The following is a 233,095-nucleotide window of genomic DNA, read 5'->3' as shown; positions in this document are numbered from 1 at the left end:
GAAGAATTTGATTAAACAGAAAGGTTGGCTCTTATGACATTTCCCTGAAGCTCAGGGCAGAGTTGGATTGAAGTATGATCAGGATAAGAAAACCCAGCTACAAATGCGCATACCAAAAAATCCTGGATTACAGACAGCTGCAGGGCAGAGGCCACGCAGGAGAGCAGCAGGGAGTCCCAGGTTACCAGCACAGCACACCAGCTGATGGGCAGGCTGTAGGCAGTGAAGAAGCCTGCAAACTCATTGCCTGAGTACCTCACTGTAAGGATAAGGCAAGACAACCTGAGATATGAATTAAACCCAGGCTGTTAACAAATCTGCTATTTCTTGATTTTAAGAAGGTCAGCCACTTTACGATAATTTAACTGAACTTTTTATGCACTGGTTCCTCTATTTACCTGGTAGAATCGAGAACCAACTAGCATGGGCAAAGGTCTGGGTTTTTTTGTTTCCAATCCTTCTACCTAAGTATAAAATGAATAACCAGGACAAAAGTGTTCAGGTAAGTTTCTCAATATATCTATGTTATTTCAATGAGAAGTCATAGACAACCACATAAAGGAATTCATCTATTGCCAGTGAACATCATCATCTGAACTCACCAAAAATAAATTCAAAAGAAATTAAAAAATTAGAATGATGTCGGATTACTCCCAGCTTCAGAGCTCTTGTTCATGAAAACCTCTGGAGAAAAGAAAATGGATGGCCGCCTGCCAGCTAAGCCTATTAGTCATAAATATGCCCCATAGCACCTTCTGGAAAACTGTGCTATTTCTGAATATATTCTTGGCCAACAAACTGCTTCAATTCAACATGCCTCAAATAATTTCAGCTTTATTTGAAAGATGTGACTTTAGTAACTTCTACAAACTGAACATAATACAGTCACATTCACACTTCAGTGTATGGAAGAATAAACTACAGAACTGAGTGGGGACCCACAATTATACTGACTAGCCCTTGTTCCTCATGCACTGCCTCTCTGCTCTGCCCACCACCACCTATATATCCTGCTTAATCCTGTTTAATACATACTACCAGCCTCTCACAAATAAGAAGCTGCTTTTGTACCCATGGAGTGCCACGGACCCTGCTCCCCACACACGCACACCAGCAGCTATCTAAGGAGAAACAACACAGCATAATTTTCCCATTTCCTTGTTACATTTTTTATCCTCCCTGAAGGAGAGGTCCTGGGGCTGGGCGGTGGAGGTGGCTCTGCGTTTTTCCAGTAGGAATTATCTTCTTCCTTGTGTGTTTCTCTCAAGGGTCAGGGATCAGTAATTTACAGCTAATCAGAGGCATGTCTCGAGCCTATTTATAAAAACATGCAAAGATGAAAGTTTCAGGAGCCATGACCAAAGTCTGCCTTGTTTTTTAACCTTGTGTTAAAGTGAGCAGAGTTGCCAAGGTGTAAACAAGAGCAGAATTTGGCTTTGTATAATATATTTTTTAAAGGATTTCCTGTTCGTTTCTGTTCTTAAAAGCAACCAACACCTAACCTTGCCCTACAACCTACCGATAAAGAACAAAACACCCACAAATCTCTCCAAACTCAGGAATCTCATCACTTTAGGAAAGATCAGTTTCTAAGTAGCAGATACAGAAAGGAAGACATGGAAGCTCATTGCATTAACAGACAGCAATACCATAAGTTGTAAAAGAAGAGGTCTAAGATCAGATGCAATAATTTGTTCCCTCAGATCATTTACCCCAGTGAAAGCTGAATGTTTTCTTCTTGCAATGCTCTATACAAGGAGACAAATTTCAAACCAAGATGACTGACATCAAGACAGAAAGCCAATTGAAGAGACTGTGGCACTAAATCTGTGATTCAGCACAACAAAACGCAGATGCGTTTTCCTAGTGAAATGAGCTGTAATGAATAAAGTTTCCTGATTTCCAGTCAGCAGGGGCTCCATGCTTTGTTAAACTCCTGACTAACCCCATTTGATTCTTTCTCTTCCCGTATGATTTATTATTCCAAATACAGAGAGTTTTGAGAGGCAAAAGCTAGATGTGTTTTTAAGAGTAAAGGAAAAGATACAGACGCCTTTAAGTTCAAGCAGGGACAGGATTGTGACATGAAGGATTGGTTCTCACTCCGACAGGCATCAGGATATTCCCTGTTGAACTTTTACTTCCCTTCTGGCCCCATGCCTCAATACATTACAATCACAAAGCCTGAAAGCCATCCTTAGCATGGGTCTTGGATGCAAAAGGAGGGTGGAAAGGGGGATTGATCTCACTTTAGTTGGGAAGTTGGGTCTGGCACAGTGATGGTATGTCATGCCCCACTGCACTGCAACTCTTCCAAAGTATTCCAGGTGGGGGCAAAATGGCAGAACTGTGTTCACACTTCCAGCCAGCCACCTTCCCCTCCCTCCCTTGGGTTTCCTCTGCGGTCAGAGCCCCCCTGTCCGGAGTTTTGACAGCAGCCAGGAAAAGGGCTCCCACTTGCAGGCTGTCTGCAGCATTAAACCCGATCCATGGGGACCACTCGTGATCCCCCCAGTGTGGTGAAGCCTGGTCCCTGTGATACAAGAAATAGTTACTACTACAAAAAGTGGAATATTTTGATTTAAGCCAAAGTAGAGTTCATCCAGTAGAGTATTCATCTAAATAACTGTATTTTTGAAAGTTAGACAGGATGACCCTCTGACAGCATGCTTTTTACAAATAGTGTTTTTCCAGACACTGTTCATTCTCTTAAGATGATATATCCTCAACATAAGAAGGATATGGAACAGGTCCAGAGGAGGGCTACAAAGATGATCAGAGGAATGAGGCACCCCTGCTATGGCAGCAGCTGAGAGAGTTGGGGTTGTTCAGCCTGGAAAAGAGAAGGCTACAGGGAGACCTTAGAGCAGCCTTCCAGTGCCTGAAGGGACTACAGGAAAGCTAGGGAGGGACTTTTTAGAAGGGCATGTAGCGATACGACATGGAGGAATGGGTATAAACTGGAGAGGGGCAGATTTAGACTAGACATAAGGAAGGATTTCTTCACCACAGAAGAAAGGCACTGGCACAGGTTGCCCAGGGAAGCTGTGGCTGCCCCATCCCTGGAGGTGTTCAAGGCCAGGTTGGATGGGGCCTTGGGCAGCCTGGTGTGGTGGGAGGTGTCCCCCCCATCGCAGGCAGGGTGGAACTGGATGATCTCAAAGATCCCTTCCAACACAAACTATTCTATGATTCTGTGATAACGCCCTGTGTTCAGTGCAGTCTGCGCTTGGACAGGTGTCTCCGCCCCTGCCATCCCCTCTCTTTGCAGCCTTTCCCCATCTCCAGTGCAAGGACAGGCACAGCTGCTCCAAAGCTCCAGGTCAGCAAGAGACTGGACTGTTGTGAAGTTCACGATAACCTTAAAATGAATCCTTGGAAAATAACATAAGATGCACAAGATTTCTTGGAGAATTTATCCACCCATGGGCAGTGCCCCCTGTCCCAGCTCCTGCCTCCGCACAGGATGGATGGAGATCGCTCCCTCGCCTTGCCCAGCCCTGATAAAGGCTGCTCGCTTCCTACAGCTCCAAAACGAGACTCAGAGGGCTTATTTTGGGGCACTTTCTGTCCCGGGACAGTGAGCGCAGAGACTCGCCCCCCTTCCCCCTGCACGACACCAGAGAGGGGTGGGGCTTAATTGGCCCCGCCCACCGTCCCAACCCCGGCCCCTTCCCTGTGGCCCCGTCCACAGCCCACAGCCCCGCCCCTCCCGTGGCCCCGCCCCCCTCGGCGGGCAGGGCGGTGCGCGGGGCCGCGGGAGGCGCACGCGCCGGCGGGCAGGGTCAGCGGCAGCCATGAGCTTCTTCATAGACTCCGGCATCATGGTCACCTCCCAGGTATACCCCACCCCTTCCACCTCCCGGCGCTGCTGCGCGGTCCCACCCCGCCGTGCAGGGGGTGAGGCGGGGGGTGGGTCCTGCCGGCGGCTTCTGGCTCCGGGGAGCACGGGGGGCGGGGCCTGTGGGGCGCTAGCCCCCCCCCCCCACCGGGGTTGGGGGGGCGCAGCGAGTGGCGGGAACAGCGGCGCCGCCGTTCTGGCATCGCTCCTTTCCCTCTCCCCCACCCCCGCCCGCCCTCCGCGCGTCAGCACGTGTAGGAGAAAACCTCGTGGCTGCCAGTTTGTGGCTGATGGTTTGTCTCGGTGGTGCTGCCTGCTCTTCCCCATCGCCCGAGATTCTGCTGCAGGAGAATCATGGAATGATCTGGGTTGGAAGGGACCTTAAAGATCATCTTGTTAGAACCTACCTGCAATAGGCAGCGACACCTCCCACCAGACCAGGCTGCCCAAGGCCCCATCCGACCTGGCCTTGAACACCTCCAGGGATGGGGCAGCCACAGCCTCCCTGGGCAGCCTGTGCCAGTGCCTCACCACCCTCACTGTGAAGAATTTCTTCCTAATGTCTAGTCTAAATCTGCCCCTCTCCAGTTTATACTCCTCGTCCTATCATTATATGCCCTTCTAAAAAGTCCCTCCCTAGCTTTCCTGTAGTCCCTTCAGGCACTGGAAGGCTGCTCTAAGGTCTCCCTGTAGCCTTCTCTTTTCCAGACTGAACAACCCCAACTCTCTCAATCTGCTCTCATAGCAAGGGTGCCTCATTCCTCTGATCATCTTTGTAGCCCTCCTCTGGACCCGTTCCAACAGTTCCACATCCTTCTTGTTTGAGTATTCCAGAACTGGATGCAGTGCCCCACGTGGGGTCTCACAAGAGCAGAGGGGCAGAATCACCTCCCTCGACCTGATGGCCACGCTTCTTTTGATGCAGCCCAGGATACAGTTGGCCTTCTGGGTTGTGAGCGCGCATTGCTGGCTCATGTTGAACTTCCCATCAATAAGTACTCTCGATTACTTCTCTGCGGCGATGATCACAATCATGTAATCCCCCATCCTGTATACATCTTTTGACTGCTTCCTTACGTGCTCAGTGACCATTGCTCTCTTAAAATTGTCAAGTCAGAGTGTGATGCATAAGAGGCTTTGTGAACAAAGTTGTTGGGAGCGGAGCTTTTCATGCAGTACTGCATCACTTCCATAAATTTAAACTTGTTTAGTTAGAGCAGACGAGGAAGCTCATCTTGCTGTTCTCTATCTGATGCTTATTTTGCTTCTGATATTCTAAAAGAAGGCTAGTCATAGGCAGTTGGACCACATGATCCATGAACAGGTGGCCTCAGGTCATACCAGGGGAGGTTTAGATTAGATATTAAGAAAAATTTCTTTACTGAAAGAACGGTGAAGCTTTGGAACAGGCTGCCTAAGGAAGTGATAGAGTCACCATCCTTGGAGGTGCTTAGAAGACATGTAGATGGGGTGCTTTGGGACATGGTTTAGTAGGCAAGTTGGTGGTGTGTTGATGGTTGGACTGGATGATGTTAAAGGTCTTTTCCAGCCTTACCAGTTCTATGATTCTATGATCATTGTAGGACCCTTGCAACAAAAATAGTCTATTCTATTCCACTCTGTTTGTATCTTCTACCCTTGGTTTTCCCCAGAGGAGTTTGCCTGTTTACAACTTTGGTAGGTTTTTTACTATCTGCCTTAAGGAACTGTAAAATGTCACCGCTACTTTATCCTAAATGCCTCCTTCTCCATTGATCGATTTGTGATTCAGCACTTCCTTTGGCTTTTTCTTTCTGCTGCCGTCAAGGTAATCTTTCAGCTAGTCTTTATTTTACACTAGCTGGATTCACCTTAAACCTTTTTGTGTCATCCTGTCTCTGTGAAGTGGGTTGTGGTCTTAACATTCTTGAAACTGGTTGTTTTGTGGAAGGAAACATCCCTCCTTCTTCATTAACTTCCTTTGCTGGTAATTTATCTTGTCATTGTGTTCTCTTTGATCTTACTCTCCTTCTTGCTACCCTGTGCCCTAAATACCCTTTCTTTGTCTGCCTCTCTGGCAACTGAGATGGTCCAACTGTTTGCTTCTGCCAAACAGAGAAGGTTCTGCTCCCTCTTCACTTCCGCTTCAGCTGCACAGTTGTACTCTGTTAGTTATGCTCTCTCCAGTGTTTGGTTTTACTAAGTTTAACTGGATCACAGAGTGATCTGATAAGCTTCTGAGGTAGTGGGAAGTTTTTGTTCTGTAGTGAGAAATGAGCTGAGGAAAGAGGACCTTTCACCTCTCAACAGCAGTTGGTTATCTTATGTAGACTTTCATGCACAACTCCATAATTTTCCTGCCAGTTTTTGGGACAGCTTTTGGCCGTTAGAGGCGCGGTGTCTTCCTGCTTTATAATTCCTTGAGTTTTACTCTTATCATTTTTTTGCCTTCCAAGATCTAACTTAGATCTAATTGCTTTACTTTCATTTGTGATGGCAACTTTGCATCTTCCCATCATCTTCAAAAGTATCAATTTAGATATTTAAATTTCTGCATGTAGTTGCCAAATGCGCAAGAATTTTTAGCTTTATGCATCACATTCGTGTGTTATGCTTTAGAGTGTGAACTTATAATGCCTTTCTATGCTTTTGTACAGGGAAATATGATCTTCGTATATAACTTTTTCTGTTATTATTGTATGTGATTATCTCCTCATCTCTTCGTTACTTTAGTTACTTATTTCTTTTTGAGTAGTTTGTCTCTACCTTTTTCCTTCTTTACATTGTTAAATGTGGAATTGCTTTATGTAAGTATCCCTTGTTATCATGCTTCTTTGACTTATGACCTGTGGATAGGAGGCTTGTGGAATATCTTACCTTTTTCATTTTGCTGTCAATTACTTAAAGGTCTGAGGTCCTCCTCAACAAGTTTTGCCAGCTGTTACCAGTCATACACTTGGGCTGTGTGTTGAAACATCACTAAATTTTATATAAAGTGCTCTGAGAAGTGTTGAAATGCCAAGCATTGTTGGATTGTCCTGCTTCACTTACCTTTCCTATGTGGCTTTCTTGCAACTCCAGATTGTGGTTTGAGGCATTGAACACTGCTTTTTCTTTACCTTACAGATGCTTTTAACACCTTTATTTAACATTGTGTCAGAATATAACCATATTTAGTGTTAAGACCTTTCCAGAAAAATCAAATGCTTCCAGTCGAAAAGAAACAGCAGATATTTTTATAAAATTTGATCAACCCTAGCAGGTTTGTATATTGTGACCGAGTGTTCATTTTGCCTCTGTTACTGTGTTTCCTGTAAAAACTATGAACTGTAATTCTGTAGATTAGAAGAGTGAAATAAGGAACATCTGAGTAATTTATGAATACAGAAATGGGTTGTCTTGACTGGATCTTCCCTAAGGTTGTAGCCTTCAGTGCTTGCTACACTTGAATATTTAAAAGTCTTCTCTCTGTGGTACTGTGGCAACTTTTAATATCTTGTGGATCTTAGGTACTTGGGCTGAGCTCTTTTCCTTCCATTTCTTTCATCTGCAGTCAGTACTGAAGCAGCTCTGTATTTTGCAAATTGCTGGATACAAATGTTAAGTGCATTATCTCTTCTGCAGGTGCTGTTCTTTGGATTTGGGTGGCTATTCTTCATGCGTAAGCTCTTCAAGGATTATGAGGTGAGAAGGGGCCTTCCATTACAATTTCACATCTTAAAAATTACTCCTAGTTACAGAAATATTTTAAAAACTGCATCTGGCCTTCTTCCTGTCTTTAAGCTCTCTCATCTTATTTTTAATTATTTATACAGTGATTTCTTTTTCATTTGCTCTTGCTTCTGTTTGAAAGACTGAAAGACTTCTGTTTGCTGTCTGAGGAAATGGGTTCTGGGGCCAGCAAAAGTTTCCATATTGGTTGCTGTTAAGTAAATGAAAAAGTGGAGAACTTGCAGGGATAATAGGAAACTGTTTTGCCTCTTGCTTGAGTAAGCTTGCCTTATGTAATTATGAAATATTTAAGACAAAATAAAATTCAGTGGTTAACTTCAAATTGGGTGAGGTGTGTTCATTGTGTCTGAGTTGTATGTGAGTGTATGACTGAATGGCATAAAACTGTCACATTCTCTTATAACCTTCTGGGGATAAGAGAATATAGTCTAGGTCATAGATGGCTTAGGTGCAAGCCAAATTCAGACTTAAAAAGTTTTTTTCTGATATGGATCTTATTTTTAAATCTGAGGTTATCAGATTTAAAGGGTCCATCATTAGTCAAGTTGACATGGACATTGCATGCTTGACATCCCTTATGTGCAGGCATCTCTGTTAAAAGTGCCGATAGCTGCAATCAGTGTAATCCCGAGCAATTTAGGAGTTTGTCCAGTATTCCTATCAGAGTGGTGGTTTCTTCTTGTTCAGATAAAGGGCAAAGTGCCTGGAAGCAAGAGGTCCAGTTGTGTGCCATTGTACCTTGTGATTTGTTTTTTTTGTTACCTGAGGGGTATTAGGATGCCATTCAGGGAATGGAAATGCCTGATGTCTCTGGCTTGTTTTCTCCATTGCAGGTGCGACAGTACGTGGTCCAGGTGATCTTCTCTGTGACTTTTGCCTTCTCTTGTACCATGTTTGAACTCATCATCTTTGAGATTTTGGGGGTGCTGAACAGCAGGTGAGTCTGGTAGCTCACTCAAGGACTAGCCTGCCTTGTGTTCAGCAGCTTCCAGTTCAACTTTTATAAGAATGGAATAATCTTTGGTTGGGGAAATTGTGTGAGGACATTGTCTACAAAGAATTTTCAGTAGCAGGATTTGCTTATTTGATAGAACATGAGACTAGAAGCCATAAGCTCCTGATTCTCCATGCAATTGCTGTTAGTGTGGTCTAAGTACTTAGGACAAGACTTTAGTCTTTGACTTTCTCCATTTCTGAAGTTAAAAGAAACTGTTCCTTTTATAGGAGCATTGTGAAGCTTCAGATCGTGCCGAAGAGCACTTTTCAGATGTTAAGGACTATAGAAACTACAAGCACTAGTTTTTCTGTGGTGGTCAGAGCACTGAATAAGATGTGAAGCTAATTATGGAGTGAAAACTACTTCTGTGATAATACAATATTTGTGAATCAAAGGCACATCCTCCCTTGACATAGGGTGAGGACTTCTGCATAAAGAAGAGGTTAAAAACTGTCTGCTTCATAAGTCAGTAGGAAAGAGAAGATAGAACAGTAACACATAGAGGCTAGCTGGGTTTCCTATTTGTTCTCTCTTATGGTACTAGTATAAGAGCGCAGTTGAAGGAGTTGAAAGGCACAAAGTTCAAAACTGATATAAGGTAATGTTAGTTCTGACTCTATGTTATTAATCTATAGAGCTTGCAGCTGGGGAGATCACTGAGGAGATTGCTTTTATAAGCTTCAATAAAGGGCTGGACATCAATATAGATGAAAATGTTTGCCTCTGAATTAGCTAGGAAAAAGTTAATTTCTCCTTCCCTGAGACATAAAGAGGATATGACTTAACATTGAGAACAGGTCATGTATTTTTCTATTTAAGCTAAGTGAAAAGTCAATTCAGCAAAGACTAATCTCATCTGCATTGACTAGTTATCTTGTTTGGTCAGAGGAGTGTTGATCATTTTGATATATATGTGCATTTTAAAATGTTTGCTTTGCAGTGTCTTGCACATGAGACAACTCTCTTCAAAGTAAAACATGTTGAATTATGAACATTAAATATTTTTAATACCTTCAATTTATATTAGACCTTTTTTGACTTGACCACTCATTACAAAATTAATTTCTGCTTATACTTATTTTCAAATCACTGTTCAGCTAGATGAGAATTAAATCAAATGCTACGACCGGCACTAGTCACCATAGAAAATACAGTGTTTGGTAAAATAGTTTGGTTTTTTTTTTCTGTATGGTTACTAGTTTTTAAATACATATTCTTGAGCTCTATATTAAAACCCAAACCAAACCAACCCCCCAAAACACCACTCCCTACCCCCCTGCAACAAAAAAAAATCCAAAATATATGCTAGGCCAATATAATCCAATGTTTGAAGTAGTTGAAAGCACTGCATTGACTTGCAATTGTCTTGCAGAAATTTGTTGTGTTATGATAATGTGCTAATTAGTATTTTGGTTTTATTTTAGCTCTCGATATTTTCACTGGAAGCTGAACCTGTTTGTCATTTTGCTTATCCTGGTCTTCATGGTACCCTTCTACATTGGTTACTTTGTTGTGAGCAATATCAGATTATGTGAGTACTTGGGTTATGACAGCGGGGCTGCAGACTTGAGACCATGCATACCAATGAGAAATAACTTTTCTGAGTGAGAGATATGTTGGTTGTTATCCCCTTAGCTCCCTCTTTCTTCTGGTTTCCTTCTAGCTATGTAACTTCTCTTTGGATCTTAATGCTTTAGCATGAACTGGTTATTGAGCAGTTAGGAGATACTTTTCTTTGTAGCTTTCCTTTATGAATTTTGACAAAGCTCAGCACTTTAGGGCAATATTACTGGAATCTATTCCTTTACGATTTTAAGCTTGCAGCCAAACCCTGAAACCCATTGCAACGCTGTTTTGTTCTGCTAGAGGGTAAAAGAAATGAGGCAGAGAAGCTCTATGAGTTACTCTCAAGGCAAAAAAGCTCAATAAATTACTTTTGCTCTTTTGCTTACTGCTATCTGGATGGGGCCTCTTCCATGTGCTAACGGGCATCTGCCCTTGATCTGTTGATATTTGTCACTCTTTTGTATTAAGCTTAGGCATATAGGTTGAAAGTATTAAATGTCTAGTGTTGGCACGATGATTTATTTTCCAAGTTTTATGTTGAGGATCACGCAAGAAAGATGCGTTGAGTGATCCCCTGTTCATAGTGCAGCCTTCTTCATATGTCTCTGGGAAAAATTCAAAGTGGTGTGTTGCTGCATTACCTCTTGCAGATGGTGCTCTCTCAAATAACTGGTTCTGAGGGAAGTGAAGGGGTGCATACTGCCAGCAGTATCTTTAGCCGCTTGTGCTCAGAGCAACCTTTGGACCAGTGTAGCAATTTTGCAAGCTAGAAAAAGTCCTGCAGGAAGAATGTCTTTAAAATACTGTTTTTTCCCCCTCTTCATTAGTACACAGGCGGAAGCTGCTTTTTGCATGTGTTTTGTGGTTGACATTCATGTATTTTTTCTGGAAGTTGGGGGATCCATTTCCTATCCTCAGCCCAAAACATGGTGAGTTTCATGTTATTGCTTATTTCTTCTCTTCTGAAAATAGGAATTATCATATCACTTTTATCTCAGAGCTATTTTTATTCTACTGTAGAAAGTAGTTCTTGCAACTGAGGGTCTGCTCTGCTTTGAAAGCTCCAATCTGAAGGTTGTCAGACTGACAGAAATGGGTGGATACATCTGAATTATTTGCATTAGTTTTAATTCCGTACCGCAGGAAGACTTTAAGAAAGTGAATGAGTCCTAACTGAACCTAGACTATGTAAAAACACAGTGTATTTTTTGAGGACATAGACACTTCATCTCTACAAAAAGTTAATTTTTATCCTCTGTTTTCTCTTGTGGAGACTAAAGCTAATTTATTTAAGAAGACAAGAGACAACTGATCCTTATCTGACTTTTTTTCAGTTAGATTGTTGTTTCTTGTGACAGAAATGAGATCAGTTTAGTGGTGGCTGTCCAGTTGACAAAACATGGCAGGATGCCTAAACAGCAGAGCTGTATAGACTGTAGCCAGCAACATGTCTGGCAGCGCGTGCTGGCTTCAGTACAGCTTCGTGCCTCCCCTGGGCCCAGACACAGTACAGTTGCATGGCACTAGGGTGTGTGCTGGTAAGTTCTGCTGGATGCCAGTGCTATTTATGTGCAGAATTAGCTTGAGTGTCTTTGCGTTGCTTTCATGGAACCAAGAGTATTTATAGTATGAAGATACTGTGTGCACTTGGGCTAGTTTGTGTCCAGGAGAACTTGTTAGCATGTTAACTGTACTGAATTCCTTTAGGCACTTAAATGTGCTGAAGGATTATAACACTATAGAACTAGAGTATTTGTTGCCTCTATCCCCTGTGTTGAAAATTTGTTTGTATATTGTTCTCAGCAGGTGGAATTCAGTCAGTTTCACTCAAATTAGTGAATATATCTGTCTGCATAGATAATGTTTGGCTTAATCTTTGTGTTCACTAGGAAGCTGCTTTACTAATCTGTAAGAGAAACATTGAAGGGTACTAACTATTGTAGCCTGGTCACCCTTTCATCTGTGATCCTAGAACTTTCCTAAGAGAATGGGTGTATCTGTGTTTTGTAATTGTTGTTTACCACTGGTATACAACAACCAGTATATAGTGCAGGTCCTTCTGCCCAATGCTTCACTGCCAAGAAAGACATGTATCCACTTTGAGTTGCAGAATGCATTTAAGTTGACAGAACATAATAACCCAGTGGGAACTTAGCCGTGGGGTTTAGGTAATCCTCTTCAAATGACTGAAGAGGTTCTGTGAAGCTGTGTAACAACTGCAGATTTCCAGAACTGGTAGTGGAGTGTTTTCTGTTTTTAACTTCTGCTTTACAGGATGATACCTCCACTTAACAGTTGTTCAGCGTCTTATCCTACCACGTGTAGGCATAAGGTTAGAGCAAAGAATTCTAGGGTTTTTTTCCTTGCTGTACTGTTGCGGTGCTGCTGTCTTGCATGTATGGGCAAGACTGCTGCAGGGCTTTGTCATGTGTTGGTGACCAATTCAGGCAGGTGGAATCCTGTTGTGGAGGGAGACGTGGTGGGAGGCCATTCTTAAGGAACCTCTCACATGGCAGTACGTTACCTGTAGTGTCTTTCTTGGTGTGCCTCACCTTGCTCACCTGTATGTATGATGGTGTGCTGCAGTTGGGGATTTATGGTGATTACTGAGGCTCTTTCAAGTACCTGCACTGGCATCCTGTGTCGGGGAATGCCTTGCCTTGGGGTGGTGATGGCAGGGTGCTGCAGCTGGGGACTGCACCAGCAGTCAAGGGCTCAGAGTCGGGAGCTCTAGTTGGTCTGCACCTTGTTTAATAGACCTGAGTTTGGGAGCTTGCAGTAGAAGGAAGGTTATATTTTACTCAGTTACACACTAGTATTGTAATAAAACTCTTACCTTTATCTGAGTTGATAAAATATTCATTTTATCTGAACTGATCGCACGAGTAGGGTTGCTGTGAGTGTTACAGGAAAGCATTGCTTTAACCAGTGGAATGTGATGTCATTTTGAAGGCACTTCTGTTTTAACTGCTGCTTTCTGACAGTGTGTGGGGCGAAAGACCAATGTATTGTAGCACATTCTGTAGCTCGTGTAAATCGCTATGCAGCTGCACATGACTGGATGTCTCACTCTCCCTTTGTGAAGTCTTTTTGCCTTGTTTTCATCATTTATTCCCCTTCTCTGAAGCATGAAATGTGGCTTGGTGCTTGGCCACCTCAGCTTTGCAAACATAGAAGCTCAAATGTGCTGTGTGGCAGCTGCCCTTTAACTAACACCCTAAAAAGTGAATGATGTTTAGTAGCACATGGCACTGTGTCCTGAGAAGACAGGTTGAGGTCTGTAGGTCTGTATGTAAAGCCTGAGAAGAATAATAAATGCAACTTCGGTACATGGTGTTGGTTACAGCATTGGCTTGATGTTCATGCTGTATTATGTGAATATTTGTTTTAGAGTCCAGATGGAATACTTTGTTGTATGTGTGTATATCCACAAGATGAATACTGAACAGCCAGGCACTGCATAGGCTTCCCATGCTTTCATAACCCCACTATCCTACAAGCACAAGTTGTGTCTGATCTGGAAGGGTCACTTCTGATGACCATTGACAAGATAGGGCTTCCTCTCCATGGTTCAGTTATTTTTGGGCCAGTTTTGCCAGGATTGACTGGTTTGGTAACTGTAATCCTGGTTATTGCACAAATAGCTTTATGGAATATACTTCCTTTGTAGTGTTTGGTGGATGATCTGTATTCCCACCTCGGCAAAGTGCAATCAATGTTTTATTAATTTAGAACCAAAATATTGACTATTAGTCCTTTCCAGATCTGTCTTCAGCTTCTTCATAGCTGGAGTTTCCCATCCCTGTTTCTAAGCATGGTAATGCGCTTTCTGAAGGAGACTTTATACCTCTTTCTTTCAGTGATCTCTATCTGTATTTCATATTACCTCTGATCATTGCAGTGGGAAAGCAGTGGGATTTGTTAAGCAGTTCTGTATGTATGTTATGTCGTGAAGGCACCGCGTCTGGAGCAGAGTGAAGAGAGCAAGGTTACTAATGCCTTGTTTTTCCCCTCTCAGGAATCCTGTCTATCGAACAACTCATCAGCCGTGTGGGTGTGATTGGGGTGACACTCATGGCTTTACTGTCAGGATTTGGGGCTGTCAACTGTCCATACACTTACATGTCCTACTTTCTCAGGTAACTGCAACCTTGTGAATTGTTTAATCCACTTTTTTTTTTTTGAGATTATTCTTCTGCTTTTCCTGTGATATTGATTGAAGCTTTTTCATAACTTTTTTTCTTTATCTAGCTATTGCCATGTCTACATGCTAGAACCATTTCCATTAGTGAAGCATGTTCTCCTCATACAAGCTTCTGTCTTTGCTTCATGGGCATGTGCATATTTGCTCTGAAATGGGATAGCAGGCCTAATGGGGTGTCTTTGTTTTGCAGGAATGTAACAGATGCAGATATTCTGGCTTTGGAGCGACGACTCCTTCAGACTATGGACATGATTGTTAGCAAGAAAAAAAGGTGAGAAGACAACAGTAGCATGAAATTATTTATTTCAAGGGCTTTCAGTCAGTGTGATATAAGATGATTCTTGAAATTACCAAAATCATTAGTCCTGTCAGGGCTACAAGTTCCAGTGAAACAGGTGGCTGAAGTGGCTTGAGCTGTGTGGTATTTTGTTTTGGCCAGATACACAACTTTGTTTTTTTCTCCCCAGACGAGACCACTAAATAGTACCCTTTCTTTACTGTGGTGGCACAAGGTAGGCTTACAAGAAAAACTGTTACTCTCTGGTGGCAGCTTGACTAGTCTGTAAGATGGGCACCTTTCTCTTTTGATGAATAGGTGACCCTTAAGCCACTGCAACTAGCTCTGTTTCTGGTGGTTTTAAGTACAGAAATCGGTTCATACATGTTGAGTGCTCTCCTGCTCTGTGGGTCTGGTGTTTGCAGAATTACAAAACATTGCTGACGTCCATGTGATGTGGTGCACAAGTGTGCCATCAGAACTCTGCTTTTGTTGATTTAGCATCTACCCCAAGTGAAAAAGCTGCTTTGCGAAACAATGTAATTTCATTTACATGGAAAAGTTTCGTCTGTGGTTACAAATTACGTATTGCATGCTTTACTGATTGTGTAGAAAAAGTACAATTACCAGTTTCAAAGGCTTTACTGTCTGACGCTAAATTCTCTCAGCAGTCCCCATGACTTTACTTTTGGCACACTAATGTTTTAATGGACCCTTTTAATACATTACAAGGGAGCTTTTAGGTAGTCTAACCTTGCTGAATTAGTCACCAGCATGTGTATCTGCTGATCAGTATTAGCATATGAAAGCGTAGTTAAAGCATAACTTTTTTTCTCCCACTTTGGAAACATTAAGTGGTGAACAGATGTTAACTCAGTGTTTGTGGTCATGTGTGAGATGGTAAGAGTGAGAGAATTTAATTACTCAGTTTTAATTGGTTTAATTGACTAGGAGCATACTAAAATAACTGACTTTGGTGTCAGATATCGTGTATACAGATATTGTGTAGCGCTGCTTCTGTCTCTGTGCTCTTTTGTAGAGCGTTTTTGAACCTCTGGTCCGTGGAGAGTGCTGTTAGGGTAAAAGTAAGGATGGCTGGGACTTATAACTGATCTTGCCTTCCTGTGGTCAGGAAATCTCCTGAATATGGTGACTTTCTAATCATTATGAAGAGTCACATAAAGGATGTTAATCGCGTGGGACTTATATTTGTTCATATATTTGTGTTTAAAATAAAAAAACAAATCAAACCCCCAAAAGTATGTGGTCTCAGAAAGGTACAAAGACACAGTAGAAGCTTGAGTTCTGCAGATTTTGTTCTCTTTTTGCTTTGACAGGGAGCAGTGGCTTGCATAATTGGACTATTTACTCCTATAAAGCAAAGCTTAAAATTTTAGATTTGTGTCAGTCCAAATGCAATGCACATTATTTGGCAGAACAAGCAGGAATAGCAGTATTTTACAGAGTAAGGTAAACAATATAGTTCCATAAATTGTCAGTTACTTGTTGGCCAGCTTTTCAGTACTACTGATAACTAAAACCTTATCGATGCACACATATGTTATAAAGCAATAGAACATAAAGTTTTTTTGTTTTCTTTGCTAGACTTAGCATTTCTTCTCACACCAGCCCTTATTCATACTGGCTTCCTTGTCAGTAGGAAATAGTTGTTGAAGGTTGCTTTCCTTGATGCTTTTTGCACAGGAATTATTGTTCTTTCCTTCTTGAGTGTAATCAAGTAAAGCATTATGGAAACTCACCTTTAAGGTTGGCAGGTCATTTATACTCATCATTTGAAGTGCCTAGATTCTGTGACACCATTGCTTCATTTTGCTTCACGTTAGAATCAAATCAGCCTAACATTGCACAGACCAAGTGAGTGGGTTTTGCCTGTGGATCCTTTCTATGAGGTCTCCAGAACACCTGACTACTGTGTGAATACAGAGATCCTTGTGACCTCTCAAAAGAAAGGATTTGCCTTTGTATACTAATATATAGCCTTACACTTCACCTTGATGTAGCTGTATTTTTACTGCAGTGCTGTGGGTCATTTGAGATGGAAGATGTGGATCGGGTACTGGGGAGAAGGCAAGGATTAAAAAATGCAATCCTTATATTCAGCAGCTATCAGAATGAATTGAATTAAGATAGAATCATAGAATAGTTTTAGTTGGAAGGGACCTTAAAGATCATCTAGTTCCAACCTCCCTGTGATGGGCAGGAACACCTCCCACTAGACCAGGCTGCCCAGATCTCTGTTATTTGTAGTCTGTGGCTATATATGCTTTTGTGTGTATTATGTGGGGTGCCCCAAAGGCGTGTCTCTTGCTGGATGTGAAGGAGGAATACTTTTTTTTTTTTATTACACTGCTTATCAACAACCTTGAAAAAGGCTCAGTGCCAAACAGTGTAGCAATACGGACTGCAGCTACAAGAAAGGGCTGAAACGCTGTCACATCATGGATGGACAATCCTATGAATAGGTTTCAGCTTGGGAGTGGATAACTGGCTCACAAATGTCAACGGGGAGAAATGTGAGGGAATGGGGCCAGAAGCCAGCACTGCTTGTGTGGATTATGCTGCAGTGCAAATGGGAGTGTGAGGGACAATATGCAGCTGCTGCTGTAGTGTTGGAATTAGCTTTAGGAGTCACGTTCAGATTGCCTGAAGCATCCAGTGGTTGAGTCCAATAATGGATTTATGTGTTTCTGCTTCGTGGCAGCTTGTCATGCAGCCTAGTAGTGAGTGACAGCATATCAGAGTATGCTGCTGCATACCATCCACCGCTCACAGTTCTGTGAAGGTTATGGATGTACAGTGATAAAGAGGTGTTCAAGGAGAGAGGGAAACATGAGAAGTCTTCTCGTTCCTGAGCTTCAGATAACACAGTCATGTGTTGGAGGAAAGGAAAGCAACTAATCATATGACTGAGAAATCCATTTGAATTTTTATTTTTAATTGGGTTTAAATCCCTTTAAGGATTGATGCAGGATCCGGAATGGAAGTTTTGGGAAGTGTCTCACTGATTCTCACTTGATTAGATCTGGGCTGTACTCCAGATCTAATCAAGATAATGTTATGAAGCCAGATATTTGTGCCTGGGGGAGGGGAAGGGGGCATCTGTTTGCAGTGAATTTAGTTTAACAGTGTCTTCTAAATGTTTTTTCCTGGGTTTTTGTATTGTTTTGATTTTTTATAAAAATACTTTACTCCTAAGGACTTGCGTTTTCTGTTCTTTCAGGATAGCTGTGGCTCATAGGACAATGTTCCAGAGAGGAGAAGTGCATAACAAACCCACTGGCTTCTGGGGGATGATAAAAAGTGTTACAACATCTGTTGCAGGCAGTGAAAGTATCCTTCATCTACATGCTGGCACCTGCCTCAGGAGGTGGCTCCAGCTTTCTTCTGGTTTGAAGGGGAGAGTGTTAGTTGGGCCATTTACAAAGCATTCAACAGTCTGAGCAACAGGCTTAAAGTCTCCTGGGGAGTTTGCTCTCTAGTGCTGTACTGTCTGACCTTTTGCCCAGGGGTTGGACACAGTTTTACGGTGGCACAGTCGAGAGTTGTGTGCTGCTGCCCTGTGCTATAAATGTGCTATTGCATTGCTGTTGTTGAGGTGTACACTTACAGTATCTCATTGCTAATGTCTACTCCATTGCATCACTGAAGGGAGAGGCAGCTTTCTAGCCTGATGTATCCTGTGCTCGTATGACTGACCTGTGTGTGTATTTTTCTCTTGAAATGTGCTCTCCCGGGATGGAGAATCTGTGGTGTACTTGAGCAAAAGAGTGGCATTGGCTGAGGTGCTGAGGAGTTTACCTAGTCTATAGTTGGCTTTCTGGCCATTTTGGACAGCTGTGAGAAAAAGAAGGGCAGGAAGCAGCTTGTTGACCATATAAACTGTTCTCGTGATATAGGCTGGCCATTAATGCTATAGCAGGGTGACAAGAAGGTGGATAGGAACAGGTGAACAGAAGTTGTTCTGTCTACTTGAAAGGGGTAGAAGGAATCTGTTGGAATTACAACTTTTTAACTTACAATTGCCTGCCAGCAATTTCTGCCAGACCACCTAAAGTGTGCAGTTTGCATATTCAAGGCTCTTCTTCCTTTCCTTTCACACTAGCTGTTAAAATTTGATTTTATCTATTTGACAAGAGTCTTCATGATAATCTCTAATTTCTTGGAGCAGTTGCTCAGCGGTTTTGTTTATGAATTTGATGCGAGTGGCATATTGTGAGATGCACTTCAGTGAGAAGAGACACTGATCTAAGTGGAACAGCAGTCTTCGAGAGCTCTGGTTCTCTTCTGTGATGTGTTCCACAGGCAGAGGAATAAAGAGCTTATTGAATGAGCCTAAATACTGCGTAGTGCCTATCTTCTTAAAATAGAGTAGTATACAATGTGTGTATCCTAGAAGTTTCTTTGGGTGAAAACGAAGAGCATTAAGACTGAATTAATGAAGAGCACTAAGACTGAATTAAAAAACTGATCTGGATCAAAGAAGTGGTCAAATCATTAGATGTGGTACTTGAGCTGAAGGTGGGTGATGTTTTGTTTTTAATTGACAATTTGTGACATGTTCTAGCCTTGACTATGCTGGTTTGCCAGATCTGTCCCTTATCCAGCAAGAAGTGGATGCCCTAGAAGAGCTGAGTCGGCAGCTTTTCCTGGAAACTGCTGACTTGCATGCAACAAAGGTACGTAGCAATGAAACTGCCCAGATGAGTGTTGGATGCCAGAGTAGTTTGAAAGAGAATGTAAGTTAGGAGAAATTGAAAGCTGTTCAGCAAGTGAATATTGAAATGTTGTGACACAGTGGAGTGATGATCTCTTTCTTTAATTTGGGATCTAGATGGCAGTTTTCTTCCAGTTCAGATGCATACTGGAGTACAGCCCATGTCTCTAAAGCTGTTCAGAAACTTTTGAATTAAAACTTTTGAGTTCAGAAACATTTGAATTAAGAGTTCTGGAATTATAAAGCTGTTCTTCCTAGTATTAGTGCCACATTAAAATTTGGAAGTTTTAGACATTATGGACGATTATGAAAATGATTTTTTTTTTTTGTTCTTTTCCCTCTCCCTCCTTTTGTATTTCCAGGAGAGAATAGAGTATTCCAAAACTTTCCAGGGAAAATACTTTAATTTTTTGGGTTATTTTTTCTCCATCTATTGTGTCTGGAAAATCTTCATGGTATGTAAATGTTTTAATATATTTTATATGGACATATGCAAATGTCATACTCTGCATAGGTTGGACTGTACATGCAGTTCATCAAGTAACGCTCCTGTTTCCTTAAGATCCTGCTTCTGGAAATTCTGAAAAAAAATGGCCGTTGGTTGAAGTAAATCTTTTTGTATAGAGCATTAGACAAGCAATTCTTATGTGTGTGCATTTTGCACCTTCTTAGACAATCTGACCTCCCCCTGCCCCTTCCCTTGGCAATACAAAGTAACAGTCACACATGTGTCTCACATGTAACAGTGAGGTATGTTTTCTGTTTTCTTGTTTGAATGTAAATTCACCTCTCTTGCAGGCAACCATCAATATTGTATTTGACCGTGTGGGGAAGACTGATCCAGTCACAAGAGGAATTGAGATCACTGTAAATTATCTGGGAATCCAGTTTGATGTGAGATTTTATTAATTCTTACAGCCTTTTAAGCAATTCATATCTTGTCTAAATAAAATCATACTATTGATAGGGAGAGAGTGAGAGAGCTCTGAGAATGTGTCTTTGACTTCTGACTTACTGATGAGAGAGGGAAAATGTGCTGTGAACTTTGCCTTTACACTGATTTTATTCTGAGGTGGTAATGTGATCTTGCCAGAGAGGGAGTGATTTGTTTTGAGCAAATGGAAACAAGTTAGTCAACTTACTTAGTTTAATAAACTTAACTACAGAGTAGTTATGTTTGCTCATCATGTAAGTGTTCTGTCATTTAAATATATCTCTGTGAATGCCAGATTCATTGTGATTGGTGTAAGCTAAATCTATTTTTCTTGTCTGTTTGGTGTAAACTACTGCTAAAATATTTGTCAAAATATGTTATATGAAGCTGTCTGCAGTGGATTTCTGTACAGTTAGGAACTGCAAAGACCCTGAAGAATTGGCAGCTAAATGATGTGTAAATGGCATTAGTGTTAAAGGTTTAACTGTATTCTTCTTGATACAGGTGAAATTCTGGTCTCAGCACATTTCCTTTATTCTTGTTGGAATAATCATTGTTACCTCTATCAGAGGATTGTTAATCACACTTACAAAGGTAAGAGCCAGGGCTCTTATGTGGTCTTGGACCAGGAAAGCTGTTATCAGATCTTTAACTTTAGCTGTATACAAATCCTGTATAAACTGTCAATGCACATTTATATTTTAAATATCTGAATATAAATACTTGCAGAGGGAGGAAGGGAGGAAAAATAACCTGCAGTATATTCCCCTGCTCAGTCTGTTATTACGGTGGGGGAAGAGTTGTAGATGTTAAATGAGATGTTAAGTATAAGGAAGGGTTCAAAACGAATGAGCCAGGGCTCATTAGAAAAGTTGATGAGAAGGTGATTAAAAGAATTTAGATTGCTTAATTTGAGCTGCTAGTAGAACTGGAAAGGCATTCACTCAAGAGACATGTGACTCATTGTCTTGACCTGGCTTTTGGTGCCTAAGCTGAAGTTTCAATTTGACTCTACCACATGGCACCACTGGCTGAGGGAGATTCAAGTTTAAGCCTAAGACTGCAGGTTTCTGAAAGTGAGGCACAGGCAGCCCTCCAAATTTAATTGTTTTCTTAAATTAAAAAGTATTGAATGGTATGTACCTTTCATGCTCTCCTAGGGCACATCAGATTTATCAGACTGCTTATTTCCTGTTCTTATTTTTCTTTTCCCCTAGTTTTTCTATGCCATTTCTAGCAGCAAGTCCTCCAATGTTATTGTTCTGCTTTTGGCACAGATAATGGTGAGTATGTAGAACCACGGGCACACATGTAAACATTTATGCATGCATACGTACCTGTGTGTGTGTACATATACACGTAATAAAACCTTTGTGTGCTGACCCATCTTAGCCACATAGCCAATTACGGAAAAATTGCTACTTTCTCCTTTTTAATTTACAGGGTATGTACTTCGTGTCATCAGTGCTCCTGATCCGGATGAGTATGCCTCTAGAGTATCGCACTATTATTACAGAAGTTCTGGGGGAGCTCCAGTTCAACTTTTATCATCGTTGGTTTGATGTTATATTCCTAGTTAGTGCACTGTCCAGTATCCTCTTTCTCTATTTAGCACACAAACAAGCCCCAGAAAAGCACATGGCCCTCTAAGTAAGGACTGCAGTCACGTGCTGCGCTTTGTCCTTTCTACTGGACTGCTGCAACTCCTGTGGACTGCAAAACTGGAAGAGAGCTGGGACCGTTCTGTGTGTTCCAACAGTGTAACTGGCTTTTTGAACTTCCACATGTCTTCATCATGCTCTGTGGCTCATTTTGTTAAAGTGCCACAGCCTTGAGTAAAAGGGATGCACATATTGAATGTGAAATAGTTTGCTGCAAAGGAATAAAGGGCACTCCTTGGTACACCAGTATCTAGGGCAATCAGAACTTGCATAGTAGTTTGTCCTGGGTAAGACCTCTTTTAGAAGAACATCATCTTCATAGAAGGCACAAAGAAAATGTGACTTTTCTTTTGAAAATCAACTCATAATTGGTATTGAGAGGACAGCAATTCTGGAGGTGAATGTTTGAGTCTGTGGAATTAAATAAGCTTTTGCAATATCTCATGCAGGCATCACAGTTGTTTTTTGTCAGCTGTAAAGATCTGACTGGAAGTGAGCTAGAAAATGTCTAGGATGATTTGCTGCCTGGCAGAAGTGAAATGGAGAGAATTTCACTCCATTTATGTATGGAGGGTGCACTAATGCATATCACTTATTAGCCCCTATCTCATGTCTCAACTTTCTTTCCTATCTCTGCATAAATGGAACTGAGGTTTTGAACTTTTCTTTGCTAGAGTTCAGAGTGATATTGAAGACTGCAGCTATGCCTTGTTTACTTCTTAAGTTAAACAAATTTGTTTACCATAAATGCTGTAAATTTGTTGTTCCCACAACCTGTGTATTCTTCTACAGTAGCCTGTTTCCCCTTCCTGATTTAATTTAAGGCATAAAAGTGAATTTTATTCATTTGACTCAAACTTTTATCTTCCCCATATCCACTCTCCCAGCTTTGTTTGATTTAAAATTGTTCTGGAACTTACATCATAGGTAGTAAGAGTAAGACCTGGGGAAAAAAATAGCCACTCAAAACAATTTGTTTCTGTGTTATCTTTGATGTACAGCAAGGATGCATAGTATACAGCAGCAGTATTACAGAACCATTTGTATTGTATTCAAGACAATATGATGTTGGCTTGGGGTTAGGCAAACCTGCATGACTGAATTATGTATGCTGTTCTAACTAGCATGGTCCACAACTAGGTGCAGAGGAGAGAAAACAGTACTTAAACATCCTGAATTATGAATTATGAAGTTAGCTTAAAGTTTGAAAGAAATTTCTGCTATGTTGGAGGGGGAGCGGAGCATAATGCAAAGAAGACATTGACTTATGCCATTTCACAGCATTTGTACTGCTGTAAGTACGGCATAGGAAAGTCACCACAGATTGAGTTGATGATTTTGGTTTAGGGTGATTCCCTGAGTTCGGCTGGGATAGAGTTAATTTTCTTCAGCTTCTCATACTGGCCTGACAATGAGAAGGTAGCGAGTGCACAAGAATCAGGGAGAGGAAAACCAACCAGGACAGCAGACCTAAACTGGCCAAAAGGGTATTCGATGCCATATGATGTTATGCTCAGCACATAAACTGAAGGAGTCGGCCAGGGGGCAGAGAATCCCTGCTCAGGCACAGGCTGCACATTGCTTTCCAGGTGGTGAGCAATTGCACTGTGCGTTACTCACTTTGTATATTTTTATTATTGTTATTATTTTTCTGTTCCTTTGCTGTTCTATTAAACTGTCTTTATCCCAGCTCATGAGAGTCTTCGTGATTCTCCTTATCCCACTGGGCAGAAGGACTAAGCAGGTGAGCGCCTGCATGGTACTTAGTTGCTGGCTGGGGCTTATCCATGACAGTCATTTTGGGGCTTGAGTGGTTGAGATAATGATGGATCTGACCAGAGCGCATTAACACAAATTTGTCTTATACATTTATCAAATTAATTTAATAGTCACTGGTTGCAAAGTTGTTTTGTTTTTTTTCTCATGGCTGTGTTATGTAAATCCTTATATGCACTATGTATTCCCTGTGGTGCTCTTTATCACTTCTGGGCGGGGAATCAGAATTATCATGTTGCTATCTTGTGTAACATCGACTTATGATAACATCACTAACCATGAGGTTAAGATAGTATTTGCACGCAGAATTGCTATCATGTCCATACCTCGAGCACCATCTCTCGGAAGTTATTACTAATCACACCCAGTCTATGGGGAAGACAGAGGTGGATACTTTCCCCCACTCTTTCACCTTCCTTTTTTCCTTCAGCTAGTTATGATAGCTGTTGAGAATTTTGAATATCCTTGGGATGTTCGAGCTGGGTTGCTCTTATTGCTGTGTCTTCTGGATGTGTTTCAGATCTTGTTTAGGGTTACAGAAAAAAAAAAGACTATAACCCAGAGATCTGCTCTGAGACTGCATAGTCGTGGGTAGCATGGCATGTGGGAGAATGTGGACAGACATCTAGAGAAATCCTCACCTCCATTGGTTTAGAATTTCACTGCTCAACAACTACAGGACCCCAATGAAGTGATAGAATATTTGAAAGGAAAATGCTGTGACTGTTCAAAAGAGGCAGAATTTGCCACACTGTGCTGGACCCTGAGCAGTATCTACCAAACACTGCTTAGTATTAGGCAGCCCTCTTGGGGGGATGAGAGGAAAAACAGGCCCACAGGCACTGTGGCTACTCCAACCCTAGTGACGGGCACTATGGCTACTCAAACTGTGGTGGCAGGTGCTGCAGCTGAACCAGAGAACCAAGTCATGCTGGCTTCAGTCACCTCTGTACAGACAAATACACAAAAAAATCATTTTGCTTAGTGAAGGATTGAAGTGAACCAAGGTTGCTGGCAGAAAAGGAAGAAAAGGCAAAATGAGAGAGATAATCACCTGATTCCCTATCCCTCAGTGAGCTGCGAGATCCGTGAAAAGATTTCAACTGCCAACCAGGAAAGTGCGTTGTTATCTGGCTTCTCTGATGCAGAGATAATGGGGCCAGTGGACTATGGTTAGAGGGTTTCTCTGGCAGAAAGTACTAGGGGAGACTTGAGGTTGACCTCTAGGGTTTTTAGACTCAGGTGTCTGAGGCCTCCTATACCAAACTGGAAAAGTTATTTGGCAGCATATGAAGGAGTTAGAGCTGCTTTGGAAGTGATTGGAACTGAAGCAGTTTCTCCTAGTGTCCTGATTACCATTATTGGGATGGATATTCAAGGGTAAGGTTTTTTCTACATCATGCCACCTGTGCTACGTGGAATAAGTGGGTTCATAAATCACACAGTGAGCCCCTGTAGGAAGCCCCAGTTGTCGAACATCGGGATGCACATTTAGCAGAAGCCACCTGGTTAGTCAACACTAGGGAATCCACCAACTGAGCTGGCCCTACCCAGTCTAAACTTCCATGTACTGCAGAACGGTATGAAGTCCACCATAGTGTGCATGAAGAATATGCTAGGGAAGACAGTCTGGGTTAGTCCTGCCTCAGGGAAAGGCAAACCCATCTGCCAGATTGCTTTTGCTCCAGGACCTGAGTGCACTTTGTGGGTGATGTGGAAGGATGGGGAAAACTGATCCCTCAAGGGGATTTGATTTTGAGTGAGAATAGCCAGTGAATTAAACTGTATGACGTTAACTGTTAGATAACCCTACCACTGTATGTCATTACTACTACAGTTGCTATATGCCCTATCAATGGTATTACAGTAAGAATCACCCAAATTAATGAAAAATGAACTTTGATGAAACTGTACAAAGTGCTGTGGTAACGGGACCGGAATTGGCTTCAACAACTGGTGACCAGCAACATCCTCAAGATCGACATCTTTAACCTACAGGCCGTGGGTGTGGGCCGTACTAGATACACCAGCCATGAGGTCCAGATGGAGCACGCAACAATCCAGTACCACACACCATCTCTTCGGCCTTGAAACACTGTTATGTAAGTGAAGCTCAAAGTTGTGGATTAAATGAACCCGATGGACATTGTAAAGGGATGAGCCATAGACTAAGGGAATGGTACCTGTGTATATGTGCATATATATCTCAAAGTCAGGAAAAGCGGTGGTGATTAATTGGAAAGTATAGGATCTGGGTATGATGCAGATGGTAAAGAATAAGGGGTGAATACTGTCCTGGCTTTGGCTGGGACAATTTTCTTCAGCTTCTCATACTGGCCTGCCAGTGAGAAGGTGGGGAGTACATAAGAAGCTGGGAGGGGAAAACCAGCCAGGACAGCTGACCCGAACTGGCCAAGAGGGTATTTGATATCATATGATGTCATGCTCAGCATATAAAGCTGGGGGAGTTGGCTAGGGGGTTGGAGAATTGCTGCTCAGGAGCTGGGTGGGCATCACTTTCTCAGTGGTGAGCAATTGCACTGCGCATTTCTCACTTTGTACTTTATTTTCTTCTTGTTATTGTTTTTCTCTCTGTTTTCTATTAAACTGTCTTTATCTCAACCCACAAGTCCTACCTTTTTCCTCTCTTCTCTCCATCCCACAGCACAGGGAAGAGTGAGTGGCTTCATTGTACATAGTTGCTGGCTGGGGCTAAACCACGATAGGGGGGAACTGCCTCTCCTGGGAACTGGGCGGTTGCTCTTTATTAAGTTTGTCCCTAAAAGGCTAAGATTCTTATGAATTTGTAAAACATTTCCAGCTTCTGCTGCAGTATTTTTAGTTATATACTTCTTGTTATTTAAGCTGTTACAGAAGTAAGTGACTAACTGCCTGCTTTACTAGGCAGGAAGCCAATGAAGTGCAATTACAGTGTGTTAAATGAATGCAAGTTACATTGAATTATTTCAGGCAGCTGCTTTCCAGCAAAAGGTTGCAGTCCTTTACAAGTATGGCACTCCTAAGGATAGTTAAGTTCTGGGAGGTGTAGTAGCGAAGAATGATTGAAGAAAGAGGATTTGCAAGGTTTCTTTTTTGTTCTTGCAGTAGTTTGTTTCCTCACAACTTTGTGTCATCGTCACTGTCTGCTCTTGTAGACGCAGCTGATTGTGAAGAGCAGGATGAGCTTGCCTGCAGAAGAGCAACAAATACATTCTGAGTATTTTTAGATTGTAAACATGCTTGATAGTCTGCAGTGTCATGAAAGACTCCTATTTTGATCTGCACTAATCACGTACTTGTTTAGATGGCAGAATAAGCCAACAAATGTGATTATTTTTGTTGTTGAAGAGCTTTTTGGTTAAGTGAGTTTGGAGGTAAATTGGTTCAAGAAACGTTTCCTATTGTCTAATCCCCATACTTGCTGAATTTGCACACAAAACTGGTGCTAACTTCAGATCTGCAAAATGCATTTTGGTGAATAAAAGAAACTTTTGAAAAAAAAAACTTGCAGCTGGACACTTGCAGACAAGGCTAATAAAAAATGATTAGGAGACAGTATTGGTCTTATTCTTCCTTGTCTGTCTTTTTTTTGCATTACCAGAAAAGAAGCATTTAAATAGCTGACCACACAGAGGGTTCAAAATGACTGTTTCTATCGGAAATAACCTTCCTGCTTTCCTGACTTCTGTCATGCTTCACATTCTACTGGCATGAAGTAAGTAAAATAATTTCAAATCAGCACATTTCCTAGAAAATGTCATCATAATCCATCAGTTGCTTTTCCTTCTACAAAATTATCTTTTTCTAATAGTTTGCCTGAGTGAAACCCCAAAAACGATTTATGCTTTTTGGTGTATAAGCAGTTTTTTCCTGTACTTTCAGAATTGTATTGCCGGTTTCCCATCTTCATTAAGGATTACTGTATTTGGATCATCTTATTCCATACAGTTTCTTGTATGTGCATCCTTTCTCTGATATAATCTTATAATAAAGATACTCACTTTTATTATGTGTGGAGAAAGGAAGAGTTGTTTATGATAATCAGACCACAGCTTCCCTTTTAATAACATAGATTGACTTGTAAAAATCCAGGCTTAAGTTAAAAATCCTAGCTCAGGAATACATAGGAGCTGAAAAAAGTTTTTATCCCCTAGATGATCCCTCAGCATCTACTTAATGCAGTACTACTCACCCTTTCCCTTGGTTCAAGTGAGTTTTTCTCTGGCTCTGACTGATGGTTTTCTGTATAAGCAGGAGGTTCAGGAGTGTCATGGACTGGATCTGCCATAGAGGCTGTGATGGGAATGTTTTGGCTGTGGAAGTATTGGTAGGCATCTTTGCTGCACACCAGTAGTGTTAGTCTGTCACCACTATCTTGGATTCTTGCCACCACTTTGTCATAGGATTCATTCATCACATTCACCCCATTCACTTCCACCAAAAAGTCATTGTTTTTCACACCTGCTGTGTCAGCTGGCCCGTGGTTTTGTACCTGCAAAGGCAAGATCAAACAGTGATATTAGCACAAAACTTGGAAAGGTGAATTAACAGCTGATGTTTAGCTAGACTATTGTGTCACTGCTTTCCTTACAAGACAGGAAAATAAGCATGGCGAAGGGGAGCTTTGTGGGGCGGAAATGAATTGGAAGAGGCAATAGACACAATAAACACGGAACACATCGGTTTGAGTTTCAGATGCATCTTGGTTTTGATAGGCTTTCCTTATAGAAATGTGGTGTGGCAGAATCATGAAGGGAGGTGGAAAACCAGTTTTCTATTATTTGCAGATCTCTGTCCAGTGAAAGTTAACTTTACTACATTTCATGGATTCCTTAGTAATGAGTGAAAGCCCTCCTGACAAGAAAGCTAAAGGCATAGACATAATTTGAGAGAGTAGAGGTATGACTTTTGCCGGCTATGGAATACAGAGAAGGGGGGTATAGCTGGGGGAAGGTGTCTCTTAAATTTTTAGGATGTTCTACAGTCTATAAAATCCATGTAATATATTAATTTTAGCACTCCAGCCTCATTAATAAAAGCAGAAATTATGCAAAACCTGAATTCGTCCTCCCTCTAGATGTCTAACAGAATGAGGAATGTTTTCTGGTGCTTATTTTTAATCTTGGCCCTGCAGTGTCTGACTTCAACAAATACAGCTCTTGTCTGATAGTGCTGGTGAAAAAACTTGTCTTTTGTGGCTTTTCTTGAATGTATTTGCAGGACAGACGGGAGAGGGCTGTCTGACGGACTACTTGAGCTTTTCCTCGTTCCTCATTCTACATGAGTACCTCACTGATGAACAGTTCAGGCTTGTTCTTGATCATGTTTAAACTGAAGCCATATCCACTAGGCCCTTTCACCATCTTGCATATTCTTGGCTTGTGGTTCATTTTGTGCTCAGTGTGCAACTCCACTCTTTCCTCGATTTTAGCTGGAACTGGATCTTGTGCTTTGTAGTATGAGTAAGGGGAAATTTGGCCCTGAAAAAAAACGACAAATAAAAGTTTGGTAACATAAAAACTTTTGTGGTGAAATCTATAGTAGGCTTTCATGCTCAGCATGTTTTATTTGAAACTTTTATGATGACTCAGGCTTGAGCTGTAATGAAGAACTCTTTGCTATGAATTTCTGGCTGACATTTCCTGCAAGCTGAAGATGTCAGAGCAGACTATTTAATTGCTGCATATGTCTCTTCATTATGATAAATCACCAGTTCTGTTCAGTAGTTTGCATTTTCTTACCAGTTTATACATGGTGTCAGTCTCCTTATCCACGACCAACAGTGTGATTTTTGCCTCAGATTGCTTAATTTTTCCCACTAGACTTTCATGATCCAGACCATCCACTTGCTCGCCATTGACAGCTACTAAGATATCATTGTCTTTGAGTCCTGCTTTGGCTGCTGGGCTCTGAGAATCAACATCCTTGATTACATGATCTAAGATCAAAAGGGAAAAAAGGTTGTTTTGAAGGTGCATGCTTGTTTAAAGACATTAAAATGCATGGCAAGGGCTAATTGTCCGAATTGCACTTTAGGATGAGACCGTTTCACTGTTGTAGCTTGCATTGTGGCTGTCCATGACTTCTAGATGAGCAGTATGAAGCAAAAGAGAATGAGGCTTGCAAATTCTACACTAAGAAACTGTATAGCGAAGGTCACAGTCTCTGTGCTAGTTTGGTTCTTACCACCACTATTTTGTTCCATCCGTAGATAAAAGCCATAACCATTTTCCCCTTTCTGGATCTCAAGGAGTCGTGGTTTAAGGGGAAGCAAGCTTAGGTTGGCACTCTCTTTTCTCAGTACCATCTTCTGGCTCGTGTAATAGCGGTCTGTATCTTCATTTGAAAGTAGAAACATAACATGATTTCCAGACTTCTTTACCTGTGATAGTACATGTACAGTCTTAGGTGTCATCCCATCAACAACATGTAGGAATCGTAGATACTTTGGTAACTGGTGTACTGATACATAATAGTATGTAGGTGCTGTTAATGAATGTGCCATAAGGTATAGGTTATGCTACCATAAATAGATTTTTTTTATTCTAGTCAGAAATTTGGATCATGACAAGATCTTGTTGTCTAAGGTCCATATATAGGTATATATGAGGAATTTTTCTATAGATCGTACTGTTTTCCTGACCTCTAGGGAATTTACTGTAGAGTGCTGTGAGGTGGCATACAGTAATACATCAGTAATACATCTCCCTGTATTACTGATTCTGAGGTTTTAGGTGGCTTTTTTTTATCTGTTCAGCGTTTTCAAGTCCATCCTTCTCTTATTTCTTTTTAGTCTAATGGGGACTCTCTTTACTTATCTTAACCAACGTCACTCGGTTGTTAATGTTATAGCAGCTCAACAAAACACAGATATTGCACAGTTCCTTGGTTAGTAGCATGCACTGAATTGTACTGCTGGGATGCCATAGCATGTACCACCTATCTCATGGCTCTCTGAAATCTCTTCAGCTCCAGCTGCGTTTTAGCAGTGCCAACAGTGGAAAGCTGGAAGCCTCATTAGCAAATGTTCTTTGCAGCTGAGGTCAGGTAGTGAAATTACTTGCACAGTAATATTCATTAGTTTTGGATTTCTTAACCAGAAAAAGGAACTACTGTCTAAAATCATGAATTTTCCCTGTTCCCTGCTAACTGTTTCATCAGAGAGTTCCCCCTCTTCCTGCCCTAAACCCATATTTGATAACTTGCCCTCTTACCATTAGGATTATTTCCAGGACTTCTAGAAACAGGGCATGATTTATTTCATAGGGTTCCTGGCAGCACTTCTATTATATGAAATTCTTTGGCCTGTGTTGATGGCTGTATTCATTCAGAATCAGCTGAAGAGGGTTCTTGACAACAGAGCCAAAGCAGAGGGGTACTCTGCATGGTGATGGTACACAAGCAGTAGCTTCCAAGAGTTACTGTGAAGCATTCAAATCCGCCAGATCTGCCTCCTCAATAACCCTGATAGGTTGCTATGAAAGAACGGAAAATGAACCAGTATACAAACCAATACCTTTTCTACCACCTCTTGATGTGTGTCATTTTCTACATTTTTTCCATTGATTTCTATCAGGCGATCGTTATTTTGGACACCAGCCTTTGCAGCTGCTCCTTGTGATGAAAGCTCCACTATGAACAACCCCTTCTGTCCTAAAATAAATAAAAAATCATTACACAGGGTAAGTCACTGAAATATGCCTGAATTTAATGGCTAAGGAAACTCAGCACTGATGTGCTTAGAGAGTCTTCGTCTCTGCTTGCGTTTAGATTATAGTGACACTACAAGCCTTCCACACAGACACACCTCAATATCTTATTCTGTCCTGGAAAAATCCCTTCTGTGGAGGAGCGAGACATTCGTTCAGTACATGCAGGTCAAACAATCTTTTATTTCTCTACCAAGAATACCAAAGGTGCTGATTAAATAGCTGAAAGGGATTTGACAGCCCTCCCCTCCCCCAGCTTGAAGTAAGGACCTGCTTCTGTTGTTCTTTTTTATATATTCCATAAATTTTGATGTTTGGTAGGCTTCTGTGTTTGGTTTTTCAGTTACACTGTATTCCAAAATACCTTCTTTAGAGGTGATGCTTTCTAGAAGACTTCCCTATTCTGTTGTCTGGCCTGGGAAGAAATACATATGTGGAAGAGGTTCAAAATCCTTTGCTTTCTAAATGAAATAACTTACAAATCAAGAGAAGGGTTTATTGCAGCTGTCTCTAACCTTGCGTGCTGATTCTTGAAGTGATTTGGAAGAACGGAACAGGACTTCAACTAACATCTTGAGTGTATATGTGGTATTTAAGCAGGAACTGCAAATTTGGTAAGTGAGCTTAAATAGCAAGCAGGAAATAGCTTAATCTTTTTGTCTTTTTGTCATTTTTTTTTTTTCATCTTTTCTCCACTCCTTTAGAGATGTGTTCCTCAGAAAACCATGCACTGCATATGCTGCACGGAAATGAACCGGAGATGGATCTGAGCTCATCTTGCTACTTCTCACGTTCTTTCTGTTAGCAAGAGCAGTTTGTGTGCCCTCATTGACTCCCATGTGTTTGCCTCTGTCTCTGCTGCCATGTATATACCCCCTCCCCCTTCTCCTCAGCCTCTCACCTTCTGTGGTTTTCAGAGAGAAGCCATAGCCTTTCTCCTCCTTCACTAGGTAGCAGAGCCGGGGTTGTGGAACTGCGGTGATTGCTCCATTGACCATGGGTGGTGGGGACTGCTGCTCCTCTGGCTGTCCTGTTGACACCTTTTGACCCAGCTCTTCCAAGCTGACTCCCTCCTTTTCTGCCTTTTGATAGGATGCATCATCCAGAACAAGAAATACGACAGAATTCCCGCTGTTTTTGACAAGCTCCACCACCTGTAGTGGATAAGGTGAAATGGCAAGCAAGTGCTATGAATAATTGACCTAAAAGCTGTCCCCAGGAAGGGTTGTGCTGGCTAATGTTTTTGTTGCATCATCCCTTCGCGAATGCACTGTGAGGGATTTCAAAGGCATTTCATGCCCATGGTGGGTAATGAATGATGCAGGGAGATACTCAGAGCAGTTGACTTAGCTCTTGGATTTCCTAGCCGAAGATGCCATAAAAACCAGAAGAGAAAGTTTCACATAGTGGCAGTGAGTCTGGGGAATGGGAGAGTGGTTTGGATTCTGGACTAAACAGAGACGTACCTGTGCATGTTCCTCCTTGTCTACAAACACACCATTAACCCTGAGGACTCTGTCTCCATCCTTCAAGCCAGCATTTTCAGCAGGACTGTTCTTTTCCACGTTCCGGATCACATGCCCTGCTGTGTCTTTTTCAACACGCAGATAGAATCCGTAGCTCTTTTGGGGTGTTTTGGTCACCTTACATTCTCGGGGCTGGAGAAGAGAAGACATCTCTACCACAAAGGATGGAAAAAGACACTTGTGAGTAAAAACAGTAAGCAGACCTAGGTGTGTTCCCCTAAATACATACTAAGACAGTTTGCTTCAGAATTCTTGGGGTTTTGTTTTGCAGGAAATCCAAATCTGCAAAGTTGACACTAGTTAACAAGAACTAGGGAGAAGAAATCAATCCCTTTTCCCTCTCCCTCACTTTTCTCCCTGTCTCAAAGAAAGTTAAGCAAGAAGCAGAACCGGAAGGAAGAAGTTGTCTGCCTGTGAGAATTGAGGTGAAGATTTAATACTAGAATTAAATCTTACAGAGGGAAAATAATGGCAGCACAAACATAATGCAACACTGTAGGAATGTGGCAAAATGGGATTTCGTAGAATCACCGAACAGTCAAAGTTGGAAGGGACCTCTGGAGGTCACATGGTCCAACCTCCCAGCTCAAGCAGGGATACCTAGAGCCAGTTCTCCAGGACCAAATCCACACAGCTTTTTAATATCTCCAAGGAGGAAGGCTCCATTACTTCTGTGGGCAATGTGTGCCAGTGCTCAGTCACTTTCATAGTAAAAAATTGTCCTGTGTCCTTATATTCAAATGGAGCCTCCTGTGTTTCAGTTTGTGCCCATTGCCTTTGTTCTGCCACTGTAAACCACCCCAGCTCCATCTTCAGGTATTTTTATATGTTGATAAAGTTCCTTTGCTTCTCCAGGCTTAATAGTCCCGGCTCTCTCAGCCTTTTGAATATCTCTAAGGATGGAAACTCTACAACTTGTCTGGGCAACCTGTGCAGGTAAGATGAGTGGGTGGAATCAAGGAAGGACCTCATTGGCCTAACCAGGTTTTTGTGTTCTTACATATTTTAGCTAAACAAAATTAAGTTTCAGGAAAAGACATTGTAATTGGAGTGTTATTGTTCATGAGTGCAGGGTTTGCATTGGTGAGTGGAAAGCAAGGACTGCAAAGGAACTAGGAAGACCCTTGTCTCCATTTACAAAGCTTTTTTTTTTTTTCAAGCTAACTGTGTTTGATATCTCTACACCTCAGTTTTTATGCAAAATTGTGCACCTGCTTTACTTCCATGTTCTTTAGAATTTACTGATAGAGCCAAAGTTCTTGGAGCTGTTCACATTTTCTTCTGCCTCTGAATAGTCATTGATTCTGTTATGAAGACGAGCTAATACCTCTACTTCACTTTTGGTATATCACTGTAGTGATACTTGGATATGATACGAATGTAGGCATTCTGAGGTCTAACAAAAGTGTGGAATATTCAAGCATACACCTACTGACAATGTGAATGTGCCATCAGGTAATCACTTGAAGGAGAGGTAATTTAATACTACCTGGTCAGTGTGGAACAAAACACAGGATTTGGGACAGTATGCTTGTCTTGCAGTTCTCATCTGAATCCTGAAATGACCATAAAGATTCAGTTTACTGCCTGACTAAAACTTTGGCTCCAACTCTCATGACTCTAACAATGCTATGAGCTGTAATCGATATGAAAGTGTGACGTCATGTGAGAAAAGAAAGAAATTAAACTTGGTTTAGAAATTATATGCTGCTGAAGTAACTGTAGAAGTTTGATTCAAATGTTTTCTCAATGAATTTGTGGCCACTGGAGCAGAATTTCCAGTCAGTGTCTCCAGGGTGTTGTGTTACTTCCCCAGAGAATTTGAGTCCAGATGGTTCAAGAGTATATGCTCAATACTGGTGATTGCTACCAGATTGTTATTAGGCAGTGACCTTTGTCCTCTGGATATTTGAAGCTGTGTCAGAATGGGCTGACAGAAACATCATAAAGTTCTACAAAGAAAAGTGAAAAAAAATCTGTATCTGGACCACGCACAACAATACAGGCTGACTGCTGGCTGGCTAGAAGGCAGCGTTGGACACATAAGTGCCCAAGTTGAACAAGAGTTAGTGGCGTACTCTTGTGGTGAAGGTGGTCAGCTGTATGCTGGGTGGTGTCAGAATGTAGCCAGCTGGTCAATGGGAGGGATTGTTCCCCTCTCTTTGGCACTTCTGAGACTGCATGTGAGTACCATTGCCAGTTTTGAGCTCCCCGTGTAACTGACTAATTGGAGCTAGCCCGCTGAGGTGATTTAAGTTTTAGAGCACATGACGTTTAAGGAAGCTGAGAGAGCTAGGTTTATTCAGTCTTCAGAAAACAGAGTAAAGAGAAGATCCTGCTGATGTCTTCAACTGCCTCACTGGATTATGTAAGGACACAGAGGCAGATTGTTTTTGAAAGTCAAGTAGGATGAGAGGCAGCAGGCACAGACTGCATCCAATAGACAGCCATGAGGACAGCTTTTCATCTTGGGGGCTGTCAGATGCTAGAACAGGTGCCCAGAAAGACTTGGAATTGCTGTCCTTGGAGAAATGTACCTGGATGAGGCTAGGAGCAACCCAGTCTAAGTTGGACCTGTTTTGTATGGAACATTGGACCAGATGACCTCCAGAAGCCTCTTCTAACCTAAACTCTTCTATACTTTGCTTTTATGATGTAATGAAACTCTGGTTTGGGTGATACATATTCATTATTCAGTATTCGTTAGCTGGAATACTACATACTGAAAATATGCAATAGTTGTGACCAGGGAACAACTCCGAAGATGGTTGTCTTAGGAACTCCTGCCAAAGATCCATGATGACAGAGGAACAAGATGAATGAAGATAACCTCCTCTAGTTTGGAAAGTCCAGTTAACTAGTAAACAATTTATATCTTACAAGAAAGATTTTTTTCTGTCCCTCCCTACTGACAGAAGTCTGTCGAAAGGCCAAAATTGTGTTGCAGAGATTAGCCATTAATCACAGCCTAATAGTACTAAGAAAATTCATCTGTTTGCATGTAAAGATTTCTTTGCACATCTGTTTTTTTTCTTCTCTGTATATGACCGATGTAGCTAACGTGTGTGGGAACCGGCCCTATTTTCTTTTTCTTTTTTTAGAGGTATCTGGCAGTGAAATCCTTCCATGATAGCAGCCTACTGCTGAACCACCTCCGTGGCTGCCTCTGCTATGGGCTGTTTGCAGCTGAAGCAGAAATTGCATTGTTCTGGTTAGTTGGACAGCACATAGAAGAGTATGGATGGATGGTGGTGGTTTAGCACCAATGTCACTAAAGTTTGAAAATATAGGGAATTTCAGCACGCGGGGATAAGATGCCTAAGATTATGATTGACTTGTTCCCTTGGTCAGGAGCCTTGTGCTTTTTTGAGCCTTGTGCTCTATGTTGTTGCACTGGGACTAACTCCATATAGGGATGGGCTGCACTATTATTTGGGCGTTGTTTGGAACACACCGGACTGCACTGATTGCAACTACACCTCAGAGCAGTTTTTCTTTACAAGCACAAACATCTGTGCTAATTCCTTTTAATCCATGAAGGCTTGACATGCAAAAGTGATTTGAATCATAAAAAGAAATTTTCTAGGGGAAGAAGGATTAGCAGAAAAGTAATTTCTTACCTGTATGTCTGTGTGGGGCAGCCTTCAAAGGAATTCTCTTTTGCTGCCCCTCCTGTGGCTGTACCTATAAGTAAAGCTGGACTTTGATTGGGCAAAGGTTGATTTAAAAGATGATTTATTTAACCAAGTTTCACTCAATGCATTCAACATCTTGATAAGCTGCCTTGTTCATGTCTGTAGAAGCACTAATCACATGCATTTCTCAGGAGCTTAGAATTTCCTTCTACTGATAATGATACTCAAAAACTCAGTTAAGAAGGTCATCCAAGGCAGGCCTGGTCTTTGCTCTGGGCAAAAGTCTTCTCCAGCTATGAGAAATGTCTTAAAGGGAGCAGGTATGGATTGTGGTGCATTGACCTGGGCCAGCAGCATTTTTCTGCACATCAGTAGATTACCAGTTCAGATCTGTGTGGCCCATGTTTGGTGCCAAATAAGGAAGGACTGTAAAGAATGAAAATGCTCGAACAATTCAATATAAGGACAGTAACTGGTAGAGATAAAATGAAAGGATGGACTCGTGATTGAGGGATGGCCCTGACTGATGAGGCCGTCACACATGTGAAACACACACTGCAATCAAGCAGCCTGTGTGATTAAAGTCTCCATAGAATACAGGGAGGGAGGTGGCTGGGATATCAATATAGTGAGGCCTGGCAAATTTCTTATGTTGGATCACTGGTATGAACCCACCAAGGCAAACATTATGTGTATGACTCAAGGGAAAGAGTTACTACTGAGGATGTATAATCCTGACTGTTGGATGTAAAGATGGTTTAAGTATGTAGTATAATTTGTAAGTGTTGGTAAGAAAGAATTTCAGGAATGAGAAACAGAATAACAAGGTTTGAGTAAGGTGTAGAAATTAAAAAAAAGAAATACAAGTGGGACAGAGAATACTTAGATGTATCAGATAATGTGGGATCTGGGCATGGCACGAATGGTATGGAATAACTGGTTGAGATTGTGCTGAGTCCAGATGGAGTTAACTTTCTTCTTGACGGCCTGCATGGTGCTGTGCTTTGCATTTGTGGCTAGACACTATTGGTAAGGCAGTATTGTTTCGTCTGTTGTTGAACTGTGTTTGTAAAGCATCGATATTTTCTCTCCCCTATGTTCTCCTCCTAAGTGAGTCATCCGGGGCTGAGCAAGGGCTTATCTTGTCCACTGGCCATAACCATTTGCAGGATATGCTTATAAACACAGATTGGGGTTTCTCATGTGCGGGAAACTTCCAAATTTGAGATCTTGGTATACTACGATTCTTAATGAACTGGCTGTGTGAAGTTCTTGTTAGAAAGCCTCTTTCAATTTTAGAAAGCTTTAAAATGACTGATTTCCCTCACTGAGTTGCTGTGGAATTGGATTATTAGAAATAATACCTGTGTTTTATTTGGCAGTCTGCTCCAACTGTTTAATTCAAAGGAAAGTTAATAAAAATAAGCGTAATCTAAATGTGGTTTAACACAACAGTCATCGATGTTATTAAATCCTTACTGTAATCCACTTACTGTAAGTGGATTTGCAAGCCTGTTGTGACTAGGAGTTGTTCCTCTTTTATAATATGCAATCTAAAAACTTAGTAAGTGAGCCCCAATATTGTTAGCACCAGAGAAGTCAGATCTTGCCTAAGATAGCTTGCAATCTTTCGGACAAGTAAGACAAAGACTGGCTGAGGATTTACATAGAAAACGGGAATCATATTGGCTCATAGTTTTGCAGCTAAACACAGTGCAGATGGGAACATGTATGAAGATCTGAGATTAGCCCACAAGGAAACAACACAGCATTTGAAGGAAGTGGTATTTTATAAATTGTAGTGCACCTGTGATAGTCACTTGAGGTCATTTTGGGTCCAGACTAGGCTTTTCAAGAATAAGGTGCTACGTAAATGTAAAATGTGAGTGAAACATAGAAACATTCTGTATTTCTAGAAGGGAAAGTATGATCAAGTTCCAGATGGGAAGTAAGTAGTGTCTGTGCAGCAGTTTTAAAAAAAGGTTTGAAAAGAATGTTGAGGGAGAAAATTCTGGCAGTCAACAAAATGTCTAAGCTTCTTGTGAGCTGAATTATGAAATATTAGTAAATATGAATGATGAGGGGAAGTTTCTTTGAGTTGAAGCTGGTGGTTAACACTAGGGCCATGACAGGAGTTTGAGTGGGATGCAGGTGACAAGGTGCAAGGAGGTTGTATGTCCATGTGTGCTCAAGAACCCTGCGTGTTTTAGAGCTGATTATTGCTTTTGTGGGGCTGAGGTGTAAATTGTATAGAAGGTGTATTTATGCATCCAATGCTGGCAAGCCCTTGAGGCAAAGAATTAAAAAATTCTCCCATCCTTCCACAAGCAGAATGAAAATTATTTAAGCATGGATCAGAGTAAAGGCAGCTTGCAATATCTCCTCTTCTGGTTCTTAAACCTTTTTGGAAGAGTGTTATCGAGCATATTCGTACAGCTGCTAAAATATAAGAAAAAATAAATTAGCTTTTAATGTTTTGTGAAAACTGATAAAACATGAGAAAACTTCTGAATTTGCAGTATTCTTATATTGCAGGAGTTGGGCACATTGACTTAGGTGGTATGGTTCTGTTAGCACAGGGACTAGACTTTCGGCAGTCTTCTTTCTCCAGGTAAGACCTCTTCATCTATAGCCTGGTTATAGTAATATAAAGATCTTTGTTACTATCCTCATTGAATTCGTCTGTAGTTAACATTTACAAAATATTTTAAATCATGCTTTTTGCCAAAACTTTTCTGAAGTTTGGTTAGAAAAAGTTCAAGATACTTGCCTGCATTACCTAAACCCATCAGAAATAAGCATTTTCTAGTAGTTGTAAAGGATCACATTGTTTTTTTCCTCAGCGTGTTAGCAAATAGCGAGACAGCACCTTAACTTTGGTGCTCTCTAGGATCTCTGGTTTTACTAAATTCATGGGGTTTAGTAAGTCCTGGCCTCCTTCCTGCAAAGCAAGAGCTTCTCACTTTCTAGTGCTTCCAGCAGAATACCTGAAATAATAGCACTGACTGTAGAAATGTTTTGGTGTTGTCTGTCTGAGGCACCTTATTTTCATCCTCTGGAAGGCTTTCAAAGAAGCTAACTTGAGCATGTAGCAGTAACAGAAAGTGCCTCAGTATCCTTGTCCAAACATTCTTCATTATAACCCAAATAGCTGCCAACTTTAAGGAAGGCTGAATGTGTCCTCTCCTGACAAATGAGTAATGGTGACGGTAAAGGTAATGGTACTTTTCCTACTTAGCTTTTGAAATAAGATGGGAGCTGTGCTGCACATGTTCTATTAGACTGAAACTAGGGGTGCATGTGGCTTGTTCCAGAGTCTCACAGTGCTGGCAGAGTGCTGCAGAGTGGAGAGAGCCAAACCTCGTGCAGCTGATATTGTGCCAGGGCATAGTTTCACTAAGTGCTATTTACCAAAGTCTTTCTCTTTGCTAGGAAGTATGTGTCCCGGGTCACTTCATGGCCCTGTTTTGGACACAGATATGAGGAGATTGTGTGCCCATTGGTGCTAGGGTGCTGACCCTTATTTAACTTACTTATTCACATCTGGAGAGTTTATACAGATTTATGTCTGGTTTTTTTGTTTATTTGTTTTGTTGGGTTTGTTTTTTTTTTTTAAAGAGAGAAAGGTTGTGTTAAGAGATGGTGACGGAACAGCTTTCATGGTCATTCCACTGCATGACAGGAGTAGAAAACAGAGCTGTTAATAAAAGATAGGTGATGAAGCGGATCTTTGATGTTTATAATACAAGTGTAAAGTTAAAAAGGTCGGTTGGATAAAAGGTGCCTTTTGTTATTAACATGGTTGTAGAAGGAGTCCAATCCTAAATTTGAATGAATATATTCTATGTGTTTAGTTCTGAAAATAAAGTTGTGCTCAAATGATATGTATTACTGCCAGAGTTGTTCTGTTCACAAAAGGTTTATGTGGATATTATAGTGTAAAAATATTCCCTCTCTTAAATATCTGTGAGGGTGACTATACTGATCACAGTTGAACTTTCTTGCCTGGGATCGTGTACATCCCTCAAAATTCCATGTTATGAGGATTTCTCAATAGTGCTTGTTTTCCTCTTTCACTTACTGTACACTTGCTGACCACAAACTCATTAGTTTCCATGCAGAGCCATCCTTTTCTTGGATTCATAACAAGCTAGTTCATGAAAATTAATTTTTAAATGCATCGTGCTGGAGAATCCAGGTTTATTCATGTCCTCTGCTGACTACAGCTGGGACAATTGTAAAACTGTTCCCTAGTCCTAGCAGAAAATCATGCCTCTGCAGCTGAGATCCAGAAAGGTGGCATGCCTAGTCTAAGCCACCGCAACCCAATGTATTAACAAGAGGCAACATAATTTTCATTTTATGTTAATATGCGAGGCTGTGAGCTGCAGGGGCTGAAGGCTGTGATTCACAACCTCTGTCAGGCAGAGATATGCTCCCTCAAGAAGTTGCTGTGTTCATCTGAGGAGGCAGCGGCCTCTTCAGCTAAGACTTTCCTTCCACAGCTAAATTTGACAGGGATTGTGAATCAGAGCTTTGGACTGCTTTAAGGTCTCCTTCAATAGAGTAATACGAAGGCATATTTAAATTGCTCTTGTATTTAAGCTGTTCAAATTCAGTACAGCCCTGTCCCTTTGCCCCTTCTTTTGCCAGTGACAGTTTTTCTGCTCTGCTTTGGCAAGTATTATATAAAGCACCATGTGATTTGGTAATAGGAATATTTGGTTCACTGAAGTCCTCCTTAATCACGCGGCAAAGTCCATTTGAACTATCAAATGAATATTCATCAGTCATCCTGTACATAGCCAAGTCCTAATTAATTCTTTCTCTTCTGGTGACCACAGGCTTCTGATAAAGTCAGAGGAAAAAAAGGAGAAGCAATGAAGAATGACATTGCAATCCTGGTGGTTTGCAGGCTTGCAGAAGAAGGAGAGAATACTCTTCCTTCTGCATTTTGGGCTCATGTCTTCCTAAAAAATGGAAGAGAAAAAAAATCATTTGCAATCCCTGTGCTTGTAGCAAAGAAAGATATTCTGTTATCCCATGGACCTGTCAGTAAGGAATTATAGTGGCGGTCCCCTTCCTCCAGGCGTTGGTCTTTGTGCCTGAAATATTGAATTCTCTTCCCTGGTGACCATTTAACTGAAGAATATAAACAATGCTTTCTTCTTTAGCTATTCAACAAATATTCTGTATTGATCATGAATTCGTGCTTTTATTTTTTACTAAGTTAACTGTGAGGTATGTCTGTGCAGCTTCTTTTGCTGTCATGTCAGATTGTGATCAGTGTTAAAACCTGAAAAATTCTGTTGAAGCAAGAATTAAAAAATCTTAAAAATGAAAAATTATGTGAGCTAAGTAGATTTTTTGGTTAAGCTATGTATTTGTTCATAGTAAATGTTTGTACACATGTATATATATTCACATGCATGCATAGCAACCAGGCTGTCTGCAAAACTGAATAATAGCAACTGAAGTCAATTTGATCAACACCAATGGAATGGCAATGCCTTTGGAATTCTCACCTTCCCTCTGGCACTCGTAACATGTGGGAAGACCTGTCTTTTCAGCCCCTTTTGTTGGGCATTTCCAGGACATGTATTTCTTTGGTTCTGACTTTTAATTAGAATCATAGAATAGTTTGTGTTGGAAAGGAACTCAAAGATCCTCTGGTTCCACCGCCCTGCCATGGGCAGGGACACCTCCCACTAGATCAGGCTGCCCAAAACCCCATCCAGCCTGGCCTTGAACACTTCCAGGGATGGAGCAGCCACAACTTCCCTGGGCAACCTGTGCCAGTGCCTCACCACTCCCATCATTGCTGTATCATTCAGTGGTCTTTGGATATGCAAGATGCTGAGACAGAAAAAATAATGTTATAAATTTACTAGTCTGGTGCTTTCTCTTCAGCACATGGAGATTTATTTTCCCTAGGTTATGTACCCTTTTAAAACTGTTTTTTTTCTGATCTATGGAAAACCAGAACAAGTTACTTTAGACCTCAGTTGCATGTGCATTTCTTGCCCTCTGGGCATGGATTTCTGAACTTGACATTAAACTGCATTCCTTTCCTTTTAAGCTTTTGAAATGTGTAAATAATAATAATTACTACTACTAAATAGGAAGTACTATGTCTACTTCACTGTTTTCTTCAATGATCATGAGGAAGAGATGCTTATACAGTCACTATAGAAGGCATATACACTTCCTCCAAAAATACAGCTCTGCGGGACGGGAAGTGTCCGAGCCTAAGGCTTTGACAGCAACAAGGTGCATCTCTTTCTCTTCCCATCTTCCATTCCTCTTCCTGCTGCCTGTGTCCCATCTCATCCTATCTGCCCCTAAGTCTTTAATCCATCCAGGAAATATACTTAATTTCTGTATTAACCTCTAGAATGTTTTTTAATTTCAGTTAGTCAGGAAAGATACTTTTCTGACATTTCATTACCCTAAGCTAAGGCTGAACTGATGTCTGGAGGGGTAACGTGCATTAGCCTCAGCAAGTATAAATGATGTTGCTTCACAGAATAGAGGAGAATTATTTTTACTCTTTTCTGTATGTCAGGGACCTAGATTTTGCTTTCAGTTTCTTACTGGGTGCATCTACTCTTATTACAAGAAAGATTTAAATTGGAATAGCATTCATTTACCTCTCTTTCTGAGATCAGTGATAATAATGGAAAGTCTGAATGTAGCCTTGAAGGCAAAGAGAATTACGAACTTCCTGTAGACGTTTCTATCTTCTCAGTCACTATATATTTGCTTTTGTGCCAGGGAGAACTATTGTGTTCTGCTCTGATGAGGCTTATATGAAGCTTATAGAACTGTTAATAGAAACGTTGGGGTGGATAATGCCTGTTCTTTATTAGTTCTTGACACTTTGTGGCTTTGAAAGGCTTGTTATCTGTTATCACAAGAAGGAAATGGTTACTGCTATGCTAGACACTGCAGAAATGCAGAATGCAGCCCTTTTCCTGCGTAACTATTGAAAACCATTATTATAGGCTTCAGAAGGAATATAAATCTATACATTACTTGAACCCGAGATTACTTTAATATGAGAAAAAAAAGAGTATAAAATATGAGGGGGAAAAAGTAGAAAAAGAATTTATTTAATATAGTGTAAAAGCCAGTAGAGTGGGTTGTAAGCTTATATTTATTAATTTAAATCCCCTCCAAAAAAGCAACATATCCTACCAGAAATCCATGCCTAAGTTCTAAGGACAGAATAAATCTCCATAAAAATGCATACATGGAAATAACGTTGACTTGGCTGTGAGACTAAAAATGGTTTTGGTAGCAGTGGAGCATATGTGTGCCTGATTTCAACTGGAAGGTAAAGAAATACCCACCTGCATCTTAACTTACTACCTGTCTTGAAGATCATCCTGTGTGATGTGACTATACCTGGGCCTGAAAAACTAAGTGATCCTGAAATGCTGAATTGGCTTCAGAGCTGGAGCAAGTGGGACATGCCTTCTCGAGAACTGAAAATGAGAGAAAGAAAAATTCTGTTACCACAAACACAGCTGAAGTTACATTAAGCTATTTCCTTGGCAGGTTGTCCAAAGGAGGAAGAACGTAAAGTTTTATGTCACTGCGAAAGCCAACATAAGCTTGAGTGGAACTTGTGTGTGTGGCAGTAAGCTCGACAGTATTTGAATCCATATAGCCGGTAACAAGATGCCAAGAGGTTAACTAGAAGTAGTTTATTCTGCTCTCTGGTGCTTTTTGTTTCGCCTTTGTGGGGGAGTAGTTGTACTGTTATGTCTCAGTTTTCATTTGGCTGTGCACGTGGGAGATTTCCATCAGAGTTCTTCAGTGATTTCCTGAACTTAAGCCACAACTTGAGTTGAAATTCTCTTGTTAACTGAGCCAAATTCTCTTGTGTTTATGGCTGTATTTTAAGCTGCTGCTATGTGATTTAACTGTCATACCTTCTTTAAAGCCCACTTTGTCTTTTGAGGAAGAGGATGATGGAATTAGAACTCTTCATAATTGAGTCTAGTAACAGGTGTAAGGAAAAAGTATCTAATGGACATTTAAATCAGGTAGGTATTACCTTAAGTATGGGAATTGGAACTGAAGGATGTTTTCATTGTCTTAAATTCTCCTAGGGTTAACTTTGTGAGTGGTGATAATCTGTTACATTAATTTGAGGCTTTGATCAGTTGACTGTGTTAGTCTGTTGATTTACCATAATACTGTGAAGTTACGGATTTAATCAGCTCAGATAACAGTGCAGTGTTGATTTCTCAAGGTTTGCTTGCTTTTGTGTTTTTTTTTTGATTGATTTTAGTAGTTTGATTATTTTACTTAAAAACAAACAAAAAAAAAAGAAGGTGCATCTTTTCAGTGATTGGTACCTGGTCCTATTCTCTTTACAGTTACAGAATTGTGTATATCTTGAGGTACAAAATTTGCAAGCTTTCTGTGTTCTCCTCAAATTTAGCTCTAAATTGCTTCACAGCATGTTTAGTAAGAGTAATGATCATCATGGAAAAAAGTCTTATGTTTTAATTCAATATAGAACTCTTGGGTTTTGATTTTTTTTTTAATTGTAGATATAAGTAAGTAAAAATGACAGCCCGTTTGTCATTTATAGAAGCCAGCATATAAGATGCATAATGAGGAAGCGGTATTCTACAGAAACAAACCCAGCAAACTACGTCTTAAATTGAAGTGAAATGGAAGGGTAAAAGGGTGTCTTTTGGTCATCATTGAGTTGTGGACCAGTGCATCCAAAATGCAGTCCTGACATATGGTCAGGGCAAAGACAAGCGTCTGGTACAGATTACAACTATTAGAAATAGGACTATTAGAAATCCAGACCATTTGGTGCACAGCTTTGTCATGCCCATTCCTGGTGCTCTTGTGTTCACAGTGGTGAAAGAGCAGTTCCAGATTACCTGGAGGATACATGCTTCTTCACAGATATGATGAGGACCAGGCTTTTCCATCATCTTTTTTTACAGAGCTGAAAACTGGAGCTGTCAGGATTTGGTTCTAGGAAAATTTGCTAGGTCCTCTGAAATGCATTCTTAAAGCCTCTTTTGCAAATACAGAATATGATGTTACCTAATTATAGACCAGATGCTGTGAACTGCTTGATCTCACTTCATTATCTTCTATATATGTTTCTCCTCTTGACTACACCTTTTTTAAATTTGTAACAGAAAATGTAACTGAAACTAACTTAACTTTCTCTCTTGCTATCTGAATATGATTTGCATACCACTAAGACAAATCCTGGAACTTGCTTTATTCGAAATATTTCTTCCGTTATTATGGGTATATACATGTGAAGGTGATAGTCCAAAGCAGCCTTAGGACACATTTTTTAGGGTATGTATTTCTCCGATATTCCATTTTTTTTCAATTAAACAAAGCAGGATGAAAATGTCATAATCTGCCTCTGGTTTTAGCTTTTGATTTAATATCAACACACACCAGAGATGAAAGTGTTGCCTTTTATTTTCTTTCATGAAAAGATATGTTTCTAAAGCAGGAAATATTATACATAGGACACATGAGGACACCAGAGAATATATTATCTGATTTTGTGGTCTATGTTTTTCTTGACCCCAATATATCCTTGCCTTGCAATCTTGAGATGAAAATTTGATAACTGTTGTACTGAATCTGATAGATTTACTAATGCTGAGACATCTGAGGAGATCTCACTTGCCTTAGAACAAATGTACATCTACTCAGAATTACTTAGCAAGTAAAACTTTGACGCTTGCTTTATTTTTTTTTTTTGTAGTTGAAACAGGGGATTTTTTCTTCTCTTAAGCCCTGTTAGAAGCAACACAGTGGATGTGCTAGGGGGTGTTGCATTGCACTCTCAGTACTTTCCTATATTACTCAGCTCAGATGTCTGTTGAGAACGTAGGCTGGCTTGAGAGTTATAGTGCTGGCTTAAAGCCTCCCTAGGCCTTTCTCAAATAAAAACGCTCTTCGTTGTCTTATTTCTGAGGAGAAGCCACAGAGAGATTTGTTCAGTCTTGTTGACTTGTGAATACATATCCACAGGCTCCATCGTGAAGGCTCAGTAACTGGGATTATGCTCCACTAACAGACCTAACGCTGAATGGACTTCAAATAAATTGTTCCTTGTTCTGCAGAAGTGATTGCATTGAGGTTGACCTGACATATGAGAGAAAGTGAAAGGAGAAGAGAGAAAAAGTATCTTGCTTTGCTCTTTGAATTGTGCATGCTTTGTGAATGGTTGATATTTGTGTCTGAGATCTCAAGTCAGCATCCTTCATGAATGCGGTGTCTTCTTAAGCTTGGAAGCAACTCTGGACACAGAAATTGGACATTTTTAGTAAATGTGTCTGGGATACTAAACTACTTTCTGCTAATATCAAGTATTTTGATTGTTTAAATGAGTTGCCTAGGCTGTGAACTGGCAGCTCCAATTATTCTCCTTACATTAATCACTATGCTCTACACATCTCAAGAGCTGTTGAAAGAGCAACTGAACTCATGCTTCTTGTCTGCACTCTGAAAATGAAACCTCTTCTGAGTCTTTTTAAGTGTTGAAAATTACTGGGTCATCTAGGAGAGGAAATGTTAGCTAAGCTAGCCTTCGCTGGTAAAAGCCAATAAAATTTTCTGGTTTAGGATAGCTGATCCATTACTGAAAGCTTGACACCAAAAAGAGTATGGGGACTCTTTTACAAAGCTAATAAAGGCTGAAAGATAAGAATAAGTGAAGAACAGATATTGTAGTTAAAATAACATTGAAACCAATCAGACATTCAACTTTTCGCAAGTACAGCTTACACAGGAATTTCTTTGCAGTATAGAAAAGTGCAGATAAATGCTTCATCATCATGTTCACTCCCACAATTTTGCTGTCCTCCCCTATCAAGAGGAAGATCACAGATTACCCCAAAGAACTGATTTAGCTCATACAAGTACACAAATTACAGGCACTGAAGAATGTGAGACAACCAGAAATCCTGCCATGGCTTTCTTCCATGTCTTCTTGGTCTAAGTTTATAGGCAAGAGGGGAAAAGAGCAAACTCCACGCAAACAAACCCAATGCTTTTGATTTTTAGTTACTTATTTAACTTCAGAATCTTTCAAGGCACCTACCCGTGTAGAAAATGGAAGCCAAGCAAGATACTCTTGCTTTTCTCCTTCCCAGCAGTGTGCCAAGTTCCACTTGCTGGTCTGGCACTTAAAGGCATTTCTAAAACACAGCTTTGTTTTTCTATGGAAAATAAAATCTGTATTCTGAAGTAAAGAAAGAAGCTCTATTGCCTCTCAACAGTAGTCTGAAACAGGCGGATGTTGTGATAAGCAGTATTATTTTTTCTTCAGAATTTCTCTGTTGTATCCTGATACCCACATAAAAATTCTCCTACTCAGAGTACAAATACAGTAATATTAGTAACAAGAATTGATTTTTTTTTCATAATTGAAAAAGAGATGCCAATAGCCTGTTGTTCTGTACATTCATTTTAATATCCTGAGACAGTTTGCTGGGAGCCAGGCCCTTGCCTACGCTAGGCAAATAGTTTAGTGCAGGTACTCTCTTGAGGAGGAGAAACAATTACAAAGAGATTTTGCTAGCTTTTAAGAATTTGTTGACAGTTATTCAATTCACTGCAGATTGCAGCGATTATTGTATGCTTGTGCTCTAAGTCTGAATTTTCAACCATTTTGACTAGTGTGTCTTGAGCCTCAATAAGCTTCTGATGTGCATCTTGAGTTTACAGATAGTACCTGTCTGTGTGTGTTCTGGTTTGTGGCCTCTGTTGCCTTGTTGGTTTATAGCTTTTTATTTTTTTTTAGACAAAAAAGGAGCTATGTGCTTTTGCGTCTCTGTCCTGTTTAAATGCAGAGGGTTACTCTGTCATTTACAAGCTCATTGCTTCAGGGGAAGGTCTGTGTGCTTTTGACTGCTCTGCAAGTGCCAGGACAGGCTTGCAGCACCAACCTAAGCAATACTAGGTCTCCTCAGTACCATGAGAACTCACAGATAGCTGTTCATGACATTTTCTTCTTTTTCCTTTTTAGTGCAGAAGATGACTTTGATCGTGGGGTTCCTTGCTAAGGCTGGAAGCAGCAGCCCCGCTATGGGGGTTCCAAATGGCAGCCCCAGTAATGCTGGTATCAGGTAAGGAGAACCCCTGGCAAGGAAAAGCGTGCTGTTGGCATTTTAAAAATCCTGTTTAGGAGTTTTCCCCTGTGTTAGGGAAAAGAAAGAATATCTATTGCAATAAGCTTCCAGCAGGGCATGCTCTGCATGATGTTTTTCAGCTTTTTGTTATCTCCATGCTGAATTTTTCTCCTGGAGCTAGGTGGTAAAATTTGATCCCAAAAGAGCAGTATTTTGAGCCAATCAATATTTTTGTATTATCTTTCCATAGAATACTTCAATATTTGATGAAAGCAAAACTCTTCAAGTTGAAGATAAAAAACCCAAACGGCTCGCCCAAACATCCCTCTCCCCTAATGCTTTAACTTTCTTTTTTTATGAAAGGATGCTCTTCTCATCTTCTATTTTTATGAAAACAGAAAAGCTTATGGAGAATATTCTGTTTGCATAATGCCTTTGCTGCAAGATCTATGACAGAAAACAGAGATTTTTCTTCCTCTCACGTGAAGGAAAAAGTACTGGCTTTATTGTGGTACCTGGTATCCTGAGCACTCTGTGCACCTCTGGAGCATAAGATAGCCTCTGCTTTTACAGTGCATAAACAAATAGAAATGTATGGTGAGGGAGGGGGACTTGACCTTGTATAAAGTTCAATTCAGTTAGTGTCTACTGTCTTCCACCACAGAACATGGTATGCTGGAAATCATTTATGCACTTATCATGAAATACCTGAAAGAAGGGCAGACCCTGGATTTGAATTGCCTCATCAAGCATCAACAGGATCAGTCATCGCAAATGAAGGCTTACTGGTATAAAAGTGCAGAGAAGCAAAGTGAGACTGGGTTTGGAAAGGACATGGAAAGCTCACATCTCTCGCAAAACTCAGACCTCAAGGCAGAAAGTCATATCCTCTCTGCTTCTGAAAAGTCAGGCAGACAGTGGCGACTATCAATGCAGGGCCAAAATAAAGAATACTGTTCTAACTGATGTGGACCACTTTATTAGAGTAAATGTTAACAGGTAAGCTCTCTGTGTCCAGGAGCTTTCTTGCAGAGGGAGTTGGGAGATCACATGGCTGTCTCTGAAGAAAAATTTCTGCATAACAAAAACTGTGTTCATGAAGATGTATCCTCTCCTCCTAGGGTGTGAAAGTAAAAATGATTGCTGCCACACTGTGACATGAGGAATAAGTTTCATACTTCTCTGTCTCTTTGTCTCTGCATGCTAAATGCAAGGCCGACATATGAAAAATGGTGGGGATTTGGTTTAGATTGGCTGTGGATCTCTCTGAGGTATGTAAGAAAAGTTTCCCATGGGATTTCTACTCTTAACACTGTTAACCAGAGTTGAAAGGAATTCAGTGAAAAAAGCAGTGTGGGAAAATGTGTGTTAGTCTCAGGTTAGACACAGGTCTACCCCAGTTCACCTAGCATTTATTCTGGGTTTACAGCAATAGCTATATTCACAGGCAGTAAAGTTATTTTCTCTAAAATGAAGATCTATGTATTTTCTTAAATTGGGACCTTTTTTTATGCAAACAGTCTAGCCTTATAACCCCTTGAATTCATTGTAGTGTATGTAGACCTCAGGGAGGAGGTATTTGGAGGGAGTAGAACTTGAGATACGGCAGCCACCACTGTGAATTATTTTGTTCTTATTGAGGTGATTTTTTTTCTCTTGCTTCAATACTTAGAAGAGAAAAATATTGTGCAGAAAGACTGTGAGGGCTGAAATACACAGTGGCAGTGCCCCTGTGCAGTCATTTATATACAAGCCTTAACTGATTGTAAGGTATGGAGTCCTCTGCTTGTGCCAAATGACTTCATCTCCAGGCTTCCAGCAGAAGGAACTATCTATTTGACTGAACTACTCAAGGTTCTCCTCTGATGGTTGTGGTAGTAGCAAGCTGCTACAGCTGTTTAGGTTGGTTCTGATCAGGGGCAGGCTGAGAAATCAGCTCATGTTCCTTCCAAACTATTCTCCCAGCTTTGTTAAGACAAACTCATCTTTTGCCTTCTTAAAGTTTTCTCCAATGTATGTTGACGAAAATTAAAATATAAATTAGTCCTTGAGTCACGTCTTTGCCATTAAGTTTTAGATAAGAAAAGATGCCCTTCTGCAGACTTTTATTTGCACATTGCTTATCGTCGTATCAGGTGTGAGCATTGTCAATACCACAGAGGGTGACCTGGGACAGAACAAAGTTCTGAGGGAGGATTCTGAGTTGGAGAAGATGTTGCCTGCGGTCCTGATAACCTGGATGATTGTGTATGCCAAAGGTAAGAATATCTATGTCTATAGCTCTGTATCTTTTCTGAAGATAGAGCTTATGACTGATTTTATAAAAACATCAGTCTTACAGGTGGATTTCTGGCATGGCCCTTATATTTAATGACTCCCCCTTTCCCATTCTATAATTCCATAGAAATCAGGAGGCTAAAACACCCCAAGCAGGAAGGTGAAATAATTCCAACTAACTTGTATTGATTTTGTTTTTTTTAAGCGATTTTGCAAAGTGCAGCTGAGCTGAATTACGGCCAACATCCACAGAAGTCACCTGGCTCAGTGTCTAGTTTCTGGTTGTTCCAAATCCAAGTCCACTAAATGAGCACAGGACCATTGTTTTATGGACTTCAGATGCCTCCTGTATGGCCTTTTGGGAATATGTAGCTGTGTGCTAATGTGACATAAAGTATCTTGCAAATTAAATACTGAGCCTGAGCTCAGTCAATTGATCTTGATGTGTAAAAGTCTCTCTTCTTCTTCAGATGACCCCTCAGTATAACCTCTGATATATGGTCTTGGATTAGTCACTTTTTTTAACAAAGTTGTGTTTTATTAATTTGGATTGGCACATTTTGCTCCTGAACACTGGTAGGTTTTTTTTTTGTGTGTTCATCTTTTTTTTTAACCCAAGGACTCATACCATGAAGACACTGTGAAGGCAGAGCTGCTTTGCTTTTGTGAGAAAATAGTACTGAAGTGCTGCAAGAACTTCATTTAATTGTGCATGATGAATGTCTGGGAATCACATTGGTTTTCATGACATACTTCAAGGTTTCGGGGGACTTACTTCTGGATTTCTGGTACTGTTTTTTTGGGATTATTCACTTTATCTTTTAATCCCATCTACATCCTCAGCAGAGAAGAAGAATTTCTTCATGTCTTTTCTAGCCCTCTCACATCTGATGTCAGTTCTTCCAGGTTCTGCCTTCACTGAGGTAACATATTTCTTGGTGTTCTCTTTGAAAACAAGAGAATGATTTCTTTCCAGCTGTACTTTCTGGGACCTGACTCCCATGCAGAGAGGCTTCCCCTTTCTGCTACGGCTCTCTATGCAAAAGAAAATTTCCTGGGTTCTCTCCTCTGAAACATCTGACATATTTCTTTTCTATCCTCTGTGCTCTTCAATTCACTCTGAGAAAGCCTGAAGCCTTTGTTCAATTCTCAGCAGTATGAGCTTGAGTAGGAGGATGCATGGGAAGCGGAAAGGAAGTCAGTGTCATACTCACTGTTCTCCAAACAGAAACAAAACCCAGTCACAATATTTCACCCTAACTGCAGGATGCATTGAAAGGCTATTTTGTCTATAATCTTTCAGCAGTGTTGAATTGCTTTCTCCTTTTTCTAAGTATTCATGTAAATTTGCCTTTTGTGTAAAGGGTTCTCTCTTAGGTGTTAAAATTTGGTACCAAATGACAAAGGGAAGAGGGTTGTATCTATATCTGTTAGCATGTTTGGGAACTCTTTCTGTGGTTGCTAAAGCTTCTCTGATGTGAGCTTCTGACCTCTGACATGTTTTTCTTACTTGGGCATGTGTATAATCCTTTTGAATGTCAAAGCAGACATGTATGTCCTTAATAAATAAATGATTGTTTATTTCGTTATCATTTGGCCAGTTATCTAATTGTTTTTCAGCTCTGAAGGGCTGCAATTGCTGCTGCTTTGTGACCCTTTCCATCAAAGGTAGCCTGATTTGAATTCTTGCTGAAATGAATGTGTATGTCACATCTGACAGAACCAGCTGCTTAAAGGGTATCCTTGATGCTGAGAAGCAGTAACAAGCAGTATAGATGTCTTGCTAGCTGGGGGAAAGGGGAGGCAAGGGGGAACATTGCATGATGCTATGTTTTGGGCTCCACTGAAACAATTCAGACTGCAGATATTTTTAGCACTATTCTTCAGCAGGCAGCATGCTGTACAACCGCACAGCAACATGATGCTTCTGTAGGTTGGTGTAGCTATGTTTCCACCTCCTGGCGACTCCAAGGAACAGCTGAAAAGACACTAAAGAGAATTATGTTTTTATTTTTGCAAGTCACTAGAAGATGAAGTAGGAATTTTAAAAAGGCACATCTCTTGGGCTCAAAGGGATTTTTAACTCTTCAAAGTTCAGTATTCTATGCTGTGTTTAAGCATAGAAGCTATTTCCATATAGTTTGCTTTGTAACTAGAATGAAAATGAGTGCTTGAGCTGGAAGGTCATAAATACAAGGTTGCAGCAGGACTGTAAGTAATAAGACACCAGACAGACCTTTTATATTGAGAGAGTGAGCATGACTGTATATCCATGGTAACTGGGAAGGGACATGAAAATATCTAGTGAATCTCAAGTCTAAAATATCTGTGCATTCTACCCATTAAGGACAGCCGTTGTTACAGAGGTACGTACTGTTACAGACGACACATGATCAAGACTGTAGGCATTCTGTGAGGTAAGTGCCCTTCAATAATAAGGAAATGTTAATTTTCACAAGTAGAAATCTCTTTCAGAAGACAGGATTACCTCTCTCTGTCTTTTACAGCAGTGTAGCCAGGGCTGGATTTTCTTTCAGGAGCTGATATGAAACCTTATAGTGCCTGTTTCTTGTTCTTTGCCAGGTCAATGCCATCTGCCATTTTCATAGAAAAGAACAAAAGTCCTTTTGGTAGCCATCTCAGAACTGCCCTCTATGAAAAAGAAAAAGACAAGTTTGAGTAAAGTACATATTTCTAGGACCTAGAAATATAGATTGCTAGTCCAAAACTTTCAGGTGAAAATGTCCTTTTCAGTGAAAAAAAAGATTTTCAAGCTAACCGTCCAAGTGTGTCTTCACCCAGGATCCGTCATGGGGAGAATGTGACCATTGTTCCTTATGCCCTCACAAACTGCATTGAAGCTAGTTCGGAGAAGTTTTTTAGCACATGTATGTAAACTTGGTTGAGTAGAGGTGCTGGACTCCAAAATATTAAATCTGGACTTTGAATGAGTTTATTTTCTTTGTTGTTCAGTTGCAGGGACTCCCATGTAAGCTGCAGTCACCATCCACAATTTATCTGCTTTTATATGATGTGTTGCCTTACTTGGGGAAAATCATCCTATTCAAAGGGGCTTCTTGGAAGCCTATATACTTCAAAGGTGCCTCCAGTATACCCATTTGAATTTATTTTTCCTTTAGCCAGAGGCTATTTGTCACTGCAGAATTCATTAACTCTCTCTGACAATAAACCATGTAGAAGCAATGTGCAGCATAGATTTCTGGTGATGGAGACTTTGCAAACAGGTCAAAGAACTTTTCCTATTGTGTAGGAGGGCTGTGAGATATGCACCTCTTGGCTCTTTGAGCAGGATGCTAAGGAGGAAAAGAGGTGGGGAAAAGCGATAAGGCAACACTGCCAGCACCATTTTGCAGTTCTATCTCCAATTTGAAGACAACTGCTTAAGTTTGGGCCCCAAAGTTGGAAGCATCTCCTCTTTGGGAGGGGAGGGAGGCAGTGGGAGGGCTCTGCCTGGGCCACGCTATGGGGGTGGATGCCCGCTGTAGGGTGAGGTTTAATGGCTGTGTAGGGAGGGGGGTACCAGTGGTGAGGGAGTCCTGTATCTGCCTGTGCAAGATGGGCTTTTGAGGAGTTGCACACCCTGGCAGCTGCACTACTGAAAAGGGTCCACTATAATAAGAGTCACATGGAAAAGGGTGCATAATCAGTGATGCAACCTTATTAGCCAAACATTCCCAGGTACCTTGTTACTTAAGTGTAACAGCTCTAAAAATGTGTGTGTAATGTTGTGTCCTATATACTGATTTTTATAAATATACATATATGTAGCAACGTTCACACATAGACACAGCCACAGCACAGATACTTTAGCAAATCAAAATGTTTTACATGTGGTTTAAGTGAGTTCTTAACTGTGCACCATGGCATGGGCTGTGCGGGGCTGAGGGCAAAGGGTAGGAAGAAGGTTGTGGTCTGCAGCATGAATGCATTCTGCAAAGGCCTTGTGCTGGGGAGCAGAAGGCTTCCTGAGTCCACTTCTGACACTTCCTGCACACTCTGTACTAGCTGACTTTTTTCTGCATCTCATCTTCCTCTCTCCTGCTTATTTTATAGTACCTTGTCTCAGCTTTTCACAGAGCACCTTAGGACATTGAATAAGGACCCCAAAGTCCTGATGTGCGTGTTCTCTCAGCCTGGAGCAGGCATTGCTTTGCCACTCTGTTATCAGGAGCTACTCCTCTCGGCTGTATTTTAAGCCACCCTGGGAAGACGAGAAGGTGAAGATGAACTTTTACCAGCAATGCCCACAATCCCATGACGACATCAGCATTTGTAGGAGGTGACCTCAGCATTTGTAGGAGGTGACCTGACTTAGCGTCACATTTTCCACCTGCTGACAACTGGTCTACAAAAAGAGTAGGCAGTTCAGGCAGCACAAAGTTGAATGAGGACATGCTATAGGATTGGGCTTCCCCCAGCAAGTTTACCCTTCGGCATTATTCTCCCTTGCATCGAGCATGAAAACAACCAGAAGTGCTGCTAACCAGTTGCAACACAGAAAACAAATGGGGTGAGAAATTTGGCTGGAAATTACTGTGGAGAATTTTTCTAAACCACTAAGTGATGCAGAATTATACATGTTAACTTGGCTCGTAAGAAAATGAGTTTATGACAGCAAGCAAGCCTGTACGGTGAGGAAGGAAACAGGTAAAGCAGAAGCATCTGCTTTGGTTTAGGACACTGCACTGAAAGATTGTAGGCAGTGATAAATGCCATTCTGACACTGGCATCACGACTTGAGTTTGCTTTTGAGAGGTGGGATGTTTCCTCCAATGTATATATGGGTTTCTATTTCAGTTATGCTTTGTCATACAATTGGTTTGTTCCACTTAATGTAAAAACCACAGAAATCGAAGCCAACAAAAGAAAACTAAAAAGCTTTCTCCTTTGCCATATATTCATAACAGTATGATTTTCATCTTTAGTAGTGTTGATCTAGCTGCTCTCAAACACAGAATAGAAGATAAGGTTTTTGCTCCCTGGAGACAATAAAAAAATATAATTCTGTATGATGAGTCTGAGGAGGGATGAGTATACAGCTCCTTGAGGCTGGAGTCGCTGACTCCCAGCTGAGTCTGTTTGGGGCTCCTGGGACATCTTTCAGGGTATTCACAGCTTTCCACGGGAGGAGGAAGCTGTAGCTTTCAGAGAACACTAGCTTCTCTGGGGTGAATGAGGAGGAACAGTGAACAGCTGAAGGAGAGAGGTCTGATAGTCCTGTGTCTCTATCCTACTGCCTAAACTATGGTCTGTGATGCTGCATGTAAAACTGACTGATGGGTGAGGAAAGATGCTATGAGGTTTTATTCTTCTACTCATCAGTTGTGCTGTTATTTCTCTTTTTCTAGCTAAGTGTCCAACTATAAACCACCTTTTTTTTTTTCCTGTTCGTCTTTGCATACTTGCATGGGAGACTTTTTCTTGGGTTATCCACAGCTCTGAAGGTAGTAACTGTACTTATTGTTTCCTGGTTCCCAGGTTCTTCCTGGGAAACCAGGAACAAGATGCAATAATCCACAAGAAGCAAGAATTAAAGTAGCTAAGGTCACAGACATCCCTGAGGTTAATGATGTACAAGTGATAAGGGGTCAGGAGCAGAAGCTGCTGAGCACAGCCATGCTGGTCCAGTGACTGTGCAATTAGGGGGAAATTAGCTACAGTTAAAAAAGTAATCCTTTTTCTTGGTCTCTGGAAATCACAGCGTAATTGCCTCTGGACATTTTAACCTGGAAGCGTCAGGTTTTAAAGGCTTCATTATCAGCAGTGCTTCTCGCCATATGTTTGCTGACATTGATGAGAGCTGCAGATGGTTTATACCTGGGAAAGTCAGGTGTTAGGTATGTGGACCTGTTTTTTTACCCGTGCAATGAAAACTGCAAAGCAAACATCCTCTCCCTTTCTGAAGGGAAGAGGACAGGCTACCAGAGGGTGTTTATATTTTTATTCATTCTTTGCTCTTATTCTCCATTCCCATCAATGGGTTACAGTGCTTTCTGAAGAGGCTGGCTGCAAGGCAGCTACAGATGTGAGGTGTACGGCTTGGCTCATGTAATAACTTCGTGGAACTAAGATATTTTCTGGATGGTCTGGTGTTAAAAAGGTAAATATTTCTGAGAAGAGATGTCCACCTGATTTCTTAAATTATAGCTACCAAAGGTAAAAAAAAAGCCAGACAAAATACTCATCTGCTGTATGGCATTTTTATTAGTGTGTGTCTCCCCCCCCCCCCCCAGGAAAAAAGCCACTTAGTTGCAATGCTAATATTAGTATTATTTTAAATAATCTGGATGAATTCAACACGCAGACACCACAAAGCCTCTGCACCGCTGCAGAGAAAGCTTCAAACCTATTTACCTTCAGGTGTACATTACCAGCATACTGTAATTTTAAATTTGTTTAGTATAACATGTTCATGATTGTCTTGAGAGCTTTTATTAGGCTAGTTCTCTCCCTTTCAGAAAGCCATCTATCCTCTATTTCCCAGTTTATCTAGAGAGTTTTAAAGTTTTATGTATTTTGAACTGAAAGAAACAGGCTCACAAACTGGATGGGTTGACTTTTCACATCTACAAACCACCTGTGGCTTCTACTTTTGCCAGCAAGTGTAAGACAAAATAGGGAGCCTGAAAAGAAGATGCAGTATGGAGGTACAGCTCTTCCAGTTGCTGACAGTGCTAACAACCTTCTGCTATGCTAGTACAGGGCTACATGGATGCATTTTCAGGCCTAGGGTACCTTCCAGACAATATAAATACCAGGGGGCTATAAAGTCAAACAAGAGGTCTATTAACCCATTAGCATTTGCAGTGGCCAGATCCAGGTGGTTAAGGAAGATGGCTAAGAGCAAAGCAAACATATAGTCTCTTCTTTCCCCAAAAAACTTCATTTTCTGAACGGACAACTTTGGGAATATCTGCCTGCTGCTCCTTTTGATGCGCTTTATCTTCTTCTCAGGGCATTCAAAGTCTTCCTGTATTTTGTAACTTCATTTCCAGTGGAGCAATATCAGGAATTCCCAGGAGAGGACCTTTGCTCCAGAGCAACTATTGGGGCACTATTCAAGCTGAATCCATCCCCTGAGTGGTGACGGCAGGCTGCTCCCTGACCTGCTGCGAAACTCTTAGCAAGCAGTGAACAGGCTGTAGGAAAATAGCCTGGGGCCTGGCCCCTGAGGTGCATGGGGAATGCAGACACAGGCACACCTACTGTTACTTTATTCAGGTAACTCTCATGACTCAGGTGTCTAGTGGATTATGCTAAACCTTTGAGGAGAAATGCGAGAGTCTCTGAAACTGCCATTTGAATTTCTCCAGTTATTTATTGCAAATGCCTTACCAGAAGTAACTCCAGATTCCAGAGTTTCCCATACTCAAAAGGACAGCTAAAAGTGCAGACTAACCTTGGGATGTTGGAAATATGGCATAACAAGCATCTCTCACTACAGAAAAGGTGTTGGCTGCCTGCAGGCTTCTGAGTAGGTTGCTTTGTGGTTGGCAAGTATTCAGCTTAAAGGTTCCTGGCCTCCTGAGATGACAGCCAGCCCTGTGTAGGATGCAAGAACTCACACTAGCAGAAACCATGCCTCCTCCTGAGAGCTGAGTGACAGAGAAGTCAGTGGCTTTGATGAGAGGCCTTGGTGGTGAGGTGGAAACATTGAATGCCTTGTAGTGGATGGAGCTGCTGCTTGAAGGCTCCCCTCCTTACAAGTGTGGATTTGGATTTTAAATAATGCAGCCTTGCCTTGAATAGTCAGCCTTTACTCTTCATCCTTGTACAAGAAGCTGGAGAGTTGACACAGCTGCGTGCAACTGTTTCCTCTTCTTGACATTTGTTTGAGCCCTCCCCTGCCCAAAGACACAACATGTTATAAAGAACAGACTTTTGAGGCAGGGTCTTCTCTACCCTTTGAAATGTGCTCCTGCTGTGAAGCAGAACCATATTTTGCTAGGTTAAGCACAGGAATGGTTGTGTGACATATTGGTAATTTTTATAAATGCTACTGAGACCACTGATGCCTTGATTGATATCTGGTTCTTTATGATCTGCATCTTTTCCTCCTTCAGATTTTGTTAAAATATATTTTCAGTATGTTGCACTTTTTTTTACCTGATTTTAAGTTAGTATTTTGGTTAGCTCAATGTTTGAACTTTGTGTTTGATGTGTAATAGCAGACAACTTAAGGTTGTGGTTTGTTATTCATGTCAGAAAGCAGTTCGTTTCCCTTGTTCTAACTCTGCCACATCCTCTTCAGGGCAGCGTACAACCAGATGGTTTGCTTTCACTGAGGTTTTTTAGAGAGGGGGGAGGCTATGTCTGTCTGTGAGACAAAACAGCTGCGTGTTTGTAGCTCAGGAGCACCAATGAAAAGAAATTAATGAACTGTACAGCTGAAAATAGGGACTATATAGGACAAGTGGTCCTAAACCAAGAAAGTTCTCACTTTTTTGCAACTATGTTTAGGCTGGAGAAGAATATGCTGAGGGGAGACCTTATCGCTGTCTACAACTACTTGAAAGGAGGCTGGAGAGAGGCGGGTGCTGGTCTCTTCTCACAAGTAACAAGTGACAGGGTGAGAGGAAATTGCCTCAAGTGGTGTCAGGGGAAGTTCAGACTGGATATTAGGAAAAAGTTCTTTAGTGAAAGAGTGGTGAAGCATTGGAAGAGGCTGCCCAAGGAAGTGGTGGAATCACCGTCCTCGGAGGTGTTCATAAACCATGTAGACATGGCGCTTCAGGACATGGTTTAATTGTCATGGTGGTGTTGGGCTGACGGTTGGACTGGATGATCTTAGAGGTCTTCTCCAAACTCAATTATTTATGATTCTATATCTGAGCCTCTCATGAAAACAGAGTTGGAGGAGAGCTCTAGGTATATCTCTGCAGTTCCGTGGTGCACAGGAGCCACCCTTTAAGCAGTTACTGGGACTGGCATCCACATTGCATCGTTAGTGTGCACTAACATCTCTCTTCTCATCTCCAGGGTGGCAAGTATAAGAAGACCGAAGAGTGCTGGCACTGCTGCTGATCCATCTCACGTGCTCCCGTGGCCAGAGGGCTCTTCTCCAGGCTGACAACCAGGTAACTTTCCTCTAGCCCCAGCATTCATTGGGATGAATCTGAGTGTGAGCGTTGCCATTCTCCAGCTGGAAGGCTGAAGCTAAAGGAGGAGTGACACACAAATTGCATGGTCTTGTGCCAGCCACTGCTGTCAAGACTGACTAAAAATTTGAATTTATTTTGCTGTAGTTATTGAGGCATTTTAATTCCATCAAAGGAAACAACACAAGACAATCTACAAATATTCATTTTTAAATTATTTTGATTTAGCTGTGCTTGCTTTCTCCTCTTCGGGTTTAGTTTGAGACTTATTTCTTGCTTGCAGGCACAAGTATTCAAGGACTGTGAAGCTTGAAAATTACAGTCTAAATTCTCTGTTTCATACATGCATATTTAAAAACACTAATATATCCTGTTCCTTCTCTAAGGCCCTATTTTTATTCATTAATGTCTGTTCTTTTGAGGAAATAAACCCCATATATATGAGACTTGTATGTATTTTAAAAAAAGTGTTCTCTGGGACAAGTTCCAATATGACAATATTCTCTTTATGAATATTTATGGATCCATCAAAATTGGTGAATACTGAATCTGCCGATAAACATTGTGGATTTTTTTTACTTTTCTTTTGAAAGAAACTGAAAAATTCTTTGCAAATTGGGTCAAATTCAGTGCACAATTCTCATAAAAAAGCATCTTTATCATTTTTTTGTTAAAAAAATTTTCCAAACGTTCAAACTTTCTGACTGAAAACAACTTTTGCATGCACAATTTACTCAAACTGAAAAAACAATAAAACAAACCTTTTGACAGTATTGAATAACATGAAAAAAATCAAAATATTTCATTTGTGGCAAAGCTTGTAACTGAACAAAAATTAAATTTGGAGTTTTTTTAATGTAAGTATTATGTTGCTTGTTGCATGTTAGTAGCGGAATACTGATAAATGGGGTTGCACCGGCATTTTTTCCAGGTTGCAGTAAAAGCTTTTCATCCAGATACATCAGTATTTTGTTAGAACTGTACAGAAACCCATCAGGCTGTTGTCCGAATGTTCATATGTATTGCATTGTGTTTAACATAATACTGTTGCCTCTTGCACTTGGCTCACAAGTGTAGCAGCATTTGTTCTTTCTGTGCCTCAAGCGTGGCAGTGTTCTGTTTTTTCTTCTGTGCACCAGGTGTCCTCACTTGACGTATTTTATATTTACAATGAAATTTTTGATGCTGCACAATTGAAGACTGTTACTTTTACAGCAGTTGATACCAGATGAGGATTTAAGTTTCTCTGTGCACAATGAACCCTGGCTGCCTTTCCTCCTCCTTTCCGCACACACAGAGAAGTGTGTGTGCATTTGAATACACGTGTGAACAGTGCATGATCCGAACAGACCAGAAGCAAAGTCCTGTTGCAACACATATGACATTTCTGAATCAATCGTTGCACAAAGATATTTGATTGTCTGGTTCATGTTTGGTTTTGACTTGGGAACGAAAACAATGTATCAGTATTTTCCATGGGACACAAACTCAATTTTCCAGGCATCTCTAGCTGCCGGCAATTGATTCAGAAAGTAAAATATTGAAGAGATACAAATGATGGCATAAAGGAGAGAATGACAATAGGTCTACTGACAAGACCTCTCTCAAGGAGACAACGCAGAGTTGAGGGATGGAAAATGAGATAGCTCTATGGGCAGGCTACGGGGAGCCTCAAGACAAAAGTGTGGCCACTGATTTGTGACAGCAATGTCAGGAAAAGATGCAGTCAGGATATGGCTACTGTAGTGTCATGGAAACAGGCACACATTCTGAGACCTCACCTTTGTCCCTCAGCCAGGTGGGAGCACAGCAGTGCATTGGTTGTGAACTTTTCTGCTGTGACAGAACCAGCATGAGTACCTACTGCAGAAGGGTGCTTGTTCTTGAGACCTGAGCAGAAGAGACTGGAAGTTTGAATATGGGAATATGTATGTATATTGTTCAGTAGAGTGTAATGCAAGTTTGCCATGCTAAATTGGTGTCATGTATGTATGATATCCGACTATAGGAAAATATCAGTTATGTTCTTAACCAAAACCATGTTCAAGCAACAGAAAATTTGCCACTGACAACCATATATATTTTGTTTGGAAAGCTTTTGAATAACATGGAGTTGTGCTTTTTGGTGTTGACCAGATGAAAATGTGTTGGGACGACAGCACTGTCTCACTTTTACCAATGAACTGCTATCCTTTTGCTTAAAAGGAGCTAGCATGATGTTACATTGATTTTTCAGAAAGAGTTGGAATGTATGCATGTTTGCTCTTGCAAAACCTTTTTTTTCCTTCTTCTGAAGGTGATTCTGTGAAATGGCAGTAAGAGATCTGTAGCTATGTCTGTGCTAGCTAGTTGGCTAGAGATGTCTGTAAAATAGTATCAGAGATCTTGGTTTTTTAAAACTTGTTTGAAAAAAGTAGTGGGCTTTTTTAATTTTTCAAAACCCTTTTTGCTTTACTTTCTTCAATACAAGTTCTTGTTTAGAACTTCTGTTTTGAAAGGAAACAGAGGTTATACCACGTCTTCTCTTTGAAGGGATTTGCACAGCATTTTGTGACTACGTGCCATTTTCTTTGCCTTCACTTACTGTTGCCGTGTGGATTCCTTCTGCTAAAGGTGGCTCAGACATGGGGCAGTTCTGGTTGCACTCCTTGCTAATCAATCTCATTGAAGGACCAGGTAAGTGAGAAAGATTCAAAACTACATGCAGCGCTCTTTGTTACTCTGTATTTCCAACTCACCAGTACACCAAATCTTTGCAATTCATCAGGGGAAATTTTGCCTGTTGTTAATGTGAATGCAAAGAGTGATGTCACCTTAGCTGCCAAAATAATCATGTGCCTTGCAGAGTAGCACAAGATAATATATCTAACTGATAGCAATCCAACAGAGATCATCTGAAGATCCATCTTCTGTTTGACTGCGACAGTATCAGAAGAGCTATGATTTCTAGTACAAAAGGGAAATACATATGCCTCTTACTAAATATGCCTTACTAAATATTGCACCAAGTGTCTTGTGTTTTAACCTTGATACAGTTGCATGTTCCGCTGCTATCCCTGGTTTTATTTGCAGTTTAACAAAGGTGCCTAGTTCAACAACAGAATAATTTTTTTAAAAGGTGAATCTTGCCCTCCCCATCAGTTTTTCGAAGCCCATATTAAAGAAGAAATCTTGTAGCTCACCAGCATACACCACATACCAGCACAGTGTCCGTAGCAGAAAGGCCAACTCATTTTCAGAATTCAAAGAGTGACAGTAGTAAACATTGTCCTTTCAGAAAAGTCCTAATAAAATAAGGGGTGGAAATTTAAAGCAAGTCTGGAGGTTTGTAAAAGCCTCAATTATTATGATTTTAGTGAATTATGTATATGGCAGAGAGTGTTCCAGGATGAAAAAGATTCTTTCTGAGAGTAGAGTAAGTTCTGACTTTTTAGAATTATTTTGATCATTCTATATTTGCCAACATAAAATTCTACACGCAGAGTAACAGCTGATAAACTAGTGTAGTAATTAGACACAAACAAGTCCCCTGTTACCATCAGCAATCATAAATTTTTCCTTGAGCAAGTGTAAGAATGGGTCAAATGTACATAGTTCCTGCCGGTACACTCACAGTTTCTGAGGCTGTGTAGAATTCATTGGCACTGAGGCTTATACTGAGTGATTTAATACTGAGAACTCAGACAATGGTTTGCTACTTTCAACTTTCTGGTTACATAAATCTGCTTATGGGTCAGCAGTATCTACCCGATGAGGTCAGGCCTATTTTTAGTGCTTGCTTTGTAAGGTTTTTTGTGAGTAACATATCTGCTCTGACAAAATTTGCATTTATCTCTGTGTGTGCTTGGAGAGTGGTATGAGGAACAATGTATCTGGAAGGGTGTCTATTGCTTGGATAACTTCATGTATATGCAAAGTATCTGAGTAATTGTTTAAGCACTAGATCAAGTGTGGAACATAGTGTACTTCCTGCCTAGGAATACTGTAAACTACATTTACAGTGCCAATGGTCAAACTGAATTTTAAATCTCCTAGATGTTAATGGTTTAACATTTCTTCTTCACAGAATAATCTTAACTCAGACCTTTTGCTTAAGAATGTGTATTGGCCTTGATGGCAGAAATTATCCGGTTTAAAGATCGGATGAAAACAAGCAAGCATCTTACAATGAGGGAAAAGGGTGCACTTCCTTGTGCTGTACTAAAGGCAAACACAGCTATGAAATTTCTATTTTTTAACTTGCAATTCAAACACTCAGAAGGAATTGCAGTTCAAACACTCAGAAGCGAGGGAACAGCACTGATAAATTTCTCACCACAACTTTTACTTCCTCTCTAATTCCAGTCTGTCATGATACATATTTAACAGCATGATAATATGCTGCTCTTTCCTCAGGGCTTCTGTCTCATTTAATGCACACTGGAAGAGCAATTATTTTGTTTTCTGCTCATGGTTAAATTAATATCTGTGTACCTTGTTTGCTTCAAACTAGTCAAACAGTGCTCTGAAGGTAGAATGATTAATTTCCTGATATGCTCTTCTATGACATTCAGGCCAATTTGACTGACGGGTGTGGGAGTTGCAGAGATCAAAGTCAAAATCTCCCAGTAATTTTAGATGACTAAATTGGATTGCCTGTGGCCTGCCTGTTTATTTTTTTCAAAGTTAGCATTGTTCATTATCATCTGTTTTGCTAAAAATACCAACATTTAAAAATTTGTTTTCAATCACATTGAGAAAAAAATACTTCAAAAGGCTGTCCTGGTTAGGGTTTGTGAAGGTGGTTGTTGCATCTGTCTGTCAGTTCAGGTTTCACTCTCTGTGCCCTACCCTTTCTCACAACACTTAGAGAAAAAAAACCCGCAGTTTCTTTGCAAAAGCATTGTTGCAGATGAGATTTCTTCTGATCTTGTTTTTTTGTCTGGACTCTATAGATATGATGTTCCCACAAAATTATATTCTAATCTAATGGTACCTGTTTTTCTTTATATCGCTGATTAAGAATTTCAGGTCCACACTACAATGTAAAAAAACAGCTGAGGTTAAGCCTCCTGTTTTATCCTATCAGAATTACAATCCAAGAATTATATATATGAACAGTGTAGGCACAAGTAGTCTAATACCAGCTCAGCTGCTAATGATACTCAGTTACTTGAACTTCCACTTCAACGAACAAATCTCAGACCCTGCCATGTAGCAGGCTAGCAGAACACTCAGACCTGCCCCACAAAACCCTTTGTCTTTCCTGACCTGAAAACAATGCAGGACAGCAACTTGTTTTAGTAAATTATTTCTCTCTTTCTCTGAATACCAGTGAGGCTCTTGACACATTTGAAACTTTTAAAGACTGAGCTGGAGTAATACGTATCAGAGTTTCGCTTGGAAATGGATTCTGAGATATGTGCTTTCTTTCCTCAAATCAATAATTGACATATTTCTTTGCTAGAATAACAGACTGCTGGTGAAAATATAGCACTTTTTTCCATTTTAGCTACTAAATTCTCTTTACAATTTTATGATGGAAACCTGGAAGTGACAAGGAAGACCCCTAAACACAGAAGGTCAAAGAAACACATCCAACAGCTATGCAGAAATAGGTCTTTTTCTGGTTAGATTGTTACATGGCAGATGACAATCTGGTATTTGTAATCTTTTTTTTTTTTTAATGTACTTTTTCAATTAAACTTTCTGTTTGCATTGATAATTGAAGAAAAAAAGCCAATTTGAAATGTACTTTATATGGGAAAGAGAAATAGCAATGGGCAATTTTCTGAGATTAGTTTTAAAGTAAATGTGCAAATATGCAAATATTTACCAAAATGATTTCTGGAGCTATTTGTGTAAATGTTTATTGACCAGTTTCTTAGAAGCTGAGATCACAGTGTGGTTTTATTCAAAACAGAACTGTTAAGGCGTGAAAAATACAAGCGGGGTATTTGTTTAAAATAAATACCCTCTCTCCCCCAAATAATTTATTTCTTCTCATCCTTGTGCCTCCAAGCTGCATGCCCTCCCACAGACTGGTTGTTAATTTCAGTTTTAATTTGCCAGATTTGTCAAACCTTCCAAACACAAGTGCAGCAGACTCGAATGTGTGTTTTGAACGGCCTTTGCCTACTTGATGCTAGAGAAAGTAATGACTGCTACTTCCATGTTCCTAGCCATGAAGATCTGAAATTGTCTTTTAATTGCCTTTATCTCTTCAAAATGAACATTATTTGGGGCCTACTGACATAACTCCAGATTTCATTTTAGTCAGAAAGGCATGAAGAGCAACTTCATGAAAAGTGCCTTCAGGAGGTAGCCCATTCATGCCTGGTAAGCAAATGAAGCCTTTCTTGTGGTGTTAATTGTCACTATCTCAGAGGTCTAGGACAACATTCTGTGGCCAACTCTCTGCTGGACAACTTGATGCAAGACACCTCTAACCCTAAGGCTAAACCTAAACCTAATTCTAATGGCTCCCTGTGGACTGTTATGTCCGCAGAGAGTTGTCCCATAGATAGTCGGCTGCAGAGAGTTGTCCCTTCCTGTTATCTCAGAGCTGTGTACAGCTTGTTGATGCCATCTGTGGGGGAGGAGATGCACCTTTTCATAAATACAGCCTCTGGGCGAAATAAGTGACAGATATCTCGGAATTAGTGAAAACAGATTTTCAGTGATGCTAGACAGGAAAAGCACTTTGTAGCTCTAGTGATATCCACAGCAGTGCTTAGCCTAAGGAAGTGGTTTCTTAGTTCTACTGACCCAGAGCTGCCAATGTATTGTGCGCATGATCTAGTACCCTTTCTTTTCTCCCTGTCAGCCTGGACCTTTTGCAGTCATGGTGTTATGAAGAAGTGGGTTGTGATGGGTATCCTCTGAAATGGGAGAAAGATCTCTTGTTGCTTAGCCCAGATGAGTCTATACTTGGCTTCCTAGTCTGGTGTTGCCAAGTGTGACAAATGAGCATGTATCACCTCTGTAGACATCTACAGCAATTAGGATCTGTCTTCTTAATCAGAAGCTGGACTGTTGCAGCCAAGCCTAAGGATGATATGGCTGTCAAAATGAAGAGAGTCAGGCTGTAGAGCAGTCTGCTTTTGGCAATTGTGGTGCATGTATGTTGTGATTTTCAGGGTGCAAAGCAAGGACTTTTTGTAATTCCTTTACACTAAATGAAATGTTGAAGAGCAAGACCTAATGCAGATAGACAGGGAGATCATAGTATGGGGGTAAAGCCCTTTGGAGAAACTTCGCTGTGATAATCGGTCTTGGTATAAAAGCATGGTTTCTGTGCTCATGATTTTATTTTTCCCCTTTAATTTTTATTTTGTGGATTTGGTCTAGTCATCTGCAACACGTCAGCATTTCCTAGAAATTCTTCTCAGACTTTGTTTGTTGTGCTGAAACAATGTGCTCTGGCAATAATATAAGTCCCTTCATGCTGCAGGTATTCGGTGAAATGAGTGCTCCTTGCAATCCCATAGCTCTTAACAGGCAGATGGACTATGGTTTGACTGATTTCTTATGCCTGGGATGGCCCAAGAGCCAGTCCTGCTGCAATCTCCCAGAAAATTATCTTACAGCATTTTAGCCTAGTCAGGCTTTGATCATCACCTGTTTAATGACAATGAAAATCTTGAATTACCTACCCACAGCTCAGGCAAACCCACATGTTGCAGGCAATAAAGGCCTTAGCCGCCTAACTGTTGTGTCTTCCTTCTGCAATAAAATTGGCCCTCACGCTTTTCAAGCTTGTTGTGTATGATTAATGAAACTTATTAGGCCAAAGAGAATAATGTGGCTAGTGAGGGTGATTCTAAGAAAGGTTGGGGCATGAATAATGCTTCTAAGCAGGGCATAATAATTGAACAATCTCACTTAATTTTCTGCTCATCTTTTGTATGAGTTATAATGCTGACACAAGTGGTAGGTAGTTTCAGATACAGAGATTGCTTCTTTTTCAGCTGTTTGCAATTCACTGGAGCTTTTGACCATAGGAGTATGTATTACACCCAAGGTGATAACTATTCTAGTGCGCCTGCTGGCTCTGATAATAGCATTGTCTTTGAAAATACAAAGACGGGATTAGCCATGCAAGAGGCCTATGTGAATTCTCAGAAAATAAATGCTCAGAATTAAAGCCCTTAGTGCTTGGGATAAGACAGAGATCTGCAAGTTGAATGATTTTGTATGGAAGCAGAGAGAAGAAAATGGGACTCCTCTGGGAACTCAATGGCCCTTTGCTTGAACACTGACTTCTGAAGTAAGGACTTCACTGTTTGCAAAGTGTTTTGTCTTTGTCTGGTCACTGTTGCACATGCACATGGTCCTGTAGTGCATTCCTTTGTGGGATGGGAAGCAGTTCAGGATAGGATTTGCAATCAGTGTCTGCAGGTTGTGCAATACCCTCCCAGTTACAGTCAATTTTTTTTTGTATCTGAGGAAGTTTTCCATGTGCACGTCACCATACAGATGCTCCCTGCTTTAGCTAAGCGTGTCTCAGTAATGCCTCAGCTGAGCAGGACTTCCATGTTGCTTTTGAGGTCAGAATAGGAGAATTCTTAGATTTCAAACGAGTGTACTAGTTTACTTATTACTGAAACTTTTAAAAAGAAACAAAGACTAAGGGAATGACAAGGCTTAAAAGAGTGGTTGCTCCATGCTGGATAGAGCCTGTTCCAGCTGGCTATAAGACAGACTACTGCTGGCCAAAGCCGAGCCCATCAGTGATGCTGTTAGAGCCTCTCTGACAACATATTTAAGAAATGTTAAAAAACACTACACAGCAGTGATGAGGAAGAGAATTGAGAAAAATATGAGGTAAACAACCCTATAGGCACCAAGTGCAGTGGAAAAGGAAGGAGAGGAGGAGCAGAGATTCTCCTGCAGCTCGTGAAGAAGACCATGATGAACTGGGTTGTTCTCCCCAGCCCATAGAGGACTATGCCAGAGTAGATATCCACACTGCAGTCTGTGGAGGACCCCACAGAGGAACAGTGTGAGGAAGGAGTAGCAGAGATGAAGTGTTATTATGAACTTGCCTTGACCTCCATTCCTGATCCTCCTGCACTACTGGGGGATGGAGAGGTAAATCTGGAAAGAAGAGGAGGTGAGGCAAGGTGTTTTAAATTTTGTCTTTATTTCTCACTATCCTACTCTGTTATTAATTAACAATAACTTAAATTAATTACCTCAAGTCGAGTCTATTTTGCTCATGACAGTAACTGGTGAGTAATCTCCCTGTCCTCATCTTGACCCACAAGCTATTTCATCATATTTTCTCCCCTCATTTTGTTGAGGAGGGGGAGTGAGAGTGTCTAGGAGAACAGCTGGTGGCTAGCCAAGGTTAATGCACCACACAAGGCCCCTAAGAGACCTGTAATAGGAAATAGGATACTGTAAACATAGACTCTACCCTATTAAGGTATTTTATGCTGATGATACCTCTCTAGATCTTCTGATTTTAATCTTATCACTCTGTACTGAGCTCTGAAAATTTCATTTCCACTTCATTCTATTCTCTTAGCGGACAATAAGTACTGCTGAGCAAATAAAAGTGAGTGCTTTTTTTTTATTGATTTTTGTCTGACTGCTTCCACAGTCCAACAGAATTTATATGCCATAGTGTAGTGTTTGTATCCAGCTGTACTTATATTTTTGATTTCCATTAGTGAGTATGAAAAAGAAACCACTAAGAAAACCTCTGAAACCCCATCTATGTTGTATTTACCATCTCTGAAGAATACAGTCCCTTCTTCTGTGCAAAACAAGTGGCCACATGCAGAGCAATGTGCTTACTACATTAGAGTGTTGCTTCTACTTACTTCATCTATTGTGTGAGAGAGGCGTGTTGTGTGGAAAAAAGCATGAGTGAGCCAGCTACTGAAGAGCCACTGTGGCCTGGCTCCTTGCCTTTATCTTCAACTTGCTTGAAATATTCAAATCAGGAAGATTAGAATCTAACAAAAGCAGTCAGTGTATTGTTAAAGTTGTCTCCTTAACCAGGCAAGTTAGTGCCTGAAGAGCTGTCAGATCTTGGTGAGCATTGCTGGCCTCCAGCTCTGAATCTCTACCAGCTGCACTTGCTACCACAGTCTTTATCATTGCCATTGTGTAATCAAAACTGCTTGCCTATTTCATGCTGATATATGTATAGCAAAAATTAAAATATACATGTATATGCAAATATCTTCATGCATATATACATTTCTCTGTGTGTGAAGCTGTGAATATATACAGAAAAAATATATTTTTTGCTTAAGAAATTATTTCTTAATAATTTCACCTTAACAGAACATCACATTATACATAGAAATGTTGTGAAAGACCTTATTAGACAGATAGACACATGAGGGATAAAAATAAAAGTTGCTGTGGAAACCATAACTTGAAATAAGTCTTTCTTTTGTGCATTCAAAATCTCAGTCTTTGTCTTCTATTAGGATGCTCTTTGCATATAATTCCTATCTTTAGGAAAAAGAATCTGAATTGCCATTACAGAAGTGGAAATACCATCTGACTGTGACTGTAATGCGCATCTCAGACTAATGGACTTTTTTTTCCTTAATTGTGAGTATTTTAAGCAGCTCCTTTTTTCCTGGTATTAGTCTGGTGTAAGACAGAAAAAAATGTAATCCCTGGTGGTCGTTACTTGCTGCCTATCTATGACCAGCTGCAGCAGTTTGTTGGAACTGTTGATATTATTGCCTTCACTGGAGTTAGTTTTGATGTAGGAATCAGCTTGGGCTAGGCTACAGAGGAGGAATGAAGAAAGACTAAAGGAGACGCTAAGGCACAAGAGGAAATGTTTTGCTAAACACAAAACATTCTTCAGCTCTCAGCTGCAGCTGTCATCATCCCTCTATAGCACATTCTTAGAAAATCAGGTTTCAAATATGGCTTGATAAATAAGCTAAAAGCAACTTGAGCTCTGTATATACCAATGACTTTGGTATCAAGAGCCTTGACCACACTCAAGCTGGTGTCCATATTCTCTCCTTGAGATTCTTCTGTAGCTGTTATTTTCTGTAGTCGTCTGTTGGCAGCTACATTCACATAGTATTAACCTGGATCAGGAATGTGCTTATGAAAAGAAACTCCCCATGGTCTGTGGTTACAGGGCTGGGCTCATATCGTCAAGCAGCCTTGGAACACGCAGCAAACACTGCATCTTTTGTAATGGACCTAAAGTGGAATATGCACCATGGGGGTATACCCAGCAGCTCTCCAGCTGCTAATGGGCATTTGGTTCACAGGATCAGACTGTGATTAGCCCAAAATAAAATCTCTTCAATCCACGCTGTGCTCTGTCAAACTACTCCTGCTGAGCTACTCAGCTGATGAGATAAACATAGCTTTTGTTAAACAAGCTCTTCCTGCAGTGTGATGTTTTTTTATAATGTGTTTTATATGCAAGAAATAACTTGAGCATCAGCTCCAAGAAGGCACTGAAAAATGCTGATTTGCAGTGCTTGTATATTGAATCTCTCTCTTGATGTTTACACAAAAGATATGCATGGAAAACATGGGACCAACTATGGACTATGCTCCTGTTATATGCCTTTCTGTCTAGGAAAATCCATTACAGACTGATTCTTCTAGTGACTGGCTAACCCTGGATTGCTCGGCAAGAAAACATAGGAGCCATGGCTGTAAGCAGGCATTGCCAGCTAATTCTCATGTTTTCTTCACAAATGTTGAAATATGACAAAGAATGATGTAGTATCAATCTGTACCATTATCTGGAAATCCAAGAGTCCCATTTGACCTATTCAGCAGTTATATATAAAAAAATACACTAGCACAGAATTTCTACTGTAATCACACAACAGCTTGCACTTAAAAAGCCATTGTGCTTGAGTGCAAATCTGAGAATTAGCATATCTGAAAAAAAAATCAAAACCCCAAATGCTTACAATACATCTACTAGATACAATGTCAAGACCAGTCTCAGCCCTGGAGATCACACTCAGGGAATATTTTATATATGGGCACTATCTGATAGGCAGGCAATTTTTTACCCGTCCAGTTTTAGTGCCATCAATCAGCCTTGGTGGAATTTGATCGAATTTGCTCTCAACCTATTCTTAAATGTCTCTATGCTGCCTTGTAATTTAAATAAGGAGTCAGCTGTGAAACAAGCTAGCCCAGAAATAGTGAAATACATCTTTTCAGGAGAAGTGACATCCTTGAGATGGCTCTGGACTGTTCTACATTTATATGATATTTTACAGGGTGATTCAGAACTGCAATACTAGAAAAGGACATTTTTATTTCAATGATAAATACTAGGTGATTCTTTAGCAGTTTCACTTCAGTTTAAGAAGGATTATGGACAGCTTTTCTCTGCCAGCATGGTTGCCCTGCATTAAACGAGCTATACATTCCTAGTGAATTGGTGTCCATGTCATTGAAAACAATTGCTACATTCGCATCTCTGTGATGGGGCTTTGCAGAGGCAGATGGTGGATGGTTATTGAGGAATCTACTGCATTTCCCTGTTCTGTAGCTAGTGCTAGACTGAGGAAACTCACCTATCCTTGTGATGTTGGCAATACATAGGACAGTTTCTGTCCACAGGGCTTTTGATAATGCTCCTTTTTATGAGCCCCACATTTCTGTTTTAATAAAAAGTGTTATTTGTTTGTTGCAGTACAACAGCCAAAAAAATAAAGAAGCAGAAAGTATTCTGTTTTAGCTTAATTTTTGTATATGTATGTTACGTGCCTTCTGAAACATATGAGCAAACAACCCTTGTCACAGCGTCTTGATAAGAGTTGCAGAAAGTTACTGTCCTGAGGTAGTATTTCAGCTTTGCTCACTTTGCTTTCATCTCTGACAGGAGTAATCCATCTGTAGCTTAGAAAGGTTTTTTGGCTGCACTTCATACCGTCTGCTTCAGTTGCCATTTGTGGCTTACAGAGGGTGCTAGGGTTTGTGTATAATAAGTAATGTAGATCCTCATAGCTGAGCATTTACAAGTAGCTACTTGCCTTTGGTCCAAATAATCTATTGCTGAGTTCCTTGGAAGCATATTTCTCCATGGCAAGAAAAAAAATGCAACATCCACAGGACTGGAGAAATTATAAATAATATCTCAGAATAACTTAGGTGAGAAACAACTTCTGGAAGCCACCTGGGCCAAAACCCTGCTAAAAAATAGGCTAACTTCAATGCTGTATCCTGTTTTGAACAATGGCCAGAAGCAGAGAGAGAAGAGAAGAGGACATAGAAAAATACAGCTGTCTTGCACTTTGAAAACTTTGTGTAGTTTTTTACAGTCAAGGATATAGGACTTTGTGCTCCATGATGATTCCAATCTTTTAACCCATCTTTTTTGTTTTATTCTCCAAAATAAAATGCAGCAATGAGTTCCACTACTTTAATTATGTTATGTGGAAAAATAGTCATGCTAGTGGTTGAAACCTGCTTCTTGATAATTTACGTATCTGCTTCCTGAAGAAGCTAAGTAGTCTGAAATGAAAACAAAGCAATAATATGCATATAGGATTGGGTGGGGTGTTCTCTGTTGCGGCTGTTTTTTTAAAGAAAGATCCCAGAATAGAGGACAGTAAGTTCAGCTGTATGAGCAATGGAGGAGATGCAAAGGCTTCCAGTGGTATTAATAATCGGAGGCAGAAGGTATACGACTCACATACTGGAAGGTTTTTACGTATGAAGTGCCTCCACTGTAAGTAGTGGGACAGAACCCTGTGGGTCAAGTGTGCAAGTAGGGGCAATGTCATAAAATGCTAATGAAGAAGTGATGATATGGTGGAGAAGAGGCTACGGACCTTCATCACAGCACCTGGAAGTTATGTCCCAAGAGAGGGAGGGATTACTGTAGTGGAGATGAAGGCTTGTTCCCTTGGAAGAAAAACACAATCAACAAGTAGAAAAAGAGGAAGAGTGGCAAAGATGAGCAAAACAGTTTGCTCCTCAAAAACAGAGGCAAAACTTAGAGGATTGTTAGTAGCTCAAGGCTTCAAGAGGGAAAACTTCAACATGGAGAATTATTAAATCCTGAAGGAAAACAAAACCCAAAATATTGGGCTGGCCAGGCAAGTTGTACAGCCAGACAACACTAGGTCACTTGGTGAGGTTGTTGATGCCATCAGTGTGAACAGAGCTGGCGGCAGAAGACACCCCAGCAGCACGGTGGATCTGTCCTTGGGAAGTGTGTGGTATGATGCTGCCCCTTCTACCTCCCTCTTCTTGGACAGCAAAGGTTCTTGGATGACTTAACAGGGTCATGAGCACAGTAGTGCTTAGCTTCACAGTCCAAAAAGATACTAGAAGTCTTTTATGTGTGTTAGCTGACAGATAACCGTTTTACACTTCACAGTTATGCGTTACATTTTTTGCCTGGCTAAAGGTGCCCAAACAAAATGACCCAAAGGAGAGGCTGTAACAGCATGTGTTCAGGATGAAGGACAGTAGGAAGACCCCAGAGTTACCCACCTGCCTGCTGAAGTGCACATCTAGGAGTGTGAAAGACCATGGTTGGTAAAAAAATGGTTAGGTTGTCACTAGTGAGTGTCAGGATCATGCACTGCAGCCCTGAGGAAGGACCTTGGACAGGATGTTGAGATTGAAAAAGATCCTGAAAGTCACAGAAGGATCAACTGTCAATTTTCCCTGTTAAGACAAGAATCAGCACCTAGGGTGAATAAAAACCAACTGTGCCAGAATGACTAGTACAGTAGGTACAAGGATTGTGGTAAGGAGAGAAAGCCATGCAATGGGGACCTGTCTGAGGATGCATAATGCTGAAGACATAGCTTCCTGAGATCCCGATTAACAAGATTTATAAGAAGTCCTCTAAACTAAGATATGAGTAGAATGGTTTGGGATAGCAGTGAAATCCTTACAGCTGTTTTTAGAATAAAAAGGATAAGGGGAAAAAGGGAGTAATACTGCTGCCAACTGTAGTCAAGTTGGCAATGTCAATAGTCAAATGACTTACTAGATGACTAGAAAGTATGTGCTCTGTAGGAGACAACAGACATGTTTGTGTATTCACACCATGAAAGCGTGTTGCAGGTGATGCACAGAGAATGAAATTGAATACGATGTTGACTGCATCAAGGTGGAATAGTGGCAGTGATTATCACATGGCAAGGAGCAATAATGTACAGAAATTATAGAAATAGCAGTTTAAAGGCACTGGAGGAGTCAAATAATATTTTAAAGATGTTAAGAAATTATCAAAAAGAATGGTAATGCAGATAAAGTTGATTAGCTATGATCAAAATCATTCTAGAAAATGATGTCAAAGGCGGCACTTCTGGGATAGACTAGGGAGTTGAATTTGGATCTGAACAAAGAATTATTTAATACTGTTAGAGAGAGAAATACCCCTGAGATTTGTATTGCAGGAAATTTTATTTCTCAGTCATTGAGATTGGAAACCATTAGCAATTGCAGACCATGGGTGTGACAATCAAAATATCGGTTTAACTGAGCGGTCCGTGAACCAACAGAGGGTGGTATTTCTCAAGAGTTTGTTTTAGTGACTAGCATAAAAACTTAGAGGAGATGACTGTAGATAAAAACCTTGAGTGAGCATGTAACATTCTTTTAGTTGATGTGACCCAGAATGTGGGTCTGTGACTCTTAGTTTGAAAAGGTAAAACCATGCACAATTGGAGGGGACTAAATGCTGAAGAATGGACGATGAAGATCAAGATTTCATTTTAAACGAAAAGTGGAATTTCTTTATGTTAAAGATGAAAAGCTGTTTTGGTCTTCTAAAGTAAAGGAAACAATTGCCCCAACCAGCTCTAGAAATAAGGACAAATTCTCTTGAAACAGACATTAGGAATGAATGCAGACCCTCCAACAATATTGAAAAATGATTACGTGGCAAAGAGACCTGTCTTAAATATCAATAAGCTCAGGGACAAAATGGGCATTGCCAGCAGCTGTGCTACGGCTGGTTTTGCAAGACACTTTCAGACACTAAGCAGAGGGGTCACTTGGGGTGTTGGCAACGAGGAGAGCTGTAGTGGGAGCACCTCTCAACTCCAAAGCCATCATAGTCTGGGAAAGCCAAGGGACCTTGTGGAGCTCATGTTTGGAGCAATGCACAATGGCTGTGGTCTGTCAGTAGGAAAAGTTTATGTGGGGGGTAAGAACAACCATAGAAAAATGTTTGGATTCTTCTCTGTTAAAAGGGGAAAATTTTAGTCAAAGTTTGCTTTCAGCACAAGTGGGCCAGTCCAGACACCTCTTTGGGCTGAGACAGCTGTTCAGGGCAGAAAGGGTCAGTGCAAGCAGTGAAAGTCTAGAGAAGTAATATCAACAATGTCTTTCATTGCGATGTGTTAGGAAATTTTAATTATCAGCCTCATCACTAGATTGATGCACAATGACTTCAACACCAGAGTATTCAGCAGGTGCTTGGGCGGAGATGAAAATGTACAGCTCTGTCTTGACAGAAGGCAAATTTTAAGATGACTCCCATTAATTTTTATGTCCATTCCTTATGAAAAGGGATACCAAAGAACTCTACCCGTCTAAGAAAGATGTACCCCTCCTCAAATCCTGCAGTGACTGTGTCTGGATCAGAAAACACCTGGCTGTGATGATGTGGCAACAGTGGGCTGGAATGCAGGTGGCTTTGCTTAGTCTGTGTCTGATAGGTCACACCCCTTCCTCAGGATACCAAGTGGTAGTCTGGGGACTGACGTTGAATGGACAGAATGGAAATTTGATTCTGGACTTGTTTTTCAATGTTTCTTCCTCCTGGCTTCATACACAACTCCCTCCTGTGAGTTACTTTTCATTTTCCAGTATCTCTGACAACACAAGCTGACTACAACACAGCTCATTCTCACTGACTGCTCCTAAAGCCTGATTTTTTTTTTTGTGTTCTGTTTTACCTTAAAATCTCACGTGTTTGAGACACATTTATTGTCTGGTTTACCCTGTGACTACTGAAGAAATCTGATGTTCCTGGGTCTTGAAACGATTGAAAACTTTGTGGACCCAGACACCACAGCAGCCAACAGCAAATTAAAATGATCACAATGGTATTATTTTCTGAAGCCTTAGCTGTGATTTTGAACAGTGGGGGTTAAAAATAATGATACTAGCTAAAAATAATAAAAATCTATATATTCTTTCACAAAATTTCTACTCTAGAGCCTACTCTTTTATGTCAAAGGAGCTCCTCTGCTTGTTTTCTGATTTTAACATTCTGCAGACTTAAAAATGCGGTAATGAAGCCTAAGAAGAGAATAAGATACTGTCATAATAAGTGAGGAGAGTTGGATTTAATTCTTTGCTGTTGTTGTCTTTTGTGGTCTCAGACAAACAGTTTCTCTCTCTCTCTCTCTCTCTCACTCTCTCTGCTTTGATGATCTTTAACTGAGGACAGTAGTACTTTCTTGTTTCTCCTGGAGATGCATTATTTTAATCACTGTAAAAGGCAATGAAGAGTTCAGGCACTACTCTAGGGGGATTGTGTTAAACACAACAGTTCAACAGAAGTAGAAAAAGAACTCTGAGGCTTCTGCTGTTTAAGGCTGAAATATTTAAATATTTCTACCAGTTTGTTGTGCCCTCTGTGAACAAGGGAGCTGAAGAGAGCAATAACATCTGCATCTCAGTGGCAGAATCTGAACCCTAATGGTGACACAAGCCTTGGTCTTACTAATATAAATTTATTTTCATCTGTTCATCTCTGTTGTTGGAAAGGCTCTAGAAAACCTATACATGTGAAACGTAAGAGTAGGATGAGCTTGTTTTTTTGTTTAAAATAGGAAATAAGGTGCATAATGAACTGCTCTTGTGCTGCTTGAGATTTGTGTCTAGATTGTTACAATTGGGCCTGGGATGAGTACAAGGAGACTGCACAGCACATTGATCCCCCATAGTTATAAAGGCTGTCCACAAAAGACACTGGCTAATACCTTTGGATTTGATGAATTTCAGGCAGAAGCAGCCTGGAAGGAAGAAATTTTCCGGTTACCTCTAGACAAAAGAGCCACCTGATAGAGCAAGCTGCTGACTGACAGTGCTCTTTTTCTGATTAGTGTTTGCTTTACCCCTCCACTTTGTTTTCATCAATCCCCATTTTCTTGGGGTGCACTATTTAGTCTTTCAGACAGAGGGTAATATCTTTATTCTGTACCTCATTGGTTTATGCTTGGAAAAACTCCAGGTTCTCAACTTTGCTCTCCTGGCACACTGGCAAAAGGTGCAAATGGAAGACCAGGAATTTGTGGGCAGCGATTCTGCAAGCAGGAGCTATGTGACTGTCTTGTGGTCTGTGAAACCTCTCCTGGCAAAGCAATGGGCTACCTGTGAAGAAGTGGGTGGTGCTAGCATGAAGAGAGAGAAGATCATGATGATGGGGTTGAAGCAAGGAAACCACCACAATATGTGGAACATGGTACAAAATGATGAAATAGAAATACACCTCTAAAAGAGCAGCAAGAAAGGGCAGCAGAAATTTTTTGCCGGATTGGTAAAGGATTTTTGTTGTGTTTACATTTCAGGTAACTTAGAAATTCTTTAAATGTATTTACAGCCAGGCCAGAAAATGCATTGGTGAGGGAAGTGATGCTTGTCATGTCTCTTCCCAGCAACAAAGACCAGAGTCATCTGGAGTGTATTCATACTGGCCTGCTCTGTACTGTTCCCACAGCAAGATGCTAAGCAAAGGGCAAGCTGTGCTAATTGGTCAGCAGGGGATTCTCTTGCATGAAAAAGGCTCTGAAGTGCTCATACTTTAACACAGCTTAATGACAGCAGCATATATAGGAGGTAGCGCTTGTAATTAAGTGTAGGTGCTATAGGAATACAGACGTGGCATTTCCTTTGTGTGTGTGGGCTGGCCTTTCCCTGCTTTCCGTGACCTCAGCCCTGCAGATCTGAGAGACATCATGACCCTGTGAGCCACCATATCCCTGCATTGTCCTGCAGTTGCAGGCAGAGGGGATGCCAGCTCAGCTGAACAGTGTGAGACTTGTTGGCAAGTACTAGATTGTGGGTTTCACTCTTGTTGGTTTGCTTCAAGCCATATTCAGCAGTCTGGCTCACCATCAGTCTTCATTTCCTTTTACAGGGCTCACAGAAGATGCTGTCCTTACCTGTTTTAAATAATTGACTTGCTTCATTTTACATTAGGGCCTTTGACGGATATCTTATGTAATGCAGAGAAGACAGCTCATTTTATATCCGTGCTCTCCTGCAAGGCTGATGATAGGTTTGAACTTGTCTGTTTCAACAATGAAACTCCAGGAGACATGTTTCACCATGGAGACCTACTGTGCTAGAACATTTGTCTGGGTAAAAGTCGTGTAGTGACAGAAAGAAAAATGTTGGGATAGGGGAACAAAGGAAGGAGTTTACTTCATATCCATTGATTATATGGTGAAATGTTGCAGGTAGAAAGAGTCATTGTGATATTTCTGCATCGGATGAATGTTAAATATCGTGAAGAGTAATATTTGGCAAAAAATTCCATCCACACTTTCCTTGGCTATTGAAGAGCAGGATGTGGTTTACTTAATGACCACGTCAAACATAAAGTTATCCCTAAACAACCTGAAAATCTGAGTTCTCCACTGTTTTAAACTCAATTGTCTTTAGGGTGTTCAAGTATTTGTAATTACCCAAGTCCTGCTTTATTTATAGCAATGTATCCCACAGCAGAAGAGAATGAGACAGCATCATACTGCCACTGTGTATTTCCTTGGAAGTGTAACATAGACAACTCTAACTGGTCTCACACTTCTTACAAAAGATTTGGAATAGTCTTTGGTTTGAGTATTTTCTCTCCTTTGGAATTCAGAAAACTTGGAAAAGGAAAGAAATTTCCAGGTCTGGTGACTTTTTGTCTGTATGTCAGAGAAAGAGAGCATATGGGACAGAAAAAAAAGGATAAGAGATGTTGACAGAAGCACAGGAGTCAGAAAATCTGTCATGATTTTTCTTTCCATTTCACAAAGCAGCTCAAGTGGCTCTTGCACTGCCTATATTTAAAAAAAAAAATTCAAGCTGCAAGTGAGTTGCATAAACAGTTCTAGATTCACATTCCCAGTAACAAAAATGGAATTGAACAGCTGACAGGGATCAACTGAAGCACCTGGGTATAAATCAGTGACTAGGCAATGCAAGAGGGAAAATTCCTTAGCATGAAAAAAGCCAGGGGTATTAGAAAGAGTCCTTTCAGCTCCTGAGTTCTCCTCTTGTTCAGAAAAGATCTTCCATCACATATGGGTTTAGGAAAGGCAGGTCCGTCCTCACTAACCTGATCTTCTTCTGTGGCAAGGTCACTCACTTAGTAGATGAGAGAAGCTTACGGATATTGTCTTCTTAGACTTCAGTAGAGCCTTTGACACCATTTCCCACAGCACCCTCCTGGAGAAACTGGCTGCTCATGGCTTGGACACAAGTGATTTTCCCCAGGGCTCAGTGTTGGGGATGTTTCTATTTAATATCTTTACCAATGACCTGGATGAGGGGCTCAAGTACATTCTCAGTAAGTTTGCAGACAAAATCAGTTTGGGTGGGAATGTTGACGTGCTGCAGGGAAGGAAGGCACTTCAGAGGAATCTGCAGTCAGCTCAACACCAGGTATTCAGATGCAGCCTGGCAAAGAGGGAAGATGAGCATTCAAAATCTTGTGCTGCAGCTCCTGTGAATGTTTTTGTCTTATGTGGTCACCGCCCTGTAAACCTGCTACCCACCAAATCCAGCTACCCTGTTGGTAGAATTTAACAGAAAATATATGAAGACAGTGAGAGTTAAATTGCGTTGAACTGCTAATATTTCTTTCCTAGAATGAGATTCCAGTCATTGAGCAGCCTATAATTTCAGAGTGTTTACAAAGGGTTGTACTGTTTACAAAGGCTTGTACCTGTTTGCAAATGCTTCTACTGATAGGACTAAGGGCAATGTGTATAAACTGGAGAGGGGCTGATTTAGACTAGACATAAGGAAGAATTTCTTTGCGATGAGAGTGGTGAGGCACTGGAACAAGTTGCTCAGGGAAGCTGTGACTGCCCCATCCCTGGGGTCTTCAAGGCCAGGTTGGATGGGGTCTTGGGCAGCCTGGTCTGGTGGGAAGTGTCCCTGCCCATGGCAGGGGGGTTGGAACTGGATGATCTTTAAGGTCTCTTCCAACCCAAACTATTCTATGATTCTATGATTCTATGATTCTATGATTCTCCACTGCGCTGTAACTCGCATTGTCCTTTACACCAGTGCAGTATGAGAGAGGTTATAGCTTTTGGAAATGAGGAAGTTTTAGCCATATTAGACAGCATTGTGCAATATAAAAAGGTGATGAAGAGCAACTGTGAAAGAAATCTCTAGTCTGGTAAACATAAACAAGTCCAAATAAAACATAGTTGTTATTATAATTAATGTTGTTACTATAATTAGTGTTGTTACTTTAAATGTAGAGGTTAGTTGCTATTTCTTACGTGCTTGGTATTACTCATGACTTCTTAGAGCTTAATCCTGAAACAAACCAAATAAGATACCACAAAAGAAATAGCTTCTCTAAAAACTGTTCTAGAAACTTTTAACCTGCAGCTAAGGCCTGCACTATTAGACATTACTGGGGAGCTGATCTCTGGTGATTTTTAGTGTTTTTTTTCTGCTATGTACATTTTCAAACTGTGTAGATGTTTCTGGACACCATTTCAAATCTCATACCTTCCTAACCCTTGCCTGGGAGGTCTCACAGACATTGTTGAAATCTCTAGACTTGTCAACTTTAATTGAAACACACTAAAGTCTCATACAGCTAACAAAATGATAGACACGAACTACCTCAATCTTGAAGCAGCAACAAGAGGGAGCAAATGTCATGTCCTCTTCTCCTTACTAGGAAATCTACATTGCTGCTGGTGGCAGGTTTTCCCAGGAGCCTCACCGTGCCAAAGTGATTATTGGTCCAGAGGAAAATCGTATCGCAACTCTGTTCCCTTCTCTGACCTATACAGTCTTCAACCTACTCCATGTTTGGTGTATCCTTTTTGTTTATCATCCTAGGAATCATCCCTTATCATAGAATCATAGAATGTCCTGAGTTGGGAGGGACCCACAACAATCATCGAATCCAGCTTCTGTCCCTGCGTAGGAAAACCCCAACATTCACACCATGTATCCAAATGCTTCTTGAATATTGTCAGGCATGGTGCCATGAGTGTTTCCCTGGGGAGCTGTTCCGGTGCTCCACAAGCTTCCGAGTGAAGAAAGTTTCCTAATATCCAACCTAAAACTCCCCTGGCACATCTTCCTGCCCTTCCCTTGGTCCTGTCATTGGTCATCAGCGAGAAGAGATCAGCACCTGTTCCTCCTCATCCACTTGTGAGGAAGCAGTAGACGTCTTCCCTCAGTCTCATCTTCTCCACGCAGAACCGACCAAGTGACTTTATCTGCTCATCATACATCTTCCCCTCTAAACCCTTCACCAATTTTGTGGCCCTCCTCTGGATACTCCAGTAGCTTGATATCTGACTAAAGCTCCATGTCATGCATGTGTGTCAGTGTGCACCTAGCTGCAATAAGCATCTAAATCACTAGACATTGATCATTAACAAGTAAGCCTTAATGAAGGTGAGTACAGGAAGACATGTATGGGTCTGAGAACCCTGCTGGGGAAAAGAGGGATCCCATGATGATGGTTTCCCAACTTGTTATGATACAAGAAGTAGTTACTATTACAAAAGGTGGAATATCTTTGATTTAAACTAAAGCAGAGTAAGGTTTCATCTAAGTAATTGTATTTTTTTGGAAGTTAGACAGAATGTCCCTCTGATAGCATGTTTTCCTTAAAGCAGCATTTTCCAGACACTGTTCATTCTGTGAAGATGATAAAGTCTTGTGTTCAGTGTGATCTGTGCTGAACAGATGTGTCCTCTGTCATCACCTCTGTTTGCAGCCTTTCCCCATCTCAAATGCAAGGTCAAGCAGAGAACTGGAGCCAGCTCCAAATTAGTAAGAGTTTTGACTTGTGAAATTCATAATAACACAAAAATTAGACCTTGGAAAATAATGGAATATGCATAAGACTTCTGGGAAAAATTATCCTTGTGCCTGTGAGTGGGAAATAGATCCTGTCCCAGCTCTTGTCTCCCTGCACGCAATGCATGGAGATCGCTCCCTTGCGTTGCCCAGCCCTGATAAAGGATGATTGCTTTCTAAAGCTCCAAAATGAGTCTAGGAAAGATTATTTGCCAGCATTTTGGCATCTGGAATCCTAAACATAAGAAGGATATGGAGATGTTGGAATGGGTACAGAGGAGGACTACAAAGATGGTCAGAGGGCTGGATCATCTCTGCTATGAGGATAGACTGAAAGAGTTGGAGTTGTTCAGCCTGGAGAAGAAAAGGCTCCAAGGAGACCTTGTAGCAGCTCTCCAGTACCTGACGGGTCTACAAGAAACCTGGAGAGAGACTGTTTACAACGGCTTGTAATGACAGGACTAGGGGCAATGTGTATAAACTGGAGAGGGGCTGATTTACACTAGACATAAGGAAGTATTTCTTCACTATGAGAGTGGTGAGGCACTGGCACAGGTTGCCCAGGGAAGCTGTGGCTGCCCCATCCCTGGAGGTTTCAAGGCCAGGTTGGATGGGGCCCTGGGCAGCCTGGTCTAGTGGGAGGTGTCCCTGCCCATGGCAGGGGGGTTGGAACTGGATGGGCTTTAAGGTCCCTTCCAACCCAAACTATTCTATGATATTACGATTCTGTGACTCTATGACTCTCAGCCTCGGGGCCCTTCGTGCCCCTGGTAGCCCCTCTGAAGGCGCCCCCACGCGGCTGCGGCCGGGTATGCTGCGGAGCTGCGGCCCGTGGGGAAGGGCCGGAGCCCGGCGGGCCCTGCCGGAGCCGCTAGGGGGAACTGCCCGCCCGGCAAACGCCGCCCGGCAGCCGCAGGAGAGATGCCGGATGCCCAGGAGACACAAATCCTGACCCTTCCTTCGTCACGAGTGGCCCGGGACGATTCGAACCAGTTAAAAAAATCGCCTCTGGTTTCAACTGCTTCCAAAAACCCCCTCTTTGTCTACTACATAGAATACGCAGAGTTGGAAGCGACCCACGGGCATCTTTGATCCAACTCCTGTCCCTGCACAGGACAACCCCAACATTCAGACTGCGTGTCTGAGGGCATTGTCCAAATGCTTCATGAGCATTGTCAGGCTTGGCACCGTGGGTACATAGTTGCTTGCCTTCAGACAGAGCATTTTTCAGTTTCAAAGCCTGCTTAATAAATGTAGCCGAGCCTGAACTTTGCAGTGGCTCAGACCTGTCAGACCCTCTTGAGCAGAGGGGCCAGCTTCCATCCTACTTGTTTGGTTTTGGCTCTGGTTCCCTCCTAGCCCTGCACCCTGGTGCCTCCCTGGGCGAGCAGGAGGGTGACTGCGAGGAGGTTGCCGCTTTGCACCCGGTTGCTGCAGCTGCCAATACCTAACAGAGTCGACTGCAGCCTCCATGAAACGTCCGGTGGCTGAGGCAAAGCTGCTCCGTCCCTTGAGAGCTATCCCACCAAACAGAGGCCGGATCCAGGCTTCAGTGAAGGCCTGCTCATCTGCTCTGGCTTTTCTTCTTCTTTCTGACACTTCGTTCATCTGTACTGTGTTTCCCTGTCTGCCTGTTAGCCCCTAACGCATTGCTGCTTCTTGGTTTTCCTTGTGCAGCAAAGGATGAGAGAAGGCAGAACAGGTAATCATTTCACAGCTTTCCTTCATTCCCCTGAAGGATCTTTAAATAAGCTTTTTTTGTCCAGTAACACAGAATAAGTCAAACCTTCCACTGAAATAACTTGCCTTCGTTCATGGTATTCATTGTGTTGTGGATAAGAACAGTCAGAGCACAGAGTGGGCTGAGTAGCAGGGGTGGATCAGAGAAGCGTCACTTGATTTATTTGTTGTTGAATTTAGACTGCTTCATTTTACTTATTTTTTTTTTCCTGTCTTGTTTCCAGGTTCAGAGCTTGGATGATGTTTTGGTTGCTTTTTGTTATTCTTCTCCAGTCAAAGGAGAAAGAGAAGCAGTGGTATAAATTGATTAGGAAGTGCTTTAATACCATATTCAGTGAACTGGAGACTGAAAGGCAGGCTGGCAGGGGTTGGGAAGGACTGGCACACACCAAATATTTAACAAGGAGAGGAGGAAGCATTGTAGTAGTTTAACTTTGTGTAACTTGTACTTGTGGAACATAAATGTGCTTTGAAACTGATTTGATTTTTTCTCTGCTGTCTGTAGCTTTTAAAATCTCAATACTTGCAATTCCCTGGTCTCCAGCTGTACATACCTGGTGCTGGCCAGTATTGTCACACTAGTCTTCAAGAGGGAGCCTGCGTACTCAGATACAGAGTGCTGTGCTGACCCTGTGTGGGATGGAGACGGCAAAACAACCTCCTTCTCCGTGCTCAGCTCCTGGGAGGTGCCAGGCAGCTTCAAAGTCAACTAGTGCTTGTGTTAGTTAGATCTGAACTGTGATGAGTTTTAGTAAGTTTATTTCAAGGCTTTCTAAGGAGAAAACTGCTCAGTCTTTTTCTCTCTGCTATTCTCATTTCCCTTTTGTGATTTGCTTTCCTCCACAGTCTTCATTTTCTTCTCTCAGACTGTAATATGCGATTCTTTGTGCAGTTCAGTGAAGGGACGCTCAAAATCCTGCATCTGAGGAGGAACAATCCCATGCACTAGTATATGCTGAGGGCTGATAAGCTGGAAAGCATCTTGGCAAAAAAGAATCTAGGGGCATCCTGGTGGACACAAAGCTGAACATGAGCCAACAATGTGTTCTTAGAGCAACGGCAACCAATGATGTCCTGGGCTGCATTAGGAGGATCATTGTCCGCAGTATCATAGAATTGTAGATTCATAGAATAGTTTGGGTTGGAAGGGACTTTAAAGATCATCTGGTTCCAACCCCCTTGCCATGGGCAGGGACATCCCACTAGATCAGGGTGCCCTGATCGAAGAAGGTGATTCTTTGCTCAGCACAGATGAGGCCGCACTGGGATTACTGGGTGCAGATCTGGTCTCTTCAGTACAAGAGAGATGGGGACATACTGGAGAGATTCCAGTGAAGGGCCACTAAGATGATGAAGGGACTAGAGCATCTCTCCTATGAGGAAGGCTGAGAGAACTGAGACTGTTCAGCCTGGAGAAGGCTCAGGGAAGGAAAGCTTATCAATGTATATAAACATCTGAAAGGAAGGTGAAGAGAAGATGGAGATGGGCTTTTATTCAGTGGGGCCTAGTGACAGGACAAGAGGAAATGAACCTGAAACACAAGAGGCTCCATCTGAATTTAAGGAACACTTTCTTACTGTGAGGGAGACTGAGCACTGGCACAGCTTGCACAGAGAGGTGGTGGAGTCTCTATTGTTGGAAATATTAAATAGCTGTCTGGACATAGTCATGGCCAGCCTGCTTTAGGTGGCCCTGCTTGAGCAGGGGACTTGGATGAGATGACATCCAGAAGCCCCTTCTGACCTCAGCCATTTTGTGATTCTGTTATTCTTACGCTAGTTTTGAAAACACTCGTTCCCTTCTCTTGTTTTGCATGCTGACTGGCACCCTAGGACCTCACCCAGGTTGAAGTGCTGGGTGCCTGAGTCTCTTGGCTTCTGGTTTTCTACATGTAAAAGGGACATAAGACCTCCTACCTATCCCAGATAATTACTTAATTAATATTTCTTCCACACTTTGAAAACAAGGTGGGAGAAATACTTGCCAAAATACAGAAGGCCATCAATGAACAAGGTTACAAACAGTCCAATAGTAATACAACTTATATTTACGTGTGTGAAAAATAAGGTCATACTTACCTGTTGTATACAGATCTGTCTTGGAAAATTGTTCTGGGTTCATAATGTCTGTAGTTTACCTGTTATCAAAGTAGATATAGAAGAAAAATCCACAACCTGAAAACCCTTAACTTGAATTTTTATCATCTTAAAACGCAATATTTTTGTGTTTACCCAAGTTGAATGATGGCCGCAAGATTCAGAGCTGAACTTTATGGTGACAGGCTACACAAACCCTGTACTGACCAGCACAGAGTTGATGAGGTAGTTCAACACTGCCTTGCTAAACATACCAGAAGGACTGAAAGAGCTCAGCTCAGTCAGGATAGGCAGTAAGCTGCAGGAACTGATATTAAGGGACCATCAATATCTAAGTTGAACTTCCCTTGCAAGGCAAGATGGGACAGAGTCAGGATTACAGTATATTTTGTTACTAGTTAGTGCTTACTAATCTTGCTGCTGGTGGCATTCTCCTTGAAGAGATCTGGTTTTGCGTCTGGTTGAGGAGAAGTACTGCTGTGTGTTGAGCCCACCTGGTCATGAGTCAGTTCAGGCTGCCTCCTGGGTACCTCCACAATAATAATTGGATGTGAAAGATCTTGACTATTTTTGCTGTGGATCAAGACACAGCTTTGCTCCTGCTGGTTAATGGTGTGTGTTTGTGGAGCAACTATCTTCTAGTGACTGCCAGAGTAGGAACAACTGGAGTGCAAACTGACTGATTTCTTATTTCATGGCTGTGGACTATTTTATGCAGCTCTGTGCTGTGAAATATGGGAAGCCAGACTTAGCCAAAAGTGAGTTGCTTAGCAGACGCTTGCTGTCATACAAATTAGCCACAGCTTTTGCATCTTGGAGTGCTGCCAACAGAGAGCTAGCTATTGCATTAAATGTCTACTACTAGTCATGATCTAAACTGAAAGTGAGAAGATTGATCGCTCTTCCAGCATTATCTTAGCAGTTAGCATTTTTTTGTGGAATTGAACGTGTTTTTCTTCTTTAACCCAAACCATAAAATATTGTTCTGAGTTTCAAATCAATGAGTGTATGAGAAGAACAGGTTTAATTTAGTAATAGACATTATTATGCCTGTATAGGAACTATCTTGCTTTAAATTGGAAAGACAGGCTAATTTTGTTAGTGCTGCCTGTCTGGCATGTAACAATGAATGCCTTCAAAACTATAGTATAAATAAATACATACCTTAAAGAGTGAATACAATTGATTTGAGCTGCTAGTGGATAAAAATAATGGCATTCAATAAGCATCTTCTTTAACTTTACTCTCCCTCAAGCAAGATTTTTAGTATGTAATTGTACTAATGTAGTTTGACTAATGAAACATTACATTTTCCTTGCATAAAAATATTTCCCTCTGAAATTTTCCTGGGATGAAAAGTTCTTACTTAAGAAGTAACTCACTTGGATACAAAGCAAGCAACAGGAATTTAGGAAACTCATACTTTAGTAAGTTTGCTTTTAGTCATTGATGCCCATTATGGGTCAAGGATTTGACACCAGAAAGGCTGGTTTGAATTCAGTTGGTAACAGTGACCATTCTTGCCAATGCTGTTGTCCTCTGTTTGTTCTGTTCTCTGTGATCTTTCTTCTTAGTCACGCTTGGTATCATCAGGGGTGTCATTCCTTGACTTACTAAATGATGTCTAGAAACACTAGATCTAAGAGATATTTATGTTTCTTTTAGGAGTTTAGCCTTCCTTGTTGAGGAGGAAAATAAGAAATTCGATCCAGGCTTTCTAGAAGACAACTGAAAAGTCTTGAAAAAAAAATAATCTGTTTAATTAATTTCAGGATTTTGCAGGGGAGGAGATATCAACATTTTGCTGGTAGTGTTTAGCAGTTCAGCTATTGGTAGTACCGTCCCTGTAGGAGCTCTCTGCAGGAGCACTTTTTGGAGGAGGAATACAAGAGCCACCAGCAGATCCCATTTACTGCTTGCTTGGGTTTTGCAGTGCTTGTGAGTGCCTGCTGTGACTAGTGGATGACTGCTGACCCATTAGCTTTCTGTCTGAGAACAGCTGCCCATGCACTGGTGCAGCTCTTGTTTCCAGATGAGGCACAGTGTTAGGTTTATGCTTAATCATTACAGGGCTGCTACAGTGGTTTTGTCTTGCTTTTCTTCAGCATTTACTCTTTAGTGTGCAGAGTTCAAAATAGTCCAATGGTTACAGTGGTGATTTTCTGTTTCCCTTCTGCACGGGAATCTGAAATGCAAAGGCCAAATAGTAATGTGTACTTGCCTAGAAATAATGTGCTGAGTTTGTAACTACTGGAGAAAATAATTTGGCACATAATTATTTCCATGTATCTCCCTAGCATCAAGAACAATTAGGCACCAGCTGAAGACAGTGACTGCCAAAAGCGCATTTGGAATGAGGTGGGTGTTTCTGGGTGGTACAGTCATGCGTTAACAAGTGTGACTGCATCATTAGAACAAAAGTATATTTGCACCCTCAATCCCTTTGTAGGGATATGTGATCTTCAAAAGGAAAGGACACCAATAAAGCATCTGGCATGGAGGAAAGGAAAGAAATGAGTACAGGATAATGAGGTATATTTAACTGCTTGCTGTTAGCAAAACCCATCTACCTGAACTGGATATAGTGTTCACAGCTGTTTCAGGAATCATTCTCTGTGGGAAAGTGGGAGCAGGTCAGCTGCTCCAAATCCAGTTCTCTGGGTGTTAGAAGAAATCTAAAATGATGGGTGGATGCTCGGCAGCAAACAGCAAGCTTTGTGCAAACATTAGGAAGGATGTAAACCCTTTCCCTGCAATACATATGCGCAGTCTTCTGATAAATAGAGATTGGAAACGAGACATTATTTTTTCTGTTTGCTGAGACTGAACTATCCCAGGGCACAGAGCTACTTGCAAAAAATCTTAGCTCCAATGCATAAAATGGTGCTCCCTCTTGTTCCTTGAATCCAGTGTTAAGCTCCAGTGGATGCCTGTGTACTCTGTGGGGAAGGGAAAGCAGCATCCCACAGAAATCTTAGCCTTTATGCATTTTAAAGGAGGAAATAAATTTTTTTCTTAACACATCACACGCATGGATAAATCCTAGAGATGAAACGATACTTTGTAAGGATGTGTGATAGAGTGTTTGGCACAGTGGATTCTGTTAGAGAATGAGTGATGAGATGCAGTCAGACACCAAGAAATGATGATCCACAAGCCGCAAGTGCTTTTAATAGGATAACTTCCTGCTTTTTTTTGCTTAAATTTCTTGTAGTTGCATCTTCCACCGCTAGAATGTTGAAGGATGAGCAGATACAGCTCAGTGAAAATAATACAAAAGAAACAACCCTGCATCTTGAGAAATGTTTAGCAGCTTAATTAGATTCAGAGTATAATACAGTGCATAAATGACAGCTGTTTTCTGTTTATCTACATATCGTTCAATTCTTTGAGCTTTATTCAATAATATTTAAACATGAGCATTTTAAGTGTCTTTTCCTCTCAAAAGCAACCCATATGGTTTCTTCCAATTTGATTTCATAGGATATTGTCAAACTTTTTATATGTAAGGCAAAAAACAATATACTCTACCCTTTAGCAGTCATTAAGGGAGAAGCAGGAGGAGAGGAAGTCCTGCTTCTAAATATCCAATGCTATGACTCAGTACTCAGGAAATGTGGGAAACAGAGGTCTTCAACTTAAATGTTTTGTTGGGGTTTCCTTTGCTGCCTTCTGTTAATATGCTAATCCTTTTAGAAAGCTGAATTCCATGGCTCTTTCTGAAGATGGTAGAGAACAGATGATGTTTAAAGATGTTTTTTCTTTCAGCATAATGCAGTCATTGCTGAGGTCACAGGGGCTGCAGAGGCTGTGCTCTGACTGCAATGGTAGTAAAGTGCACTAGCATGCACTGAGCATGAGCCAAATTCCATTCTGTCGCATCTAATATCTTCAAAATTTAGCTGTGCTGCTGCTGTGCTAGAGCTACACAGCATGAAAAGCGAGATTTCCATTAGATTCCTGGCTGGGTTAAAATCAACAGTAATGCAAATGTACTGTTTCTAGTACTTCTGAATAGCATCTCATTTGGACCTTGACGTGAAAGCAGAATACAGTAAGTTGCAAGTGACAGATGCAAATTAGTTCAATATCTCAGGTTTCAAACCTTTGTCATCTTGCAAGAAACATCTCTAACAGCTGTTGTGTCAGCTGGCAGCTAGTGGGCAAAATAAAAAAAAAAATATTAAACTCCAGAGTTTTTCATACAGGGGAGGGGAAAAGAGAGAGAAAAATGACACTGATGTCTTCTTTCTGGGTTTTCTTGTCTGATACAAATCACTGAGAGTCTCTTGGAAGAACAACTGCAAAGATCAGTGATACCTTTCCCAAACTAAAGGTGTGCATAGTGGTCTTATGTCTCAGCCTCTCTGTGGTGTCCCTATGTTGCTGGTCCACATGCCAAACCAGAACACCTTTGCAGGAGACTACTGCTCCTGACAGTGGGGTTTGTAGTTTCTGTAAGGAACCTCAAGTCCCTGTTACTGCTACACAGCATTGACTGTCTGGCAGTGAATTCAAAGCCGGAGTCTTAGTGACACAGCCTGAATCTGTGTATCCCAAATAGTGCAAACCCCATCCCTCGGTTCTGGTGTGGCTCTTGGGTATTCATCTGCACTCAGGGGTAAATCCCCACTGCTCTGTTAGTACTCTTAGCTTGATAAACTTGCACTGCTGGTTTTGAGGCAAGGGCTGTTCTTGCAGTCGCTAGCACTGTAGCTTGGCATCTAGAACATGTAAATGAAGATTTGCCAAGGTGCTGTCTTTGAAGCCTTAGAAGGCAGCCCACAAAGGGACTTGTTCATTGTGGTTATCTTTGACTGAACCAGCAGGCCAGGGCTGACTAGAACGCCTATAAGTTCCTTTTAGCTCCATGGACTGAGACCATAGATTATATGCTGTGGGGGAAGGAGGAGTTTAGAGGTATCAGACAACAAACATCCCACAGGATCTTCTGCCCATGCGTGCACTGCATATTGAGGTCATCCCCCCTGCCCTTACTGGAGAAGCTCCTACATGGCTTTTATCCCCGAGACCCATGCTGCCAGCACTGTGGTTGATTTCTGCATTCACACATGCTTGGAAAGAGGGTGCACAGCCCTAGTGCTTAAGGCAGTTGAGAGAAGACTTGGAGGACATTTGGCTTCTAAGTTTGGACAGCTGAAAGTGCTAAGCCAGAGCTGTCAGCCTGAATTCTTCATTAGGTGGCCCTCAACCAAACCTCACTAAGCCACTGACCATCAGCAATACTCTGAGGCCCCAGGCACAAACTGTGTGTCTAGGTTTGGTGTTGAGAGTCATAGGGTCTGTGCCCGGCCAGACGTGTGAAGTAAGGATGAAGACATGAAGAAAGAGATGTCTCTTGCTTCTAACATCTTCACAAGGAGGACCAACTGTTCTTGATGAACTTACCCTCTCTAGTTCCTACTGAGGCAATCTCAGAGCACCAGGCACTATGTGTACCTAGGTCACCAGAGATGCCCTAGCTGTCTGGCTGTTTCCCTTGAGGATATGCCTACATCTGTTGCAGATGAACAGTGGCAGAAGGCTTACAACATTCGCTTGCTATGAAACTGATGTAACCCATGAAAGCACCTTGCCGACTGCTGCGGTACTGTGACAGCATTATACAGGGAAGTTTTTCATCTACAGGAGAAGGTGGGGCTGCAGCTGCACTCAGCAAATCAACATAGGATGATGCTAGACATGTTTAAAGCCGCCCTGTGCTGGGAATGGTTTGCTGTATGATGCTGACCTGCGTCAAACTAATAGAATCATGTCTTAATTCCAAGGGGTATTTTCTATCTTCTTATCTATGATTAGGGTTTAAAACCTGTGTGCTGTTTTACTTAAAATTTCATTGATGACTGAGAGTTACTTTAAAAAAACCCTTTCTTTGTTTAGTTCCTTCATATTTAAGATAATACCTTATGCTTCAAGCTAGGCAGCTGTGCAAATCCCAGCTGCATCACAGCCACAATATGCTGCCTCTTTTATCAGAGTAAAACTGATCCCAGGTGATCCAACTCTTTAAAACTTGGGCAATTTATACTCCCATTACTACTGATACAAAAAAGTCATAATGTAAATGCAGAGTCTTGGTGCTTTTCCTTAAATACAACAAATGCCATCTCAGTTATATAAATTTATACAGGTTAAAAAAAAAATGAGTATATTCTGCTTATAGGAACAAAAGCTCTTAAAGATATTGCCTACACTGCACAAGCTTCTGGAAGGCTTTTTTGAAATCTTCATTAAAGATTGTGTATATCAGAGGGTTAATGAGGGAGTTTATATATCCCAACCATGCTAGGAAATTAGACATGTCTTCTGAGATGTGACATCTTTCACAGGTATTAACAACTACTTCTTTTACAAAAAAGGGGAGCCAGCAGATCACAAATGCCCCCAAGATCAGACCCAGCGTAGTTGCTGCTTTTCGCTCTCTTGTGCTAGAGATTCTCTGTTTTTTCCAGGACTTATCATGCTTAGATTCAGACCTGGGGCTTCGTATAGTGTTATTGATTTTATCGCAGTCCACAAGAGGATCTGATGTCTTCTCTGCTGTGCTAGGCATTGAACCCGATTTGGTACTTCTTTCACCTGCATCCAAAAGGACTTGTCCATTAACTTCCTCTCTTACAATCCGGCTGACACTTCTTCTGTGAAATGTCTTTGCTGCCTTGTATATCTTGTAATAAAGGATTAGAATCAAGGCCAGTGGGATATAGAAGGCGCCAAATGTTGAGTAAATGGTGAAAACAATGTGGTCATGTTTGATGATGCACTCGTCATCCCTGCTGGTTGTCTGGTGCCGCCAAAACAATGGTGGCATGGAAATAAAAATGGATATGATCCATACCACTGCAATCATGATGCCAGCATGCTTAGGTGTCCTTTTCCGTGCATATTCCACAGCATCCGTGATTGCTCTATACCGGTCCAAAGCAATGGCAGAGAGATGCAAGATGGAACATGTGCAGCACGTAATGTCCACACTCAGCCAAATGTCACACACCACCTGCCCCATGATCCAGGTCTCCTTTACAATGTAGACAATGCTGAAGGGCATCACTAGGACTGCCACAAGGAAATCAGTCACTGCAAGAGAGCAGATTAGGTAGTTGGCAGGGTGGTGGAGCTTTCTTGTCACTATTATTGCAGTCATCACGAGAGAATTGATGGCCGTTGTCATTAGTGCAAGCACAGACAGAGTAATGGAAATGAGAATCTTGGATGTCGCCCATTCGAAGAGTTCTTCTGATGTACCATTTAGTTCAGTTGAATTTATTAAATCCATGTTCCCTTTTAAAGGTGATCTCTACCAGTAGCAGTTACCTGTTGGAAAAGTAAAAACATTCAGAAAGTGCATCCTTAGTCTCCAAGAAGTCTTGATTTTTGTCATCTTAAAATTAAGACTATAAGCCCCAAACTTACAAGAAGCTCAGACATCATTAAAAATTATTCTAGCTCCAGACAGATTTTCCTGGCTAGTACTATGTGGGATGCTCTGCTTTCAGAATAGTGGCCTCCTCTTTCTGCTTGGTTGTGCTGTTGGGAAGGTCATGTTTGCATGGCAGGAGAGAGAAGTGTGATGTGGTGCCTGAGACGGCATTGCCTTACAGGGTGCTGCATGTTGCTGCATGGGAGAACCAACTTTGTTCCTCAAGCAGTTCCAGGGCAGTAGCATGAGTGAGGCCTCTGGGGTGCAGAGCCAGCCCTCCTGCTAAATATCTGCTCTGAATGGATTGTAGTGAAGTCTTGAAGTTAGGTAAATGTGAACAATCTCATCCAAAAGTAAGCACTAATACTGCTTTCAGGCTAGCACTGTCTACTCCACTAAGCAATGTAATCCACAGTAAGCAGGCATAATGCTTCATTTCTCTGTATGAACTCCTTTCCCCGCATCATATGCGGGTCCTTCCTTGTGTATAGACAAGCGTGGTCCTTCTAAACTGGGACATGTTTTTCAAGAGAAAACAACTATGAAGCACTGCAGTACGAACAGGAGAAAAATCAGTTGAGTTACAAGTTTCATTTTAGACCTTTATCTGACACAGCTCTAAAAAGCAACAGATTTCTGAGCGTCAAATGGTTAGCTTATTGTTTAACTGAAATATTATACATAAGAGTCTTGAGAACAGCATTACTTTTCCTCAAGTTTTGCTATTCTGTGGTTGCTTCTGAAGAATATGGCAGAAAACTTGGATGCTATTTGTTCTGCTAATGAATTCCCTCTATAGAAACAGTATAAGTCCTCTTATGGCTCTGCACAAAGCAAAAAGCAGATAAATAATGATGAAATAAATTCTTAATTATATTCTGGGGATGTGCACCTTCCTTTCTTATCACAAAGGGTTTCTGAGCACTTTACAGACTGCAACCAAAGTAGGAGTTCACAACTTTATAGACTATAATTCACAGTAAGGATAATATTTTATCCTCCTGCAAGCTTTGACCTGTAGTTTCTTGTGTGTGTAAGATCTACCTGATGAACCCCTAAGGGAGGCCTTCTCTGAAATTTTGGAGTGTAGTGAACGGATTGCCCTTGTGTTGGATGACACATGTAGGAAAATGCATGAAATTAGTGAATAATTTCTCTTAGGAAAAAATGGGATATCTAAAGCTTTTTATATAATGCTAGAGTGGCTGAAAAAGACTCTCATAAACTCTTCATAACCTTGGACCCAGTTTATCAATTTGGTTTGATATTCTAACCTGGGCAATGCTTAATACACTATTGACCTACTCAAAAAGGTTTTAGCATTGCTTGAACAACGTTTAATTACATGGAAGAACAAGGAAAGGAAATGTATTTAAATGGTGATATTTGCAAACGCTAAGCAGAATCTTGTCCTGTACGTGAGCTGATTAGAGCATATGTGTGCTCTCTTTCTCTGTGTCCCTCTCTCTGAACTTGAAATATACTTCATACACTCAAAAATAGATCTTTCATCATTTCAGTGTCAGTGTAAAACCTTCTGAATCCACAGCAATTGCTAGTTTGCAGATATTTCTGTCTATAGATAGCTGCCTTCCAGAGAAGGAATAAGCACGTATTGTGTTATCTGGTGAAAGTTCAACCCCTGATAAATAAGTCTTCATTTTTGAGCTTCTATAAATACATGGAAAAAAAAAGTTTATTGGGAAAAACTAAGACTTCTGTTGATATCCAGCAGTTGATTGTATTTTAGAACGGTTACTCATTATGATTTATTACCTTATAAATTTCTGTGTCTTCGGATATTAGTCCTTAATTGCAAGTAAGCAAAATGCAATTTAGAGATAATGAAAGCTGATTAACAGCTTTTGAAAGATTTTCTGTTTGAGACCATGGAGTAAGGAAGTTGGTATGGATGGATTCACAGAACTGGTGTGTAGGTATAAGTAGGTTTCCTTACCACTGCAGTGATTTAGAGGTTCTTTATAAGAAGAACAGTGACACCAATGTGCTTACTTGCCATGTGCAGTGATTACACTTCTCTGTCTGGTTTTAAAATTATCAGCTGTTACGCTGAGATTTCATTCAGACTGCTAGAATGGAAATATAGTACTGTTGAAGACTACCTCACCAAGTTTTCAGTGTACTACTGTTAGATAGATAATTTTGCTGGGGATTCCTGTTCATGGGATATAACCTGTCCTTCAGTGGTACCCACCTGGACATCAGCCCTCCTGTTCCTACATGGAGTATTAAGACCCTCTCCTGGTACCTTCAGAGACTTGGCATTAGGTGTCAAAGTGGTCCCCATGGGCTGCTGTGCAGACCAAAGAGTGTGGCTCTGCCCAAAGGAAACAGCAGTATGGTGACAAGACCTTCCCTCTAATGTGGTGGCTCCCTTTGAGTCATTCAGCTGGCTGTGCTGCTTAGTACCGCCTGTCACAAGGTTTGGTGACTTTCCCGTCCAAGGAGCACGGAGAACCTCTGCTAATTATGGTGGGAATTTGTGCAAGGTTATAAGGTGATCATTAGCTAAAAAGACTGTATAAATATGTGCAGTTGAAACGCAGTTGAACTGAGTTCAATCAGTGGCCATCACTGGCTTCTGCCCTAAGCAAGCAACCACATCACTTTTAAGGGTATGAGGAATGATCCTGTAAAGAGTGCACTGCATTTACATGCATGAGAGCTGGCTTCTGCCCCGCTGTTGTAGGTTTTCCTTGTCGATTTTTGAGCAAATTAATTGAAAGTGAAGTCAAATTAAGAGGAGTACTTTCCTGCTACCCTTCTTTGCATATTTAAATTGTCTCCTCTTAGCAACACGAATTTTCTCCTGTAAGTTTTTAGCGCAGAGACGATCTATTCTCAGGTAGTGGCTCTAGGGCTGTAGGCATGCTGGTATAACTACTCACTGTACTTCCAGCTTGGACTTTGCCACTATCCCTGTGTAAGTCTACTGAGCTCTTGCGCCAAAGAGCAGGCAGTCCGTCTGCCCTGTGGTGTGGGCATCTCCTGAGGGCCACATACCTGACATAAGACTTCAAAAGGAAGCATGGAAGACTTGAAGTCCTCTTCCCTGAATGGAATTTACTTGGGTGAATGAAAACCAACTTGCAGCCATGCTCAGCTGAGGTGAAGTCTGTATTTCAACAATTATAGAATTGGTTCAGCAGTGACATGTAACTACTTTCAAATAAATTATTACAATCCAGATATTTTTAAGGCTACTTTTATGGAACTGGCAACTTAGTGCCCTTCTTGAAGAGCTAAGCTGAATCTTTCAACTTATCACTGGTACCTCTAATTCCACTCTTGCTGCAGTTGGAAGAGCTGTCTTTTTTTATTATTTTTTCAATACGCAGCTCTTGTTTGAAAATTTTTGAAAGACTTGAAGCTTTGATTCTGTGTATTGCATTATGTTTTCTTAAATTTAAGATAGGTGAAAATGATGTCTTGTACTTTAATATTCATCTTAACAGAATAAGTTAATGTGTAACTGCTATTGAAATACAAGTACGTTATTTCAGTTGACCTATTCAACTATTAGCTTTAAATTGATGGACAAGAGCCCTGTAAATACAGGAAGCTGCTGTTCACCTAGAATAGCATATCTGTTATCTTTGGTACATGAATTTTTGAGGAATTTTTGAGGAATTAGCCACTTCTACAAATCTTTTTTTCTTCTGTCTCAAATATGGCATGTTAAGGTGACCAGAATGTAAGTACTTCCCTGTCTGTAAAAGCACATACGTCATCTTACTAATTTAGAAGACATGGGTGGAAAAATCTGTTCTGCCCTATCACAAAAGTAAACTTTACACTTGTCTAGTGACCACTCAAAGAAAAGGAAATATTGTTGGTACTCCTCAGTTTCACAGGAGCACCCACTTATGTCTGAGATTTATAGAATACTAATAATAGTGCTTTTGTTCAATAGCATTAGTCTGTCCTTCCAGGTTTGGAAAACAGCACTCCTCTGCTTTTGAGTAAACCTGGGAAATAATGTGAAACATCAGTTCCTGGAGAAACATGACTGGGAACGCCTTGGGAAAGGCATCATGAGCCTACTCTTTTGGATCTTGAATTTAAACTGAACTGTTAGAAGTTTACAGCTCTTGATTTTTCATCCTGGTTCATTTCACATTGCTTTAAGCATTGGCAGTGAGGAAACATGCTGATTAGCATTTAGTAGAGTTTTTAAATACAAGTTTTCTGACTATACTGGGGGAGGGGAGGGGGGAAGAAGGGTGTTGGCTTGCTTTTTTTCCCATGTGGGTTCCTTACCAAAATGTGTCTTTAATTTAAGAACGGTACCAACACTCAGAAGGCAAAATAAGCAACTGATTGCAGGGAGAGTATTTAAACAACTAGAAACAACAACAACAGCCTTTGTGCATTAAGTAAACACAAAGTTGTGCCAGTAGCAGAAAAAGATCCTGCCCATCTCTCTCACTCAAACAGGCTTCAGCTGGCTTTGAAATGGTGAAGTGTTTCACCTGCTAGCAAGATCCCTTGCTCTACTGGTCAAAGGCATAGCTTCCTTGCTCCAGTGGAAACTGACTCTAAGCTTTTTTCCTTGATGAAAGGGAAGATTCTTGTTTTCAGCTATCCTGTTTTTATCACCTGTTCCTGCAAAGGCTAACCAGATACTTACTGAAGGTAAGACTGAAATAACCACAGAAAGATAAAGTAGTTCTAAGTAACAGCCTTACTTAGGAACTAAAATTGCCTCTGAAACCAGTTTCTATGAGCTTGTAAAAATCCCTCCTATGTGGCTGTGTGTATTTAGATACCAATCGCATGGTATACTAATGATAATTAGCCTAGTAATGATCTATTTTATTAAATAGTGTAGAGGGAAATTGTGAATCATAGAATCATAGAATCATTAGGTTGGAAAGGACCTACTGGATCATCGAGTCCAACCCTTCCTATCAATCCCTAAACCATGCTCCTCAGTACCTCATCCATTCGTCCTTTAAACACCTCCAGGGAAGGTGACTCAGTCACCTCCCTGGGCAGCCTCTGCCAGTGCCCAATGACCCTTCCCATGAAAATTTTTTTCCTGATGTCCAGACTGAACCTCCCTGGTGGAGCTTGAGGCCATTCCCCCTTGTCCTGTCACTTAGGAGAAAAGGCCAGCTCCCTCCTCTCCACAACCTCCTTTCAGGTAGTTGTAGAGAGCAATAAGTTCTCCCCTCAGCCTCCTCTTCTCCAGGCTAAACAACCCCAGCTCCCTCAGCTGTACATGCCTTGGGACAAGGTAGAAATGACTGGCATGTTTGTAAGAGGAGCTACTTGCCAATGGAAGGCAGCTGCTGCAAGCCTACCATTCCTGGAATGCAAAGTAGACGTCTGTCAGGAATTTGAAGTGAGAAGCAGAAATCACAGGGTTGCCAGCTTTCCATACCCAGTCTGTGTTCCTGCCTGCTTAAAACTCCCTTCCCTGCCTGCTCCCCTGTCTATCTGCACCTGCTGTTTAATGAAGAGGTAGAGTTATTTCCAGTTCTTAATCTGCCAGCAAATATTCATATAAGCACACTGAAGTAATGCTTTGGATTCCCAGTTTTGAGTAGTATTGTTTCAGTCCATGGGACTGATCACATTCTGGACCTTGAATGTATTGGTAAGCTGGAGGAATAATTCAAAAGCTATTTAGGTTCTGCTGCTTGAGTCTCTGTTAACTTGAGTTATTTATCATTTCCACTTGTAGAAGGTCACAACAGAGCCATTTCTAAAAACACAGACCATATATAACTTTAAAAATACAGATAAATAAATTTAACTAATATTAACTAAAAGTAATGCAGATCTCTGCTTCCAAGCACTGCTCAGGAGAAACATGGATACACAGATAAGCTTTGCAGCATGCCCCGAATATCAGTATAACACATGAAGGAAATAAATCTGATTGTGTTGGAGAAGCTTAGAGATGCACAAATCCATTTATTGCCCAAGCACAGGCATTCTGATTTCTTGCAGAACAGCAAAGAAAAGCCCATTTCTGTGCCTTGAATGCAAGGCACAGAAGTTGCGTAGTAAACCTGCATTTGATGATTTTCTTAGCTGTGTTACCAGTCTAAGAGTCCCTGTGTTGGCAAAATGATATGTTACAGTACCTTTTGTGTCAGGCACAACAAAGATGATGCTTGCTTTAATTTTCTGAATGGCTCTTTAAACTCTTTTAGCTAACAGAAATAATCCCAAATGGCTAAAATGATAAGGTCTGAGAGACTTAGCCCGGAAAGTTACCACCCCGTATGTCTTCTCTGTTGTGTTATTGCTTCTGGAGCGAAATAAACAGGAGGGAGATAGTGCTTCCACTGAAGCAGCAGAGATGCAAAGTCTGTAGGCTTGCACAAGCTGCCAGGGAAGGTGAGTTTGCCCTGTGCCACTGGGTGCTGATGAAAGATACAAGCACCAGCTCTGTCAGGATCAGAATGAAGGCAGAAATCTTTGGCAAAGGGGCAGAGTGAAGCACTGAAATATCTCCTGTCCTCATCTCCCTGGTATAATTAATTCACCTTCATGTTTCCTACTGAAGCTGTATAAATTGCAGCATGCCTGCTGTGATTCCTTTGACACATCTCCCTCCAGAAGGCTTTGGTCCTTGCTTCATCACTTCATGAGCATTACCAAGTACTTCATGTTTTCCAGTCTGCAAAATACCAGACCCTTCAAGCCCCAACGTGATAGCCCCGTGTGACTAAATTCCCACACTTCTGTCATAGGGGGTTAGTTCCTTGCCCACTGCATTTTAAAGGTGTTTGAGGAAGTATTACTTGAGCTAGCTTTAAACTCAGCCAGGTAACCATGAGCAGAGTGCTCAACAAAACCTGCCTGGGAAGCAGGGTTTCTGTTTTAGTGGGCTTACTCTGTGATGCACTCCTTGGTACCTTTGGCATGTTTTCTGTGTGCCTCTGTTGGACTGCAGTATAGTCCTATGCTGCATATCAAGCCTGCCTGGAGAATACCCTACTTATCTGGGTGTATATATATATGTGTGTGTGTGTGTATAATGGAGAATACCCATCATATCTGCAGCAACTGCTGCATTTGCTTGCATGGAAGAATGATGTTCAGAAAGTAATTACGCATTCCTTGCTGCTTCTAGTGTTGAAGTTGACTATTTGGTTTTTTTGACTCCTTTTTGAAAATTAGTCATCTGTGTTTGCTCTTTATTATGTGTCCCTCTGCCATCTGTTTTAATCTAGCTGAGGGGGATGGGGACAAGGCAAGCCAGCTTCTCAGCTAGCCCTCTGGGAAAGGGGAAAGGAGGAGAAGTAAGAACAGTGTGGTTTACAGGATGACAGACTTGCTTATATGAAATGGTAAACATGCCTCCAAAACACAGCTTCAGTTTTTGTGTGACTGGAGAGTGAACCTGTTATAAATTTGATCGTTTTGGGTGGAGAAGGGGAAGATTTCAGATCCATAGTGATAATTCTCCAGAGAAGTTGCCAGTGGTTTATTTCTGTAATTCATTAGATGAGGGGATTCAGTTCCCTTCCTTTTTGAGTTTATTCTGAATCTACAATTTAGACCTTTCAGCACAATGCTATAGTTACCTTGTACTCTATGTGGTGTGGAAGAACCTCAGGCCTGAACCATCCAGGTCATGGACAACATTGTCTATGGGAGCTGCTTCATGCTGTCTCTCTGAGCTGTGTAAACAAATATCTATGAGAAACAAAGTAGTGTCTGAACACTCCATGCGCCTGTGTGACCTCTCCACTGAGCAAAATGGTACCTTCATGGTGTCAAGTATTACAGTATGGACAAAGTCCCACGTAACCATGTGGTCAGCAACCTGTCCTTAGAGGCACATGACCCCTTAGGTGGGTGGCCAGGATCTGTACCATGAGTAGGCCACTCGCTTCTTATCCCACTCCTTGGCCACCCATCCTTAATTTAGTTTGCATCTAACAGTCTGAAATGTCCCATTCAACCAAAAATTTTCTGCATTAGATGATTAAAAATTTTAGTTTAGTTTTGTTGAAGAAAAAGCAAGATGTTTGTTTTTGTTTCAAGGTTTGGCAGTGAATCAAAGAAGTGACTATTCACCCATCTCTATATATAATTTGCACAACTAGTTTCATACTGTGTAGGAGGAGCTTGCTTTCATGATTATCAACTAAATTTGTACACTGAGGTGAAAACACAGAAAGGCTTTGCTTGTGTTTCAAAACACTGTCTTTCAGATAAGGGCTTGAAACCTGTAGGAATCACAGAGTGGCATAGGAGCAAGGAGGTTGAGAGGTAGGTTTACTTCCTTTAACAGTAATAAAATTCAGCCTTATTTCTCCCACTTCCCACTCATCCTTATGCTTTGAGTCTGTGTATTCTTTGCCAGCCCTCTGAAAACACATATGTGCACAGTTATAAGTCACAAACCTTTTTCACTGATACACCTACCTCTGAAAATTTTACTTTTTTTTTAAGTTGATCTTCTTGTAATATGAAGTGTTTTCCAGTTAATAGACATTTTGGTGGAATGGCTCCTGTATTGTCTGACTTCGAAGATTATGTGGGCATCTTATGTCTTAGTTCCTTGGGAATTTTATCAAACATGAGTTTATTACATAATAACTGTGAAAGCTTTTATTCAGCTGGAAGAAACTACTTTTTTTACTCCCAGACAAACCAATCAATATCTTCATATACGTGTCTGGAAAAGATCTATGTTTCAGTCTACAGTATAAGAAAACATAATTTTCAAACTTTCACCTGGGCCGACAGGATGATATTTATTTTTCTGCTGTGTGCTCGCCAGGGCAGCTTGAGGGACAACGGGTATCAGGTGAGTTTGTTGGGAGAGGAGTGAAGGTGATGGGTCAGTGTACTCCTCCTCTGCTGCAGGGGTTCTGTGTGACAGAGTACAAGTCTGTGGTTAATAACTTACAGTTTGGAGAGATGGCAAAATTCACACAATTTGCCATCTCATCTCTGCCTATTTTTTGGAGACTGATGCTTTTTTACAAAGACTATCTTGCTGGATACTTCCCAGAGTCTTTCCCTGTACTTGTTTTCACCACGTTGCTTGTCTTTATTCTAGTCCTCATCCAATCATCTCATAGACTGAAGCTCTTTCCCTAGGTCTTGTTACCCATGTGTTACCCTATCGGACAGTAAACTCTGCATTGGCTTTGCACTGAATAGCAGTTCTCTAATATTTTCTTTATCAGGACTAACTGAGGCCATCCAGTTTGTTTCCTCTGAATGACATACATGTAGACCTGGACAGAACATATTTTAAGCAAAACAAACCAAACAGTCCTTAAAGTTGGTGGATTTGGAAGTGGGAGGAAAATGAAGAGCACCAAATTTTTAGTGGAAGTAGAACTCAAGATTTTTTTTTTCCCAGTCTCTCTGGGAAGGACAGAAAGAAAAGGATCTACCTTAGGCCAGAAAATCAGGTAGAATTTGTGGAAAGCTTTCTCAAAGTGATGCATCTGTGGGAAAGGATTTTATTGTCCAGGAATGTTTGTTTTTTTCCCTTTAGACAATACTTTTCTGTTAGAGGGTGCCAGGCTCCCTTGCCCTGATGATTTCCACCACTGAACAATGGCAGCTCTAGGGAGAAATCTTGTAAAGGGTGTGAGGAAGTAAAGGGTGAGCGCAAGCTACTGCTATTTGCCTGGGTGGCAAAGAGCCCTGGGCACTGCTCTGTGCAGAGGGCTGTCACCGTTGCACAGAGGAGAATGTGCCATAGGGGAATGACACAACAGACTCCACCCTGTCTGAAATACTGGCAAACTGTGGACCCTCAGGAAGCAGCAAGCCTGAGCTGTGGAGAGTGACCTTGTTAAGGTCTGTAGTGCAGAGTCTGTCTTGAAGCAATTATACAAAAGCTTGGCAAAGAAAATGAGGAGCAGCTCTGAATGGGTGGGTGAAAGGCTGGGGAAATCTTACAAAGTGAATCTGGGATACTTGCACAGGAAGGTCCTGTTTTGGAGGTGTCAGATAAAATCTCAGCCTGGGAATGTGCCCAGCAGTGTTTATTCTAGAAGTCGTAGTAGCTGTCCCCAGGCAGAAAATTGTAATCATACATTTGAAATTGATGTTTCCTAACCAGCACTGCAGTGTCTTTTAGGTGTTTTTACTAAATTTGATTTATTCACTGCTGTGTACTCTTAAGTTGGGGGCTGCCTTTCCAAAATCCAGATTCTGTGCCTTCAAACTTAGGTCTGTATTCAAAAGGACATGAGCAGTCTACATGCGGCACTACAGTGCTGGTAATACCCAACATAGAGATGTTCTTGTATGTTCTTCCTTCTGTGTGGAATATTAACTGGGTTTTCCAGGTGACTGGTTAGTTAGACTATCTGTGAACACAACAGGAAATATTTATCTGGGAAGAATAGCTTTCAAAGGGTGTGTCTGTACCAGACACCTAGGAAGTCCTCATTTGCTGCTTTCATATGCTTTTTTAGTTCTGTGGGGAGTGTTTTTTCCTGGTTGTTTGTGTTTGTTTGTTTATTTTAATAAAAAAATAATTTAAACCTTAGCATTGACACAACTGAATGCTTTAGCTGGAAGAGTTTATTTCACTCACTATACTGGCATAAGTTATAATGGCAAAAAAAGCATTTGTTTTAGATCTGTATAAACTGTGTATGTCTGAGATATGACAGCAGTTATGCTGGCAAAACTCTAGGCCAGGTCAGGCTTCAGCTTTCCTCCTTCTCTTGGTTTCAAAATACTATGTAACTCTTGAGCATGCTCTTCCTGCTACTTTGGATCATTTTTACATTATAACACCATATCCTTTAAAAGTACCAATATTTGGCAAGCCAATCTCAGGACAGCCTACACAAAATCAAAAGTGTGGCTAGGATGGCTACAGAGATAGAGGAGCCAGTGAGAGTGCATTAGATGGAGAAAGCTAGGGGGAAATATTGAGGAAGTGGAATGCATGAGGAGGAGAGGTGCTGGAATACCTCCTGCCTAGCACTCGCATGCGTATATATCCCACGCTGCTCCTGAATCACATGAAAAGTATGCAAATACAGTAATATCTTTGAAGAACCAGGATGCCAAATAGCACGTCTGTATGGTGCAGTGGAAGTCAGCATTTGGGATTTCTGAGTTGTCTCTAAGCAAGCTGGCACATTTACTTGGCTCTGCGCAGGGCTGCTGTGGGGAGGGTGGTAGGGAGGTGGCTGGAGCAGCTGCTGTCGTGCCCAGTCTGGCAGCTTGCATGGAAATTACTTGTGTGTGGTCAGTACAGAGCTTTCCGCCCCACATTACGGTAGGGCATGACTGTATTTGTTGTCAGTTGGCATCACAGATTGCTGAATAATTTCTAGAAGCCTTTGGCCTTAGGCGTATTTTTAAGGGTACAGCACTTTAAAGAAAGCTGGTAGTAGCAGGACAGAGTTAAAATGTGTCCAAAAACAGAAATAAAGATTTGTCTTCCCTAGGAAGCTTCCTAGATCTGCCAGCCTTCCTGTTGCAGATGTTGTGATTACTAAATAAGGTCTTAAGCTTTCTAACACTTTGTGAACTAATTTTCTTTCCTGATAGGAAAATAACAGACTGTCACACACAACTTTTTTCTTTTGCATAATTTCAATGTAGTTCTGACACTTGACATACAGCACAGGTGACTGTGAATGGCTTCTTAAAATTTAAGTGGGTGATTCAGAATTAATTGTGAAAACCAGCCTTATTGTTGCCTTCTCATTGATAAAAGCAGCTAAAAAAACTTAAATGATAAGCCTAAGAAACTATTTTTAAACAAAATTGCAAAAGTTTTTTCTGTTGTTGATTTTTTTTTTTTTTTTTTGCTTGCTAAGATCTTTTAAAGCATAACTTTGCATTATGAAAGCATTCAGCACTGTAGAGGAGTTTAGATACTACTTTATGCTAGGGATGCTTGTAGACAGCACTTCAGCTCTTTGTTTCTTGAGTGAGAAAAAAGCACACAGTTTCAAAAGAGGGTTGAGCAAAGCTATCTTTTAGATTTAGATTATAGGACTAACATAAAGAACCAATAATTCTAGCAGTTGTTTTTTCTGTAATTGTACGATAAGAAAATGAATTTTGTCTTTATATACGATAAGAAAATTTCTTTGTGATCTTGGTGTATACTTGCAATACGTTTTAAAACATCTTACGAGGACTGTTTACAAAAAGATGTTTGACAGTACTTGCACATGACAACTTGTGATATTAATTTGGTGGTGAAGAGAGGCATTAAACTGACTGTATCTAATTGCCCAAATCCACAGAAGGCACATCAGTACTCTGAACTGCTTTAGGAGAGTTCGAAAACATCCATTGGATTCTGGGCAATTATAGGCTATCTATGGCCCCTCTAGAGAGAGAGAAAGATTTCAAGATGTGATTTGATACAATAAAATCGTAAAAAGCAGGAGTAAAGGACAGAGGCAAATGGTTGATGTATTGATCTTTAGCAACTGGAAGAGGCCAGGAAAAATCAAAGGTGAGCCACTGCTTCTGTTTAATGTGGCTTGCTTGTTACGTATAGGAGCAGCACTGTGCTTAGGACTGTTGGAACCACCAAACTCCTCTCCCTGAATTGTTTACAGATCAACCCTCGCACTGGGAAGTTGGGAGGGTTTAAACTATGGACTATAGCATGACAAATTATTTTTCTATCAGGAGACTAGAAATGACCAAACTATAATTTTTGAAGCTCTCTGCTAAAATGCCTTTCCATTTTTACCCCTTGAAGCTGCTGAAATTTATGGAGAAAGGCTTTTAAGATTTTAACAGCAATATACTATTGACAAGTAATGAAAAATATAGTACATGGTCTCTCATTGTATGCCCTCATATAGGTACACATATATTTATTCCATAGTATTTTTGCCCATCACTTCTGCGTTTTCTATTCTAAGAAGACAATATTGAAAACTATGTTTTCTTAGTGTTCAAAGTGAGTCTTTGCTCTTTTAAGCTGAAGAAGATTTTAATGTTAAATTTTCTGGAAATGAGCAATGAAAAGATTCAGGCAAGCCTCCACATTTGTATGTTTCTTTTTCTAATTTTATTTTTTCCCATTCTTAGCCACTCAATAATGATGTTACATTCTGGGATTCTTTTACCTCTTTGTTTCTTGATTCATGGTCTTTAGGATGTAGGTAGGTCATGTATATCAAACAATCCCCCTTATAGTCTCAAGATTTAGAGGCTTTCTTAAGAATATACAGATACAGCTACAGATAGCCATATACATATACATATAGAGGGTGCTCTCTTTGATCAGTTAACCTGAGTATCTACAGCTTCAATTAAAACTAGCAAGCCTGAGGTGAAATAGCCTATGGTGACTGGCTGATGACACTAACTTTATGTGTCCCATCCATCTATGTCACACCACCTTTGGAATAAAATATGTTGTGTAGCAAATCCTAAAAAAGACCACTGGGCTCCACCCACTGCACAGTCAGGACTGTCCAAGTACATTAGTTCTGTGGTAAGTGTCCAATGCTTGGAGATTAAAGTCTCGAATATTGTGCTGTGGTTTCTTTGAAACACGCACTTTAAATGAAAAACCAAACCAAATCCCAAACCCAACCACCAAAACTCCAAAGTAAAACAAACACTACCACAAAAGAACCAAACCAACAGAGGGAGTTTGTGAACAGGCGGTGATCTCTCTGGTAAAGGAGCCAGTGAAGCTTCTTCCAGTCTGGTGGGCCTGGGAGCTACTGTAACCTTTTACTCACTTATTTATACAACTAGGGTATAAAGTGAGCATAAAAACATAATTGGTCAATCTAAAAGGGCACACAAATAAACTTTTGCAGAGTTGTGACATGATGGTTGGGAATGGGTGGTGACAGAGGGTTCTTTGGTTGTAGGCACACCACATGTGTATATCCTTGTGCTGGGGAGGTCTGTAACCTCCATGAGTGCTCCTGCTCCATCCCAAGGAAAACTCTACATATCTGCCCTGGCTGAGGTGGTGCCTTGGGTCGGTCAGGCTGTGGCTGACCTTATCACTGTCCTTGGCTTCTTTTGCCTTGCTTGGGGCTGCAAGGTGGGAGTGGGAGGGCACCACACTGCCCTGTTGGCCCCCAGCCTGGCCAAGGCCATGTTGCACCTAGACACTGTGAGGGACAGGGATATTTGGGACTCCAGTAGGACTGTCAGCCCGCACGAGGCGGGGACCCTCACTGCATCTGCTGTCAGAGAGCCGCGAGCTCCATCTCTTGCTGTTCCCACCGCTGTCTGTGCCTGGGTGCTTGTGTGTCAGGGACGCATGTTCCTCTCCCCCTCCAAGGTACAGCCCCTGCTTAGCAGAGGGATATAATTGAGCCCTCAGGGTCTGGTTAGTGACTTGCTGCATTACGAAAAGCTGTTGGAACAGATAAAATATATGTGGTTGCCAGCATCTGAAGAAATCAAATATATTGGCTTTACTTGGAAGCTCTGCCTGTTTTGCAAGTGTTAAACACTGTGGTTTGAGGTTGAAAAGTTCCAACACCACTGGCTGCAGCTCCTGGGTTTGCTGTTGCTTGACATCTCCTGCAACACTTATTGTCCTTTCTGATAATTCAAATGGACTGCTTTAGAGCCTGGCAAGCAATCACAATATATTTCTTCTGCAAATAATTTATTCCAGTTGCTTTGTTCTCTTGTTTTCTGATAGTGATTTTTTTTTTTTTCATTAGGAGGCATTAGGAGCTAATTTTGTCCTAAAATCTTTTAATCTGTTGTGTTGGAACTAACATTTTATTGATATTACACTTATACTCTCCTTTAATTACTCTAGTATGACCTGGTTTGACAATCATATTGACTGTCAATATTCTCAGTTCACTAGAAAGTATGCAGCTCTACATGGAAGAAAACTCCTAGACACAACCATTTACTCATCAACTAATCTGAACCCAAATTTTAATTAAAAAAGCCCTATAACAAACAGCATAGGAGCTTTCAGACAACATTATTTGAGAATGCACTGTATGAGGGGAAAAAATGCTCAAATGTACACATCCCTATTATTTTCAGCTAGCAGTGGAAAAAATGCTGCAGATCTTTAAATGCCATGAAGGTTTCTCATATATCTTTGTTGGAGAATAAGTATAATGTGGAAAGTAAGTGCAAAAGAACACTGAAGAAAGAAGTAAAACAACACAAAAACAACCCACAACAAACCCAACAAATAACCCCCCCAAAACCCTCAAACCAATCCCTAAAATAAAATTTTACTTTGTCTAATAACCCTCAAATATGGTACAGGATCATTAAATTAACCTTTTGTTATGATGAAAAGCATTGCTGTAAGATGTATTTAATGGGATCAGTAGGTTTATGCTCCTCATTATGTTGAAATGGATAAAGAATTTAATTTGGATAAATGGTTACCTGACATGGTCTGGTATTTTTTATATATATCTGCTGCTTTTATGTTGGCTTCTGACTTCTGTGATGATTAAGAGATAATTACTTTTCCTGCAGTGAGCAGTTTTGAGGTTGGATGGCAAGAAGGAAGTATGTTTTTTTGTATAAATGCTGCTTCTGCAGGAACATCCAGCAAGAATGATGGAGCTAGTGTTCATATGTAATGCATGAAAAAACAGCTGTCACTTCCCAGTGTGTTGAACTCTGCTGCCCTTTTCGCTGGTTTGCCTTCGCTCAGTTTAGAGAACTGTGGCAATGTGTGCCTCCTCAGGTTTATGAAATAGATGAGTTAATTTAAATCCTAAAGATCATTAATCATTTAGAAGAAGTTGATATCTGTGCCAAAACTGCACTGGGAAGGTTCCTGCTGGATGCTGGAGCAGGGCAAGACAGATCAAAGAAGTGTGGTGGTACCTTAACACCTCCCTGAACAGACTTCTGTCTCTTCTGCTCCAGGGCATCTCCTTGCCAGCTTAGCACTCCCCTTGCATGCCTAGGATTCCACATGCCCCCACAACACACAGTAATTGCTGCAAAGCAGGGTGGTGGGGTCCTTTCTACTCCTTCATGGCTGCAAAGAAACTAGGAGATCTTAGGTGAATTAATAAGTTAAATGTCTCTGTATGTAAAATGGACATTCTAGTACTTGTGCTTCATAAACATTTTGTAAACAGTCAGCTGTGTGGATAGTCCTGGAATTAAGGATTGAAGTGAGAAATTAAAAGCACTTAGGCAAGAAAGAATCTAGTTCAAATGGTCTGTTACATCTTGCAATTGATCGTTCTTTGATTTGGCTGTAGGCTAGTTTAATCAGAGTCATTTAATTTCACCAAAGGTTGCTGAAATGCCACGGTGCGGTGTGCTGCTAATGATCCCCAGAATGCTGTGCTGCAGAGCAACTCTAATACAATGATGGTCAGTATTTACAGATGTTAGCATGGTCAAATGCTTGCGCACTTCTCAACGTAACCTTGTAGAGACAAATGATTGTTACAAGTTTAGATGTCCGAAAGAAACCTGGTAAATAGCTGGAGCCTCAGGGTACTTCTGTACTTAGGGAAGCAGCAGATCCTTCCTTCTTTCATTCCCTCCTGATGGGATAAAGAAATGCAGCAAGAAGGTTGAGGATGGGATGATTTCATTGATCAGAAAATGATTTGGTTTGGAAGGCACCTTTAAAGATCATCTAGTTCCAACACCCTTGCCATGGGCAGGGTCAGCTTCCACTAGATAAGGCTGCTCAAAGCCCCATCCAACCTGGCCTTAACACCACCAGGGATGGGCCATTCATGGCTTCTCTGGCCAGTCTGTTCCTGTGCCTCACTAGCCTCAAGATGAAGAATTTCTTCCTTATATCTATTCTAAATCTACCCTCTTTCAGTTTAAAGCCACTACCCCTTGCCCTATCCCCGCATGCCCTTATAGGGAGTCTCTCTCCACCTTCCTTGTAGACACCCTTTAGATACAGGGAGGCCTTCCTGGACCCTTTTCTTTTCCAGGCTGAACAACCCCAGTTCTCTCAGTTTTCTTCCTGGGAGAGGTGCTCCAGCCCTCTGATCATCGTCATGGCCCTCCTATGGACTTGGTCCAACAGATCCATGCCCTTTTATGTTGGTGGCTTCAGAGCTGAATGCAGTATTCAAGGTGGGGTCTCATGCGAGGGGAGTAGAGGGGGTGTAAACACCAATTTCTTTGTTTGTATTTTTCCATATGCCTTAAACATCACCTTGCTGCAAGGCTTTGTGTGACTGGGGCTTTGTGAAGTTGGGCAGCAGTGGAGGAGAGAAGAGAAAGATGTGGGAGCATGCGCTGCCCCTGTGCCTGGGTTGGGCTGGCTAGTGTATAATGAGCTGTTCTGGGCTGCTGTGGCCAAGGGGTTTGCATACTCTAAAGAGACAGGTGTGCCCCGACTGTACATGTGTGCCCAAAGGGTTCAAGTGGTGGTTATTCCGGCAAGGGTTCATTAAACTGCCAGTGACCCCTGGAGCCTCCAGCCCCAATTCAAGAACCTTCCCGAAGGAACTTCTGTGTGTGCTTCAATTTGGGAACTTTCCATGTAGGGAAACAGCACAGGCACAGCGAGACCACTCCTTGTAGGCTAATAAGCAACAGAGCTCCTCTATAAATAATACCTGCCAAGAAGAATACGTGTGCATCTTCTGCCCCACAGACCATGTTTCCTGAGGAAACCTCCACTAAATTTCCTTGTGGTGGTGATTATTTTTATGTCATGTTCCTCTTTTTCTGCTGCTCCTCTCCTTTCCTTTTCTCTGCTGTATTCTTTCCTTAAATCCACCCCACTTTTTCCTTGGCATTTTGGGTGAATTTAGTTGTATCCAAGTTTTTGTTGTAAACTATTACTTTGAGCTCAGAGTAAAAAATTGTTGCTGTATACTGTTGTTGCTTTGACCAGTTTCAAAGGAAAGAGTTGTAACTTTGACTGTGTCTAAGTGAATATTGGAGTTTTCAGTAGGACCCTCGAGTGGTTGTTGTCACTCTGGACGGCCAAGCAAACACACAAATGAAGCCCACCTCTATCATTCCACTGAGCAAGTCCAGCAGGCTGAGTCATAAGAGGGGGAGAATCACCTCCCTCAACCTGTTGGTCATGCTGCTTTTGTATTCTTCTGCAGTATAATTTTTGAGAAGAGACATCCATTTAGAAAATCAGTAGCAGGGGGCTTTTAATTTGCCTGATTCCATGGCACAACATAGTTATTTTCCAGTCTGAAACTGAAGTTGAAATATTTGGCTTTTGACTGCCACGTGCCAGTTTTCATATAATAATAATAATAATAATAATGAGTTATTTCTTCAGGCTTCTTCAGCTACATGTGTTGCCTGCACTGTAGATTGGTAATAAAAATGGTGTTATAAATTGCAGTGACTTATGTATGGGAATAAGTCTCTTTAATACTCTGAGTTTGCTGTAGATGATGATCACTGCATTTGCACTTTAAAAGCAGTTATGTAAAACCAACAAAAGGTGTGTCACAGGAAATTGCCTTTGAAAAGTTTTCAAAGCTGTGCCAGTAAGTATTTACATGTGTGGTCTCGGAGCAGGCAGACTGAAAAATACCTGCCTTTAAGAATGTCACAAATTTTGCTAGGGAACCTTGAGGGAAACGCTATTTAGACCTTCTGTCTGTCAAAGAAGGAGACCAATGATTGAATGAACTTTCTTCTGACCGTAGTAAAAATGTCAGTCTGTGCAGTCCTTGCCCTTTCAAGCCTTTGTTTTTCATTTAAGAGTCTACTGCCTTTCAAGACCATCTGATCAGAGCATTAAAGGCATGTTCAAATCCTGTGTCCTCTTCAATTAGGATATTTTTATACCTATATGTATGTTGTAGGTGCTAGAGAATTAGTGATTTACATTGTAGGGGGTGAGGAATCCAAATGCTTCCTTCTGGACCTAGTTTTGTGTGGTTAAAAATGACAATATAAAGAAGCTTCTGGTACCGTTGCTATAGCCAAATACAGGAGGGTTGTTTGGAAAGACAACCAAGACTGACTGTATTTATTAACTTCAGCCAAAAGGCATAGACTCAACTGCTTACATTTCCTAAAGCTCTGTTTATGACCAGAAAAAAGCTCATAAAGATCTATCCTCCATGAAACATGATAAAGAATCTCATGTACCAATTTCTTGAGAAAGCCTTTCAATGTCTAGTTGACTTTCTCTATATCTTTAAATGACATTTCATCTTGGTTAAATATTTAAAGCAATTGAAGATCAACCTTAACGAATATGTTATGTTTAAGTACCTAAAACTGTGGTGATACTTAAAATTAAGTATCATTTAATAGTATTTCCCTTACCTGCTATATTACAAACACTGTGTCAGGGTCTATATTTATCTGTTCAATTGTGTATTCAATATCTAGGTTTAATGGTGCTGCTGTTCCTCTAGGCACTAATGCAATTTTCCTGCCTGTACATACGGAGTTAATGAAAAGAACCTTCTCTAGAAAGGAGATGTAGCCATTCTTTTAGTACTTAGAATTATGATAGTAGTAATAATAATAATAATGAGTGGCAATGGAAATTTCACATACATAGAAAATCTGTATAATTAAAGTTATACGTTTGGACATCTAGATTGCCAACAGTGCATGGCACTTTAATTGGTTGAGGTTTTCTTATTAACCTTTCAGATGTTTAATAATACTAGCAACAGAGTGTCTATGATGAGGGAGAGAAGCTGAATATTTCCAACCTCTGATTTCCTTCCTTGTATACTAGAAACAAAGAAACTAGACAAGTTAAAGACAAGTTTTGGGGTTTTGCTTTAGCCACAAAGCAAGGTAAAAAAAGGATGACTTAGTGCTCCAGGTGGGGTAGACTAAGGACAAGTTGAGCTCAGCCCTCCATTACATACAGCATTTAAGATATCTTTCTGTGCAATTTGACCAAATGCTCCCATTTGGCTGTCTTTCCTCAGCCATACCAGTTGGCAGCAGTGAGTTGGTTACATTTTGCCCGCCGATCTCTGTACAGTCTGCAAGTAGTCTGAGTAATTGAGCACTGTCCATTAGCTCTGCAGCAGAGAACCCAGCAGCAAATAATTCCCAATGCATCTCCCAGGTAGCAAATTCGCTTTACAGCTCCAGTGCTTCTGATCTGTAAGGTAGGAAGCAGCTTAAGTGCACTGAAATGTCACAGATGGCCTTGTTAGCTGTTGCTTGAACTTCTCAAGGACTTCTTTTGATGGAGAAAGTACAATGCAGCCTTATGAGTGTGAAGGGGAATAGTGAAACACTAGGTGACTTTAAACTTGGAGAACCACATGGAAATAAAACAGGCATCCAGGATGCTGGAAAGCCTTTTGAGACAAGGAACCATTTGAGACAAGAAGCCCTTTGAGACAATGATACATTAAGAATCACTTACTCTTCTTAGTGGTACTTGTATTTATAGTGTTTTTTTTGTCTCGAAGCAATTATGATTTCACTCAGGTGTGGAACTGTAGATGACTTTTAAAGGTCCAAGCTAGAGTTCAAGTGCAGGTACTTTGCTTCTCAGCCATCTTCTCAGGCAGTTAGAAAATACCCGCTGTCCTACAGCACCAGTGCTTTGGAGCCTTAATGGATGTGTAGAGTGAATTTAAATCAAATGCTGAACCTGTTAATTGGTTTATTACCATCACCCTTCCAAAAGGTGTCTCCTCTATGTTTCAATGCCTTAAAATTCTATGAACATGGATTCAGAAATGCCAAATCAAGATGTTCATCATGCTTTGTAGAACAAGCTGCAGTAATTGTCTTAGCTGCTAGTGCAACAAGAGAATAGTCTCTAAGTAACTTGGACAATTTAGGTGGTCAGCAGCTGTAAACTTCTCTCCAAGTAAAGCCAGTGGAAAAATTCTTTGACTAAGTACTCCATGATGTGTTTTAATTAAGGATAATAAGACAGAAGGAGGTCCTTGGTTTTTCTTGTACCAAACCAGTGCTACAAATTGAAGGTCTTTTACATAAAAAGATGTAGCTCAAGGATGTATGAAGGATAACTACTGCAAGATTTCATTCCAAGTCTTATTTTCTCAAGTAAGAACATTAATTTTCCAGAAACAAGAGTGTGGCAGAAAATAACTGCGCTTCAAAGGGCCGGGACACATTCTCCTCCTTGTCAAGTTAACTTGGTGCTTAACTAGAAAGTTGATCTTTCTTATATTTCAGATGGCTGAAGCTAAACTATGACACATTTGATTTCAGTGCTGTTGGCAAGAGGTATTATTTCAGAGCAGTGGGACCAGATAAGAATTTTTCTGCCAAGGATGGCAGATGACTCAGCACTAGATGAGGCATAACCAGTATTGTTCTAGAGCAGGTTATCCATGCCACATGCTTGCATATGGGCCACAAAGGGATCTAGCGTTATTCTTTGTGCATTTGGCACCTCAGTAAGCAAACTAGGCACAGGAACTTCAGGGAAGAAAACTGGATTAATCTGTGGAACTGGTAGGCTGTGTTAAAGCACATTTAACATTGGCAGTTTCCTCTCTTAGGCTGAGCTTTACCTCTGTGGTTTAGACTGAGTAAGTCTGTCTTTCTTGGCAGAAGCTGGATGAAAGATTAAAAGTAAAAGAAAGCATGGGGTTTTTTTTGGTGTTTTTTTTTTTTTTTTTTTTCCTATCAGAGAAAACTATCTCTAGGTTTAATCTCCTGAGAGTGGAGAAAGTCAATATTTATTCTAACGCAGTGGTACCTTGCTTGAGTGTATGGATAAAATAAAACCTAGCTGAGTCTGTCTTTGTACTAATGACACTAAATACAATGGCCTTGAGGAATGGCAAAATCACCTAGCTCCCAAAGCGAGCAACCTGTGTTCCCTCTGGGAAATTCTTATTTAAAATCTCAAGAGAAACAGCCCTAGCAGCTACCGCTCTTATAAATCCCAAAGGGGCAAGATGCAGTGGGCACCCTCTCTCCTTGTGTGCACTGGTCAAAAGGATTAAACCTCATCATTTGGAAAGTGGGTGGGAATGACAGCTGCCTTGTGCACCTCTAGAATGGCTGGAGGTGGTGTACATCCTCCTGTTGCCTCTTCATCTGTGAAATGCAGCTTGAAAGCCTCATGGGAAATCCCGGAGAAGCTTTTCTTGAAGAAGGGCTTTCTGCTGTGTTCAGAGTTAGAAATGTACTGTGCTAGAGCATTACAGAGCAAGCTGGAAGTAAATTAAGACAAATCAATTAGCTACAAGTGCTATACAGAGTGTGCTTTGGATGGTAATGGGTGCCTAAAAGCATGAAGTATTCTGTCAAATTATTGAATACAAGGGTGAAAAATTGACGTTTTAGTACACATGTTCAGCCACATTAATTAAAGAAAACTGATGATTTCTTTCTGTTGGGAAATGTTGAATCTGTTCTCTCAAAACAAAAACAGCTCTTTAGAGGGTCAATTCTGTAGCATGCTACTGTGTGCAGGTTCCCATTATGACTATAAGATTTCAGTACCCATGTGTCACACTCGACATTGAGAGGGTGGGGGGGATAGTAATGCTTTAAAATGCAAATGGTGGCATTTATTTGACTAAATGCAGCCATCTAATCCTGAATTGTTACCCTACATGCAGAAGCAGGCATCTCTAGGGCACAGTTATTCTGATCCTGAAGTAGATGTTTCGGCTGAGTCAGATGAATTATGCCTGAATGTGCTTATTTCCTTCCACTGATTATTAAGGGAGCCTAGGAAGACTAATTCAGATATAAAACCTGTGGACCTATAGAGCTAGAGAAATCAATCCTGCCCAAAATACCAATAACAGAAAGCTGGCAGCTAGATTCCCAAACAGAACATTTATCTTGTCTATTAGTGGTGTTACACGGTGGTCCAAGGACGTTGTTGTAGAAGTGCTTAAAAACTATGGCGATGTCAGGCCTCCAGTGGTTCATCAATGAAGATAACCAGCAGAGCAAGGGCATGCAAAAAGTATTCTTCAGGACATTTGTAGCAATGTTAATGCAGAGATTACTTCTTGTAACTTGTCCCATAGTGGTTCATCAGCTATCTGTACATACTTGAGAAAGGGAACTCTGTGGAAAGGGAACAGGGAACCGGGGGTTCACCTCATTTCAGCCTGTCTGTGTAACTCCTTCCTCTCACACGGTATAACGCAAAGTACTTGACACTCTGTCAATAACTCTTTTTATTTAAGAAATTAAGAAAATGATATAAAATCACCTTCTAAGTTCCCTGCTAAGTTGACATACTGCTGCATTTGATGCTGCCAATGTTCAAAGCAACCCCACAAATCATCTTCTGAAAGGCTGTCTGAGGATCTCTGATATTTTTGCTTTCACATCTTCTGCTGACAAAGAATGGTTTTGTTTCGGCACTGACTTTTTGGGAATAGGGAGCCAGGTCTGGTGAATGGGATGAGTGCTCAAGCACAAAGATGTTGTTATTACCTAAAAACTGCTTCACAGACAAAACATTTTGGGCTGGCACACACCCACATTTTTCTGACTGTGGGTAACAAAATGTCTCTATTTGAACACATCCACTCACATTGAGTGAGGTGATCAAGTTGAGCCTTGTCTCACTGTGACAGGTTAGAACATGTTCTATAACCATCCGTATGTCTCTCCCCTCTATCTATTGGCTTCTGAGCCATAGGGTCAGGATTATCTTGTTTTGGTGTCGGACCTCATAAGGTAGGTGCTTTTCTGTAATTCTTTTGACATTAAAATTCTCATTTTCCTTCTGTCTTCTAACTGGAAAATAGTATATGGTGCCACTTGGACTTTATCCTATTTGTAATAATCAGTTTACTGTAAATGTGAATATGGCAATCTCAGATGTGGGCTAATAGGCCAGTATATGAACATAAAGAACTTTTAGTGAGTTTACTACAATACAATTAAAATCTCAAAGAATTTATACATTTCTAAAATGTGCCACGGACATTGGGATGTGTTAAGGGCCTGTGTCTAACACAGCAAAGGCTGCCTGTTTCCCTATATTAAACTATAAAAGCATTTCTAATTTCAAGGTTATGAAATTGCAAGCTGCTAAACAATTTTTTTTTTTTTAAACCAGTATGTCTCTTTAAAGACAATGAATTGTGACTGCCTTCTCATCTTGTGGAAGGAACAATGAGTCTTAGAAGGTGAAGCTTTAAAGATTGGTAGTTTAATTAGAAAGTGTCCTAAATGAAAAATCTCATCAGTTAATGTCATAAAGTACTTGCTTTTAAATTCTGCTGGTTCAAGCAGTACTAATCCGTGGAAAGTGCCATTGTAAAAAAAAAAAAATATTTCGTTCTCTCGACAGGCTTCATTTCCAATGTACCAACTTAGGATAAACTGTTCCAAATTTATTCTCTCCATTTTCTTTTTCACGACACTAACATAGTTGTTTTCTTCATAAAACTTTCCATTGGATTAACTCTTCCTCTTTCTTATTTGTCAGTGTTTTTTGTAACAGGTTATTGAAATATTTAGTCTGCTAAAAATTGACTGTACAGCCAGAGCTGGTCTGTGTTGCCACTTCTGAAAGTCTCTCTGCACTGTTGTTACGTAATATGGCAGTTGTTAGAGCATCTTACAGAAGGCAATTGTGTCTTGGTTTGTTGTTTCTCTTTATCTAAAACAAGTGAATGCAAGCTGAAATTATGCAATTGGTCTCCCTTCAAGAAAAGAAATTGCAAGGAAAAGAGAAGATGCTATTGGGCATACAAATTCACGAAGTGGAACTACTAGAAACAGATGAATGTAAGAAGTTTTAGGAAGAAAAAAGGGGGAAAAAAAGGAAAAAAAACAAGTCTTTGTTGGGTCTCTAAGTAGAGCAAGGAGCTGCAAAACTAGCCCTAGCTGAGGCGACACCAGGAAAATGAGTCGGGCAAGACCCCAACCACTCACCATTCCATGGCATAGCACTAAAACTTGGATTTGGGAATAGAAACAGTACTTTCCCCTTCCCTGCCACATGGACTTGTACAAACAGTTTATCTGTGAAAATTACATGGAAAATTGAGCCACTAAACACTGACATGAATGTCTGGAGTGCATGTGTAATGTGTGAGTAAACCTGGGATGCACTCATATGGCTGAATTTCGAGATGTGGAGGAGAAGGGTTAGAAATATTTATTCATCTACATTTTGCATTTTAGTAGTAAAGGGTTTGGTGGCAGTTTTTTCCACTCTAGTTTTTAAAACATGATAATGAAAGACTGAGAAAATTAGATTTAGCCTGAAAAGTAAAGGATCTGTTACTGAGTAGCCAATAAGAGGGGTTGAAAACTGACAGTTCTCAGACTTGAGGGTTAAGAAACCCAGCAGCTCATGAAGGCGGCAGCTCCACTGCAAGATAAGACTGGCCAGAGAGAAGGATGAAAAATAAGTAAGAGTTGATATAAAGCATTTAAAAGTATCCTTCTTCTCCCTCCTCCACACTTCTTCTCTCCCCTTTCGCTCTTCTTCTCCGCCTGTTGCTCTTCTTCTCCCACATCACTCTTCTTCACCCCCTCTATCGCTCTTCTTCTCCCTCTCTTTCGAACTTCTTCTCCTCCTTCGCTCTTCTTCTCCCCTCCTTCGCTCTTCTCCTCCCCCTATCGATCTTCTTCCCCCCTTTCGCTCTTCTTCTCCCCCCTTTCGCTCTTCTTCTCCCACCCTTCACTCTCCTTCTCCTCCCCTTCGAACTTCTTCCCCCCCCTGCCCCTTAGCTCTTCTTCTCGCCCTATCGCACTTCTCCTCCCCCCCTCCGCTCTCCTCCTCCCCCCTTCTGCTTCCAGCCTTCAGTGGAACATCAAAGTGGTGGGCGAGCTCGGGGACATTTACGATGACCAAGGGCTCATCCACCTGAACATCGGGGTGGACTTCATCATCTTCAGCCCCAAGAAAGGGAAAAAACTGGTGGGTGAAATTAATAAAGTGGCCCCTAGTGATATTGGCTGCCTGATCCGTGGATGCTTCAAAGCTTCTATCCCCAAACCTGAACAAATGTCGATTGTATAGTGGCAAGAGCTGGGGTTAAAAATAGGGGATGAACTGAAATTTGAAATATTGCATTTGGATTCTGATGCAGCTGGGGTGTTCTTCATTCAAGGTGGACGCGCTAAGAGCATCATGAGACCAAAAAAATCTGAGACCATCACTGATAGTACAAATGGAGATGAAATTCCAAAGCTTGATCACCAGGAAAATAGTTTCAATTTTTTGAAACTCCCCCAGTTTCCTGGGGGAGGTAATGTCATAGAGCAGCCTCTAAGTGAGACAGGTAACACTGGAGGGGAAATGGAGAAGAGCAGAAAGTTGATGCTATGAATGGAGTGTGTAATGATAAAAACAAGAAGAAGGAGAAAAAGAGAAAACATTAGCAAGAAGAACAGGAACATGTATTGCCTACTAGTGATTCCAGTGGTTACCAAAGTGACCATAAAAAGTCAAAGAAAAAGAAAAGAAAGCATTGCGATGAAGTTGAAGAAAGTGAATTATTTCAGATGTCATAAGAGCCCAAAGCAAAAAAGAAAAGGGAGTAAAGCCTGAAGTGCCTTTCCTGAATACGATTCAGATGTTTTTATAAGCTTCCAATAAAATCCAGTTTAAAAAAAAAGGAGTAGAGAAGGCTCAGAGGAGATCATATAGAGACCTTCCAGTACCTGAAGGGGGCTACAGGAAACCTGGAGAGGGGCTATTCATAAAGGCTTGTGGGGATAGGACCAGGTGGAATGCCTATAAACTGGAGAAGGACAGATTTAGACTGGACATTAGGAAGAATTTTTTCAGCGTGAGCGTGGTGAGACACTGGCACAGATTGCCCAGGGAGGTTGTGGATGCCCCATCCCTGGAGGTATTCAAGGCAAGCTTGGATGGGGCTTGGGCAACCTGATCTAGTGGGAGGTGTCCCTGCCCATGGCAGGGGCGTTGGAACTAGATGATCTTTAAGGTCCCTTCCAACCCTAACTATTCTATGATTCTATGACTCTATGATTCTGTGATTCTATGATCATTTAACTAAATTTCTTCTTGGATGAAAGACTGCAGCAGATGTGTGAGTATTGGAGATCACCAGGGAGACATTGGCGTTTGAAGGCAAGAAACTTAATGGTGAAGCTTTTGCTTCTTGTAATTTTGAAGTACATGCCTACATGCAAACACTGTATGTATATAAAATTGAAGAATATTTATATACATGCATACATCTATGTGTGTGTATATACTCTAAAAAAAAGGTTAAAACAAATGGGTGTCCTTTCTATTAGCACTGTGGGGGCACAAGATGGTAGCCGGAGTTCTTCCAGGGAGTAGGGAGTCAACAACATAGCCTGAAAAGGACACCTGGAGCCAAAGATGGAGTCCCCCCGTCAAGTCCGAGAAGCCTGCACAAAAATCACCTTTTGTTACATAGCGCATTGCTGATGGGACTTCTGAAAGTTTATTGCATGCCATGTGCTCTTGCCAAAGCAAAACCTGGCCGAGACAGAGGGAGATGATGAATCTCCCTTCAGACACCATGGCTTGGTGTTCCTAAGTTGCATTTTCCAGTCCACCCTGGGCCAGGTGGGATGCAGTGAGGAGCCACGCTTTCCTTCTGCACTGTTGGCAGCTGCCAGTATCCCCTCTGCCCACATTTTCCCCAGGACAGTATTCCACATCAAGGAAAAGTCCAACAAGGCACATTCAGAGCTGTTCTCACCACATTGACCTCCCGCTTATCACACTGGTGCTACTGTGATACAGGCTTCCTGTGGGGTGCTAATAAACCTCATCTTTCTCACTCCTAACTAGCTAGCTGGTCTGATATGCTGGCAACTTCCAAGAGGCTTCAAGAGATTTTACTGCTTAATCTGTATTTATTTGACATAGAGTTTGTTCTTAGAATTTTTATTAATTAAACAGTCATAGCTGTTACTTTTGGTAGTGTGTGCTGCTAGACTGGCTTCCTGGTAGTTTCAGATCAGTCAGACTAACTTTCTTAAATCTGTGTAAAATGTATTAAATCAAGCAATGTTTCATATAATTTTATTGCTCAGTTCAGGCAGAAATATTTTATAACGTTCTTTGCAGGAAATGTCCAATTGACTGGTTTAAGGTTTCTTTTCAGATTAAAGAGTATATTACCCATTTTACTAGCGTAATAGGGGATTCTTGAAAAAACATCTGCTTCAGAAAGACTTGGGGAATTTTCACCCCCTCATCAGAGTAGTACTGTTTTATGCATTCAGTTGTACAATCTCAATGCACTGTCTGACAACTTACTGCAGTTTTCTGCTCATTCCTCAGACTAGAGATAGGGGTTTAAAAGTTACAACTACTAGGCTAGCAGGATGCTTTGTTTTAGTAGACACGCAAATATTTCCTGCATTGCAGCAATTTTGATAATGCTGATAATCAAAAGACTGCTTCATTTTTAAGCAGTAAAATGAATGCTTCTGACTAAAGAGTCCCCAAATTGCTGCTCCATACATCTTCAAGCTCCTGCATTGCAATGACAGCACTCTGTATGGGAAGGGGAACTTTGGGAGTTACTTTGCAGTTATTTTGTGTTTAGAAAAGATGACCAGCAGGGATTTTAAAGACTTGTGCATGCAGAAACATTGGAAGTTTCATATTTTACAGTATCTCTGCCCACTCTGCTGTACCTGAGCGCTGTCCCCTGCTTGAGTCCTCCTCAAATAGCTCAGTTCCTTTACAAACTGGCTGTCCTCAGGAGTCAACAACTAAGTGGGTGATCTCAAACCATGCTGAGGTGGGGGGAAACCTTGTCTTATTTATTTTCTATGAGTTCTCTGCTGAATTAGAGTTACAGGATGATGGAGGTTCTCTCCAGACTTTATTTTTCTTGGAGGAGAGTCTAGTCCTCTGGAATCCCATCTGGGATACTACAGTGCATGATAGATGAGCAAGGTTTCCTGCAATAACCATGGCAGTTCTGCAATAATGAACTTGTACAAGAAAACTACTGATTAACATAATGCTGTAGCATGACACAGTAGCAGCACAACAATAAATATTTGGTTTATGCATCTTTTGTATTAATACAGTCTTGTAATAAATATATAGCTGTATTTAGAGCAGTAATTATGACTTATTGCATTAATTTTTTAGGGAAAGTAGTTAAATATGAACAATTTTATTGATATAATGATTATAAGCTTCCATACAGTTAATGCTAAATCATGGAGGAAGGAAGATTACTAGAAACACTTTGTGTGCATATATATAAAGTGATCCTTAAGGACAAATCAGGACAGAAATTTGCTAAGCAAGCATGTTTTACCAGCTTGATGAATTTTTTTTAATTTGCTAGGCTTCTGGTTTAGGCAATCCATTAAGTAACTAATGGAAATGTTTAAAATAACTATTTTTAAATGACATTTTCAGTAACAAACCAAGCCAGCCAAGTACAAATATAGTAAAACCGATAATAGAATTCATAGAGTACACAGTAAATCGAAACATTTCTGTTTCTATATCACATTTGTTGAAGATTGAGAATTCACATCCTGATTGCACAGAGCTACTGTAGCAGTAGGACAAAATATACGTAGGCCTGCTTGCAATATAGAAGTGCTAATTCTGTGTCTCAAAAGAAAGATCAGCCTTCTTATGACTAGGAAGAGATTTTACCCTGGAAACACACTATCAGTTTCTCCTAAGTTCTTTTTTTTTTTTTCTTGGATTCCTCTTGCTGATATTGCAGGATGGTTGGGGCAGGGAAGCAAGTGTGGGAAAGCAAGCTGTGCCCCAATGCATTTACAGCAGATCGGTGCAGTATTTCTAAGTCTGAGCACACTGGCACTATTCAACACTTGAACAAAACAAAAGTGAAATAAAGCAAAAATTGCTTATTCTTTGAAAGCTTTGCAAAAGTTCCTTATCAGACAAAATTACCTATTTTTTATTTTGAACAAAGCATAAAGAAATGTGGGGGTTGTGACTGACAAGTTTCAGTCTTAGAAATGGTAAAAGTTTGAATGTTTTTAAAAAAAGAACTTGAAAATCAAAATGGTTGAATCATGCTATCTGCCTGTCTTTTTCATGACATCAAATTTGAGGTGCAGAATGAGGAGATGTAGCTGTTTATAGCCCTTTTCAAAGGGGAATGAAATGCTTTTGTATAATGCTTTAAATGTTTTTCTCTTTCAGGGGATATTAAAGTGACCATTTTGGGGAAGGAAAAAAGGGGGACAGAGATTTCCAGGTGTTTCCTGACTGCAGAGACTGCTTTGCTTGCTAAATATAACCATTATGTTTCTTCCTTAGAAACTCTAAAATTTGAGCAGGTTGGCTCTGCATTCAGATCATCGGAGTCTCAGCAAGCATAGGAGTGAACATGGAAGCCTGCAGCACAAAGGCCAGTCTCTGTCAATGCTACTGTTGAATATTTGTTTCCCAAACATAAATGCCTCAGTCCTTCATGGTTGTCAGACTCCAGTACTCATACAGCAATTTCTTCAATGTTATACAAGGTGTGCTAAAGAGCAGTATTTAGAAAAGCAGAGGGAACATGAACGATAACTTTCTGTAGCCCCTTGGAGTAAAGTCATGATTCAGAAATGGGCAAGCTGCTTATGGCAATGCAAAGCTGGCTCATATCTCCTCTGAAGCGTGGGAAAAAGTGTGACTAATGCTGCCTTGAGGGTGAAGGGGAGTTGTAGGGGGGAGGAACTGAGCTAGACTGGAAAGTCAGAGGACTGCTGGGATGCTTCTGTAAGAGCAGGGACAATGGCAGCAGCTGTGCTGAGATGAGCCATGGGCTTCTTCCCTTGTTGCAGCTGGTGGTAGCAACCAGTTCAGGGTGGTGGTGGTTGAGATTGTTTGATAGGCTTCTGGCAGAGATAAACTGTACATCCTTGTCAGCCTGATGTCCTAGACAAATGGGAATACTTAAAGGTGTGGCTAGCTTTGCTTTACTGTCGGTCAGTAGCAGAAGCAGGAATAATAATGCAAATCTCTTGGCAGCATCAGTTCAGAGCTTTAATGACCAATGACCAAGTGGCCAACAACTTCTATGGAGCTTAACAGTGTTGGCTTCCTATCTTGGCTGTAAAGAATTGGATGAATGGAAAGACAAGATATTACTAAGGAAATGAAAAATATAGGAGATGAACGCTTCTTGTTCATCCATTTTTTTTCAAATTTGATGAGACAGTTGCCATAGAAATGCTATTCTCTGCTTGATACAATGTGCACCAGTTCCAGGAAGCCATTGATGGCTGTCACAAATAGCTTTAAATATAAATTTAAATATTTCAGAGTAATGTAAGGGGAAATATGTCTTTGTCTTTTGCTATGGAAGATCTGATTCTGTAAGATCTGCATTTACTAGAAGGGGTATGTGATCGAGTTGGGCATCAGCTGTTACATACAGTTTTCAAAGCAAGTGCAGCTGAAGTTTGTTTTGGTTTTAAACTGAGAACAGCATACGTTTTTCAGAAACATATTAAATTGCAACTTTTAAGATAGTTTCGATAGACCAGAACTTGCAAATAATCTTGATTTACACTACCAGACTATAAAGTTACAAAAATTGATTTGGTTCTGAAGACAATGTACTCCATAAGAATTAAGTGCTCAGTAAAAAATAGTTTTCAGCTGTAAATAGTCTGAGATGTTCAAACCTTCATAAAGGCAGCTTGTAAGCATATTATGAAAGGTCAGTTAGCAAGAAAGATATTTCTCAGTTCTTTTTGTGACTAATAGTTATTCATCCCAGTTGTGTGCTCTGGCATCACAAGAGCTAATGGATGGAGAGCACTGAGCATATAGAACAACATAAGCTTGCGGTCTACTTTTCTGGTTAGTACCTTGTTCTGCAGAGCCCAGCTGAAAGCAAACTCCTTTGGGCAGAAGCTATTCATTAGAGCAGTGAAAGTTGAGCCACCATGGGAAGGAAGAATGATCTGTACCGAACAGCCTATTGAAACAACATTTAAGAAAATGAAGGCTTTGAAAATATTTTGCAGATGAAAGAGTCAGTTCATGGCTACCTTTGGTAGCTCATGCTAAGTACAAAATTTTGGCAGTCAAGTATTATGCTTATAAAAACTTGTTTCTTTTATTCTGAGATCAAAATGATATGAAAAGTAAATATATTTTATGGGATCAAATCCCTTTACAGAATACTAGGACAATCCCATGGAACGCTATAGACTTGGGGAAGTGTGTCTGGAAAGCTGCCTGGCAAAGAAGGCTCCAGGGATGTTGGTTGACCACTGACTGAACATAAGCCTGCAGAGTTCCTAGGTGGCCAAGAAGGCAGAGAGCATCTTGGCTTGTATCAGAAAGGGCATGACCAGCAGGACCAGGGATGTGATTGTGCACCTGTACTCAGCACTGGTGAGGCCACACCCTGAATCCTGTGTTCAGTTTTGGGCCCCTCACTACAAGAAGGACATTGAGGTCCTGGAGTGTGTCCAGAGAAAGGCAACAAAGCTGATGAAGGGTCTAGAGCACAAGTCTTATGAGGAGCAGCTGAGAGAGCTGGGCTTGTTTAGCCTGGAGAAGAGGAGGCTGAAGAGAGACCTTATCACTGTCCACAGCTACCTGAAAGGAGGTTGTAGCAAGGTGGATGCTGGTCTCTTCTCCCAAGTAACAACTGATAGGGTGAGATGAAATGGCCTCAAGTTGCACCAGGGGACGTTTAAGCTAGATATTAGGAAAAATTTCTTCACAAAAAGGTTTGTCAAGCACTGGCAGAAGGTGCCCAGGGAAGTGGTTGAGTCACCAACCCTGGAAGTATTTAAAAGATGGGTAGATGAGTTGCTCAGGGATATGGTTTCATAGTGGATAGGTGCAGTTGGACTCAATGATATCAAAGGTCTTTTCCAACCAAATGATTCTGTGATTCTATGACTAGACCCTGCTGCAAATGAAGATGCAGCTGATTTTCTCCCAGAGCTTTCTGGACTAGATCAGCATCTTTAAACAGCCCTATATCCTTTAAGAACTTAGACTGACTTAAAAATGAAGAGACTTACTGCTTTCCTTTTCTCATAGTTAAATTTGGATTTGAGAAAGACATGTCAGTAGAAATTAATACTACAAAGCTTTAGTCACAGGAGTGTTAGTTTGCTACTCTTATTCTGGCCTTCCAGTCTAAAAGGACCCCTCTGGCTCATGATGTCTTAAAAACTGAAGGTAGGGCAGCTCCAAGCTTGTACATTAATTAATGGGAAGGATAAATTTATGTAAAGGTCTAGGTCAGAGCTTTAGTGTTTTCCTTTCCATGGAGTCTGTTAGCCACTATAAATTGTGAAAATATCCACTGCTACTGTGATGGGGAAGAATGAGCTCTAAAGCAAGGCAGCACCTAAACCACCCTCAGGATGCAGTGATATGGCACTTTGCTTGAGGGCCTCTCTGGAGCCAGCAGGTGAATCTTTTCTCAAACTCAGAGTCTCCCAAGTGTCCGGCCTGGCAGGGTTTTGATTCAGTCCTGCTCTTCTCTGCTTGTTGTTAATCTTTGTTGTGTGGCAAGGGTGCAAGGGAAGTCTGCTCAAGTCCCATGTGAGCAAGGAGAGAAGTTGATGATTCCTGTGCGCTGGAATAGACTGAGCAGGAGTGAGCATTGCCCAGTTGGGCAGCAGGTGCTGTACTGGAAGCCCTGTGAATATGGGGGTCTCAAACCAACTCCATTAGCCACAATGTGAGATTCAAGGGGATTCAAGGTGCAGATCTGCGCTTAAGAGTTGTGGTCATGCCCTCTGGAGAAATGCCACTGCTCAGCACTTTGTGATTTGGAGTTCTCACCAAATAACATCTAGTTCATTGCAGGACAAACTTAATTTGGCACTATTGATTTCCAGAAGCCTAAAGCTACACTGAGGTTTACATTAACTGCAAGAAACAGAGTACTGAAAAAACACGTAGTGTCTGCTATGAGCATAATGTACTTATTCAGCATTAGACTTATACCAAACTTTATTTCTTGGAGTAGTTTGCTTGTCAAATCCCTCTCTACTCTCAGTGGTACTCCCTGTTTTGGCTATTGAGTGTGTTTTCCAGCAGAGGTATTTACACCAGCAGGAACGCCAAATATAAAATCATCCTTCAAAAAGAAATGAAGAGAGCAAAGCAGTGTTTTTAGTAAGTATGCTGACACGCTTAATGACTTGAAGTGGGGAAATAGTCTTTTCTTCTTGCCCGTTTTGCTGGTTGGGCTTTCCCTTTGGTTGGCAGTACTAGCTATACTTGCTGGTACTTTGAAGGTAGGGCTTCCAGTGACTTTGTATGTGCAAACCTGCAGTGCTGAGAAAGGAAGTAGGCAACCTTCCTGGAAAGTGCATCATCCCAGCATGAGGCTACCCTATTTGTGTAAGTCTTCTTAGGACCTCTTACAAAGAACATGGATTTTGCTGAAAATGAGAAGTGCTGCAAGCATCTTCCTTCTTTCTGCAGTCGACAGCCTGTGTGTGCTATGAGATGCAGCTTCATAGGAATCCTTTCCTTCCCATACTCTCACAAAGAGTAAAACTTGCATCTGTTTAGAGGGATTTCCCCCATTATGTGCCTAAACCTTTTCCTCTCAATGCAATGTTTTTCCTCTCTCCTGTGAGCCTCTAGATTTACTGCTTCCTGGAAACGTTTATGTTTAGCTTCAGATCAAGAGCAGCCTGGTATTATGCTTACCTACAGGAAATGGCAAGATCATCTGTTAAGTCCTCTAATGCACACAACTGTCTTCTCTTAAAGAAGAGAAAGTATTTTGCCTTTTAAAGTCCTTTTAAAATCTTTGGTAATTGAGGATAAAGAGCAGTAGAAAACTGCACAATCTCTGTGTGCTAAATCTATTTGAGAAATATCTCTGCCTCTAAGTCACTGGTATTGAAAATATCTTCAACTACTCTTACAAAGTGTTGCAAATTTTCTTATTCCTAGCTCATTAAATATTTTGTTCTCTGGCCACCTACACCTCCAGTAAAAAAATTCTCTGCCAGGAATATCACAGACTGTGCAGAGTGCAGGGCACAGTCCCTGAAATGGAAGTGTCTAGCTCTCAATTTACAAAGCCTGATACTCCCCTTGGAGGGAGTGGTGTGTCTTAAGAACCTCAGCTGAGAAGCAGATGGAGTATCACTGTGATGTCTTGCTGACAGCTTTGAAAGTCTCTGTTAACAGCCTGGTTACAGCAAGTCCATCACCATTCTGAATTAAGATGTTCGAGACAAAACTGAAGGCATCAAACAAAGATTGGTCCAGCTCCAGAACACCTGATGAGTGATGGGGTTTGATTTTTTTTTAACCTCTCCTCACAACCAGACCACTAGCTGCTTTGTATTTTGCTGTAGCTCAAGATCAGAGAATCATAATTTAGAGTCAAGAGGTGGATAAAACCCAATTCTTCTCAGAGCTGGGCTTCAGAGCCTCACTTATTGATGATCTGTCTGATGAATAAAAACTTTTCTGAGCTGAGATGGAACAATAAATATATTTCTAGCAAGTAATTTGGAGTAGAAAGAAGCACCACTTCTCATTGCTTCTGGGGAATTGAAACCATTTACTCATCTAATGCTCATCACAGCCCAACAGGTCTACGTGCTCTGTCCTGGAAACTACACGTGTTCTTCAGCCTTGAGGTCTAACGTCAGCTCCCCTTCTCCCAAAGATTGCATCTCCAGGAAACTTTCTGATCTAGGTCTTGCAAACAAGGTGGGTTGGCTTCACCAAATTATGCTTGGAGTGAAGTAGTCTGGACAGCTAGGCTATAGGGACTGTTTGGCTGACCTATACCATGTTTTATTTAAACTTCCTTCTCTTTGCTGCCCACTGGCTTTAGCAGGATTAGTGAGTCCTAAAAGAAAATTAATTTTCCTAGTGAATTTCTTCCTTTTAAGAATCAAACAACTTTTTCTGTGGATCCCTTTCCGTGGATCTATGCAGTTTTCCAAGTGGTTAAAATGTCCAGTGCAACCTACCACAACACAAACACTTAAAGATGGGTAGAAACAACAAAAGGAGTTGCTGCTACGTGCTAACGTGCTGTTTTGGAGTCAGCTCAAAAGACAGCTTCCTGCAATGAAATGTGTGAAACATTTGATCAAATGACAGCAACCAGCTTGCAGCTGGGTGTTAGAGTGGCATAAATCAGCCAAAGAACGAGGTAGAGCATATGCATTTTATGGACTGGGAATGGTGTATGTTTTTAACCTTGCTGAATTGTGTGAATGTTCATAGGCTGGGTGGGCAAGAATTACCATGCCCATGGATGCACATGGCATTAGTGGCAGTGATAGTGGTTTCTGTCAGGGACAGATTGGTGAGGCACCCACAGGAGTCCTTCATTCCCTTTGTGTTTGAACAATGGAACCTCAGAGGATGGAAAGAAGTAGTTTGCAATGAGAGGGGAGGCAGGAAAGAAATTAGCTGGGAAGCAACTCTTCAGTCCTCTGGGGGATGTTAAGTAAAGACCATCGTAGGAATTTTGCCAGCTTTTTAATGATTTAGCCTGAAAGCTCGCAGTGAAGAAGAGGACTGAAGTTGCATAAAGCTGTGAACATTGCCAACTACTGCTTTTTCCAGCAGTCTGGAGATTTTTGAGAAGCTTGAGCATCCTATGAAAGATTTGGATGCTGTCCCACAGGGACTCAAAGGACTAAATTATCTTAGAGAAAAGCTCTAGGAGAACATTATTAGCTACATTTTGCATTTGAACTCATGCCTGTAAATCCTAAAAAGCTTTGCAAAGGTTGGGAATCTTTCCTAGAAATATGGTCTTAGAGTTGTTATCGATCTATCACTGTTTCAAGTGTTACGATATAAGCATTATCTAAATGTATATGTGTTTACAGTCTAGAATATTCAAAGTTGTGAAGGCAAAAGAAGGGATTTGCATGGCTTCTTTGTATATAAGCTTATTTTCTTCACTGTGGGGGAAAAAATTGTGCAGCTACACTATACATAATTTCATGATATGACTGCAGTTAATTCTAACTGAACACATTTTATACATAGAGCATGGACATATAGCATTGGCATGTAGATAGGATGTGTTGGAGGCAGGAGAATAAATAATTGAAGTGAGGCCCAGGACCTTCCTGTCATTCAGACCCTAAAATATTTAGATGTATTATCCAAAATGGTTTAATCTTCAGAAGATCCTTCAAGTACTGCAAGAGAGAGACTTCTATATGTTATTGTCCACCTAACATTTTAAAAAGTAGCTACTGTTTAAAAACAATTACTGTTAAGCTTACCAAGATCTCAAAGTACTCAGACAGATTCCCAGCAGATCCTGCAAATGCACCGAACTCCACTGCAGAAAGCTGGTGCTGGCTCAGTCTTTGAGCCAAGCAGGTTGCATTCCCCGCTCCTGTTGATGCTGGGCTGCTGGAACCAGGGCAGAGAGCCAACTGCAGCTACTGCACTCGCTTCTTACATACTGGATGCTATGATTTCCCCAAGTGCTTATTTATAGTGGTTTCTGTCAAAATGTGGTCTTAACAGATCTTCTCACTTGTGCATGTTCTTCTGCCACTCCACCCCCTTCTCCCCTTGCTCTGTGTGGCAAGGGAAGTGGATGTGAGATATGTAGGAATTTGGTCTCAATCTTTCCTAACTTTTCATTTAAACCTCACTGCTGACAAGGGAGCACAGAAATACGACCAAAATAAAGAGAAGCCCCAATGCACATGTGAAGAAGCATCATAGTCAAAACTGTTTCTAATTCTCCAGATGTTAAGGGATTATTTGGTAGTGTGTGGGTGCATTGTTGTTTTTGGTTGTTTTTTTTTTTTATGGTTGCTTTTAGGTAGATCTCTTTAGTTTGCAATAAAAGTTATCGCTCTGAGTTGACAGGAGGTGCAACATCATTTGACTTTCAGCTCTGTTGTCAGCTAGACATGGCCATATATGTGAGAAATTCCCCCCCCCCAGTGTTATAAAACTTACTGATTTTTCTGGGGAATGTGGCTATCTTTTGGTATTTCTCTCTCTCTTTCTCTCACTTGTGATTGTCTGGTTGTAAATAAGTTCAGTACCCTATGCTACAACATTTCCAAAACCATGAATGCTGTGGTGAAAAATATCACTCATATTACATGAAGATGAAGGTTAATTACTGTTTTCGGTGCTACCTGGAGCATTAAATTTCATGTTTGATACAAATGAGACAACTACTTTCACAAAATAACTTACCAGTTTCTTCCCTTTCTGGTTCCACTGGGAAAACCTCTGTCTCTTTTCAGGGTTACCTACTCACTTAAAATAATACTTCTGCCCTGGTCAAAAATCCCTATGAGGACTGCCTCCCAGTTAAGGGAATATAGAGTGGGAGACTTTTACTAGTAGCAAACCAGAGATTCTAAATATCAGAAGTTAACAAAACTGGAGGTTGCTTGAAAGTAATCTATTTGTTAATCTGTTAATCCATAGATAAAATGTTTTAAATGATCTTCCTGAAATTCATGGTGGGACCATGAGTGACTACTTGTACTTCATCCGGGAGCATGGTGACCAGGAGCACAGCGAAGAGGAGCGTGGCACGTTAGTGTAACGAGGCAGTTTGAGCGGCAGTTTGAGCAGGCAGAGAGGGGGCTGGAGGCCGGCCATAAAGGACTGTTGACCGTCGTGGCTATGAGGCAGAAGATTAAAACTGCTCCGGGTGCCACAGCGAGCAGGATAGATGTTGCCACCCAGACAGAGCCTCAGTGGGTCCATGCAGTTCCCCAGACCCTGGGCTGTAGGCAGTGCCCCCCTCCCACACCAGCTCACACCTCTGGTACTGCTACACTTGTGGGAGCTGTGCTTGCATGGGGGGACTCCTTCACATGGTGGCAGAGCTGAGGGAGGAGGTGAATAGGTTAAGGACCATCAGGGAATGTGAGAGGGAGATAGATCACTGGAGCAGCGGCCTCTCACAAACTCAGCAGGCTGCTGGAGTCAGTGCGGCTGAGCAACTCCCATCTGCAAAGAGTAAGGTTGGGGGAACAAGAGATGGGAATAGCAGCAAGTTCCTGCCCCGTGCAGGAAACCTGCTCCCCCCACCCAGACAACAAATCCCCAGATCCCCTTGAGGAATAAATATGAAGCACTGAAGGTCGAAACCATGCCTAAGGATGAAGAAGATGGCTCCCACAGCCTAGAAACATTCCCTAGGCAGCCACATCCTCTGAAGACCATAAAAACATCCTCAGTAAATAAGAAGAGGAGAGTGATTGTCTTAGGGGATTCCCTTCTAAAAGAAATGGAGGTACCCATCTGCAGACCGGACCAGCTCCACAGGGAGGTCTGCTGCTTACTGGGGGCATCAGTAAAGGATGCTACTAGAAAACTACCTTCTTTGGTGAAAGAGACAGACTACTGCCCTCTAGTAGTATTTCAAATAGGCAATGATGACTTACAGCGCAGAAAGCTGAAAGCCATCAAGACAGACTTTAGAATGCTAGGGAGAATGATGGAGGGCTCTGGGGCACAAGTAGTGTTTAGTTCCATTCCAGTGCTAAGGAATGAGAAGCAGCAGGTCAAAGAGAAACAGCTGACTAATGCCTGGCTCCGAGCCTGGTGTGAGGAGAAAGGCTTTGGGTTCTTTGATCATGGGGTGACCCACCCACCCCCAGGCTTTCTTACTAGGAATGGGACACGCTTGTCTCATAGGGGGACTAAAGTCCTTACTAAAAATCTAGTTAGGCTCTTAAATAGAGCTTTAAATGAGATGTGAAGGGGGAGGGGGATGAGACCAGGCTAGTTGGGAGTGAGCCTGGAAGTGGGACTCCAGTAACTGTGAGATGTTGTGCTGGAGAGGACCGCCAGTACATCACCTCAGAGCAAGTGAGGGCGATTATACCTGCGACAGTAAGGATGAAACTGGCACTGTGGAGTTAGTTATTCCAAGGACCAGTCAATTGGGAATGAACTCTGTTCCTTTTATGAGGGCTGGAGGTTTGCCAGCCCAGCTGAAGTGCATTTACACCAATGCACGCAGCATGGGCAATAAGAAGGAGAAGCTGGAAGCTGTTGTAGGGCAAGGAGACTACGATTCCGTTGCCATCACCGAAATGTGGTGGGATGACTCGTATAACTGGAGTGCAGCTATGGGGGGGTATAAACTCTTCAGGTGGGACGGGAACGGTAGGAGAGGAGGTGGTGTAGCCCTCTATGTTAGAGAGTGCTTTGATACCCTTGAGCTGGATTACGGTGAGGAAGGGACTGAGTGCCTATGGGTTAAAGTCAGAGGAGCCCACAAGAAGGCAGACATTGTGATGGCAGTCTGTTACAGACCACCCAAGAAGAAGTAGCTGATGAGCTCTTCTATAAACAGCTAAGGATAGTCTCTAGATCTCTACCTCTTGTCCTTGTAGGAGACTTCAATCTTCTGGATATCTGCTGGAAGTACAATACAGCAGAAAGGAAGCAGTCTAAGAGGTTCCTGGAGAACATGGAAGACAATTTCCTCACAGAACTGGTGAGTGAGCCGATAAGGGAGGGTGCCCTCCTGGACCTGCTGTTTGTGAATAGAGAAGGTCTTGTGGGGGATGTGATGGTTGGAGGACACCTGGGACAAAGCGATCATGAGGTGATAGGGTTTTCAGTTCTAGGCGAGATGAAGAGGGGGATTAGCAGAACAGTCATATTAAACTTCCAGAGGGCAGACTTTGGACTGTTCAGAAGGCTGGTTGGCAAAGTCCCATGGGAGACAGTCCTTAAGGGCAAGGGAGCCCATGAAAGCTGGGTGGTCTTCAAAAATTAAATCCTAGCAGCTCAAGAGCAAGCCATCCCTGTGTTCCAGAAAAGGAGCCATTGGAGGGAAAAAAGATCTTGGTTGAGTAGGGACATCTTGAGAGATATAAAAAAGAAGAAGAATGTCTATGAGCTTTGGAGGAAGAGACAGGTGTCTTGGATGGACTACAGGGAGGAAGTGAGATCGTGCAGGGAAAAAATCAGGAGGGCTAAGGCCCAACTAGAAATCAAACTGGCTAAGTCTGTGAAAGATAATAAAAAATCTTTCTACAAATACATTAACAAGAAAAGGAGAACTAGGGAGAATATTCAGTCCCTATTGGATGCAGAAGGAATAACAGTGACAGGGGATAAGGACAAGGCTGAGGTACTTAATGCCTTCTTTGCCTCAGTCTTTAATAGCAAAGAAAGTTGTTCCCCCTGTGTACAAACCCAGGAGTTAGAGGAGCAGAATGAGGCTCCCATGATCCAAGAGGAGGTGGTTAGAGACTTGCTTGCCCAGCTGGACACCCACAAGTCTATGGGGCCGGATGGGATCCACCCAAGAGTGTTGAAGGAGCTGGCAGATGTCCTTTCCAAACCCCTTTCCATCATCTTCCAGAGGTCCTGGCTGACTGGGGAAGTTCCACTAGACTGGAGACTGGCTAATGTTGTGCCCATCTACAAGAAGGGTTGCAGGGAGGATCCGGGGACCTACAGGCCTGTCAGTCTGACCTCAGTGCTGGGGAAAGTCATGGAACAGGTGATTTTGAGTGCTATCATGAAGCACATGCAAGAGAACTGGGTGATCAGGCCCAGTCAACACGGGTTCATGAAAGGCAGGTCTTGCCAAACTAACCTGTTCGCCTTCTGTGACAAAGTGACTCAACTACTGGGTGGGGGAAAGGCTGTGGATGTAGTCTTCTTGGACTTCAGTAAAGCCTTTGACACAGTTTCTCACAGCATTCTGCTTCAGAAACTGTCTGCCTCTGGTCTGGACAGGTGCACACTCTCCTGGGTTGAAAACTGGTTGGATGGCCGGGCCCAGAGAGTGGTGGTAAACAGAGTTAACTCCATCTGGAGGCCAGTCACAAGTGGGGTTCCTCAGGGCTTGGTACTGGGTCCATCCCTGTTCAATGTCTTTATCAATGACCTGGATGGAGGTATTGAGTGCACCCTCAGCAAGTTTCCAGATGACACTAAGCTGGATGGAAGTGTGGATCTGCTGGAGGGTAGGGAGGCTCTGCAAAGGAATCTGAGCAGGCTGGACCACTGGGCTGAGACCAATGGCATGAGGTTTAACAAGACCAAATTTCAAGTCCTGCACTTGGGGCACAACAACCCTATGCAGTGCTACAGACACGGGGAAGAGTGGCTGGAGAGCTGCATGGAGAAGAAGGATCTGGGAGTGTTGGTTGACAGCTGACTGAACATGAGCCAGCAGTGTGCCCAGGTAGACAAGAAGGCCAATGGCATCTTGGCTTGTATCGGAAACTGTGTGACCAGCAGGGCCAAGGAGGTGATTCTCCTTCTGTACTCGGCAATGGTGAGACCGCACCTTGAATACTGTGTTCAGTTCTGGGCCCCTCACCACAAGAAGGATGCTGAGGCTCTGGAGCGTGTCCAGAGAAGAGCAACAAAGCTGGTGAGGGGACTGGAGAACAAGTCTTATGAGGAGCAGCTGAGAGAGCTGGGGTTGTTTAGCCTGGAGAAGAGGAGGCTGAGGGGAGACCTTATTGCTCTCTACAACTGCCTGAAAGGAGGTTGTGGAGCGGAGGGAGCTGGCCTTTTCTCCCAAGTGACAGGGAACAGGACAAGGGGGAATTGCCTCAAGCTCCGCCAGGGGAGGTTCAGGCTTGACATCAGGAAAAAAAATTCTTCACAGAAAGGGTCATTGGGCACTGGAATAGGCTGCCCAGGGAGGTGGTTGAGTCACCTTCCCTGGAGGTGTTTAAGGGATGGGTGGACGGGGTGCTGAGGGGCATGGTTTAGGGAGTGTTAGGAATGGTTGGACTCGATGACCCAGTCATGGTGGGTCCTTTCCAACCTAGTGATTCTATGATTCTGTGATTAGAGGCACAGAATAACAACTAGCTCTGCGGATTTATTATCTGTCTGCCTTGCAAAGGACAAGGCCCAAAGGGGCTACATTTTAATGTGTTTGAAAAGAAGGGAAAGGACAGGTAGATATGCATCTTTTCTGTAGATTTTTTGCTTTCAAATACAGTTCCTGGAATAATTACCACTTAGCTACTTGCAGCTGTTGTAATTACTCTTGGCCCCAGAATTAACCATCTACTTAAACTGAGTCAGTAGAGACTGCAAGTCTCTGAAGAGGAAGTGTGAGATGTAGTGTCTAGCTCCAGAGTATTGCTTCAGCTTTGAAATATTCTTTTGAAACAGGAACTCTTGACAATTTCCAGTTCTTACAAAATTATAGAGTGTAACAGTGAAGATGCAAAAATTCCTAAATGTTAACAAAACTAAAGTGATAAGCAGCCATATAACTTATAAATTGTCTCCCTCCTCCTCTGGTGTCACACCAAGTCTTCTAGTTCTGTAAGGAAGGAGATCACGAGGGACTGGCAAATAGGAGGCTTCCAGCTTGCAAAGTATTTCTAGCATCAGCTATTGCTTCATCTATCTGCTGCAAAACCTAGAGCACAGATTATCTATAGCTAATCCTCATGTCACAGGTAGAGAAGGCAGAAGAAGGGAAAGAGAGCGCTGACCTGTGTGTTGAAGTCAGTCGGTCATATTTAGAATTTTATTATCTGTATGAGCACACATTTTCTAAATCAGACAAATTATTTGCATAAAACACAATAATGCCTACCATCTGACATTTATAGAGGAGACCCTCAGAGTGGAAAAAAGAGAACTTTCCCAATTTTTACCATTGGTTGTTTATGGTTACATCTTTAGCTACAGACTTGTCTCATTAATTGATTGACTCATTTAAGGTATTCATTTATTTACTGTTGGCAAAAGTAGTATTTGTGTCTCTGACAGCCTCAGAGAATAATTTTGGAAGAATAGTCGTAAGTCTTTGTACTGATCCTTCAGAGCATTAACTAAGAATATATTTCCTGTGTACTGAGTAAAAACTGATGAAGAAATCTTCTTTCCTCTTTGAAGTGCTCCCTTCATATTTCACTAGAAACTTATCTTAGCAGCATTTTTGGTTCTTATTTCCTTACGGCAATCTTGCCATAAGTCCTAAAGATCAGGATTTTACTACAGCTATAGATGAGCCACATGAAATTATTTAGAAAGGTACATCTTTTTTTTTATATGTTAACATCTGTAAGCCAGAACTCATATTTGGTGGACATTCATTCACTCCTTATAATGCTTGTCTGCATTTATAGTATGAGAAATTTTAATGTTGGCTCAGTAGTATGCCCTTTCGGGTTTGCATACTGCTCCTTCCCACCCAGTGCAATGCCTCTGGCTATACAGACCCCTTTCTCCCCTTCCTCATCCTGCCCCAGTAAAAATGTGTGTGTTGTCTTTCTTGCCTCAGAGCCCTTTATTCTCCAAAGTGTGCACTTCTAGATATACTTCTAGACCGTGTATTGTAGTCACTTGTAACCTGTGCTTTCTTCCACAAGAAATTATGCTGCTATCTCCTTTTACTAGGGGTTAATCTTTCTGCCTCTTGCCCTTCAAGTTGCTGCCAACCGACTAATATTAATTAACTAAGCTCTTGGGTAATGATAGCAAACTTATAAGTCACTGCTCAGTTTCTGAGTCTACTGGTGTAAATTCAAGCATGTAAGGCTACCCATTTCTAATTTGGTCAATATAGACTAATTTTATTCCCATCTTACTGCCCATACTAGAGCATCAAGCACATCAAGGAAGCAACCAATGTCACTTCATTTGCTCTGCACAACTGTGCAGATCAGAAACACAGGTTGGGAGTTACTCTGCTTCGGTTTCCTGAGAGTATTCAGAAATACTAGCTACCATGCAGTGCTTAACAACAGCAACACTACTACTGAAATCCTCCTCAGGAGAATGCACTCTTGGAGGAGAGAGGGGTTCTGAATTTTAGAAATGAAGGTTGATCTTTTTGAAGATGCAAAAACTGAGATTTAGCAGTGTTTGTATGAAAAGGCTTCTTTGAATTCATTCTTTTCTTTGCCTCTGAAGCTACTGCAGTCTTTCTGATAAAATCTTCATACTATAATGCTCCCAAGGGAGATGGAAGCAAAGAGTGAGATATGTATTATTTCATCTGTGGCTTGCACCGTGCTTCAGTTAATCTCTAGATACGATATGGATGGTTAGTGTTGTGTTAATCACAAAGCAACTCTCTACAGATAAGCCTTGGCAATTTTAGATGTTTACCCAATGGGAACTGTGGAGGTCTCCTGAACTTGCAAAACTTTCTGAAATAACAGCCTCTCTGTGGGATGTCAAGTATCTTAATTCCTGCTTCAGGCTTGGTGAAAAACCTTGAAATACTTTCTCTTACTATTTTGCAATTTCTGATGTTTTTCGAGAAATGCAGAAATACAAGAAAACACAACTGTGGGTGAGGACTGTGCTAAATAAGCCTTTGAATGTGTGTTAAAAGAAATCTTTAACAAAAACCACTTTTCAAATTCTGGGCACATATTCAGATTGCTTTACTACTAAGTATGCAGGTTAACCCTCTTATAAGAGACATGCAGCAGTAGTCAAAATCCTATCTCATTTAAATAAGGTACTCCACTATTAAAATGTTTAAAGAATAATACTGCCAAAGTCTTGTTTAAGACCCAGGGTTACCAATCATATGATGTCTAGATCTATTCTGTTAGCTGTCCTCCATACTTACTTTGTTCCCCAGCCTGCAAAACCAACTTGAAATTTACTGCTTTCTTTTACTTTCACCACTCAGTTGCTTATTGTCTAGAGATTGTTAATGTGGCTGATGGGTATCTCTATTCCTTGTTGTCATATTATTTTCAAAGACTTTTTTTTTTTTTTTTTTTTTTTGCAAGGTGTGAGGCTGATCCTATAGATGCTTACTTTGAAGCATTGTTTGTAGTATTAGTGGATTAGGTCAAATGGGAAAAAGCACAGTGAACTTTTCTAACTCATACAACCCTTTGAAAGGCCAAAGTGATTTGAAGCTCTATATTCTCCTGCAGATTCAGGAAGAAAGATTTACTTACAAAACCTTCTCCTGCATGGGGACGCTTGTCTCTTTGAACCCACTAATAGTGAGGCTTCTGTGGGGAGTCATAGAATCGTAAAGATTTTGGTTGGATAGAACAGCTGGAAGTCACCTTGCCCAACCTCCTCTTTGAAGCAGGATGATTGCTAATGTTGGAGACCAGATCAGCCCTAACTTTGCCTACATGAGTTTTGAAAACCCGCAATAACTGAGGCACTACAAGCTCTCTGAGCAACAGTATTGCACTGTCCTCTCAGTGAGGAATTTTTTCCTAGTCTCCAGCCTGAACCTCTCAGGACACTACTCATGAATGTCATCCTTTGTTATATTGCCTGCCACTCTCAAAACCAGTTTGGCTCCATTGTCTTTAACTTCCCTTCAAGAAGTTCTACTGGATCATCCCTTCTTCAGAAGGCTAAATGAGCCCTTCTCCTCAACGACTTTTCACAATCCATGTGCCTTGACAGCCTCGAAGTTCCGCACATCTATCTTAAACTCATCTATCATCCCAAAAGTGGATGAAGTACTGCAAGTGCAGCTTTATCAGACTAGAAGGAGATGATAACTTCTCTCAGTCCACAGGACATGCTACTCTTAATGCGGTCATTTGCCTTATTTGTGACAAGAATGTAATGTTGGTTTATACTAATCTGGCATCCACTGTAACCTCAGGACATTTTGGGCATTGCTGATGATTAGCCCACTTGGTTTCTAGCCTTTTGTCATGTTAGACACTTATTCTAATCCAGTTTCTTAAGAGGGTAATCCAGAACATTAACAGGCAAGCTTCTGCTCTGATTTGTTGTCTGGAGAAATATTTCTCTATCTATTAACTATAGAGGAAACCATGGAAGATTTATTCTCTAATCTCAGATTGGATTTTGGGGTCTTCCCTGCAAAGAGACAGTGTATGCTGGTTTTAGCTTTCAGACGTTAGGACAGTGAGAGAGAGAGACTACAATAGTGTTGTCTTGTCACCCTGCTGTGCAGTGCCCAAGTCTGAATAAAACAAGAGTTTATTGTCTGCTGTGATGTTCTTCTCCTTTGTGTCTATTTCTGCCTTCCAAATGTTGTGTTTCATCTTTAATGGTTATGGAACCCATTAGGCAGAGAAAAGTCTTATGACTGAACAAACTCTGCAGACCGTTAGCCTCATTATGCAAACTTAACTTCATGTTCAGACTGTTAGTACATTAATAACTGTTCAGCATAAAATGTTGGGTAGCTTCATGCCTTTTTTTCTACTGTTAAGGTTCCATTATTTGTAAACAGCATAACTTCTGGCCAGTTAACCTATGTTGTGTTTTTCTTGTTAACCTTCTTGTTAACATCGAATTAACTACAGATGCTCCCAATTTTTCTCAAATTTTCATCAGACCTCCTACTTTGATATTTTAGACAACAAAACCCCAATAGATATATTTCTATGCATATTCTTTACTTTACTTTGTCTCTTTCAAGGGATATGTGTCTTCTGCGATTGACTATGCAGAAATCACTGGGGTATATTTAGCTTCTGCAGTGGTTTTCAAACACTTTTTTTTTTTTTTTTTTTTTTGCCCTCCCCACCTCCCTCCAGCCAATTTGTAGACTACTTCTATTTGCAGAAAAAAAATGTGGATTCCCCAACTCTGATTTCTTGCACCAGTAATGCGATGGGTTTGGGTTTTGTGTTCCTAATTGTTTTGGGCAGATCTCTTAGAATTACTTCATCTAAAGTTTTATTAACCCCAAAATTAAAACATTTGTGTAGTTTTACATGACAGGAAAATGGAAAAGGCATATTCTTAGGCTTTTGCTTACAGAAGAGAAAGCCGTATGTGATGAGTGGTGATAAGTATATGCGATATATTCTGTCTAGTGTTGCCTACAGAATTCTCAGCAAAATACATTTAACTTGCTTTGTTCACGCGTGATAAATGTCTATTAAGCAAAACCTAGTTTTGAAAAACCACAAAAATCCTTCACTCCCATATTGCTCTTCAACCAAAATTTACAACACACCTCATTCTGTCCTTTCTCCTACAAACCAAATACATCCTATCTCAAACCAGACAAGGAAATAGGTTAAAAGGAATGTATTTTAACAGAGGAAAAGGTGTATCACTACTGAGAAGGATTGCAGCAAAAAGACACTAGGCTGATGGGCTCTCTCTCTCTTAGCAGTAGCGATTTCTCTTTTCAGCTGCTAACCATCCTGGATGCAGCCATATGAAAAGCCTACTGCTGAGGGGGAGTGAGTGTGACATTCTCTTCAGTGGGATTCAGAGCTAAATTAGCTCAGTCCTCCTCCCCCGTTTCTTCCTTCATGGATCACTGTGCTGTGGCTGTATTAATGAGGCACTGGTTTCATACAGCATGTCTTTCTAGTGCCAGAGTTCAACTGAAGCTTGGTAGAGCTGTCTGCAAACACATAGTTTTCTACAGTTACAGGCTACAATTTTAAAAAAAGATTGCTTCATTCATTCTACAGTGCGTTGTCCTTGCTTCTTTCCTTTCTTTGTGGTAAACATTAAAAAAAGACCCATTTCATATAAAGAAATGCCTAGGCTTGCAATTTCATTGTCTTCCACCCTATTCCAGCCATGTGTGAGTTTAGCCAAGTCACAGGACATCTCTGGTAGAGGTCATGGATATGGTGGTTTGCTGTATTCACAGAAAGTGAACTTACAGACAATAAACCTGAAAGTTTCTTGCATTGTTATCCCCCTGAAAAATGTGTATGACAGATGGCCCAGAACAGCAGCTCACAAAGTGGTTTCTGGATTGGTGGTAGGTAGAGGGCTGAGCAGCATTTTGCTCTTCAGCTAAAATAAGTAGCCTTTGGTTTTACCAGTGTTTTCTTTTTCAACTCCAAGATCCTGATTTCGTTTGACACTAGGGCTAGACAATAAGGAAGAGAAGGCAAGAAATGCATTCATGGACAACTATGAAAAAGGATGCATACAGAAGTGCTCATTTCTTACTGCCATGAGCTACAGATTGGCTGATGGTTGAAGAATGAATATTTGCTTTCCATTTTTCTAATGACACACTTCAGAACTGGTGCGGATAATTTCCTTTTTTTTTTTTTTTTTATTGGTCACACGTCCTGATCCAGCAATGTGTTTTAGTTCTTTTTAAACTTGGATGAGATTTGGAAATAAATAAAAGCATATGCTTCAACACTGTTCTCAAGCATAAGTTCTTTCTCATGTCCAGGTCATAACTTGAAAAAAAAGCAATTATTTCTAGAATAACGTCAGGCTATTCAGTATTCCCATGTGCGTTCAGCTGAGGTGCCTCATGGTACATACGCAAAACTTAGATCTTATGTGGCACAAGTCATGCAGAAAATGATAGCCGAACTCTCAGATTCATGACATCTGACCCTCAGCCCTGTGTTTTGGCCACGATCCCATCCCCTGCCATTGAAACTGTGGTGTGCATCAGGTGTGAAGTATAAATCAGTGTTGGTTAACCATGCTGGTGATTTAAGCCATGAAGTTGCTAGAAAAGCAGAAACAGAGAAGTGCACGGATGGGAGCAATTTATAAGTACTTAATTACAGAGTGTCTGAAGAAGGCTGGGTGCTTTCTAGAGTACAGATCAAGTGTTTTCTCCTCTGCTAGGATTAGGCCACTTTGGCTACTTATACCGCATCCCTTTAAGACGTGCTAGTGCTTTGACTCTTCCCATTCCCCAAAGGGCTGTAATTAAGAAGCTACTGCCTCCAGAGAGTGCAATTATATCTCTGGAACCCAATAACAAGCCCTTAGTCTGAAACATCCCCTACTCTTATGTTAGCATTCTTCTGGTACGTTGTCATGCTTTGGCAAATTGCAGATGGTATTTTGTCCTCCAGACAATTTACTGAAAGTGAAGAATCTTAGAGAGGGGATCAAAATGAAGACACGAAGTAGGCAAAAGCAAAATAACTTTCCAGGTATGCGTGATAAGTGTTTTTTAAATAAAAGATTATATGTCTGAGGTTTTTTTTGAGTTTGCCAGAAATGCACAATGATAGACTCCCAAGGACCATAAGTTTGGGGGTTGCTGTTGATTTATATTTTTTTAACCCCCTCTTGAAAAACAGTGATTCTAAATAAAAGTTGGTGGAAGAAACTGTATCCAAAGAGTCACAGTCTCTATGCTGATGACAAAAATAAAGTTCCAAGATTTAGAACCTCTGAAATCCCCTTGTATAGACTAACCAAGCATTCTGTTAATGTCAATCCCACTTTTAAGCTTCTGTGAAGGCAAAATTGGCTTTGTAAAAAATTTATGTGCAAGACAGTAATATGGCCTGCTTGAAAACTTTTTTAGCAGTAATCTTGACTATCTCACCTCACCAATGTTACTGTCACATCTGACAAATAATTATATTCCTCTTGTTTTAGGCATTCCAGCAATAGAAATAAAACAATTCCTAGGCGCTCTCTTCCAACGCAGTCACAAAAATTTGAGCTAAACCTTCCTTGTTGCCATGCACGCCTTCGTTCCGTGCTCAGAGTGGGCATAGAGATCGTTTTCTTCCCTCCCTCACTGCACCAGCCTTTAGGCTTTAAAATCTGCTTCCTCTCTGCTTTCCTTGTTAGACTAAAGAACTTAATTTCTTTGATACATCTTCTTAGGCCACATATCCTATCTCTTTGTATATTTTCCTTGCAATTATCTGGGTACTTTTTGGTACGTCACTGCCTCTTTCAAAGCGCTGAGCTGAGCAGCAGATTTTTTTTTTTTTTTATGTTTTGTTGCATCCCTGTTTCATGTATCACAGTATAATATTTTCTTTCCTTCTTCGTTTCTTCTTCAGTAGCATGGCATTTCTGACTTATGTGCAGCTTAGGATCCCTTAGGTCCCTCTCTGCAGAGTTCCTCATAGCCCTGCTTTATGCAGGCAATTATTCCTACCTAAATGTAGAGCTTTGAAATTCACTGAGGACAATGGCTATCTCTGTTACATGGGCTATTTCTCCACAAACACTTTTCATTGAGGGTCTAGCTGTCAGGTATAGATGACAACTCAGAATGCATTTACCAGAGAAAAGCAACTGCCTGTGCTTGGACTGTCAGTCTGGTAGAGGACTTGAAGCTCAGTTAGGAAATACTGGCACTGTGGACCTTCAAATAAGTTTTGGTGTTTTTTTTTTTTAAAAAAAAAAAGTGAGAATATTCTAAGGAAAATAGGAAGTATATAATTTTAAAAGCCAAGTTTGTTGCCTAATATCTTTAATCAGTAACGTTTTGCAGTTCTGCAAGTCACGGCGCTTTTCAAATAAGTACCCTAGTTCCACACTAAGGATTAATGGCAATAGCTTGAGAAAGAAAACAGTAAGTAAACTATGCAAAATAATTAAGAAAACACAATAATGAAACTCTGTTTAGTAGATGATTGTGAATTAGCGTTACATTTGTTGCCTTATATTTATTAGCTAGAAACTATGTAATACAATCTTCACTGTTTTATGTTACAAAATTACTGTTGTAATCACCACTGCTATTTGCCAGCATCTTAGTGAGGCTGGTGTTACATTTAAATTATTAAATTACCTATAAGAACTAACCTGAAAACATGTAGAAGTACTACAGTTTTTTGGCAGCTATTTTGGGCAAGGAAGAGTGATATTCTATTTTACTCTTTCTTCAAAATATGTTCACATCATAGAATCATAGAATGATTTGGATTTGAAGGCACCATGAAGGTCATCCAGTCCAACCACCCTGCAGTGAGCAGGGAACATATCCTGAATATTATTTATTAAAAGTGCTGGGAGCAAGATATGGAAATAATAGCATTATCTGGATTGCAGACAACTGCCTTCCAAATGTAACACTAACTTTGAAGATAAACTGTAAACACTTTTTTTTGGTATCTCTTTGGTTCTGTTAACTGTAGTGTTGGTTTATTGTTGTGTTTGAGATAAATGGATGACCTGTCATTGCAAACAGAGCTTTTTAGTTCTGAGTGTGTACATTTCTGAATAAAACAGGGAGTCCTGCTGTATTTATACTAGTAGCCTGGCTATTCCTTAGTTAACTAAAAATGCCTGTCAAACTGGCATCTGTATTCCTATACACGTGATAGAACACAGTATATTTATTGTGTATCCTGTTGGTTTTCATGGTGCTTTCTATTTCTTACACAATATTTCTTTCAGTGTTAATAATATCTCTATTTAACTTGAATGCCCCTTGGATTAAAAGAATTTGGATTTGTGTAACAGAAGGTAAAAAAATCTAATTTAGACAAATATTTTACAGTGTTGTTGAATATACTGAAAAACCATCCTACACTTAAAATAACAAATGCTTGTGTAAGACAAATCATTGCTCTCCTGTCATAATGCAATATGTTGTATGACATTATTGAATCTCCAGGTTTGTTAGTGAAGAATGAAAAGAAAAAGAGAATTTATATTTCTTACTTTAGAGATGAATGTAATTATTGCGCAGTTAATTCTGGTGATGATGCCTAAAACTATCCACATATTTTCCACTGTAAGTTGTGATTTTTGAATTCTCGTAGCTTTGTGGAAAAAAAAGAATTGTCACACTGATTTTGTGCCTCAGGATGAATTGTGGGATGAACTGAAATGGCTAGGCTGTTTCAGAGAAGCAGCTTAATGAAAAATGTATGATTTTGCCATTATTAAAATCTTTACAGCAGTTTGACTGTGAAAAAATTCAAAACTTTGGGAGAAGAGAGATGAGAAATGACAGTGAGGGGGAAAGACTCATAGTTATCCCACTATACAGGACCCATCCTCCTGGGAAAGCATTCCAAGCAGACTAGTGTGAAGGGAGAAATTGGCGAAGAGGAGACAGGTTGGAAGTGGCTGGTTGTTAGTGCTTACTCTCCAAAGCTGGAAAACCATCCCTGCACTCACTGTCTCTACATTTTTCTCCTACTGGCCAGCTGTAATACCCACTAACAAAATGGGTACCCATCTGGGCTCATTTTGGTTGAGGTAGAGTTTAATTTCTACGTAGCAGCAAGTATGGGACTATGTTTTGTATCTGTGATGGAAACAGAGGTCATAATGCAGGGATATTTTAGTGACTGCTGAGCAGTGATTACACAGAGTCAAAGCCTTTTCTGCTTCTCACAGCACCCCACTAGCGAGTGGGTTGGTGATGCACAAGAAGCTGGGAAGAGACATAGCCAGGGATCCCATCTGATGAAAGGGATATTCCAGACCATATGATGTTATGCCCAGCATATAAAGCTGAGGGAAGAAGTAAAAAGGGAGTGGGACAGGTTTGGAATGACAGTGTTTATCTTCTGTTATGCATGATGGAGCCCTGCTTTCCTGGAGACGGCTGAACACATGCTTGCTGGGGGTAGTGAATTAATATTTTGCTTTGTTTTTTGTTTGGTTTTTTTTTTTTTTTTTTTTTTATATGTATGCATGGCTTTTGCTTTACCTAGTAAACTGTTTTTATCTCAACCTACACATTTTCTCATTTTTACTCTTCCAAGTAAAGTACTCTTCTCATTTTTCTCTTCCCCAGCCTATTAGGCTGGAGTGAGCAAGTGACTGGGTGGTGCTTAGTTGCTGGCTGGGGTTGAACCACAACACCATCTTCTGCTAGTGGCAGGCACAGAGATTGTCAACTTGAAGTGCTTTCTTCTGACCTGCTAACTTGGTGAAAGAAGCTGGAGGTAACTATTCAAAAGTATTAAACCCGTGTATCAAGATAACGATATATGATGGGTGTTCCAGGGGACCTGTTTTGTGTTGTTTTCAAAATGAAGAAGATTCTGCAAAATAACAATATTGACAGAAAACAGCAGGTATAAGTTGCTTGTACAACGGTAAGATGGTGCTCAGGATGTAAGTCAGAATTTAATAGAGAAGGGAATAGTTGTGTGCCAGACTTCTGCCTGTTTTGTTACAGAATCAAAGTGTATGTAATGAAAGAGAAAAAAAACCAAACCAAACACTTCAAGGTTAGACATTTGCCTCTGGTCCTAAAAATGAGCTTTTACTCTCTTTCTGTCCTAACAATGTTTATGAACTCTCTGAAGTCAGTTAAGAAAAGCTGTTCTCCCTCTGTGGTTTTCAGTGCTTGACTTGTGAGAGCCCATATCTGATTTGCAGAAGTGATAAGCGGCTTTGCAAAGCTGACTTCCAGAAGGTCCATTCTCTAAGTAAAAATGAAGCACTGTGCATTGCTAAACCCTCTGGCAACTAAGGCTACACTCTTCTTAAGCTGGGATGCTGCATTTAGTAAATACTAGAGAGTTTCTTCTTTTTGTCTTCAACTCTGCAAGACCATGGAAAGTTGGGACAGAAGTCCTTACTTGATTTTGGAAGAGTTCTACAGTGAGAAACATTGCTGAAAAGACTGTGAGGAAGCAATTCCAACATGCAAGGGAAGAAATTATTAATTGCAAAGAAAAAAACCCAGATCTATCTTTTCAGTGGGCGTGATCTCTTTGACCAACAAGTGTAGCAGGGTTCTATGGGAAAAATAACAAAGCATGGTTCAATGAAAGAGTATGACAAATCCACCATGCAAAGAAAGGATCTAAAAGCAAGTTGTATGACATTTCTAAGTTTTTTATTTTCTAACTTTTCATTGTTTGTAAGTGAGCAATATATTGATATTTGACTAGAAGCATGAAGTGAGATTCTGCAGAGGGAAAATCAGAAGGGCTAAAGCCCAACTCGAACTTCAATTGGCCAGTTCTGTGAAAGATAATAAAAAATGTTTCTACGAATATATTAACAACAAAAGAGGGGCCAAGAAGAATCTCCGTCCTTTAATGGAAGCAGGAGGAACAATAGAAACAAAGGATAAGGTTAAGGCTGAGGTACTTTAATGCCTTCTTTGCATCAGTCTTTAACAGTAAGGTAAGATGTTCTCTGGGTACTCAGCCTCCTGAGCCAGAAGACAAGGAGGGAGAGCAGAACAAAGCTCCAATTATCCACGAGGAAATTCCCAAGTCTATGGGGCCAGATGGGATCCATCCTAAGGTACTAAGGGATCTGGTGGAGGTACTCACCAAACCTCTTTCCATCATCTACCAGCAGTCCTGGCTGACTGGGGAAGTTCCACTTGACTGGAGACTGGCAGATGTGTTGACCATTTACAAGGGAGAATCCAGGGAACTACAGGTCTGTCAGTCTGACCTCGGTGCTGGGGAAGATCATGGAGTGGGTCATCCTGAGCGTGTAAAGTCATCTTGTGTGAGTATCACATAGCACGTGCAAGACAACTGGGTGATCAGGCCCAGTCAACATGGGTTTATGAAAGGCAGGTCCTGTCAAACTAACCTGATCGCCTTCTATGACAAGGTTACCCACTTAACTGACAAAGAAAAGGCTGTGGGTATAATGTACCTGGACTTCAGTAAAGCCTTTGACACTATTTCTCATATTCTGCTTGAGAAACTGTCTGCCACTGCCCTGGACAGTCATACCCTCTGCTGGGTTAAAAAATGTCTGGATGGCCAGACCCAAAGAGTAGTGGTCAACAGAGTTAAGTCAAGTTGAAGGACGGTCACAAGAGGTATCCCCAGGGCTCAGTGCTCGGTCCAGTTCTGTTCAATATATTTATCAGTGATTTGGATGAGGGGATTGAATGCATCCTTAGTAAGTTCACGGATGACACTAAGCTGGGAGGAAGCGTTGATCTACCAGAGGGCAGGGAGACTCTACAGAGGGATCTGGACAGGCTGGGTCGATGGGCTGAGGCCAACAATATGGCGTTCAACAAGGCGAAGTGCTGAGTCCTGCACTTGGGACACAACAACCTTGTGCAGCACTACAGGCTTGGAGAAGAGTGGCTGGAAAGCTGCCTGGCTGAGAAGGACCTACAAGTGTTGGTTGACGGCTGAATATGAGCCAGCAGAGTGCTCAGGTGGCCAAGAAGGCCAATGGCATCTTGACCTGTATCAGAAACAGAGTGGCTAGTTGGACCAGGGAAGTGATTGTGGCCCTTGTACTTGGCATTGGTGAGGCTGCATCTAGAATCCTGTGTTCAGTTTTGGGCTCCTCAGTACAAGAAAGACATTGAGGTCCTGGAGCGTGTCCAGAGAAGGGCAACAAAGCTGGTGAAAGGGCTGGAGAAAATTCTTATGAGAAGCGGCTGAGGGAACTGGGGCTGTTTAGCCTAGAGGCTGAAGGGAGTCCTTATCACTGTGTACAACTCCCTGACAGGAGGTTGTAGTGAGGTGGGTGTTGGTCTCTTTTTCCAAGTGATAGGCTATAGGATGGGAGGGAATGGCCTCAAACTGAGCCAGAGGAGGTTCAGGTTAGACATTAGGAAAAATTTCTTCACCGAAACGGTTCTCAGGCACTGACGGAGGCTGCCCAGGGAAGTGGTTGAGTCACCATTCCTGGAGATGTTTAAAAGATGGGTAGAGGAAGTGCTTAGGGATATGGTTTAGTAGTGGACAGGTACAGTTCGATTCGATGATCTCAAATGTCTTTTCCAATCTAGCAATTCTATGATTCTATTATTTATTGACAGAGTGTTTATCGGGTGGTTTTCAGTACACAAGGTCTTTTTTATACACTGTTCATATACTTTTACGTATACATGTCAAAAGAGTACTTACCTTCCTAAAGCAGCCTAAAAATGTTGCTTGTTTAACAAATGGCTTTTTACAATGTGATCATTTTTTTATGTAGAGCAACAAAATCCAATTATGCAAGAAGTTACCATGCTAAGATTAGGAGGACTGTGATTCAGAAGAAGTATTTTCAGTTTCAATGTATTTCCTTTGGAATCTGCACTTTGAGTGTTTACAGCTGTTTATTTTACATTTCTAGGCAACAGAAACCTACTTTACTCAATGTCAGAGAACAAATTAAGTCATCCTTCAGTGTGTCACTTTTAGTATGGAGAGCATTCTGAAGATATTTTGAATAACTTTGCATCTAGACATATCCGTCTGATAATTCGTCTGAAGTCCTTGAATAGTATTTCTTAGTTATACTTATTAAATAGAATTTATGGTTTAGATTGCTATTTTACTGAATGTAAAATATGTTTCTTAAAAGTACCTTTTTCTTATCATTTACCTGTATAAATATTAATATCCCATTTTATGACATTATTGTTGTCTTATTCAGGATCCAGGAAAGAAGCAGTTTGATTGAGAAAGGACATCTATTATTCTTATATAACTGGCAGGCTAGTATTTTTAAATAATATTGAAACATTTTTAAATAATATTGAAAATTATCTGAGATATGCAACTGCCTTTTTTAATGCTCTCTTTCCAACAGACTTGATAAACTGCTGTTTGACTTTGTCACTACTAGCTATCAGATGCAGAGGAGAGGACTTTAAGCATTACATCTCTAGTGCCTTTCCTAAATTCTGATCCGAATGTTCAATGTATAAAAGCAGCCTCTGTAGCTCTCCTGTTTGTAGGTGACAAAATAAAAGTGTTGGGAAATTGTGAACTGCTATGAGTCATGAAGCCTCTCCTGGCATGGTTTTGTCAATCTCTCTTCCCCCTTTCCCTTTTTGAGGATATGCTTGCCTTGCACTGTGACTATCTTGTCTTTTTGCCTCCTATTTTACTTCAGGGCTCTGATCCTCTAGTTATCAACACTGTACATGTACTAAAATTGCTTCCCTTCCAGAACAAGCCAAATTCTAACAGGGCAAACTCAAATACCAAAGCCTAGAGGGTTTTATTCCTGAACCTGCTGCAAACCAGTAATAATGATACAAGGCAGCACCCTGCCTGTTCCCTTCCTGCTCTTGCAGCCTTTATACCTTCAAATTCTTATGCCCTCATGCCATAGCACAGTTGTGTAATACAAATATCACGGTATAAAAACACTACTCTCGTATGCTAGGACATGAATTTTCATGTTCTTAGTTTTTACCTGAAAAAACATGTGATAAGAGTAATATCCACAAAGGCTACTAGCCCAGGGCAAAATATCAGAGTGGCCATTATTTAGGCTCAAGCTAAAGACTGCTTTTGCCCTGTGTCATGCCTTCAGTATTGCCCACTACAAAAATTCACAAAGAAACTGACCCTACACTTGCCAAGTCTGACACCGTTCACAGTGATGTCAGTGGTCAAGTAGGAAGGACCACTGTTCATGCAAGGACTTGATGGGAAGCACACAGGAGATCTGTCTGTGGCTCAAACTTGGACAGCTTCTTGTCTTCAGCTTTCATGCTGACCTTGAAACTATGAGTAAAACGAGTTGCCATGATGAACTGTGCCATCCTGCAACATCATCTCATTCCAGCTATTGCCTGTAAACAATTGTCACTATAGCTACCATGTCTGTTCCCAGCTCAGCCAAATAAAGAGGTGATAAGAAGTAAGGGGCAGAAAAGTGTCCCAAGTTTACACCTATAGAAAAGTAGTATGAATCAAGTGCAGGTAGCACTTCCCTCAGGAATCTTCCCAGAATTCAACATTTTCCCTGAACTTCAGGAACACCTTGGCCGTGCAGCAATTTTCCATGGATTTCTTTTCACAAATGTTATTGGCAAATTATTTGTTTGCTCCAGAGGATGCAAGGTCTGAGCAGCATGCATACAAGACCATCTACAGCTGGCTTGGTGGTGAGATTTCTTTCGCTGGTGTGCTGCACGGACATAATTTCTGTGTAACTTCAGGTGACCATTCTATAATCGTAATTCTTAAGATTAAATTCTAGGTGTCTATCATTCTGTGTGGCAAATGCTTTGTACCTCTGCTAGGAATATCTTAAACTGGAATGGGAATTCTTGCTTTCCCTTAAGTAGCCTCCATGTTAAATTGCACATCAGGCTCTGCTGGCAATTTTTAACTGAGGCTCTACTCTTCCTACCCTTTTGTCTTCTTACATGCTGCTAAACATCACCTTTGCCATCCCTGCTCTTACACTCTTACAGGTGTGTTTGGTTTTGTTAAGTAGTGATCCACAGGGCAAGCTAGGTCAAAACTGTCACTGGTGCAAATGAAAACCAGGATTTCAGTTAAAGGATGAGATTAACTTTGTGACACTGTTCTTTAAAAAGCAATACTATTTTTAAGTAATAAAAAAAAATCACCTCTGTATCTGTAAGAAGTAAGAAAATAATTACTAAAAAGATATTAATAAGAGCACTTCTGAAATGTGCATGCATTTGGACTGAGATGTTTAAAGTGTGTTTCAAATTTATCTTAATTATGGCTCTAAACTTGTAAGATGATGAAAAATAGTATTTCTCTTTAATAGGAGTGGGCGGTGTTATCTATTAGCATAAGTTTTAAGCCACAGAGTAACATTTAAAGTCTATTTATAAGTGAAAAACTAACACGCAGATGAGTGAATATAGGTCAGAGAGAGGAATTAAAGAGAATGTGAATAATAACACCTCTGGCTACACCAGGGCTTGTAAGACACCACTGCTACTGCAGAAAGAGGATCAGAACAATAACCTAGTGTCTAAGTAAATTGTGGATTCTTGCAGCATAATAGAATATCAAACATTATGACTGTACTTTACAGCACTGTGGACTCCCTGAGAAGCTTTGTGCTTCATCCCGGAGGCAGACATCGTGTACTACTAATTCAAATAGTTACCACTTATCCTTGATAATGCTTTCAAGGCATACCTCTCTGAACTGTAAAAAACCCTATCTGGTCAAGAGCAATTTTAATACACAGATGCTGGCTCTTAAATCACCATAGATTGTTTCCATAAACTACAATTTAGCTGTCAAGGTTTAGTTCAGAAATACATCTGAGATACTTCTAGAACAGACTGTATAGTATGGGGTGTTGGACAAGTGGGCTATGTGACATGGCAGGGGCTTAAGAATTTCTGCACTGACAAAATTGTCTCCCCAGCAGTGAAAAGGGGCAGGACTGCTTAAAAAAAAGCTACCAAAGCCCAAAGCATCCACCTTACATATAAGGCACACGATAATAAGTTCGCGGATAGCACTAAGCTGGGAAGAAGTGTTGATCTGCCTGAGGGCAGGGAGGTTCTTACAGAGGGATCTGGACAGGCTGTGTCGATGGGCTGAGGCCAACAATATGGCGTTCAACAAGGCAAAGTGCTGAGTCCTGCACTTGGGACACAACAATTCCGTGCAGTGCTACGGACTTGGGGACGAGCGGCTGGAAAGCTGCCTGGCTGAGAAGGACCTACAAGTGTTGGTTGACAGCTGACAGAATATGAGCCAGCAGGGTGCTCAGGTGGCCAAGAAGGCCAATGGCATCTTGGCTTGTATCAGAAACAGCGTGGCCAGCAGGTCCAGGGAAGTGATTGTGCCCCTTGCACTTGGCACTGGTGAGGCCACACCTCGAATACGTTCAGTTTTGGGCCCCCCGCTACAAGGAAGACACTGAGGTCCTGGAGCGTGTCCAGAGAAGGGCAACAAAGCTGGTGAAGGGGCTGGAGAACAAGTCTTACAAAGAGTAGCTAAGGGAACTGGGGTGGTTTAGCCTGGAGAAGAGGAGGCTGAGGGGAGACCTTATCACTGTGTACAGCTACCTGAGAGGAGGCTGTAGAGAGGTGGGTCTTGGTCTCTTTTCCCAAGTGACAGGCAATAGGATGAGAGGGAATGGCCTCAAGTTGCACCGGGGGGGGTTCAGGTTAGACATTAGAAAAAATTTCTTCACTGAAAGAAATGGTTCTCGGGCACTGGCAGAGGCTGCCCAGGGAGGTGGTTGAGTCCCCGTCCCTGGAGGTGTTCAAAAGATAGGTAGATGAAGTGCTTAGGGATATGGTTTAGCAGTGGACAGGTACAGTTGGACTTGATAATCTCAAAGATCTTTTCCAACCAAGTGATTCTATCGTTCTGATAGATTCACACTGTTTTCATCACCATCAGCTATATCATGTAGCTGATTTTTTATCCTATCAACCTGCATATGGCAGTCTTAAAAATCCCAGGAAAAGAACACATTTTGTGGCACTTCCTATACACTTTTCTGCTATTATATGAAGATCATTACATTCCCTGGAAATACAGAGCAGGTTTAATCTGACATAGTATGGTTTTTTTTCCTGTTTAAGCAAGCTGTCTAGCAGGCAACAGGAGGTAAAGAGAACATTTAGTTTTAAATTGTAGTGATTCAATGTAATATTTGTATAAATATGCATAGAATCATACAATCATTTGCAGTGGAAAAGACCTTTAAGATCATCAATTCCAACCGTAAACCTAACACTGCCAATTTCATCACTAAACCATGTCCCTATGCACCACATCTACACGGCTCTTAAATACCTCTAGGGATGGTGACTCAACCACTTCCTTGGGAGGCCTCTTCCAATTCCTGACAAACCTTATAGTGAAGAGATTCTTCCTAATATTAAATTTAAACCTCCCCTGGTACATACACATGTAAATACATTTAATATAATTTTTTTAGAAAAGCAAAACCACTAGAGCTGACAAATATCAATTTTAAATGAAATTGGGAAATAGTGAAGCCTATTAGCTTGACATCATGCATGGACCTAAACTAATATAAAGTATGAAATGCATCTGCTACAAATCTTGTGTTAAAACTAATTAGTGTTAACTGTACTATCTCTGCATATAACAAGGAGGGTGCATTATCTGTTTCAGTAATGCAAAGCTAATTTTAGCTGTCAAAATGTTGGAGTCAAAGATCTATAAAAGAATGAGTGAATGATTTCCCCGAGTGAAATCTGAATGGATGCTTTCATTTGTTTCTGTTCCATTACTTCTGAAAAATTGTTTTGAAGCAAATAACAAATTCATGTAAGTGCTGATCTTCAGATTGGGCCCTAGACATTCTAAAAGCTTTCTTAAGAAAGCTCTTTTTTGTTATTTTTAAAATATAACTAAATGGGGGTAATTTTTTTCAGTGTTAAAATGCCTGTGTAAAGGTAGTTTTCAAAATTAAAGCCACCTTATGTAAAATCTGTATGGTTGTGACAGACCTGTTTAAAATTTAAAAAATATATTTCATATATTATTTTTAGGGCTGTAACCGTATTGGCTGTTCCCAGATGTTTATCACAGGGGAGGGGAATCCTGAGCTTAAGTAGACTTTATTAATTTTAATTTCTACTACTAAAGTGATTATTTGAAGGTAAATAATTTAATTTAGAACTGTTTAGAGATGAAATGTGCAAGAAAAATCCTCTCTAGTTTTTCCAGCCAAATAAAATGCATATTCAGTTTATTAGGCTCTAAGTAACAAATTCACCCTTTAGCTATGCAAGATAAATAACACAACAATTCCACTGGAAGTAGTAGACATACCTGTCAACATGTTTTTAGTAACAAAGTACATGTCCTGTTACAGAATTCATGAGACACTACCTATGAAGTTATTAAAGCTCCAGCACTCATTGTCACAGGATGATGAAGCAGCCAACAGCAAAATCAGATTGAAAACAAGTGGTGCTGAATTTGAGATCCAATGCTGTTACTGAACATGATGATTCTATGTGGAACCTCCATCTCAGGAACATTTAAGCCATTTCGAGTAAGACTGCCCTGATGAGACCGTGTTTAGAGGCTGTCACAAACACACTGGTCTGACCAAGTGCCAGCAGTTTTATATGTCTCGCTGAATGGAACCACATAGTGACATGGAAGACCTTATTTCTATTGGTTAATAGTTGTGAAATGTAAAAGACTTAACATGAACAATGTTTTGTTCAGTGTCTTGAGATCCTTGTATTCAGACTGGAAAGCATTTGCCAGATGGTTAGTTGACTCAGAGAATGCTTCTAAGCCCTGGAGGACCAGAATGAAAAGCTTTCTTCTCTCTTATTGATTTGTTCTACAACAAACAAATGCTGCAGCTTTGGATGGTGAAAGACTGGATTCAACAGCATTGTCTTAATTATGGAAATGAAAAGCATAGTTGCATTTTAGAACTGAAAAGTATCCCCTGCAAGTGGTAATCACCTAACTTTGACAAAAGTGGCAGCTTCCCTTTAAGCGATGGTTTCTGTGCTCTGGTTAGGCAGACGCCTCAATCATTTCCATCCATCATCATTTGTTTCACTTGCTTTAAGGTTTGCCTTTTTATACTTGAGAACAAGCGAGTGCTCTGCTGTACAAGAGCTCATACCACATGGTTGTATAAAAGCTGTCACTTAACAGGAGTCATTTTGTGTGTGCACCTCAAGAGTGAATAACCGAATGAGAGATACAATTCAGCAAGTTAGTCCAGTCCTTCAAAGTATGGAAACGCTCTAGTTAGCTTGATTTCCTTAGGTTTTCTTCTATATGCTTTGGGTTTTTATAGTTAGATCCTAAGATAACCTCTCAAAGATGGAGACTTCCCTATTTTCCACAAAATTATGACTTTTCTTTCTGTAGGATAAACTGCTAAACTTTGCCACTGGTTCTTTCTACCACTAAAATGTCTAAGACAACTTGAGAAAGAACTTCACCTTTCCTATGCATCCCACGTACCTCTGGTCAGCCTGTTATTGTAATTGGAAAAATCCTTTGAAACTACTATGGTGGAAGGACGGGGGAAAGCTGGAAGAGCTAAAAACCAGGTATCACTCTGGGAACTGAAATCCTACTATGTTGCTCAGGGATCTGAAGAGTCGCAAAAAAGAGGAACCTTTCAAACAGAGATAGGGATTTTGCATGTGCTATTTGAATCATGTTTATCATACCTGTAACCACTGACATTGTCTGGTACTGCAGTTTAGTACAAATGCAGGCTGAAATCATAGCTTGCTGTCAGCAAAGAGGGCTGTGCTGGCCCATTTGCTTTTCACTGATGTGAGGCTGTTCATAATTGTGCTGTTTTCAAAGGGTTTGATGCCACACTATTTAACAAGTTTCAAGTTATTATGTATGACCCGAGGACAGCTGAGTACACGAATGTATCCATGCTAAGTAAAGGATAAAACAGTTGCTTGTGGAAATATTTCCAGGGATGCAAGTTTACAGGATGCATTTGATGAAAGGCAGATGCAAACTATTAATTTCTTACAAATGAGGACTTCAATTGCTTGGCATAACTTCAGGGTCTGAAGGACTTCAGTTAAAACGTTACAATTAGTTTAGCTAAGCAGCACTCCAACAATTTTCAAAACCAATTTTTCCCAGGCCTTCATTTTGCCTGTTTGTCCTGAAGCTCTTTACCAAAAGGGCTATTTACAACTGTATGTTTGTTCAGCAGAAGATAGATTTCTAGATTCAACTACAATAACACAATTATGAACAAATAACCACTTTAGAATAATTCTATGTGATGTTAGTGGATTGACCTTCACATTCATGTTTTTGTACCTCAGATACACTTATGGCTTATGCAGTGCAGCAATTAACTAAGCTAACCGGTTACAATCATTGAGTTACAGGGGCATGCTGGAGGTCCAATCTTATACACCACATGCAGCTGTAGCCTCCAAGTAACAGAAGTGTTTTATCATTCAGAAACATAGATTGCAGGTGTCAAACATTGGGACTTTTCTTGTGTGTCTGAAAAGCAGCAAGGGAGAAAGACAAGAACAAAGTCCAGGAACAGGGACATCTCTGTGCTTGTGAGTAAGAAGTGAACTGTCAAGTCTTGCCCTTTCTTATGGGTCAGTTCAAAATCTATTTTTCTGAGCAGTATTCTGGCATCTAGCAATTAACATTGTTGCCAGATGGTCAGTTTCTGTTATTTTAAGTATCTGAATCCACTATTCTAAAATCCAGCTATTTTAAGTAGCTGAATCCACACCACGTTTCTCAGTTGCTTCCTTATTTTATATAATGGATCAGTGCAATAACTGCTAATTACTAAACTCTAGAAATAATTCTATGGAGACAGTGACTCGAATGACTGAAGACATAAAGTTCAAATATGGGTTTAATGTCTCCTCCTGTACAAATGTAGCATTTTTGTACTTTACAGCTGTCTTTGTAAGACAGAACGACAAAATGTAAACTACTTAGTGATGCAATTTGTCTTAATAATATTAATTCTATTTCAAGTAGGCAATTCTGATTTTTTTTTCATCCTGCTGCTTGTGTTTTAGATATAGATAAAGAGATAATGTGTCTGTATGTCCAGCTCAGCAGTATGTGTATTTGTAATTTTAATACAGGTCCTTGTCTAAAGTGAAGGAAATACTATACATATTCATAAATAACCTCACAGAACTGGACATTTCTTTGCCTGTTCAAGTAAATAGCAAGTACCTTTTTGATCTTAATGATTACAGAATTAAATCTGCATTTCCAGATTGGTGCAGGGATAGGTAGAGATCTGAGACTACCTGAAATTTTCCATTCCAAAGCCCTTTTTTTCAAAGACGTTTTCTCCACTGTTTTCTACTCTTTAAGCTAGCCTTAACCAACTGGTTGATGTTTTTGGTCCGCTTTGGGTTATTTTTTTTTTAAGAGTAGCAAAAGAAGGAAAAAATATTTTCAGGAAATATATGTTAGAAAATTTTCCAGGAGCCATTTTTCTAGAGGCAGACATAAAAATTTAAGTCATTTTACCAATGAAAAATGTCTATGAATATTTTTCTCTACCGAGAAATTCTAGTAGACTTTTATGATCTTGGCATTTGACATGGGATAACCTTGTTGGTGAAATACATGGCCTTGGCATCTTTGCGAAAGCTCAGCTAAATTAGTTACTGAAAAAAATCCCCACAATGTTTACAGGCTCAATACAGACAGGTTTTTTTGACAACTAAACTCTGCAAAGAATACCAGTGTTACGTTCCATTTTTCTCACAGGAGAAATGTGAGGCAGTGTATTTTTATCCTGTTTTCAGGCTGTCGGCAGACTCTTAGGTGCTCCATCATCTCTAGCATGTCAGCAGTGTGACTCTGAAGTATCCTCCTGCTTTGTCAAACAAATCTTTATCAACAGATTAATCTTTGCAAGCTGCTCTAGATTACAGCCATGGCAAGAAATCCTGTATTTTAAATAAGTACTATTTTCAATAGGCTGCCCTGCATTTTTCTTCTGTAGAGACACTGACCTGTCTTTCCAGGTACCTGGAAGATCCTAGGGGAGAAATTTCTAGTGATAGGCTCAATTAAAAGCAAACATACTCTTTCAGGACAACACTTACATGTAGGCTTTGATTTTTATGGGTTATAGCCTTTAGATGTCATGAGAAATAGGGCTTATAACAACAGAGACCTTTTACAAACACTGCAGCAAGGACTCTCAAAGCAAAAAACAGCTGTCTCCCAGAACCCATAGAAATTACTACTTACCGAAGTAAACAAAGCAAAGTTTACAATTTTTTTCTTGAACAGACTATGTTACCTGTTCCCTTGCACTGGGGAGATTGCAAAAGAAATTTGCATATATTGCTTTACTTTACGAATTTAGACTTTTTTTCTTTATCTTTTTCTTTTTCTTTGCTATGGTTTTGATAAGCCACTCTTCTTCCTGACATTACTCACTGCTGCGAAGTGAGAAAGTTTCATGCACTCGGTGTATATAGAGGGAAATGAAACTCTCTGGTTTTCTAAATTTTCCAGCTACTGTTGGTGGAATTCACCTCACCTGCTTTTAAGTGTCTTCCTAAGGTAAAGGTAACACGCTTTTATCTATGCTAGACAGGCACTGTAAGCACTCTGTATGGGCAGAGGAATGAAGTATATACTTGGGTGAGACTGTGCTGACCTATTTAGATGAGATGACTTGCACCCTATGAGTGGCTGTTTCTCTCCATTACTGCAGAAGGAAGCCTGGAGTGATTGGCTCAGGTACAGATATCTATCTTTGGTCAGATGAATCCTACCCTATATTTGCACATACTGAGTGTTTAATTTTTGATTGAGAAAAATAAGGGACGTATGACAATTTTCCGCTGGGAAACCCGTGTTATTGAGATAGCCAGCAGGCATAGATTCTAATACAGCATTGCCCCGATGTTTAGTATCCTAAGAATCCAGCATTGGAGACATTTAGGAAAGGGAAAGAAAAGTCTCTTCTCTGAAGTAAATTGCAGTACAACAGAAAAAAAAGTCTTTATTACTCTATCTTAGATCTTGAATAGAATCCCAAATTAGAGTGCTTTATCTGCTGAGCCTTTCTAAAGTGAATCTGCTGAGCTTTGCTGTACCAACTTTATCTGCAATAGCAAAGCATGTTCAAACTAAACATGCTTAGGTGATGACAATACTGTATTCAGAACAGGACACAAACATATGAAATGAGTAATATTTACTATCATTTTTAAAACAGATTTAAAAAATCTGAACAATTTTTATCCCAATTATCATATATGTATATGTTTTACTAAAACAGCAGTAACTTGCCTTCCTTTCACTCAAGTGTAACTGACCCTAACCCTATTCATTTGTAGCTAAAATTGTCCTCCCCAGACTACACTGACTTCAGTAGAATTACAACTTTCATGACTTCAGCTGATAGAGTCTACTGCAGTTGTAACCTAAAGAAGCAACATATTTCTTGCAATATATGATAAAAGACACACTTGGCAAAGGTCAGCTTTTCAGATGCCTTGTGAAAATGTCATTAAGTACAATCTGATAGGTTCTTTTCTTCTGCCTCAGCCCCCGTACCAATTGTCTGGAATTTCTGATTGAAGCGCAGCATCTCAGTGGCTTTGTTAACTTCAACTTAGAAGGTTATAGTATAATTAAAATAACCCCAAAATCAAATTTAACAGGTAGGAATTTTGATAAAACTCTTTGAATGAACTCTATTGTATGAAAGTAAAACAATTTTTAAATTATCAGTCCTTCTGAATGTAGCTTTTCAGATTTCAGTGAATGTCAGGGAAAGTCCTAAATATTTGAACAAAAACTGATGCTCAGGCTATTTTGTATTAATGGGAGCAAATACTATGCAAAAATGAAACCCTTCTGCAAGCAAGGCCTATCTGCTTTTCAGTTTTCAATATCTAAATCCTAACTTTTGTCTATTGTGGTGACTCCTTGTTAAACCGGCAAAAGACTAGGCCAGTGCATATGTCATAAAGAGTGCAGGTACAGAGATCAGAGAAAAGAAAAGGTGGCTAAAAAGTTGGAGGGGACTCTGGTTCAGTGCTGAGGTAAATGTATATCAGCCAGCATTGTTGCTGTTTAAAGACTCCAAATATTGTTTTAGTTGAGCTATCTACAAATAGGGAAATGCTAATATTTATTTGGTGACTTTCTGCACGAACATCTATGTAGCTAGTATTCTGTTGAGACTACTATAAAACAAAGATGGCCAGCAGGCAAGTAACAGTGGTTAAATACAAAATCAATTAAAAAAAATCCCTCTGAACATTAGATACGCATTGGTTGTACAGCAAGAAGACAAGCTTATGTCTCTGTCTTGCTGGAGGTGTTTGTACAGGGAAGCAAAGTACTTCATGACCTTGATGTTTCGGACCATACTTGTTCCCTTTACCCAGGCAGCAACATGTGAGCTTGATACATTTGCACTTCAAATTTGCATTATATGACACTTTGGGAATGATGAAGGTACCAGAGAGTCATCTTTCATATTTTAGACATTTCTGTGAACCCAAATGATCTTCTGGCTTCATAAGCATTCAGGACGCATTACTGTGGAACTCAGCCTTACAGAGACCTCTGCAAACTGTGTGACATCAAAAAGGTCTCTGGATCAAGGTGGCTGCCAGGAGACCGAGCAGTAATGAACACATCAGGTCTGAAGAAAGAGCTAAATGTTGAGTTACATGGAGCCCTGCAAGGGTTAAACTCTGTGGCACACGATCATCTGAGGTACAGATAAACTCATATAATGTAATTTTGTTGGTCAGCACCAGCCTGCATAATGCTCTAACCACTATAAGGTAAACTTCAATATTTTCACTAAACTAAAGCCAGCTGTGTTATATTGAGATGTGACCCCCCCACGCCCCCCCCCCCCCCCAGCAAGATGCAAAACTAAAAGTAAAAACAAAGATAATGTGGACAACTTAGTGCCTGATGTGTGTCCCAGTGAAGGCATTATTTATCATGTGTTCTAATGAACCACCCTTAGCCTAAGTGATACTGAGTACCCTCTAAGTTCACAAAGAAAAAAAAGTTTGGAGTACATTCAAAGAGAAATAGATGGTGAATACTAATGTGGATTACAAAAGAGGAAGTGGCATAATATAAGCCTAACTAATGTTGAAAGTTGTGAGTGTTTAATGCATTACAGAAAAGATGCAAGAATAGTTTGTCCTTCTGGAATATTGCTGTCTAAGGACAGAGACTTAACAAGCTAACTGTGGTCCACTGAACTAGCTTCAGACCCGACCTTACTGAAGTACAAGAAATTGATGAATGGTCTACAAATATGTTCGTAATTTAAATGAAAAATGCTGATAAGTACTTTTCTTCTTTGCACCTAAGCTCTACTCAAAGTCTTCCATTAAAATGTATAATTGAGTATCTAGACAGTTGCATTTTGATTTGCATCTATTGCCAAAACAATATATCTTTCAGAGAAGCCTTCCATGCATTACTTTTAATAATGTTTTAAATTAAAGGACTACTTCCATCAGAATAATGAAGCAAGACAGCCAAGAAAATAACTGTGCCTGAGCACAGAAATTCATTAAAGTAAGAAAAATCCATGAAACAGTGATGATAACGAGAAAAGGACTGAGCCTCAAAGTCAACAATACTGAAAACGGAGATGGCGTTTAGGGCTTATGGCATGGAAGGGGCTGTCTTCTCTTTTCAGAGATGTGTCTCTTCTTTTAAATTCTGAGAAATCCAAGAAAATTTTGGCAACTCAATTACTTTTATATTTTACTAGCACAAAAACTGGGTCTGATAGTGCTATAAGGAATAACCTTTTATTTTACTTACATAGCTATTAATATTAATGATTTCTCTTCTTCCAATACTAAACCCCATACAATTATTTAATAACAACAAACACCACCACTCAAAGAAGGCAATTTAATGTAATCAAGATACTCTGTTTTCTAATTTCCGTCCTGCTCTCTATTTAAGTTGCAGATAAGGTATGTTGCCTGTATTTCTCTTAGAAATAAGTTGTCATTATAAAGCCTTTTTTTAGAAAGAAATATTTGAAAAGGTGCTCTTTTCCTCATTAATATATTTTTACCTTTGCCAGTATAAAAGGAACTCGTATAGTGAGCGCTAATGAGGCACACATTTGCCTCTCAATTGCATTTCCTTTTCCTCCTCTGCTTATGTTACTCTTCTTCAGCAAGACAGCCCAATATTAAACAAAAAGTGGCACTAACATAACAGTAGTACTGTCTGATACTTCTATGAATCCCCGCCTGTCTGCTGAGCTGTGCTGCTGCTCTTGTCAGGAATACAGAGAGGGCTTACAGCAGAACTGACACTCTGCATACGTCCAGCCAGAGATAAGTTTTATAACTCTGACAGGTGACTCCATTGACTCCTGTGATTCTGCAAAGACAAAAGGTTCTGCCTGGGATATTGCAACCCTTTGCTGTCGGAGCACAGATGGTAGAGTGCTTCATATGACACAAAGTGTTAGAAAATGTTCAATGCACTAACGTGTGCTGTCAGGACCTTTTTCTTTATGCTGCCAGTCTGTTATTGGCTTTGGAAACTAGCATAAAGCCAGCAACCCATTTACATCATAAAAAGAAAAAAAACCCTGTTTATACTTCCATTTTTTTCCCATGAGGTAATTTCTCTCCATAATGTCACCTCAGTTATTATAGTAGAATTAATGAATAGTCAAAATTACGGTAAGAAAGTAGGTTTTTAAAATGGTAAGAGAAGGGCAATGAGAAGCTTTCAAAGCAAACATTCCCCACAACTGAATATGCTGAACTTCCCAGATACGGTGTAAAACTCCTGCTTTTCTGTATTACAGGCACAGCTTTGCTGAGAAGCACGGACTCTCTACCCGCAGTTGGCTCAGCCACTGATAACTTTCATAACTGAATCCAGTGTGGATCAGAGCATACACTTCATGCAGTCTAGCACGCAACTCACAGGCTGTTAGAGACAAAGAGCATCATCTACCTTGCTATTTTTCTGAAGACTTGCCTTGCTCGTGAGTCTTGCTACAGATATACCACACATTTCTTCTGAGTTACCATGCATCCTTTAGTCCCCTTTTTAAAAGCTAAATTAGACAGCAAGGGGGAGACATCACAGATCAGAAAAGCTCCCATTCAGCACACACTTCCAGCGCCTGGTTCGTTCATCCTTTAATTTGGCAGCTGGAGGAATTCCTGGCCGAGGTAAAATCCAAATTAGAAGTGCAAGTTTGGTTCTGTCTTTCTGTATGTGTTCTTCAAGGCAGCAGATAAGGCTTGTAAAAGTTGAAACTGTATTCTGACCTATTTTTTTTTGCTAAAATCTCTTTCTTTAAGATTACCATCAATCAATTAGATTATTTTGGTCAGTTTTACGGTTAACAAGTGACTCTTTTTAATTGTTCTGGTATTTCAAGCAGGAATCTTGGGTTTGCATCTCTCAGCACAAGAATTTCAAAGAGCATCTTGCTGGATCTTTCATACACCAAGTGTGTGGACACAGTCCTGAAATCCTAGGACTCTGAACTTGTGCATATATAAGCAAGGGCAAGGAGTGCTGAACATGTGAAAACATCAGCCTGGAGAGTCTGTTTATTTTTCTAGCCAAAAAAAAAGTAATGAAATTAAATACTACAGGAAGCATGTCTTCAAATGTTGAACAGTGCTGCATTTCTCTACTCCCATGTGCAATTTTCAGGTCTGCTTATGAGCAATCATACTTCATCTGCATTTGCGCAGGCAATTGACGGCGGAAGATTTTAATTTGCTTCTTGTTACTTTATTATTTGGATGTCTCAATTTATATGATACAAGTCCTGATACAAGTTTTATGCTTCTGTTTTTAAGGTTTTTCTGTATTCAAGCCAGTTTTAAGTGCTTTATGAAAAGTTATCATTAAGCTGTTGTATTTGAATCGCTGTGGGAAACAAGGATTTGGGGATTTCATCTTTGTGGTTATTAAAAAACTACACTTACTTGTTATGGGAAAAGTCACTTTGCAAAACTGCACATGGCAACACCAGAAATAAAATCAAGCATATAGTGGCATGAAATAGCCACAGGCCAACATAAAAGCAAGAAAAATCTTCTCATAAAAGATCTCTTTGATGAGCTAACATCAAAATATTTTAGGTTCAGCTAGGCAGATGGAAATTTGGTTGGGCAAAGTAATGAGTGCTGCTGTTCTTTTAATCTCCAAAATGTCTTACAAAGGTTAAGTCTTTAAAATATATCTGTGAAATGAAGCGTTATATTGCTACCACTGTTTTTTTCCCCTCAGTTGAAGTGGATGTTGAGTGTTTAAATGTCCAAGGCTGCAGAGAAGGTCAGTCAGATCTAGAACTGCAGATTAAGTTTCTCCTGCAGTGCCTGAACTTTATAGACTGTGCTGGATGTTCTTTTATTAAGTTGTCCCTCTATCATTCACTGCCTTTCTTTTCTCAAACTGATTGTCATTTTTGACACCTTTTCCCTGGCAGGTCTGCAGCTTTTCATTGCACTCTGTCTACTCAAATTGCCGATTAAGCCTGCTATAACCCTGTATGTCAACCCTCATGTGCCTAAGTTTGCCTCCTCTACTAGTCTAGGCTTTTTAGAGTGCAGGGGCTTTTCTCTCCTCCTGCACTACTATACAGAGAGGTCAGTCTTGCAGAGCTCAGCAAATCTCTCTGTTCAATGTGCTTTGCAGAACCCTTATGGAAGACCCAACTAAATTAATTAGATTATCTTTAAATTAGGTATACCACCCACAAATGCACATGTAGAGTCTCTGTGTATGAGGATAAAAAACAACTCACCATTTCCAGTGTTTGGAATAGCCTTGGAAAAGCTGCCTCTGTGCCAGGAAGCCTGGGGATTGGACTGGCAGTAGGAATTAAATCACCCTTAACAACACTGCAAATTGGCAAAAACCTGCAAGAAAGCAAAAAGTCATCAGTATAGACTCTGAGTGACAATGAAAGATCTCTACTTCAGGGGAAGGAAAAAAATCATTCAGAAGGTCTAACCTGTAATTTTCAGGATCTGTTCAGCTAACTGGGCATGATTCTTTAAAAGCTTACAGGCCAGTGTCAGGAACACCCCAGAGAATTTGCCTAAGAACACATAATGTCTAAAATTCCTTATAATGGGCTAATGACCAGCAAAAACCTTGCAGGGTATGACTGTCCAGAAATTGGTTCCACTTGAAGAGTTCAAGAAATCAAAAAAACTGGCCTGGACGTCTCTGAAGATAAATGGTCAATAAAAGGAAAAGGAAGAGAAAGCCTTTGCTGTTTAGCAAAGCCATAGTTGTAGTGTATCTCATGCTATTAACACTTGAGTGCATTTGTGAGGTGCTAATGGTCAACTCCTGGTGACTGCACAGGCAGCCCAGGGCACTTGGCCTTTTGCAGCATCACCTCACGCTATTAAGCTTAGGACATAAATGTGCCAGAGTATACGCTTTTTGAACTGCAAAGCATTGATTTCGCCCCTATACTCATCACTGGTGAAGCCGTACTCCAATATTGTGTTCAGTTTTGGGCCCCTCACTACAAGAAAGACATTGAGGTCCTGGAGCGTGTCCAGAGAAGGGCAACAAAGCTGGTGAAGGGGCTGGAGAACAAGTCTTACAAAGAGTAGCTGAGGGAACTGGGGTTGTTTAGCCTAGTGAAGAGGAGGCTGAGGGGAGACCTTATCACTGTCTACAGCTACCTGAGAGGAGGCTGTAGAGAGGTGGGTCTTGGTCTCTTCACCCAAGTGACAGGCGATAGGACAAGAGCGAATGGCCTCAAGTTGTGACACAGGAGATTCAGACTGGGCATTAGGAAAAAATTCTTCACTGAAAGGGTTCTCAGGCACTGACATAGGCCGCCCGGAGAGGTGGTTGTGTCATCATCTCTGGAGATATTTAAAAGACAGGTAGATGAAGTGTTCAGGTATATGGTTTAGTAGTGGACAGGTATAGTTGGATTCAATGATCTCAAAGGTCTTTTCCAACCTAGTGATTCTATGATTGTTTCTTGCTTTATCAAAATTTGCAAACTGCCTACAAACTTGTGAAGACCTCCTCTGGATGGGAAGGGAGGACGAATGCGGGAGTCCTTGTCAATGAAATAGTGATATGGATGTAGCTTTTTACTTCCCATCATTTTCAGCTTAATTAAAATGTAAGTAACCCTGGACCTAGAGGTTCAGCCCAGGAACCAAACAGAAATATCCAAGGAGAATTCTGCATAGCCATCAGATCAAATTCATATGGAATTATGCTTTTTTTTAGCTTTCTAAGAACACGTGAAAGAAAAAAAAAATTAACGTTCAATCAGTAGCTGAGGCTGGTTTTAGAACAGTAAGTCCTCTAAACTGAAAGCAGAGAGGAAGACATTATGGAACTGCAGAAATAAGGACTTTTGGAACCACTGATAAGTAATTTATGGCGAGGGTAATTTTTATTATGGCAGAACATCCTCAGGCAAAGGGAAAAATCATGAAATTGCCTGAAATCCTGCAAACTGTTTTGAGTAATAAAAAAAGCCAAGCTTTTAAGCAATGAACAGGGTTGGTTTGTACATATCAGGCCTTAATATTTCTAAACATAAACAAACCTGCTTTTACCTAGTATAAATTAATGTCACATCTGCTCAAGATTGCAGTAATCTCAGTTTATGTGTGGCAGCAACTACCTTTAGGAAGGTAGCTCAGCAGAAGTAATACTGGACCTGCCTCCATTTCTGAAGCATTTTTATTGCTTCCAACATTTCTCAAGCCTTACAGCTCTCCCACTTCAAGTCTGAATGTTTACTACACCATTTTGAAGTCTGCCAGTAATGAAAAAGCAGACCTGTAAATTCGAGCCCTCCTTTTCTAGCAAAGACGTCAATACTATGAAGGGTTTGGTTTTGTGAAAAACAATGGAAAAAGTCTTGTGAAATGTGTGGATTGTGAAGGCAAGCTTTTTTGTGTCTAAAAATATCCGCAATAATTCCATGACAAGACTAAAAGTTACTTTCTTACTGTGTGGAGGATGCTAAATAAGACTTTTTAAATAGTATCTTGTGCTAAGATAATTGTGAGGGGAAAAAACAGCTTTAGATGAACCTGACAGCTGTTTTAAAAGTTCAGCTGGCAGAACCATTTGCTATAGTGCAGAAGACCAATGTTCAGAATTACACACAAAATTTTGTCTTCTCAAAAGCCAGCAGGAACTGGAGGTGGCATAAAGCAAATGACAGCCTCACTGCAAAGGCAAACAGAAATCAGTCTATGATCTTGAGATGAGTTTATTTCCTGTACAAAAAGCGCAAGGAGTTAGAAGTAGACAATTCTCACAATGTCTTGATGTCCATAGTTGGACGGGAATGCTCTTTCTCTTTAAATTTACAGAGACTGCGTTGGATATGCCAGACAATGATGGATTAGTACAGTCCTATAAATCCCAAACACATATGTAGTGAAGCTTTTAAAAAATAACTTGCAGAACGGCCTTGCAGGACAAGAAAAAAGTCCACAATAATGACAGCACTCTGACAGTGCAATAAAGAGGAATTGTAGGGGTTGACAATGACTGGAGGGCAAACGCATCAAATAGGAAGGAAGAACCTATGCTTAAATGTCAAAAAATCCCTGGCACAAATGAAATAAAAAGAAATATGCTCAAAATGTGTTTACTCAGTATAGGTATAACAACAAGAAAAAGATAATTTAGCTGAGCACAACAAATATTTCTGAGCTTGAAGCTGAGGATGCATCTGTGCAAAAATAAATTATTCCTTTTAAATATTCATTGCCATGAAGTTATTATAAAAGAAACCTTTGCCATCTAATGGTGAAGAATGTGGCAGCAAAAATTAAAATGAACAGTAAGTGAAGGGTTAAACATGTGGGATAGTCTTCTTTATGAGTAATTTTTGTTGACAATTTTTAAGCTACCATTTGATTCTAGAAACAAAACTGATCATTATCATTACTTCCGTTATTACCTAAAGAGGATAATGTCTACTCACAAGTATGACTACTTCAGTATAAAATTAATTTTGCATGCATAAATTTCATCCTTAAGCAAGATTTCCATTCCACAAAGGAACACATTGAAAGCCCGGTTGTTTTTCTTAAGATATTGAGGTCCAAGCAAACCTTCCTGTGCAGTCTGTCCACTTTTTATTTTTAATTCTTCCTTCCTTGTTATTGAATGCTTTTGTAAAAAAGGATTTTTGTTCGGATTTTTTCTTCCCTTGATATTTCCTATATGAAGCTACAATTCCCTGATAGCTTGTATGAAGAGGATTAGAACATGTCATCACTAATTGCAGATAAGGATTTAAGGCAGAGATGGGCAGGAGAAGCAGAAAGATGAGATTGCCCATTCTGTCTGGATTCAGACTGCATGGACATTTTGTGTCTACCTCCGTGGCTCCAGAAAGTTAGCCTGGCTTCCACATCTGTCCTAATCTTATAGGAAGGGAAAACTGATTTTTGTTGAACATGATGAAAGACTAACTTTTCTGCTGAAAGATCTTTGTTGTACATTGTTCCTAAAGATCCATTTCTACCATGAGGACTATGCAAAGTTAGCTTGTTCATGAAAGCACAAGAGAAGGAGCAGTCTCAGAGAGGAATCACTTCTGAACTCCAGAAGATGCCAGATTATAGTTGTGGGATTGTATCTTCCTCCTTTGCTTTTTTTTTTTGTTGATTATCTATTAGATTGTAAACTTCTGAGAACTGTCATTGTATCCTCACATATGCCATAAAAGTTCTTCCTATGAGTGTGGAGTGATGGTGAAGTACACAAGACCTAACCATCTGCAAACATTATTACTTAATTGCAACAACAGACAGCAATTCGACTAATAAGCTTAAGGAATTACACAAATTAAGTAGAAACAAAACTAAATTATGTCAGCATGCATTGCCCCCTCTTTTGCTTCAGGTTGAATCGATTATGAAACACCAATCCAAACTAATGGATAGACATTTATAATAATTTAGGATACCAGGCATTGATTAACCATGACTGAGAGAACTTTCTCTCATGGAGATAAATGTTATAACATAAAGAATCTAAAAGCTCCCATGTGGGACCATGAAAGACTTCGAAGGGCACTTTATACTAGTCCTAGTATTCTTTGGTGGGTTGAATAAGGAGATAAGACACAATAAGCAAGGACAAGTAGTCAGAGTTGCTTTGCACTTGTACACACCGTTTCTCAGTTTATTGCATAAGTAGAGGAAAGAAGTTAACATACATGCCCCTTCATCTACTTTTTAAAAAAGATTCCTTCCTTCCTTCCTTCCTTCCTTCCTTCCTTCCTTCCTTCCTTCCTTCCTTCCTTCCTTCCTTCCTTCCTTCCTTCCTTCCTTCCTTTTCCTTCCTTCCTTCCTTCCTTCCTTCCTTCCTTCCTTCCTTCCTTCCTTCCTTCCTTCCTTCCTTCCTTCCTTCCTTCCTTTCCTTCCAAAGCCTACCTTCTTCAGGCCTGACAGCAAGGTGAAAAAGTGACTCAGCAGTTCCAAAAAATGGCAAAACTGAGCCTGAGGGAATTTAATTATCTTCAGACATGTAATGAAAAACAGTGTTTTGCAACAATTTTCAGGACTTGTCTGTCAAACCTTGACAGATCAGGAAACTGAAAAAGACAATTTCTTGATTAGGACTCAAAAAGAGCTTGGACTTCATTTTCAAGGAGAAAGGATGCCTTTTAATTAATAAAGACAAGGAAATACGCAGTAAAACTACTCCCTTGTCTAACCTATCAACAAAAAACTCTGTAACCAGAGTTCCACATCTCTCTCTGTCTCACCCATGCCAAATTTGGGGGGAAAACATTTGTTTCAAAGTAATTTGGAAAACAGTCTCTGATTTAGGTAAGGAAATAATTAAATGCCTCTGTCTTCTCAGAACTAAAGGAAAATAACTGTTTCAGTTGTGTTAAATAGACTTGTTTATGTGACATACCATTTCTTGGTCATCTGAGCTCATGCTGTACATCAGTATCTTTTTCTAAAAGCTGTGTTACTAAGATGACTTAGTTTTGTCATTTAATCACTCAGTCAGAGCAGTTCCAGTGAGGAAAAGCAGGGATTAAACAGAGGGCAGGGCCTAGGATTTTAAAATTTATGTGCTGTTTCTTGTCTGGCATTAACAGGTAGACTAAGTATGCTGTTTTTCCCACAGAGCAATGTCTTACATACCAGAAGGGCATATCATTAAACAGGCAGCATTTTAATCTTAGATAATACTCTTTCACCAAAGCAATCATATATCTCAAAATTTCCTGAAATGGTAACACTCTATGGCTATTGGTGACACAAGGCTTAATATAGATAATGTTTTTTTAAAAAGGGGGGAAATCCTGCTGTAAACTTTACCAGTGGGTTGTCAACTGATTGGGAGATAGACAACGTTTCCGTTGGTTCATCTTTACTATTAGAGTTTGGGGTGCTGGACACCATGGCGGCTTACAAAAACCCTCTGAGATTATTTAACTCCTTTCTTCCTCATGCAGGTGCTGCTGTCAGAATAGCTTTTGGGATAAAATAATCCTGTGTGGAGCTGGGGCCTGCTAAAGCTACTGATTACACTTTTTTTCCAGAAAGGGCGAATAAGCAGCCTGTAGACCTAGCATAAGTAGCATAGGAGATCTTATAGCGACCCTCCAGTACCTGATGGGGGCTACAGGAAAGCTGGAGAGGGGCTATTCATAAAGGCTTGTGGGGATAGGATGAGGGAGAATGGGTATAAACTGGAGAGGGGCAGATTTAGACTAGACATAAGGAAGAATTTCTTCACTATGAGAGTGGTTGCCCAGGGAAGTTGTGGCTGCCCCATCCCTGGAGGTGTTCAAGGCCAGGTTGGATGGGGTCTTGGGCAGCCTGGTCTAGTGGGAGGTGTCCCTGCCCATGGCAGGGGGATTTGAGCTGGGTGATCTTTAAGGTCCCTTCCAACCCTAACTATTCTATGATTCTATAAGTGGCCTTGGAAAATATTTCTGCTATTTTTCACTGGTTTGGATTGCTTTCTCTGCAAGTATTTTTTGAAGACAAATTACTTCAGCCAGCCTAGAATATTCCCATCATTGTTTTATTTGTTTTTCAGCAATGCTCGGTTGGCATTGGAGCAAACGTTGAAAGCTACTGCCAAGAAGGAACAGGGAGGAGTAATTCAGCAGGATGCAACTGGAGTGAAAACTCCCCCTCAGCCAAAGCTATTTCTCATCAGAGTTTTCTCAAAGTCACAAAGATGTACCAGAAAGAATCACCTCAGCAACTCATACTGCTTAACAGAAAATGGCATTTGTAAGGGCAAGTACCGTGGCAAAAGGAGGATAAGATACTATTTGGGCAATGTAATAATCTCAACTTCTACTCAATATTTTCAAAACTGACTGGTGTTTGTGGGGCCATGATGAACACAGCTTTAAAGGATGGCACTTTCAGAAGTACGTTTTGAAACAGATTTATTTCATGGTGATGTGCGGTCAGAGAATTGCTTTCCATTCTGCTAACTGCATTTCATTTCAGGACTCCAATATGAAGCCATACCCGGTAGTTCAGAAAAATTAGCCAGCAGCCTGGCTGAGCACATTGTTTTTATATGCAGTGATAAATCACTTCTAACTTTCTGCACTAAGGGTGTTTTCTTGTTAGTGTCTTTGAGAACACTGTAGAGAGGTTTGCAATTAAATAAGGAAAAAGTAGGACTTCATTTATTAAGAAATTAATTTTGAATACTATTGAAATTAAGGCATTTTGTGCATTGGTTATTTTTGATTTGTACCTGAAAGCTGCACAAAGGTAATTGCTCTTCTCTCTAAAAGACAGTGAAGTGAGAAATAGCCAGCTTTCTGTTACACTGAGGATAGAAAATTTATCAAATAGTGAGGCTGCTGCAGATTTAGGTAAATTTGTCTGGGTTTTGCCTGAATTAAAATATTTTCAAGGACAAGCTTTACACAGTCTTTCATCTAATTGTGTACTAAACCACATCTTTCTATCCATTAGAGGTGCCTATATTTCACAGTATAGTTTAGTTTAGTTTAGTTTAGTTTAAAAATTGATTCATCAAGAGCTCAAAAACCATGCAGTTATGTTTCTGGTGCCAAATATATAAAAGGTCCTCTTCTTCTTTATCCTTTTCCAACCTAGGTAGCTAGCTTAGCATTCTGCCTCTTTTTAGTTAAAGATGATGTACAAATCTGATGCTGCGTGGTAATTACTACTCTCCAGTGTAAGTTACGGACCATTGCTGCAATTCTTTATTCTCAGATACAAACATTCACCCTCCACTCAACCTCCAGTAACAGGCTACAAATTCTTGATGGATACCCTTTTGCTATGAGTGAAAACTACACTCTCTCATTTGCTCCAGCTGCTGTAGGTCACCTCACCTGTTACAGATGAGATAGCTGCACTATCTATTATCCATTGTCCGTGGAAAGATTTGAAATTTTCCAGTATGCTCTTTTTCTATGGATCAGAAACTAGATAACTTATTAATGATAAGGATGGCCACTGGTACCTCATCTAGTTTCTGCTTGCTCAAGTAAACATCTGCACATTCATACATATGTATGTCAGATCAGTCTCTCCAGAGGAATTTTCTTTTTTTCTTCTTAGAGTGGGTGGGAGTACTTATGCACAATTGAACCTATCTTGGCAAGTTCCAAGAAGAAATGGATGATAAACCAATGAGCTTATTAAATACTTTTTCTGAAGATTTTCCCCACTGAGTTTGCTTCACTTTATACAAAATCGGAGGCTAACGTAGAATGAAAGTCTACACATAAGCAAAAACCTCAAAACAGCTCCCATCTCTCCAGCTTTTTCTCCTAGAGCTGTTTAATGTAGGAAAAAGTTGACTGCACAAAGCTACTCCATCACAAACTAATGAGTCACTGCCTCCAATCTGTACTTTTTAGGTTCAGGCTGACGCACTTGCAGCTGAACTTTTTTGGCTTGCCAGTTCTCTGGAGCAGATGTATATTACAGAAAAGTTGGGAATTTCAAGATACATCTCACCAATTTACCATGTATAACACATCTGAGAAAATGAGCATCCAACAATAAGGAGAGGAGAGGAGAGGAGAGGAGAGGAGAGGAGAGGAGAGGAGAGGAGAGGAGAGGAGAGGAGAGGAGAGGAGAGGAGAGGAGAGGAGAGGAGAGGAGAGGAGAGGAGAGGAGAGGAGAGGAGAGGAGAGGAGAGGAGAGGAGAGGAGAGGAGAGGAGAGGAGAGGGAGATACTGATCAGACCACAACACCTGCAGAAATGCTTTCTCCTTGTTAGAATCTTTTAGAACCTAAAAGGTACTAATATTTAAATATCTACCTTGAAGAAGATACATACTATAAGTAGTAACAATGTGTTAAAATTTATTTTAAAAGAGGTAAGTCTGTTTATTTATTAATGGAAGAATCCACACAATCAACCACAAAGTGGTAAACGGACTTCAAAGTAGACAAAACATTAATGACTGGACATTTCCTGCCATATCTCACTAATAAAACATTAGGAAAGCAAGGAGAGGTCAAAGACGGACAAGTAAGCAATGTGACCACAATTAACCATAATTAAAACAGGATTTTTCACTCCTTTCTATCACATGGAAAACAAATTTTTCATTGTTGTCAGCATCCCTTTACATTACAAATGGCAGGAATGTACACGTAGCAAGAAAATTAGTCATCAAAATCTGAACTTTTTAAAATGGAAAATATGAAATTGATTTTAAGTACATGGTGTTCATATAGAAGATCAGCTGCAATTTTACACTGAAATTATTTAAGTGCTCATAGAGAATTTTGTTTGGGAGCAGGACAATATTTTCCTTTTTTTTTTTTTTATGAGAATCCTACTGCACTCACTCGAATATAAATTTTCCACTATTGTTTATAGACAGTTCAAGAATATGAAGCCAAGTCTTGATGCTGCACAATTTCAGATAAAAGCTGCGAGGTGAGAGGGCAATATACAGAACACCTCATAGTCTCATCTTCAGATTTCCACAGAGAAAAAATATCTTCAAGAATACCAGATGTATAATGAAAAGACAAAGACCTGTTTTATCGCATTATTTTCCTGTCTTAAATCTCAGGTTAAAACCCTCCCCCTTGGCTTCTGCAGACACAACTGCTTATTTGTCAGTCATGACTAATGTTTCCCTTTGTGGAACAACTTTCTACCACCTCTTAAAATAGTTTCCAATGTTGGAGCTTGATACTGCTTAAGCCAGAAGTCACAATGTCTGACCAAATGTTGCATTATCCTTGTTAAGGATGGGGAAAGTTAAGGAAGGACTGCAAGCCTCGCTAGTCAGGAGGAAAATGCCAATGGAGTACTGTTTTTTTTTCACGTGTGTGTCACATTTCAGGTTAGCAGTCTTAGAATAGCAAATCCCCCAAGCAAGAAAATTTAAACAGGCATGATCTTAGGGTTTTAAGACAGGCCCTGTTGTTTGAAGCCTCTTTTAGCCAATGTGGCACCTGTCAAGGCTTGGCTGGCTGTGTGTTTTCAGAAACGTTTGACCTGATAGTTGCTGTCTCTGTATCTTGCCTCCTGCGATGCAAAGGAGGTCTGACACTGGCCCCAGGGTGCTTCCTGTGAAGACTGAGACTGCTCTGGGACTGCTCCAAGCAAAAGCTGTCATCACCATCTCTGACAGTATCTGATCTGCTTGTGGGGACTCTAACACAAAGCAGACCAGGCAAACTGCACCTGTGGCAAGCCTTGCATAGGAAGGAGTGAGGTGAGCCGGTCTACTCCTCTACCTTACTGAACTTGTTCTTCTTGAGCTACTTTGCCAGAGCAAGAGGGACAGCAAGCAGAGTAGAGCTATGCAGTCATGGAATAGTGCTGGGCAGAGAGACCCTGCTAGCCCTCAGCTTAACCATAACCTTCAGGTTATGGAGCGTTCTGCAGGATAGAAGAGTCTGGATGTGGTACGGTGATTGAGACAAACAGCTTATAATTAGCCGTGGACTGCTATATTTGCTGCTGAGGGTATGATTAATGCTGGTATTTGGTTTACGATTTGTGCCTAAAGAGCTCAAGAAAGTAGGTTAATTCCTAAATACTATAGGACTCACATGGCTAGATGAAGGCTAGTGCTGGGGTGGGGGTGGGGAGTGTTTATGTTGTTGGAGAGGTCTCTGCAGTGACTAATGCCTTGGCTAGTACTGGAGACTGTAATAGCTGAGAGAGAATATGCTCAAGGTTTGTCAGTTGTGGAGAGACAGTTGAAATCTTTGCCTCAAGGATGAGGGCCAGGTCTGTCTGAGACATGGGAGGGGGAGGCAGAGGGGAGGATAGGGGTGAGGCAGGGAGGAATCTGGAGTGGGGAGTCACGTTCACTTCTTTGGGTGTTGCATGGGAAACAGAAGGGAGGAGAGTGGCTCCCTGCAGATAGTGACTGCACTGCTGGGGCAGACAAATGGGATCTACAGGGCACTACTGGCAGATCTGGAAGCTGAGAATGAAAACAGGGGTGAATGCCAGATGCTGCCAGGAAGAACAGAGTTTCAAGTGAAGCTGCTAGGAAGGAGTAGAGAAAAAAAATAGTGGAAGAAGAAAAGGAGCGGGAGGAAAGTGTGAGGGAAGAGTCAAAAGCCAAAGGCAATTTCTTAGGGCTTCTCAATTCAGCCCTGCCTTCTTTGCCATCTTCTGGGTACACCCTGATTTGGTACATACCCTCTCAAAAACTGAGCATGCTACAAGCTACAGTTCTCCTTTATGTTTGCAGTAAATGATGTGATGCCTGCTTAAATTACCTAGCCTCCTTTATCATACTGAGGTCACTGCAGCCTCTTTTTCTATGCTTTTTTAGCAGAAAACAAGACACAACTGACTTCTTTTTTTTTTAGAGAGGGCTTTTGTTCTGAACATTTTTAGTAAATTAATACCGTGTATCTTCAAATTGCTGGATATTGGTCCTCATCATTCACAAGAACAGGAACAGTGTGCTACAGAAGTATCCAGCTGTTATAGATCATGAAGAAAATGCATAAAGAGCTATTATGTATCTCTATGTATACATATATTTTTATATAAGTGAAGGATTGAAGCACTCAGATGAGCCAGGTCTCAATAAAAGAACAGTTGCTTCTGGCTTGAATAAAAGGAGAAGCAAGGTACCGACTGTGAGGGTAACATGATACTGTAACTTGAAAACTAATTAAGAAAAGAACAGAATTTAAATAACATTTGGATGCAACAGCAGGAAACAGAATGAACAGGTGTTTTACAAGATTTCTTTTGACTGCTTTCTTCTTCACTATGCCAGAACCCAAACTCTGTCACACTTTGGCTTTACCTAGTTTCTGTAGCTGTACTTTTCACTGCTTCATGCCTCAGAAAATTTCTTTTGCTATTTATTTGTCTCTAGAGATTTGAGCCTCTGCCACTAAGTACTTTTTATCACCATCAAATGTGTCGCTTTCTCTTCAGGAGTCAATAGGATTACACGGCTTCAAGTAAGGCCCAGCATTTGTTACTGTGCTCTGTAGGTTCACTAGAGATCTCCTTTCAAAACTGGATGAAAGTTGTTGCTTGAGACCTAGAAACCAGGGAAGGCTTTTCTTTGTGATCACTGTAAAATATAGAAGTGTAAATAAATGATTTTCAATGTTTTATGTGCTGGCATAGTTTGGAGGGATATCTGTTAATAGAATAGGTCTCTTACTGTTGACATCCTGCTGAGTGACTGGGACTATGTAATACTGAAATAGCTTTACATCTTTGATGGTTTTAATGACCTTTTATCAGAGAGTTCTTTCTCTCTAGCATTTTATATTCTGTTTCACACTACTTCTTAAATATAGTAAGTTAAAAGAAACTGAAGTGACATCTGTTTTAACATGTGATATGAGTGCTTACTTCTAGTATGATTTTAAAACTCTATTCCTGAATTTCTTTGAAGGTTTCAGGGTTTGAAAAGAAGAAATTATTACATTATAAGACTACCTCTGTAAAATCATACTTCCTTTAGGATGGGGTTTTAGCAACTTTGGACGACAGACAGAACCAGTATTTGATGTCAGATTTTGCCTGCATGAACCTCCAACTCTCCTCCTACACTTAGACAGACCTCTATATGGCAGGGACTTTTGCATATGCCTCTTAAACACTTTAGGCTTGTTTTCAGAGAAACTCATCCGATTAGTGCTGCTTTTTTTTGTTCTTATTATTCTTCACTCTCCTGTTTCTCATTGCTTTCCTCTTATTGTGCAGTCCAACCTTCCGGCCGATGTTCTTCATCCAACAAATTAGTGGTTTTGACACTAGAGTCTTTACTTCACCTCCCCCTTTTTTCCCATTCTGCATAACTAGCTTTTTTTTTTTTCCCTGCACATACTATTCAAACCTCCTTAATAATCTCACCCTTCTCCACATAAACTGACTCATTTTTCCAACCTATTCCAATATATGTACATATGAGAACTGACTGTCTCCTTGCTCTTGCCTCCCTGACCTGCCTTTCTATATGCAGAAGGGTTAGACTCGCTGTCAGGACATTGAGTGCATCAGTACACTCTGCAGCCTCTCGCTTCAAGGGGTTTGGCTGGTTGGGCTCAAGGCTGTGACATCTGTTGTCAGCTCTTTTTTACTTGCTGGATGATAACTCTGGGGTTGCTGGTGGCTTGGACTTTAACAAAGATTCTGCTGCATCTCCTTCCCTGTTGTCACCATTGATTTTGATCTGATATTTCCATTTCCCAAACTTTTTTTTCTTTTTTTTTCTTTCTGATGGCAATAAACCAAGAATATACTTGCAGTGTGCAGGGACCATGCTGATCTACAGAGTACGGCTGTTGAAAGGGGAAAGAACAATTCAGAGCTGAAGAGTCTGTCACTAGGTATACCTAACTCACAACTTCCCTTGGATTCCCTTGCTTCAACACATTTTGTAATATTGAAATAAAAAGCCACCGGCAACATATGGAAAGTGGAGATCCATTGGGTGACCTAATCCACATCCTTACAGAAGCTCATTTAAAAACAGTGTTTTGCAAACAAAACTCCTAGGAAGCAGGAAAGAAAATAGGTTGAGTGTATCTGCAGGATACAAGACACTACACGTGTGGATCCTGATAGCTTCCTACCTAGCAGGCTGTTTTTGAGGTGCTTAGATGTGATTAAGCACCTCAAAGCAGATGTGATTAAGCACTCATTAAGCAGACAGATGCTTTATAGACCCGTTGTTAGATAATTTCTCAGCCTAGAGATTTGCTTCTTATATGACACTTCATCTTTTATGATCTTAATTAATACTAATTGGTATATGATTACTTCTAAAAAAATACTATTCTATGAGGAAAACTAATCTCTGATGTTCCAGGAATTGAGATTTGTGAGAAATCATAATGTACTACAGCCCTATGTAAATGATTAAATGGGTCATTTTCCTCTGTTTTGATTTGTGTATATCTATTTTTTTCCTTGATAGCTTTTATTGTAACTCCCACACCTGGAACTTCCACCACCCATCTTAAACCATCTCAGAAGTAATGTGTGTCTAGAGAGGATCACACTTTTGAAAATCATAATGAGAATACATTATTAAATAAAAGACATAGAGTTTTTTCCTTTTACTTTATTCCTCCTCACCCCCCCAGTTTATTTTCAGTCAGCATACTAGATCTGGTCTTATGTAGAATTTACTCCTGCATTTATATGACAAGGTGGGGTTTTTTTTCAGTTTGTTCCCATTTTGAGAAGTAAACCTCCTGCACACATGCCCAAGATTCTCCTTCTCTTTCGTTGTTATATTTGCATAAAACCAAAAGCAGAGATCTTAGATAACAAAACCAGGGAAATGAATTAATCTTTAAAGCTGGCTGTGACACTGAATTCACAGTTCACATGTTATTTTTGTCAGCAGCATGTCTTCCAAATGGTGAAGACCATTCTTGAAAATCACAGCTGTGATATCTACAATAACTGCACCACGGGAAAGCTGCAGTTAGGCCATACTGCCTTGTCACTGCAGATGAAACAAATTATAATAGTTAGCACTACTGCCCACTGATTTTTGCAGTATGTTTTGTTCAGTAAAAACAATTCTAATTCTAATTCTAATGATTAATAGCATCACACACCAGTATGCTGAATGCCTTCCCTCCTGCCCTGCATGGTTGGTTCAGGTGAGGAGCATGATGATTTGGATCAGGCCCAACAGAATCAATTTGGTCCCTGTTTATGGTGGGCAAGTGCAGAAAAAAGTGATGTAATGTGTTGGGAGGGTGGTCAGGGAACGGGGTGCAGCCGGGTGGTTTTTGGAGACCACCAGGGTAAGGGAAAGTTTCCAAAATTAAGCAGGGGAGAGATGAAGGCCAGCGAGCAACCTTCTGTGGAAGAGAAAGAAACACTCTGGGATCTCTCTATACAGTAATTATTTGAATAAATGATGATAAGTAGGAAGAGGCTAGTCTGTGGACTAGCCTCAGCCAGAGCTTCTGGTTAAGGGAGAGGTGTTAAAATTCATTCTGGACTGGAAGAGTATTAGGAAACTGATTTGGACATTTTACTGTGTTTTAGCAGTCTAATTCTCAGAGTAAGTTTTATAGGGCTCACTGCCAAATGTTTCAAGCAGAGCATGAAAAATGCTCCTGCCTAAGGTAAACACTATCAAGTTCAGAAGAACTCAAATTGCTGTTTCAGGGCACTTACATAAACATGTGTTCCACATATACAATTATTTGTTTTACAGAATTAGATTTCTTAAGTGCTATTAATGGTGTGAGAGGCTTATATCAGCCTCCTGCATGTACAAGCTATTTGACCACAGGTGTCTGATTTAGACGGTCTGCAAAACATCTACTTTGCTCATTTACAAGCAGTCCAGGAACAAATTGCTTTGATAATGCTGTTGCAAACACAGGCACTATGTGGTAAAATGACAGAAGCCATGGACAAATAAGAATATTACAAATGCCCTAAGTATTTGTAGCAATAGGATGAGAGAAATGTCCAGGGATTTTAAAATCATGTCTCATCTTAAAGAATCATAGAATCATAGAATCACCAGGTTGGAAAGGACCCACTGGATCATCGAGTCCAACTATTCCTAACACTGCCTTAAACCATGTCCCTAAGCACTTCATCAACCCATTCCTTAAACACCTCCAGGAAGGTGACTCGATCACCTCCCTGGGCAGCCTCTGCCAGTGCCCGATGACTCTTTCTGTGAAGATTTTTTTTCTGATATCCAGAAAAGGTAAAGGACTGGGTTTTTTTGGCTCATCTTTTTGCTTTTCTTATCTTGGGCTGAGGTGGTTTGACTTAGCCTGAGGAAAGTGGAGAGAAGTTGCTGCCCTTGCCCTGGGAACTGAATGTTGGCAGGCAAGCTGGCAGGTGCTACTTGCAGCCTCTCTTTAACCACTGCCAGTCGATGGGGCAATAAAGCTGAATGCTGAAAGACAGTCTAGACTTAATTGCACAAAATTCAGGGGAAGAGGAAGAAAAACTTGGAAAGCAAATGAAGTGTCATGGGCAAAAAGAACTGCTTTGCTCTTGGCATGTAACCAAAAGAAATTCTGATGCAGAGTTTTGGTACAGTATATCATGCAAGTAAATTTTTTGTCTGTACCACTGCACTTGCAATTCAAGGACCTGCAGCATAGGCTTGGTTTTCTGCAGCAATTCTTAGGTATATAAATCCCTGCATAAAATGATTGTATTCTGCTTTAAAACAGTGTAAGTTCCTGGTCCTATCTGCTTTGTCTGGAAGGTTGATGCAGTTTCATGCTGATAAGCATGAAGGAACATTTTGTTTCTTCCCAACTTTCAGTTTTTGTTGGTTCACTATCAATTTGCATTTACTTGAACTTTTATTAATGTTATCTTTGAAACAGACCTTTTCTTGCCTTCTTTTTTTGCCCCTAACTTTGTTAGGTAAGACTAAACTGTCCAACTTATAACTTCTCTGCTGAATAATCCATTTCTTTAATCATCTTTCAATTCTTCGCTGTACGCTTTCCAGTTTACATTAATTTTTTCCAGAATGTAAATGACCAGAATAGTAGTCCAAATAGCACCTCAGTGAAGACTTTCAAAATGACAGTCTCCTTTTTTCCAAAACTATCTTGCCTAAAGTATCTTAAGATGTCTTCAGCTTTTTCCAGTCCTACATCACAGTGACAGCTTTCAGCCATATGCTGGTTAACCAGTGCATCCTGATTTTCCTCCTTCTGCCTGTCTCAGTACATAAGTTCCATGGAAATAGTAAGAATTCTTGTTATTGATCCCTACTTACATGAATTCATCTCCTATATTGTAAAATGCCTTCTCATTTTTATCATGTTACTGCCTATTGGCATAGATTCCCAAGAGCTCCAGTCTTATTGGGCAGCAATTCTGCAAGGTCATATCTGCAGAAAAAAGCATAAATCTCTTTCACTGATCAAATAAAACTTCCAAATCTTCCTGAGCCACACCCAAAGCTAGAAATGTGACCCAGAATATGAAATGCTAAGAATGTGGTTCATACAGGTGGCTGGTCTTGGTTACAACAGCCTGGCAAAGTCCTGACATGTTTTCAGTTGCTGTATCTGCTATTTTGGATTAAAGTTATAAATAAAACAAAATAGGCAGGACTAGGATGATTGAAGCTGGGTGCTAGTATTCAGACTTAAAATAAAATTTGTATTTAAAATGTGTAAAAGCCAAAACAAATTTGAATACAGTAGAAATACTGCAAAATAAGGTGAATGGATTCCTATCATATAGATATTTGGTCACTGAGGTTTGTTTTGAGTAGATACATTCAAAACCAAGATGCTTGTTAAAAGAACCACTCCAAGCTGCCATACTAGCAGATGATCTCAAAGTTTTAATACAGCTTTGTTGTAAAATATCCCAGACTTTACTCTGATAGCCTGTCTTTAACTAGAATATTTATCATGTAATATTTTGCTTATGAGGAAGAAGGAACTAAGTGTATAAGTGGCACAAGTGAACAAAACTTACTTAATTGCAAAAACTTTGAAGTGTTCCCAAGCCGTGTTTAAAGGACACCATTTCTAACCAAACAAAAGGCACTATTCTATTCCCCAATAGTGACAAATTACAAAAATTACAATCTACGCCTCCCACAAGTCTACATCTGGTAAGCTTGCAGAGGCCAAACACAAATCTCTACTTTCTCAAGGAATATTGAGCTGTAAGGTACACTGAAAAGGTTGTGGAATAGGGGAGAATGGAGGGAAATACAGATAATGTTTTCTTTGATGAGATGCACAAAAGCATAACAGCCCAATTCTATGGCAAAAGCTACATAATTTTTAACGAAATACTTCAGAAAAAGATTGTTTTTACATCTGACTTAAGTCTCCAAAGCAGAGCTTGGCAAAGAAATCCATTGTTCAGAGTATGAATATATAGAGATGTGAGTTCTAATTGCAGCCTTTTGCTGCTTCGGCAGCTTTATGACATCTCCTTTCCTCAGCATTTCTGTAGTGAAAGGCACTAATGATATTCTGAAATCTTACATGCAACTGCTAAAGACAATGTTTGCAAAGTGTTTCAATATTTAAAAATAACACCAACTAAGCAACATCATTGCTGTGTTTGGGACACTTGCATGTACATGCATTGGTAAACAGGAGGAGGTGGTTATTGCTTGAGCATACCAGGCAAATAGGGGCTTGTGAAGAAAAGTTCATGGGAAAATTTAAGAATTTTACCAAACTATTACAAATTCAAATTCACAGAAAGCTAGAAAATTAATCGCTGCTCACAAAACTGATATCTGAAGTGCTGAAGTGAAATGCTTATAGTGGAAAGCAATGCTGGGCTTGAATTGATGGTGTATCAAGAATTTCTTGTAGGATTGTTTGAAGGAGTGATAAGTAAAGATTATTTACTCATTAATGAGAAAGCTAAGCAATTAAAAGATGGGCTCCAAGACAGACCAAGCATCAGAAATCTTTTACTTAAAAGCCATATCCTTCTTGCAGTATGTCATACATGCATCTTGGTTTACAAACAGCTAATTAATCTTGTAGACTAGATACGAAAAAATCACAGACAGCAGCATGGATGAGCAATCTTTATATCTGGAAGAGAATACATTGTAAAATAGGAAGTTTTCCAGCTCCACAAACAGTCAGATATCCTTTATGCTCAATGTAGTGTTCATCTCATACCACGCTTCCCTGAAACAAGGTTTTTTTTTTTGTTTTCTTTTTTTTTTTAAAGTGTTTAGGATGAATAACTCTTCTATGAATCAGCTATAAAGATGTCCCTCCTACTTTCATTGTCCACAGCCAGTTCAACATGTGACTGAGCATATTTTTACTGTTAGAGAATCTCTTTACTTGGGGAGCCTCACACAGCATTTCAAGTGACACAATAATGAGAGGAGCATGACTTTTAAACAATTTTAAAGCACTCATTTAAAAGAAGAGACTCAGTTACTACTTCTAATGATATTAAGATCATCAGTATGGTCTGAAAAGTTTCAAGGAAGAGATTAATTTGGTTAATGCAAATATCTATTAATAAAAACTAGGTGGGTTTATTTGCATTCCATTTATATTCAGTAGCCCTTCTACAGTCAGTGCTTTGCATCTGAAAATAAAAGACCTAAAATGGATGAGAGGACTTGCACTGCCTTTTTCTCTGCCTTGGCTACAAAGAGAGTATAGGATGATATGCTCAGATATAGGTTTATAAATTACATATGAAAATCTATTCTCAAGCAATGGGACTAATTGATATAATTTCATAAAGGAAATGCATTTATACAGAAGTAGTGATTGATGAATTACTACCTTTTCTACGAATACCTGGCTGGGCTGAGAATAGGCTATCATAAATCTGGTATGCTTTAAAGTGGATCAGCACTCAGCAAATCTTGCCTAGGGTTTTATTTTTCCGCTGAGAATGTGGGTATAGGACGATTCCTTTAGCATGCACTTAAGTATACAGTCTAGAACCCACCTGGCAGTGGAGCCACTAGGTAGCTCATTATTGCACGTACTTAGCCTGAAACCTACTGGAGGAATCAAATATCTTAGGTTTTACCTTGAGCAGGGGTAGACCTTCACAGCTCTGACCACAGAGTACATACCTCTGCTCAGCAGCAGCTATTCAAGACAATCAAGAATCATTAGAAATAGCATGTTTTACAGGGCTTCTACCTGTTTGACGAGTCTTCAGTTACTGTGACTTGCTGTAGTTTCCACAGTCCTCAAAAACATGTGTTCCCTAGTAACACATCTTTTTTGAAGGTGTATGTTATACTAGAGTACAGAACATATATTATTTAATCAGTCTCTCTTGAGTAAGCACTTCAAAAACAGGATATAGAACTTTCCTGAGCTGTGCACAGTACTCACAGGACCGTGCCAAATCTGAAACTACCATGCATTACCAACTATGGGTTTATCATCTTGAAAAATTAATTTTTAAATGAAAACAGGAGAACTGAAACTCAGTTTTCAAGTCTTTGAGGGCTTTTTTCTTTCTGTTCGCTATGCTTCCTTTCACCTGTTCTTCTACTGCAGAATGAAAGAAGACCAGAAGAGTAGAAGACACACTGGATATTGATCCAATGTGTTAACACTTCTACCATTAGATCTACTGTAGGTGGAAAATAAAGGGAAAGGAATATACACCTTAAATTCCTCCAGCTAGAATACTGCATATTCTGACTCCACATCCTTCCTGAGTGGTAGACAGTACTTTTATTAGTACAATATTCAAACAAAGCGAAAACAACTCAGAACCACTTTTGGATGACAGTTTGAAATGTTAACCCCACTTGTACTTCTATTTTTCTGTAGTGAAGATTAGGACAAGTATAAATCCAATTACAACCACAGGAGCCACAGGAGTGTACAAGAAGTGACTAAAACAGTGCCACACCCCACCTGTGATAAATCAAAAAAGTACAAATAATATTACTTCCCCATTACAAGAATCTTGTATATTGTATTTCCAGCTTATAACAGTAGAAATAATACACATGCTAAATGATTTAACAGCTAATAAACTAGTATGTCCAAACCACTTGATACAAATAAAAGGTTAGACCAACTTCTCACTTGGTTTACTTAGACATACACCCAAAATGCCCACACTTGCAATGAGAATTTGTGTAGGGAAGACATGGTATTTAAAATACCAATGGAAATTAAGATTCTGTTCTGCAAATGTGCTAAAATTCATGCTTTAGGCAATGCCATGAGAGAAACATAAGCTACTGGCATGCATCAAAGTGAAAACTTTAGGACTTTTATTTATGCATGTTGATACACCATACTAATGAGTTATGTGCATCTAAAAACAAAAATTACTTTTTTTCCTCATTTAAATATGCAAAGCCAAGGGGGCAGGAGAGTTCTCCTGTGGTTTTGTGGGGTTTAACAAAGCATGGGGCTTGCTGTGGGTATGACCCCTCTGTCTGGGTTGCTCCTAGCACCACTCCAGTAGCCCCTGCATGCATTCTCATGCCACTCCTCAGCACGGCACCCAAAACTGGCTGCTCTGGGGGGTAGTTCCCTTTCTACTGCGATTTTGGCATTCTAAACTGCAGAACCCTGCAGAAAAATCTCGCCCTGGTGTGTCATAGGGAAAGGAATTATCCTGAAGCCCCATGCCTGCAGAAATTGCCCCTGGCTCTCCTTATAGTTTGCCATACAGCTGAAACAAATTTGGCTGAGCCTGCTGTGGAGGGTTAGTCCCTGGGGAGCTGGAATGTCAGTTGGCTTGCACCTGTTAGCCTCTGCACTCCACAAAGAGACCCATTGCCTTGTGTCCTGCAAGTGCTATAAGCATTGTCCCTCTTCTTTCCCCCAACTTTGCTGATCTCTTCTTTTCTCTGCCTCGTCTCTCTGAGCTCTGCCTCTAACTAGAGAGTGTGTGCAAGCAGTGATGGAGTAAACAGGAGAGAATATTTACGTATTCATCCTCCGTAGTACTTCCTCATTTCACTGCTTGGCAGTAGAAGACAATTCCCTGTATCCCCTTCTTTCTCAGCATTTTGTTTGTCCTTAAGCTGTAGGGGACTGGGAACCAGGGGACTAAAGCTTGCTATTAAGGCTGCCACTTCAAACCCAGCCCAGGCTAACCGTGTCTGTTCCAGTGTACGTAAAATTAGTTTTCCCCGCATTTCAGTGGATCAGAGACTGTACCTCAAAAAATAATTCATAGCACTGCTAGTAGTCTTAGCAGATAGCCCAAAGACTGAAGTCTTGATATCCCCAGAGATCTCATTGAAGATCTGAGCTGAATCATATCCAAAGGGCAATGGAAAATAATTACGTAGTTTAGATGCTTTAGACTACATACTTGTTTTGGAGGAAAAAAAATCACTTAGACATATTCCCAGGCACATTCATCAGGTATGTGCCCTCTTCGATGGCCAGCAGGACCAGGGAAGTGATTGTGCCCCTGTACTTGGCACTGGTGAGGCTGCACCTTGAATACTGAGTTCGGTTTTGGGCCCCACTTTACAAGAAAAACATTGAGGTCCTGGAGTGTGTCCAGAGAGAGGTTAAAAAGCTGGTGAAGGAACTGGAGAACAAGTCCTACGAGGAGCAGCTGAAGCAATTTGGGTTGGTTAGCCTGGAGAAAAGAAAGCTGAGTAGAGCCCTTATCACTGTCTACAAATGCCTGAAACGAGGTTGTAGTAAGCTGGGTGTTGGTCTCTTTGCCCAAGTGACAGGCAATAGGACAAGACGGAATGGCCTCAAGCTGTCCCAGGGGAGGTTCAGATTAAACATCACAAAAAATTTCTTCACGAAAAGGGTTCTTGGGCACTGGCAGAGGCTGCCAAGGGAGGTAGTTGAGTCACTGTTCTTGGAAGTATTTAAAAGATGGGTAGATGAAGTACGTAGGGATAAGGTTTAGTAGTGGGCAGGTAGGGTTGGACTCAATGATCTCAAATGTCTTTTCCAACCAAACGATTCTATGATTCTGTTCTACACACACACATTGTTAGCAGCTTATACAACTGTAGAGTCTATTGCTCAAGTATGAACTAGCTATCTAGTGGTTTGCTGAAGGTCTGATGAGAACACTACAATCATATTTTACTGATTGTTTCTGTCTTTCTAGAGAAACTAACGCTCCCTTTAGTTTTAAGGCATGGTGTTTCTACCCCATCAACTCAGCCATTCTGCTAAAATGTGCTGTTCAAATGATTTTATATTTCTTAGAGAATATTGTAAAAGGGTGGAAGAAAACAGCAGAGACCTATAGTATATTTGGAGGGCTTAAATAAATATGAAGACAACATTGAATCAACACACTGCCATTTCAATGCCCTTACTTCAAGGTTTTGTTCTTAACCATTTATCGGAGAGCTAGACACACAGATGGCACTAATCCCTCCCCTCAATGTATAGTGCAGTATAAACGTCATGTTTAAATAATGTATTACAATAAATTACACACATTTCCCATAAAGTTCAGTCACTTTGTACTAAAACTGATGTATTAATTTATTAATATTTAATGCTTCTGGTGTGTGAGCTCCAGTAATAGTTTTCTGTAGGCAATTTGTCTTTCATTTGCAGGCACGCATAATTGTATTAGACAGCAGGAATATTAAAATATTTGCAGAAAAATTTTACTAAAAAAATAAAAATCTCTGCAATTTAAAAATATTCAGGGATGTTGAAGAGTATATTTTAAATGTCAACTAAAGAGCAGTCAAACATTTCAAACTGCCTCATCGGGCACAGCTGTAAATAACAATCTGTCTGTTTTAAACAGTCCTCTGTTGACTATGTTGGCAAATGCCAGGATTATTTGCTATTAACTGACAATTCCATCTTTGAGTATCTTTAAAAAGTTCAGCAGTGTTGACACTAGTACATATATCATTTCTTACAGATCAGTATAAAGCTGAACAGCTCTTTGTGCAAACAAATTTAAAACTCTTTGTATTTATGTCTGAAGATATTTATCACCACCTTTACTTTGATCCCCTTTTCTGCAAAAAGGCAATAAGCTGAAAAATTCATTCATCTGGAGAAGTAGGGGAAATGCCTTTGTCTGCCACTGAAAATAATCACTTGGGTATGAAATATTGGCTGACTTCTGGATATGAGTGGATATGACATAGATGTCTTGCAGACATGTTGCATAGTGATCTTTCATCGAAGCATAATTTGAGTGCTTGCTCACTACTAAACCAGTGGTATATAATATGATTCCATTAATTATTATGAAGAATGGATAGCAGTACAAAAAAAAGGAAATATTGATTGCAGGTAGCAATGTATGTTACCCTGTATTAATAAAGATAAGGAGGAAAATCAGTTCACTCCTGCTGATGAGTACTTGAATATTGACAGGATACAGGCAGGGGTTCCCAACTTGTGTTCCAAATGAAAATCAACTTTTGCTTGGCCTACTGGTTTGGATAGAAGGCAAATATTGTATGGTAAAATGTTTTTTATGAAATACATTTTTTTAAGTAGCAGTTATCAGTTTGTTGCTGTCAATTTAAAATAACTGCTTATTGTATTACATAGAGAACACCCTATGTGCGTTCAGGCCATGCTATTACATGTGCCTAATGCATATAAAACTTCCCAGTTTTCAAAGACCAAAAGGAGACGAAAACAAAAGTAAGACATTTAGGCACTAAAATACGCAATGTTTCTTAAAGAACAAAACTAATTATCTGTTCCTAAGTCCTGGAAATTTTTTCATGGCGTTGGGTAAAGTGAAGGTGCTACAAGTGCATAGCAAAGGGCAGAGTGAAATAAGTGCTGCTATCTTTCACATTTATTCCCAGGAATTTCAAAAGCTATGCTGAGAAGAGACTTTATCTAACATCTCCCACCCTGATGTAAAATTACTGCCTATTCAATATGTTATTTATGTGTATTCAAAGTCATAGTTACTTGCTTGCTTTTAAAGCTGATGTTTTAATTATTTTCTTTGGTGTGCAAGCCCAACAGAGATGTGCTGAGAGTTAACCAGGTTCAACATTTTCTTGTCTGTCAGCATTGTTTGTTAAGCTTTGGTCTGCATAGCTTGTGCAAAAAATGCTGACAGGAAACAAAATATTCAAGTGTTAGTGAATCAATTTGGCCAGAGGTTTCTTCACTAAATGTAATTACGCATGAGAAGGTTTTTCCTTGATTGTCAGTTTGAGTTTGTAGAACTGGTGGATGGGGAAAAACAAAACAAATTTCACTTGCAAATAATCTATATTTTACATAGAAATAACTGACAGACAACAACTTATAAATGAGACAGTTGGGTACACATCCTCTTCAAGGGAACAAAAAAAATATCCCCTGTTGATAAACCCTGTTCACACTTCTGTGAAATAGAAGTGTAGAAAACCCAGCTTTAACAGAAGTGTCTGAAATTTAGTGTCTGTGAAGAAGCCAGTTTTAAGATGCTGGGTTTTGTTTGTTCATTTGTTTTAAAGCAGATAAATATAGGAATTTTCTTCTTAAAGTTGAATCATTATTCTTTTGAAAAAAAAATTGACTTCCATGAGCAGGAAGAACTTCATATGGAGCATGCAAAAATGAACGAAAAATCCCCGCCCGTTACCCAATGCCTAAACACTCCTTCCTCCCAGGGATCCATGCAGGACCCTTCCATGCTTCAGCTGGGGAAGAAGCAGAGTGAGTTCTCCAAGGTTTTGCAGAATCCTCAGTTCTCTTGCTTCTGCTTTTGACTCTGGTTTGAAGATGTGTTTCAAATGCTACTCAAATACCTCAAATTCCTGAGAAAAAAGATGCTAACAAATGTCTTTCCATCTTGAAAATAAAGTCATCAAATTGAATAATGTAACTATATATAAATTGTAACAAAGAGGATTCAATAGAAACAAGAATAAATAAATAACAGTTTAGCTATGAAATGTCTTTGTCCAGTGACTGGGATATGGAGTACAACTGAAGTGCATATTTATTCTACAGAATTTTTCTTTGCTTTTAAGAATGAGGGAAGCTAGAGCTGACTTAAATGTGAAATTACCGAACTGAAATTTATGATATATATATTCGCAATTGCTATTTAATAAGATACATTCAGAAGTGGTAAAGATATAACATGCACTGAAAATAGTAGACATGGAAGAAAATTGCATGACAAAATGGATTAAATTGGATTTCAAGCCATCCATTATGCAGTGGATATGAACTTAAAAGAAGAAGATAAGGCTTGGCACACAAAATAATTATTTTAAATGGGTATATGCATTAAAAGGTTGTGTCAACACGCACGCACGATTCCAGTGACCTTGTCTGGTAGAGGATAGGGAATTTTGCCTTCAGACTTCTGCAAGCTAATTGGCACTGCTCTCCTGTTTCCCAAAAATAGAATAGTTAACATTATTTTTTATTTGCAGAACACTTTTGCTGTTAAGACTATTGCAAGTCTTCTTCATAAGAAACCTTACAGTATGTTTGTGAAGTGAAGCAGATATTTTAAATAGATATGTTGAAGCAAATATGAAAAGGTATTTACCAAGGTGATGTGTCATTGGCTAAAAGCTGACTGCAGAGTTCACAAACAAAACTTATACTTAGATTTAGTCAAACACATGGAAGAAATATCCCATGTATTCCAAACTTGAAAAGCCTAAAGTATCTCGAATGAGACGTGCATTCTTTCTGTTCTCATATTTCAACACTGCCAATATTTTGCTTTAGCTTTGATGAACTTCGCATAAACTCTGTTAGGTTTTGAAGTAATGGATTGAGTGGAAATAACTTTGTTGGTTTTCCTTCTATGTGTCTCTTATCTGGGCAGCATGCGGCAGCTGATTACATGAGCAGTGAGACAACTAGAGTTTCAACCGCTATCACAGCAGCTGAAGCTCAGATTTTCTGTTTCCTCCCTCAGGAAAGTGTGTGCCATGCCAGCTTCTCCAAGGAAAAACATTGTAGTGTGAAGGAATACACGTGCCCTGTTTGTTGCTGGAGTGAGACGTATGCAAGACAGATGACAGTTAAGCTGGCTGCAAGTAGTAACAAGGCAAAGGATTATTACTGAATGCTGGAATATTATCTCATCAATGTCTAGAAACTATGCAGGAATCACAGAAATTTGATTGGAAAGAAACTTACAGAAAAAAATGTACTAGAAATGGTTTCACTTCTACTTGCCGCGAGCAAATTTTTCTCTAAATTCATTTTCCAAACTGATCAATCTTCATTTCTAAGTAGTTCTGTGCCAGTTATGCTCATTGTGAGATTGTTCCAAATCACTGCATTGAAGGTTAGGAATGTTTTTCTAACTTCATGACATGTTTGTTCTCATGTTGACATTACCTTTTAGCTAAAATATTATTTTCCCCTTCTAGTTTTTCCTTCAATTATATCTGTGTCGACAGAAGCCCTATTCTTATCTCGGCTGCTATTTTGGCAAGACAAACAGTCTTACAGCAACTCCTTGCAATTGTAGTCATTTAAGAATGGATTGACCTGGCAGAATTATTGAAATATTAGTTACTTCTACCTGCTATTTTGCATTCTGTTCTTTCAGAATTCTGCTGTGATGATTATTTGGTCTCAAAAGATGGAATAAGCTCCTTAGCCATTTGCCTAACCGGATTCCCTCTCGCTGTTCTGCCTTTTGTTGCATACTCAACATCGTCTCTGATTGAAATGAGGCAGAGCATTTACTTAGCTTTTGGGTTCTATTTAGATTATCTTCAATCTGTCCCACTCTTCCTGCATAGCAACTCTATTTCTGCCCTCCATTAGTTTTAATATCCTTTGCAAAGTCTAATTTTCACTGCATGTTTCCATTTCTTCATATCTAACACTCACTTTGCTTTGTTGCTCAATACTTTCCTACTGGTTCTGTGTACCCAGCATCTGCTTCTTTTGCTACTGCTCACCCTACTGGGCAAGACTGTTTACACGCTTAAAATAGCAATTAACCACTTAAATAAGGAAAACATGTTTCCTAAATCTGGTACTGCACTATGCTTCACAACTTCCAGGTCAGGTTACTTTAGCAGCTTGTTTTTGTTATCGTAAAGGAAACTCTCACTAGCCAGATGCAACTTTCCCTTTGCTTACTTAGCATTGCATAGAATCTACCGTTTTGCATTTATATGTTGGCTTCCAAGTTATATTCTGGGAGAAATATTTATTTGTGTTCTATAAAGATCTATGTATCTTAGCTTCTGCATTCTGTCCTAAATGATGATCAAATGAAACTTTTCTATTTACTCTGTGGATGACATTTATGGACTGAGGAGAAATGACTTAAAGTACTCCCTTCTGGAAGAAACTCACAACAGTAATATTGCTTTCCTCATGGTAGACGTAATTTTTCATACCGTAGTGTAAAATGAACACTAAACAGAATAAGCTTTATAAGAATGGCAGTAAATTATGCTTATATATATATATATTTATGCTACAGCACAAGTTTTCACATCTGCCTTGTACCTGTGTTTTGCTAACTTCTTTCTTCATATTCTCTACCTGCTCCCACACTTTTAATAACCACTTATTTAATGTTGCCTTTTGTTGCTTCCCATCATATTTCTCTTTCATTTGCTTGACTTGCCTCTCTTTCCTATTAATGTTTATTTTTAACTCCTACTTTCAAAGCCATATCTCGCTTCACCTGACTGCTTTCATAACACTGTCCTGGTTTTGCCTTGAATATTTTGTAATGGACATCTCCGAGCACTGTAAGGTCTCTTGCCATCTCAGTGCTATGGGAGGGGAAGCTGTCCTTTGCAGCATCTGTTGCCTAGCAATCCATTTCTCAGGTGCCTTTAGCTGTATAGCATTGTGATCAAAGCTTAAAAGGCAAGTGCGCCAGAGAGTGAAAATGGTCTTGAAAACAACTGCAATCAAAGCACAGCACTTGCTGCAACATCTGTGATTCTTGCATGACAGTGAAGAGACTCCAGCAATACTTCATACCCTACGTGCCATTACATACAGAAGGCTTAATTCCTTTTACTAAGAGCGAAATGCTCCTTTGAAGACGGAAAGCAGTTGTCACCATTCAGCCTGCTCTCCACTGGACGTTGTGGCATGACTCTTGATTGTTCAAGATTTGAACTAATATAGTTCAGCCTTGATTTCTGTTTTTCACATTACTTTATACATTCTCAATAACCATCAGATGGCATTCATACCAGAGACCAAGGAAGTAGCATGTTTCCTATTGGACAAAGTTGGTATAGGTGGGATGGAGTCCCCTGAGAAGCTCTACTCTTTGTCATTCAGGTATCGTTCACAAAGACCCAAGCATGGCTTTGCATGTAACAGAACATCACTGTTATCAAATTGAGCTGTTTCATTATATAGTGAGTAGTCAAGACTGGCCCCTGTTAAAGATGAGAAAATTCCTTGTACCTTGACATTGCCCATATTGTTCTCAGGCTTAAAAAAGGCATAAAAGAAACCTTGTATAATAAGATTTTGTTAATATGGATGACGCCCAGGTTCTTGAGAATGTTGGGCTAAATTTTATTCGTGCCATGAAACTAACTAATACCATCATGAAAAATGATTGAATGATTAGTGTCATTCATGATGCTAGAGGGAAAACTAAATTAATCATTCTTGGAAAATCAAAGACCTCTCAGTGACATCTGGATGCAACTATCTAGATTAAGATAATATGACTCCAGCCTAACATAGCATTTTCCCAAACTCTTTGTAGTTTGGGTGTTTGGGTTGTATTGACTTTCTGTGCAACTGAGAATTGAAATAGTTTAGGCATTTGTACAAGTGTTTTATCTATGAACTGACCCCTGAATAGAAACATGAGTATGTATTCTGCTATCAAAGTAATTGCATTCCACGTGTGGTACATAAAACTCCAGGGATAAAGATATGCAAATAACTCTAAAGATAAAAATTCTCAGAAATCCGGAAAGGTTAGGGTACAATAGCTAAAAAAGATCTTCTGGCAATCTCTTGTCTTTCTTTAAGGTTCACAAGACAAAGTATTTCATAGGCCCATCTATCAAAAGCATAACAGGGAAAAGCAGTAGAAACAGAGATGATTTCAAATTGCACTCAAAGTTTCTGCACCACTAGAAGTTTAGGCAGGTAAGTCTCTTTCCCAACTAAGCAGCTGCTGATCAAGTTTCTTGACTCTGATTTTGGCACCTCACAAAGTGATTTTCACATACTGCACTTTGGACATGTACACAAAACCCACGCTCTGCTGCTTCTCCAGTTCCTGATACTTTCTTAATTAGAAGACCATGGTTATTTGTCATGATTTTGTTTATTACATTTCATAAAAAGAAATGAGATTTTCAGGGAATTGGGTCATTGGTACACATACTCACCCATCCCCATGATTCTCACATTTTTCACACTTTAGCCATTCTATAGTGCATCTGAGTTTTAAGTTTAAATTGATTATTTGCTACCAAGACAACCTTTTAACAATAACCATATAAGAAGATAATCAGATGCTTTATTGACTGGAGAAATATTAAAGGGTTGATTTGGAATGACCTTTCTCTTAACTTTCTGAGACTGAAAAAGTAGGTTTTTTTTTGTCTGTGTTTCATGAATGGTGAGAAAAGTCTTTCCTTACTTATGCTATAAAAAAAAGCATAGGTCTTCACCCCAAAGACTTGGGAATGATTCTTCAGAAATAACTGATATAAAACTGAAAGTCTGGAGGTATTTTCCTTTACAAGGCTGGAGGAGGGAGTGGGGATGGAAATGAGATGGTGAGGGTAGAATTATAGTTGGACTGAGAGCCCCACTGAACCTTTTGGACTTTCCTGAGCTCCCACAAAATATGCTTTATAGATCAATAAATAAATGAAGACTGTCCCTCCTCTTTAAACTAAAGGGAGTACGTTTCTTTCTTTTGAAGTCTTGCCTACAAAGAAAAGTTATGAGAAATTATGGGTTTATTTGAATTTTTTTTCATAGTGACTAACAGTCAAGATTGGTCATTTCTCAATACCCTTTTAAATCTGGGCAGCAGTACATCTTTGATACCACAGCACCACACCAAAGATTAGTCTCATGGTGCTCTCTCTCATCATGGGGCTGGAGGTAATTTGCGGTGTGTTGCTTTTTTGTTTTGGTTTGTTTGTTAGTTTTTTTTTTTTTCCCCCCCCTCAAAGCTTAATTAGAAATCGTATAAGAAGCTCTGGAAATGCTGTGATTGGAGAGCAGCACTGGAGAACAGCTGAGTCTCGAAAGAGTCTAGAAAGACTCAGCTCTACCATTCACATGTTTTTTGCAAACTGCCCATTTTCAAGTTGTCAGTCAAGCAGGGAGAGAGGGTGTGGCAGTGTGGTCATCAGTGTGGGGAGGCTGCTGTCTGTGTATGCCATTGCTCATCCAGGTAGCATGGACAGCCACTTACCTTGTCATTTTGGGCAAAGGAGGATAAAATCTAAAGAGTAGCTTTTCTGAGCTCTGCCTGCATCAAATGAACTTCCCATAGCTTAGTTTCTGGGCTCTGAAAATTGGTCTTCATTTTTAGGAAAGGGTGTGATGTGAGATGAGGATATGTAACAACACCCTAAGTGTAAATGTCATTCAGTCACATTTTAGGCCATTTTTGCAGCCCACTTTCGCTGCAGAGAGATGATGGGGCAGGGCCAGGCATCCAGTTGCTCTCCTGGGAGGCACGCTTTATCCTCTACTTATTCATTGGTTTATGGTGTCTTTGCTAGTTAGGCAAAATAAAACTTCAGCTGTACTTCTGGTGGCTACAGAGGAATATGATTTTGGAAGACTGAAAGAATAAAGGTGGTGCTTGCTGCACAGACAGAAATAGTGGATCAAGGGTCATTTGCTGAGTTTTGCACAATGGCAGTGGCAGCAAGAGATGATGCTATGAGCAGGTGAAATAAGTTCAGAGAGGCTTTACACAGCTGATGATGCTCCCTCCAGTACCTACAGCTAATTGTGAAGCCTAGTGGATCAGAAAGACCTTGTCATAATTTTAATCTACAATTAAATCTTTATTACTCCCTTTTAATGATTTTCTACTGTTTCTGAAGTAGGGCAGGGCATTATTAAGACTGATTTTATAGAAGGGTATTGAACTCATGCTAAAAACGATTTGTACATAAGGAGTGCAAGCTTTAGGGCACTGGAACACAAACCCCATCAGAAATGAGTTGAATTTAACAATGTGGATGTGGAAAATTGTATTTAAAATGATCAAACTCATTCCCACTTTTGCTCTTCCTCTCAGAAGTGTGATGATATATGTGCTTTCTAAAAGCTCTGCCTTTTCTCTCAGTGCTGAAAAAAAAGGAGAGGCTGTTGCATGCAGCAGTGAAGTTGGCTGTCTCAGTACTCACTGCCAAGTGTGTATAGCCTGTTCATTGCTTTCCATGAGGGGCAGGGCATCATTAAGGAAGGGTTAAGGGTAAACATATGGTATCAAAATATTTTTTATTTTCTGTCTGTTTCTGTGCCATCTCCAAAACCTATTTTTTTCCCTTTCTACAAGACCTTCCCTCACTTTTTTCCTCCCTCTTTTCTGATCTCTGGTGCGACTTCAGGTTATTGTATGTTCTGCCATTCCCTTTCCAGTTCCTCACCCAGAAATGTGTTGGATATGATGGAGTGTTGCTGGGAACGAACTGGAAGTGGTGGTAGATCAGGGGAAGGAGTTAAAAGCGGAGACTGAGAAGCTTTGAAATTAAACACAATAGTTATTGTGCTCATTCTCATCTCCATAGCAACACTAGTGTGATGCTTTTCCCTCACTCCTGGAATTCCCCTCCTGTGGTCTTCTCCTGGCCTGGAGACCAGCCTTGGCACAGGGACTTGGGAGGGTGACTGCACAGTTTTGAATTGGTGGAAGGGCTGTTGGGAAATTGGTGAGATGCAGAGAAAAACGTACTAACTTCCTTGAGCAACTCTGCTGGCTGTCCATATGAAGAAGGACAGATGTGATAAGGAGATATGCCACCAATGAACAAAAAGGGTCTTGTTGAAATGGTAGTGACAGCTGGTGCAATAGGCAGTGAAGGATTCTTGCAGAGGTTCTATGAGAGTAAGAAGTCAATACGATTTCTACACACAGCTCCTCAGAGAGACCCTTTTGCCTTTCAATATATTATCTTTGGTTTTACATCATCTTAAGTTCCTCACAAATGACTCGGCAAAAGCAGATTTTTGAAATAACTTTTCCAAAATCAAATAATTAATAGTGCTGAGACTGTGATTAAAGCAAATTGAATACCTTAAAATCAGTATGCATCTTTAAGTATCTCATTTTGGGTAATATATCTTAAAAATTTAAAGGTAGCTGAAATCTCAGAGCATCATTCAAATTGCAAAGCAAACTAACATTTCAAATGTGTTTTCTCCTATACCTGCTATCTTAGTAACCATGCTTGCATTATAATAAGCTTGGGTTTTTAACCCTTGTGGTACGATTATGCTGAGGTGGTTAGGTAGGAGGAGGGAGACTTTTTGATATTCCATAAATGTGAGTGTCCCAAGGTGTGTTTGTCACTGCTTAACACTGCTGTGCCATTTGGAATATGCCAGAGCGTAAACTTTGACAAGGCATAAGAAACACCAAGAGGGACAAGAAAATGTTAGAAAATGCTGTTGTGACAGATGGTGAGATGGTAGGCTGTTCTCAGATGGAGACATGTTGAAGAGCTTTTCTTCTCCAGCCTGGACAACTTCTTGAGAACACACTGAGGATAAAACTATCCAGTAAGCCTCAGAAAAGCTTTAACCTGTAAACTTCAACTACAGGCAGAAAAAAAAATTAGCTAGCAGATCTTCAGGTAATAGTATTGTAGTTGAACATATTCTGCTGGCAGTTTTGCCTGTCCATGAAGATCCACCAGGAATCCTGGCTGGAATTCATTGTGCCTTGGCTGAGAAATATTAGTGACGGCCACAAAACATGGGAGCACAATGGTGGCCTTCCTAGATAACCAGCAGTGCCATCTGAAACCAAACCATCATCTGCTAGGAGCTTTTTTGTCAGCAGTCCTTGACTTAGCTTGCAGTAGTGGAGCATACATATGCTCCCTTCCCAGTTAGTGGCCCTGATGGATGTATATTATCATCTCTGGCACTATTCTGGCAGCTGACCAATGAGCTATTTCTTTTGAGCAGATATCTACTAGGATTTGCTCAGGTTTTCAGTAAGATGACTGTAGCAATCTTGAGAAATGTATGTAGTTCTGCAGCTGGAATGCACTTAGGTATGCAGCAGCATTTATAGTGGAAATGACACCTGGGCACCTCATGGAAACAGTGAGCTTCGAGGTAAACTGAGTGTGCAATGAAGGAAAGGTTCAGGGAAGTTTACTCAAAATATAGTCACTTGCATTATCAGCTGACTCTAAAGTTAAATTGTTAAGTCACTTTCAAGAAGTACTGAACTTGACCAAAAGTACATACTAATTATATTGATGTTATCCTACAAATAGGAGGCATTTCATTTTAAAAATAATAATTGGGAAAAAAGGAATAAACCTATGTATCTTTTACTTCCTCCACTCTCTTTTGCCCATCCCATGCCTTCTCCCATCTTGCATTCGCATAGCCTTAATACACAAAGACCGTCCTTTCCCCACATATTCAGTCTACTGCATGTTTGTAGTTTTCAGAGCACCGAGTGGGCTTGATGTACCATCAGGCTGGAATGTGTTAGAAGCTAATTCTGGGATGTGTGATTACGGGAATTGTCATGGGAACACAGTCAATAATCAAGAAGGATAAAAATTCCAGTTGGAAAATAGGCTATGGGAGTATTCTCATCTTGCTCAAAACAACCTTAAAGAGACAATGATTTTGTAATTATTTCAAAGAAGACACCATGCACTGGAAATCCCTGACAAGGCAAATCACCAGTAATAAACATAAAAGGGTAGTTTAAAAAAAGTAATTTCTTCTAGTTATACAAGGACATAAAGCTGTCCTCCTTCTAGACCCTACTGATGAAAAAAACTAGAGTCGGCTTCCGCTCTGAGTAAACTTTAAAACTCTGCTAATTATCATCATTAAAAAAATATTTTCTCATCTTTTTTTTTTTTTTCACTGAGAGAAAAGGAAGGGTTGAATTAGTCTATCACATAGCCAACCACTGTTTTTTTAACCCAGTTTCCTTGGGAAATGACATTTACAACATCTGTCACTCACCATGAGTTCCTTTTGAACTCATTGCCTAGTTTTAACTAAACTTACACAGAGATCAAGAGTTCTCATACGCTTAATGAAAACATGCTGCCAAACAGATACAAGGCAAGCCCCTGTTAATGGAAAGGCCGCAGCAAGTGTTCAACTTATTATTAAACAGTAGAGAATGTGTATGAGGGAACATAAACTTTCCTAAGAGCAAGAGTTAAAGGAAAGCAGGCTTTAAATCACTGCTCAGATAACTCGTTGGGAGTTGCTATACTAAGCTCTATGATACTCTTAATTTTTTAATTCCATTCTGTGCAGGGATTCCTGATAATTAAAGTGTCAACATTTCAGTGATGAAAAGCCATATTGAAAATCAATGGTCAGTTGACATTACTGCATGTAGGGAAGATGGAAAGGTGTTAAAAAAGGTCTGCAGAGCCAGCTGTGAAAGCCGTCACCTTGCTGGGAAGGAAGACCTGTAAGATCGAACCATCATTTGCTAATTCTCACCCTTTAAACTTATGGCAGGCTACTGATAAAATTAGAGGCACTTATGTGGAGGCCTCCAGAACTGCATGCCCTGTTTAAAACTTATTTACAAGTATTTTGCATGTTCTCATACCAAGGCAATACACTGAGTAACCCTGAACTCAGAGCTGCAGGGAAGCTCATCACAGGAAGATCTGTCACTGTGAGCAACACATATACACGGCCCACCCTTGCGGAGTTCAAGTACCTCTTAGTCTTCAACATATTTTTCTTCCTAGTGCTTTGTTAAAACAGGGGAAATCCTCCTCATCTTGCCTTATGAGTCAGGAAAGTGAGACACAGGGAGACTAAATGGTGAGACCAAAGTCACACACTTTGCCAGAGGATGAATTTAAACCCTTTGAACCATGGGCTGGCAGTGTCTCTGAGAGCCAAGGGAGACAGTGAGAAAGGGCAATCTTGGGCTCACTGCAGGATTATCTCTGCCCCTTCCTCAAACCACCTCTGTGATATCTGTTTGCACTGTTTCAGATTGCATTTTGGCATTGCAGATGTCACCAAAATGACCTTTACGCTATTGCTTTTGAGGTGACTTTTATGTATATCTTGGTGCAAGACTCTGTATTACAAACTTGCTTACAAAAATAGCTTACACCCTCCCTTTCAGTACTCATAAACTATGTCCAGAAATACCCCAAAGGAGTTGCTAGCAGCCCAGATCGTGGCTCTGACTGCATAAAGATAATTAATTTTCATAATTTGAAATTACTTACTTAAATAATTTGATTTATTCTGTTATAGTCTCTGAGTTTTTAATTATGGTACCTTATCCCCAGATAGTACCCTGTTAAGGCTGAAATGACAGTATATTCTGTGGTTTACAAAGGTCTAGCAGGAGTACTAAGGCTTTATGAGGGAAACCAGGTAGATGATATGACAGAAATACTGTTTCAGTCTCACACCTATAATTATTCTGTCTCTTTCTTATTGTCTGTGTTTATTCTACTGCATTTTGATTTAGCAGTCTTTTTAAGATCATGCTTAGTATGTGTTTACATTTTGAATACTACTCTTACTGGAATGTCTGGTTCAGGCTTGTTGAACTCTTGTAACCCATTACTATTTCCCCCAGCTCAGAAACGACTTTTCTGTTTCCCCACTCCAGGGAAGTAGGTACTATCCCAAAGTTCATCCCAGCTCCTGCCTTCTTGCTAAGGAAGAACCACCCTGCAGCCCACTCACAGATGCTGACATGAGGCATGTTCCTCAGGGTAAGGTGACAACAATATTTTGAGGAACCAAGCATGGAAGGAAACATCAGAACACATAGATCCCTCACAGCCCACATGCAGTGCCTGCTCTCCTCTTGGAGGAGGAAGCAGCAGCTTTTGTGCCTCCATTAGCTTGGCTTCCTCAGTGTGGTGCAAAGAGAAGAGGCAGTTTCTCAGGCAGTGCGATCCAAACTTTGTTCTCCAAGACAAGTCAACTGCCTTCAAAACTCCCTGACCAGCAGTGCTGTAGTCAGTGCAGAGCATAGTGTGTGTGTGTGTGGGGGGGGGAGGTGGGGTAGAGGGGGTGTGTACGCCTGAAAGGCAGTAAATTACTAGTATGACAATGTGTTCAAATACGGTTTTGCTTCTGTGGTCACACAATGTAGCCCAGCGCCACAGGTAGTGGTACAGTCTCCTTGCTATGACAGTGAAGAACCTGAAAAGCAGAGATTGCACAAGGAATATTTATATCTTTTGAATTTATTTATTCGTGTATTTCCCTAGTTCTGATATGGACACTTCTACCTCCCATTGATTCCTCCAATCTCATCTACAAAATAGGGTAAAAAACAGACATGCCCTTGCACACAAATAATTCCAGCCTGAACACTGAGTATTTAGATGCAACTGGCAATCTAGATTGTAAAACAAAAGCAAAAGAGGAGTTAGCTGAATAACCTGTCAAAAGGAAGAAACATCTTCTGAATTACCTCTTTAGCTCCTTCTTCAGCACATTATCATCACTTTGATCTAAATTGAATTGATTCTAAGCCAGTTTATTGCAGTGTATGAGCTGCTCCCCTGTAGATGCTGGAGATGAGGCTCTTGCCTGAAAGCTAAGTGTGACACTGCTCACTCTCAAAGGCAGTGAACAAGAGAGGTGAGAACAGGTTCTTGTAGTCCTCTGCACTACAGAGGTGCAAGAAAAAATGATTCTCACTTTTAGAATAGGTTTTAGAAAGAAGTGAAGATGTAAAGAAAGGAAGAAAAGTATTTTTCTCCCCTTCTTTTCCCCTCTCAACCTTCAATCAAAATTACCTTCTCTTCCCCAGCTGGGTGGTAGCTGTGGTCTGAGAAGAACAGCTCTGCCCACAGGGGCTCTCACCCCTCCCAGGATATTTCTTCATTGCAGCTCAGCTGTATCAGAGCTGGCAGCTGTTGTAGGCAGGAAGAAGAGAGTCTGAAGAAAGGAGACAGGGTGCCAAAGTCTTTCTTATGGAAAGCAAGAACAATGCTTCTTGATCCTCACTCGCATTAATTCCTATAAACCTTTAAAGGGAGATACATCCAGGGACAGCATTTGCTTGACAGATGTCAGTCCAGAAGATTTGTAACAGGAAACATGAGGGGTATGATCTGTTCTCATTACCACAAAAAGAAGGTTTCTGCTTCAGTCAGGATGAACAAGTCTTTTGTTTCCTGTCTTCTTTAATTACTCCACCAATTTATTAAAATCTTTATTTTTATATGTTCAATATATCTGCAATGCTTTGAGTTCTTAGATCAGTGACTCATAGCTACGGCTGTACAGGAGCAAACCTTTTTTATATAAATGGCTTAATTTTCAGGCTGACCATGTAAATTTATCATTCTTCAAATGATCTATGCTTGTCTAGATTAAATAGATAAGTTTTCAGAAGGTAAATGCGTTTGGGCTCAACAGACAAAGCTTTATATCAGCTTAATGCCAAAGAAGTCTACACAATATTGTCTCAATAAAAAATGGGAAAGTACAAATCAGTTAGTCACAGGTGTTTTACAACTTAGATGTACAAAAAAATCACGACAAAATTATGACATTGCAAAAGTAGTCCTCTCAATAGCAGTTAAGGAAACTTTTTTAAAAGAGTTGGTCACACCCAGAATAAGTATTGCTTTAATGAAAAGAATTGGCAGTAAAGAAGTCAGAATTGCATTTCTAAGTTAAGTAAATTCTGATTAAATAAATCTGCTCCTGACTTTTACAGTGCAGGATCCTTCCTCTGTAAATGGTGCTTCATCGTACGCTTATTTTCAACACTGCTCTCTATCAGCCTGCCTTTAATTTCAATGCAACAGAACAGAACCTACCTAGATTCCTGTGCCACTTCCACTAAGCTGCCTCATAGGTTTATGAAAGAAATAAAATTATACTTTCCTTTTTCTTTCTTGGTTATGTATCTCTTTGATACACAATGGAAGTTGGATTTTAGTAGACAGATGTATCCAGATCAGAAAAATACCATTTTCTTTCTCTTCATCCAGCATTTTATGTACATTTTAATCCTTTTTGACTTTTTCCCATGTAATCCTGACAAGATCTATTTTCCAACAGGTTATACAATGCTTTTTTTTTAATGATTTTTCTGATGGAGATAGAGATGAGCAATTTCTAAACCACTAGATGAAGTTCCTTTTGACTGTTGCAAGCTGATATTCATGTTGCAATGGTCCTCCAAGTCCAAGTGACATCGGTAACTGTGCCGATGGTCACCAGTTCAGCCTCACCACACACCTGAGAAGTCAGTTCATCATTGCTATACTATTTGGGAAGATGAGAGGCAAACTCCCTGACCTGGTATATCATCCCTGGCTTTGTCCATTGCAGGGGTCTGCCTCTTTCTCTCTGAATCAATAAAATAAATTGAACGGCCATGTTTCCACTTTACAGATCCTATATGACAGTAGTGGAGACCACGAGTCCTTTAAGGAAGACAAGCATCTGTGTGGGCCTGCAGCAGAAAACACTTGCCAAAGAGAATTAGGACTCACCCTCCTCTTTTTCCTTGCCTCAGGATATGCCTGAATGCAGCAGATACAGCCCATTCTTGCAAGTGGTTTACACAGATGCAACACAGACACTGTGCTTCTAGTGTACTGTTTTTCCCATTTGCCAATTGTTGCATCAGGTCGCTTTCACAAATAGGTCTTGCAAAATAATAATTTAAGGGGATGTTCTGCAAACAGGTATTGAAAAGAAAGAAGTTTGACAAAAATATGTTCCTCTCTTCATTTGGATATAAATCAAATGTCTTGATTTTCTTTTCATTCACTTTTATCCCAGCAGAGGTCAGCTCTGCCTGCCCCGGGGACGGGTGGAACAGTTCAGAGCATTGGCACCTGCACACATAGCAACACAAAGTGCTGGCTGATTTCTTCCTACTTTCTACTCATGGCTACTAACCAAAGTCCTTTCAGCCCCCTCTCTTAAATGACGAAAAAAAGATGCTTTGAACTAGGTCATCTATACCTTACAGTGTGTCCTAACAAGCTGCTTAAAGAACCATTCTTGCGGCTGTTATATGGCTCCAAGCCTGTTTGGAATCAGCCTGTAATATGCAGGAGGAGCAAGGTCCTCCATGAGGTCAAACACCTGCAAGATGAGAAACCCTTGAAGTGCAAGGAGGTGTGTCTAGAATGTGCTTTCTAATTGCTGAACTACTAGGGAAACTGAAATACTGCTGTCTTCCTTTATTGCTGTATCAAAATTTAAAAAATTAAGGTCTCCGAGCTCAAAAAAGTTTTGTCAAAGTTTGTTCTGGCAAAAGTATTTGAGTGTATTCACAAATAATTTTATCACTTTAAATTACATCCATTTAAATTACCACCATTTAAATTGGTGGATGTGTGGTTCACCACACAGTTACAGTTGTTCTTCAGTATTAGCTCTTCAGAACACAAGACAAGATACATTTTGATGTTGAAGGCAGAATATGTTTTCAAAACTATGTAGTTCTACTCTTTGGTTTAGCAGTTCTCAGTTAAAATTTTTAATTCCTAAAGTGTCAATGTGCATTTCACATTTTGCACATAAACAAAATTCTCTTACCTATTCACTGGAGTTTCAGGGCTGCTCTAGGGAGACAGTGCTCCTCTGCTTCTTACTTAACCTCCGTTCTGATTTTACAACCTAGCCTTTTCCTTATGCCTCTCCTCTTTTCTCACCAGTACCCAAGGAGGAAACTGTGTTTAAATATTACTTAAATATTAAAGTACTGTTCATGGCAGAAGGCTGCATTATATAGCCCTGAAGATGTACAGGGTGCATTTATTCTCTTTTCTTTTTAAATAGTGAGTTATTGCTACATTCAGAATTTTTGCTAATTGTCAATAATGATGACATGCCTCAGAGACTTTTGAAGTTAGAAATTAATGACTGCTTTTCTGAAATGAAACATCATGCTTTAGACATAAATCTCACGTAACCAGTTATGTGCACTGTTGAGACAGCAGCTACTTATGAACAACTCAAGGAATGTCACTGTAAATCTAATGTATTTTTTCCTTATTCACAGTTTCACACTTTACTGATATCTGTTCTGAATTTAGTTCCTTAATATTAAAAACAGGTGATGTTTCAGTCCAGCTACACAATCCTCCTCTTTCTTCTACTAGGCAGATTTACTAGTTTGAAATTACTGAAATGACTAAATGTGGTCTGCTTCTTTCTTACATGTAGCTCTATATTACAAGAAATGAGTGCCATTAGCATAACAAACTGCCAGGAGAGCCAATAAATAACAAGCTTTGACTTGTTACCTGAGAATTGAGAGAAGAAAATATAAATGCACTAGAGAGTGGTAATTAAGGCATGCCATCAAGGTGAACTTGCACACTGTGCATGGTTGCATTGGCCCAGCTGTAGCCTTTTGCAGTGTCAGATGAATGTTATCAAAAGTAAGTTAAGCCGTTTTCCATTTCAGCACTAGTTTTTCCTGATGGCATTATCTGTCATAGGTCAAGTGACAGCTTAACAGGGCATCTTAAAACCCAGATATGCTCGCATAACTAAGTACAGATGACACATTTAGCTTTTAGGTGGCTTCAGTGGATTCAGAATTCCAGCGTGAATATATCAAATCATGTCACAATTGCATATACACAGCTCAGACTGTCGTTCACTGGAGACAGTGCAACTGCTTCACCAAAGAGCAAATAATTTTCTAGAAAACTGCCAGCATTTGCAAAGCTCCCATTCTTTGCTGTTACTTGGGGACCTTTGCTGTTGCTTGGAAGCCCAGCACTTACAGATACTCACTGCCAGTACATAGAGTCATGAGCAGGTCCCCACAGTAAAGCTCTTTTTACTTGTCTTCCTTTAGTAGCTGTATCCAATGCACCACTGCCTTTTGTGCCAGAAACTAACGGAGGCATCAAAGGCTAGTCATCTTGCTGTTTCATGTTGTTGTCTGTCTGGTGCTAACTGGCTTGCTCTGGACTGGAAAGCCTTGTTGGCTTTCCCAAAGGAGTAAATTTAGTATCACTAGGCCATTGTCAAAACCTGAAATGCAAACAAAAAAACTTAAGCCTGAAATAAATATGTCTAAAATAAACAGAAAAGATGTCTCTACTGATGACAGATGCCTGCTCCCTAGCCTAAATGTGTCTGGTGCCTACAATATTCACGTTAACTCTATTTAGAGCAGCGTGAACAGCCATGTCCTCATTGCATGGCATCTAACACAGGTCCCTGTGGCTGAAAGACATGATTACTAATTTTTTGAGGTTTTATGGTTCAAAATACCTGAATTGATGTGAGGGCTGACACAGTGGAATGGTAGTTTGATAGCATAATACCAAGGGGAAGATAGGCTGCATGTCCTTGTAGATGGCATGAGGGCTTGTGAGCCCTGGGATTGTGCTGGAAAATATTGTGTAGGAGCTGGACTCCAGGGCTAAGATCCCCACCTGGATATGGTTCAACTATTGTGCTTATTTGAAATGGTCTCCCCAGCAAATGACCTCCAAATCCATATCTGGCTTTTGCCTGGTTCATTCGCTTCATAACAGGGACCAAACAATCTAACTATCGATAAAGTCTGGATGATTAGGAGATGGGGACTTAACACCAAATTGGGGAAGAGATGGTGTAAACTTACAGTTCCTCATTAGTAATAAAGGATAGTTGTTTATTTTAGGATGTTTATATCTAGAATATGAATTAAAACCAAAAACAAATGAAATAATAATTTTAAAAAAGACACCGAAGACTTTTGGTCTACATGAAAAGAAACATACATTTCATCTCTTCCAAAACAGCAGAGGCACTTTTTGACAGTGGCAACTGTAAGTGTTCAGGTAATATCATAATAAGACGTACAGTATAGTCCTGGGAAAGAGAGTGGGTTGTCTGGAAGAAAAATATTAAAAGCCTTCAGTAAAAGGCAGAGTGAGAATGAGCTTGGTTTATAACCCTAGTGTAAAACGCTTTGTGCAGAAGAAATGGTAATGATGCCATTATGTTGGGCAAGGCTAACAGAGAAAATTGTTTATGTAGATACAAACATTAGAGATGACAGTATGGAAGTAATTTCCCTAGGAAAGAAATCGACAGCCTTAAATGTATCTTTTATAGAGACCGAAATGCTATTAGACTTCTACAGTTTGACTTCCCTGTTTTCTTGAGCAGATAATTATCTTATTTCCTGGTTTTGTCCAGTACATTTAGATTCTTTCTATGTAATTAAATGATGCCAATGTAATTTTTTGCTCCTGGCTGCTCCTTCAGGTGGCCCATGACCCTGGTTCATCCCCTCACTGTGCTGTGGCTGTCAGTGGGTCACATTACCAACACTTGCCTCTTCCCATCTGCACTTGTCTCTGTTCCTCTGGTGAGGCAGCGCCTGCGCTGGGGTCACCTCTGTTCTTAGCACGTCTGCCCTTGCAGAGCAGCCTTGTTCTCTCTGTTTCTCACATGCCCAGATTCAGGATGTGGATGGCGATGTGGCAGTTCTTCAAAAAAGATTCACCGTTTACATCATCTGAACATGAATCAGCTCTGTGATATTGCTGACATTATATTGGGATGTACATCTCTGACCGGTCAGTCATTTCCGCTTTTATACTTACACTCTCAGTTGTTCCAGCCCAAAAGTAACCTTGACATTGTTCTTGTGACATTGACTTGTACACTTACCAAGTGTACAAGTTATTCCCTCAGCTAAATTGTTAATGAATAATTAAATATCAATTATTGCTCAGCTATTAATTAAAACATTACCTGATACCCAAGAGAGTCTCCCGGCCACAAGCAGTGCAAGCCTTATAACTTGACAGTAGTTGTAATAATGAGTTATTAAGACTTATTTCCTGTGTCAAGTTCTCCAGACGGTGGAAATGACACTCCTAATATTTTCACCCAAGCCACATTTATTGCTTTGTGTCTATGACAATGTTAGATGCTTGCCCTGAAGTAACTAGGATTTATTATAACCCCAGCTGGAGTAAAATACTATGATAACTGACTGGGCTGCAACTTTTAACAGTACTAGACATGATCCAAATTTGCCTACATCCTCTAGGAGCTGAGATACCAATAAAAAAAAGCCTGAAATCTCTCATAAAGATCATCTTTTGATAATAGACCTCTCTGTTTCAGTTGTCTTTTTTACAGTTTCAGAGCACCCCCTTCTCGTCAGTGACTCAGTGAACCACAGTCATCGCAGTGAGTTAGGAAACTTATACTCAGTGGGCTCCATCACCGCCTACTATACTGGTTTGTCCAAGCTGTACTGATCTTTTATAATCTAGCAGAAAGCTAAGGGTAAGAGAATGAGTACTGATAGTTAATATTTTTCCACATTAAACCTTATAGATAATCTTACGCTTAGCACAAATAAACTGGATAGATTTAATGCTATCAAATCAACAGAATTTGTGGTAGGTAAAAAGACAGGAATATGTTTCTTTTTTCCCAGAGGAGGGATCACTCCTCTTCAGCAAAAGATGCAATTATGGCCCAAATCTATGCATCTAGAGACTAACAAACATGGCTTTGACACAAAGAAATCATCTGCGCTTAGAACTGACAAATGCTCGGTTTTCATTTATGGCAGCAGCTCTACAAGTGTTCTGCTCAGGAGAAAAACATCAGCCACAAGGATTAGCGCCTAAACAGCAAGTTTTTCATTCAGGGTATTGTCAGTGCTTTCACATGACTGTAATCGGTAGCAATACAGGAAGTCAAAAGAGAAGGAAACTCAGACAGCTGAGAATGAGGGCATGGTCTTCCGGAAACCTAGCTGCTATGAGGTAAGAAAGATGGTGAGACTGGGAGGAAGAGGGAGGAGGGAAGATGCAATATGATGCTGAAGTCATGCTATGCTCTGACCTTAACAGTGATTCACTGAGCACTATGTCCTCTGTCAGAGGTAGGAAGCAATCAGCACAGGGCATTTGGCATTCCAGTCCATGAAAAGACTCAAAGACTCAAAGGAGTTCTCCTCAAGTCAGGAGAAGCTGACACAAACACATTTCAATATCTATTGAAAAAAGTACGCTTTGGAGGCATTTCTGGGTTTGGGTGATCACAAAACATCCATCAAAGTCTAATTACCTCTCATTACTGCACAAGCAGTAGCTTTTCTAGCTTAAGTAAGCCGGTTCAGTCCTTCTCACCTACTCTGTCCAAAGTTCATATAAAGGATCCAACCTCTCCATGATTCCCTTAGTTTTCCTTTCTGCTCTCCTTTCCTTTCTCTACAGAAGATCACATTCCCAATGTTCCTTTGTAATTCCTTTTTGTTCATTCATAGGAGTTTTATTTTTGGTCTCCATGAAATTGTTATGTGTGTTTGTATACATACGTATACAAACACACACATATTTAGACACACAAGCAGGTAGGTAGATCACCTTATTCTCTCTTTGCAGCTCATAGTGATTGTCTTCAGAGAATAAGTTATCTATGCAATTCAATAGTTCCTGTGGTAGGAATCATCTCTTTACCGTTCAGCACCTAAGGCAAAACTGCTGTGTTTGCTAGTGGGCCAACTGAGTTTTTAATACCTTTTTGGATGTTTTTCCCATCAAATTTTTATATTTTCCATCATTAACAAAAACTCAGTTCAGTCAAAGCCTGAAACAGTAACGCTTTGGCTGAAAACGGTGAAATAATAACATCTTATAAAATGCAGTGAATTAGGCCCAAGAAGGGGGCAAACCACGTCTAGGAAATAATAATACAAAACCTGAATTTAGGTGGCTGCTTTTTTTTGCCTTTTTTTTTTTTTTTTTTTCTTGCTTTGATAAGCTCCATCTTCAATTCAGGCTGCTTGCCCCTCAGAACAGAACTTTTGTCAGCTTGCGTTTTGACACTGAGAAACAGGGCTTAAACATATTGTTTAATGCTTGTATGCTGATGTAGTTTTTCTAAAGACAATATCAGTACTAGTGCTTTACAGAAATGCTCTTTTTTTTGATGAAGTCAGTGATGTCCTTAAATAGGGCTTTCTATGGTGCTGAGCTGCTGCTTCTTCATGATACAACAAGCCATGTTTGCTATTTAAAACTACCCATCCAGCCTTTAGTCTCAGGCTCCCTGCCTCTCTCCTGCAGAAAAACTGTAAATGCATACACAGAGATGCACAGATGTAAGAGTCAAACCAAGATTCACAACTCCTCCATTTCCAAGGAAGGCTCTCAAACTACAATGTGATACGCTCCTGCTACAGGCAAGGGGAACTCAAAAGTGTTTATTCAATTCAGAGGATGTCTAGGTCTGCATAGTTCAGTCCACTCCCATGTGTGTTTTCTTCCTCCAGTAACTGCAGGACAACTGAGGACATGATGAGAGTGTGAAATAAATGACTGCCAATTCCCTGCTCTTGCTCCATCACTAATTTGTAAGATGAACCATCATGAAAGTAACTCTTGAAATTAAATGTATATAATAGACATTCCAAACCTTTTCTGAAATATGTCCTGGTTTTCTTAAAATGTGAAGTATATATAATGACCTGCTTCTCTGCCAGGAGCACCTGCTATGTGCAACTCTCCCACCATGGAGATCAAATGTCAACTCCAAAAAATACTTTGTTTTATTCTTGCATTGAAACTTCTCCAACTTCATTACAATTGGAAAGATAACGTAGTAGCAGAGGGCAACATTATGCATGATATATATAATTAGTTTGAAAAAAAATATAACCAGGGGACATATTTTTGATAGAATCACTTTTTTTTCACACAATAGTTGCAGAATAATGGATCACATTGACTGATCCTTCTTACTAAATGCTATGACAAAGTAAACAAGCATTTGTACAAAAATGCCATAACAGTTGAAGCTTGAATTAAAGAGTCTATAACCTTTGTTTGTGATCATAAATTAAAGAGAAACCCTGCAGGCAAGCATGTAACACTGGGGGGGAAAAAAAAAAAGGCATTCAAAGCCAAGAGATTAAACCCATCAAATACTGAAAATTCATTCTGTTGTCTACATAACATTAATCACTTAAAATTCTATAGCAGAAATTGCCCTCAGCAGTTTCTAAAGTTATCTCACAGGTTAAAGGGACACCCACAGGTGGAGATTAGTTGCTTAAAGACTAAGGTATAAAACCTGATTTCAAGTACTAAAGCTGTCTTAAAGTAAAATATGCATATTTTGCATATTTTTTTGCCTGTTTCTGGATGAAAAGCTAATACTAGGTGCAAGCCACTGAATCTGGCAGCAAATAAGACTTTTACAAATGCAAAACTTAAAAGAATATTGGGGAAAAAAGATGTGGCTTGTTCAGATCCAATAACTTCAGCTGTAACTTCTAACAAATAGGCATCAGTAAATTATAAAATAAATCTGGATTTTAATCATGTATGTCATCTTACCCACGGAAACAGTGGTATGTCATACTCAGATGTGGACTTGGCACAAAACGCCATGGGCACCTGAGAGGTTTCACATGCAACGTAAGCCCTTTTTGCCTGTAACCTCAGCTAAAGAAGAATCTTAGTATTGAAAAGTCAGTGAGTGCTGAGGAGAGCAGTGAATGCCTCCTGCCCGTGTCTATCCTGTTAGCCCTTTCATTTGCTGCCTGGCTGAAAAAACAGGTAATTTGGAGCTCTCAGAGAGGAAGGAAGGAGGAGGAATTCTGCAAGTAACTATGCAAGGAAATTTGTTTATTTTGCAGGTTTCCCTGAAGGCAGTGAAAGCTTTAGAGTTCAAAACTTCTGGGAAAAAATAAATAAAAAAACCTCAACAGTAGTTTGATTAATATTCTCGAGAAAGCAGAATTTCTGACTTGCCTAAAAGTCAATTTTACTTATTGTATTAAAATTTCACAATGGCTTGGAGTTGATTACCTATTTTTTCCTCCTTTGACACTCCAAGCACTCCAGTCTCCAGAATCATAATTAAGAAACTTTCAGACATTTATGACACCAAAGAAAGAAGGCACTGTTATGCCTGTTAATTGTGAAGAGGCAGAGGTATGAAAAGTAGTGTGCTTACAGTACATTAAAACAACATGATGCAAAGGCTACTGCTGTACCTTTTGCAGTGTTCAGACAGTAATGTTCCCCAGAGTTACTAATGATTTGAGCAGCGCTATTGACCAGTCATTTAACCAGTTGCTCATATCCTATGTGCAGGAGAAACAATGCCCCCTACTTCCCTATTGCCATTTAATGCGACACAGCAGAAAGTTGTGTGCAGTGTCAGCACACAGCACTTTGTATGTTTGTGAATAAAGATTATTTTTAGTCCCTAAGCAAAATATTTCTCTCTTGGGTCAACAGATTTTAATATTTAACAGACTAGAACAGACCAATGAATGCATATACTATATAACTTTCAGATAAACTGTGGATGAACAGAAGTTCTTGGAAGATGAATTCAACTAGAGATGATCACAATGATCAGCAATTTAGAGCAGAAACATATGCTGGGTGCTTTAAAGGGCATGTGGGTTCCCATTTTTCTTCTTTGACTACTGAGACCAGTCTCCAAGCTACAGCCCCTAAAATACATTCTCCAAAGTAAATATTGTAAGTCTCTTTCCTTTCCTCACCATTGTTTATAGTCCTCTGTGGCTCAAAACCTAGAATCACAAGTCCTGTGCTTGGACACTATCAGGTTGATATGTGTGCCTGTGCAGGTGTATATGCACACGTATGTACAGGTAGATCAATACATGATCGACTTGGCAGAAAGGGAAGAAACCAAATCAATGAAAAGCAACAGTGTCTACATTAATTTAAGTTTTTCCTGAGTTAAACTTGGAAGTTTAGCTCATGTTTTACCACAAAGTTCAGAGCAGTCATTTTTACTAATTATGCAACTTATACTCTGTTTTTCTCTTATTTTATGAGAATAAGGCATTCTTTTCTCTGCATATTTTCACTGATTTATTTGTTTTAATCCTCCTTTTTATTTTCCTCAGGTAAATGACTGCTGGGTTAATATGCCAAGACGAATAGCGAATAGTAGAGAGCATAAACATCTATGAAATTGTAATATCTAAGAAAGCAAAGACATGTAATCTAAAGCTGGTTTTCATGATGTGCAGAAAGCCTGTGACTCCCCAGTCTCATAAAGCATCCAGGTGACTATTTAAAAATAATTACCTCTCAAACCAAAAGCCTACTGGATTAAGAAGCTATACAGATTGTGCAAACAGTACAAACTATAGCATGTTTCTGTCACTTAAATAGAAACCAAATAATTACTGAGAAATATGACTTGATTTACTTTGGGTGACCTTGTCCTGGCAGGATCCATGAGTTGAATTAGGATGCAAACTGAAGGCAATTCACTTGTTAACATCGTAAACTAAAGCAATTCAAAGCCTGCTTGGATTTTCAGTTGTGAATGTCAGCATACAGAATCAATCAGCATACAGGATTGCATGTGCATAGCCTACACACATCCATGACATATTAGACAGCATTGGCAAAAATCAAACTAAGGAAAAACAAACTCGAAGGGATGCTGCCACATGAAATCTCACCCACATTCAGGTTAACAAAACAAGTAAACGCATTTGCAAGGCTGGTATGAACTAGGAAGGTTTTCATTCCTCAGTCCAACTTTAGAATAAAGCAGAAACAGATTCCTGCTCTGTTCAAAATCCCACTATTTCAAAGTTCTCTAGCAGCACAAGAGAAGCTAATTAATGAATACCAAAGGATGACGAAAAGAAGCCAGATAAGCCATCAATATCTACACATATACGCACACAGCAAGCAAGATAATGAAAAGTTAGCTAGATTTACCGGTTTAATTATCCAAGTGGGTGGTTTGTTTGGGTTTGGGGGTATTTTTGGAAACGTCGGGAGCTCTTTTCCCGAGGTCTCGTCCACACGCATCCGCACCGCGGGGAGCAGCGCGCTTCCCTCCGCAGCCACCGCTCCCCCCGAGCCAGAAACCACAAGGAAAACCACACGACGAGGGAAAGGAAGGAGAAGGGACCACACCAGCCGGCCGGGCAAACTCCGCCAGCAGCTCGTGCGCCCGCAGGAGCGGGAGAAGCCGGGGCGGGGCGGCTGCCGCCGGGGGCGGGCGCTGGGATGCGGCGGTGCGATGCGATGCGATGCGATGCTCCACCCGCGGCTCCCGAGGGGGAAGCCTACCTGTCGGGCTGTCCCACCCCCGCTCCGGTGCAATAGTCCATGGGGAGGGATGCCCTTTCCCTGCCCGACCGCACAGGGAGCAGCAGCGGGGCCTCGCGAGGGCTGCCCGGCGCTTGTTCCCGGCTCCCCGAGCTGAAAGCGGGCTGGGAGGAGCTGTGGGAGTCCTCGGGTAGCGGGGCATGGTGTAACCTAAAGTGGGGGGAAAGGCTTTTGCTAGGTCTTCGCCTTTTCAGCCTCTGCCTTGTTGGGAAACGAAGGGAAAGGTCTGTTTCAAGCACCTGACTGCTGTGGGATTTTGGATCTTGAGAAGCGTGTGCTCGTGGGTGAGATCGTTCGCCTTCTCCAAAATGTTACGACCGGGCTGTGAGGAAGAGGTGCCAAGCTGCATGTAATGTGGTGCAGAGGTGGACAAGTGTGTGCTCTGTTCTTCTGCGAAGGCGTAAGAGCAGCTGGCAGAGTCATATGCTTGGGCCACTAGATGTTGAAGTGTGTGATACCTTAGTGATGTGCTTACACGTGCTTCGGAGGTGACTGACGTGCTGTCCCTGGGCTGAGCACCACGCTTTGCGACACCTACCAACAGTTCCACACCTGTTCAGTGCCTTCTTATTCCCTCTTGTCAGCACTCAGCACAGGACCTCCGCACTCAACGTGTCTCAGTTGCTTCTAGCCTGTCATCTGCAGAGCTGGGTACCACACAGACAACCCATTTGCAAGCAGTGCTTTGAGCTTCTCTTTACATGCTGTCTGCAATTCACTTCATTTTGCCTTGGTACTAAATAATCCATCCTAGGTCGTTAGTACTCTTTCCTTTATCTCATGGTGTTTGTTGTTTGCTTGGATCTCAGTTCACACAAGTCTTTGTTTCTGAACCAAACCAAAATGTGTTTCTGGGAAGCCAGCCTATACAAACCATTGGAGGCTTTTATTCCACAAAAGCATAAAAAAGCTGAAAGTATTAGTTCATTTGTAACTTTGATTATTTAAAAAGGCAAAGGAAAAACTTTATAAATAGAGACTCCAACAACTACTTGCGTCACACAGCCTTGTTGTATTACAGTCTAATTAAAGGCAGTCTCCCTGAGTTATTTGGTGTCTGGCAGGTTCTGTGGTGGCTGCTTAGGGCTTAGGTCTTCTGCAAGCTTTTTAAGCTCCAATTTTATAACCTGAACATAGGTTTTTCTTTTGCAGTTTTTGGCATTAGTTCATGCAGACTTCTCTTCCCTCAGGTACCAGTCATGTGTATTTCCTGCTATTGTTTGAATTAATGAATTTAGCTTTAATTATACCACAAATGACCTTAGAAACAGCAGAAGTTAAGCAAAACAGTCTTGCTCTGTGTGCTGCTCCTGATGAGTAAGAGTTGACTGTTTATGATTGACCTGTGCTCGCTCTGTGGTTTGCATCTTGGTTCCAATTGATGACATTACACTCAGTCTCCCAGGAATATGAAAATGCCTCTCTAGAACTGATAATGTAGTGTATGATTTTTCCGCAGTGCCTATAAACCTTTTAAAAAGATTTTCTTTTAGGGAAAACTGCTTGAGTGACATTGAGGGTGGCAGAAATTCTGCAGTAATGCCTAAAGGAGTGTGCAAGGGCATGAATGGCACAGTGTGAGCAAGAAGTCTTTCCAGCTCCTTCCTCATAGATATTCTTAGGACTTCTTGCTTCCTGTGGTGTTTGCTTTGGGTTTGCCTGTTGCTACTTTGTGCTTTGTGTATTCTTTCAGTTTCAAACTGTGGCTCATCCTCAGATTGTACTTCATGAGCAAAGCTGGCCCCTACTCAGTATAGTGGCATCTTGATCAGCTGGTGCGCTTCATAGCAACAGCTTTCATGGCAGCAAGAAAGGCCTTTTCTGTTTTGATTGTAACAGGTAGCAATTTAAAGCTTATTTTTCAGACTAGAATTTTTCTTGTGTTCTTTTACATGGGAACAGTCGTACTGGGTCAGGCAGAAAGTCCTTCTAAATCCATTATCTTCTCTCTGAGGAGAGCTGGCAGTAAATACTTAGGAATAGCGTATAACACCTGGGCAAATACAGAGTGATCCTTGCCCTGGTACACCCTCTCATCTTGCTAAAGCTTAGGCAATACAAGTTTGAAACACTAACTATACTTTTGTATGTAACCACCTTGAGGGATCTTTTCTTTTAAGAGTCTCTACAGATAGTTTTTTAAACACATTTATGCTTTTGGTATTCATCTTATCCCTCCAAAAAGCTGTTCTACAGCACATCTAACCATTCTGCTTATGAAAACGTATTTCTTGATTGTTTTAAACTTCTGTTTAGAAAAAATGTATGCCATATAGAAAGTCAAGCAATGGTGGGAAAGTTTTACTTACCTTAAGTTATATTTGCGTTAATTTAGAAAAAGCTATTTAATGCCCTGCCTTTGAAAAAAAAAATAAGTTCATAAACAGATAATGGCTGCATGCAGAGCCACTACAATTACTGGAGGAAGAAGTCCCACTCTTCCTATGTACTTAGATCTTATGGGTTTTTTTTCCCTCAGTTTCCACAGCATGTACCACATTACATTCTTGATCCTGGACTCAGGCTCAAAGACACTGTAACAACAAGAACAACAATAATAACAACAATAATGGGTTGTTTGAATGATAAATAGAAAGCAAATAAAAATTTGGAGTGGTGGCAGAGCTTTGGATACAAAACACTGTTGAGTTTTGTGATATGAGTTTCAGTACCTTTCTGAGTGACGTGATGCAGAGAAACATTTTCTTAGATGAACAATAAAATAATTGGATTCCTCAAATTCAAGATTATAGAATAGAATCATAGAATAGTTAGGGTTGGAAGGGACCTTAAAGGTCATCTAGTTCCAATGCCCCTGCCATGGGCAGGGACACTTCCCACTAGATTAGGCTGCCCAAGGCCCCATCCAACCTGGCCTTGAACACCTCCAGGGACAGGGCAGCCACAACTCCCCTTGGCAAAAGCTGTTCCAATGTCTCACTACCCTCTAGGTGAAGAAATTCTTCCCGATAACAAGCCTAAACCTGCCCCTCTCCAGTTTATACCCGTTCCCCCTCATTCTATCCCCACAAGCCTTTATGAACCCCTCTTTATGAAAGCCCCTCTCCAGCTTTCCTGTAGCCCCTTCAGGTACTGGAAGTTCGCTATAAGATCTCCTCTGAGCCTTCTCTTCTCCAAGCTGAACAAGCCCAACTCTTTCAGCCTGTTCTCCTATGGGAGGTTCTCCAGCCCTCTGATCATCTTTGTAGCTCTCCTCTGGACCTGTTCCAACAGCTCCATATCCTTCTTATGTTAAGGATTCCAGAACTGGACACAGTATTCCAGATGAGGTCTCACAAGAGAGGGATAGAGGGGCAGAATCACTTCCCTCGACCTGCTGGCCACACTTCTTTTGATGCAGCCCAGGATACGGTTGGCCTTCTGGACTGGGAGTGCAAATTGCCAGCTCATGTCGATTACATTCCCTATCTTTTATTTCCAAATGATGTTCGTAATGACGTTCATCGCCAGTGATAGTGCTAGTCCCAGTTTCTTCCTTTAGCTGACTGGGCTAGTTGCCAGCATCTCAGAAATTTGTTCAGCGACAATTATCCAAGTTCATCTGTGGTCAGAAGAGCCCCAAGAGAGATTTCTGTCCATTTTGCCATGGAGTCTTCACAAACTACATCAGAAAAAACATATCAGAAGACGTCAACAAGGCTGTGGTAGATTGACATGAGTCACAGTCATCCTCTGGTTCAAAAGACAACCTTTCTCAGCTCTTTGCATTGATTAGCTTTGTGGGGGAGGAGTGGGGATCAAAAAAGCAACACTGCCTTGCATTGCCTTCAGAACCTTGAGAAGAGACATTACTTACGTGGTTGCTTATTTCCTACCCATACCAGCCAATGGCCTCTCTGGCATCTCAGCTCTCCCTCCACAGAGCTGATGTGGTAGGTGATAATGAGATGGTGTGTAAAGCTGGTGTGGGAGAAGGTGATTTATAAGCAACCATCCTTTGTAAATTCACGTCCCTTCTTGACACTACAGACTTGGCACACCTTAAAGTCAAGGAACTTTTTCATCACATTTAAATTGCCCCCATGCAATAAATCAGGTGGATAATTTGTGTTCCCTGTGTGGCATTCTTTTGTTTGCAGGCTCTGTTTCTTTCTGGGACATTTCTTTCCAGTGATGTTAAGAAGCTTTAGTTGTTCCCTGCTGCTTCATCCTTTCCCATTCACTAACATAATTCTGGTGGCTGGGGTTTGCTGTCAGCTGACTTTCCTACCTCCCTGGATCACATCCACAGGCCTGGAGGTGGGGATGAAGGAGTTTTTTCCTCATGTACTTCCTCCTTTCCAGCCATCAATTTGAAAAAAGAAAGGTTTTTGTTCTGGAAGAGCATAATAGCATGCTGATGAAGTGTGGTAAAGCTCCCACTTTTGGGTTGTGAATGGATTAGCAGGTTAATAAGTAGCTACTGTTCCCTTCTCCTTCCTCAGCCCAGTGTATGCGTCTGCAGATGTATAGACCCACATCTTTCCAGTAAACAAAATAAGGCCAGAGAGAGGACTTAAGTATGAACACATCATTGCCTATGCTGTTCAATTTGTGTCACACTAGTGAGTGTGATGGTAGCCTGTGCTAGCTAGCACACTCAGATGATGCCCAAGCACAGTTCAGGGGAGAGCACAGGCTGAGGGCTGTTTATTTTAGGCACTGTATTTATGGTAAAGTGGGGTGGCTTGGATTTAAAGTTAGCTGTATGTAGAAGCAGTCAGTGCCTTCTTTAATGCAGTTTAGCGGTCAGGATTTCAGCAGAACATTTTGTAGCAGGGAGCAGTGTGTGTATTTGCACGTAATACATTGGCATCTTACGAAGACTATTTTGCCAGGTAAGAACAATATAGGTTATTCATTAGCAAGGTGATGCTAAGAAGGCAAGAGTGTTTAGTTATGTAGCAGAAAACAACACTACAAAAACCAGCCATTCATTTGTGAAGGACATTTGTAGCTTTCTCCTGCGTGCACCTATTTATGCTCAGCCTGGGTTGCCACATTTTCCCATCTTCTGTGATCTTGGGGATATCCAGTAGAATCTTCACTTTAGAACTTCTAAAGTGCTGGTGCCTGGAAATATGTGAGATCTGTGAACTGTTTCATACTGCGGACCACTCATCTACCCCCTCCAAGAAGCCCCCCGGATGGAAAATACTTATCTGTGGTAGCAAACTGCCATATGTTGTAACTTTTTGGTATTTGCTGTTTCTGTTATGAACTGATACCTCCCTGCTACCTTACCTCTGCTGTGTTAACTTAACTCTCCACTGTGTGTTAGATGGAGTGATGTTTTTTACAGTGGTGATGGGGATGGGCCCCACTGTGCCCCTGGTCAGAGCCACCCCTTGACACAACACATTTGCTTTCTAGGGAGTGGAGAAGAGGCCCTGACCATTTTATACTCAGACAAAACCAAAGTCAACAAGCATAAGACAAACCAGCTTAAACTGATGAAAGAAATTAATGGGCAGATCAGTGCTGCCAGAAGAGATTTCCTCCCACTGAGTTTATGAAATGTAACTCTCTAAAAGTTGCTGTTTAGTCTCTAGGGCCACACTGTCTTGGAGAAGGTGCTCCTCCTTGGCAGAGACGTTTATCAGGGCAACAACGCAGCATCGAGGGGGATGCACGTGACTTTTCAATGTTTTCTGCTCTGCTCTTAGAAGAGCTCTAGTTGACCACACTTTCCCCATTTTAAATCTTTTTACTCTTTTGCTCTTCTTTCTGAGCATTTGTGTCTATTGCACATATCCTAACTAGCTTGCATGGTGTGAAGGGACAGCAAGTCAGCATGACAGAGAGATTTGGAGCAGACTCAACTCAAGGACAAAACCTCTTCAGTGCAGTGTGAAAGAGCTCAGTGGGTGGATTTGTGGACAGGACAGGTGAGGAGCTTGCTGAACCTGCACTCCAGCTGCTGCTGTTTGGCATCAGACCTATCTTTAGGAACTGTTTCTGAGTCCCAGGATGACCTAGGGACCAATGTTCCACAGATTTTGCTTTTTCTGCTTCACTAGAAATACTTACACATTTGGGATAAAATATAATATGTGGATGCCAGGCCAACTTCAGTTAGATGACAGGGGTTATGATATTTTTATTTGCACTACTAGAGAGTAAGGAATGTAGCCTTATTGACTCTGCCTTGCATAGCCATCACAGTAATGTGCTGTGGTGTGCCCTAAATGAGGGGCACTGGAGCAGTTCAGCAGGGGCAGTGACAGACCAGCTATGTTTTGCAATACCAGGCGCTCAGCATCTCTCAAAATCAGACGATTTGCTTGCATCCTTTAATTAAATCACTCTCGGTTCTCTTAAAGTCTGATTATTAAGTTAGAATGAGGATTGCTGCTTAGGAAAATAATTGATCGTTTTTGCTTAATGAAATGGGTGTATCTTATTGCTGTGTATCTAGACAAAAAGTGTGAAACTGTTTATCCTTTGTAAATAATACTTACACTTCACGTATTCAAACCTATGCTCATCACAGAGGCCTTTGGGTTAGTCTGAAGCATGCCCCACAGCAGATTTAGCATGGTCTGTGGGGCAGGTTATGGTGGATTACTCTTCTCCAAAGAAAAATAGAGAGGTCAATACTCCCTCTTGGAAAAAGGGAAATGCCACAACTTATGTAGACAGAGGGTGGGAAAGGAGAGATACAGCAGTAGTAACTGAAGAACAAGAAAACCACTGAGACTTTTAAAAGCATGAATTTTGCCTCATGATGGACAGAAAAAGAAGAATACAATGGGAAATACGCAGAATGAAAACATGAAACCTACTGTTACTAGGAGAAATCATTACAGAGTTTCTAGAATGTGAAAACCAAATATGACACAGCAGCTGAGAGGGAGGACAAGGATGATTATGTCCTGATTTACAACTAGATTATATCAGTACGAAGTTTAATATCTCTTTCTTAGACTTAGCAACTTCCATTCCAGTTGTCCACCAGGGTTTTACTGGCTTTCTTTAAACCGACATGTATCAATATGTATATTATGTAGTGAAAAGAACTACAGAAGCCAGCAAAAATCCTATGCTTTCCTCCTTCCTTCAAAAGTGAGGATGTCCTCCATATTTCATATTTTTCTAAAATTTAGAGACTATACAATGCAATTATTCTTCCAAAGTGATAACTGCCTAAGAGATCAGGTGGATATGGAAGCCCTTAGTAAGTATTAAATCTATTCTTAAGAATGTAAGGATCTGAGGGAACCTTTAGAAAAAAAATCTGGAGAAATCTTCATCATTTTCACTGCTGAATTGCTGGGTAACTACATTTAACAGATTAATTCTTTTGGCAGATTGTTGTCTCTGGAAATGCATGTTTTTGTTTTCTGGAAACTGTATTTTCCACTTTGCTAAGTGCTGCTGTTCTGTCTGTGATCACCCTTGCACACATGCACACAAACACACAGAGGTTGGTATCAGAGCAGTAAGCAACTAGAAACATATGAGTTAGATTAGTAATAGGAAGAAATACTAATTATAGGGCAAAATGGTGTACGCTGTGCTTATAGCTACAGATAATAGTGGCCTTACTCAGTGCGTCATTAAAATACATCTATTACTTCAAGCTAAAAGGCTTGCTGTAGTGTGCAGAACAGTAACATAGATGACGACTTCAGATCTGAGCTCAGTAATGAAAAAAAATGAGCAGATCTTTTCCCCAAAAGAGTAATGTTTTGCATAAATACTGATTGTGAGAACTATTGATGTCAGCAGTGTAGAGATGTATCAATGCTGATAAAAAACTCATAGGCATGGGCATGACTTCTGAAAATGGCCAAAAAAAGCAGTGTCTACTTAAATACATGCCAAAGTGCCAGTAACAGAATTCAGCTCTGAAGAGGGAAAACCAGCATTCAATTGAGAAAAAAAAATAGGTTTTGTGGTGCTTCAACACAATCTGAAGCAGTTTTAGTTGAAAAAAGGTATGAACTTGCAAATTTACAGATGACACCAAGCTGAAATGTGCCGTTGCCACACCCAAAGGATGTGATATGGTCCAGAGGGACCTGGACAAGCTGGAGAAGTAGGCCTGTGTGAATCTCATGAGGTTCTGCAAGGCCAAGCACAAGGTCCTACACCTCGGTCGGGGCAATCTACAGTTTCAGTACAGGATGGTGGATATGTGATGAAGAGCTGCCCTGCAGAGAAGGACTTGGGGGTGCTGGTCGATGAGAAGCTGAACATGAGCCAAGCTGGCAACGTGCACTGACAGCCCAGAAGGCCAACCGTATCCTGGGCTGCACCAAAAGAAGCGTGGCCGGCAGGGCAAGGGAGGTGATTCTGCCCCTCTGTTCTGCTATCATGAGACCCCACCTGGAGTACTGTGTCCGGTTCTGGAATCCTCAACATAAGAAGGATATGAAACTATTGGAATGGGTCCAGAGGAGGGCTAGAGCACCTCCCATATGAGGACAGGCTGAAAGAGTTGGAGTTGTTCAGCCTGGAGAAGAGAAGTCTCAGAGGAGGTCTTCTAGTGACCTTCCAGTACCTGAAAGGGGCTACAGGAAAGCTGGGGAGGGATTTTTTTACAAAGGCTGGTAGTGACAGGACAAGAGGGAATGGGTATAAACTGGAGAGGGGCAGATTTAGACTACACATAAGGAGGAAATTCTTCACTATGAGAGTGGTGAGGCACTGGCACAGGTTGCCCAGGGAAATTGTGGCTGCCCCATCCCTGGAGGTGTTCAAGGCCAGGTTGGATGAGGCCTTGGGCAGCCTGGTCTAGTGGGAAGTGTCAGTGCCCATGGCAGGGGGGTTGGAATTAGATGATCTTTAAGGTCCCTTCCAACTCAAACCATTCTATGATTCTATGATTCAATGATGCTATGATTCTATGATTCTAAGATTCTATGATTCTATGATTCTATGAACTTGTCCCTGCTGTGTTCCACTTTATTGAGGTTTCTCCTAATTTCTGCAGGTATTTCCTTTTCTGTATATTTTTTCTCTTCTGTTTGTTTATTGGGTATTTTTTTTTCCTGCTATGTTGTGTCATTTCTTTGTGCCTTTTGTTTATATTTTTTATATTATTTGTCTCTACTTGCCTCTAATTTTTCTGTCTTTTTCTGTTAGAATGATTTCTATTAAAGTTGCCTTAGGAGGCCTTGATCAAGATGGAGTGTCCATTGTGTAAGACCTCCAGATGCTACTGGTAGGCAACAGTCTCTTCTTCTCATGTATTTAGATAAAACAGTAAAAGGGCATACAATAGAACAAAACCCCTAGCAGGTGAGGTAGCTTCTTGTCCGTTGCCTCATGAAGCTCACTCATGTTTACTTAAAACATTTTACTACTTTTCTATAGACAGAAGTTTCCAAGCAAAGAAATACCAATAGAGTTAAAAAAAGTATATAATGTGCCTTATCAAACGAGGACAAGAAACTTGTGGATAACAGAGGAAAGGTAATTCCCACCTTCTTAAAATGAATAAGAGCTTGCCTTCCATATTATCGTTACTAAGAAGCTGTGTCTTTGCTTTCTCAAATCCACACACAGGCATTTGAAATCCTTGTGAATAAGCGCATTGAAGCAATGTCAACTGCAAGATGTGAACTACTTCCCATAACACATTCTGATGATACAACAGTCTTTCCCTTTAGATATCTTAAGAGCATTTTGTTCAGTTAGACTCCTGCCTAGAAAACCCAGAGCTTCATTCCCTGCTAGCAGGCTATCATCAGAATTGTTTTGATAACAAGGAATTTTGGTCTCTGCCCTAGGGCACTGTCTCAGTAAGTGGGCTAATTTTGTTCTGATTCAGACTTGTTGAAGATGTACAAAAGTCTGTGAGGCTCAGTTGTTTTCACTGAGAAGAAAAGTCTTTGTCATCTTGGAGATATTTTCAAAACCAATGAAAACTTGCTGAAGCGAATAACTGCCTCCTCTCTGATGTAAAAAAAAAAAAAAGCAGTTCTAACAAACTAAATCTTATGAGTAGTTAGATCTGTTTTCTGCAGGAAAAAAAAAAGTCATGACATCAGTCATGACATCAGGACAGAGAAGGTATCTACATAATCTTATTCAAAATGTACTTAGGTTCAGTGCTGGAGAAGAAGCAGAAAGAGACCCAGACATTAGAGAAGCACTAGCTAAAAGAGAATGTATCTTCCACACTGACTGAGTAGTGTCTATGCATTTGTCTCAGTGCTTTCACATCCAACACCCCTTGTTCTAAATCCTTTTTTAATTCTTTTCATGGACATTTGTGCTGATTTTGACAGAGTAAGACCAACTTGACTTTTTCCATAGCCAGATTAATATTTGCCACTGCTTGCTTCCACCAAGTGCTGACTTCCACTAAGACTGCAGGACTTCTTGAAAAAAGTCCTCCTCCCCTTCCTTTATACTTTTTAATCCAGAAAGATATTGATAAATTTCCATTTCATCCTGGCACTAATTAGCTGCTACTGGTCGCTTAAAAAAAAAATCTTTCTGCATGGTTTTGATTGACTAAAAAGTAAATAGACTGCACAAGACAAAGAGCATTTAATATAACTTAAAATTATTAGGGTTTACTCAGATATCTCCTGTCTTTTTGTTTTCTGCTGCTTTGATTCATATTTAGAAAATTCTATTGGAAAATGAAAAGCCCAGGGACATATTTATTGTGAAGATTTTGAGTCTTCCATTATTAAACAACTTGACTGCATTGTTCTTGAACAGACTGAGCTCAGGTGTGGATGTGGAAGAATAGGTGAGACAAATATTCTAATAGCTTCTAAAGAAATGCATCTTCCCCTGACATCCTTTGCTTTTAAAGGTCCCACTCTGTGAAACAGCTTCTTGCATCATTAATGAATAGTGTATAGCTTGCTGATTGTTCACCTTCTTTTGTGCAAGAGCTTGGTGGATTTGATTTGAATACAGACTATAGAATGAATGCATTTGAGAATGTAAAAGTCCATGTTTTGTAAAAAGCAGCTTTTGCACCAAGTTATATCTCTGGAAATGTGGAACGTTATCTTTTTTTTTTCCAGTTTCTTGGCTTATGAAAACTTAAATCATATTTTAGGACACCCCCCAATCTATCTGCATATTTTCCTCTGTTCTCTGCACACTCTTTCAAAGCTCAAATGAATTTGAAACTGTAAAAACTTCTGCTGAAAGAATATAGGAAACTTTTCTTTTGTGTTATTTTCTAAATGAATCACTAGTATATACCTTTATTTTTCAAGATATATTTCAATGTAACTTTGTAAATGGTGGTGACACTGTCATGGGAGAGTACTGATGGTTAGTGTGCTTTCTAAAAAAAAATAAACAAATATAGATTTATATTGACCAGCTGCATACTGCATGAGATCCCCCAGATCAGAGGCTGATAAAGTTCATGGTCATTCACTGCAGTCAGCCTTCCAGTTATTTACGTTGGAGGGAAGACTTCTGGTGACAGTTGTCTTTCTCCATAGACGTGGTGACTGGGGAAGTTACTGGCAGTTCTGCTTTTACTCTGAAAAGCTTTATCTATGCATTCAAGCATTTCCTGATAGATAACTACGTCTCTTCAGTTTCCTGCCTTGCACTAGTCACCCCTGTACCTTCCCCCTTTTTTTTGAGAGATTCTGGGGTCTCTCTGTCACCATGGAGATTTGAGTGTTTTCCCTTTCGTACATTTCGCAGAAACATCCTCTTATTTACATATTTTTTCTCTTCTTGATTTGTGTTTTTTTCCCTCTTCTATCTTGCAAACCCTTACATGCGTCCAAACGCATTAAACCTTCACCTGCTCCCTCATAATAAAGACACCTTCTGAGGTGTGTTCTTCGCTGTAATTGCTGTGCTGTGGATGCATTTTGTTTTCTCAGGCTCCATTCCACTACCTTCACGTCTAATAAAACCTTTGGTCTTAACATTTAGTAGAGACAATCTTTCAAAATTATTTTGATACACCTAAAGGCAGCTGTTGCTTCCTACTCCTGATTTGTCTTAGGATAGCCTAGAATATTTAGGAGGAGTAGCAAAATATGACTAGGAGATCTATCACATCCATAATCTTAATATTTGTTTGATACAGGAGTGAGGAGTGAGCAGTCACTCATTAGTTCCTTCCTGGCATTGTCTGTGTGAGGTTCAGCTCACGCTTTCTTTGAACTTTAACCATGGCTTGCTTGCTATTACCTTTATGAAACTATCTTTGTAAATGATGAAGTCTCAGGTGAAAACCAATATTCCTCATAAATATATTTTCCTGTCCACCGAAAGACATGCAAGTTGATTTCCTCAACTTTTATGTGCATGTAAGAATGGGGGACCTTCATTCACAACGCTTTTAGTGAATGATGGAAAGCATTCTCAGTTAATAATAAAACACACTCAGAGCTACATGTACCTTGAGTTTACAAATTTTAATAGTTTGCTTTATGGAAGAAGAGGAGATGGAGGTTAGGGAGGAAGCTAGTTTTGGTTAATATCAGATGCAGCTGTGAAAAAGCCAAGTGATTTCTATAAAGGGACAGAAACAAAGCAGCTGGGTTTGGCTGTTTGAGGAGGTGGGATGTTGAAGTGTTTGCAGTTTGTGTTGGACAGGTGAGTGGATAGGCGCTCTGCTTTAGCAATACAGCATGTCCTGGGAAACAAAATCTTGACTGTAACTGTAGTCCTTCTGGGCAAGCTATTAGTCTGCTTTGGTTAGCTACTGAAAGAGAAGACCTGCAGCAGAAGTTTTAGAGTTGGCATGTTATATGTCAGTGTTCAGAATGTGGGCAAGAGCTTTGGCTTGTTGGGTGGTGGGGAAAAGGCAAGTATAGTCAAGTTCACAGCATATCTTTCCTCTTGTCTGTCACAGCTAAGTCAAGGTAAGATGGGTTATGGCTGATATATTTGCATTTTGCTTAGGTTAGGTGTAGCCGACAGGTTGTCCTGGAAACTGTGGGCTCCAGCCTCACCCACGGCTGCTGCATGATCCTCTTGTGTGAACTGTTAAGCATGCCAGGGGCTTGGCTTTTTTAGTTGTGTGCACTTTGCTATTGTGTGATTCTCAAGACTGTTTTAAGAAGCAAAGTAAAGATGGCTTTGATGTGTGTTGTGAATGTTGTGCATAGTCATGAGGAAGTTTCTGATGTGGGGTACCTAGCTTAGTTGCTAAGATCTCTTTGTTAGTGAGTGGTACGGCCCTTAGTGGAGAAAATAATCTCAAACTCTATAACATAGAGGGGACAAGTCCTACTGTTCTGCAAAGTTTCAGCTTTATCCAAGCATGCTGTTGAGAGTGTAGCACTGTATTTTGCTGTTAACCTTAAGATAAATGTTTGGAATTCTGGTAGTCAAATTCTTTGATGCTCTGAAAGTACCTATCCTTATTTCCCTGTTTTAAGTCTTGGCATGTGGATTTTTCTTCCTCTTTTTTTTTAAAAATGTACTTATGTTAGCGTAAATCAAATCTGGGATAGGGTAGAATATGAATGGTTTGGAGTTTATCAAGGTATTTTTCCTTTAATGAAATAGCAAAATGCTCTATCAAGGACTTTAGTGAGAAGAGAAAAACATTGGGCAAGAACACCTTTTCTGTAGAGTCACTTGTACTTAAGGAAAGCTTACAAAGAAGTTTGGAATACTGCTAAAGATAATAAAATCCTAGTACTTCCCTATTTACATGCTTAATTTCGTAACCAAACTGTCCTTCTATGATAACTCTTCCCAATATAAGGTTGAAAAAAACCAAATAATTAATCAGAATGGTACCTGAGGTGTTACTGACAGGTTGTGCCTGACGTACTCCATACTCCAGAACAGTCTTGTTGTTATCCGTCTGACACTTTCTCTCTCCTCCCAAAAACTGACTTTCCTTCACACTTTCTTGAAGAAATTGATTATACTCATCTTTAGAATGTCCTGTTTATAATATATTGATGATGATCCAACATATGTTCAAGTAAAGAAGACTAATTTTTCTTGAATGTTAAGCTGAAATACTGCAAGTTCTGCAGAAAAGGCCACAAAAAAATGTTGTTCTTTAATTATTTGATGTAAAACTCATCAAGTAGAGAACTGTCGAATTACTTTTTCTATGCAAAGATGTATAGCTGTGGAGTCTGGACAGTGAAAGTTATTTGCTGAGAGTGTATGTAGGGATATGCAAAATATCTTCAGAATTTGTTCCTTTGACTTTGTCAATTTATATATCAAATATTAAGTACCTACTTCATAATTAGTTTCTCAGACCCTAATAACATAATTCAAAAATCCTTGCAGTGTGGACAAAAATATCATGCCCAAAATTACAATTAGAAATAGAAATTATTTGGGTTAAATTGCTGTGATTGCTTTAATCAAAGGTCATAAGAGAATGCTGAGAGAAAACTGTAAATATACTTTCTTCCAAGTTTATTACCATCATGCTATTGTTTACTGAACCCCTTTTCTTGAAAGGCTGGAAGTGAAGAAGAGTGGTGAGAACAGAGTGCTCTGTTTTGACTAGATCTAAGTGACTCAGCTACTTAATGCCTTTACAGCAATAATATAACTGCTTGACAATTGTAATTTTTTTTGTTCTTGACTCATTCAGGACAAAAACTGTACTTTGCAGGAAAAAACATGCTAGAATGGTGGCTGAAATACTAATATTCGAGAGTAGTTTCATGTCAAGAGAGCTGCAGATAAATGGAATGCTTCACGAATTTAATGTACTCATAATTCAGTATCTATTTCTGATGTATTAGAGCACTTTTTTCCCTAAAGCTTTATCTGAAGTCTAGAAACAGAGGAGTGACTTTTTCAGTACAATCTAAGGCTGAACATATTAACTGTAGCTCTATAAAACTTTGGCAATAATTTGTTTTTATAATCCAATAAAATAGCATGCATTTTTTCCAATTTGTTCTGCTTATATTGTTGCAAATGTCTCCCACTTTATCCCCTTGAAAGAGCGGTAAAACAATTCCTTGTAAATGCTTTTCACTGGGCAAATGGCTAGATATAAGTTACCACACTTGCTTTAAGCACTTGTCCAAGAATATGGACTGCTAATAACCTTTTTCTAACACAAGTTTAATCAATAAGCTAGAGAACTGTGGAATGCAAGTTATTTGCTTTATTATGTATTGCTAAATAGCACTTTCAAGTTTGATGAACAGCCTACCTTTTAAACTTTGAATTCTATGTAGCCCAAATTATTTTTTTTTTCTTTCTCCAAAATAGCTCATGTCGCATCAAGGTGTCTCTTTTTGCTACTATACCGATATAGAAGGTGGTAAATTTTATCCAGACTTACAGGCCATAGTCAATATAATCAAATGCCTTATTTATCTGGGGCAGGATTTACACACTCGCTTCTCTTTGGTGAATGTAAGAAACAAAGGATGCTGTTAATTTTCTACTCAAGGCTGTAGCACCCAAAAGGAATCTTTGGAGACTAAGCAATTTGCCAGGCTTTTCTAAATATTTAGAAATGGTCCAAAACTTTCCTTTAATACCTGTGAATCTTGATGTAGCATATCTGTGTCTATCTCCCTGTGGGCAGTATTCAGTGTATTGTTACGATATGCCTTCATACCAACATCTTGCCGTACATAAAATGGTCAACGCTTCTTTTTTGCTACAAGTTAGGACTAACACGTTTTTGCTTTAAATCCAGCACTATCATTCCTCCAGTTCAGTACAAGATGGGAATTTGGAGGCGCACAGGGAGCGTTTCGCAGTTACTGCGGTATCGTAAACTGAAGTGAAAATTGTCAAGACATTTCAACGTCTCAGATAACAGGGCTTCTCTGGGAGAGCCTGTAAAAAGCAACTTTTGTCTGGATGTCTTAAGCGTCATCTTGAATGATCATCTGAACCATCTGTTGTAACAAAGGAAATCTCATATATGGTTGCCGAACTAGGTAAATTGCAGGAAAAATACAGCAGGCTGGCTAAGGAGATGGAGACAGAATTTGTCTGGTGGGTCAGCCTGATGGGGGATGGTCAAATAAGATTTGGAGCAGGAGGCAGAAGGATTTTGGGGACCAGATGCATTTTTGATGATGGAGTTCCTTGAACTGCCAGTGACCCCAGGAGGCCCCAGCCCCAAATCAAGAACTTTACCGTAGGAACTTCCGTGCGTGCCCCAATTTGAGAGCTTTCCACATGGGGAAATTGTGCAGGCACAGTACTACTGCTCCTTGTATGCTAATAGGGGGTGGAGCATCTCTATAAATAATCCATGCTAAGAAGCAAATGTGGGACCATATTTCCTGAGGAAACCTCTGTTGGATTGCTTTGGGAGTGATGGGTGGTTATTTTTTATGTTATATTCCCCTTTCTTGGTACTTCTTTCCCTCTCTCTGCATTATTCTCTCTTTATCCTACCTCACTGTTCTTTTTTTTTTTCCTTGGCTCTTTTGGGTGAATTTGGTTGCATTGAAGTTCTTGTTGTAAACAGTTTGTTACTTTGAGCTCAAAGTACAGATTGGAATCTGAGATGTAACTTTGAGTTCAAAGTGCTGTAACTTTGACTGTGTTCAAAGTAAATACTGGAATTTTGAGTATACCCCTGGAGTGATTTGTCATCACTTTGGACTGCTGCACAAACATTCAGAAGAAACCTACCTCTCCCACCCTGCTGAGCGGGTCTGTTGGGATCAAGGCTATAACAGAGCCTCTTTGGGAGGCTGCAGTGCCTGACACTGCACAGGTCCTCTCTGCACATCATTACCTGTGTTCAAGACTTTAGCATGACCCAGCAACTTCTTGAAGTGTTTCTTACACTAGTCTCTGAATTATTTCTCATTCCTGTCAGCAGCCAACTTGCTTTTTTTTTCCCGTCTGCAAAACGTGCTTTAGTCAAAACCTCTCATCCTGCACAGTTAGCAGGGATCTGATTAGGCTTGTTGCCTAGTGAGACAAGCAACTGCCTACCCCACAGAAAAGCAGCCCAGCTCTTCAGAGCAGGTCTCCTCCTCTTCTAGGAGAATTGCTGTAATAGACAGAGACCACTCACTGAATATTAATGCTTATATGAAAATTACTGATTGTTCTCCTTGTTTTGCAGTTAGCATATGTGACACAGCTATAAACCAGACAAAATGGGGGGAACCATAATCTCAGATCACAAGTGTCCTTTCCCTCAGAGTATAAATAAGGCAAACAAA

General features: G+C 40.4%; 3 protein-coding genes, 1 long non-coding RNA gene and 1 pseudogene across 10 annotated transcripts; 3 read left to right on the top strand and 2 right to left on the bottom strand.

Annotated features, from left to right (window-relative positions):
* Window positions 1-3,708: 3,708 nt before the first annotated feature.
* On the top strand, window positions 3,709-25,804 carry GPR89B (G protein-coupled receptor 89B). Its single transcript, XM_054062868.1, has 14 exons — window positions 3,709-3,839; window positions 7,445-7,504; window positions 8,386-8,489; window positions 9,974-10,080; window positions 10,943-11,044; window positions 14,134-14,254; window positions 14,510-14,590; window positions 17,838-17,947; window positions 19,205-19,293; window positions 19,694-19,786; window positions 20,130-20,225; window positions 20,770-20,859; window positions 21,483-21,548; window positions 21,709-25,804. Exons 1-14 carry the CDS (start codon window positions 3,798-3,800, stop codon window positions 21,913-21,915), a joined length of 1,368 nt encoding a protein of 455 aa, XP_053918843.1. The 5' UTR covers window positions 3,709-3,797; the 3' UTR covers window positions 21,916-25,804.
* Window positions 25,805-26,348: 544 nt separating this feature from the next.
* Window positions 26,349-36,709, bottom strand: PDZK1 (PDZ domain containing 1). Its single transcript, XM_054062858.1, has 9 exons — window positions 36,558-36,709; window positions 32,878-33,089; window positions 32,313-32,565; window positions 31,219-31,355; window positions 29,889-30,084; window positions 29,444-29,640; window positions 28,991-29,182; window positions 27,895-28,194; window positions 26,349-26,891 (listed from the first exon to the last, which is right to left on the bottom strand). The coding sequence occupies exons 2-9, from the start codon at window positions 33,085-33,087 to the stop codon at window positions 26,820-26,822; spliced, it is 1,557 nt and encodes a 518-aa protein (XP_053918833.1). The 5' UTR covers window positions 33,088-33,089; window positions 36,558-36,709; the 3' UTR covers window positions 26,349-26,819.
* On the top strand, window positions 26,907-52,506 carry LOC128851746 (uncharacterized). Of its 5 annotated transcripts, none has more exons than XR_008449171.1 (7): window positions 32,982-33,117; window positions 33,793-33,873; window positions 48,607-48,706; window positions 49,374-49,708; window positions 49,831-49,980; window positions 50,845-50,967; window positions 51,192-52,506. It is a non-coding gene; the product is annotated as an uncharacterized LOC128851746 (long non-coding RNA). The 5 variants fall into 5 exon arrangements; XR_008449169.1 differs by having other exon boundaries at window positions 32,992-33,117; window positions 33,209-33,873; XR_008449173.1 differs by lacking the exons at window positions 32,982-33,117; window positions 33,793-33,873 and adding an exon at window positions 26,907-27,417.
* A 36,499-nt stretch (window positions 52,507-89,005) lies between these two features.
* On the bottom strand, window positions 89,006-215,889 carry HTR1F (5-hydroxytryptamine receptor 1F). 3 transcript variants are annotated; one of them, XM_054062895.1, is made up of 4 exons: window positions 215,616-215,889; window positions 166,668-166,782; window positions 101,920-102,031; window positions 89,006-94,248 (listed from the first exon to the last, which is right to left on the bottom strand). In XM_054062895.1, the coding sequence occupies exon 4, from the start codon at window positions 94,208-94,210 to the stop codon at window positions 93,110-93,112; it is 1,101 nt and encodes a 366-aa protein (XP_053918870.1). In that variant the 5' UTR covers window positions 94,211-94,248; window positions 101,920-102,031; window positions 166,668-166,782; window positions 215,616-215,889; the 3' UTR covers window positions 89,006-93,109. The 3 variants fall into 3 exon arrangements, with proteins under 3 accessions (XP_053918870.1, XP_053918865.1, XP_053918856.1); XM_054062890.1 differs by having other exon boundaries at window positions 101,920-102,015; XM_054062881.1 differs by lacking the exon at window positions 101,920-102,031.
* Window positions 117,099-120,715, top strand: LOC104056027 (DNA-directed RNA polymerase I subunit RPA43-like; annotated as a pseudogene).
* Window positions 215,890-233,095: the final 17,206 nt, after the last annotated feature.

This window comes from Cuculus canorus, chromosome 1 (genome assembly GCF_017976375.1).
Source record: "Cuculus canorus isolate bCucCan1 chromosome 1, bCucCan1.pri, whole genome shotgun sequence".
Classification (NCBI taxonomy): Eukaryota; Metazoa; Chordata; class Aves; order Cuculiformes; family Cuculidae; genus Cuculus; species Cuculus canorus.
This window is presented reverse-complemented; position numbering and strand designations above follow the sequence as displayed.

Bases quoted from the DNA above. Each gene is read 5' to 3' on its own strand.
- GPR89B (XM_054062868.1), top strand. From the start codon at position 3,798: ATGAGCTTCTTCATAGACTCCGGCATCATGGTCACCTCCCAG. The intron at 10,081-10,942 runs GTGAGTACTTGG...CCTCTTCATTAG, and splicing joins TGTGAGCAATATCAGATTAT to TACACAGGCGGAAGCTGCTT. The intron at 14,591-17,837 runs GTGAGAAGACAA...CTGTTCTTTCAG, and splicing joins ATTGTTAGCAAGAAAAAAAG to GATAGCTGTGGCTCATAGGA.
- PDZK1 (XM_054062858.1), bottom strand. From the start codon at position 33,087: ATGTCTTCTCTTCTCCAGCCCCGAGAATGTAAGGTGACCAAAACACCC. The intron at 30,085-31,218 runs GTATTGGTTTGT...GTACTATCACAG, and splicing joins ATCAAGAGGTGGTAGAAAAG to GTAAAGAAGTCTGGAAATCA. The intron at 29,183-29,443 runs GTAAGAAAATGC...GTTTTTTTTCAG, and splicing joins CTGACACCATGTATAAACTG to GGCCAAATTTCCCCTTACTC.
- HTR1F (XM_054062895.1), bottom strand. From the start codon at position 94,210: ATGGATTTAATAAATTCAACTGAACTAAATGGTACATCAGAAGAACTC.